The sequence below is a fragment of the Crassostrea angulata genome, chromosome 10 (genome assembly GCF_025612915.1).
Source record: "Crassostrea angulata isolate pt1a10 chromosome 10, ASM2561291v2, whole genome shotgun sequence".
NCBI lineage: Eukaryota > Metazoa > Mollusca > Bivalvia > Ostreida > Ostreidae > Magallana > Magallana angulata.
The window spans coordinates 9,908,219-10,139,971 of NC_069120.1; the positions used below are offsets into that span (position 1 = coordinate 9,908,219).

At 34.0% G+C, this 231,753-nt stretch overlaps 9 protein-coding genes and 1 non-coding gene across 28 annotated transcripts in view; 6 read left to right on the top strand and 4 right to left on the bottom strand.

The window, feature by feature from the left end:
- The window catches only part of LOC128166092 (phospholipid phosphatase 1-like), a 7,746-nt gene extending 6,813 nt beyond the window's left edge, over positions 1-933 (bottom strand). For all 5 annotated transcript variants that reach the window (XR_008241117.1, XM_052831018.1, XM_052831020.1 and 2 more), the window contains exon 1: positions 774-933. Coding sequence is in view for 4 of the 5 variants with exons in the window: in XM_052831018.1 (XP_052686978.1) it covers positions 774-828 (55 nt within the window). In the remaining variant the exon portion in view is untranslated. The remainder of the gene's footprint in view (positions 1-773) is intronic.
- Positions 862-17,905, top strand: LOC128166093 (adenosine 5'-monophosphoramidase HINT3-like). Of its 2 annotated transcripts, XM_052831021.1 has the most exons (6): positions 862-1,058; positions 2,100-2,217; positions 2,847-2,913; positions 16,488-16,614; positions 16,712-16,797; positions 17,756-17,905. In XM_052831021.1, the coding sequence occupies exons 1-6, from the start codon at positions 969-971 to the stop codon at positions 17,790-17,792; spliced, it is 525 nt and encodes a 174-aa protein (XP_052686981.1). In that variant the 5' UTR covers positions 862-968; the 3' UTR covers positions 17,793-17,905. The 2 variants fall into 2 exon arrangements, with proteins under 2 accessions (XP_052686981.1, XP_052686982.1); XM_052831022.1 differs by lacking the exon at positions 17,756-17,905 and having other exon boundaries at positions 872-1,058; positions 16,712-17,340.
- Positions 17,906-34,886: 16,981 nt separating this feature from the next.
- On the top strand, positions 34,887-39,644 carry LOC128168326 (bone morphogenetic protein 7-like). Its single transcript, XM_052834557.1, has 2 exons — positions 34,887-35,427; positions 38,231-39,644. Exons 1-2 carry the CDS (start codon positions 35,085-35,087, stop codon positions 39,049-39,051), a joined length of 1,164 nt encoding a protein of 387 aa, XP_052690517.1. The 5' UTR covers positions 34,887-35,084; the 3' UTR covers positions 39,052-39,644.
- Positions 39,645-66,399: 26,755 nt separating this feature from the next.
- LOC128165477 (coiled-coil and C2 domain-containing protein 2A-like) lies at positions 66,400-101,132 on the top strand. 2 transcript variants are annotated; one of them, XM_052830076.1, is made up of 41 exons: positions 66,400-66,637; positions 69,038-69,113; positions 69,273-69,326; positions 69,757-69,831; positions 72,695-72,977; positions 73,306-73,478; positions 74,213-74,320; positions 78,425-78,502; positions 79,936-79,959; positions 80,357-80,530; positions 80,668-80,698; positions 80,797-80,931; positions 82,107-82,249; positions 82,543-82,875; positions 83,596-83,652; positions 83,745-83,812; positions 84,130-84,270; positions 84,938-85,094; positions 85,320-85,433; positions 85,574-85,773; positions 85,889-85,981; positions 86,094-86,178; positions 87,339-87,492; positions 88,149-88,296; positions 88,736-88,874; positions 90,173-90,382; positions 90,658-90,750; positions 90,837-90,928; positions 93,810-93,968; positions 95,094-95,154; positions 95,544-95,653; positions 96,403-96,499; positions 96,811-96,909; positions 97,526-97,693; positions 97,910-98,110; positions 98,735-98,824; positions 99,017-99,113; positions 99,296-99,447; positions 99,958-100,080; positions 100,362-100,522; positions 100,659-101,132. In XM_052830076.1, the coding sequence occupies exons 1-41, from the start codon at positions 66,633-66,635 to the stop codon at positions 100,921-100,923; spliced, it is 5,226 nt and encodes a 1,741-aa protein (XP_052686036.1). In that variant the 5' UTR covers positions 66,400-66,632; the 3' UTR covers positions 100,924-101,132. The 2 variants fall into 2 exon arrangements, with proteins under 2 accessions (XP_052686036.1, XP_052686037.1); XM_052830077.1 differs by lacking the exon at positions 79,936-79,959.
- A 140-nt stretch (positions 101,133-101,272) lies between these two features.
- LOC128165478 (uncharacterized) lies at positions 101,273-104,117 on the top strand. The gene is made up of 2 exons (XM_052830078.1): positions 101,273-101,568; positions 101,698-104,117. The coding sequence occupies exon 2, from the start codon at positions 102,667-102,669 to the stop codon at positions 103,567-103,569; it is 903 nt and encodes a 300-aa protein (XP_052686038.1). The 5' UTR covers positions 101,273-101,568; positions 101,698-102,666; the 3' UTR covers positions 103,570-104,117.
- A 3,571-nt stretch (positions 104,118-107,688) lies between these two features.
- On the bottom strand, positions 107,689-129,760 carry LOC128165169 (lethal(3)malignant brain tumor-like protein 3). Of its 3 annotated transcripts, none has more exons than XM_052829415.1 (21): positions 129,525-129,760; positions 126,338-126,436; positions 126,037-126,131; positions 125,532-125,696; positions 124,405-124,711; positions 122,977-124,121; positions 121,441-121,615; positions 121,015-121,153; positions 119,373-119,497; positions 119,204-119,286; positions 118,826-119,060; positions 118,611-118,705; positions 117,841-118,069; positions 117,429-117,511; positions 116,992-117,214; positions 116,529-116,625; positions 116,274-116,441; positions 115,972-116,136; positions 115,642-115,715; positions 115,303-115,547; positions 107,689-109,292 (listed from the first exon to the last, which is right to left on the bottom strand). In XM_052829415.1, exons 1-21 carry the CDS (start codon positions 129,715-129,717, stop codon positions 109,164-109,166), a joined length of 4,269 nt encoding a protein of 1,422 aa, XP_052685375.1. In that variant the 5' UTR covers positions 129,718-129,760; the 3' UTR covers positions 107,689-109,163. The 3 variants fall into 3 exon arrangements, with proteins under 3 accessions (XP_052685375.1, XP_052685374.1, XP_052685376.1); XM_052829414.1 differs by having other exon boundaries at positions 116,992-117,217; XM_052829416.1 differs by lacking the exon at positions 126,338-126,436 and having other exon boundaries at positions 116,992-117,217.
- A 1,071-nt stretch (positions 129,761-130,831) lies between these two features.
- LOC128165170 (protein-L-isoaspartate O-methyltransferase domain-containing protein 1-like) lies at positions 130,832-137,109 on the top strand. Its single transcript, XM_052829417.1, has 5 exons — positions 130,832-131,025; positions 132,870-133,186; positions 133,569-133,843; positions 134,336-134,453; positions 134,821-137,109. The coding sequence occupies exons 2-5, from the start codon at positions 132,880-132,882 to the stop codon at positions 136,005-136,007; spliced, it is 1,887 nt and encodes a 628-aa protein (XP_052685377.1). The 5' UTR covers positions 130,832-131,025; positions 132,870-132,879; the 3' UTR covers positions 136,008-137,109.
- Positions 137,110-139,548: 2,439 nt separating this feature from the next.
- Positions 139,549-159,371, bottom strand: LOC128165823 (myelin transcription factor 1-like). 6 transcript variants are annotated; one of them, XM_052830669.1, is made up of 20 exons: positions 159,253-159,371; positions 156,919-157,013; positions 153,338-153,374; positions 151,661-151,689; positions 151,532-151,553; positions 150,917-151,279; positions 150,541-150,610; positions 150,374-150,414; positions 150,226-150,253; positions 150,034-150,096; positions 149,701-149,771; positions 149,320-149,439; positions 146,668-147,028; positions 146,060-146,083; positions 145,399-145,584; positions 144,854-144,994; positions 144,679-144,741; positions 141,582-141,692; positions 141,123-141,283; positions 139,549-140,978 (listed from the first exon to the last, which is right to left on the bottom strand). In XM_052830669.1, exons 2-20 carry the CDS (start codon positions 157,009-157,011, stop codon positions 140,587-140,589), a joined length of 2,376 nt encoding a protein of 791 aa, XP_052686629.1. In that variant the 5' UTR covers positions 157,012-157,013; positions 159,253-159,371; the 3' UTR covers positions 139,549-140,586. The 6 variants fall into 6 exon arrangements, with proteins under 6 accessions (XP_052686629.1, XP_052686628.1, XP_052686633.1 ...); XM_052830668.1 differs by having other exon boundaries at positions 150,917-151,282; XM_052830673.1 differs by lacking the exon at positions 145,399-145,584 and having other exon boundaries at positions 150,917-151,282.
- A 1,161-nt stretch (positions 159,372-160,532) lies between these two features.
- Positions 160,533-223,875, bottom strand: LOC128168336 (laminin subunit alpha-2-like). Of its 6 annotated transcripts, XM_052834574.1 has the most exons (73): positions 223,585-223,868; positions 218,955-219,247; positions 211,174-211,416; positions 210,860-210,919; positions 209,104-209,226; positions 208,772-208,861; positions 208,300-208,411; positions 208,054-208,172; positions 206,684-206,848; positions 206,300-206,455; positions 205,708-205,848; positions 204,461-204,658; positions 204,222-204,323; positions 203,887-204,107; positions 203,589-203,700; positions 203,252-203,365; positions 202,905-203,131; positions 202,527-202,735; positions 202,258-202,364; positions 201,807-201,984; positions 201,482-201,591; positions 200,447-200,630; positions 200,147-200,286; positions 199,824-200,057; positions 199,513-199,653; positions 199,065-199,238; positions 198,761-198,943; positions 198,524-198,642; positions 198,232-198,346; positions 197,809-197,949; positions 197,349-197,470; positions 196,934-197,017; positions 195,188-195,378; positions 194,890-195,032; positions 194,621-194,713; positions 193,645-193,756; positions 193,333-193,489; positions 192,875-193,070; positions 192,336-192,452; positions 191,927-192,084; positions 191,675-191,813; positions 191,154-191,250; positions 190,771-190,887; positions 190,441-190,620; positions 190,155-190,309; positions 188,831-188,980; positions 188,439-188,590; positions 188,176-188,326; positions 187,937-188,067; positions 187,660-187,825; positions 187,009-187,156; positions 185,610-185,745; positions 185,341-185,458; positions 184,834-184,980; positions 184,554-184,693; positions 183,021-183,203; positions 182,606-182,905; positions 182,022-182,367; positions 181,486-181,639; positions 181,193-181,317; positions 180,768-180,978; positions 179,961-180,058; positions 178,935-179,010; positions 177,034-177,131; positions 175,710-175,833; positions 175,343-175,455; positions 174,461-174,520; positions 169,855-169,946; positions 163,454-163,553; positions 163,171-163,307; positions 162,582-162,749; positions 162,223-162,381; positions 160,533-160,838 (listed from the first exon to the last, which is right to left on the bottom strand). In XM_052834574.1, exons 1-73 carry the CDS (start codon positions 223,649-223,651, stop codon positions 160,664-160,666), a joined length of 10,797 nt encoding a protein of 3,598 aa, XP_052690534.1. In that variant the 5' UTR covers positions 223,652-223,868; the 3' UTR covers positions 160,533-160,663. The 6 variants fall into 6 exon arrangements, with proteins under 6 accessions (XP_052690534.1, XP_052690530.1, XP_052690529.1 ...); XM_052834570.1 differs by lacking the exons at positions 160,533-160,838; positions 162,223-162,381; positions 162,582-162,749; ... (7 more) ...; positions 178,935-179,010; positions 187,009-187,156 and adding exons at positions 186,750-186,897; positions 205,097-205,108 and having other exon boundaries at positions 179,032-180,058; positions 223,585-223,875; XM_052834569.1 differs by lacking the exons at positions 160,533-160,838; positions 162,223-162,381; positions 162,582-162,749; ... (6 more) ...; positions 177,034-177,131; positions 178,935-179,010 and adding an exon at positions 205,097-205,108 and having other exon boundaries at positions 179,032-180,058; positions 223,585-223,872.
- Trnaf-aaa (transfer RNA phenylalanine (anticodon AAA)) lies at positions 173,548-173,620 on the top strand. Its single transcript has one exon. It is a non-coding gene; the product is annotated as a tRNA-Phe (tRNA).
- Positions 223,876-231,753: the final 7,878 nt, after the last annotated feature.

Here is a 231,753-nt window from a genome sequence, read left to right on the forward strand (position 1 = left end):
ATATACATTATACACCACTCTATTGTTTTATGGCATTGATAAACAAAATATATCACATCATTGAAGTTACAATGTACACGTACATGTAGTCATGTATATGTAATAAGTACTTATATATAAACACTATATGTAATCAGTACTTTATCCATGCAATATACACAATTATGACATTGATTACAAGATAATGAGATTTTTAGCTGCATTTGGTATGAAATACGCTCATTATACTGTCTACTAATTTAGATAAAATTTATTAACAGCTGTGTATCTGCTGCCCAAGTAAGGTTCAGTGATCATGTGTGTTGCCTTAGGGGTAGACAATAAATCAAATGTTACGAGGTCAGGCGTAAATAGGAAATACTCATGCAGCCCAACCCCCACTAACAGTTTATCCTGTGTTCTGTAAATGGGGAAGTGTTTCTTGTGTTGTTTCAAATCCTGCTATTTTATCAGTTTCTCTTATTATATATAAATTTTTAACATTTCTTTTAAGTTTCAGAAATAATGTTAAAAAAAAATCACATTAATTTCAATTTTTAAGAGTTTGTTCATTGTAACAAGTTAAACATAATTTACGGGTTTGAATTTTATCATAACACAAATTAAATGAGCTTTAAACAGTTTCCTCATTCGTTTATATGGAGTTTATTTTAGCACGTCATTTGTTTTGCTATTTTAAAGATCATCATAAACATGTTAAACACAATTGTCAAAATTTATTGCATCTTGCAAAATACACTGATTGAAATTTCTTTAAAAAAAACTTAACAAACCTATTAGAATGCAGACAGCATCGATAACAACCCTGAACACTAATTTCCGTTCCATGACAACCTCTATAGAGATTCAGCCCACTCTTCAAGCAAACTGGGCACCATCAACATCGACCTTGCGTACTCTTGACCATCCCGGAGAAGTGCAAGTTACAGTCATATGACCTTACTTCCGGTAAAAGTGAAAGTTGAGAAATGTCAACAAACGACAGCAAATTGCACGACAAGTGTATATTTTGTAAGATTGCAAATTTACAGGACCCTGAAACAAGAATATTGTATCAGGTAACAAATTACAAGTTTGAATTACATGACTACATCCTCACAATTAAAACCCAGTCTTCGGGAACCTGTAGTGATAGCAGTATAAGCTATTTTAAAAGGTGTAAATATTGTACATTCTGTTATCTCGTGAATCTTTTTACGCAATCCACATATTTTTTTATTATAATGTACCAACACCCATTCGGAGCATAGTCATACACTGGCTTAAAGGTAAAATTCCCATGGGGAAATGCAATTGTGATTAAAAACTGGATGAAAACAATGTCCTGTTGAAAGTCACAAGTGATTATTGTAATCAGCACTGTAGCAGGGAATTCCAAGGCGAAAAATAACACTTTGGCGTAGAGGTGCTCCAATGGGCTGAAAGGGTGTGAATGGAATGTATATAAATGGATCATGATAACATGAGCTCTGCAGATGCTAAAAGAATTTGCTCCATAATGTAGGGGACACTGCTTTCATGTGATCTGTGTTTATAGTTATGATGAACTGAGTTACCCTTTGTTTAGACTCTTTTTACAGCTGTGTGGTAGGTTTTGTTGAAGCTGTTCCCATACGTGGAAGCATTTTCAACTGGACAAACAAGACTCTTATAGCTGATTTTTGTTTGACTACTGGCAATGTGTATTTTAGAAGATGCAAGGTCATTATAATATATTGGCTTAATACTGACACAGTGTTATTGGCACAGTGCAGAGAATGTCTTAACTTTAGTAGCTGGCATAAGTAAATTATATCTCATAGGAGTCACTACCAAAATCAAAGATAGGAGAGATACAGTAAATAATACTCCATGAATTGTCAGCACTTGACAGGTAGACATATCTACACTTTTTTAAACATTGATCATGCATATTGATATACAGTAGTTATATTTGTTCCTTCATACAATCAAGTTTTGTCTTTCTCTCTCTCTCTCTCTCTCTCTCTCTCTCTCTCTCTCTCTCTCTCAATTCATTTTTGCAGAATCATTGTTTGTTGAGATTTTTAAAAAATCACAGTGATACTTTACCAGTTTACACAATATCTGATACCTTACAGAATGAGGAGTTTGTGGTGTTTCGAGACATCAGACCAGCAGCTGATCATCATTATCTGGTCGTAACAAAGCAGCACATCAAAGACCCCAAACATCTCAAGGGAGACAACTTGGAACTTTGTAAGATTATTTTATATATACAGCCATCATCAAATTTTGTGTGATACAGTGATACTGTCAAAGAATTTGAGATTAAGTATTTTACACTGGCGATAAAGCTTTTTCTGTGGATATTGATAGCAACAAGCCTGCTGTACAGTTTATGGAATATGTGAAATCAATAGAATGATTCCAATGGCCATTTACAAATAAAAATGGTACATAATAATGTGTGTCATTGAAACTATATTCACAGACAAAATTGGATACAAACTTTTGTGACATTAAACATTTCAAGATATATTCAAAGGTCAAGTATAGCATTTCAAAAGACTCAAATGTCAGTGGCTCAAATGTTATTCTTCAACATCAGTATCTTGAATCCTTTGAAATATTGAAGTTTTTTTGTTGTGCTCATCTTGTTCCAGATTAGAAAAAGTTTGACAGTAATACAATTAAAAAGGGTTTTTGAGGAATTCAATCTGCATTACCAAAGCTCAATTTTTAGTTTTGCATTAAAGTATATGACCTTGTGTGTTTTGTTTGGTTTATTTATAGTGCTATAATGCCTCATCATACTTTTGTTGTAGTGGTAGAAATAGAATAGATCCATCCACTTTGTTTTATCTCTTGACTTTGATGTTTTACAGTGGAGCGACTTGTTGCCACAGGTGAGACTGTATTGAAGAATGCTGGAGGGAAGAGTGAAGAAGCAAGGTAGGCTTACTGATTGACCTATGTGGACAGGTAATAATCTTACCTGTGGTCATCCTTTACCAGGACAGGTGACTGTAATCTGCATAAGTTGCAAGTTATATTTCCTTGTTATGTAATTATAAATATACCGGTATGTCCATGTAGGACAACCACACACAGCCTCCTTCAAAAATGGTCTCGTTCTTTTTATCATGGAGTTAAAAAGGGTGCTTATTTCAATCATAAAACAAAGTTATATAAATTCAGTATTAGTTATATGTTTATAGATTTTTATTTGATTTTGTGATAGTTTATGTACAATTTTATTTATGTTAGGTTCAGCTTTTTATTAAGTGATATGCTGCTAAAGTTAGAAAAAAATCAGAATGATTATTTTTTTTGTAATACATGTACATGTATTACAATATGGATTGAAAAAAAAAAATCATTTTCCCTGCCTATTTGATGATAGATATATTATAAAGATGTACTAGATCATGAAAAATCAGGAAAATTTGCAAACTTCTCCATTCTCCATGCAAGAGGATAGATCTAACATTTAGGGAGTCACCAACTGAAGTAAAATTGACTAATGCCAATCATTATTGCCAAGGTACCACTATAAGGTACCACCATAAGGTACCACCATAAGGTACCACTATAAGCAGATGCAGGGATGAATGATTTAACTCTCTTGACAATTTTAAGGGTTTAAATATCTGGTTGTATGGCCTTTGTCGTCATTGGCACCTTCCACACCTATCTCCTAAAAACTACCAACTTTGATCCCAGCAAAAGCTGGGATTGTTTCATTCTGTATGTTCAGATTTCTGAGTTATCTTTCTTTTCTTACTCGTTGGGAAAAACATATGGAATACCTTAATCTATTAGTATGGATGAAAATAAATTAAATTCAAAATAAAACTACTGTTTTAAACTGTTCAAATTGTAAACCATTTGACAATAAATGGATTAAAAAATATCTTTTAAAGGTTAAAAATTGTAAAATTGCTAGCGGGTTTCCAACCTAATGACTTGCAGATCACTGGTTGGCATGTAAACTTAATGTGCTATGACATGAGGCATCAAAATTTTAAAAGGAAAAGTACATAAAGTTAATTGTTTATTTCAAAGAGAATAATATACAATATGGAGGTGTCCCATAACTTCCTAGGCATTGAAAAACGAAATGAATATATACAAGAATTTTGAGAAGTTGTACTAACAAAAATGAACTTCAAAACTCAGAATTACAATACAAAAAGCCATTATAATGGCGTATAAAGTAGTTAATGCTTTAATAAGTCGTATTAACAGGATAAAGACTCTTTGTTTTTAACCATGACTTTTATTTCGTAATTCTTCTTTCTAAAATCGTAGTGACGAATGAATTATTATCTTGTAATGACTTTTTACCCGCCGTAACGACTTTAAACAGTATAATTCATGAAAATATAATGACTGTAAATAGTATAGTAAATGTAATGATTTTAAATACTAGTAGTATAAAACTTGTAAAGACTTTAATAGTATAATGCATGTAAAGTAATGACTGTAAAAAGAATAATATATGTAAATGTAAAGACTGTAATAGTATAATGCATTTAAAGTAACGAGTGTAAAAAGAATAATATTTGTAAATGTAACGGCTGTAAATAGTATAATTCATGTAAATGTAACGACTGTAAATAGTATGATGAATGTAAATGTTACGACTGTAAAAAGTATTTTTAAAAATGTAAATGTAATGAATGTAAATAGTATAATATATGTAAATGTTACCACTGTAAAAAGTATAAAACATGTAAATGTAATGACTGTAAAGAGTATAATAAATGTAAATCTAATGACTTCAAATAGTAAATTGCATGTAAATGTAATGACTTTAAATAGTATAAAACATGTCAATGTAACGACTATAAATAGTATAATGCATGTAAATGTAACGACTGTAAAAAGAATAATATATGTAAATATAACGACTGCAAATAGTATACTAGTAATACATATAAATTTAACGACTGTAAATAGTATAATATATGTAAATGTAACGACTGTAATTAGTTTAATACGTGTAAATGTAACGACTCTAAATAGTATTATATATGTAAATGCACGACTTTAAATAATACATGTACAGATGTATAATCCATGTAAATTTAATGACTGTAAATAGTATAATACATGCAAATGTAACGGCTGTAAATATTAAATACATTTTAATGTTACGAGTAATTATCTTAATCAAAAATCATAAAAAACAACTTTTTAATTTCGTAATGCAGACTACTATTTACATGAATTTCTGCCTTTTATCTTAAAATTACGACTATGTCGTGTTTTTTTTTTTTTTGTTTTTTTTTATTTGTGTATGTGGGTTTTTTTTTATTTCACAACACTTTTGTGCATATGTTGCAATTATTAAAGAAATTGTAATAATCATGATTTTTAGAGGGGTTTTGCAAGAAAACCATTAGCCTGTCGTCACATGAAGCAAAAGATCTATGTCAGAATCAAAATTCGTTGGCCACGCATGATCACCAATTTTCCATTCTTTCCAATTAAATAGAGTCCGACGTTGATGATTTTAAAAAAAAGCCTAACACTATTTCTTGTTGCTGTGTGGTCCTGTTGTCATGGTATCTGAGGGTAACATGGAAAAATGTCATATTAAAGCTTATTTGAGAATATTTTATGTGATATGGCATTAATTTTGGGTTTCCTGGTTAGAATAGATTACGATTAAAAAAATGTGATTCTTCAAACGAAAGACGAAAACTTATTAAGAAATGCATATTTTCAAAGTGTTTCCACGGTACCTAATACTTTATTTGAAGTCACCATTTCTTAAGTTCTATGGTCGATACAAAGACGTTGTCAGCAAAAACAATCTGCCGCTAGGTCAAATGCTGACTGACGTTTTTCATAGTTATTGTTCAGCCATTATTAAACACCGAATTGCCTACGAATTTTTTCCAATTTCCCGATAACGACCAAGAGCAAACGGTGGATTTGACGGTCAGCAGAAGATGCTCACACCCCCATGACCTGATCCTACCTCCTATTTTGTAGAGGTCCGTGTTTGCTCTGGTTCTGTTTTGTATTTTTTCCTTTGGACTTTTTGATTTTGAACACTATTTTTCAGTTCGTTACCATGGCAACGGTTCTCAATTTTCAATCCTAAATTCTTTAATGTACAGTTATAATAGCGTGAAAAAACTTTATGATTGTCATTTTAATTTCAAATTTAAAATGAAATGTTGTGATATAAAATATAAATAAAATTGGTGACTATGCATGACCAGACCTCTTTATGAATCTTTGATGTATATACAAATGCAGAATTGACAAAAAAAACTTAAAGTCTTTTATCATTCAGAAAAAAAGTTTTTTGTAAATGTTCATACATACATACATTTTATTCTGATATTAAATGAAAGAATTGATTCCACAAATGTCTTTTAAGTTGCTTTTTAACAAAAGCTCTTTTATAAAAAAAAAAAAATACACCTTTCTGTCAGAAAGGCCTTGGACATCAGGTTCTCCCTTTTCGCAAAGCTGCTATTGGCTGTCTATTGTCTTTTGTATTAGAAAAAACCAAAGATGTGATAATTTCGAGGATACTTTATTTTCTGTCATTGACATTTTAGACGTCAGTATTTTGCAATAACATCAGCATTTTACGGAATCTGCTACCGCCGCCTAATAGTTAATTAGTCACACACACGCTTTGATATCAATTGGTGTGTCAGGTTTTCTCTAACGTTCTGTTGAGTACAGAAAAGGAGTCAAATTTGACGTAGGACCCTACATTTACAGACAAAGGTAACAAATCAAAGCCTACAAGAGACTTCCTGAAGATATTAATAATATAAATGATAAGGAAACCAAAGTGAAAATCACCTTTTTGTAATCTAATCTATAAATGCGACTTCATCTCATCGTTTAATTGGATGGGCATATGACAAATTTATGTTAAAATGTTGTCACTTGTATCGATTTTTTGTCCTCGGTCGCCGATGGGACAGCGAGAGAGGGCGAACACACCATGCTTTAAGGTGACACCCAACCAGCCTCTAGTGCAGGTTCACTGATTTGCTCTACTGCTGTTTGTGATTAAAATTTTGTACATTAGAAATTAAAGTTTACGTTAGAGAGAGAGAGAGAGAGAGAGAGAGAGAGAGAGAGAGAGAGAGAGAGAGCATAACCAGTAATTTCAACATCAAACAAAGCAAAGACAATAGTTTGTCAATGGACTTGTTAGATTCTCCTTTTCCTATACATGAAGAAGACACTGACAAGTGAAACTTGCTGGTTTTCGTTGACGTTTGATCAAGAAAACTCTAAAAGTTAGATAGCGTTATGCTATGCTGTATTAGTTAACAAATATAAGACTTCCCACTAACGTCTATTAGCTTAGGACAGCCTTTCTTTAGCGTAATCGACGACCATAACGACTTTTAAACCAACGTAGAGCTTGCAGGGGTTAAGCTCCTTTTAAGTCCAAGCAAAAGAAAACGAGCTAAGCCCTTATTTTAGAACCCAAGAAATGTGTTGGAGCGTATTTTTGATGCTAGACCTTTTTAATTTTGAAGTCGTTATTGTAGTACAGTTGCTCGTGATCTCTTCTTATCTGTACCAAGTATATATAACTGAACCACCGAAATCTATGTAAATTATGAACTTGTTTACTGCTTTCACTGGAAGATAAATGTTATCTTGTATTGAAAATTTTGATTGCGAAAAGTTTGTTTCGCAGTGATATCACCTATTATAATGAAATAAAATTACTGAAATGAAATAAAACGTTTCATTTTAGAGAGATAAATTGTAAACTGAATTTAAACTGTAACCATAAATATTTGGAAATGTAACATCGGTGTAATGATTGTTTTAGTAGCGTTCTGCTTTAACTGCGCTTTACAATTCAGTTAAATGTATTTTCAACATTTAAAAAAATCATATATCCAATAAATGAGCTTAGTATATAACTAATGAAATGACTGGCTGTTGTGATGTCGAGTTTTGAAGCCTTGAAATGATTGTACTAAGATTGTGATCAATTAATGATTCAAATAACGATGTTTCTGTTTTATTTTGGTGTCCACTCGCAAAACGCAAAATTTATCTGTGAAGGAATTCTCAATTCCAAGATTCTTCCAACTGTGTTTCCTACATTAATTACTAGTACGTTGTCTTTAAGTATCTAAGCTCAAGATTTAAAAAGGAATGAAATATCAAAGAATAATTTGAAATATGCGGAAGAGATGGCATAAATTACTGGAGAGGAGACTTGCAGCTTGTGTAAAGGTGTCGTTTGTGGTAGGTCTGTGGCGAAACCGACAATCAAAGCGACAAAAATCGCACCAAACAGTCACAACAGGGCTTCGTTAGACTGATTGACAAAATGACAATACGATTGTGACGTGAACTCGAGGGTTCACTGGTGCTGGTTGTTGTTAATCGAGAAGTTGGCTGCTTACACCGGTGTAGAAGTCAATTCTATTTGATGCGGTATTTTGTTGATTAAAGAATCTTATATACATTTTTTCATATACATGTACATGTACATTGAAACACTTAAATTTCTTTTACCAAATTAAATTCTTAGAACTGGTATAAACTTAATATAAATTTTGTTTTTTTACAAAGCACATATGTAGTAGAATTGTAAACAAAAAGATAAATAGTGTAAATTAACTGTAAATTACATGTATGGGGAGGTCCCTTTTGTATTATGATAATAATATTTTCTGGTCTGATACACTGTCATTTTTTTGGTATTTTTTTTTTCTCTATATGGGTGTTGATTCAATTGTAACTCCATTAAATCCTAGCTGCGGTGAGTGATTATTAAAAAAAACTACTGCACTTTTTCAAAATCTATAAATTTGAAAGTGTTATGTGAAAACTACATGTAATTGAGTTACTAGTATTTTGTCAAACCAAAATAGTGACGGATAGAGGGACGAGCATGTACAATGTAAACAACCCGACGCTTTTCTTTCACGACGCTTTTCTTTCAAATTGTGTTAAATTATATTGTTAAAGTTCAGATTGATTGAATTGAATTTTATGTCACACCTAGATTATTAAAGAGTAACAGGCAAACACTTCCACTAAGAAACGACCGAATGCGGATTTATAATAGTTATGTAATACAATAATATCAAGTCCATACAAATGCCCAGAATATGTTAAATATTAACTGCGTACTTAATGAACACGAAGTAACAACTATTAAATTTTATATTTGTAGAATTGTTAATTTATTTTTTTTCTATTAGGGTTCAGAATGCAAGTTATGAATTCACTTGATTTAAGTACACATATATATTTAATAATTTGAATTACGTAAACTATATTTCATTTACATAAAATTCATTAATTTTGATATACTGGTAATTTATTAAATAGGGCAATTGTTCTTGTGAAGTTTGTACTTAAGCAAAAAGCTTGAAAAAAAATCTCCTCCAAAATTCAAAGCTCGACCCTAATTTTTTTTTTTTTGTTATTGAAAATAGCAAAAATTAAATACGAGGGCAAATGAAATTTAGACAACTAATAACTCACAGACCTGCAGTTCCTAATCTTAATATCAGATCTGTCTTCAGGTGAACTATTCTAACTTTATTTACTAGACTGTTACAAGGTCGAAACTATATTGTATAACCCCATAACTGCACTCATTGCTCTAATTTGTTTCTCTTTGTTTACTTTTCTAAAGTATGAATTACTGCAGAATAAAACCAAAAACAAAACAAAACAAAACAAAAAACCCAACAGCAATAACATCAAACAAACAAACATAACAAAACAAAAATACTTTATCACGGTCTTCAAAACTTCCAATAGCTCTTTATAACTGGTGACAATGTTTTGGTTAATTTTGAGTGCCTTTTGCAAGTTCTACAAGAATATCAGAATAGCGTTTCTAAGCCCGTGTTTTCTGTGAACAGAAATAGTAAAAAAGGATTGCCAAAACTTGGTAGGACCTTGCCGACTTCTGACTTTTTATATTTTCATGTTTTTCATTCCATTTTGATTACGCATTTTTTTAAAAATTTATCTTTAAATGTGAATGTATAGCTTCATTGTTATTTTAAATAGTTTTGCCACTTTTGATTGGTTGTAAATTGAGTTCTGTATCCGTACACAGGTCGCCGGTCGTACATGTAAATATTCGTATGTATCTTTTTATCTGCTTCCTTCCTACTCGTCATTCGTCTTTGTGTCTATACAGAGAGGGCAATGGTAAAATAGCAGTAAGGTGAAACACGTACTGCGTGTGACAATAAGATAGATGATAATGCGGAAGTCTAAAGCAGGAATGCCGGAAGTAGGAGGTGAAATCAAACAATCTTCTCAAACATCATTGCTTTGCTCAGTGAAATAGGTATAAAAATTGTCAGCTATGGTTATTTTGAAGAAACTGACGTTTATACGTAAATTTGTGTTGATTTATGTTTAAATCCAAAAATATCATCCTCCATTTGAAGGAAGCCAATCACAGTTCGTTATATGCATCAAACGACAAGTTAGAAGAAATTATCGGTCAGTGATCATATATTTTACGTTTTCTTCGCTTAGTCATGAAACCCATTTGAATTTTTATTTCATTTTGTCACTTCAATGAATTTTGACATTTTGATGTTTATGCACAAGTTACTTTATAATACGAAAACTCATCACAGGCTTTTCCAGTTTACTACAATATACTGTATTTTACTAGTACTTATGCATACAAACCCCACTAAATATTAAGAATTTGTAATCTCATGAATATATTTGATTTACCAGTTGTCATTTAAATTGAAATTTTATAGAGATCTGACATTGACTTTTGAATTAACAAAGGAAGTATTTTGCTTTTAGCGTACTCTTTTGCAGAATCACGTTTTCCCTTTGTTATAAACAGATTCTAGCTAGTCGTATATCTCAACAGTTACTGCTCTTTACCTTGATATACATGAATGTTCTATAAATGTACAAAATCTTATCAAGAAAACTTTTTTAAAAACCCACTTTTGGCAAGGGGCGTCAAGGCCAAGCTGAATGTAAACTGTATTCTATAAAGTATAGTCGAGGATAAAACGCAACACATTTAAGGTTGACAATTTCTTTAGATTTGTTGATTTTCGTACTATTTGATATTCCTAACTGTCATAAAGGATCAGTGAAGACCACTGTGAATTTGCTTAAGAATGGTTTATAAGGATGAATTGAAAAAACATTCACCAATTTTTAAAATGTTAATTAGAATTCGCTGTTGTTTTGAACACGGGGAAGACGAAGGAGAAATAAATTCTAGACAAGTAAATAATATGTGTATGTTATGTACGCTTTAATTTAAGTTTTTCGTTTCATTTTTTATTTCAAATCTTCATGTTGAATGACAGCTGTATGAAAACATAAGGATGAATGTGCCTCAGCACAATTAAAATGATGTTGAATATTCAAAACTTCCATGTCGATGTAAATGCATGTATAGATCTCGTCTTTTCGTACGCCCTTTCGTCGAATTGAAAAAAAAATTAAACGACTTCTTGTTCAGTTTCACTGTGTCAATTTCAAGCAAACTTCGCACTAAGCATCCGTGGTTTAAGGGATTTATGTTTTATCAAATAAAATATCAGACCTTTCAGTGAGGGATAATTCTTACCAAAACCCTTTTTGGACAGAGAGGTTCTGTAATGGGGTATGGTCAATTTGATATGGAAATAAACAGACAACAAATGACTGTTATTTCTCAAGTTAAAAAAGAAGCAATCTCAACGTTCGGAATTTTTTTAAGTTTGTCAATGTCCTAACTCTTGGAGCCAGAAAGGGGTCAAAATGTGGTTATGGGGTATTTCTAAAAAAATTTGGAAGAAATTAGCTCTGCCTAGAAATTGTAAAATGATATGCTTAAAAGTTAGTTAGACGTTTAAGTAAATGCAAGCCGTGATATGTCTTGGTCATTTATCATGGATATATGTTATTGTTTATATATCGTCTTCGGAAGAACAAGTATCTAAAGGTGAGGTTTAACACAGCAGAACAATGTTTCTGTTTGTATGTAACGTATACATGTAACTTAAGTATTACGTCTGAAAATGGACATTGATAAACATCTTTAAACGGCGCATCATAATTATAACTAAAGTTTATTATAGTATTAAAGAACAATAGTTTGAAACTCCAACAAAAATGAGCGTAATATTTATTTGAAATTGCAACACCACTGAACAAGGTGTGTTGCATTGGAATACAGATGACTAAACCTTAATTTAACATTGCAACAGAGATAAGCTAAACAATGTAACACAGGTGTACCATTTTTGACTACAGTTAAACAGTGCAATTCCAATGCATGTACTAATTAAACAGTGCTTTATTTTAATAGTGCAGCACAAATAGCTCCAGTTTAATGTCACCATTATTCTCTTATTTCATCGTTGAACAATTATCACTTTTATTCAGTTTGTCACATTTCATGCGACTTTTTTGTAAAATTGTCAATGTCTTTTCCTTGTTTAGAATTGATAAATAACAATATGACTTGCATCATATTTTTAATGAGCAGACATTAAGTCTTTTATACTCACAATTAAATGCATATCGCATGCTATTCGTCTTACAGAATGCACAATTTGAAACCAAATAAGGAAATCAACTAAAGCATTGTAAGGTCGTTCAAACTTTCTGAAAAAAAATCACAAGCGGTCGTCTTCGTACTTCGACGTGCAATACGATTAACTGTGGTCAACCAATGGAAGTGTTTATGTCATCACGAACAACGACTCACAGCGGCCGACATTGTCATAACCATGGCGACGAGATTACCTGGCAACTGGTTTTAAATCCATTAGGAATGATTAGTTCTGTAATTAATAAGGAAGTGGACCAGGTACACGGTGCAGTACTGGTACATTATAGGTTGCTCTCAGGTAAAAACTGCGGTCAGTTGTTCTATTAGAATTTCTCAAAACTGCGAACCGAAACAAATATGTGAGACGCATCTGTATAGTAGCTAAATTTCCAAAAACACGCCCCAAAAGTGAATAATTGTTTAATTAAAATGTTCTTTATGTTCTAAACTTGTAAGGATTCAAATTATAATTTGCAAAATGGTATAATGAGAAATTGCATACTGTAAAAAAAGAAAGTTAAAGGAATAAGATAATTTGTTTACTCGTGAAGTTGATGTCTTTTATCAAATCTATATTTTCATTAATCATCTCTACATTCAGTTTGAATATATTGACAGCTACCGAAAAAAAAACTATTTTCTCAAGTTTTGGTGGTATCAATCCCTCAACCTGAAAATCCCAAAGTGGTTTGTTTTTTCTATGTGAGGCTTTGACCATGGGTTTACTTTCTTAAAATTTTAATTGTTGGGATAAAAAAAAAGATATTTTTTCTTATATATAGTGGATCATAACTTTAAGTTTTTGTTCATTGAAATTAGATCGTTTTTCATTAGACCTTGATTAGACTATGACTGCAAAATAAAATACGTGCTTATTGTAGGTGCAATTTCATAAATTTAAAAATTGCACATGTTTGGAATGGAAACCGGTGTCCCTGTTGAATATAATAAGTGCTTTAAAATAAGTTCCATCGATTATACTGTACCATTTAGTACTTTAACAATCTTTAATGGTGGGTATTTCTGTCATTTTTAGACATTTCAAGACATCTATCTCTTTAATTTTTAATGAATATCAGGATGCCGATGCGAAGTTTTCTTCTAAAAACACGTCTTCTTTGCATGTACAAAAATGCGGACCTTCGACAACTCTTTAGCTTCATAAAAAAAAATCTTTTTATCTTGTCAAGAAAATGGAGTGGTATGTACGGGTAATTGATTATTCGGCTGAACAAGGAAGAAGAGTTTTTTGCTCTGGCCATTTTTTCAGCTTGCAGCCGTACAACCATTGATTACATGTATAGCAACAGTTATGTACTTCTGTCTACATCGTATACCAAGTCGTCGTCTTTGAAAAAATAAACTTTAAAACTCCTTATTTTACGCGAGGACCTAATTCCGCGGTTCAACCGTTTTGCATCAAATCGCGAGAACATAAAATAGCGAACGCCGACGTTTTATCATAGTTCAGTTCAGTTTACATGTGTCCGAAAAATAAAAGCGAGATTTTGAAATCCGCGAGATGTACTTTTTTGCGATTTTACGGAACAAGATAAATCTACTCTAATGATATTTTGAAATTTTAAGATATTTTTTTATATAATGTAGATCCGTTTGTTAGTGATATCCAAAGTCCAGACAGATTGATATTTGTGCGTGTCGAAACATGTCTTCATTCTCAAAATACGAGACTATAGTGCAATTTATATACCCTATACTCAATCTGTTCATTAGTTTGTTACATTGTATGTACAATATAATGATTGTACACTTAACTGTTCTATAAACAATTGATACACTGAGTTCTAAACATCGTTACAATAAACTGTTCTATTAAATCTGAACGCTTTCTCTTTTAACCTAATGCTGGTTTTTTTCTGTACAATTCGTGTACTAAAGTATACTAATGTAATCTTTGAATTAAAACAGTTGGGCCATCTCTGCACGGGAATTTTCCGTCCGCACAATGCACCCTGTAATTTTGAACTTGAATTAAATGATATGCCGTTTGTTCATCAACACATTTGTTATTAATTATTGGCAAGGATCAAGAAGCTACATAATTTTATATATTTGTTGATACTTTCCTTTCCAAAATGTCAATATTTATTTGAGTGTGTAATGTATTCAAGTTTTATTAAACTCTGACATTTCCCTTAGCTTTTTTATCCGTTACACATTATAAATTTTTGAAGAGTTCAAGGTTTTTGCGCAGAAAGCTGCCGATATAAGAGTACAAATATCTGTTCTACAGAATGTCTCCCTTATTTTTATGTCTGGCAAGGCATGATAATCTCTATGTTTTGTTTTTTTTTTTTGTTTTTTAAAGGAAAAACCATTGTGTGTTTGGAAAAGAAAATATCTATGGCTTTTAAAGGGCGATAATGAAAGTGTAACTAACACTGTGAACGCTATGATCTCGTGAATATGACAATCGGAAACTAAAAAAAAAGCTTAAAACATGTCGACACCAGTACAGAGTAGATAACACCGATTTTGATTAAAGCATGAAGGACAAAAACAAGATTAGCGTCAGTTAACCTCATTTTTATTTTTATATTTTTGTTCTTTAATATGCAAAAATGCAACAGTCGCTACGTAATGCATTAATTACTTCGTCTGTCAGAAAAATATGTTTTTAGTGAAATATATGAAACTGAAAGAAATCAGCGTCAAGTATTTCAGTGGAATATTTACTGTGAAATGCGATTTTATCACATTTTTTGTGTAACTCTATGAAGTCTTCATTGTTTTAAAAAGTGTATAACCAGAACGTAGAGTTTTAAGGAAACGCTTTAACAAAACAAAAAAAATAATTCTGCAAATTGACCTTTTAGTCAAGGAAGTCTAGTTGTAAGGTAGACGATAGTAATTACTATTGAAAATTATTGCTTCAAGGTTTTCTTGGAGAAACAATAAGATATATTTAAAACAATGTGTTCATGAAGAGCGTTTATTATGTCAAGAAATTTCAAGGTCTTTATATCGTATACCTAATAGTGTATCAGTTACTAGGGGAGACAGCAACCGGAAGTAGAGCTATGTCGCCTTCAGCCCGTCGTCAAGAGAATGTATTGCCCCTAAATTTAAAACTGCAAATCCCCCATTACTTGTGTTTTTTAACTGAGACAAGTTTGTTAATTAACGATAGAAAAAAGATAACAGAAAGCATCGCAATGCACATCGGAATACTTTTATTTAATGCTGAAAATTTAAAAAAAAATCAACAAATAGCACCAAACAGAGATATTGATATTCTATATATATTGTATGGTTTGTACGGTAGTAAAAGTAATCGCCTTCCCATTTTCTTCTCATTTTGAAGTAAACATCGGTTGTATCGTAGAGTTTGAAATGGTATCTAGCGCGATTGCTATCATTTTTTCAGCAGATAAGCGGTATCCAAGATTTTCTCGTTTTATTCTTAATTGTTACAAACGTTAACAAATTTCTTGTGTGGGCAAAAATGAAGTAACATTTTCAATAAACCTATGATTTTAATGATTTATTGATACACAGTATTTTTTCAGTTCTTATTACACACCTTTATTGCTATACATATATGTAGTAGATCAATCATGTCGTAAATTTTGAACATACCGGGTGGCAGTTAATACAAAATTTACAACATGACAGTATCCACGCCTGGATTATCACTATAAAAAGAGAGTAGACTTGAGTTGCAAAAGTCTACAATGTATATTGAAATATATATGATGAAAATATTATATAAAAGTTATTTCCATAGTGATAATAATTTGAAATTTTGACTTAAATTCTAGTTTATGATCACGAGGCGTGTCTTCTATCAACTTTTTTGCTTTACGGAAAACAATGTTTTAAAGTTACAAGATCGCTGACAATTATATGGCCTTGTGCATACATTACCTTCTATATGTCTAGATAATTGTCGATCAGGATTTACTTATATTGATTAGAAATAAGATATTGTGTTTTCTGGTAGATTTGGGTTCCACTGGCCACCCTTTACGTCCGTAAAACACCTCCATTTACACGTCATCGCCCCAGTGACGTCAATGACCTTTATGTCCAGATTGATATTTCGTGAGGGGTCTTACTGGTTTGTGACGGTTAGTATCAACGTCAAGTTAATATTTGAAATTTAAATTGAATTTTTTTTTTATATTGATATTCACAAAAAAAATTGTAATCTTTTGATATTTTCAGGCTAATTGGATGATAAATCGGTTGAAAAGCATGAGAAACGAAAAGACCGAGATACCGCCAAATAGCAGATCGAGTCTTGAAAATACGTGAGTGCGGGAGCCATCAATCAGACAGGAACAATTCAATGGATCGTGTGTAACCTTCAGAATGTGTCAACATTTAATACCAAGTTCAATTAGCTTCTAATACCAGTGAAATGTCAATGTTATTGTCTAAGATTTACGTGATTAAACAAAAAATGCAATCAGAACAAATATTTGATGTCGTTGAGCACTTTTATCACTCTCTGAATGCCAGGTCTGTTCTAACTTTTATGAACGTTTATGAGTGAGAAGATTTAGAAGATTTCTTCCGTATTTTAGAGACGTGATGGCAAAACCCCATTTTTACACAACTGTTTCTATTTGTCATATGATTCAGTGATATCAGGATTGACTGATTTTTGTAGCGTTTATCAAATTTCCTGTAAGAGGCTTTAGTAAAATTGTCACTGATTTTCTGTTGTTTATCACTAGTTTGAAGAAATGACTGTTTAAAATGAAGATTCACGTCTTTAATCTGAAAAATTGGCATCTCAGAAGTTGTACAGTAACAATTTAAATTAAAATAAAAGTATTTTTAGTACTTTGTATCATATTGCACATGTATTTATCTAATTTAAGTGATATTTGTATCCTTGTTTGTGGGCCAAGAAAAACATTTTCTGAAGCAAAGCATTTAGGTGCTTGCAAAACAGAGCATCTAAACCACTCTAGATCAGATTACTCACATGGCCCTATATCGTTATTACTCGGTCTACATTTCGGCCTTTTGTGCACATTGTCATTATAAAGGTATAGAGATATAGATATAGTAATTAATGAATTGATAATTTCTATTGTAGAAAATAAGAAAATATAATTTTTACAATTCCAAAGATTTACAAGTTACCTTAAGTAAGCTATTGATATGAATTTTGTCTGGAATGCAATTGCATGTGTTTGTTCCCATTTAAGATTTGGAGACCTTTAGAGAAACTTGATCAGATAATTTTTTTTATTACAGAAAGGTTTTGACACAGGAAATTAGTTCAACATGCTAGCCACCCGCATCAACAAAGCGACGAATCCCGTACTCTTCTAAACGGCACGAAATAAAAACAAAATTTAAAGGTCACAGAAATAAAGAGAAACAAAATAGTTATCGGGTTTTGAAGATGTGATTCTTTGTTTTTTTTACGATCTACATTTATCATGCATAATACATGACTAAGAAAATAATCTTTGTCTGAGACTATCAACATATTTATTATGGAGGAAACCTTTGCATGTACTTTTCATCAGGGAACATCTGTGGTTATATCTGCGTGAGCTTATCTCCATCTTAGGAATAGTTGATTAATAGGAAGATTTCTTAATAAAGTCTTGATTCCAGGAAAATATTCCAGGATTACACTACAAACACAGTAGCCCTTTAATGTGGGCAGACATTGCTCTAGTCTTTCGGAATCAGGTCAGCATCGGCCGAGGCTGGTCACGCCAAAAAAACTACGCCGCCAAAAATTCAGGCAAAAGTGCAGATGTAAATATAAGTTTACCATTTTAGAAGGATTTGCAGGCAGGTGTTTGGTTGTATGTTTCAAAGGCGTTTTCTTTAAATGTTAGGTAATTTAGGTTTCTTTAATTTTTGACACCAACTTGATGAAATAATACTGGAATCCCTTGGAATAAGCACCAGAGTTCGTACCTGTCAATGGGTATTTACCAAAAATCCATCAAAGAGAGCGGAATTACACAGGTTAAACGCTCTACCTGATAACATAGTAATTAATTCCTCAATTTGAAAAATGTTTTACTAGAAAATGACCGCAAACGAAACCGTCCCACCTCTGGGGGTACTTGCCGAGGTGCTTGTGTTGTAGATACCCTGTCGCGTGACTGTGGCTCCGGGATCAAGTGATGCAGCCTTTTTAATTATTCAAATGAAAGTTTTAGTCTATTTGTAATCTACTCTGGGATACTTAAAACAAGGCCCATGTTCCAGACATGTATACTAGAATTTTGGGGAGTTGGAGTGTTTTTAAAAAATGAACGATCCTTTCAGTTGGTGTATGCATATATCCCTTTTTCACATTTAAAAAAAAAAAATTTTGGACTTTTATCGATGAATATTAAAATCAGACCAGTTTAAAACTGCATATATATGTATGAATTTAAAAGATGATTTAATCGAGTGCTTCAAGTATTCCCATGGAAACAAATACTATAGGTGTAGTTTTTATCTTTTGTAATTTAATGTGTTTTATTTTTATTTTTATTTAAAAGTAAATAGCATAACCAATTGCTTAGAGATACTTTTTTCAACGAGAAGTGAAAGTTTTTTGCTGAAATTGTAGGATTGGGCAGCTAGTATATAAAGTATAGAGTTGTATCCAAGTTTGTCGGTAATTTTACATTCATTTCAAATTGAACAGGCCATATTCTTTAAATACAACTAATTAGAAGAAAACAGAAATTAATTTTTTAAAGATTCTGGAGAGACAATGAGAGACGCAAAAACTAAAATGAAGTTTGTATGCAAAACATGCACGTACATCGAATCAGAACAGTTTTTATCACTTTAAGCTGTAATAATGGATTGTCTGCGAAACCAAATAAATTAACCAACAAAATGGTAAAAAACAAAGAAACTACAAAAAGAGGTTATTGTGAATTGTATTGTTAGAACTGTAAATCAAAAAAAGTTTATGATAAAAAGTTATTTTATTGTAGTCTTTCTTTGTTTCCCTTGATTTTTAAATATATATTTATATAAATAGCTAAAAAGATGGACACCATATGGAACCCATCCCTGATTAACCTTTTTCTTGTGGTGAGATACACAGCACCTGACAACAAAAACAGATTGTTAACTCTCTGTATGCTTGTATTTATTGTAATACAATCGTCAGACTTCGTAATTTTGCTTTTTTAGCCGTTTACCTTGATATTTATCTTAGTACAAAAATGTATTTTTATAAAGTGATCAGTAAAATCAGATTACGTTACAGCATACATCGTCATTTACGGTGATATCATCGAATCAATTCCCGACGGTAAAACGCACGCAACCACAATGTCGATAAGTTAAAGCTTAAAAAAATATTTTAGTCCTTTTTAGTATGCCTTTTTAGTATGCCTTTCCTATATTCTTGGGCGCAGGGACGTGCGTCCAAAATACACCGTGTGTTGAATGTTAGTCAGTTCTGACTGGTCATATTTCTAGGGCGTTCCCCAGTCATGATGAAGACCAGTAAATATAGAGAACCGAGGGTGTTTGATTGATGTTTCTCTCATCATCGTCATCGTTATAGTCTACACTAAAGGAACTTCCGCCAAAACGTCAACCCGAACAGTCAGCGTCTGAGCCTGGCGCTACCAGGGGACTGATCAGTCTGCTATCGGCGAACTTTGCCGATGTAAAACGCTTTTACTGCAATGTTGGTACATAAAAAAAACCTAGACATTTTCAATGTTTTATTGTGAACGTTATTTTCTGAAACTGCTTACGTTATCTACTACGATTAAATTCCAAAAGGAAATCATATTTGTTCATATTTGCGTGTGAAGCCAAGTGTCCTTCCTCTTATCAATCACGACAATAATTAATATTGAATTATTTATCATTAATGTATACTATGTAAAATCAAATCTCAGACCTCCCAACAATATCACCCCAAAGCCACATTCTTTTTTCTCGCGCAATTGCACGTCGAAGAACCTTTTTTTTCTTATTTTAAATGCCAACATTTTCTTGAGATTTGATTTTTTTTAAACTGTAAAAAAATATATATATATAAGGAATACATGAGTATCTTGGATTGAAGCGATATATATACTTTCAAAACGCGTCCTACGCGTTGATTAATGTTTCCACGCTTCAACTGTTGACCACAATCTTCCTCCCTTTGCCTTTGCCCAGATGACACCGTTATATACTCTGCATATACATTACATACAGATGATGCTATCGGTGGTGTTTGTTTTGTATATACTATATTGAGATTTATATTATCTGCCAAAAGGACAGGAACCGCTACTTCGTCAAGCGAAGAATTTGTAAGTGGCTGATTTAATTATGGAGAGACTTGCGACGGATGCTTTAACCAATAAAATTTTTACACCTGGTCCAGAGACAAAGTTGCGCTTGTATACAAAGTAGTGTTGGTTATTTTTTTTATGTAGGTAAGCGTACTTGGAATATAGGTCAGCTGCATTACCTGTGCTGACTACGTAAGGTTTATTGTACTACACGTAAGAACAGACATGTATTGAACCAATTTCTTTCCTTTTTTTCTCATTTTGAATTACTCGTGTATAACATTTTTATTCAAAATGAATGCAGACGTCACGATCTGTTGGAACCATTTTCTTATATATAATCAAAAAAGGTCATGGTTACCAAATAAGTGATTTTTATTTTCATTTTTTTAGTGAAGACATTAAAAAAAGTTTGCCTTCATGAAATATTCGAAAACCAATCCTATTAAAAATGAATCATTCTTATTCCAACAAGATTATCTCGTTTTGTCATAAAACTAGTTGTCATGTTGTTCATTTTGTATTCACTGCCACTCGGTAAGTTCAAAATTTACAATATGACAAAACTTTAAAAAAAAGAGTGAAAATGACCATAAACATTAAAACAAATTTTAATTTTTTTTTAAAGACTTACGAAACGAAGGACATATACATTTTGCAAAACGGTAACATTTTATTTATTCACTGAAAAATTCATAGTAATGTTTAATCAACTATAGTTAATTTAGGGGGATTTTTGTTCTTTGTTAGATGTCCTTTGTGGAAAGCAAGGGTTAAAGGAAGTGTCAGGAAAATTTCCAAAATAGCTAATACTCTAATTTATGACAAAGGCACATGCTAATTATGGATAAAAATTAAATTTAATGTACATCTAGTATTTGAATTAGCTAATATCGCCAAGAATTTTGATCTTATTTGTAACGAAAACCAGGTGTTGGCTTAATTTTCCTTTTACTGTCTTTCATTTCAAGGGCAAATATACACCAATAGTCTGCGAAACAGAAATTAAGGTTACAAAAATCGTTTTCTTAATCATAATAGCTGTTCACGTTAAAAAATGTGTCTGGCACTTAATATCACAAAGGACATCCTAGTACAAAAAGATCAACAATGTTCGAAATGCATCACACCCCAATAAACGTCGTTTCATTTTTGCACTTAAAAGCATTAAATTAAACTAGAGCAAATGTAAAAAAATATTATTTTTAACCACGTGAATATAACTGTTCCGTTATGGCATAGAGGCTGAGAGAACATGTTTGGCTCTTGCTTACACTCATCTAAAGTTGCTGGTCATCGAAAATAAACTGTATTTGGCCGCTCATGGTGTCTTATCAGTATTAACCCGATGGCTCTTGCAAAACAGTCTAAAACACCTTTCTGGATCCCCCATCTCACCCCTTGACCCCCACCCCCTCCTCGACAGGAGCTGAATTTAGAACATAGTCTTAGATGTCATCTTTTTTCCATTTAAGCAATATTTCAAGGATATTTGAATTTATTTTATAGTATTTACATTTTCCGGTGTTTTGTCAGAGATAAAACTACAAATCGATTTTGTAAGGTGAAGTGCAATACATGTCATCAATGATTTTTTTTAATATTTCAATTCTGCTGAAAATTATGTAAATATATGTTATCAAGAATCATATTTGAATATTATGAGGTGATCAAATACGATCGGGCGTGATCAAATCTATCATTAAGCCCTTCGGGCTTTATTAAATTTGATCACACCCGAGCGTATTTGATCATCTCATAATACTCAACGAATGATTCTTTATTCTTAAATTGTAACTATAATGTAACACTAAATTTATGCGAATCAAATTTCCAGTTTGCATATCATTAATCAAGTTTATTTTTTGTATATTTGAATTAATTTTGATAAGTTGGTAAATCCTTTCTTTGCTTCCATTTTAAAGTTTAGGGCCCGCATAACCTCATTTTTCACAAAGGTCACTTTTATTATCAGAGAAAGTGCCATCAGATTTTTTCCAAAAGTCGATTTGCAAAGATCAAGGTCTTAAGGTTCAAAATATGTATGCATAACTTTTTGTGTTGAATTTTATAGTTATGAAGTCATCGGAACCTTTTCTTTGTGTTCAAGTTTTTTTAAATCAAAGTTTTATTTGCGTAAGTTTTCTTTGGGGATTTTGAAAGTTCTTCACAAACAACATTTTACATTTTTTTCGGGGGGAGGGGGTGAAAAAAAAAGAAAACGAAAAAACGACCATCAGTTTAAACATGGTCAATTTGTGATTGGTTTTGGGTTTTTTTGGGGTTTTTTTTTTTTTTTTTTTGGTTTTTTTTTTTTTAAAAATGCACTGAAATATTGAGAAAGGCTTTAAAAAGGCTGACTCGAACAAATGGTAAAAATTCACAGCTAAAGAGTATCTTATAAGTACAAATCATATACATCCTGTATATCATGTAGGATTCGATTTTCTTTCGGTTTTTTATATAAAACATGCTGACTTTGAAACGTATTTTCTTACAGATACTAGTATTCAACGATTACCAAGTTGAGTTGACTGTGGAGATGAGAGTACATGTGATCCGGTCAAAACATTCAGCATTGCTCTGTAGTATCGGGTCTATATTAAACAATTAATATTGATAATAAGAAAAGTACAATGATACTTACTACAAAAGAGCAAAAGTACTATAGGGCTTTTTTAATCAATATTAAATTCTATAAGTCCATTAGGATCAAAGATTTGTGTGAATCTATTTGTGTCTAAATGATAAATAATTATTTATACATTTATAACAATGTTATTGTTCTTGCTGATGTTGTTGTTTTCGTGTATCAATATCATCTTTGATTTTTCTGGAATGGAAGGCCTCGGTTTATTTTGGTTGTCGGGTCAAGGTGAGAATGTTGGTGTGGAAACACCGAGTATTTTTACTGTACTTCACATGGAACAGATCATGAAAGTTTTAGAATTCAGTACTGGAGGGAATCAATCCACGTCTACCATGCAAGGCCACGCCACATCAAATGTTCATCACTACGTGCAAGATTTTTTGATGTAAAAAAAAAAATCAAAAACATTAAGAACTGGGTCACTGGCCGTGGGTTATCAGGTTACTGATCGTAAACTAGGACTACTTAACTTACTAACATACTAAGGTTCCTCATCATAGTGGTCATAATATACTTTACTCCTACACAAAACTACAAATGATTTGGTTTCATCGTTTTTTATTTATCTCCAACTTTAATACTTTAGTTATTGTTGTTGATTTTGTTGTTGAAATGTTGTTGTTGTTGTTGACTGGATACGCAAAATACTTGTAAAACTATTGATAAGTTTATAAATGATGTTCATATAGACCAAAGAATTTAAAGATAAATAATTTCAATGACATCAGAATACTTGAAGTGGTGAACCGGAAACGAAATCGATCTCGAAATAGGCAAGGCAAGCCAGTTTAAAAGATCCTCACAATTTTTATTACATTTAGAATATATGCTTGGAAAGATGCATTCAACAATGTATACGTATATACTCTAAGTTGTTCGATAAATTACTGATATGGATACAATAAAAATGAGTACCTTTAGAGCAAGACCAAATCGGAACACAAAAATCGTAAACATCATGCAAACCGAAGAGGCTGTATTTTGGCTGAGTGCTCTTAACCTCAAGTTATTGAATTTTTTTTTTGCTGTTACAAACCTTAAAAACAGCAAGGTTTCGCACGTGCACTGATTTACAAACCGTGTTAGAGCGGCTAGATGGAGGACCACCTTGCTTGTCTGGTTCTTTGTCACGACACCACAGTTGTTTCCATACGCTTTGCTTCCTGGAGATGATTTACGATGTCTAGATCTCACCTCCAAAGTTTTAACCAATTGTGTTTTAATCATGAAAATTGCCTTGCTTTAATTAGACTAAAACAATCTTTTTATTATGGTAGTAATTGGTAGTCAAGCCAAAAAAAATATGTAGCTGGATGCCCGCTGCTTTCGAGGTTATGAAGACGGCTGTTGTATAATCAAGATAATGTTCCAAAAATCCTCGAAAACGTGGATAATCAGATGTGTTAATTGCCAGTTGCATTTACCCAATCACTTTTGTGGAAAGCTGCAGCATTACAGTACAGTTTTATGTTGTTAACTATCAGTTTTGTAACTTGATTTTGTCAATTTACAAAACTTTTATTTTATAGGTAAAGCGTTGTTTTAAAGCGTCATAAGATTTAACAAAGCATAATGCTTCTAATGTTAGGATTCATGTTCTTCAAAAATAGTAATACATGCATTTGCGATAATTATAAGCTATATAACTATTATCGCCCTTTCAAATGCACTCTGGTAACGATCGGCTTTATGTTTATTTCCTTGTCTGTAATTGATATACATGTATAAATAAATACCCGATCTTGGTAACTGTGAATGCCTGAATTTCGTGTCATCACCTAAAAAAGACGTCTATGACTTTCTTCTGGCGATTTTGGTCAAGTTTTGGGGTTTTTGTGTTTAAGATTTCAGTTAGCTACATGATAGATTATCATATGGCTATGTCTGTGTTTTTTTGAATTTCATTCATCCTTTTTACAGTTTGTCATGCATATATTGCCATAGAGTACGTATTGCTAATTGATATTTTTAAGTGATATCAGATTCTTTTCAAACATACTTTTTATCATATTATTGTTGGTGTAACACCAGCTGCAAAAGAGTGGTCTGGAAAGAGTTTCAATATCATTCGTTGGTTTGAAAATAAGATTTTGTCAATGTTTAATTAAAAGTATATCACTCATAAAGTGGGTGTGCCGATTTTCCCAAGTCTTTGTTCGTAGAATGATCAACAAATCCCCGTGACTAATTACAAAACTCTGATTGTTGTTTTACATGACGTTTTCGATGGTTGTTAATTTTCCAAACTCTATATGGTTCTCCATGGGATAACAAAATCTAGAGGAATGACTACTTATTCCATTTATTCGTATTTTAGATAAAGCCATAAACCATGAAAATAGATTAATTTTTAATTTATCAGAGCTCATCAGCATGAAGTGTTGTTCACAAGTAAGATCAAATTATTTGTACAAACAATGTATATTTAGTTGCAGTAATTACCAGGTGTGTGAAGAGGCGCTGATCGGGAGTTCGTGTGTTTTGAAGCATATGAAAGTTGTATCTGTTAGTACATCTTTATGATGAATTCAGACAATTGATTAAAACATCTGCACATATTCAATTGATTTTTAGTTTCTAGGAAATTCCGAAAATGTAAAAATTAATAAACAGACACCGGAATTTTTGGAGTAAAACATGCTAAAAAAGAAGTAATTGATAAATACCTCCTCTCTCTATCTCAATAAATAATATCACTTAATAATGTCTGCTTATTTGTCGAGTTACGACAAAAAATGTTCTAGTTTTCAGGGGAGGGAGTCAATATCATTCGAATTTAATTGAAAACACATTATTCAAAATTTTCCAATTGTGTCTCATTAAATGGTGAATCGTGTACATGTACTTGCATTCATTGGTGCATTACATGGGAAATCCTTTAATTGAGATGTGTTCATGTAGCATTAAATATTATAAAGAAAATATGACTAATTTGACGTTTCAACGTGTTCTGGTTTGTTCGGGCCTGAAAAATCTAAGGATTAGCTTTATCGTTCTTCACATTTCATTTTTTAGGACAAGCTGAAAATTGTTGTTTTTTGTTTATTTTCACTGTTTAAAAAAACCCATTAAAATACTTCTTGTATATATTTTGAACCATATGTCATCCAAATAAGAGAAAATATCTGACAATGTCACGTTGATCGTAACGTCATCGATTTCGATTACAATTTTCTAGAGTTTGGTCACCTTATGCATGAATGTTTGCTTTGAGCAATTTCTAAATACATTTTATTATTAAATTGCAAGTTTATTCATGGGACTGTTCAACTCTTGTGTTCATTAAGAACCAAGGGCTGTATTACCTTTGGGCCATTTAGGTCTTCAGTTTGTGGGTACATTTTTATCAAAACAAATTAACTTTACCGGACTTTTGGTACAGCTGTTTCATGTTTTCCTAAGTTTACCTAACATAAACTCGTGCTAATACAAATAACAAAATGGCGCATTAATATCATTTTAACTTTGATCTTTCAATAGCTTCATATTCTAAGGAGATCCAGTTCGGTACCCCAAACACCAGAGACCAAGGCTCTAAGGAAAATGTGTAAGGTAATATATCAAAGAACATTTAATCAATCAACAATTATTCATAAGTATTTCATTTATTGAAAAGATCAACATGATCATTTAACAATGTAAATGTGCAGCTACACTGAAATTTTGATCATCTCCATCAATTTACATTACGCTTATTATCTATATTGTATGATTTGAACATATTTTATTGTGTAATTACACAAGAGGATTGGAAACAAGTTCTTACAACTTACGTGTTCCTCTCCTAATGATAATACATACAATATACACAATTATCATTTTTTGTCACGTTACTTATAGTTATTAACTTTATCATAGTAATATTCATAAATATGCATTTACAAAGTATTTGCAAATATATAATAAATAGTGTTGACATACAGTTTATAATAGCATAAACAAGAAAAAATAGTTATTAAATCTTCCAGACTCTTTAATAAAGTTTTGAACTGCTGAAAAAATAAAGCAGTTTGTATTATAAGACAGATCGTCACTACCCCAAAGAAGCAAATGTGAATTAATTAAGATTGTTGCTTCAAGTCTATTAAAAAGTAGTTCAAATACATGTAGATTGTTTCTAGCATTTACATAATTCTTGCACACGAAGAAAAAATGATAAACATTCTCCTTTTGACCACAAATACAATTAGGTGATTCAATAATGTTTCTTCTGTACAGATCATAATTCAAAATACAACTGTGTCTCAATTTGGTATGCAAAATATTGATAGTGCGTTTACCGAATGAAAAATATTTCGGAGGTTGAAGAATACTTTCAGTAATATTTTTCTTGAATATGTTGAGAGACGTTGCCTCCCTAACTTCTAAATTGAGAGAATTCTATTTCCGAATAGTGTCGGGTACAAAAGATTTTTTATGAAGTTCTAATCTGCTGATTGGAACAGTATAATTTTCACTATTTCTTGTGTGATATTTTGAAACATTTTTGGTTAAAGGAGGAATAATGTTTCTCAAGTACTAAGGTACTTGATTTGTATGAATTTTAAACTATATTGTAGCTAATGCATTGTGAAATTATTTAATACAATCAGACGGTCTAAGAAACAAAAAAAAAATGACAACAAATTTTGCTGAAAGCTACAAATATTGCATTTTAAAATGGATTGATTGAATGTTTTACATTTGATTTAAAGTTCGAGACCTATTTTCTCACAGAAAACATTTTTTCTCAGAAAACTATGATATTGGTCTTGGTGACATATCAAGAAAAGATTAGGGTTCTTTTTCACAAGGAAATGGACACAACTCATTTTGAAATCAATTCTGTATGATTTACATTCAACCTTTAAGTTTACACAGCGAAGGGCAAAGTTCAAGTACGCGTTTATCGGAAAAGTCGCGAAAAAGGTTAGAATTTTTTTTATGTATTGCTTTAGCGTTCGGTTCGAATTTTTTCAAGAAACTTCGATTCATAGAAAATCAAGAGGTCAAGCAAAAATTATCGTAATGGACGTCTATAAAAATTCTCCAATATTCCTTTTGTTTTATTGATTTAGATATCGATTTTATAGGGTTTTTTTGCATTTCGATCAATTTAATGCTGCAGAAAACAAAGTAACAAAACTTGTATCATGCGTCAAACAATTAATTTAGAATTCTAACCTTTCCTTAGATTCCTGCTTTTATGAGATGTTCGTTTGTTGATTGGTTGTTTTGTTCACAACAAGATTGTTTTGTTTGGAAAAATGGCTTAAACTTGTGATTTGAAATTTAAAATCATGTTAAAATTCCCATTTCACGGTATATGGCATTTCAAATTGTGATGATATTTCCCATTAACACACAAAACATTTATTTAATTGCTGAAAAAAAAGAAACCTACCGCCATTTCTGAGGCACTTGTGCGATGATGTAAGATCTTTGTCATTAATTTTCACTCCCTTAAGCTTTGGCTCTAGAATAATCGAAAATGAATTTGATTATTCTATTCACAGAACAATAACAACGGCAACTGTTTTACTATTTTAAATGTTGGATCAATTATTTGGGGTTTTGATTTCTTCACACAATGTTCACTATCTACTGGTTAACACATTACATCTTAGATATTGAATATTACACGCAGAAATACACACATACCCTCTTTTTCTGTCTTCCGATACGACTCTACATAGTGCTTGACGCCATCTTGGATCGACATCGAATTGGTAAATGATGGTACACAACATCTAAGCAAGGAAAATCATCAACATTCATCCGTAGCCTAAAGTTTTAGTAAAGAAAAAAGATACTATATTATACATTAAAAATGTAAGGAATTCATCAGTACAGAGAAAAAATGTACTACACGGATTTCCTACGTACTACAAAGCGTTCGTTTTGATTTTTTGTTGAATAAAAATGCATACTTTAAGTTTTAATAATTCATTTTGAATTCCATTAAAGCGAAGAACGCCTGCTGACGTGTGTAGGAGAAACGTGGCTTTGATCTTCAGTACATATGAAAGCTTGTGTTTGGTGTAACACACAATATACGAATGATAACACTTGACTTCGAATAAATAAAGACCATGTAACGATTAATGTGACAGTTCTGTTGGCATCTCGACAAAGTGGAAGCAATAGTTGTACAGAAAATATTCCCAAATAATGGTTTTATACTTCGTGTTTGAATTGACATTTTAATGCGCCTTGCCAAGTTTGAAGCATTGCGTTCAGATTGGGAATATTTGACTTTTTCACTTGATAGAAAAATTCTACTTTCTAAGACCATTTTGATGAACTAAAAACTCCTTAATAAATAACGAAAATGTTACATGTATTTATTAGAAAGAACTGCAACTTATAGTACAGATATTAACTTGAAGATTTAGTCGCCATGCATCAGCTTGAATAATTGTAATTCAAATCTCTTAGTAAACATAGTAAACATAAACAACTTTAGGGTTACTTTCAACTCGATCATTTGTTTTGACATTCACGATCATTTGGAGGACATGATAACGGTTTGTGAGGCAAAAGCATGGTTTAACTGACAGAGAGGATTGTAAGAAGTTCTATGGTCTATACATTATTTAAAAGAACAGTCCCACGCCTGGCTATAAGAAACGCTCGCTCAAAATACTACAGTCTTTATATTTTGCTGACAGAAAAAAATAGGACTTTGATCCACAAGCTGGTGTTGCAAAGGAAATGTATCAACACCAGGCTTAGAACTCTAAATTAATCAACAGGAAATTCAGATTTTTTTAATTAGTGTTTTTGCTTGATTTGTTATATACATGTATTCAAAATATCAGATTTGATATCACGGTTAGAAATGCAATGTACCGAATACAAAGCAACCGGATCATAGAGCATAAAACTCTACTGGAAAAAAATTAATTTGCAGGAATTATTGTTCGTCGTATAATATAACTTATAGGATAAAAAGTTGGACAACTGCAGCCATCTTGTTTGATTCGCTCCTTTCCTTTTGATGTGAATGTTGTATGTCATGTTGTATTTCTCTGCTCTGACACGTTAAAACGCTTTGTTTTCCAAAGTGCGAAGGAGAAGGGAGAACTTACCAATCACCCCATCAACCCCCAAATAAAATTAACAGGCTTAAATATAACATTCAAAAAGCTGCTTAATTCAAATGTAAACTCTAACAATCGGTTTTCAGATTTATTCAGAAAATGTATTAGAAAATATGTCTTTTCTCTTTTTGTTTTATATTAAGACACTGATTTTGCCACAAAAAGGGTCAGTCACAATCTATACTATGAATTATATGTCCATGCCAGTTGATCATCACTACATAATTTTAAAATACATTGCCACAAACTGCCACAAACTGATTTGAGGACAAAATCAAAACTGGCTGATAACTATATGTGGATAAATATAGAAGTTCTCAAAATCCCATAGGTTGCCCTAAATTGTCTAAGTAAAAGAGTGAAAGTTAGATATCTTTTATATCATTGTAGAGAAAAGATTTATAAAAAGGAAGGTATTGTACATAAATGAAAATTTAAGTTTGATTTAAAGAGGAATTGAAATCTCCTATTTTGCTAAATTACCTTCTTTCGAGAAAAAAAAAACTCCAATGATTGTATGTCAGTTCACATTTTTCTTTGGATTGTCTTGTCTTATTATAATACCGTAACGCTATTGATACACACGTAGGTTATTGTATAAAACTGAATGTCATTAGTTCTATACTGGCTGTGTTTTACAAAAAAAATTACATTAAGAGATCAATTTCATGGAAAGTATAAATTTAATTTAAATTTGAAAATTTTGAAAGTAATAACATCATAAGAATAATTAATTTTCACATACTACCACGTGCCACCTTAAATCTGATATATGTTAATGTTTGATTTTAATCTATTACTGAATAAGTCATTAAAACCGTGGTAACAACTGAAAGAGATAGCTATTGAATTGATTGGATTATTAGGTGTACAATGTGTTTCTACTGCTTGTAGTGCTAATAAATGGAATCATGAATGGCTTGTTAAAATATCATATTGCAGCAGGTGCCCAGAGTCATTCACATGCATTGGGTGTATGAGTACGTGCTTTTGTTCTGTAACGTTGTCAAAGAACTCCTCCCCAAACTTCTTAAAGAGGGCGTCACCCCCACCTTAATTCATTGTTAACAGTCAATATATAGAAGGAGTGTTACGACCGTTTCCTATCATCTGTATGTGTTTAAAAAGAGGAATATATTTACACGAACAGGCAATTTCAATGAACCGCGTACGTCTTAGGCGATGATTCGGCAAAAAATAGTGGAGAGTTTTTATTCATTTTTATTCAATGATGTTTGAGAAATCTGGTTTGAACAAAGAAGATGGCTTCGAATGTCACCTATTTTATGGAATAAGCAAGCTAATTTTATATATGTTGCCGAAATACTTAATAACTTTCATGTAAATCTGAACAAGCTGTTTGAATTAAAGCTACCCAATACCAATATTCCAACCTCCCTTTTTTGAAATGAATATAATTTTGAATCTGATTTATTCTTAATAGGTTTGAGTTGATCACATAGAATACAAGGGAAGAAGACAGACAGCAACAGCAGTTCATTGACGGGTATTATTTTTACGACTGTTTCTTCTTGACAGATTTGTGTGACACGCTGAGGGCAGTGTGGTTTAATTCTACATACATGTAGTTAGCACCGCTAAGTGGTCTAAATATCAAAATCTAGTATTACCAAAATGCCCAAAGAAAGAAATATAAGACAGGACATATGGTGTAATAAATTGGTTTTTTGGCGCATCACGCTTGGCCTTCGGGTACTGTAGGAGTTCTCAAATTTCACTCATGGAAATGCAAATTGGCTTCCAAGGTCAGTTTCTCTTTAATATGATCATCCGTGACCACTCGATAAATTTGAAGAGAGTTTAATGCTTTGTTTATTTGACAAGGAGATATTAACAGTTGATAATTGTTCAGTTCCAGGGGCATATCGTAGTCCTCAAGGTCAAGAATCAGTATTGCTCTCATTCAAGACACTCTGGTATTTAGGAGAGTTTCTTCATGATCTAATCACGCAGTCCTTTCATCACAGCCCATGGTCATTCTAAGTGTTTATCAGGTTCGTTTTATTTTTCATAAATTACCTTGGGAATTATTGCTCCATACCGGAATTCTGAGACAGCAGTGAGGGAGGTTTTGAACTCTTTCAGAGGTGGACCAAATGTCTTGACGTTCCGACATTGCATTGACGGTCAAGGACAACTAATGAAAATTATTTTTTAGAATAATTGGTTCTTTTTCTACGAGACAATGCCAGTCACATTGTCGTTAATCTTGGTTTATTTAATTGTTAAGCTTGTTTTATGAAAATCAAGAAAGGGAGATGAAAAATGACGTACACATAGACATCACCTCTGAATTTGCCAGGAGTTCATTTAGTACTTTTATTATCATATTCTCAAATTCGGACACTTTTTTGATAAATTATTTGGAAAACCACGATAACATCATGACATAGCATAGAATCAAAAGAAATGAAGGAAAAAATCTCATTTGATTTTATTAAATATGTTATGCGTAATTGCCATGCGTAATCTATGTTGGTGCGAATCTTTGGAGTGGGGGGGGGGGTCAAAGATTTCTTGGTTTCTTTTGTTCATTTTGTTTGATTGCTTGTTTGTTCCTTGTTTTTAATTTTTTTAGGGTATTTCTTTAAAATTTCTACATATAAAGTGGAGGGAGAAGCGTTCAAATTTCAAATATATCAAGCTGTTAATCGACACTTGAGATGACACCGATGTCGGTTATTTTGTTATCAATATCTAGGTTGTCACTAGGTACACTTTGATTCCTTTTTTATTGTATAACTAAATCAGTTTTCGTGGGACTGTTTCAAGCTTTTAAAAAATGTTAATCTACAGATTTGCGATCCAGTCAGCACCAAACCGTTATTGAGTTCTTCATTGAATATCATTTACTATCAAAGCTAGCTCCAACTGTGAAGTGTCCGATCCTCTAAATAGAATTCCTTAAGTTGCGGTATGTTAATGTATCTCTTTTCCGTTTATTCGGTGGGATGGTTCAGTAGAGGGATGCGAGTCGTGTGGCTAACGTCCCTTTGTCCACTCAGTCGTACGTGGTTAGACTTTCCCAGTTCGCAAAGAACAAGCAAACAAAACAAATTGAACCCGTTATTTTTCTCCTTATAATAAATAATTATTTTTTTATCAAACTGAACTCTTTTTTTTTTTCGAAAATATCGGGTACTTGAAATGTCATTCATAACAAGATGTACACTGAGTCTCTTCGATCTTTATTTGTTTTCTGTATTTCCTATTTCTTCCCATTCATGTCAACATGTCGCTTTGATCGGGTGCACACAAAAATCACAAAACTCTTGTTTCTGTCGAGGGCCTCTTGTGTATGTCCCTGATATGGCAGGGTCACGAATTCTCTTTATTCGACGAACTTTAAATAGATTCGAGTGTTAAATATAACAGTCTCGATTCTAAAATAAAATTTGCCGATTTTTTCACCTCTCATCCAAGCCACTAAAGATATTTAAAAACCAATTCATGTTCCATCAAACACTATACGTAGATTACATGTTTATCTGAAGTGACGGGTTAGTACGGTGGGTATAGATTTCAATTATTAACTATCGTATGATATTTGATTTAAATTTATGTCTTATAAAATAGATAAATGGTTGAAAATTAAGCTTCGCGACACACCAAAGTGGGCTCTGGAATACCAAGTTCTCGTGTTTTATACAGAGTAATCCCACTGCAAACAGCCTGCTGGGATGAAATGAATGTGCAATTTGACCGTCTGTTTGTAAGATAATATATATCGCCATAAATTCCCATTATGTCAATTAACATCCAAGAACTGGGCGTGAACGTGCTTAACGGTGAGAGAAAATGCGGAACTGGGAACTGCTCCTTGGCACTCTTCAGATTTAAAATACTTCAGATCGCTGCGCTAATCCTCCGGTTGTAATTAGTACGTTATACGCTAAGACTAACAAGTCATTCTATTTATATCCCGGTTTCCATAAATCATATTATGCATGTAAGTAAAAAATGTATTCTGAAATATGAATAATGAAGCGTTCACTTAACCTTGAATTTTCTAAAGTACATGGAAATGTTAATGTCGTACAATTTTATTAACACTAATTACGCATTTTCTGTCAAGCATACTAGAGAAGAATCAATTACTCCTGCATGACCTATATCTTCATAGAATTTTTTAATATAAAAAAATGAACATATACTCCTGATAGAATCCGAAGAATAAGTTATCAATCAGCGGTTTCTATAAGGGTGTAAATGAATGAAGTGACGTCAATTTTTGCATCGACCAATGATTATTCATTTCAAGTATAAAGTAACAATCATATTAGAATATTTATTGGGCAACAAGTATAAACATTTCCACGTGGTAGGGGGCGGAGCCAAACCAACCTACAAAATATTATTCAATGAAGAGAACAACCCAGAGTTTAAAATCGGACTGTGTGTGTGTATATATACTGTATGTTTCAACAATCTATTGACTATTGTTAAAATACCTTTCAGAAATTATAACATTTTATTATGACAAACTGTCTGTTATTTGCGCAGAAACTTCACTGCTGCTGTGGAAACAGACAAAGCCCTCTTGGATTGATCTGCATCACGCTATGAAATTATACTATGAATGTACTTTTCCTACCGTGTTAATAACGGTCGTGCAGTTGACCATCGTAAGTTTCGCCAAGCCCGCCTCTGTGACCACGTTTGCTGGGACTGACCATCAGGAGCGCACTGACTCACACAGAATCGAAGTCTTCAAGCAAAAAATTCTCGATGGTTTGCAGTATAAGAATGTGCCCCGTGTGACTTCATTTAACGAAACAATTGCAGAGAAAAGGAAGTTAATTCAAATGTATAGGAACTACATGCGGAAAAGGGATAGGAATTATCCTCAAGAATCGGAACCGATCACGGGAACTGCCAGAATGCATCGCTATAACCTTAGGCCAGGTAAGACATTCCGATAGACTCTTTACGACGGTGGTCGTCCGATATCAATTTGGCACTACATAACTTCTAAAGTACAGTATCCGACATTTATTTATCTAATAAAGTTTCCGGCATTTGAAAAATGATAGCAATGTCAAATATTCACTATCGAGTTTTATAACCTTGTACTTTCACTTTTAATAGGCGCATCTTCATGGTGTCATCTTGTTAATGACTGTAATAAAATCTTCACTCTAGTGGCTATTCAATAAAACAAACCGTGCAGAAAACATCCACGCGTCGTGATGCTAATTTCGCGTGGAATAAAGAATACCTGACATCTCTCTAAGTGTTATGAATATTGAATAAAGCTGCTATAGAAATCAAACGGACGCCATCGATGCGTCGGGATGTTTATCAAAATACCTGTAGCCCTAGTGCCGTTAGCCAAGGCCATAACTTAACATTTCACTTGAATTGTTCCAATGCAATTTAATCGCTGCCCCGTTCACAAAGTGCATTAAATAAAGTACGAGATCTTTCAAACGCGGTGTTCAGGTTTATCGAAAAATATAAGCTCCTATCAATTGATTTTTGCCAGATTTTCTATTGTTATTCAAATGCCTATTTTCTTTTTTGCATTTAAAAGTACGAAATATATAGGTTTGAATTCTGTTCAACCTAGACAGTAACCTGGGAAAATTGAATGCGAATAAGATGAATTAGGCAGGATACACCATTTTTTCGTCTAAATACACTCCATATATTTATTTTTATCCTAGATCTCTTAACAATCCAAAAATGCGTCGAATCTATAAGTAAAGTATTCTGGACCAGTGAATCGGTAGATAAAGAAAATAAGGACAGATAGGGTGTTGATGGCTTAAATCGTTAGCTTGACTTTATAAAGAGAATTTCTTTTCAATTCTTTTCAATTCTTCAAGTCTTCAATTTTCAATTTGCACATCAATAAAATGTAAATTGTGTAAATTAAATGACAAAAATGAATGTTGTTCAACTTTAAGCAGAGTGAAGAAAACAAATTTCCCTTATGAGTCTGCACATTTTGCAACCATCAGTCAAATTCGCACCAAATCTAAAAACTGTTAATGAAACATTTAAAAAAAAAGATTATTTCGATTACACAATTCAAACGGCATCCAACCTTGCCATTGAGTCGTTAAACAGATTTGTGGTTTTTATGTCTGGTATGCAAGCACTAGGCTCAAAAAATTAATCTCAAGGAATGGTTCTAGATTTTCTTTAACTGGTGAGCAGGAGACCTTCACCGTGAACGTTTCTGTTTCGTCACCGTCGGGCCTCTTACCAGACACCGCTATTACAATCAGATACATTGTGTCTTATTGACTGTTCTTTGGCCCTCTAGTATCCGCACAGCTTTTAACCATTTTGTGACAGATAAAACTAACAGAAGAAGTACAATTCGTCGATAACAATTCGGGATCTTTGGTAAACGCGAGCATAGGTACGCAATCATAGCCAATTTATTCATGTCTTGTTAAGAAATTCAATCAGTCCAAAATGTATCTATCCACTCTGTAATGATAGAATATTATTTGAATAGTTGTTCTAAATGGCAAACGAAGATTGAAAATGATGTTTGAATTGTATTAACAATACGTTTGACATTTAATAATGGAAAGACCGACATTGGAATATTCTTTCAGAATTTTTTGTGTATGCGCTCTATACATCAATCAACATTATTTGTACGCGTTCGAATCACGCGGGCACTTTCTTTAAACTTAAATAATAAAACCGCCCTCAATATTTTTCGGGTAGTATATGTAAACAAGTACGAAAACTGTTCAGATGTTGAAAAAAGACGTCAAAAGTAAACAGATTCAGTATATTTTCAATGAAATCGGCATAAATCCTCTACAAAAGCTATTGTACGTTTTTTCAATGAATTTAAAACATCAGAAAATCCTGGTGGTATCCACAGCTGATTTCTAAAGACTTTGTTACGAAAACCGCAAAACGGTATCGGACAGAAAAAACTTGGCGTGTCCGCAAGACCCCCTACATGAGATGCTATCTAGAATGTGTGAAACTTTCTAGCACTTGCGCAGAACCACCGAGTCAAACAGAGTCAACGAGCATTCTTGCTAAGGTTCGTGACTGGCCCCACATTTCACTCGTTGTTATCAGTCTAACAGTGCATTAGTACACATTAGTACACATTAGTAGTACCATTTAAAGTACCTGGGAATTCTTTGATCGTGATCAAATCCACGACGTTCACAACTCTTGAATTAAAAGCAATAGTTACTAAGTTAATCTGAAGAAAAAAACCCTAGCCAAATATTTTGGCTATATAAAATAAAAAAGAATCTTGCTAATTAGTTGTAATTTTTAATAATTTCATTGAAATTTTTTTTTGGATATCTTGAGCATGGCCAAACGTCAATTTTATGAAGTCAAATATTCCACAGAAGGCATTTCCTAGCGATGCTTTATTTACAAACACATTGTGTTTTAGTTCAGCGCGTTCAAAAGAATTCAGCCAAATTCTTTAAATACTTGGATTAAGTTGAGAGATCTTCTGAAACAATAGCTTATCTACCCATGTACAGCACGGCATTATTTTGATCGTAAATCTTGTCAGAGATCGTCAATCAAGAATAAATATTTTACTAATTTTGTCGAAGTTTATAGCACATGCTATTATCAAAATTCTTTGCTGGGTTCAAGGTGGTGGTATTTTTATCTTGTATTCAAGCCGCTATTTATAATAAACTTCAGAAACTAGCCATAATAGATATGCATTTAGTGTTCATCAGTTTTTTTTTTATTTTTGCAGGAAATGAAAAGGCGTCCAACGAAAAGAGATTGAAACTATTTGTCGTACCTGAATTGAAACACCCAGAGGATCATACAAGGGAGAGAGCTGTATCTAGTGCAAGACTAAAACTGTTCAAGCATACGTCTCTCGCTACAACACGCACAACCGAAGTAGAAATCAAACTTTTTAACAAGAACCAAGTAATAGACACGCTAGTCGAATCCAGAACAATAGATTTAAGTAGAGACGGATGGGAAATATTTGATGTTACCCAAGTCGTTCAAGACTGGATCGAAGATCCGGAACTTAATAATGGAATTGAAATTTTTGTTGATGGACTTGATGCTGGTCAATTAGTCTTTCCATCACTTAACATTACGGAACGAATGAGCTCAAAATCTTCTACTAATACAACAATCCCCAATGTCATACTACCTATTTTAGAAATGAAAACTCATGAACGTTCGATTTTGAAACGAGTGAAAAGACAAAACGATATAGAAAGAAGAGATTGTGTTAAAGGCGATGGAGAAAGTAGGTGCTGTCGCTTTACTACAACTATTGCATTTAGTGATCTGGGCTGGAATGACTGGATTATAGCTCCACCCGATTACGAGGCGCATTATTGCGACGGAAGTTGTCCCGACCGGTTTAAAATGGCCAATACATTTGCGGGGATTCAGGCTAGACTCCACGCTCTTTATCCAAACAAATTCCCCAAACCTTGTTGCGTTCCATCCAAACTAAGTCCACTCACTATACTGCATAAAGACAGCAGTGGCAAATATCAGTTCACGGATTATCCTGATATGATCGTAGAGGACTGCAAGTGCGCATGAGAGGAACTTATCGCTTAGGTGTGAATTATCCTTTTGTGTTCAAAAATTAAGCCAAAATCGTTTCCCAATTTCCACTTTGTGTATCAAAATTGCTTCTTAACAGATGTGTTGAACATAAAAAGGCGTCCAAGGTTGGCAATTCATATGCTTGAACAAAGGGTACTGAATTTATCAAATTGAGATATTTTACCTCTTAAAATCGCGCAACACAACAATCTACTCAACGCTTATTTTTACTTGATTATTTCTACTCAGTTTTTATGAGTTCCAAGGTTAGTAAATTGTTTGTAGTTTTGAACGAGTGACAGCGCAAGCGCAATCGAAGCAACGATCCTTTAAGCGGGGGATTTTTTTTCCATTTTTAAACAAGCCGCTTACCCGTGGTTCTTCGCAATGTAATTTTTTGATGTGTTCAAAATGACCACTATGAATCTTTAAGGTCACGTGACTTGAGGCGGGGTAGAATCTCATGTTAGTGAGCATGAACTGTGATCACAAGATGTTTGTATTTATCAGTGTGAATGTTTTATGAATGTTCTTTAAATGTTCAGTTGTTAACTTATTAAATTCGTTATTGTTACAGAAATTTGAAATACCGTCTTGGCGTTCTCTTTGTACTTAGAGTTAGACTTTCTGATGATGTAGGCGAAAGTCAAATTTCGCTTTTGTCTTCAAGGCGTTCTATAAAATTCCTCTACTCCTTAGAACACAATTTACGAAGGTTATATATCAATACAAAGAATTTATAAACCGCTGTTATCCAGCAATTTTTGATATTTGAAGGTAAATCGGGAGAGAATCGTTTAAATGGAAATAATAAACGACATACCCCAAGGAGCTGATCCTAAATATAAAACTAATTAGCATTTACAGAAAGAGAAAATTCTGTACAAGTATCGATTTCTGTACAAGGTCGGCTGCTTGAAGGGGTCTTCAGGCTTCGACATTATTTTCCAGTCATCATATGTAATATTTAAAATAGAAGACATTATTTAACGAGAAGATTTAGGGTTTTTTTAAGCGCAGCATGATAACACGTAGTAATTGGCCTGCTGTGTGTTGATTTAGAGTCTGTAAGTAGAGCTAAGCACGAATCGGAATCAACAGAGTGTACACCAAAGGAGGAACTGGTTTACATTTTGTAGTCGTTAGCAGTAATCAAAATCTGCACAAATTGCTACAGAAGTAACTTAAAATTTAATAATTCTAAAACATATTATCATTCTTTGTAAAAAATAAAATCTTTATGACTCTAGTACTTCGGTATTTTGGGTAGACTGCACTATATTTGAGCTCTCGTTTTTGGACATCAGACAGTTTGCGAGGAAAATCTAACGACTGAAACATTCGTAGATCAGAAGCGGGAAGATGTGACAAGAAGTAAATTAAAATAATTAATAATTATTGACCCAAATTGCTGAATTTTAAGGTCACAAAGTCAAAAGAGTTTAATTCAACTAGAGAAAAAAAGACGTGTATAATTCTCAGACAAGAATTAAAGGAATGATATTAAGCATTCAAAGATAAACGTTCGATACAAAGTAATAAATTATTTGTGTTTGAATGGCCCAATGCTTATTACCAGTTTCTATATGAACTAACAAATTTGCCAAGTCACCTTCTGTTCAGAAAATGGAGCAAGTGTGTTTGAACATGGCACATGGTAGAATTCTAATCATTCGTTTTCAACATAATTATCTCAGTTTTTAAAACTCTACAAAGCTTCAGCTATGCAAATCTTATCAAATGTTTGATGCTCAATTGTTCAGTGTTCAAATTGTCATAAAGGTAAACGTAAAAATAAATCGGGACAGTGGTAGGTTCGAACTTTGGGATGAACAAACTCTATACAAGTATTATATAAAGACCTTATCCCTGCTTATTTTGCTTATTAATTGAATGGACATTAATGCCGATTGGCGCTGTGACGAAATTATGTACACCTTTATATACCTGTAGACTATTCTATAAACCATCACTATAATCAATTGCTGCCTTATGGTATTGAAACTCACAGACACGTGACGTATAGAGTTTGGCTTACTATTGACTAATTACCGAGAACTCACAATACCGTATACCATAAACAGCAAAGGCTTACCGCGGCCATTGGCACCTCAGCCGACAACTTTAAATCAAAATATTCAAAAGATGGTATAAGGCCTTTTATGAAATGTTGAAATGAACAGTTAATGAAAAAACGCCCATGCAAGTATTGTTCGATTAACTTTTTACAGTAATGATATAAGACAATTTACGAAGGGCCTTTTCACGTTATACGTCAAACCTTTGCTCTACATTCTCACAGATTGCTAAAGTATTTGTTAGACCACAGAAAGGGCACTCAAAACAATAAGTTGTATTTGTAAACAATATCTATTACCATTTATGTACGCTGATAATTTGCAATTGGACATTGTTGATTGTTGATCTCAAGAAACGCCACCTATGCGATATTTCAAAGTGATAATAAAATCAATGTAAAGTGAAGATATAATAGTCTAAAAGGAAAAATCCGTGCTCATTATTTATTCTTATGATGTTAGTAGCATTCTTTAAAGGGGCATGGTCACGATTTTTGTCAAATTCTATTTTTTTTTTTTTTTTTATTATTTACAATGCTTTAGGAATGCATTTCTAATGATCAAATTAAATTTGAGAATCAGTCTTTAAGTTTCAAGCAAGATACAGAGCTCAAAAATATGTGTCATGTGAACAAGGCTCGTATTCTGTTTTTGTTTATATAGGTTGAATATACCAATAAAAAATCTTTTTTTAAGCTGATTTTCTATCTTCTTATTCATTTTAAGTATAGATAAACAGTTCCTAACGTTTAACATATTCCTTTTAGGTCTAGAATTGGAATTTTCACTTCAACATTCAAAATATAAACAAAAGCTTTGTTTACATGGCAAAGATTTGTAAGCTTTGTAACTCGCCTGTAACTCAACAAATGACACTAAAATCATGGTTGCCTATTAAAAATGCCCCACTGAAGCATTGTAAACATTAAAATCGGAAAAATAATTTTTGACCAAAATATTGACCATGCCCCTTTAAATCTTATGTATTTTACAAACGTGTGGAATGTCTACCTCTTTTAAGATTTTGTCTCTCTTCAACGAAGAAGACGTGATTCATCATCAACACCTTGATTAAATTTATCAAAACTCTTTTAAAAAGGTACTTTGATGTTTTCAAAATTCAGTTTTATGTTTATGTCCCCTGTCAACCACTTTTATTATGGGGGAGGTGGTGTCTTATTCCTTGGGTTCGTCATCTTACTTCAGATATTACAAGACCTCTATACTAAACGCATCGCGCACATAAATTCCACAAATAGATTCCAACTTCAAATTCGTCTCCACCGTCCTACAGTGTAAAATATTTTACAATTTTCTTTGTAATTCTTCCACCAATTTGAGTTTCCTAAGAAGCTGGCCTTTGAAAAATGTCACTGATGGGTATTTTTTGCGGCAATTAGACCTTTATCTCGCGTCACTTAGAAGTAAAGAAGAAGTCGTTACCCCAGACTCCTACAATTAGGTGGATGGTTGGAGACTCGTTTTATCTCTGTATATTTCCCCTGCGTGGGCGTGCCATTTCGGCACATCACCAAAATCAGTGCTTTATTGCATTAACCTATTCAACCTTCATCATATCCATTAATGTTTTACGAGCCTTTGTAATCGCCGGACTCATGAAAACACGACTAATCTTATATGCCTTTTGTAGAATCAATGACAGACCATCTTTAAATATCACGGGGACTGGAATAAGGTCTAGCTGTTCATCGGGGTGGTATCTCGAGAAGGGATGATTCTCAGTAATTAACCGACAACAAAAGGTCTGACCATAGCGCTCGGACCCCAAGCTACACAGATGTCCGTTTTGCTCTGACTCAAGTGTTGGTACTATGACTGACACAGGTAATTTAATATTTCACCATCGTGTGGGATCGAGCACCTTTGGTGAAAGTCTTAATAAGTATGTATTTTTATAATTCAAGGCGTGAAAGGTTTTTCTGAAATAGAGTCAATCCCCGTGTGTTTTCTTTGTTGACAATACGTGTGTGGTATTTTCCGTAAAATACTGGTGACAATATTTACGTGTATCACATGGGACAGTGTCTGTAGTGATAAATTGATGGATGTTTCTCCTTATCTGACATCCGATTCACACCTCTAAAAGTTGACCCGTGTCTGTTAACTAACAATCGAGTCCGTACCCAATCCATTACTTTGGCACTTGCCTCTATGTAAATATTCTTCTTAATTCAGCCAAGTCGTTCGGTACAAACGAACACACAAACTTTTCACTTTTACGTACTCTCAAGGAATTTGTATACCAATTTATCTTCTTTTTTCTCATTAATAAAGAGTGTGCTATCATACTTGTATTAATACGTTTCCCTGGCATCATACTAAAGAAGATACACGTTCGCTTTTTAATATCAATCTTTCTTTTTTCCAAACTGCAACGTAACTAGCTATTTGATAAAACAGCACAATACTTCTCGGAGCAGTTGAGGTGTAAGATAATTATCTTTTTTATTGAAACCTCTTTGATCTTGCAATTACCATTTAATATCAATTCACCTTAGATTTGTGTCACCCACTCCGTGTAACATGCACCATTGATCGACCTGTAAACCCCCGCAAACACAGTCTAATATATCAGCATAAAATCTATGCATTTGCATGTTAAAATAAATCATATCCCGTCATCAGGTTTGGGTACTTTAAGACTTACAAACGACCCTGCCAAAGGCTTGCTGCCGGGGCCTTTTTATTTCATTCCCTGGTTAACTCGCACCACGGCCACTAAGCTGGGGTTACTCTAGTGTTCTTAAGAGGATTTAATTTTAAAAGTCACCGTGTTAATTATAATGGTACTTTCAATGAGATTACGACTTAGAATATCATTTAATGCCTGCACAAGTTATTAAAATTTTCGTTTCGGTTGATTTCTTCATTATGAAATTAATCTCTTCTCTCAAATTCTATAAAGAAGATAAATATTTTAGAACATCCAGAGCATAAAGATCACTTACTTACATTGATCTTTTTTGTGAGCCCCCCCCCCTTTTTTTTTTGTTCCCACAGTTACTGAGTTGGAATACATCAATTATATCGAAAACTGTGCATATAGTAACAAATTCTAGACCGGGTCAAAATAAGCTGGATACGTATATCTTTCTATTCCAACCGGTTCACTTCTAGCTTTGAGCTGATGATACCCCCAATGATATGATATCATCGAGGAATAAAGATAAGTGTTTGTCTTCTAAATGGTAAGGGCCAAAGGTTTAGTTAAGGTTATGTTTGAAATAAGTCATGGTTATAGGTCAAAAACTTCTCACATTTCTTGTTTAGCGACACTGTATTACAAACGTTTCTTTTTCTTTCAAGTAAAATTCAGTGCTTTTTGTCTAACCATATGCTTTTTCATAAAAAAAAGAGATGGAAAGCCATTACTAGATAATTACACACACAGAAATTGAAAGATTTTTTTCTTTTACAAAAATCTACAAATGTTTAGTTTATCTTTTTTTATCTGACTAATGCAAGATATAATATATGAAAAAATTAATTTTACATGCTTGGTTTGATTAGTTATAGCGGAGAGAAGTAAATTCTCAACAAAAAGTCTTCTTCCTTAAGGGACTTTGTTACTATGCCACGAGTCAATTGTCAGATTCAATCTCTCTGTCCGTTTGCAGTCTTTTAACACAGTGGAATGAAATTAAAGGACAGCATCCTTCACAAACTGGAGGAGGGAACAAATTGCTAACATCACGTTAGCCAACGTAAGGGTACTGAATACCTCTAATGAGGGACTTTAACTAAATACATACTTTCTTATCAGGAACAAGCAGGGTTAAAACTGCACTTGAACAACTTTGGCAATAAAGAAAATTTGAAAAAAAAACACTAAAGCCCTGAAGTACACGAATAAAAAACATCTCCAAAGACGCATAATTGACCAATTTCAAAAAACATTCTTTGCTCTAAAAGCATGCGTTGCCGGACAATTCTAATACGAAGGTAATTTTGCTAGTATATCTCATACAATTATCTTGTCTAAGTATTTTATGACCATCTCAGGACTGTTTCAAATGTCCCTTTGTTAGATCGGAGATAATTTCGCGTTACAGCATTGTCAAATTAAACCTGGATAATTTTGCTTGCTTGTAAAATTCTTTGACATCAATTTATAACAGATTTTATGTATATTTTATACTTGTACAAAGATTATTTTTTCTATATACTACTATGTACATATTCAAAGGTGCATATTCTTGCGAATATTTAAATTTTTTTCATCGTTTGCTGGGACCATCACGTACACCTCTGGGTCTGTCTCGTGTCTACATGCAGCGCAACACTCGGCGTGTGGGAGAGGAAATGACATAGCAGAGCCAGACAGAGAAAGAAAGTGATTAAGATTCTGGATGATTAATAAAATGAACCCACCAGCTATATAACTGTTTTGCAACTGATTTTAATTTCGTGAAAACAAATGAATTTTTTTGTGTGGTACATGAACAATCCTGGCTTCATACCATGTATATTATACTGCTGTAAAAAGTTTAAAACATTTCGCTTTTGCAAGATTTCCTTCTTATCTCTTTACCGTAAATGCAACCAAAGTGAAGAATTAAATTGGGTCGTGTCACTTCAAATCCCAGTAGGGCTAGCGTAACTATCGGTGATTAGTAAAGAAATATTGAGATATATTCTTTGTCCTTTTTACATGAAAATTTAATAATGGTTTTAGATGGATTTTAACAACGACGAGACAGAAGCAAAGTTCATTTCAAAGTGAGCTTCGAACTTCACATTAATCTTCAGTCTCTTGGAGGAGTAGGTTAAATTTTATCCGTTCAACACCCAATGTACTCGCTGTTTAATCTTTCAATCTTTCTATAGAATTTAACAATCTCATCATCTGTCGGATGACTGCCCTACTTCCACAAATATCTATAACATGCTGCCTCATATATCTTCAGCTACAATATTTTCAATAAAATTTTATAAAATCATACCAAAGGAATCTGGGTTTAGACAACAAGGTGCATGTCTATTGGGGGTAATACTCCAAGGTTCTGCCAATTCTGATCAAAATACAAGGTGCCGATCCTCTTTTATACACGCGCAATATATAAATGAAAGTATAAGAGGCTTTAACGATAACGGTGTCAAAGTTGTTAATAAATTACGTGTAAAGGAAGTAATCACTTGGGAATAAATAGAGATATTGCTAGATAGGGCAAGTTAAATTGGGCTGAGTTTAAAGAATGTGACTCCTTTTTGAGTTCAGGATATTAAATGATGAAGTTTGAATAATCTTATTAATCTGTCTGTAAAAGAGGCCCGTGATGTTTAAAACATTTGGTCATTTTTTTAACTCATTAAATTCATTTATGAGGACGCATACATGTGTTTGATAAAAAAATTATTCGTCAGTGAAAGGACTATATATGGTTTGAGCCTAAAATGGCCCCCTTAAATGAACATTGTCATTTTACTGTAATTCTTTGTTTTATTTGTACAAATATACATTTGAAGTTTTTTCATAACATTTTGATTTTGTGCCCACAATTTAAAAAAAATGACCTTTTCCCGCCATTCTCGCATTTTTAGCAAAAAATGGCTTGTTTTGAAACAGTTTTTTTAAAGGAAACATTGAGCGACTGCTTGATGTGTCTCTCCAGTACTTTTAAGTGACAAAAAGTTCGTTCTTGTTCAAAGAGTCGCTCTATATTTCCCATTCGAAAAAAGATAAGAAAAATGACAATTTTTGATTATTATAATTTTGATCGAATTATAAAAATAGCGTCACTTCTGACGTCATATACTGCCAGTGAGTGCATATAAATCAAATAAATAGGTGAAAAACATATTCAATGTCAACTCTTTTATAAAATAACTCAACAAATTATTGTACCTGGATCACTTTAAAAATAGCGAATTATGGGGGCCAAATTTGATTAATATCATATATAGTTCTTTATGCAGAAGGAACCGTTCCAATATTGCCCTACATATTGCTTTTGGTGCATTAGGACTGACAGCACGGATTGATGGACGATTTGTTAGCTCTTCGTGACATTCAGATCGTCGATATTAAACAACTACACGTTTTCCTTTGTTTTTCAAGTAAGACATTTAAGATGTTGAACTTTGCAGGAAAATACATACAAGTAATCTATAACACACATTTTTATTAATTTAGAAGTCTAGATGGAAAAACATTATGGATAAAAGTACACGTATATAATTTTAGATTTTGAAAAATTCTACAATATTAATGTTCTTTATTTCGTATGAAGAATTATTTTTATCACATATAATGCTTGATTTTGACCACAAATAAACGCATAAAAAACTTTAAAAAAAATATATTTCTAAAAATGATAAGTCTGATTCCGATTTTTACAGATGTCACATACCACAATTAATTAATAGACTGATTAATTGACCATTGTTATGCACATGCACCAAGAATCCCCAGTTTTGTCATTGCTTTGATAGTTTTAGTATTATATATCGCTCGTTATTGAGGTACTTCATAAGTACACTATAACTTTAAGAACTAAAACTATCGCCTTTTTGGATAGGTATAGTTAAATTTCATGCAAAATTATTCTTTCAAGAGTTGATCATCAAAATAGCTTTCTAAGCTTTTAAATTAGCTATATGGGGTCATTTTAGTTTGAATTCTTTCACAGATAGCCGTTACTTTTTATTATCAAAAGTGCAATCAAGAAGGTAGAATTAAATTTTGCTCTGAATATGTAATTGTTTACAAAGAATAAGCTTTATGCTTTAAGTTCTTCAACAAATATCGGTAACACAGTATACAAATGTATTTCAAGCAAAAAAATACGCTCTTTTTGTCGCAATTATGCAAGAGATAGCAATACTAAATGCATAAAATTCTTAAAAAGACAATGTATCGGTTGAATGCACATAAATCAATACCACCTTCTGGGTTTCCTTGTAAAATCAATTGTTTAATTTATGTTTATTTTCAGCTAAATTTCAATCTTTAAAGACCTTATTGCATTTTTTGTTAATCGTGTTCGAATATGAAATGAGTAAGTGTTATTTCTCTTATTTTTATTGAGATCGAACAATAAGTGGTCCTTTTAGATTGCGTATTTTGATGACTGCGAATGCCTGTAAAAAGACAAGTTCACGCTGAAAATTTACGCAATTTTATCTAAGACAATGACATTCAAATTAATTTCCATATTAATGTTTAATTTCAAATATACTGTCTTTTTTGTCAAATGGAATGGAAAAAATAATGAACTTTTTATTTTTATTTTTTGGTTTTTATTATTATTTTTGGTGGGGGGGGGGGGGTCGGGAGGTGTAGACCAGATTAATAATTTGTATAGCATTGTTTACATTAATTAGTCAAGGATTGTGTATAGGCGTAAGTAAACATACTTTACCAGAAAAATTATGAGATACAAATTATTGTAAAAGGTTTCATCTCATTATGCAGTTTGTGGTTTTTCTTGGTCATAAAATAATAAAATACAAGGTTTTAAGCGGCCCTGGTTAGGTTCAAACCAAACGGGACATGGTATGGTCAGAAAACAGGCCAATAAAAAGCAAGGATATCGCTTGAATTTTGTTAAAACTAATATAACATTGAAATGAGCTTGTATTCTGCAATAAAGCAATGCAACCGCACCTGGATTTATGATGTTAGTGTATTATTCCGGAAATAACTGAACAGAAAAAAATCTGGCTAAAAAGTTCATTGCTATTTAATTAACATGTAGAGTTTATTTATGACGCTGAGTCTTGCCGCGGAATTCCTCGGAAGAATCCCAAAAATTACATGTACATTCATAGTGGTAACATGGGGAAGGGTTTCATATTACCTGCAATTTGCCCAAATAACAATTATAGTAACAGCAATCAAAGGTGTGCAATTTATGAGGTATGTCCAATACACAATGTTTTATCAATATTGTCGAGATCGCAATGTTGACCAACATCGAGTTGACATTGTGTCTACATTGTGGATCTTCTGTCTTGTTTACATCGTCCACATCGCAACGTTCATCGACATCGGGTCGACATCGTATTTTTTTAATCCTGTTTCATAGACAACATTGTCAGTTCAGTTCAGTTTATTCCACTCAACACCATATAATGGTACAAGAGGTACATAGGAAGACCAAACATATTTACATATTTACAATATAGTTGTAAAGTTCAAGAAAGTAAGTGGGGCTGTCGAAATAGCAATATTGACCGACATCGAATCGACATCGTGCATCTTCTTTCATGTTTATATCGTCAACATCGCAATGTTGTTTGACATCGTGTCTCCATCGTACCCTTTCTGCGATGTAACCAATGTAAATTCAATATCGGTTCAACATCGTATACATTGCCATGTCGACAATGTGGACGATGTAAACGTCAAAGAAATGTCAGCAAAGTCGACGGTGTAAACTCGATATCGGTTAAACACCGTCGATGTTACGAAGTCGACAATGTTAACGTCAAAGAAATATCGGCAATGTCGACGATGTCGTACGATGTTATGTTGATATTGTATCAATGTTGTATACATCGCCATGTTGACAATATTGAAAAAGGAATACATGTATGTATTGGACATGGAAGATGTCCGATTGTTGACATGATACTTTTCATGTAGTTCACAGAATAAGAGTAAGACTCCGCTGTCATGCAGTGATCTAGCGGGAATGGGTGGGATCAAGAGGTGTCCACTGGAGGATTTGGATTTATTACAGAAATTTATTGTAAAGTTACCGAAAGTAAAACTTGTACTCTCCCTTCTTCAACACAATAAAAGATTCCTTTCTCCTACCCTACCCCCCTACCCCCGCCTCCCCGGTAAACACATCTTTATCTGTCCCTTCTTGTTTGTACATACATGCAGGTACTATGATGTAATGTTACGACATCCTTCTAGACACATTATATTTTTTTGCAATATTAAATCAAAAAGTATTCATGTATTGTATATTTTGATAAAAGAATTAATATTTATTAAGAAAGAAAGAACAAAGCACCGATTTACAAAGTTGTAACAAACTACAGGATCATTTTAAGTAGAAGTGGTGAAGTGCGAAAACAAGTGAGTGTGAAATTTGCAGTTATTTGTATATCTTTTGTAATTCGGCAAATGTAGTCTACTAAATTATGTGATTTATCCTCATATTGTATTCTATATAGATTTATTGGTCTCATTTCGTAGTTTGATCTAATTCAATTTTCAAAATAAAGACAAGCATTATGTTCGGCCACGGGAATGTTACGTGTGGAAATTGACCATCTGGCACCTTACCCTAGTTCCATTGTATTTGTGCTATATTCTACAGACCTTTGTCGCCTTTCTTAACTTGCTAGTACATAAGAGTTTAGACAAGACAATTTGAATTTTTGTGATTGTATGTATGCCTGCTTTTTCCTTTTCTGCATTTTGAGAAATTTCAAAAGAAAATCCGTTTCGAATTCTTAAACAGTCGATGCGCGGATATGAATCGCAAATATGTTAAATTTGCTACTGGAAACGATATCGTAATGCACAGTGTGGATGAGTACATTTCGTGCATTAATAATTGACTAGGACCTAGCAAGAAATGCTCATTGTTCCACTTTTGGGGTTTTTTAATACCTAAATATGCGATGATGAAGTACATGCACAAACATCCATTCATCTATATCCCAGTTTTCCTGTTACACTCTGTCACGGAAACAGTTACCTGAAAGGTTATCTAAATGATGACGCCATCAATTCAAATGGACTGACAACAAGTAGCACACGACCGAGGCAGACATTCAAGTATGACATCATTTCAGAAAAAAAATAGGTCAGTTACTGCATAGCTGTGATATACACGTCTCTTCGATATAAACCTAGTCTCGTTGCACATGATGTCAGAATCACGTGTCCAATATCACTTATCACTATAGGAGTATAAAAGAAATGCATGTACCGTGTATCATGTAAAGTTTTATGTAAAGCAATTGCGTGCTCTCGTATCGCTTGTTGACGTGTGTTTATCGAATGTACTTAAATGTTATAAAAATTTTATTTCTTTTATAGACATCATGCCTACTATAGAGGTTAATTGTAGTAAAATGATAAGACAAATAAGGTAGAATATTACTGAGACCTGCACTTATAAATAGCAGCCCTCCTCTTTCATTTGATGCAATATTATGTTGTGTATGGAAAAAACAAAATTTATCTTTAAATCAGTTTTTTGGTAAGATATTGGGAATGACGATAATGCCACTTCTTTGGAATAACCAATTTTCAAAATCGTTAATACCTTTATCGCCTTTAATATCAAGGGGAACAATTTGTAACCAATATTGCTTGGTGTAATACTGTGTTTACAACAAGAAAATCAAGTAGTTTTCTTTCTTTTCATAATACAGATAATAAAAGTGATCTTGCAGCATAATTTGCTATCTGTGTCAACTGATCATTACAGTCTTTTTTAGACCACTAGCAACAGTTTTAAGCCTTAATAGCTTTGTCATCTTGGTGCTCCCTGACATTTATCGCACGATTTCTCCATTATGTTGTAGTTCAATTATTTTGTATGCGTGGTCACGGGATGCAAAGTACAAAGTTTGACATTAGAATTAGGGCAAATATACCAAATCTTATAGTGGCGTAAAGTGTATGATTCTACAAAGAGTTCTATAAATCGTCAAATAGTTATAAAATTTGCCAGCAAGCGCATTGTTAAAAGGTAATTTAAACAAAAACATATTATTCTTTCATACAAGAAAGAGAATAATTTCGTTATTATATACCAGCATTTTAAAGTACGATTCACACAAAAAACCCATTACTCAATTGTTTGACGCCTTTTTCTATAAACCGTTAAAAGTGTTGATCTCTTAAAATAAGTAATGCGCAGATTATTTGATCAAGTTTCCTTGTAACATTCTTCCCGAAGCTCATAAAGATAGATCGACATCTTTTTATATTTTCGATTCGCATCTCACTGCTTAAAACGGAACCTGTCTGTTTCTAATGATAAATTATATGCACGGGGGAGTACTGACAAATGACGGAATATCCCTGTCCAATTTGAGCGGAAGTCGCCTACTAGACAACGATTAATCGATCAGTGCATTTCTCATCGCAGATTTATGAATCGCTGATTAATAATTTCTTTGTCTTACAATTTAATTTAAATGTACATGAATTAAAGAAACAAAATCAAAGCTCATTGCTATAACAGATTGGCAGCATTTTACTGTTATAACGTAACATGATCGAGATGTGTCCTTGTAGCATATGCAACTGTACAAACTAGAAAAAAAAATAGAATCACCCCTTAAAAGAAACGGTCATGATATTGCGTTTTAGTGCAAGTTTAAGCAAATGATATTCATGCCCAAGTTTATTGACCACAACCTTATTTAAACAGGGTACGTTCCTGATCACCAAATAAAGTCGAGCGTGGACAATTGCTGCTGGTTTCGCTTTATTGTAGGTCCATAACACTGGCTCTTTGTTGTTGAATACCTGATTCTTCGACATAATGAGAAATCAAAATAATCAAACACCCACCCTGGCCCACTCGGACTGACTACAAACGACGAACTCTGGGCAGTGGCCAGATAAATCCCGGCACATAATATACGCTCCCGCAGCACTGGAAGGGGCCGTTCATAGACCAATAATTGAACAACCAGGACGCCGCTTAAGATTAAAACAGATCACTGATTATCGATTTCTTGTTTATTGGCTTATTTCAATCGATCGCAAACTTAACTCACAATGCTCATTTTGACACCGATCTCTGTGAGGTGGGCCTAAGGTGTCTTGAACAGTTGAATCCTCTTAATATGGTCAATAGCTGTTCTTGCAAATGTAAGATAATTACATTTACTTTCAGTGAACATTTACAACTTTAATGATAATGAATAAAGCATGTGCTTAATGATGGATCGAGTTAAATAAGGAATGGGGAATCATTCTTTGAGTATTATGATGTGATAATTTCGGTCGGGGCGTGATCAAATCCAATAAAGCCCGAAGGGCTTTATGATAGATTTGATCACGCCCCGACCGAAATTATCACCTCGTAATATTCAAGGAATGATTCCTTATTACTTATATCTATATAAGTTTAAGCCATCGTACGATTAAATATTTAAATATAAATTAGCAAACCCCGCTGGCGCCTCAATTTGGCGTCATTTGTATTATGGGTTATATAGTACAAAATCGATACGTAGCGTTATCACATGCAAAGACACTGGAAAATGTAAATATAGAGGGTTAGATCAAAAAGCCAATGCAACTGAACGTCATGACCAAATATGAAGCAATGTTACAATTTGGGTTGGCTCTTCTATCTTTATTTAAAACACTGATTATTGTTACGATTTATTACGTGGTTTCATCCACGAAAAGCAAATCTGCAGGTAAATTCTGTAATTATGTTTTCTGCCATTTAAAAATAGGGAATTATATTTATCACAAAACGTACTATTATTACTAACAATATGAAATTTTATTATTATATAGAATGATTATAATGATAACTGTCACGTACATTAAACTGTACAGTGTACTTCAATCATTGTTATATCCCAAAACAGCGTAGACAACTTGCGTTATTCAGTTAGTAGAAGACACAAAAAAGATGAAACTTGTGCCTTAAAGGGTTCAAGAGATTTGCATTAAAATGTTTAGGTTTTGATATCAAATACTAGTATTGTATGAGGTTAAATGAGTAAAATGGAAGCATAATTCACATGTTTATCATAAACTTGACATGTAGCTCAATGTCAAAAACAAAAGGTTAAAATCCACCTAAAAAAATAAAAATCGCGAAAAAATGTACAATCGGAATGAAAAATTCCAAATAAAAATTGCATTTAAATTTGTTGATTAATCTATTGTTTACTTTATAGATATTTTGACTATAACCAAATTTTTAAAGATTTTGTGACAAAGTCAATAACTGATAGATAATTCTGTTATCAAACCAGTAACTGCAAACAATATGTATCAAAGGAGATATATAGCGGAACAAATCACAAATTCTACAAAATTCTATCCATGCAGTTTGAACATAAATTTCTCTTTAGATTTCCAAGTAGTAATTTTCTTTGTTTCTGTGGTCGATCTTTTCCTGTCCGCAAATCTAGGTTAGTTTGCCTATAATTACCTAGATCCCGTGATCTAAGGCAATGTAAGGCAGGTAAGTGCACGAATACAAACCACATACCAATGCTATAGACTCTTGCAAGTTTCGAACACTTCGTATTTTGTTACTGATTTATGTAATAAATTGATATGTTCTTAAAATATTTGCGTTTACCAGTAAAAAGACACGATACACAGTCAATAATGGAGATAGGATGATCCAAGTTAGCAAAGGCCGTTTGAGTTGATATAACACCCACTATTATTAACCGGGTAATCATAGCTACCCGAGAAACGCCTTTGCAATAGCATTCATGGCTGTGCGGGGGTGATGGGGCACTGATTAAGGAATGAACAAGACACGGTGAGAAATTAGGCTGGAGAATTGTAAAATTATGCCCGTAATGGGTGGTTCCCTATCATTTGATATAGCGTTAAGAAACTGACAAATCCTTTTTTCGCTCGTCACTGGGTACCATTTCACTTCGATTTGCAATCATCAAAAGAAACCGGGTCGTGTGGCCTATACATTGCAGGGACAACCCGAAGACAGGTTTTCAAATCTTCATCATTATCAATTAAACTACGAATCAATTTCACAATTATCTGATAACAAGGGATTTAAATTTGATATATCAACTTTTGATTGAAACACCTTTCTCCAAACATTTATTGCTCTAGAGTACATGGCTATCCATCAGAGTATATACAATCCCAGAAAAATCTAAGTAGTCATACACACTAGTACACACAGTAAGAAGAAAAGAAACTTCCTGATAAAGTTACATGTACTTACATTATACACCAATCATATAACAGTGTAATAAGTGATATCAGATGTAATAAGGAACGTTCTGTTTTACGACAATCGGGGGAGAGGCCAAACGGCGGGCGATTTCAATATGTGGTATTATTATTTAATGTGCTGACGTCACTGACGTCTGCTGTGTCCCCGGACTCCGTTGTAAAGAATACTTGAACTGTTTTTTGGTAATTTGTTGCATGTTGTGAATGATACAATATTTGTAGAATGCAATATCTTCAGTTCAATATCACATCTTTTTTATCAAATTAGGCATGAATATTTGATGCGAAGTGGGCGTTTCTATTGAAGTATTGTATCTAATTACATTGACTTTCGTGGACATGATATAAATACTCCTTAAATGTACATATTTTGTTGATAATAACGTATACATAATAGATGATCTGTTACTGAAAATAAAAAACCCAAATTCATGAATAGAAGGTTCCTATAATCTATAAGTAAGAATAGTTCATTTGTATTGTTCGGTGTGACTTGGCTCACGCAAACACAAGCACCGCATATCATTCTCTGTAATGGACTTCGTTATCTGATTAATGTCTTCATTGAAATAAAATTTATTCATCGATTTGTGATGGGAGTATCTACTGACTGATTTGTGGTTATAAGTTTTTTATTAGCACCTGCTCTTAACAAAAAAAAATATTATCAAACAAAAAGTCTCTTTTAAGACAATGATTGTAGTACAGCAAAAGCTGGTTGCGTATTCGCACCGAAAGGTGTTGTGTCTCAATTTCCTGCTACTCGGCGCCTAAATCAGGGACACAACCTACTCATAACCGTGATAACGTCCACTACATTAAGAAACCTATATACGTAACCAGATGCTATTTCCGCGGACAAATTCATACTTGTTGCCTAAGTAACCTGCTTCGTCCTTGTGCAGTCTCTTACACAAAAGTACTGACGCGCTGGTCGGGACCAAGAATTCTTCGATGTTCTGTCACGTTTCTTTTCTAAATGGGCACATAACATAACTTCACAAGAACAAGTTGTCTTAAAAAATAATTCAGATACTTAAAAAAAATTGAAAATAGAAATATATGATAATAGATAATTTTAACATACTAAAATTATAGCTCGCGATATCTTTTTTTACATCTTAAATTTGGTACCGCGAGTATAGTTCTATGGTTTGTTTCCATGGATATTGTACATAGTGGTTTCGTTCCTATGGACATTTTAAAAATTTTGGTTGCCATGAATCTTGTCTCTAGGCAGATTGCGGAAGAGATTTGATTTTCCTCTTGTATGATACGAGGAAAACCCGGAAAAGAAACGAAATTGACGTAGCACATACATATATGCATATTTAAGCACATTCTTTAATCGGAAAATCAGCTATATTTGTGCTGTTACGGGGAATTCAAAACTTAGGCAGAAGGCCTGTCCCCTGTACACCCCCTTTCCCTGTGGGTCGTCGAGCACCTGCTGCCCTGGTAGTGAACGATTGACGGCGATAATTGGAGGACGAGGACCCCAGTGTTGAACTTTCGAGCTACATCTTACTTGCGGTTAGAGCCTTTTCTTGGTAAGAATATTTACATATTATTGATTATCTTGATTCTATATTTGATTTATTGATATTTTCTCATTATTTTTAATCGTTTTGAAAATACAACGTAAATATATTTACATTTACAGATTGTTTGGTCGTTATTTTCCAGCCAATATCATTCTCCTAAATGAACTGCTGGTTTGTGTTAATCTTATATTTTGCACCGGGATAATGTAAGGGGATTTATCAGTGTGAAGAGAGAATGAGAAATTCAATGAATTTCCACTATTCTATATATATAATTCTCACATGTTACTCTTACGTTTGGGGTGGTTTTGTTGATAAACTGATACAAAGATAGGAGAGCAATAAATACATCATGCATTATAAACATCGGATGAAGATCGTTTACTCATTTAAAGCCACTGGCTCTCCGTTTATTTGTTTTGAAATACTTGTCGGAAAGATTGAAATTGCTGAGCATCTTTGCATTCCTGAGACAACAGTAAGATAGAAGTATATTACCAATAAATTCCGGACGCCTTGAGATTGGCTGTACCAAACCGTCCTGCACCAGAAAGAATTTACAGCACTTGGATAATCCTTTATTATCGGCGGTGGTTACTGTCATGTATCTCTTTCTGCTATTCTAGACCTTCAATGGCTCTCTTGATTGTGTTCCTTTCATTAAGGCGCATTTTAAGGGCCCTTAAAGGTTTCTCTGGTGTTATTTTTGTCTCCCGGATATTTTTGTCTCGTCTGATGTGTTTGCTGCTACGGCAGTAGAAATCACAGAAAGATGACCATATTTAACCTCAACGTAATAAAGGCTAATTTTCTGATATAAACTGCACGATTTGACCTCATTATCAAGAAATGATTCATTGAATGAAAGAGTGGCCAGTCGTTCATATACATGTAAATGACTAGAGAAAGAATGATTGACATCCTAATAAACATAAACCTTACAAAATCCATTAAACTCATTTTCGTTGCTAAAAAGGTAGTCATGAAGAGACGTGCTTCTTTCCGTGATACAACGAGAAACTTGAACCTTTCGCAATTAAAAGAATAGGTAACTTCTTGTTGCTATTATTATCAATTTACTTTATAATTCGTTACGTTTTTATGGTCATTATTTTTTTTAAATTCAAATCACTGCACATTTAACAGGTAGAGAAAAACCAATAAGGTTTTTCATATTATAGTTTGTTTCGCGACCAATTGCTCCCTTTCTGGTCACCTGGAACTCTTCATTAATGTAAAAATCTACAAATTGATGAAATCTCAATCATCACTGATTTGTCACGTTTCCAAGCATGTTCCTTGATTATAAAGTTTAGGGGAAAACCCTTGCATTTAATTTTCATTTCAAATACATGTAAGTGAGCAACTTAGCCTCATCCTTGTGTTCGTATTCGAAGGAGCAAGTCTCGGAAATTTGAAAAGGGGCAAGTATCTTACTGGGTCTAAATTCAGATTTCCAAACGTATGTCCGACTAAGCTCTGACCATGGGTCTTCGCTGTAGTCTAAAAAGACTCTTGTAAAGAACCTCGTAGTTGGTAAAGAGTTAATTCTTATAATAATGTATAATAAAAAAGGTTGATATTTGATTCTTTTTCGGTAGTCTATTAACAAAAGTATTTGGTTAATTTTTTTGAAAATTTATATATATCAATCAATTAGATGTTAATGTCTAGAGGATTTCATATCAAATTAATTTTATACAGATAAATTAAAAAACAATCATTTTAACTGACTTTTGCAGCTGCGTTTTTTCCGGAAAAAAAGTGGGCAGAAACGCAAAAGATACATGTACAAGTACATGTATATATATGAAAATCTCGCATTTATTTACGAGAGTTTCGCATTTATCATGGAGAATGTATTCTAGAAAGAAATGTTTCCCGAGAATAAGGCCTTCTTTTCGCGATAGTTTTGCGTTATTACGCATGTGTTTTCACTAATTTGCAAAGGTTTGCATTATATCGCAAATAGTACACTTTTTGCGAAAAAAAAATGTTTTAAGCTAAATAGACTCAATTAACATTCGTTAAAACCTAAATCAGAATCTTTCACACCACGACTGACAATCTTAATGAATACATGAATGAATATATTCAATCTCCTCAGTCAGTTCAGTGACATACATGTACGACTAAAGTCATCTAGTCATGTATAGTCATATATGACTATAGTCATCTAGTGAATTACAGTCATTATGGTGACAAATGCCATTAGTTCATCACATGCCTCGCGTTAGCGGGCAATGCATTTTTTTGGCAATGGTATCTTCAAAGCCCTCTGATCCAACAAAGAAAGCAGTTAACTGTTTATATTTACACCTCTCTCCAAATCTCTTGTCACATTATGAACCGAACCCTGCAAACATTGCGTTTGAAGGCAGGTTTAAAAAGTTCAAGGAATGTATACATAATTTACATTCATGTGCAGACAACTTTAGATCGTAATTCAAAATCAGTAGCTAAATGAACACAATCGGATTTCCTAAGAAACGGGGAGGAATTACTCAGTGGCTGTTAATAAATTAGAGTATATATAGTTTTGCAGTTAAATAAAAACAGGAAATGATAATAACTTATCTCTGTTCCATGTAGTCAGTGAAAAGACAAGAATACTGTATCCCTCAATGGCGAACCACTGTGGGCAATCTATAAATATAACCCCGCTATCAACATAGAGAAATTGACTAAAGTCATAATTATATCAACGGGAAATTAAGTTCCATATTCTAAGTTAACTTAATTCATGGATTACTATATATAAACATATATTGGTCTATGTATTATAAAGCTTGAGGGCGTGACCAGTTGAAGATCAACTGCATACCAAATAGCGAAAAAAAAAATCACAATTATAATTTTTTTTAAATGACTGAATTATTTCTATAACAAGATATATTAAACAAATAAAATTCTATCAAGTTTTATTCTATATTTTTCTGCGTCAACTTAATTAATAAATAAGTACAAACTCAAGGATAGATATTACTCTTTCATAATGAACTTTGTGCCCATAATTCACACTCAGTGTCAGATGTTTTATGTATGCATTATAATGCTTAAAACAGGGAATTTTCTTTTAAAAAGAATGTGCTCTATATAACAAAGCAAAGAAAGTCTATAAAGCATTAAAATGAAAAAAAAACAACAACAACAAAACAAATAGAATACGGTACACAGCTGCAGATCAAAGGGCTAGAAAGCGTGACATTTACTCCTACAACCTCTGTAATAAGTCGGAAGCAGGTTTGAATCGGGAACCTCATTTGACAACGAATTGAAGAAATACTTTGGTCACTGTAAATTGGGACCTGGTTTACACACCATTCCGTTGTCTCTTTTTATATGAAATTGTGCGTACGGTGGTGCGAATATTTTAAGAAAAAATAATGAAATTTTATGACATACTTGGTAAAACGGAACTGGGGTCATTTTTCTAGGGTTCAATACTGTATATAGAATATAACTCTTGGTTTGCGAAATTTTTGGTGTCCTGATGCCCTCTAGTTATTTTCGTTTAAGAACCCGCCTTTAATAACATTTTAAGCTTATATTAAAGTAAGTGTAAAATGTTCTAAAATTAACGATGAGACGAATACAAATTCGGTGTCCTGTTAAAGCATTTCATCAGAACGTCACCATTTTGCTATTGTATCCTGCGATGCCGAATATAGATATTACTTATCAAACTATTCAAGGGTCATCGGTTGCCAATCACGCCAATAATTCTACATACATATAAATCAGTCGGGAACACGATATTGTCAATGGGAGAGATCGGTAACTATTTTCCCAGGCTTCTTAATGCACAATCTTGTTGAAGTATGATTCCACCCTTCTATAAAAGACCCGTGCCAGAAACGTGCATGACGTCATGGGTCACTGGGCACGCCTTGCAAGTTGATGACATATCATACGGTCGGTATTCGGAGTGAGGCCTTACGCATGCTACTGAGATGGTTATCGTACGGTTATCTGTCCAAGAGTTGATAAATTAGGGGTTACAGCCTTTGCCTCGGGAACCAAACCACGGTCGCCATTGATGAAACTTTGAGTCGGAGATCATTCCTAAATCCGTAAATTATTAAAATATAATCTATTTGTCTCCGATCAGATATTTACAAATATATCACACATAATTCTCTCAGATTTTCAAGTATATTAATACAAGGAGAAAAAACATACCAGACCAAATTACAGAGATCAGCAGATGCACTGACAGGGGCGAGGAAGATTAATTGCCCAGATAAAAGGCCTCAATGTGACACCAAAGTTTGAATTGAATATTGTGAAACACTGTAAATCTTTTACTTATCACACTGCTCCATTTATCAAATAGCGGTCAAAGGAAGTTCGATTAATTGTTTTAGACTTTATTAAATAAAGCAGATCACAATTCCTCCATTGTCAGAGGAGTTAAAGAACTTGTCGATTTCTAGAGTTCCAAACAAAGGGGTCAAAAAAACATAGTCTAGATATACGAATTTCCCATGTACTATGAAAATTGCTAACCAGGTCAAATGTATATTATACACCTATTTGATACAGGTATGAATATCGTTTATTATTAGCTGATATACTTTGACGGAAACACGGTATTTTAGATACGAGAAATAAAGGTATTTAAAGAGAGATTGGACAAGACACATTATGATTCATATGTTCACATTACGACGTTGAGAAGCCTATAATTTGATCCAAGCATTGTCCTTACACAAAATTCTGTTAACTTTTTTTTTCAAATCTAACCTACGAATTGTCAGTGTAATGAAATTATCAGAGTTCTAAGTGTGGTATACAGATATATCGTAATGTTTTATATCTTGAAGGAAACTATACATGCAGTTTCCATGTACTAACATCTCCGATGCATGGCAATAGCAGACACGCTTATTAGTCAAGGTATATACGGGAAATATGCGATAATTTATGTTTAAATACACTTGTAGTAGACTGGCAGATGATTTTTTTCTTTTTTGTTTGCATTATACCTCTATAAACCTTTGAAACCCACTTTGCTTTAAGTCCAATTAAATAGTTAATTGATAATTACAGATCTCGGCCTCGTCCATTTGATTTTATGGTATCATTAGAAGCAAACAAAAATCTCTCGCACATTATGCATGGAGTTGTATTATATTTTTTTTACCTTTAGATTGCCTCTGACAACTGACAAAAAAAAGAAGAACCTGACTTGAGATAGTTTTATTAATAATCTGGACATATTTTCTTTACTTGTCTGCATATCATTAATTAAATATCTTTGCGTAACTCTGAAAACCATAATGACCTCCCTCCCTGCCAACCTAACACAAAGTCGAGAAAGGCCGAACAATCTATAAAGGAGACCTAACCCAAGAATACACCAGATAAAGAATCTGATTGAGATAATAAATATAACTTGATATTATCATCAATTAAGTATTTTTTCTATTGTTGCCCTTAAAGAATATCACTCAACTTCTTAAACGGTCTTAAAAATACAAATAAAACTGGCGCACTTACAACGCATTTTCTAAATATTTGTCCAACTCCTTTTCATTGAAAGTCTATCAAACTCTCTGAGATTACATCGAACATTTCACAAGTCAAAAAGTTTACCTGCATCAAAAAGCCAAATCAAATGTAAATGGTGTAATAAATTTTCAGAATTGCATGATTTTCATCATTTCCCCCATCAACACATCCGGACGGATATATAGTTCCCCAATTAGGCATAAAAATTAATATATAAAACTGATCAATTTTATACTTTTTTATCATTGAATAAGGCACAAAAATTAAATTCTGTGCTGATTAAATGAATACAAAATTACTAATTTTAAGTATGTACGACATGTATTTTTATTTTTTATGTTCGCTGCCTTCATGCCTGCATGAACCACCATACAAAGCATTTTTTTTTAAAGGAAGCTACAATTTCGAATTTCTTTAAAACGAAAAGTGTGTGTAAGATGACTGGTAGCTGGTTGGGGTGGACAAAGAAAAGGTCGCCGATTTATGACAGGGCGTTCTAATCTGTTCAAATACTAATTCTATTGATAGGTTAAATATTCTCTTAGATTTACTTATCTGATGGCATACGCCCTTGCAATTTAAAAATGACAAATTTCTTCCCCTGCAGATTTAATCTGAAATCCAGACTTCAAGATCCTAATCAGGGAGACTCTAATCATTAAGTTTATGTCTTTTGTTTAAAGAGATATCGGTTAGCTGAAAATAAACAACGGAATCTATTTTTGGTAAAGACACAAATCCCAGGTCTATCGATCAATGAAGGCTTCAGAGGATTAAGACATAAAACATGGGTTTTTGAATTGTTTACAATATTAGAATATCACAACTCTATCTGCTGATTCAATATGTTTGAATTCCCATTGAATACAGCAGTACCAAGCTCACCAGTGTTAAATTGATTTGACGCGGGGAAAAGAATTCCGGAGGGAAAACATAAGATATTGTTTGAAATTCATCACCGCCTTGCCATCTACACTAGTTATTAACCCCGATATTGTATGAATGCTCTATTTCTTTTTGAAGGACCCCCCCCCCCCCATCCTCCAAAAATAAAACGAAAAAAAAAAAGAAAAAAAAAACAACAACAAAAAATAACCACGATATAAAAACAGAAGAGAAAGACTAGGGCGCAGAAAAAATAGATAAATGGAAATTGAATATTATCCACACACACAAAAAACAAAATATTGTTTTTTTTAAAGGGGCATGGTCACGATTTTGGTCAAAAATTATTTTTCCGATTTTAATATTTACAATGCTTCAGAAAGGCATTTTTAATGGGCAACCGGAATTTGAGTGTCATTTGTTGGGTTATAAGCAAGTTACAGAGCTTGAAATTCATCGCTATGTAAACAAAGCGTTGAAGTAAAAATTACAGTTTTAAACCTAAAACGAATGTGTTAAACGTTAGGAACTGTTTATCTATGCTTAAAATAAATAAAAAGATGGACAATTTAAGCTGGAAATTTTTTTTTTTACTGGTATATTGAACCTATGTAAACAAAAACAGGGCACTAGTCTTGTTTACATGTTAAAGGATTGTGAGCCCTGTATCTTGCTTATAACTCTACGAATCTTACTTGATAATTAGAAATGCATTTCTAAAGCATTGCAAGTCATAAAAATATAAAAATAAAATTTGACCAAAATTGTGACCATGTCCCTTTAATTCTAGTGCACGGAAAGGATAAGAAAGAAAGTGAGCGCACAAGATACGAATCAATTGTGATTTAAATGTCTATAACCTCGAAAGGCTATGTCATAATATATTATGTTAAGAGTCGAAGTTGATTTGACGCGGGGAAAAGAATTCCGGAGGGAAAACATAAGATATTGTTTGAAATTCATCACCGCCTTGCCATCTACACTAGTTATTAACCCCGATATTGTATGAATGCTCTATTTCTTTTTGAAGGACCCCCCCCCCCCATCCTCCAAAAATAAAACGAAAAAAAAAAAGAAAAAAAAAACAACAACAAAAAATAACCACGATATAAAAACAGAAGAGAAAGACTAGGGCGCAGAAAAAATAGATAAATGGAAATTGAATATTATCCACACACACAAAAAACAAAATATTGTTTTTTTTAAAGGGGCATGGTCACGATTTTGGTCAAAAATTATTTTTCCGATTTTAATATTTACAATGCTTCAGAAAGGCATTTTTAATGGGCAACCGGAATTTGAGTGTCATTTGTTGGGTTATAAGCAAGTTACAGAGCTTGAAATTCATCGCTATGTAAACAAAGCGTTGAAGTAAAAATTACAGTTTTAAACCTAAAACGAATGTGTTAAACGTTAGGAACTGTTTATCTATGCTTAAAATAAATAAAAAGATGGACAATTTAAGCTGGAAATTTTTTTTTTTACTGGTATATTGAACCTATGTAAACAAAAACAGGGCACTAGTCTTGTTTACATGTTAAAGGATTGTGAGCCCTGTATCTTGCTTATAACTCTACGAATCTTACTTGATAATTAGAAATGCATTTCTAAAGCATTGCAAGTCATAAAAATATAAAAATAAAATTTGACCAAAATTGTGACCATGTCCCTTTAATTCTAGTGCACGGAAAGGATAAGAAAGAAAGTGAGCGCACAAGATACGAATCAATTGTGATTTAAATGTCTATAACCTCGAAAGGCTATGTCATAATATATTATGTTTAGAGTCGAAGTACATGGCTATTCCGGTTATTAAAAAACTCACAAGCTTTCAAAAATGACAATGAGAGGTAAACTGATAACTAGTTATATTAGAAATGTTAATGCAAACATATTCTAATGAAGTTATATTGTGTATATCCTAAAAAACTAGTAATAAGAAAAGAAAATAGTGTTCATACAGCAGATCTAGAAATCAATAACGACAAATTAAAATATACCGGTATATTATAATTCAACATTATATTATAATAAAAAACATTTAAAACAAAAAAAGTTTTAATTTAAAAGAAAAAAAAGACCACCAGTTGGATTTGAACCCAAAGCACTGAATGTATGTATTGACTAATCCAGTACGAAACCACTGAGCCATGCGAGATTTGTCAATATGCGATGTAAAGTACTGATTTGAACAACACTGTCATATCAATGGACTTTGTTTTTTATCCTCCAAAAAATAATTTTAAAAAGTACATAATTAGTCATCTCTGGGTCATCTCTCCATCTTTTTTTAAAAAGCGACTTTTTTAATATTGAAATGTGTTATATTTACACGTTTCAAATTTGTGGAGAGAAGACCCAGAGACAACAAAATCATTTAAAAACAGTTGTAAATAAGTAGGATTTTGCATGAATTGCATCGTGTTGCTATATTTAGACCCATATTATGATAAAACCTTTTGCATTACAAATATTTTTCCACTCATTCCACATCCAACAGAAACCAAATAACGGTTATAATTCGAAAAATGTTTCAAATTAATTGATGAAATTTTCACTCTCCTTGTGCGCCAAGATTCCTGCCGAATGTACATCTTAAGCGCCCACTTTCTTAAATATATAAGTATTTAAAAAAAAAACTCCTCCAAAAAAAACCCCAACATTAAAACGTTAACGTGTGTACTTTCAATGACGACAGACAAGGAGGATTGCAGTTTAAATCTCGCATTGTTCGCTATTTATTTGTGGTTTATTGTTCAGCATAATCAACTGAATAACGTTATAATTGTTAAAAATTGCAGCATCAATTAACTGTTATCTCTTAAGTACAAAAGTGCATTATGGTGATAACACAAAGTCATTCACACAAAAATCAAGAAGGTGATAATCTAACTTCTACCAAATCTCTCTAAAGTGGAACATCGATGGCATTTACCTGTGTGTCATAGTGAACATCGATCTGATTTACAACAGGTACGGAAGAATACGCCTTGATTTTATCAAAACATGTCACAAAAAAGATTATTAAAGGCCATGAACTGAAAGAGCACGTACTACTGTGAGCAATGCATCATCAAGGGCATGTTTGAGCTTTACTTGATTGGAACCATGTGGATCTTAGTATATTTTTTAATTAATTGTTTTAATAAAGATATTGAAAAGTGATTTTACTTTAAGAAAACACAAGCTTTTTATTTAGAAGGATGTGGATAGTTTTGAGTATTCTTTTTTTTCAATAAAATTTCATTCCTATTAATCAGTATAATGAGAGAAAGAGAGAGAGAGAGAGAGAGAGAGAGAGAGAGAGAGAGAGAGAGAGAGAGAGAGAGAGAGAGAGAGAGAGAGAGTATGTAATTTTCAAGGTAATCGAATCAACTTACGTATGAACTGTTCAAAAATGCGGAGCTCTTTTGTGAAAGGAGATACTTTTGGACCCGCCGATTTTGTTTTCAAGTTTTGTCTTGTGAAAAATGTTAAAATGATAAACACCAACGATCTCTTATCTTTTAAGACTTTTTAAAATGGTATATATCTAATCCTTTGATATATACTTCACTTTTTCTTTATATCTACGCATACAGAAAATTGAAACTGTGGACAGATAACTTGCAGTTGCTACGAACGCTGTCTTAAATCTGTGGCATCCAAATGGCGTAAGTAGCTGATTAAAAATAACATTTACGTTCCTCCATAACATGAATTAGAAATTGATGTTCACAGTTTATGGTAAATTAAAGTATTTGCTGATTGAATCTGTTGAAACATGTCAGTGTTTGTGTGCAAGCAGATTGATACTTATATATATTTATCCATCCATGATTGAAATCCTGCACAGTGGTATATACCATGCTTTCTCCAAAACACAAAGAATAATCAGTGGTCAGAAACATTTTCAAGTCTTCTTTGATTGTTTCTAATGCAATGCGTTGCAAAAATTCATACTATTGAAATACGTAATTTTTTTTCTCTTTGTCTTGATTCTGGGCACAATTTCTTGATTTATCTAAATGTTTACAAATCTATGTAAAGTATCTTGTCTTAACTATTTTAAACATTCTATGCATTTGATTTATTCTTGATAAAAGTTGCATGCATGTGATAGCTGCAGGTCTATAGCTCCCAGTAGGAAAAAATTTGAATGAACAACCATGGAACTACAGTGCCACCCATTGAAAATGTGTATTTATTGCGCACAAAAATGTGCGCTATTCGGACTGATTAACCTTATTAATATGTAAATTCTGTGAAAACATTTAGTACCATTGAATTCTTCTGGCAATTTATTACTGATATCGTCTCTTTACGTGCCTCTGGTAGTCTTTTATTCACCATCATCAGCCCCATAAAATGAAGTGGTGCAGTTTGTTTACATTTAAAACTGGCGACTCTCGATCTCGATATAAATTTAACATACTTGATTTTCTGAGGTCAATATTGTGTTTCCAAAATAATCTGAGGCAAGTTAAGAATGATATCAGTAGTTAATTGCATGAAAAATTTAAAGGTACTTCTAGTAATTGTTTTCACAGAATTTGCATATGAATAAGGTTAATCAGTCCAAAACTAGCACAGACCGGGAGCTACAGATCTGCAGCTAGCATGTGACTGAGTAAAATCAATTTCAACACACTTTTTGTGTGAAACATGATAATTTTAATGTAAACATTTCTTCTACAATTAAAGCATACCTTTTTTTAATATATGCATGACTTCTTACCGTTTTCTACTCTACACATGGGCCATCCCACATGATTTACAGATCTGATTCCTCTTTCCAGTAAATTCTTTCAAAATGCATGTGTTCTCTTTTTTGATTTTCCTAAATGAATGTCTGTTGTCTTCCAGATACAACATATATTATTTATGCATACCCATAGTTTCATGGCTATGCAATTTATAGAAATTCTTAGAAATGCAACCTTAAAACATGATGAATGTTAGGTGTGTCAAGCTTCTGAAAACATTTTCATGTCAAAGAAAAACCTTTAGTTAGACATTTCTTTTAAACTGTCCTTCACATAAAGGGATATATACACTTCATTAGAAACTTGAAAAAAAGTGATGGAAATAGGATCTTTGCAAAGAATTGAAGTTGAATCTGAATTTCTTTCCAAATATATTAATCAAACTGTTTGAAAATTAACTAAGAAAGCTTAATCAAGAGATTGTACCCAATGTGTCTCTGTGTTAATTGGTAAATGACAGTTTGAAAAAGAGTGATGAAAAAATACTTCAATTTATTTACTGATTAATAATAAAAACCCAAATTCTGTTCCAACAATCTTTTGCGGATGTATAACACTTGTAAGTCCCAATTTATAGTATGTATGAGCTCTGGACTAATTAACATTTTATGTAGGGGTTGTGTACTTGAAAAGTTAAAATACTGGGGTACACAAAAGTTTGTATTTATCATGATTTATTCAAATCTGGAAATTAATCCATAAATGTTCATAATGATCTACACTATGCCAGAATTATTCCATCAAGATCACACCTGATGCATTGTTTACATTATGAGGGATTCATTATTTCAAATCTCATAATCCAAATCATATGAATTCAATACAGTTCTGTTCATTTCTTTGTAACTAAATTCAGTGATTTTAAGTCAATTTTTCTCTCTAGAATAGAAATATTTCTATCCTCTCTATTACTTGCATAATGAAATCTATGCATTAAGATACATGTATATCATTTCTTGTTTGATCTTTAAAGCTGAATTTTTTATTTTCATTAAATATTAAACAGAAAATGCTTAGACATTAACCCATGCAATCATCAGTTAAAAGATAATTCTTGAATTTGTTTTGAGAAAATGTCATTAGGATCCTACTGTATTGAATCAAAAAAGGGGCCAGGGATGGCATTTGGAATTACTGTATTTCTTTGAATAAAAAGAAAAGAAATAATTACATTATTAATACTGAGATACTAAAAACTAACAGTCAGAATAAATGCTAAATTTTTTTGGACATGTATGTCATTGAAGAATTTTCATTTGCAGGCGCAAGTTCACCATTTTATTTGGATTCAATATTCTTCTTTTGTAGTGACAAAAAGAAGAAAAAGAAGCGTTTAATTGAAAATGAGGAGGACAAAGAAGCAGGTGTCACTAATCCAAGCATGGTGAGTTCAAGGGGGGGGTGGGGGTCTATGGATTAGGGTGGGGATAACAAATGATCAGCATTTTCATTATAAAGTCATGATCAATTAAGCTTAAGTCTAACATATTCTTTGGGTATAATTGTGTATTGTATATAATGTTAATGAATTACACATATTTAGGATGAAGAAGCAGAGGCAGCACAGCATCAGAGTGGAGGGGAGTCGTCTGTGGAGGTAAGGTTTTGTCCACTTTAATCTATTTTACAGACTGTTATACTGTAACTTTGACAGCTACGACTTGCCGCTACCATTATTGTTGGAAGAAATAAATCATATAACAATATAGCAGCAGCTGCAGTGGCATCAAATATTTAGTCCTTGTTCATGAATGATAATAGCATGAGTTTGATGATTTTTAATGATCTGTAAAAGGAAAACTTATTTATGAGTTTTTCTTTTGCATATATGCTTGTAAGAATATTTCTGTGATACAGCTTTATATTATGTGAAGTACAAATAGGATGTTAAGATCACCTGAGTCGATCTGTGACTTGTCAATCTAAGGTGACCGCTAAGGCATGTGGGCTTCTTTTTGCTTTTAATATTAATAAATTATTGAACTCAATGAGATAATGATTTTGTATTTTTTTCTTCTTTTATGTAGCAGGTAGATGAAACCCATGAAGCAGAGTCTCTCATCAAAGATTTAAAGACAAAGCATTTGAGCAAACAAAAAGAGGTAAATCATGTGTGGGTGTAAAATCTTTATAAGGCCAAAGCCTTGTTTGGTTTCTTTGTGCAGTTTAGCAGATGGAGAGCAAAATCTTCTATGTAAACATAATTTTTCATAGTGTTAGTTAGAGCAAAGTGCTTGAGAGATTCAGAGAGAAGATGGGAAGGGGAGGAGGGTCTCTTTCCAATTCAGCATCTAATATGAGTAAACATATAATGTTGATAATAATAACATAGGAAATAAAGTGTTATATGATAGGCTTGTCAGTGTGAGTGACTCTGAAATGAATATTAATTGTAGATATCGTCTTTAGCTAATTAGTCTTGGGTCAGACTGTTCTAAAGACATTTGTATGATAATGGGCTCTGTCACTCAGATAGGCATATTTGTGGGAAAATATTTTTCAACCTTAAATTCCATTTGAAATACTGACAAAAGGGAGCCATTGGTCGGTGTAAAGACAATTTATTGTCCTGTATTCTCATTAATTTTGGCACTGGTGATGGGATAAGTAGTTAGTGCTATAGACTTGTTTACTGCTCATAATGACCGTACTTATCATGATTTACTTATGGTAAAATTTGTAAATTATATTTCCCCACCTAGTTATGTTTTTATTGGACCCCTGTTTAAATAAGGCATCATATGGAAAACAATTTTAGGTGAAGGTGGTTATATCAGCGACAGTTAACGCCATTTGTTTTACCAGTTTGTCAAGTCACCCATCATAAATCAAATAAGGAGGCTTCATTATGACAATCGAATGATTTTTTGAAGGATTTTGATCAAATTCACCAGGTGGTGTTTTATCATCACTATAGGTAGTAACCTTTGGTTCTCAAGGCCCTCATATAAATTGTCTGCATTGCACAATTAAAATTCAGCTTAGTAAATCACGATTTGACATGTCATTGACTTAATATAGTTAGGCCATAACGTTACACTTGTGCAAGTTTTAACCCTGGGATGTCACTCCTAGAGATGATTAAGCTGCATTTTCTAGTTTGCAGGCATATCTTAGTTCTAATTTTAATTTCTTTTCTATTAGAACATTATTTATTGTTCAGTTATAGTTAGTATAAGATTCACGTTTAATGACTTAATAATGTATGGCTCAGAGGCGTTGGTGTACTGTAGATAGGCATCCTTGTGTAACTATTGTGTGGATTCCTGGCAATGTATTTAATTTTGGCTTGTGTATTAAATAAGGTCAGCCTCAGAATATATTTAGGAACAGTTCATTGAATCTTGTGCAACAACAGCAAAATATAAAGGAAAATCAAGACAAATGACAGAGAGGGGAGTAAGATGGGTCAAGGATTTTAATATCTGTATGGTCAAAGAAATATTTATCAGAATGTTAAAGTTGAAAAATCATCCAATTTGCTTTATCTCTATGCCAAAAACATTAATTATTTATTTATATGATTGACCCTTAGGTGACGGAAGATTTTAATAATAGAAATTTTAGACATTTTGGTTTTCTTCTGAAATGCATTTGATTTAATTTTACTCCAAGAATTTAGATCACTATGCATGAAGACTGTCAGCCTGTCAAATATTGTACAGATGTTTACTTCAACAGCAAGGAGTTATCCATGCACATCTGAATGACTGCATCCTTCTTATCTTTTCATTCAAATTTAAGGCTTTTAAAGCTGGTTGGATGGGTTGAATTCCCTATCATTAACCCTATATCCTTTTTTTTTTTTCGTTTGTCACAAAATTTGTGAAAATGGGGAAAATGTGTACTGGTAGTATTTTTAATTTGCATTAGTCATTTTTTTGCAATTTTATATTTTTCTTATAAAATTATTACAGAATATAATTTCTGTGTATTCAGTATTTTGTGATAAAAAAAAAAGTTGTGAAAATTAGATCATCGTGAAAACTACTGGATATACAGTTACCATATATATTTACTAAGAAAAATGGAAGTGAAGTTATTCATAACTCACGGTTAGAAACCCATGGTCAGTCTCACATTTGCTAACTGACCTTGGGCCAACTCAATGAAATTTTCTCGTTTTCATGATTAATTCATGCTGATAATAATTATTCTAATTAGTTTTATCCCACTTTTGTGAAGGAAATCTCACCAATCCTGTTCATGCTTCTGTATGTGTCTATTAAGAAGGCTTGATGGTGGTCGCCATTTTTATACTGTATAAATCTCCTTCAAAAGGAGAGCTTTGTAGGAAGTTAAGGAAAATATTCATATCTTAAAGCTTACATATTAGGAATTTTTCTTTACTATTAAATAGTTTATGGCTGAAAATATCATATCTATAATATTAATTAACTAACCATCCAGCCACCAGTTGACAGCAGCATGGTTTCATCATTTGATTGCCTTTTCAGACCTAAAAAATGTTGAGTTTTATTAGTTAGTAGACAAAAATGAATAATCATGAAATCAAGAAAAGTTAAGTGAGTTGCTCCATTGTGAGTAATTGTATTGGAGACTGGTCATGGGCTTCCAGTCATAAACTGTACAAGCAAATAATTTTTGTGGGTATAAAATTTTGTTAATTTGAGATCTAAATTGGGGGTTTGAATTCATTGTTGAAACAATAAACTTTCTGACAAACCATGTTAAAATTTCATTGGTACATGTATTTTATTTCTTTAAATACAGATGTATGTTATTAAGTAAAATACAAAATTTAACCCCAAAACAAATCTTTCTGCCATTACAGAGTGCTGGTACATTTGAATCTTTTTCAAGCTGGATTTTATAATGATTTTTGTGTAGCTTATTTAAAGATTTTTCTTATGTGGAAAATTGGATGTTATTCTTCTCATGTATATGATTTATAGTTTTCTAATTTTTTAATAATGTTATTCTTCTCATGTATATGATTTATAGCTTTCTAAAGTCAAGTCTCCAAAAGAAGATCTTGCTAAAGAACTAAGAACCATCAAGCAGCAGAGCAGAGATAAGGTGGATGAAACTATCAGGCAGGAAGAGGCAGAGTTATCTGCCACTGAAGATGGAACTGTTCCCATGCCAACCGAGGAAGAAGAACTGGGTGAGAGCCAACCAACAGATTCCATCGTCACTTTTGCAGAGACCACAACTGAGCTGGAAACAGAGGAGGCGGTAGTGAAGAAACTGAAGAGGAAAAAAGAAAAAGTGGAAGAGGAGGAAGGTATGAATCCTTTATGCAACCAAAAACAGACTGGGTTTTCCAATCCTCAGTTATTGTAGCTTATTTTTTAAAAATTTTTTTCTCTTATTAAAGGTATTGTGAATTCTTCAACCTGATTACATATCAATGTTTTCCCAGGGTTGTTTTTGCAAAATGGTACAGCCATGCATTGAAGATCCCAGACCATGCATCACATAGTGCTGTCAAGCTTCCCATGCTCATTTTAAAGTACACATTCTTTTTCCAAGAACAAAAACATATGGGAGAAGGTACCGGTAGAAGCTTACGTAGGTTTTTGGTTAAAATGAAATACTGCTTTGTTTCGTAGTGTTACCACTGAAAGATGAAGATGAAGAGACCACAAAGAAGGAAGAGGCACCTCCCCCTCCAGAAACAGTCCCCCCATCCCAAGAAGAGCCACCCAAACCACCGCCCCAGGAAGATGTCAAAACACCCAGAGGTCTCAAGGCTAGCATGAAAGCTAGACTCAGAAAAGCCAAGGTAAAATGAAAACAATATTACACATGTCCATGAATTAATCATTAGGTCTTGTATGCTTTATATCTCAAGTAAGACATAAAACCTCTTAGTCACTCATCAATTATTTATTATTTACAACATATCATTGTCTGTCTGTTGAAAGGTTTTGCACTGCAATTCACATATTTGGGGAATGAAATAAATTTTTTAAAATTAAACCTGAAAATTATTATTGCAAAATTTCATGTCCGCAAATAGACCGTAGATAGCCAATCTGATGATTTAAACATCTGTGTATATCATTAATTATATACCCGATACACACACATGTGTAAATAAAAAGGAAAATAAATTCTGCATTGAAACTATTACATGAAAAATAAAGCAAATATGAATTTTGCATAATGATACATTGTTAGTTCATGTGAACCAAGTGTTCCAGTTTAATTTTCTGATTCCTTTTGGTCTTCTGCCTACTGGTATATGTCCCTCAGTAGACTTTTTACATGTTTGGACATCCTCTCCATAACCACTGCATCCTTGGGTTGAAAGCTTTAATGTTTTGATTTTTTAAGTTTATGGCTATGTTAAAAAAAATAAACAGAAAGAAATAAAGAAGTATGAAAAAAAATAACCTGTAACAGTACATTATCATATAAGAAATTAAAAAGTGTTATCAGTAGAATTCAGACATTTGAATGACGTTGAATTTAGACATTCAATATTAACAGAATGGTTACCTGTGTTATTTGTAGGAAGAGGCAGCTGCTGAAGCAGAGCAAGAACAGAAGGAAGAGGAGAAAAAAGAGCGGCAACTGAAACGTGACAAGGACAAGAAAAAGACACGCTTTGATCAGCCTGAGGTAAAGGACTAATCATCAATCTATAGGAATCCCACAACTACATGTATTATCACAGAATTCACTTTACTTCTATTGTATTTCAGAATCATTTCCATTATTTAGCATGCAAGATTTAAAGAATATAATTTTGGTGCTTGAAATACATAATAGAATGATAGAACTAAAATTTGGTCTTTAAGTCTACATCAAAGTTGATTTGAACATGATGAAAAATTTATCAAACTTTGAAAATAAATTTACATTTAATATTTTTAAAGTAACCTTGAAGGATTGGTCTTGAGGTTATGAAATCTATACCAAATCAATCGATTAGTTACCATCTAAATTGATTTTAACAAATTTTAGATGGAAATTTTGCAATGAATTTACATTTGATATTTTTAACATAACCTGGAGGTGCAGCTTTTCTCTTTATGTATAATTCTTGATTTCTCTCACGAATGCCGATCCCATTCCAAAGAAAAAAATGCAAATGAATGTCATATATCCCTGCAAAGTAGAGATAACTCATTGAAATTTTGTGTACAAATTGAATTGTGCATGTATTATACAGGAAACGATTAGTCAATACCATAAATCATTATTCAAATTTGTAATACTGACTTTTCTAAAAAATCAGATTCAGATATTTGATGTTTGAATTTAAAGTGCATCTGTTGTAAATGTCTGGAAGACATTTGTCTTTTGTATAATTTTATGATACTTGGGCATGACTAGCTTTCATAGGAGAATCAAATAATTGGGGAAGTTGACTGTTTAATAAAGCAAAAAGTGATAATGATTAAGGTGCCGTTTCATTTTTAATTACCAAAGTCTACATGTAGTAGATCCACATCCGTCCTCCTCATAATTATTGCCATTTTTCTCTCGTTTAAATTCCATTTCATTATGTAATTATCTATTTGTGCTCTGTTTTAATCTTCTGATAAAAATATGTTAAATTAGTTTTAGATATTTACAAGTCTAATTACTTTTTTAAGCTGGTTTCAACATTTGAAATGATGTCAATTAAGTTCAGATCTTGATCTGCTATGTAAAACCTTTGATGTACCCTTTGATGAAGTGAATTTTCAAGAAGTTTATAAAAGGACAGAAACACACGGTGATGAATTTTTGGAATATTTCAATAATAAATTTATTATAGATAGAAGATAATATGCTTTCACAAGTAAATCTGTCATATTTTAGACTCCAAGTTCAATTTTATGCCAGTGCAAACATTGAATCATTTTCATCTACATATTCATTTGACAATTAGACCCAACTTTGATCCACTTATCAATGTGCATATATCAGACATTTATGAAGCTTGTGATATTTTTGTTAGCCCAGTTGTGTGACCCTAAATAACTTTGTTAACTTTGTATTTGTGTTTCATGGTGACATTCCATTTTGAAAGGTTAAAATCAGTTAGATCATGGAAGCTCTGCAAGGAAAACCCCTGTTAGTCTTATTAAAAAAAATTTTGGATTTCCTTTTGGGGAGATTATTTTTATTTGTCATTCGTACTTTGGAGTATTTTGATATTTGTATAAATACTAATTATCAGTGCTTTGTAGAAATGTGATCAAATACTGAAATTTGAGGAGGTAAAATGGCTGGCTAGGGGCGTGTGCTGTTAAAATAGGCACTGGTTACATTTGGGATGCAGCTTAGCAGTGGGTTATTATATGAATGATAATTAGAGAACTTAGGCACGGTATAAAGAAAGCTCATACTATGCACTGTGTGAGGTTTGCAGATATTTGAGCACAAAAATAAACAGGAATTAGGAAATTGAATTTCCTGGGTATCAGATATCATAAGTCATACCCAATGCCTCTCTTTAAATGAAATGTGATATCTTAAAACGGAGGGCTACACTTATTGTATGGATATAAATTTGATTTTACAGTATTAGTAGTGAATTTTAAATATGAACTGAGATTTGCAGAGATAGGTATAAATGGAGAAATTGGAGTATTATTCCACTACACTTAAGCACCTTTCAAATTCTATTGGAGAATTTGGCTAGATGATTTCTCAGTTATATGATATATGAGGGTTTTTTTTTAGATCCCCGCCCAGCTATAGATCTATTTCTTGATGCTGACTCTATTTTGAGGGAGGGTTAATCATATTCTGATGCATTGAAATTTGAGTTGAGGCATCCTCGGTTTTGATCTGTGCATCTTTTACTGCCCTGGTATTTCCAATTAATGACGATATTAAAATGAGGTAAGCAGAGAGTTGTACTGTTGAGAGTTGAAGCCCAGTGCAGTAGTCCAAAGATATGTGTATGATTTAATGGTGAAAAAAAGAAATTTGTCATGAATTGAACATTAAAATCGGGATTGTAATTAACCTCATAAAGATTTGACATCCATGGGCTGGCCATAATCTGAAGTAATTGGCAAGTTTGTCACATTTACTGTAAAATAATGCTTTTACACCTACAATCCTTTATCAACTACAAAGAGATGAGAGAATTGTCCCAAGTGTGAAAATATAAATCCATAATAAGTCTGGGTATTGAAAATTGACTTGTTACCTTAAAGGTCTCAGTTGAGAAGTTTTGATAGCTGTCGTACACAAAATTCCATTGCTAGGCTTATGATTCCTCATTCTTAAATACATTAGGTATTTTTTATTTGGCATTTTGTCATATGTTAATGAATTAATTAATTAATTATGCTGCATCGACTGTTATTGTTTTTGACATACTTTACAGCATACGTATCCTCTAAATGGAGTAACAAACAAGGTCAAAGGCCACGAAGGGCACAATCCCTCATCTCCATAGCTTTTTACGTAACATGACCACAAAATGTTTCTTATGTTACTTTATTACTATGAACTCTTCTTAACCAAGGAAGAAATGCAATCAGAAAAGAAAGAAATATTATGAACAAAAATGATGAGGAAACTCGAATTTAATCTGTAATTAGCTTTGTTTTACTGGTTACGTAATTGTGTGATTTCCTGTTTGTGCTGGTACCGTTTAAATAACATTTAGATATGGAGAGTTTTGGAAAATGAATTTAAAGAAAAAAATCTAATTAATCACATATATTATTGTGTACTGCACAATGTAGTAAGATGCTCAGAGACCCTGAGCACTTTTGTAGTAGAAATTATTTGCTAGTCACAGCAATTATGGCTTGCTAATAAAATTCAAAACACGGAAAAGGATTGGGCCATTTCTAAAAAATTGTTCTTTTGCTATATAGCTCTCATGATTGACTGATGGAAAAGTACTGGCCAGAATTTATTTTCATTAGCAATCTTAAAATGTTTTTTAGATGAAGTTGCTTGCGGATGTTTTTTTTTTTGAAGTTATTCACAATGGTTTCAAATGTATTTGTCCATGAAACTTAGAAAAAAATTAAATCGTTATCTTCTGAACCAAAATTGAAAATTGTGTTGGAAAAGTGAGATTGTTTTGATTTTTTGACAGTGAAATGGTCAACATTAAATAGACCTACAAGTATAGTACAGTTATGATGATTTTAATTAATGATGAATCTGAAGGTTTTTGAAGATTTTTCTCTAAAGAAGTCTCTATATATGTTTATTTGTATTTTTTGTTGATTAACTAAAATGATAAACTAATTCTTTATTAAAGAATAGAAACTAGCTAGATCATGATATACCAGGTATGTGTGTCATTGATATTGAAACCAATATTTCATCAAAGCCAAAATAAAATTATCGTTTGATTGGAATGGCCTCCCACCTCAATGAAATACCACCGCTGATAATATTTTACATTTATTAGCAAATGCATGTAATAAAGAACTTTTTTTATATGGAAGTTTTTATTTTTTACCAATACATGTATTAATTAATTAAACTTAAAGTTCAATCCCTCACTCCCTCCTTGGTCAAGAAACCTCCAGACAGCAATTCCAAACAAACTTTTTTTTAAGGAAGGCCCAATTAAGTTTTGTATTTTTTGTATTCTGAATGCAATTAAATTCACATGTACTATTCAGACATGCTTTGTGTCAAATATAGCTTCATGTTGCTTGTCATCAATAAGTTTCCAAAAATGACTTTTTTTATGAGTAAATTTATTAATAACAGGAAGAATCTTACTAAAAACAAATATTTCTCCTTTTGTAGGTTGATGAGGCTGAGCTGGAAGAAAAAACCAGGGCTTTCAAATCTCGACTGAAAAAAAAACAGCCTCTTGAAGAAAAGGTAATGTCATCTGGCTGTAGGGAATGACAGATTTATGATTTTGTGGTCAGACAGAATATTAGAATCGTGTTGTTTTCATTAGAAGGACAAAAAAGATTCAAAGAGTCGCATATTAACCCATCTGCAACATGTATATGATGACGTAATGAATGAATTGTGCGTAATAAAAACCCTATCTGTAATTGTTAAATTAGACCTGTAAAATTAAAATTAAAATTGAAATTTTCAACAGGAACTGCAGATTTTAAAGAAATAATGAATTGATGAATATACATTAATATTTATTTTATTTTATTTGAAATGTACTAGATAATCCTCTCCCCCCCCCCTCCCCCCAATTTATGTTGTTCAGTTTTGCTAAAGTGTATAAAGTGCACATCCCTAAAATTTTGTACAAATGATGATCTCAGAGGTGGAGATGTCAAAAGTCATGAAGAGGTGTGAGCCAACTCCCTGGATCAAGTTTTCTGTTTGAGATAATCTATCATATATTACAATGTATTCAAATTACTGCACTTTGCTTTTTGGCCTTGGGAAAAAACTCAGTGCAAAAGTGTATTTTCTCTTGAAATTGTATGTTTTTCCCCATTAATTATCCCATTTTGATGTGATATATGTGTCAAATTATATGATTAATTCCAACTAATCTAGTACAAATTTGAGAGAAAATGAATTATCTACCAGGGAAATTTAGGCACCTTTTCACCAAATATTGATTTAATTGTATTATTCCTAGAATGATTTTGTAAATATGATTAAGGGAGGGTAAAATACATTATTTATTTGACAATTTTAATGGCATGGTTCCTTTTGACAACAAGCTGTGAAGGGTGTTTTAAAACTGGGATTGAGTATTCAGGACACAAAAAAGTTATCCAAAAATTACATTTTTAATTGCTTCTTTTTGATCTCTGTGAAGAAGGGAGGGGCTCACAAAACCAAGATCTTGGATAGCATGCTAGTATTTAGATTTTCACCCATTAACAGCATTGAATTGAAGTCGTTTAGTGTACCGTTCCTGAATAAAAATGTCCGAAACACTGGGCAAAGAAAGTGTCAAAAATGGCCCCAATTTATCTTCATCATTGGCCCAGATTTTGATGGGTGACACATCCCTCTCTGAGGCAAAGTATAATTACTTTTGGATTTTTACTTTATTTTACTAAATATGTATTCATGTGCCATTATCTTTCCATATTTATACACAGATGGAGATACAAAAGTACAAATCTGTTATGACATTGACAGTGATTTACTTTGAGAAAGTTGCATTATACAAATTCAACTCCTCAGCAAGCACTTTTATACAGATTTATCACGATTTAAGCTGACTTGTCATACCAAATTTTAAACCATCATTTAATACATAGAGAAAAGTGTTCATTCATGTTCAATTTTACTTGGCAATGACTCCTAGTTTCATTTCCGGATAGTTTCGAATGGAGCTTAAAAGCAAGGTATGGTAAAAGAGAGGTGCTGTTCTGCATGTGACTTGATCCCACTGCTATTTTGGAGAAAATTGACGTGAATTCACTGCTCAATCACAATGTCAGCATTTGGTGTTAGCACCTTCCCAGCACACATGACTTAAAGCTTCAACAACATGGCTTCCTTTGTTCTCATTTAATCATTCATAAAGTGAAACTTCTCTCCATTTCTGTTTGTCCTGCAATTACCATCTTTCTTTCCCATGAAAACTATTTTGTAAGATTTCAAACGTAAACATTATAATTTTAAGAAAGTATTTAATATTCTTAACCAATGAAAATGAAATATTTTTTAAAAAATTGCACAGAACCATGGAGAAATGCTTCAATTGTAGTGTTACTATAACACATTCTATGTATTCAATAGGGAGTTTTTATGCCAACTGCTGAGGAGGCATTTGATTTCTTCACTCATGACTTTGAGCCAGAACCAGAGGAGCCAAAGCCAGAAGTTGAGGAGAAGGAGGAAGAGGAGAAGGAAGAGGAAGAGGAGAAGAAGGAAGGGGAGAAGGAGGAGGGAGAGGAAGGTGAAGGGGAAGAGGTGAGTGCTTATACATATACATGTGTAATAAAAGTATATAACTTTGGATACAAACTTGTGTTAATTTTTTATATAGACACATGTTTAATATGTTACTTGTATGGTTTCTCATTCACAAATGTATTTAAATTTTGTAGGATAAGAAGAAAAAGAAGGAAAAAGAGGAAGGTATTAAGAAATCATTTGTTTCAGAGTTGAAATAAAAAAAATAAGTTAATTGGTTTGAAAACTGTTGTTCACAATGACTACTTATCAATGAATTGTAGATGAAGTACCTTTAATGGAGGACGTTGATGAGGAAGGCTATGGTTTTTATGCTGTGAGGAAAGCTGAATATGATGATACGCCCGAGACTGCCAAAAAGGAGGCTGAAAAACTGTACTATCCCTCTGTCACATCAGGTGTGTATTGTCTCAAGGAATAGCTACCAAATTTATATGAATATAAACTAGCAAAGGCTCAGGTCTCGGGTCGCAACCAGAGGTCTTAATATCTTGAGAGTTTAATAGAAATACGCCAATGGCAAGACAAACAAATACATTTATTTCAATCATATGATCAAATTGAATACATTATACTCTGTGAACACTTACAACTTTGGTTCAGTGTATAATAATTGCCTTAGCTAATCAGATAGCATGTTACATAGGATTTTGTTATTATGTTTTTCTGTACTGTAGTCTCTATATTTTAGAACAAATACATGATGTGTACATCAGTGAAATAATTAGAAGTCACCATATTTCGTTTTGTATCTTATGTGAGGTCTGTACAGTTCAGATTTTTATAATGTTCCTAAGTATCGATAACAGCTCACTATATATTGGTTGGGTTCTATGGAATTCTATGGAATCTCTCATTATCAAAATATACTTCAATTTTCGATGTTGAATTTTGTCTTTATCGATCTATGAAATACATTTTTTTGTTTTAACCTGAAGATATACACTGCGTATATAAATATCAAATTTCTGTCTTATTTGGTCAGTAGGCATATCTTGTGTGACAAATATGTAAGGTGTGCATATGTAATTGTCATGTTGGTTTTTATATGTATCTCAGTTTATGCAGTAACTCAGATCATACAAAGTAACACGAAGACAGGATCTCAGAATCTTATATGAGGTCCTGCTGAGCACAAACAGCTTGCTTTGTTTTTTGCTGATTATTTAAATTCTTTCTTTTGTATCTTTCTTGTATGGAAGACAAAGATATGTTTTATTCATCGTTAGAGTACAAAGTTCAATTAATTTTAGAATCTGTTGATGGGGTCAAGCCAAGTATTCAAACAATGGAATTACAATGGTTCTCTATTTGTCCTACAGGTGAAGTCTGTGTATTACCGGTAACTATGCAATGTGTAATAACTATGCAACACAGACCTGTGGCAGTAAGACCTGGAAAATTTAGAAGAGACAAAAGACAAAAAAAGACATTGACTATACTGTAATCATAATTATCCCTAATTAGATTATTGCATGTACCGGTAAATATAGATAGATCTCATTAGCATAATGAGATTGTCATACCTGCAGCCCAGTCTATTGGTTTTGACCCCTCTGTTGTACACTTCCAGTTAATGCTGAAGAAAAGGCGAAGATACTCCACGACAAGCAGCCCCGTTTCCTGGAAGATGAGGGGTTCTATGTCGGAACGCGACCCAAGATATCGGGCTGGAACGTCAACAAGATGGAAAACAGGCTGATCAAAGAACTTCATGTAACTAACTCTAGAGTTCAATCATTGTTTACAATTTGTATTCAGTGTTTGTACATCATAATTGTACTAGCTAGATAACAGTTTTATTGTTATAGCAGAGTAATAACAACAAAAATTCATAATATCAAAGAAATTGATCTTTTTTAATCATTTCCAGGAACTTAAACATATAGTTCTTTAAAGGGATATCTTGCAAACATTTAACACATTCTCTAATCTATGTACTCCAAAAATGGTTTTCTTAAGCCAATCACGACTTAACTGAAAAGTATCACACCCCTTTATGTTTTTAGAGAGAGAAGTGGTTTGGTGAGGATGGGCGGATGATAGTCCTGCCTAACCCCCTTCGTCCCACCCCGTCAAGACCCCCCATTCCGGAGGAACAGGAACCGGGTCTGGAAGTCCAGTACAGGAAGGCCATCATGCACGAGTTTGACAGCCGTTACATCGACGGCTCCCTGGATAATGCAGGCTACTACCAGCTGGATGTGGACATCAACTCGCTGTCCTTCTCCCACCATCACCTGTTCAGCAGAGAGCACGTGTTGGCGACCAGGCTGTCTCAGCTGTACGAGGAATACATGGACAGGCAGAAGAAAAACATGGCCGAGTATCTCTCTGAGAAGGTCAGTAAAAACAGCAAACATGCCTGTTACAGATATAGGCAACAAAACTTAATTATCAGGTTTTATGTAAAAAGATATTTATACAGTATTTTCTTGAAGCTTTTGTTATTATAATGGGTTTTTCTTAAAGTTTACCGTATAACGGGTATTTTTTACGTGCTGCTAATTTTTACTAATTTTTACGAGTTTTATAAATTCGTAAAAATTAAATGCGTAAATTTTCACAGAAGTATAAAAACACCGCACGTAAATTTTCTACATCGTACGTATGAGAGTAATGTTCATGACCTTCAGCTCAGTCTCTGTTGGCTGTACATGTAGGTATATTTGAGCATTTTTGTTCACGTGGTGTTAACAGTTCAGATCTTTCTATCCAGTCTTGAGTATTTTTTAAAACTACGTATAATGCCACGTTCGTAGCTAGATTTCAATCACTCAGTCAATAACTATGACGGGGATACGAAGCTAACAGAAAAATGATTTTCTGATTTATATGTGTGTTAACTGTAACAAAGTCACTGAGAAACCCCCCCCCCCCCTTTTTAAATTTTACGGACATGTCCAATTCGTAAAATATTCACGCGTAAAAATTCAAATCGCCCTATTTTAAGTAAAATTCGTAAAAAATCACAGCAGTAAAAATTACCCGTTATACGGTATTTTCAGACAAGTAATTCCAAAGTATGTTATATAATTCTACTTTTCTGTTTTCTGTTGTAGCTTAAAGCTCTGAAACTGTCAGCTGTTCATTTGAAAGATCACATGGCAGCTAAAAAGGTTTGTACTCTGTTAAGATTTATGAGATTCAATGATGATCTGATGTAAATGTACAAAGCAGAACCTCATTGTTTGTTTCTTGCTTTCTACAGTCAGAACATAACTACGCAGATCGATCCAATTTTCAAAAGAGGCTTCAAGACTACAAGGATGAAATAAGGTAAAATTTGATTAAGAATAAGAGTTTATTTAAGTAAGAAATTTCAAAGTTTGTAGAGTTTTCAAAATAAGATATTAAAGAATACTAGTTCCCATTTTCGGGTTGATTTACACCGTTAATTGTATACCGTAATTAATGAAGGGAGAGTGTCTAGGTCTTTTAGAATATGGTTACCTGAATACATGTACATTTTTTTTCATATAAGTGTATTGAGGGTTTTTATCACTTTTTGTCTTACAATTGTATGAACCAATTCTTTCTCTTACAAAAATAAGAATTGATTAGTAGTAATTAACTGTTTTATTTCATCGTTCTAGGAGAGCTAGAGCACTGAGAGACAAAGAGGAGAAGACAGACCGTCTGTTACTGAAGGCCATCATCAAAACCTGGAAGGACATCAAACAGCAGAGGGAGAAACAAAACTTCATCAACACGCCCCTCAAGCTGCAGGTCATCACGTGAGTAGTGGATCGGTTTTATTTTCTTTTCATTTTACTGTATTTGAATGGCTCACTGCCACAGATTGTATACTGTAGATTCTTAATTAAACCCAAGGAACTTTAAAATCTTACTGTTGTTTTTCAGATAATTGTAAATTAAAAGATTTTATTTAAAAAGTTTGGTGCTTGAGATTTTATGTTCCAATGATTTGATACAATACAGCAGAACTGTGGAATTAAGTACTTGCATAAATAAGGAATATACAGTACATTTATGCTAGTTTTTTAGAATGGGAGAGGATGTTGTTGAATTACAATTACTATCTAGGTTCATGCTAAAGGAGTAACTATAGGCAGCTACTGTAAAAGTGGTTATTTACGCTGGTGGTTAAGTACGCATTTTCTATGGTCAGACATTTTCTATGGTCAGACAAATTGTCAATACGTGTGGATATTAAATATGCTGATATGTGATTTACCACAATAAAGTATTGAGCTTTTTACCTTCTGTGTGGGGGTATTTTACACGGATTTAGGCTTACCACATAACTAGTGTAAATTTCCCCCACACGTAAATAACCACTTTTATAGTATGTGAAGTTTATTTTTACAAATGAATGTCCATCACTGTGCAGAAGTTGCTGGTTGCCATATAAAGGCTGTGACTTTGTTGTACTGATTACAGAGAGGAAACAAACAAAGAATTTGACCTGACCCAGTGGAAGCTGGAGATTGAGGATGAGCTGGAAGAGATGGAAGAGGAAGCCACAGAGATTTACAACAGGAAAAAGGCAGAGTATGAGGAGGCTTTAAAGAAGCATGCAGAACAGGTCAAGGCAAAGGTAAGTCTGTCCTTTATCCATTTATCTATAGGATGTGTATAAAAGAGAACATTTTATCCACTGATAAGTAAGACACTGTATCATGTAAATATGTTTAATTTCAAGTAGATGTATTTCAATGCAAATTAAGATTCATAAATCTTTATATCCCTTTTCATATTTAGTCACTGAAAGAAGTTTACTCTGAGAAAAGCATAAATTTTTCTGTATTGTTATATTTCATAGGAGGATGCGCGTGTACGGATACATAAAAGAAGCCGTAAACAGTCAACCAAAGGATCCAGGGCCTCGTTAGGATCCAAGGCCTCCAAACATAGCGCTGAAAATGAACCCAATCCTGTATGTCACAGAACTCTATTTTAATTACATTTTGAATTAATAAAAGACTTCAACTGAAAGTGAATGTGCCAGATTGTTTTTTAATACTACTGACCATTAAAAGCTTAAGAGGTATGAATCTTACCTTCATCTGTTTTCAGGAGGAAGAAGCCAAAGATCAAGAGATTTTAAATGAGCCAGAAATCGAAATTCCAGACAAACCAGAGGAGTTTAACAAGGAACAGGCTAGGAAAGACATCATTGCAAAAGCCAAGGAAATTAGGAGGAGGCCGGGTGAACCCAAGCTGTACCCAGAGGTCACCAGTACTCAGCCAATCACAGAGGCCAGTAAATGTCCAAGGTCAGGGTCACAGTCACATTATTCTACTTTCACACAGTTTATGTCACATGTTTGTGTTGTACAATCTTTCATTCAACACGTGTGAAGAGTTAATGGAAATGAATTGTTTTTGCAGAGGAGAACAGCAGAGGAGGAACGATGTCAGTAAATGTGAAATGTTCCTTAAAGTTTTATTTAACAACAAGGAGGTCTCGAGAACTTCATCCAAGTAAGATCTACTTGTACATGTACATTGTATATGTCTGATATCATATTCTTTCTCTTTCCTTTTTAATCAAGTTACATATTGTATTCTTTTAATTCCTCATTTTACATTTTAGACCTCTCACTCAGGAATTTAAGTTAAATTTTGGACAGATATTCAGTTTAAAGATTGTACAGTGGCCTGAGAGTATTACATATCAGGTAATTAAAATATGAATTTAATGATTTTTCTTTTATTCAAAGTATTAAAGGAAAAATTGACTGGAAAACTTTATTAATGCGTGTAACGTCAATCAAAAGAAAATTATTAAATTCATTTCTAATCAATTGATAAAACAATTTCAAATCATAAAATGTTAAGTGTCATCAAAAAGTTTAAATAATGTAATTGAAGTTGTGCATAGGAATACACAATAACAGCAACATCATTCAAAGTGGATGCACCTTCCTCTGATGCTGAATTTAATGAACTAAACACAAAATGAAAGTTGTAACCTATAACAGCTGAATTGGAAACAAAGGGAAAATACAAGTACATGAGATGGCTTGTCATATTCTTCACTGTGCAGCGCAATCGTACAGCAATCATGGACAGAAATAGTTAATATTTCGACAAAGAATAGTATGCATGTGCAATTTTTGCAAATTTTGTGGTAATTTGATTGTGTGGTTCTTAAATGGTATTTCTGCCCCTTGGAACATGCTAAAGAAGGGGTCACAATTTCAGCCGAATTCTGATGACCGATAATAATATACGTGTGTTAATCTAAAATTCCTCATCATTAAGAGTTTAAACAGCAGCGTTACCATAACAATGTAAACATGTATATTAATTTATGATTCCTTGAACAGCCAGCCTTGCCAAATATGTTGATCGCAAATGAGTCAAGCACATGAGCAGACGAAATAATGAGTAAACACATAATGAATTAATTGATGTGTCCTCTTTATTTGATATGTACTCTTCATTTTTCAAGGTTATATTCTTAATTTTCTCTATGATTTTGTATAGCTACATTAGACTCGCTTACAATAAAAAGATCATAGCTTAACTCTTTTTTGAAAATGTTTATTTTAAAATTCCCGTGCTATTGATAGCACCAAACTAGAGCACAGAGAAAAGTATTTCCGAATGCTGAGTGCAAACAAACACAAAATTTGATTGATGCAGGAATTTTTTTAACCAATCAGAAGTGCTGATATCTAACTAACAAATATTAAATAATTAGTGAATAAAAACAAAGTCAGAATCATTCTCTGTTTGAAATCAAGAAGAACTGTGAATAACCTAGGAGCATGTACTTGATGCAGTTTTAAAGGAACCATTCATTTACTTATGTGTGATGGCTCTGTTATGACAGGTGTATGAGACGTCGGGCTTCGGGGGAGAGATGATATGCGAGATCAACTCCAGCATCCCGGACTCCTCTGTGACCTCGCAGAGTGTACAGTTGGAGAACTTGGACTTCAGTAGCGACCACAGAGTCAATCATGGACATGAAGGCGTGGGTAGTGGTACGTATGTACTCAAGTGTTCAAACTCAGAAGTGTCCATCCAACCTTGTTTGGGCAAGATCAAGGTCGCTGAGACAATCATGTTATTCTTTTTTTGGCTACTGGTACTGTAGATTTTTACTTAATTTTTATAAACATGAGGAATTAATATCCATGTAAGATGGCAAGAATCACCCTTCGCAGATTTAAAAATCTCTCCGTTATTTTTCTTAGAGTGGAGAAAAACCGAGTATAAGAAATAAGGATAAAAGTTCCGCGTTCAGGATTTTATTTTCTCGCAATTTGATACAAAACAGCAGGGTCACGGAATTATGTACTCGGGAAATATAAGGAATTTACAGTATATATTTAAATGGAAAATAATTGGATACTCTTTCTTGTCACAAAGATTGCCTGTGAACTAATTATGTGTCATGACCTTGACACTAGGTTGTTTGGAAAAGTATAAAGTTATGGATGACATAAATTTTCTCAGTGTGGCTATCATATTGCGAGCTCCTTCAGAGAACCTCTAGTTTTACCAGTGACACTGACATTCCACTTCAAAAAATATTTCCATCTCATTCTTACGATAAAAACAATTAAAAAGAATTTTCCAAATTATTCAGGTGTGGAGATTTTGAAATTTGTTAACAATGTATCCTATTTTTTACTAGGAGTACCTTTCTCCTTTGGAGCTAAGAATGAAGGAACAGAGACTTTGTACACAACGGGTGAGCTGAGGTGTTCTGTGGCATGGGCGATCAATGAGCAGGGGGAGCTTCTGGTCCCCCCCAGCACCCAGGAGCAGGGCAACATGTTCTAGTAGGTGGCTCAGAGAAGGGACAGGGTAGTTCCTCAGTGAATCCCATCACGCAGAATAAAACAGAAACAGTTAGAAAATAAACAAGACTTACTTTGGAATTAATACAATTAGTGGTGGCTTAGTTTTTGTGGTATTTGTGGGAAGCCCTACCCCATGAATTTGAATTATTGACGAATACAAATTTCAAAAGGTTAATTATATTACTGAAAACCGACATCCTCGAAATTAGATCTCCAGGTATAAGCAAAAAACCCACAATCCACAAATATTGGCCCCCGCAAAAAATGACCCCACAGTAGTAATCATGCCAAGTGATCTTGAGAAAATAATGTATTTCCGTCATATTTTTTCAACACTTCTTTTCTGAAAACAGAGAAATGAACATTCAAGTCAAGTCTACATATAGGGGCATGCAATAGTATTTTATGTCTGTTTTAGTGCCATGAGAAAGATGGACCCTGTAACAGCAATTGGAGCTGCAGGGGTGGTGGATATTCAGAAACTGGCCAAGTGGTTTGAGGACTCGCGACTGGATCCAAATGATCCAGCCAATGCAGACCTGGTGTACATGTTAAAGGTACAGAACAGTACAACTTACTTTTATGCAAGTTTATTAATACTCGCGTAAAATAATTGTAGCATAAAGCATCTACTGTCGACTGCGAAACAGGTTGACGGTTGACTGTTGACACTTTCCATTATAAGTTGCCAATTGTCAACCTGTCCCTTAATTGACAAAAGAATGTTATTGAATGTGTTAACTGTCAACCTGTCCCTTGGTCGACAGTAGATATATTATGAAAAGTTTCAACTGTCAACCATTGACCCGTCCCCTGGTCGAACATTAGAACATGAATGTGGAAATATCATTGATTATTTATTTTTTTGATTTTTTTTTAATATATTTACTTCTAGGGATGACAACAAGTATTTCAGTACTCAACCATGGCTCTTGGTTGATTACTCATTATTAAGTAAAAAAATTGAATTTTCACGCCCCCCTTTGGTAAATTTGGTGCATAATTTACAGTTTTACAATTTACAGGTGCCCCATGTTTATTTCTTTCAGTGGCTAATATATTAGTGTCCAAGATCTCTTGATTTTGTAGATCAAATTAATGTTTTGATTTAAAGTACTAAGGCATACATGTACTTGAGGAGACCAATTTGATGTTTCTTTTAATGTTGATTATTAAGTTTAGTTAGTAATGGATTAAATGTGTACATAATTCAAAGTTTAGTTATATAAATAATTATCTCCACACGTTTGTTTTTATAACCATTAATATTTAACCATTCATTAGGCACAGGACAATGACTAAGCATGGAACAAGACAAGTTTAATTTGCCTTGGACGATACAATGTATGTAGCTCAATTATGTGTAAGGGTCACAAGAAAAAAAGGAAAAGCCAGGACATTTGTGTTTGGATATCAAATTATCAATATAAAACAATTTTCAAAAAAAAATATTTTAACTCAAATACATTAAATACATAAAAATTATTAATGTTGTGAGTTAAAGATACTCTGTAGGTGACAGTAGCATTATTCCATTTGAATAGGACACGCAGTTTTAAATCAATGAGTCTTCACTATCGCTCCTTTAAGGCCCCCAATAATTCGACTAGGCTATCTGAGTAAAATTGACATTCCTATTTATTTCATTTTTATTTTCTATATATTTATCTTTTAAATGAATTCTGTTTAGAGTTTGGCAAGCACATGGTCTGTCTTAATACCCGTACTAGTCCCTCACATAAGATGAATATCCTTTGTTTTATTGACTTCAGTAAATTATATGATAAATTTGTATGTCTTATGGCTACTACTATTGTTATTTTTATTTAAAGCATATCAACCTTTTTCATTTTAGTCAAAGGGAGGTGAGTCAGCGTTACTTGGACCAAAAGAATTTTTCCGCCTGGAGCAGCTACAGGAGGAGTTTAACTTCTGTGATGATGAGGCTATTGATGAAAACAAGCGGTTTAGGCTGATATATCTCAGAGACAGTGAAGTCACAGAATTTAAAAACTATAAAATGATTCCGCTCCTGGACAGAGACATTCCCAGGGATACATTTGCGGTACCTATTTGTATTATTTAAAGATCTTGAAACTGTACATGAAGCCGTGTTTGATTTGCTCAGCATTATTTGGTTTTACATGTTTTTGGATAATGGTGAGTGCTACTGTACATCTCAATCTGCGAGATGTGAAAAATAAATTAAAATAATTATCACCTATATAGATTATGCATCATATGAATTGTTGTCAAAGTAAATTTTGAACTCTAAATAAATTGAAATTTTATTCATCATCTGAAATAAAAATTACACAAAAATGAATTAATCTTTTCCAGGAGTATGAGAAAAAGAAAAGAGAGGAGGAGAAATACAAAGAAGAGAAGGACATTGAATCTCACCGGGCGGCAGTGTCAAAGTTCATGCAGAGGGTACCTATCTAATTCACCCCGCTTATCTTATTATTAAATAAAATCAGTGCAGTTTGTGGACTGACCTTGCCCTCTGATTATTGTAGGTGAGGGAGCAGGTGATAAGGAGATTCCGCTTGCTGGCCCATCAGAGAAGACTTGAAGACGTTATCAACGAGGAAGCTGTTCCAAACATAGCGTATGTCTCCTTCTTATATTTACATGGACTTTAGTTCTACCATATATCTCTTATTGCATTTTTAGCTCACCGAGACGAGTCAAGGGGAGCTTATGCTATACCCCCGGCGTCGGCGGTTGCGTCGGCGTCGGCGTCCGGACATGGTTAAATCTTTTTGTTGCTAAGCTATTACTTGTCCTATCTTCACCAAACTTGCATGGATGATGCATCTAGACCTACTTATGGACTTGAAAGACTTGGATGCTGAATCTGGGTCCTAAATTTCAGATGCTGGAGGAGGTTAAGGTTTTTGGAGCAGGTGAAAGTGTTTGTTGCAGGTGCCCATTGATAGCAATATCTAAGTTACTACTGGTCCTAACTTCACCAAACTTGTATGGATGATGCGTCTTATGATACTGATGCACCTGACAAGCTTGAATGCTGAATCTGAGCAATAGGTTTCGGATGCTGGAGGAGGCTAAGGTTTTTAGAGCTGGTTAAAGTTTTTGTTGCAGGTGCCCTCTGATGATTATATCTTAGTTACTACTGGTCCTAACTTCACCAAACTTGTATGGATGGTGCATCTAATGATACTGATGCACCTGACAAGCTTGAATGCTGAATCTGAGCCATAGGTTTTGGATGCTGGAGGAGGTTATGGTTTTTAGAGCTGGTTAAAGTTTTTTGAGCAGGTGCCCTCTAATGATTATATCTTAGCTACTCCTGGTTCTAACTTCATCAAAGTTGCGGGGATGGTTCGTCTTATGATACTGATGCACCTGACAGGCTTGAATGCTTGAGCCATAGGTTTTGGATGCTGGAGGAGGTTAAGATTTTAAGAGCTGGTATAAAGTTTTTGAAACAGGTGCCCTCTGATGATGATATCTTAGTAATTACTTGTCCTTACTTCACCAGACTTCCATGGATGGTGTGTCTAATGATACTGATGCACCTGATAGGCTTGAATGCTGAGTCTGAGCCATAGGTTTCGATGCTGGATAAAGTTAAGTTTTTTGGAACAGGTCACATGTTTAATAGATGATAGTACTATTTCAAACTTGCATAGTTGATTTAACTGTAATATGAATGAATCGCAGAGGTAGCTTCAGATGCAGAGCTTGATCTCCATTATCAAGGGTGCTAAAAAATAAATCTTAGTTATTACAGGTCCTAACTTCTTCCAAACTGGAATGGGTGGTGTGTCTTATGATACAGATGCACCTGACAGGCATGGATGCTGAATCTGAGCCATAGATTGCGGATGCTGGAGGAAGTTAAAGTTTTAATTGCTAGTGCCCTCTGATGATGATATCTTAGTTATTACTGGTCCAAACTTCACCAAACTTGCATGGATGATACATCTTATGATACCAATGCACCTGATGGGCTTGAATGCTGAATCTGAGCCAAAGGTTTCGGATGCTGGATAAAGTTTAGTTTTTTGGAACAGGTCACATGTTTTATAGATGATAGCTTGCATAGTTGATTTAACTTTATTATAAATAAAACGCAGAGGTTACTTCAGATGCAGAGCCTGATCTCCATTATCAAGGATGCTAAAGAAATCTCCTACCTCACTCAAACCTGCTCGATAGATAGATAAATGATATAACATGATTCCAGTGATATAGTATTATATGATATGAAACAATATTGTTTGATATGATACAATATGCTATCATATGTTATATTATAAAAAGTTATACGATACAATATAATATTGTATCAATTTTTTTGATATTTTATGATATGTTATGATATGATATGATATTGTATCATGATATTGTTATGTAGGGTATTGTATATTATGATACAATATTATATAATATATTGTATTTTTAATTTATTATTTTATCACATGATACAATTACATTAGATATTGCAAAATATTAAATTGTATCCTATGATATAATATTGTATATTCTATAATATTGTATCATACAATATTGTATAATATGATATAGGTTTCTGTAAAATAGAATTATATCACATGAAATTGTATTAAATGGTATTGTAATATGTTATTATATCGTATCATATGATATTGTATGATATGATATTGGTTTATATGATATATTATCATATCACATGAAATTGTATTATATGATATTGTAATATGTATTATTGTATCATATGATACAATATGTATAATATAATAATGTATTTTATAATATTTTACTTTATCATAATATTATATCATTTGATTAGATAGAATGTTGGAATCAAATTATATTGTATTATATGATATAATATTATATTATGTATCAAATATGTTTCAGTGTCATACAATACAATATCATACTATATTATACAATATAATATCATGTTTCAATGTTATGATGTATTATGTAATATGATATTGTAATATTATACTTTATTGTATTATATTTTATGATATTGTATTATGTGATCAAATACAATAAGGTATAACACAATACAATGTCAAATCATACGTTACAATATCATATCTCATTATTGTTTATTACGGTATTTTATTGTATTATATGATATATATTATAAATATGACATGATGCAATATTTAATTTTATATCATTGTATTGATTAACATATGAACATATGAGTATCATAAAAAAATTTATCAGATGATATACTGTATTTTGTCAAAACAGAATCCATGAATATCCAAGATCATGAAGTATGATTTTCATATAAAATGATAAAGGTGGTCTTATGAAGGTGATGTCTCTTAAGGGTGATGCTCCGTCTCGGTGAGCTTAGTAATCTATGATTACCTATGTTTTAGGTTAGTGTTAGGTCAAAACACAGTAAATCTTTGAAAGGTGTTTGTTGAATCACTTTGAAAAAAAATAGTAAATAAACGTTTTCTTTGCAATAATTTAATTGACCAAACTTAATTAACACATATCTGATTTATTGATAGCCTGCTTGGAACAAGTGTACTGAAACTGACGGAGAGAAGGCGTCCACTACGAGTTGAGAGGAAGGAGAGAAAGAAGGTGGTGCCTCAGACCATCGACAATGTCAAGATCCTGATCAACATAAACCGCGCGGTGTACGTCCCTCGGAGGGTGGCGGCCAGGTAAGCTGTGGTTAGGTCAATACTGCAGTAATGTTAAAGCCTTACACATTACTTATTTGTTTCCAGTTGAAATTTTCTATTGCATATTGTTCACAGTGCTGTAATACCCAGGACTTGTAATATACTATTTATGATGATGTTATTGTTGAGAATGGGACATTATACATGTACTTTGAATTTATTTTTTAAAATTACATGTATGTATACAAAGCATTTTTGTTTAACAATATTCATTTTATTTCTTCTTCAGACAATACGGGTATAACAATGGCATTGAAATAATCAATCATTACCTTATAGTTTGAATAGCTAGTGATTTATTAATTAATTGATATAATGCTTTGAGAGCCAGCTTTCATTAAACACAGCCTAATTTGTGAAGATTTTTACTACAATTCTAAATGAAGCGATGACAGAGTTACAGGTAGTTATTTGTTTTGGCAAGCTTAAGAGCTTTATCACCAAAGCTGCGTATAAAAATGTTTTAAACTTTCCATAAAATTTTCTTTTGAAGCATAAAGAAAAATTAAGAAAGAGAAATGGTTTTTAAATCTATTGGTATTTGATGTAAATGAATTTGACAGTTTAAAAATATGTGGATTAAAAGAAATTGATTTTCATTTCTGATCACTTTTATTTACAAGGAATACATGAACATGTAGAAGCTAGATTACTTATACTGTAGATTCCCAATTAACTATGAGGAAAATGTTAAATTGCGAGAACAATCCTTAGGGATTTTTAAAATCTTATTATTTTTTTGACAGTCATGAACTGTTTAAAAAAAATATCAATACTTCAGTTCCAGCAGTTTCATATTCTCGCAATTTGATACAAAATGGTGAAATCACATGATTAAGTACTCGCATAAAATAGGGAATCTACAGGTAGCTTTTTGAAATGCTAGACACAAATAGACAACATAATTTAAGATAGAGAAATGAAATTTAAAATTTCAGTTAAAAATTGATTAACATTGATCAATTGTATTTTTTAAAAAATGAAAGCTGCATTTCTGTTCAAATCCAAACATGAACAATGCACAGATGATGATTCCTTTTATAATGTTTGATATGAATTCATTTCTTAACAAACTCATAAGATATTTCTCTGTCACTATTTCAGTCGAGGTGGTGCCATGACAGCCCGGGAACCAGACAAGGCAGTAAAGAATATCGTAGGAGAGGTAGGTTCTGTATGACTTTAACTTACCTGGTACTCCTGTACTTTTGACTTCTTGATTACTTTGTTCTTTGTTACCAGCAATTTACCTGGTTCTGTGGGACCTGTAATTTACCTGTTTCTGTGTAACCTGTAATTTACTTGGTTTTGTGTGACCTGTAATTTACCTGGTTCTGTGTGACCTGTAATTTACTTGGTTCCATGTGACCTGTAATTTACCTGATTCCATGTGACCTGTAATTTATCTGATTTTGTGTGACCTGTAATTTACCTGGTTCTGTGTGACCTATAATTCAACTGATACCCATTATATACCTGGTTCTGTGTTACTTGTAATTTTATAATACCTGGTTCATTTTAGGTTGTTTAACATTGACAATTGTTTTTCATCAGACTCAGGTGCAGCCCTTCATTGAGGTCATGTTCCAAGATGTCTTCCTCCACACTGAGGTAGGCGATGGTCCAAACCCCAGCTATAACGAGGAACTTGAAATGCCATTCAAGTAAGATATATTTAATAAACTTGAGGTTTTGAATCAGTTCTTTATTTCCATTTGCCAAACTTATCAATTTTTCTAATGCTCCTGAAATCTTCTTGTTTTATGGATTATAAATATTCAAATTTGCAATGAATTTTTTTAAAACGCCTATTACAGTGTACTCGTTAAACAAACATATGAGTAGATTGATATATTTAAACAATAAAATGCTTTCTTTGGTGATTCATTCGGGATATGAAGGTAGCGACATTGCAGGAAAAATACATAACCCGCGTTAGCAGGTTATGTTAATTTTTCCTGCAATGATCGCTACCTTCATAACCCGCATGAATTATCAAAGAAAGCACTTTTTTTGTTTATATTAACATCTTTCTTTAACTAATTAATAAATTTATTATGAAAAGTTTGTAAAATTCACTAAATTACTGTTCATGTACGTAAGTACGTTAGCTAAAAGAAACAGCCAAATCGTCTCTTGCGAGACTTTGAGTCTGGCAACATCATGATTATTTCGTGCAGTCCGTGAGTTTACTTAGGTCCCTGTAGATTCAGACCAATCGATAAACAGGACGTGTCAGTTTCAGTCCTGTCACTTTCAGCCGCTGTAGATTTCAACCAATGGATAAATGGGGCGTGTAAATTTCAGTTTGGCTGTTTATATAGAGCTATGAAGTAACTACATTTTTCCGCAAGAAAAAGAGGAAATTATACATGGTAGATGTAAATATATATATATGAAATGTGTGTTGCAGAGCTCCCAATGAGGACTATACCCCAGGAAATCTACAGACTGTGACCGACAACATTTACCTCAACCTGTTTGATCAAGTGTTGATTGACATTCAAGAGGTTAGAACTACTTTAGACTAAGCGATATAGCTAAAATCAAAGGATCATGACATCATGCCTATATACATTACAATTGTTTGAGTTTGATGACAGCATTTCTAACATACAACATACATGTAAAAATTAGATGCTTTATGATGATTACAGTGTTCCATATAAGAGTATACAATGTACATGTGTACATTACACAGTGTAAGATACCAGTACAAGTTACTGAATACAAATGTACATTACACACCATAGATGTGTACATTACACACTGTCTGACATCTGTAGAAGTAACAGTATATAATGTACTCTCCTGTTTGTAGGATGATAGACAGCGAGGGACGACGGTTCACCAGAGGATCGAGAAGAAGTGGCTGGGAGGTCTCACCATTCCTTTCTCCACCGTCTACTTCAATGGAAAGGTAAACCTACAATTTCAACTCGTACTTTTTTGAAATCCAGTCTTAAAGAATCTTAGATTTACTCCTAATATATTCTTTTGAATTGTAGAAAGTAAAATTTAGATGGGTTCAGTATCAACAAAATCTGGATTAAATTCTTTCTGAGACATTATACCCAGATATTCTTCAAACTGAATATATCTGAATGACACTTTCTGCATTGAAATATAATTCAATGAATAAGCTGATATGTACCAATACAATCTACCGGTAATTAGAAGACTTGTTTTAAACTGGTGATAAATCTATGATTCTGAAATAAAATTAGAACTGTCAAATGCTTGCTACAGTAATCATTTAGTTAATGCCACAAAATTGTATTTTGAGCATTACAGATGTTTATATCATGATGGAAGATAATTCTAAAAATAATCTATCACTTAAATGCAACACAAATCAGCAAATTTGAATCCATCTGTAAATAAAATCCAGACAGCCCCCATGATTCTATAATACATACTGGGTACATTATTGTCTGTCTTGTGGGTCCATAAGACTTGTTGAAAATGAATGACTGCCTGTTAACAAAACATTATCTTTCATTAGTTTACATACAATCATGATTGTTCTCCTGTAGATTGATGGCACGTTTAAGCTGAACAAGCCACCTGTTTTGCTAGGCTACACGCAAGGACCAGACGAGGAGGAGGGAACATCTGTTAGATCAAATGAAGAAAACACCTATCTCAGTGTGTTTATGACCATAGAACCCCCTCTGCAGCCCCCAGAGCCTATGAGGGAGAGGGTGAGTTTCTATTTTCAATTGTGTATGGTGTAAGGATAGTACTCTGTTATTTTTCTTATTCCCCTCTTCCCAGGAAAACTATATATTCAGTCATTATTGCAGGAGTTATGGTTCTTTTAAAGCAATATTTATAGCTTCCCTACAAGTGTTATTGTACCGTACTTATATTTGATGAAGGGTTGTGGTTCTTCTAACAAGCCTAATTTTTTGTTCCAGTTTGCTACAACAGAGGATGAGAAACTTCTTCAATATGCTGATAACTGGGAGAAGACTTTGAATGCAAAGTTTAGTGACAGGGAGTACAAGACAACTGTCATTGATGTTAATGGTAAAACAGTCTTTGTCACACGGTACTTCAAAGCTCTGGAACCGCCCCCTGATATATTTGGAAGTTCAGATACAGAAGTGAAGAAAATGGTAAGATTCAAATATTATTCTTTATTATACTTTCATGTTAAATACTGAAATCTGATTGGTTAAGAGGCAGTTAATAATCAGTTCTATTACCCTCAGCATTAGCAACACACTTAGCAACTGGTAACACAACGAATTATTACATGCACGTAAATTATGCGCGTACGGTTCGCCGTAGAATTCACGTCATTTCTATATAAAAGCAGTAAAAAATTCTCTAAAATTAAGGCATTTAGTATAATAAAATGAATAGTGCCTGTTTGGGAGGATAACAGTTTAAATTGACACCCCTTGAAAACCATTGTGAATCTCCGCTTCGTGTCAGTTGACAATGGTTTCCTCAGGGTGTCAATTTCAACTGTTACCCTCCAAAACAGGCACTATTTATATAGTATCATTTATCATAGTATTTCACCTATCCTAGCCACAGAATAATGTTTTCATTTTCATATTCTGAAGAAAAAAATTACAAGTTTGAAAAAAGAATTGTTTCATCTATCTAATTCGAATTTCTAATTAGTATTGAAAATATCTGAATCATTTCTATCAGGATGCTTAATAAATAATATCCAGAGTTATGGTATTTTGGTGTTTTTTGTGTTCATGTTGATGGTGTTATTTTTGCAGGAGGTGGTCGCCCGCTATGTGTCTATGATTCCATCTGTGTCGGACAGCGTTGTGTTCCCAGGTCTCTGTGACATCTGGAGCACCTGTGATGTAAGTTCACTCGAACAACATGTGTATCACATTTATTGAAAGAAACTGTATGGTGAATAAGCTATAACCTCAGATAATTACTCAGATGTGAAATCCTTGAGCTTCAATTTTTTTCCCCTGTTCTTGTATATTTTAAATAGCTGACTTTGTTTGTTGGCGATTTGTAACATCTGTGGTTCATGTGTGTTACAGCAATTCCTACAAATGATGGCCGGGGATGAGGAGGAGCATGCAGTCTTGTTGGCCAACTACTTCCTCTACATGAAGAAGATTACTTGGCTCATCATTGGTAAAACATTCATTAGACCAATAGATGTAGTGGAAAAAATAACTTTCAAAAAGAAGCTATTTAAACATACATTTAGTCATTATAGAGTCACAAAAGTTTTTTTTACTTTTCTGATTACATATATATATAAACCAGTATATAGATTTATATATATAAAATGATGATATGATTTCTTTCTTCAGGAAAGGGAATCCCAGAGGGTCCCACTGCATATGTGATGACGGAGCAAGAGAACGACTATTGGATCTGGAATGCTGGGACAGGCGAACACTTCAGTTACCGGGACAGCTACTGCCCCCTACAGTCCATCAGCTGTCTGATCAATGCAGAAAACGTAGGTCTCATTATCAATGCAAAATACATGTACCAGTTCACAGGTTTCATTATCAATACAAAATAGATTGGTTTCAAAATCAATACAAAATTGGTAGGTTTTATTATCAATGCAGGAGACTTTTGTTACATTATCATCAAAACATATGTAAGTTTCATTATCAGTGCAAAATTTGTTGGTTTCATTATCAGTGCAAAATTTGTAGGTTTCATTATCAGTACAAAATACTTGTACACAGGTTTCATTATCAATGCAGGAAACATTTGTTATGTTAACTCTGTCAAAAACCTAGGTTATGATATAAAATGTAGAAGGCCTAGGTTATGATATAAAATGTAGAAGGCCTAGGTTAGGATATAAAATGTAGAAGGCCTAGGTTATGATATCAATGTAGAAAACCTGGGTTTCTTTATGCAATGAAGAATATTAATATGGCGTTTATAAGACATCTCGTAGGCAAGTTTTAAATATGGAGTAATTCAGCATCAATATTATACTTGTTTGTTTTAGATATGGGCCAATACTCAACAATATGAGAAACCAGCACAAATGAACTTTGACCTTTCCCAGGGTGCCTCGTGGAGGTCATTTTTCACCCGCAGCTTTCCAAACACAGGGATCGCTAGCTATCAGGTGATTTTTTAAAATTCACTTCTTGATTTGTATTTATAATAAAAAAACAATAACTCTGGGAGGCAAAAAATAGGGGATGAAGGCATATTCATAGCTTTTAAAACATGTAAGTAAAGGGGGAGATTTTGTATCCCAGCTGCTGAATTTTTTAAATTTGTGTTCTACAGCTAGAAAGGCTTTACCAAAAACCTTGAACAAGAATGTTCTCTGGTTATGAATACTAAAATGGCACCTTATATAATGTATGGGATAAAACAATGTTTTGATTTCACATATAACAGCCAGAGAGACTGTACTATAAACCCACAAACAAGAACGCTGTCCTTGACCTTCAGGAGAAGATAGAGACACTGCTGAAGAACAAGATAATGGAGTGGAGGAGTCGGCTGATCACGCGCTGGAACAGGCACTGTACGCAGATCATGAGGAAGCTCCTCCCCGTGTAAGTCACCAATCACCCAACTCTTTATTGTGCCGCATGTATTTCTAAGGTTTGTGTAGAATCAGTGTGAACTACATGTAAATGTATTTCTGTGTTTTTGTCTTAATCAAATCATCTCATTTTGTTTTCTTAACAGTTTGGAAGAAAACCTAGGACATAGTCCTGGGGAGCAGCACTTGGCAGAGCTGGAGAGTACGTTTTCCGCGTACAAAGTTTCAGGATTTCCCATCAACATGCCGTACAATGAGATCAACCCAATCGTGGATGCGGTGTTCTCCACACGAGTACATGCCCACGACACCAGTGATGTGGAGTTTGCTCTGGCCGTCTACATCCACCCTTACCCCAATGATGTGCTGTCTGTGTGGGTCTATGTGGCCTCCCTGATCAGGAGTCGATGAGTGGCCCCCAAGACATTGAGAACTTGAAATATCAAACTGTGATACATGCATATCAAAGATTTAGCGCTTTTATTTATTTAATTTAATCATGAGAGAATGTGTATTTTAGTGCATACTTTATTAATGGTTCTTTCATTTCCGTCCAGTGATATTTGTTTTAGATCGTGAACAAATGTGATAAATTCGTGAATAAATAGAAGAGATCCGTGGCCCTGTCTTTGTTCCTGTGTTTGTCCTACTGAAAAGGAAACAATCTCCTAAGTCCCTGATTAATCATATATTGTTGAATGCAGTGATATTTAAGAATTCAATACACTTTTTCTGTCCTAGATAAGTGGGCCACATTATTTTCCCTAATTGTCATCATTAAAGAACTTTCTATATCACTTCAAGATCAATACCTTTATATCTCTGTTAGCAATTTCCGAGTAATTTATTGACAGTTTTAAACAGCCGCTTTTTTTTCAATCAATGAAAGAGAAGTGATACGGTGTGGTCGGGAAAAATTATTGACAATTATTCTGGGTAGATTTGTTTTTAAATGCAAAATTGTTGAATAAATGTTTATTCTTTTAAGCCTTTCCTTCCGACAAAAGTACATGTAGCAAGATTTCGGCAAACATATTAAGCGCGAGACTCTTCCAGGTGAGATTTTTAACTGCTGTGTCAATTTCAATCTTTAAAATCTATATTTGCGCAGCGGATAATTTGTATGTATATGTATTAAAGTGTATTGCATACACGGGGTAAAATTCAAGATCTGGATTTTTTAAGGAACTGCGCCTCTTTTCTGGAGGACTTTTGAAATCTTAAAGAAAAGAAAACTGAAGCGGTCAGCGGATAATGCAGTCACCATAATCGCTTGCTCGTCTCTGAGTATTTCCCCCCGATATTTTGAGGGATGAAAAAGTCTTTCCTGGTCACAAACTTCACGAGCTGACATTGAAATTGATGCTGTTTTGAGGGATTTTGTGGAATTTATGCTGACCGATACACCAAGGCTTGCACACCACTTGAGATAGCTTTTTTTTCGCCGTGCACATGCCTCACGACGCTTCAGTGAGATTAATTGTGATTTGATAAATACCGTGGTCCTCGAATCTGCTTTGTGACAAATAAGGAGGATTACAAAATTGATTTCTGGCCTTGGAAAAGGTTGTTAAAACAATCCACCAATATTAGCTCGCTCATTTAATCTGTTGATTGAGCGTTGCTTTATACAAGTTTGCCATTTTAAACTTTTACCTAAACACAGGAAAGACCGGTACTTAACATTCAAATCAATATTCAATATTGAGTTTTTTAAAGAATGCAGATTGGATCGAATTCTTTTCAAATTTATAAAGTTTCCGCCACAGTCGCTTAAAAAAATATTCATTCATATGATAATTGATTGACTTTGGTAATAAAGCCTTCGCTCGGGAAAGCGCACCTTCACAACCAGGCGAACACGGGGAACAATTAGTGACCAATTGTGCTGTGTTTCATCCATATTTGATGAGTTGCTTGGTTTTTAAATTCCTGTTTACGTGCCGATATATGGCCGGGCAATTAACGAGTTGATTGGGAGAAAGTAAAGATCTAATGCAGTTTATCTGGCGGTGATATTCTATATGAGATAATTTCACACTCGGCCGGGGGAATGCGAGATTGATCGTAGAAGATTGGGAAAGGTGTTAGTTTGTGGTGGAATCAACGAAAAAAGAAAAGGATTATTATTTAAACTGATTTTTATTTTTTAAAATGTCCAAATTTATGTTTCACATACGATTTTCTAGTGAGGAGGATTATCTCCATCAGCATGAACTGTACGAGATGCTGCGATCCAGGAATTTATATCAGGTGCAATTCGATTTAAAGAAAAGGTTGGAGAAACGCATTCGCTCTATAGAACTAGCTGAAAAAATGCATGTTGCGACTTCTCAGAGTAAGAAAACCATGTTCCTTCACACGGTTCAAGAGCGCATAAAGAAGAGGAATCGGTTTGGGGAACGATATAAACGTAATTTTTCTACCGGGGATGTCGAGGAGGAATTAGAAAACCAGCCCAAACACCATCTTAAACGATCTCCAAAGGTAATCAGACAAACGAGCCAGGAACCTCCAGACACGAGCGAGAAAGAGGTGACCAGAAGTCAAACAGCGCCGGAAATGGGTATTTTTGAAAAATACAAAGACGTAAACGCACCTTCAGACGAAGAACTAATGACTTTGAGGCGAAACGTTACATTCTGCGGTAAATCTTTTCCTATGGCAAAGAGTGCTAAGCGCCGCTCCCGACCTCAGCATCTTCAGTCAGTAGAGGAAGTTCAACGAACCGACAAATTAACAGAAATTAACGATAAACAAGAAAATCATTCCCAACTTTTACCGGAAATCAATGCGGGAAATTCCAAACCAGACGAGACTAGGAAGAAAAGGACTTTGTCTCCAGCCAACCTGGCCATTGTTAAAAATATGTCAATGTTTGAATCCGGCGTCACGGCACCAGACGGGCGGCTGATACTGTCTAAAGAGGACTACGACGAATTCATCGATCAGTACCGCCAGGCGCAGAAAAACTGGCTGCGTACACAGCGGCGTAAAAGTGAAAGTCTTGAGGAAAAAATAAGAAACTTCAAAATTGTAAGCGATGAACCATCTTAGGGTTTTTTAAATATACTTAGTGACACCAAACTTATGAGGAGGAATGTGAATACCCTTGCTAATTCTTTGCAATACCATTCCAATACTTTGTTAGTTTATAGATTATCTTGTTACAGTCCAAGACCATTCAAACCTTCAATTATTTGATGAAGATTTAAACTATCAAATTTTCACGGGACAGTGACAAACAAAGATAAACAAGGAAAGTTGGTTTTCTCAGCGCGCGATCGTTCGATCAATTATCGATAGGTTTGCTTGGACCATTTTGTGTAATCTAAAAGGGATTGAGAATCGATGTCCTGTACACTTCCTCAGAAGTGTCAAAGTTCGAACACAGCGGTAAAAAGATACACTTCAAACAAATTAACGTGTTATCTTTTTAATGTGAAAACGATTCCAGACTTCAACGATCGAACGAAGAACAGCCACAAAAATACCGTTGCATGAGGTATGCCGTTTGGAGCGATCATTTGTTCCGACGCCTTGTAACATTTACCTAGTAAAACTTGGGTTTTTTCGTTAAACTAATAAAATTTCTGTTAATTAGCTATCCTTTTGGTGATTACTAGTTTGCACAGAACGAGGTGGTACAACTATTTACAGATCAAAGACAGATTAAAGAGCTCGAGATGTGGAATTGAATGTCGAATCTCCCTTTACACTGGAGATTTATTAGAAAACGACTTACAAATTACCTTAAAGTGCAATCGAAAAAACCAAAACAAACACAGGTGGTTTCAACAATAATCATTGAATTAATTTGTACCGGTATATTGGCGTTATATTTATAAAAGGGGTGGAAATGAACCGAGTCAACAAGGTACAAATTTTATTAATATTTAAACAAAGCCTTGATTCAAGGAGGCGTGGGGAAACTCTATGCTATGACGCATTCTTTCGAAATGAAAAATTAGAATTGCTGGCCCTACAATTTTTCTTCCATAGTTAGGGTAATACTGATCCACGAGTCATGAGTTCGATTTTTGCTTACTTTTTTAAAATGATATCCCAAAATGTATTTCATGGTCAAATACTAGTATTATACAATTCGAAAATTAAAAAACAGTGATTATGTTTTAAATGCAATGTCCTTTCATTATCTTAAATGTCCAATTCCACCTAAACGAATTTCTTCATAAATCATGCACGAGCTTATTTATTTTTCATTAATATGATCTTTTTCTGTTCTTCTTTTTTTTCGAGAGGGGGGGGGGGTATTTATATATATTATTTATATATTTTTTTGGGGGGGGGGGGCTGAGTTATGAGTCACATCTATTTAAGTTTCACAGCAATTGTCCGATATAGATAGGTTTATGCAAACGAATGAGGATCCCCCACACTTCACTGTAAATGTACTGCACTAAGTTGATTAAATTATGCATTACTTTTACGTGGATTTCAACGAAGTGCTAGCACATCGACTTTGTTCAAAATGAAAGAACAAAAGATCATGAAAAATGGGATTTTTACGTGAATTTCAACCCCGTTTTATTTTAAACCCATTTTTCATGACCTTTTGTTCTTTCATTTTGAACATAGTCGGAAATTTATGAAAGATGAATAGTGCGCATAAAGAAATAAGTAAAGAGAAATCACGAGAACATATGTCGTAATTACGAGAAAAGACCTCGTTATTACGACATTGTTTTTTCGTACTTCTAAAGACCTCTTTATTATGAGTAAAAATCTCATAGGTTCTTCATTTTTTTTTCATGTAATTAGGAGATCAGATCTCTTTATAAGATGAAAAATATTTATATAGGGCACCATTCGTATATTGTACTGTAGTGTTGGGAATGAACAGAACAGTAATGAACACATAGATAGCGAACAAAATTAGATAAAACGTACGATACTTGTAGCAAAACATCAATATAAGAATACGTTTTCATCTTACTGTAGAAATATCCCTTTATTGCTTAAACCATCAACATTTTCGGTTGACAATACCGGTAGATAAGAAAATTATTTATACTAATATTTTTCGCGGCATACCAATAGGTTTTTTTAAATTTGTAATACAATAATTTATGCTTATACTCTCAGGAAGTATTGTCTGTGTTCCACCATTAATAAATACAGTTAGTATGTATTTGTTATAAACCACCAAATACAATTAGCTGGTGTTGATTGGTTAAATCAAGGAAATTTGCAAACACAGCGTATTTGCTTCAAATACGCTACCACAAGAGGTCTACAAGCCGTGACGGCACCCGACTACCATAGCTTATACATTGACATGTCAGAAGGTCTCACTTTTGCATATTAAGCCTCATTTTGAAGTCTAAACCCGAATCCGGAACTCCTGGCTGTTATCCCTGCCCTTTATTATTTGACGTTTGAAAAACTTTTATTCATGATGGGGGGAGGGCTAGAGTTGCAGGAATCTCAAATTCTCAATGCACTAGCTCGAGGGGCCAAACATTGTGAATATTGTGAATATTTGGTTAAAAGCGACCTGCATGCCTTTATTTTTTAATCTTGTATAATATTTAGTTTCATTTGCATACAGCATGCACACTGTTTATTTCTACAAGCATTCCATGCTCAGGAAATAAAAGTAGATTTTTTAAAACAGATATGTTTAATGTAACATTGCCAAGTGACAATTTATTTTGTGAATTTAAACATGTAAAATTGTTGACGGACGACAAACGGTAATAGGATTCAACTGACCTTAAAAACAAATACAAGTTCACTACACGGTCATACTAGTATTTGCCACGCATAGGTCCTGGGGATGGTTTGGTTATATTTCACAATTCATATTCCTGCTCTTGTAGTTTCAAGAAGATAAAATGTAAAGCCAATCCCATTCTTGCTGCAAATAATCAATAAGTGTTTGTTTATAAGAGTTTAATACAGATGTGTTTCAAGCATGTATCTTGGTAAAAACTTTTTATTATTCACTATTCTCCAATTTCGTCTAACATGACATTTGTGGGGAAAACATGTTTTTCATCATTTAATATTATACTAAGGTTTAAATAATCAAAAGTACAATGAATATGAAATATGCTTATTATACGTTGACTTTCTTTTTGATGAAATATCTCATGTAAACGAGTTTACAGTTACAATTAATTTTAAAGGAGCTTTTCATGCACATTCTTTAGGTTTTCTTGCCGGATCATACATCTTTCAGACTGTTGCCGTCTACTTGACTTTTACTTTATGCTCATTTTTTTCAAAAGAAAATTTCGTTATGCAAAAAACGCACTTTCATTTTTATACCACTTTTTTTTTTTTGGGGGGGGGGGGGGGGGGGGGGTAGCAATTACCTTGTCCGTCCTTCTGTGCAATCATGTCCAGTCCATATCTTTCTTATGGAGAAACATAGAAAATTTTTGCCTCACAAAAAGATTGCTTACAACCTGAATGTGTGTCATGAGTTTGACCCAAGGTCATTTGGGCAAGTTCATGATTACTGGAAGGAAAAGTGCATAATTTGGGCATGGAATATTAAATCTTTCTTATGGAAAATCATTGAAAGTTCTTACTTGACACAAATATTGATTGTGTCCTGAGGATGTGTCATGGGTTTGACCTAAGGACAATAGAGCAAGTTCAGGGTACGGTAATTGAAAAGAAAGTTCTTAATTTGTGTTCGGTCTATACCTTTTTTATAGAAAAACATTGGACCTTCGTCTTTTAACACAAAAATTGCTTATGATTTTAGGGTGTGTCATGAACTTGACCCAGGCTCAGTTGTGCAAGTTCAAGGCCATTGTTAAAAAAAACTATATTTCCTGTCCACGACATATCTTGTGATGAAAAATTATTAGAACCTAAAACTTTACACAAAGACTTTGTGACCTGTTATGTTCTGACCTTGAGCGCTGGTCTTTTTTGCAAGTTCAATGTCACTATAAGAAAACTGGTGAATCCATTACTAATACTTGAGTTATTATATTTTCTTAGTGGGGGTATCATTTGTGAGCTTGCTCACAGTGCCTCTAGTCTGGAATTGTGTTGGCAATGAGACAAAAGAGAGAATGTTGACAAATTGATTAGCTTAAATGTTCTTTCTCAACAGCTCAAAAACTTTCAAACAAGTTCCTGTACGGTGAAATTTTCCTTTTGTTGGGCTATATTAAGAATTAACAACAATGGGCACACTGTATAGCAATTTAATTGTAACAGCATGATACATTTAATGAGCAGTTTCATGGAATGGAAAACAATTATACATGACCTTCACACTTCACATTCACAGTAATCAACTCAAAACAATTTGGTCAGACATGTTGCAGCCTCAAATATATGGTGAAAAATGGGCCTAGTTTGTTTTTTGGCTCTCACATACAAATCAATATTTAAAGAGTTAGCTGCACTTCTCCTTAAACTTGTAATTTATTACAGTACTAGTAAACCAGTCTGTTTGATACCGGTTTATTTCATACACATGATACATATACTGAGTCACCCATTACAAGATGGATACCATCTCATCACTGCATTTGTAAAACTTCATAGCAATTTAACAAAATCTTAAAAAGCCTCATTTCTGCAACGGTAGGCTTGCCTGAATATTCCAGCCTTGTAAGAATCTCACTTGAATAACATGTACATAAAGTCAAAAACGTCCTCTTGTTTAATTTGCACTATCAGTACAGCTAGGATTGCACAACCATGTTTTGTTCAGAACATTAAACTTTCATACCCCATTCCTCAAACTATTGGAACAAGCAAATGAAGAAATAAAGGTTATCTTGTTTTAAGCACATGCTGCATAAGCTGATCAGATTACACAAAAATTTTTTTTATGTAAAGTATATAATCAATGTGATTAAGTGCTACACCTTAAACTCCACTTTACAACCACAAAATCAAACCCTCATTTATTCTAATAAGATAATCATCAAGAAAAAAATCAAAAATATATGTGGTATAAATATCATTAATAAAGACATTAAGTATATCCCGAAACAGTTTCTAGAGTGGGCTCTCAGATCAATTGAATTCAAATTCTATTTTAATGTCGACTGTATCCAAGCAATCTGAGGGCATGTGAATTCAAATCTGTTTTATCTCTAAGTTGATTTCTATAAATAGTTGATGTCATGAACTGGTGAACACTGGACTACAATTTCTCAAAATGTGGTATAAATAAATGAATTGAAACCCGTCACAACTCTCACTGCCACATACATGAATATACTGTATCTGTTGAATGCAGAGATCTTTTTATATGTGCAGAAGATAATTAAAAAGAGACATAACATTTCGACTGATCATATCATTCCACCGAGCGGAAATAACAAATAAGCATTACATGCATGATCCGTTTACCTTGTAAAAAAAGAAAAAAAAAATCTAGTTATATACATATATATCTTTAAACTTGAAGTATCTACATGTGATTAAAGTTATCTGTACATCTGTAATTAATTCAAAACTGTAAAATCTATCTAAAAAGAATTCAATAGATAATATTCAATAACAATCAACAATACAAGTAGCAGTTATAGCACTATGAAAGCTGTAGCAATGATTGATAACAAAGGATGATATATCTACAAGTCTGATACAATAAGAAATCCGAGCACTCTGACTGAATTGTAATCACTTTTATCACAATCATATGATTATCACACATCCAGGGAACTTTTGAACACAGCTAGACTGTTGTATATCTTGATTGCTGGTCCTAGTTTTATGTTCAGAATCTTCACAAGGTCTGCTTGGGATATCAGAAGAAAAGCTTCCCCATCAATTTGCTGGAAAGAGATGATAAAATTACATACTCACAAAATATACATGTACTTGCAGATTTACTGGATACAGTTTATTTTCGCCCTGTGTTATTTTCGCCCTTCATCACTTGTATACCGTTTTGCCCTATCTTGAATTCGCCCAGACAAAGATGAGTTTAAAACAAGATTATATGAGCATTGTAATTCGTCCGGTCTCAAAGGACTATGTGCAGTTTTATGCATTTTTTGCCCCCAAAATCAAAGTTTTAGAAAGAGCTTTAATCAAAGGCCTTGAAGGCCTGAGAGGCGCATTGCATTGAAGGTAGCTAAAAACATTACTACAGGTTGTTAAATATCGCCATTCTACATGGGGAAAGGTGCACTAGGTGAAGGTGGCGCGCTTTTCCTCATTCAGATGGACATAGTTTTTCGTTTTATCAAGTGATAAAATACGAAATCTGTTCCTAGCTATAGGAAGACAGCCTTTTACCTCATTTTAATATAAATAATTTATATACGAAATTATTAGATTTTTTTTACCTCTGATATTCGACCAATTGAACAATTAAAGCCACCGCTTTTAAATTGAAGTACGAACTGTTGTTATGCAAATTATCTCATCGGTTGACTGGTCCTCTGTCTCTATCGCTCGTACATTGCGGCATGATTGCCAGTCTTATCTTATCTGCATATCTTTGTTTCGTTCTGTCATTGATGTTGATATTTTTTCAATGTGTAAAGGAGATATCTGTTGTAATGATTTGTTGATATTTTTAAAACGAATACTGAATATATGTTCCTGATTGAAAATACGTAACAATCAGAATGGCATTATATATTTATTGGCGCATTGATACTTGAGTTCTATGACGCAGCTTGTATATAAGCCGAGAGAAGTGAGCCGACAGCAATGAGGCTACAACGCCCGATAGTGATGCGCCTCAAAAATAAGGTGAAAGATAGTTAAAATCATATTGGAAATAAAGGTGTTAAAGGTTATCTCCACAGTGACCTCATAATGTAGAAATGACGTCATGAAGATTGCATTATTTTGATAAATTGATGTTTTGTAGCGAAATATGGGTGTTATCTGATGGTTTTTCGACTGGGAAACATCGAGCGCAGGCTTGCTCAAGTACTATATCTTAGTATAATGTGTAAAACTATCTGAAGAAAAACATATGTTAAAATCGCACTTGACCAGACCTGCGCTCCATACTTCCGAATGCAAAATATAGAGCAAAAATGAAAATATTTTCATTTGTTTGTAAATTTGCGAGAATTGAGCCATTTAGGTGACGTCATAGATACACAGCGAATGAGCAATGATGACTAAAATCATTATTAAAGTTATAGGCATCCTCTATACAATCATTTGTGAAGATTTTATTTTTATACGATACTATTTAAAAATTGGTTGAAATCGGGGGCAGATATTTGACCATACCGCATATAGTCCTCTGCCAGCTGATCACGAAGGCGAAAGGAGCGAAAATAAAATAGGGGCGAATATTTCCCTGTATACAGTAAGTACAGTACCGTCAACGCGGATCCCGTATTTTCCGCGCACCCCCGCGGTCCAAATTGCAACGCGGTTTAAACACCTGTCTCAGGTAAAAACCGCGTGCCCCCGCGGTTCAATCACCCATAATGACAACACCCCCGCGGTTTGAACGATCGATTACAAGTGTTAAAAAGTATCGAAAAGGAACACGAGTTATCTCCCTCGATTAAAAAAATATAACATGCATTAAACATAAATATAAGTTAACAAATGCATAAAGATAATCATGATCCTTTTATAGAAAATCACATATTTTGAAGGTAAGTATTTTTTTTTTTATATTTGCTGTTTATTTGGTAATACTCGGGTAATATTTTAATTCTAATCATTTAAAGCTGTTATCTGTACAATCCAAGGTAAAATGAGCCATACCCGCAGGTGGTTGAATAATCATGCTTTACTAACTGATTGATATATCGATATACGATTAAATTAAATTTTAAAATCTAACCCCAAAGATGTAAAAATTAATAAGACTTATTTACTTAAATTAAATATTTTATTCTATGAAACCGTTAAAAATTCATTCAAAATTTAAAAGTGGCTTAATCGCTTATATTACGGAAAATCACGACTTTATAATTGCTGTAGCAAGCGTCATTGTTTTGATAAAAAAAAAATTATAATTTGTTCGGAAAATTGATTTCAACCAGCTCTGTAGACCGACTAGTTGTAGCCTTATAAAAACAATTGCTCACAATTAAATGTACAAAGAAAAATCAGTTCTCCTAATTAAAACACAAAGGAAAAAGGTACTCATAATTAAAATTGTATGATTCTTCACATCGCACGGGTTTTATTCTGTTTTAAACTAAGTGTTGCCCTGAAAAGTTACAGTGTACATACACGTATATTATGTGATTTTCATAAAACAATGGCTAGGCGTTCTGGTGCGCGTGAAGATAGACATTTCTTTACAAGAAATGGAATGAGGTTGTTACATCACAAAACAATGGGAAGTTGTACATGTTATTAAATGCATACATCTCGAGTTACTTTTAAAAAAATTCAAATACCAACTATTTTTGTACACATTTCCTTCATTGTGTATATTAATTATAAGTCGCGATCATTTCCTGTGTATAGCGATTAACAAACCTAGGGTAGAAAGCCACATGCTCTAGGGGTTTTCACACCTATTCAAGACAAAAGAAAATCTCCAAATTGCGAACGGCTTCGTCTAACCGTACACCTTACAGAGGAGGCTTCTTGATTGAGTGTCGCCGATCTTGATTTTATCTACGATCTTAATGTGTGTGTGAGAGAGAGAGAGAGACTGCATGAGAGAGAGAGAGAGAGACAGAGAGAGAGAGGGGGTAATGCTCTTTAGCCCCCCCCCCCCTCCAACGACGCCACTGCATTAAATTGAAATATACTAATATAAACATTTTCTAAGTTTAGCATTCATAAAAGACATTGTGACTGAATCCAATATGCAGTTTCAGTCTGAGTCCACGTGCTTCAATTGTCAATCAAATCAGCCCGCGAGCTGCACCACGTGCTTCTTCCTTGATAAAGGAAAACAGTTTCGTTCTATTAGTCTTCGGGAAAAAAAGAAGTTTGTCTAACAATAAAGTATTTAACACTGTTTATGGTGTTTACTTGACACTGTTTGTGAACTTTAGTTTGTATCCAACGTTATTTAAAAAGAAAACTAATTCTCTCTCTCTCTCTCTTTTCGGGGGAAGAGACATGTTAAACACCTTTTACAGTTTAAGAAGGCAGTAAAATGAAACAATTATTTATTGTTACTGTTAAATAAATTGTTTGATATACGGGTAGAATTCCTGGATGTCACTTGTTGCAAGGAATATCCACCTGCCTCATACCCGTGTATTCTGTGCGTTCAAGCGAAGAGTGATTTCCTGTCAGTGCGATGGTTTCACACCTTTGTGTAAAACAATTGGGACAAACACAGTTAACTTTGACGGTCATTAAACGTTGGAAAGGGGGGGGGGGGGGGTACAAAAAACGTTATAATTCGCTACAGATACGACATATGTGTAGTAGCTTCATATTCAACACACATCAAATGATATCAATATCTTTTTATATTTTAAGGGTAAAGTAAAATTTTCATATTTTGCCGCTGATCGTATGGTATACGTACACCGCGTAGCGTGTGCTTGTCACGGACTAGGTTAATTGTCTTGAGTATCGACAGTCTCTCTCTCTCTCTCTCTCTCTCTCTCTCTCCTTATTACTGTTGGTAAAATTGTTTGAAAAACAAATGAAATTCCTGATGATCACTCGTTTGACGGATTATCCACCTGTCTCATATGTTCATGTACCAGTGTATTCTGTGCATTCAAGCGTAGAGTGATTTCCCGTCAATGCGATGGTTTCACACCTTTGTGTTAAACAATTGGGACTAAAGTCAAGTACAATTTACATGTACTTTCACAGTCATTAAAACGTTGAAGAGGTGGAGGGGGCGGTTACGAAAAACGGTATTCGCAGCTGATACTACATGTACATTTGTGTTGTAGCTTCATATTGAACTCACATAAAATTATGTCAATATAATTTAGTATTTTAAAGGTTGAGTAAAATTTTCATATCATGCCGTTGACCGTAGGTATACGTTCTCCGTGTAGCATATGCCTGTCACGGACAAGATTAATTGTCTTGAGCATCGAGAGAGTGCCGTAAAACGAGCTACAAACTGATATGGATTAAAATATTTTTGTAGTCGGAAATGTTTAAAATCATTAAAAAAATCGAAAAATGATGTTTTATAGTTCTAACCCTCTCCGTCATGTAGATTACATTATAAAAATGACTAAATATTTTTGAAATAATAGGTATATCAACAGTTACATGAAAATTATTACGGGTGCAGATGATTCTTTAATTAAATATCTCTAAAATAACCGATAAGGAGTTTTGAAAACGTGCATTTAAAATACGTAATCATTTTAATGTGTAAAATGAAAACAATACATCAGACATGGCTAGTATAGAATGACTCTCAGTGTTAGGTGGCCGTCTAATTGTCTAATAGCATACAGGTAAAAATCTCCGATCACCTTGTACAACGGTAGGCCACACCGCCGCGGTTTAAACATGGCTGCAGCGAGGACCGCGATGAATTAACCGCGATGGTGTAACGCGGAAAGGATTAAATAACCGCGGGGGGAGCGCGGTCAAGAACGGGATCCGCGTTGACGGTACTGTAATAAGTAAATAGTTCTGAGTGGGAGTGGGAGACAACCCTTACACAATTGTGTAACGATACTATTTAAAAATTGGTTGAAATCGGGGGCAGATATTTGACCATACCGCATATAGTCCTCTGCCTGCTGTCAATGAGGGCGAAAGGAGCGAAAATAAAATAGGGGCGAATATTTCCCTGTATACGAGGGTTGTTCGGAAATTGTTGAGACAACTCGAATATTTTCTTTTCTAATTGACGAATTTTGGTGAAAATTGGCATCGACACGGAAGAAACGCCAGCAAATAATAAAACAAAGTAATATTAAAAGAATATTTCATATTTTTTTTACGACGGTAGATAAACAAGTTGGTGGTCGGGGTACCCGGCGCAGCCATGAACTCGGAGATTTAACAACTTAAACATCCACTTTATAAGTATACGTAGAATTTAAGTTAATGATAAAAGAAATCAAATTAAATATGTTCATTTTGCTATTCTTTGCGACTAACTTTTGATTAAGTTTCACTGATGTTCGAGTTGAAATACGGATATGGTACACGTATATTTACCAAACAATAGAAATCTGACAACGACTTTACATTGAATTTTGACGTCAAGGCGGCGCATTGAAAACCGTCAAACTGGTGGAAATCTCAGAAGAAGACCTTTTAAGGCGACACAATTGCTTTAAAAAACTATACGATGACAAGACAAGGTATAGAGCTTCAGTTCATCATATTTTTTTCACTTATTGTTTAACTAGAATTAGGCCAAAGGGATTAATTATCAAGTACTTTCGACACGCTAACTGTTGTCAACAGTTCTAAAATATATAAAAAATGACTGCAGGAGACATTCACAGTAATTAGACTTTCGGGTAAAAATAACTCGATTTTTCCTTAAAAAAAAACCAAGAATGAGAGAAAATGTGAATGATGACATCTTGAAATGAAAACAAAAGAATTCTTATTTCCGTTCGTTTGTAAGGTGTTTAAAACACATGAGCAATAAGAAGCGTTAAAATTACGTTGCGAAAAGATTGCGGTTGCGCCGGGTCACTGGACGAAGGCACGTTGGCCAGCTTACCAGGAATGATCTATTCATGCCATGGACAAGAAACTTTTCACATTGTTAATCTCTATCCTGATTTACTTTTTGGTGAAATTTCAAGGGTTTATCTTTTTTACTAAAAGAATAAGAGAAAATGTCTCAATAATTTCCGAACATCCCTCGTACAGTAATTAATAAGTAAATAGTTCTGAGTGGGAGTGGGAGACAACCCTTACACAATTGTGATTGAACTTTAGAATTACCTCCTCTTTGAAGGTCTTGTAATGTTCTTCACAGCCAGGAAGGGTTTTGACGAATGCTGCAACTTGTTCGATGTTCCACTTGGCGACTTCCGAGCCCTTTAACCTGTGAATGCCAGGCAGCAGTTTGACGTGCCGTTCCCAGCAGAGAGAGACTTCAGGGTTAGGGGTGGTAGCCATGGCTGATTTAAACACAGAGTTGTGAATGCCATTCTGCAGGTTATCTTGGGGACTTGTGACATCATATTCTAACAATGAAAGCAACGAGTAAACATTACACACAAATTATTAGGATAACAATAAATACAATTGTACTGTAAAATTCAGATACATGTACTGTACCTCTCTCGTGTTTAATCTTCAGTTTTGGAGTCTTGGGAGGAGGACCTCTGTCTCCCATATTTAGGTAATAACTCCTAGAAAAGAAGATATGCCTCAAAATGCATAATCAAGATATTTTCAGTGTGATGTTCTTGTTTAAATAAAAAATGTAATCTAAAATTTTCAATTGTTACACAGAAGACTAACAAGTAAATTTTATTTATACTTGTTTTTCTAATGACACATGGCATGACATGACAAAAGTTAAGGAAGAATCAAGATTAATTGTGTATGTAATGATGGTAAAAAGTTAAACGATACATAGTTTTTACAGTGTTATTGAGACTTTACCTAGGTTTGCGCCCCCTGGTGGATTTCTTTGGGACTATGTTCTCTGCTGCGACTGACTGTTGAAGCTGGTTGTTCTGAGCTTTAGGACATCCAGACAGTTTGTGGTGGGCTGAAAACTTCCCGGTCACATGACCTTGTCCATCGCAACCAGGTGTTGGACATTTTCTATAAAAGAACAATAAAAAGTTAAAATATTATGTCTTCTGACTTAAACAACCAAGAAATTGTAAAAATATAAACAACAGATGGTACAAATAGCAAGAATTTTGTTTAAATCAAGTCTTCTTGATTTGGCTACTGACTTGACAGCCTCTGGTGAATCAGGAGGTTCCCCCTTGATCATCTTGATGTCCACTGGAGATGATGGGGTGGGGGTTTGGATCACTTCTTCGGCCCTGGTGGATCCCAGACGGTCCTGTAGGGTCGACTCTCTGTTCATGTTCAGGGGAGAGTATGGACAGCCAAAAGCACTGAGGAGAGAACATGAATAGAATATCAAGATCTTGTACAAAATATAACAAATTTGATGGTGTCAGGTGAATAATTTTTTTTTTTACCTATGATGACCGGTATATTTGGCACCTTTGATGTGACCTATGCCCTTGCAACCAGGAATAGGGCAACCAGTGGATCCCCGCAAAAGATCAGTCGGAGCTAGGGTAAAAAAAACAAAATACATCAACGTCCTTAGCATTAAAAGAGACATGTCAATATAAACAAGTTAATATGACGTTTGAACTGGTGCTGTGGTTGGGAGGAATCCAAGCCAAAATTTAAATCCAAACATTGTATATTCTTCCAAACATTGTATATTCTTTTTTAACAAAGCTCAGAAAAAAACCCCCATAAAGATAATGTTTTTGGAAAAATACAAGATTATATTGATCCAATATATATTAGGGCATTGCTGTATTTTAATAAATTCTTACATGGTAGGTTTAAAGGATGATTTCAAAATAAATCTTGTGTACAATTGTTTAGAAGAAGTCAAAATAAGAGGTGTCCTTTACAGCGACTTACTTGGAGGAGCAGTGAGAGGGTGACCTGTCTTATGACACCATCCAGGTGGATGAATGTCCGGACAATCATCTTCCACCCAGTAGTCGTAGCACTCATCCCACTCATCAAAGTGGAGCTTCAGTAGGTGTCCGTCCACCTCCATCACCGTGGCTACGCGGATCAGAATTGGATTTCTCTTGTCCACTGCTTCAATCTTCATTCCAGGCTCAAAACCCACAGGAGACTGCTGTCAAGTCAAACAGTAGACATTCAGATATATAAAACATGACGACGAGTTGCTATTAAGATCAAATGATAGGTCAGACATTCAGAATTTATAGGGCATGACAAAGGATTTCTGTTTCAGGTCAAAGGTCAGATGTTCAGAATTACAATGCAGGACAATATTTAAAACATCCCACTTTAGCTGCAGTTTAACAGAACTGTGAAACACTCACTGGTTTGAATGCTTTTTCTGGGACTGCCTCTGCATTGTTCCTTTCTAAGTATTCCTTCCAATCAAAGTGAACATTCTCATACTCTACAAGAAGAAAATCAAGGTCATAGTAATGAATGTACGATATCGTTAATAATTCAATTTTGTCACAAAACAAAAACTACCTGTACCTGTTTGAAAAATACTGTAAACCAACTTTTATTTGCAACAGCTTTATTTCACAATTTACTAGTACCAAAAATAATCTTGATTGCAGCAACTAATTTTCATGATCAGAATGTAGATCATCTAGATAATCATTTACCTGAGACATTTTATGACTGGTTTGCAGTGAGAGATAATCGCGACAAGAAGGCTCTCGCAGACCTCACAAAAATTTCTCACACCCAAATAGTAGTTTTATACGACCTTACCTCCAGGAGGAGAGAGTGATTTTCCATTTTTCTCGCACCAACCAACAGGGTGAATATTCATGGACGTAATGTCACACCAGTAGTCGTAAGTGTCCTCCCAACCATCGAAGTGGATCAGGATTTTGTTGGACATGACGTCGTTCACCGTGGACGCACAGATCAGATTGCTGTTCTTCTTATCTACTGACTCCAGCTTCATGCCCAGTTGAAACAAGTGAGGAGTGGCAGGCTGTAATAAAACAGTGATTCATGTACAGGAAACATTTCAACCTTATGGAAAATCAAGAAATCAGGGGTGGTTACATGGGTTTTTTATGCTCAATATTAGGAACAACACACACAAATACATATCAATGAGATGGTAACCAATTAAAGGACCCCATTTTCAGTAAAGGTATAAGAACAAAAGCTACAATATTATTGCTACAATATTATTGAATGCAGAAGCATTTGTGATAGTGCCCGAAAAACTTATTGATTTTATAAAAAAGCTCTTTATTGAATGGCTGAAGTTTGAACCAGATTGCAACAAAATAAATGGCCTTGACATCTGACCTAAACACTAGGTTGAAGGTCACTGATTATCTTTTACCTTTTTTATACCTTTTTCAGCAGGTGCTCTATGGATAAAGACAGCATCATATTGGGTCAAGAGAAGAAAAAATATTGGCCTTACCAAAGATATCATATTTACTTAAGACTGATCACTGAAGTATAGAACTGTAGTACAGGGCAACCGCACAGTAAGACCTTGATTATAATTCACCTACCTCCTTTGGTAAATTGTTAAATAATGATCTAGGAGCAGCAATGGCCTTGGAGAGTTTCAGATAGTTTTGCCAATTAAATCCCTCTGCTGTGAATCCTATTAAAAAGAAAAGAACAAATATTCAACTATAAGGATGTAAAATTGGAAAGAAAAAAGAGCGATTTTAGAATAATCAGTGGTAAATGAGCAAACACAAATAATACAGGCAGTTGATACCTTTGGGAGGTTGAAGGTTCCTATTATTTTCTTCACACCAGCCTACAGGGAACAGGAAAGCGGAGTCAGCATTTGACCAGAAGTCATAACACTCCGAGTACCCATCAAAATGAAGCCGAATCCGGAAACCACAGATTTCTGCCACAGTCAGCACGCAAAATAACGACTGGTGCTTTGGGTCTACTCCTTCTAGTTTCATGCCAAGCTTAAATCCATTCTTGTGCACTGGAAATGGCTAGGAAAGGAGACAACAAGAGTTCAGAAATAAGGCCTTGTTTACAATCTAAATTAACTAGTTCCTCAATAGGCAATTGAAGAAATAAAAAAGAAATCACTTCTTTTACTTAGTTTAAACAAAATTTATTGCAAGTTTCATACCTCTCTAAATAACCTCAATGGAGCCCCCTGTGACTTTGTTCTCTCTAAGTACGAGGCCCAATTATGCAATTTAGGTTTCCTTCCTGAAATCATAAGTCATTCATTGATAAAAAACCCAGCAAGTATTTATGAATCAAGAGAACTTCAGCCCTAAATGATAAATTCTTGCCTGGTCCTGTTTTGATTGGAACCCCATCCTCGTCCAATGCTCCCTTCATTGCCATCAGCTTCTTTTTCTTCTTCCACATCTTGGACATAAAATGATTATGACCCCCTCTTCCCCCTCTCATTTTTCTACAAAGGTAAAACATATTTATGAAAAAGGTAGTTGCACAGTTTTTCTCCTAAAAGAATTGCATTTAAAGGTTTTAAAAAAAAAATGGAAATAAATTAAAATAAAGAATTAAAACAAGAGGCCCAGGGGCCACATCGCTCACCTGAGCAACAATTGCCTTAATTCTGATCAAATTAGCATTACAGTATCAAAATATCTTGACAACTAAGTACAGTAGATCTTGCTAAAAAAAATTGAAAATCTGCCAATTTTTATCCACCTCTTTCTTTTGGTAAATACCAAGCCCCTTTTGTTGTTGTACCTGTAAGATGATTTTTCTCTTTTCCTATATACCCCCCCCCCCCCCCCATTTTGTTGCCCCACTTTTCTCTAGGGTATCATGGTTTCATCAAACTTATATCTGCATAACCTGTGCTTTCACACTAAGTACTGAGTTCTGGACAGAAAAACTTTCCCAGAATATTTTTAAAGATTTTCTCTATATATGTAAAAATTCAAACCGCCATCACGGCCCCGCCCTTCCACTAGGGACTGTGATTTTGAATTTACACTACCCGAGGATGCCTCTACACAAGTTAAAGCTTTTCTGGCTAAATGGTCTTTAAAAAGAAGATTTTTAAAGATTTTCTCTATATATTCCTATGTAAAACTTGATCCCCCAATTGTGGCCCCATCCTACCCCCAGGGATCATGATTTGAACAAACTTGAATCTACACTATCTGAGGATGCTTCAATTCAAATTTGAATTTTTCTGGCCTAATAGTTTTTGATAAGGAGATTTTTAATATATATTCCTATGTAAAAATTGATCCCCCCATTGTGGCCCCGCCCTACCCCCAGGGACTATGATTTGAACAAACTTGAATCTACACTACCTGAGGATGCTTCCATTTTAATTTGATCTTTTCTGGCCTAATTGTTTTTAAGAAGAAGATTTTTTAAGATTTTCTCTATATATTCCTATGTAAAAATTCATCCCCCTATTGTGGCCCCACCCTACCCCCGGGGACCATAATTTTAACGAACTTGAATCTACACTATCTGAGGATGCCTCCACACAAGTTTTAGCTTTTCAGGCCAAATAGTTTTTGAGAAGAAGTTTTTTGTAAAATACCAACAAATTTTCAATAATTCTCAATTACCTCCCCTTTAAAGAGGGCGTGACCCTTCATTTGAACAAACTTGAATCCCCTTCACCTAGTGGTGCTTTGTGCCAAATTTGGTTGAAATCTGCCCAGTGGTTCTTGAGAAGAAGATGAAAATGTGAAAAGTTAACGACAACGACAACGACTACGACAACGACAACGACAGACAACGGACAAATTGTGATCAGAAAAGCTCACTTGAGCCTTTGGCTCAGGTGAGCTAAAAACAACTAAATTGTTGCATCTAAAGATATGAATTAATAATAAATTGCTCCAATTCAATTAAAACACCAGGTTTTTCAGAAAGTGATTCATCAAATATCAGAAATGCTATTCCCAGTTGAATTTTTTCTTTAGAAATAATACTTACTTGGTTGTAAATGTTGTGGCACAGGCCTGGCTACAGAATCGGCCGGACTTACAGAACTCGCTGGCGAACCCAAACTCTCCACAGTTCATGCACTGACAGACCTCATCTCTCACCTCTCCTCCACCTTCTGGCAACTTTTCTGGAGATAGAGGAAAATAAAACGATGATACAATGCTTTATATCTGGACAAGAAGAGCTTTGCAATGGTCCATTTTTGATATTTTAGTAAAAAAATAGAGAGAAATGAATAAGTATTAGTTTACTATTTCACTATAATAAAATTGCAAAATAATTGTATAAACAAGAAAAAGACAAACAGATTTTTCTTTTTTTTGCAAAATTTGCAACATGTATGCGAATAGAACAATTTATAAATTATTTTATTGTTTATTGAATGACGTTTATAAATATTTCAAAAGTACTGACCCTCCTTCTTCCTCCCCCCAGACTTGGCCTCTGTGTCCCCGCTACACCCGGGTGCAGGCTCATATTCTTTCTCATTAGTCTCTGACACATCCATCTCACTGCTGGAGTCCAGTGTCTCGTTACACTCCAAGTTATCTGTGATAACCTCTATTGCTCCAAACTCATTCATTTTGAACTAAAATCAAAAATTTTGCAATTTTGGTGCGAAGCTTTTACAGGCAACTGGGTATGTTACTCATCCTCAAGTCAACCAACTTAAGAACAGCAGCAATAGCTTTGATAAACATGATGGCTCAAGTAGTTGCTTCTTGGGCCAAGGAAGGTGTTTTAGTTGGTATAAACAATACATGCCACAGACAAAATAAAACTTGCTTTTAAACTACAATCCATGATTTTTTTTATAATTAAATATATAGTAGTAGTCAAATTTAACCATATGATTTAAACATTTTTAAAAAAATTTGCAAACATTTCACGATTTCTCAACATCTGTAAAAATAGGTCCAAATAAATGCATTGTAACATGGAAATTGAAAAATACTCCTTCCCCCCTTTAAATACCCATGTGTACAGTATTAAAGATTTAAATCTAAAACATAAGCACTTAAAGTAGAATCTCCATGCTGCTAAGTATTAACTCATTATTCATTTTTACAACAATAAATATTATTCGCAATGTTACCCTATTAAAAATGATAAGTCCACTAATCAATATCCTTTCTTGTTTGTACATGAAAAAATATATATTTAGAGATACTGGTATTTCATATTAAAATAATAACTCTAGATATTTTAAAATAACCCTACTAATAAAATGGGGAAACAATTCTACGTAATAAATAACTTCCTGTTTAGTTTTTTTAATCTAAGAGGTAAACATTTAAGATGCATAGGAGTATACAGTGAAAAATATGTTGACCTAAGGTAGAATACATGCCAGAGACATTCTCACATGTAAGCCTTGCTCACATTCCAATATTTAATTAATAGATACCATAATTGATGAAAAATAATTCTGTCTTAAAATTTAGATAATTATATTCATCCAGCTTTTAAACTTTAATATACTAGATGTGTCGTAATGCTACAAATGCCTCCACAGGCAGTAAAATTTGCAAATACCATATTTAGTTTAACACTTATTAGCATGAAAGATTTATTTGTTTCTAAGGGGCATAACTCTGTCAAATATCAGACCTGGACCAAATCCAACCTTGACCTGTATTTGCTGGTAAAATATTTGTGTATGCAACTTCAACTTTGTATATACATCCCTTCAAAGGTTAGAGAGCAGAAACTGAAAAGTTCTTATTTTCTAAGCTCAGGAAGCACAACTCTGTCAAAAATCATCAGACCTGGACCAAATTTGAACTTGACTTGTATATTCCTATGACACATCCACATATCAAATAAGAGTTGAATGTGTACAACTATTGTCGAAATAATGATCAGAAAATTAATTATGACAGAATAACTCAAGGACAAAACAGTAACAGTATATGCCCCCAGCCATTTTAGAGATGACATAACTCTTACCTTCAGATTGCTGCCTTCCAATTCTCCAACTCCATCCTTCCAGTCCATGGCCCCAACAGGATCAAAATCTTCTCTCCCTGCTTTATCTGACTTTTTGCTTTCACCCTCTGGATTTTTCTTCTCCTCTAAGGAGCCATTGTCTACTGAATTTTCACTTTCCTTGCTTTTCGATTCCTTTTTAATTTCATGAGAAGAATTTTCTTTTTCTGTTGGATGGGAATCAATCTTTTCACTTGCTTTTACTTCGTTCTTTTTTTCAGATTCCTTCTTCACATCCTCCTCTAGATTATGCACTGTAAGGGGCAGCAAATCCTTGCTTTCTTCTTGTTCCATTGGTTTTTCTTTCTTCTCTTCCTTCTGAGTATAATTTTTCTTTGACTTCACCTGAGATTCATTTTTTGAAGACTTTTTCTCATTCAAAGAATCTACATCATCTAGGAAATTTGGCACATTTTTCATTTCACTTGACTCTGTACCATTGTTATCTTTAGCTACTTTCTCATCATCCTCTTTTTTAACACTCTCCAGTTCATCTCTCCTTTCAGTTTTGTCCACTTTCTTTGTTTCCACCGCATGGCCATCCTGGTCTGCCCCTGGAGTTGAAGTAGCAGTCTCTAGGGTAGTTTCACTTGGAGAGGATACTGTCATTTTCCCCACATTTGGAACAGGACCCCGCATCAATAAAGGAGCACTGGCAGAAGCATTCATTTGAATAGGGACACGAGCATAGGAACCAGGAACCATATTTGGCACAGTCATAACACCCACCTTTGATAATGCATTACTGGGAAACACCTGTGCGAGCCTGGCAGTGCCCTGGAGAGCTCCTACCTGAGCTACTGCCCCGGGCTGTACATGGAAATGGCTGCCTTTCTGCACCACAGGGATAGCTGACGCCACAGACGTGGGTGACACTGTGGTCATCACAGCGGTGGGCTTCACTGGTAGGCCATTATGCTGTGGTGTGCCCATATTAGTTGTGGGGGTCTGAGCAGGTAAAAGTTTGGCCCCTGTGGTGGATTTTCCATCTTTGTTGTCCAGTTTTGCCAAGTTTGTGGTGTCTGTGGCAACACTCCCTTGAATTCGGATTTTGGTGGGTAGAGATGTAGCAATATTGTTGCTTGGATTAATAGAGGAAACTGGAACTAGATAAAAAACACACATATTAAGGTATAACCCTATTGAACTTCTAGGAGGATATAGTTCATTAACAAACATGAATAAAAAAATTAAAATATATGTTATCCTGCATGAGATTATTAAAAAGTACTTAAATTTGACAGAAGGAAATTACACATATTCAGAAAAAACGCATTTCATACACAGAATTTGTCAATGCCTACATGTTGAATCAACAGAAAAACAGCAATCTCATCACCTTTGCAAAAACCTGTGTTTTTGTTTTTTTTAAATTTAAACCTAATTTACCTGGAAATCTTTTTAAAGCTGTCATCGTTGTCACAGGTGTCTGTGGTTGAGCAAGATTAGCAGACTGGACAACCATGGGAACAGGTTTACCTGCGACATTGTGAATGTGGGAAATGTGGATTTGCTGGTTAGGAATCAGACTCTTGGCCACGTTGATAGGTTTGACTTGGAAGTTCTGCTGAGGGAGTATTTTAGACACCATCTGAGGCCTTGCTTGACCTTGAACGGTCTGAAGGACATTGCTTGGCTGGGTCACTGAACCTTGTGTATACTGGGCCAGGGTCACTGATCCTAATGTTATCTGACCCTACAAATATGGAATACGTCACTGGTCAAAGTCAATCTCTACCAATATTTATTTCTTTACCTTTTTAATTTCCTTTTAAGTTTTAATGTTTTTGTCCTTTTTTTTCCTTTCAAATCACCCCACAGACCCTGGTAACTCTGTCTGTGATGAATATATACAAATATTTGTGATAGCCTCTCTGACCCCCCTCCCCCCCCCCCCAATCTCCCTTTGGGATTAATATAGGACTAACTTTTAATACAAAACTTAATTTGCTTCTATGCTTATTTTACAAATTGGTTCCTCCAGTCTTTTTCTTAAGAAGTTAATTTTCTTTTTACACTCTATTTTTTATCAAAAGCTCACTTGAACCTTTTGTTCTGGTGAGCTAAAATAAATTTGAAAACATGGACAAACTCAGATAACAAACATCAAGACACAATTAATTCTACATGATAACAGAGGCCCATAAGCCACATCACTTACCTTAAAACAACATTCATCTGATAATACATGAAGCAACCCACAAATCATAGCCTCTATTTTTTATTTGAAAAAAAAATGGACCCCCCCCCCCCCAAATCCTATCGTGGCCTCTCTATAACCTATGAAAATTATGTACTAAATTACATTGAAAATCCTTAATATTAGCTTTATCTTTCCATAATAATATTATAAAATTGTAGCCTCAACATTCTTTTGAGGAATTTTCATTACAATAACAACATCCCCCCCCCCTATGACCTCTCTGGGCTTTGAACTGAAAAGAAATTTGAAAATACTGTAAGAAAATCTCACAGAATACAATTTAAATGTTTATCATAAATGGAAATTATCTTACAGATTTGAGGTTTTGTTGGAGCTGCACCGGGGTCGTCATCAAGTTAGTTTGCCCAGCGCCTTTTGACTGCAGGGCATGAATGGTTTGGAGGGGGACATTCTGCTGGGGTAGAATAGCCATCGTCCCAGGTTTGACCGTCATTGATGCCCCTCCTGCCTGGGTACCCTGTAAGTACGGTCAAATCTGACAAAATCCTCTCCAACACAAAAAAATAGCACAGATTATTGGATCAATATCAGGAGCTAATATTCCTATTAAATAATGAAGGGCATGCACATATTCTTTTGTGAACAACGAAACCATGTTCCATATTAAATAAAATTTTAAAATATAGGATTCCCCCTTAAAATATGAAAAAAATTGATTAAAAATTGCATTGGTAAAAAAAAATATGCAAAAATAAATAAGTCTAAGGCTACAGCTTGCAATTAAAATCATCAATAATTTAATATTAAATATGGTTCTGTTCTATGCTCAATAATGCATTAGACACAAGATCACTTACAGGTATATTTTGAGCGATGAATGCAACTGGATTAGATCCCCTGTGTTGCAAATTTGGGCTCTGGATTTTGACGCCAGCAGGATTCATGGGAACACCTATTGTAATAAAAATATCTAAATAAAAGTCACATCATACTCAACACTGTAAACTGTGCTACTGAATGATGGTGGAGATTTTTTTTATCAATGATGAGAAGGTTGTTAGAATGCAAAAGGGTTGGGTGAAGTAAAATCAGTATGCATGCAAGAAAAACCCAACTATCAAATTCCTTGTAAGGGAAAGAGAAGAGAAAAATGGTTACCCTTGACTACAGATACAGTCCCTGGTTGCAGGCCGGGGGTTGGCTTCAAAGAGCCAATTTGGGGCTGGTCCAACTCAGCTGGTTTCACATTGAATACACCTGTGCAAGTGAATTCATGCATATAGGTATAGGCTTTTAAAGAAGACTGACTATACTATAGGTCCAAATTTTTCCCCAACCAATTTTATGCCAATCCAGCCAAAAGTTTGTATATTATTGCTGATGGTAATAGGCAGATAATCAATAGTATATGCAAAGTTAAATGATGATAACAGCATGCAAAAATACATAAACAGGAAATACATGATTCCTGTTCACAAAAACACAGAAAAATTGAATAAACATACAGCTTACTCCATTTATATTGAAATAGCTTATTTTGAAATTCCTCTTATTTCGAAATAGAAATAAATCCCCCGTTTTTGCCTCTCATTTTCTTTGCATTGATTTAACAGATATAATGAAATCGGCTATTTTGAAATATCCCTTATATTGAAGCCACTGTTCAGTCCCCATTGGTTTTATAACGGTTATATTGAAGTACTCCCTGGTGGCTGTCGTCACGGTTGGTGACAGTAATCATGCCAGACTGAGAGGTTGATATACAAAGGTGTGAATTGATAAGTTCTCATCACGTGTGTTTTAATACTTCTTTTAAAAAGTAAAATTTATTCACTGTTGATTCTTTTGTTTTTATGTATACAGATGTATTGAGGCTAGATGTAATATGGAAACCCCACGGAAAGAAAAACCTTATCTTCGGGCACTAAATATGAACTAGTTATGGCTATTGATAAAAGGACAAAGCTTAAATTTGAAATAGCTAAGAATTTTGAGATTATCGCGAGTACACTTACGATGATATACAAGCAGCGTTCAGCAGTATTTGAGTCTGGTAATTTTTCTTACGGATATAATTTTAATAAAACTTTCAAGGACTTATATTCCATATAATCTGTTCACTGTAATAAATAAATGATGACCAAATAATTTGTTCAGGTTTGGTTTTCTATGCGTACATCGGGATTGAACTTTCAAAAATGGCAGCTTCACGTCAGTCAATTTCGCTTACATTGAAATACAGATATATTGAAATAATTTGCATGGTGTCCTGAATTTCAATATATCCGGAGTAGGCTGTATACATTACAGACTTAAACAGCTGATAATATATTTGTTATGATTTTCTTAATAGATAAGCACTGAAGAAAATGTTTGGCGCCTTCACTGACCACTTAAAGCAAGCTTTTGATATGGTTTGGGCACATGGTCTATCAAGAAAAATTCTGAAAAGTGGGATGAATGGAAAATGTTTGAGATTAATTATGAAATATGTACAAGGGTATTAAATCAGTTACTAATAGGTCAACATTTATCAGACTTTTAAACATGTAATATTGGTGCAAGTCAAGGAGAAAACTTGACATCTTTTTTATTTTCACTGTTCACTGACAATCTGGAGAAATCAAATAGAGTTTAAATTGTCCTAGTCTTCAAATACAAGATAACCTTTTGTTATGTTAAATCTTTGTCTACATTTTTATGCTGACAAGGTCTTGATTTCTGAATCTGTGTCTGCTTTACTGTGAATAATGGTAACTACATGTCAATATAGCCAAAACAAAGGTCCTCATTTTTATAAGATTCAAGTGTAAAGTTTTGTATAATGGTGTAACTAGTGAAAAACAAATCACTTTGTTATTTAGGTATTTTCTAATCAAGAAATTAAAAATTAATTATGCTAAAAAGCATTGAGCAGAACTAGCACCAAAAGCACTATATGGCATTTTGAGAAATTTCAGTACTTTAATCTACCAATTAATTGTCAATAAGACCTGTTTGACAAAGTTATTAACCCAACTTTATTTGTGTAAAGTGTGAGGGTATGAAAATTGAGATATTATTGAAAAAATATGTTTAAAATTTTTGAAATTAAGATACTCTTAACTTTCATATATCAAGAGAAACAGGAAGATATCAATTGTCACTTTTTGTTCAGGTTAAAATGATAATGCGAGATAGTTTTGACAACCCATCATACACAAAAATGTAATTTATTGTCATTTTTTACAGATGTTACATATATAGATGTTCAGCACATCAGTGGATCCATGTAAAATTCAACTCATATGGATTGTCTTATATATATTTGGAAAAATCAAACAATTTGTACCTCTAGTTATAATCGGCTTTAATAAATAAACATTAATTAAAAACATATTTGCACAAAAATGGAGAAATGGATAACTCACAGATATGCATTTAATATTGGAAATTTCAAAACAATTTTTAATTAAGAAAAGTATTATAACAGCATAGGTGATGAATTTTATCATATTTTATATAAACACATGGACAATGTTTTTGTCAAGATGAAATCCAAATATCATTGAGAAGATGTCTGCTTTTCCTAAACCCTTTACAACCTTTATTTTCACATGATGTAGCAGTATATCATGACCCTTGCCTGTTTGTGTGTTTATTTGTAAACATTTCTGTATGACATTGAGAATTTTCAGCCACAACATGTAACCATATATTCAATTCATTTCACATCTATTTCAAAGATACAGTGTATATTTTACATGAAAGCCTTAATAATGGTAATTACTCAAGTATGACCAAAGAAAGAATTGATATACATTCAATACACTAGATACACTGGATACACTAGTTTGTAAGTGTTGTCAATGAATTTGAATTGTAACAGTACTTTTCATGATCTGCTTGTCTTCAAACTTAAAATATACATAGGTCCAATGAAAACATATTTATAGGATAAAAAAACCCCACTTCACCAACTGCCCCCCCCCCCCCTCCCCATTTCTCTTTAAATAGTGACTTATTTATAAAGAAGTAAAACATTTTGGACTATCTAGCAATGATAAAGCAATTAACCATGAATGTTTTTCCAGCAATACCAGATGATACTTCAATATTTTTGAATGACTAAGGAATAAACATAACATTCTTTTTTTTTTTTTTTATATCAGACTGAAAATGTTAACTGAATGAACGATATAAACGGTAAAATAAATGAATTTCACACAAATATTCTAAATTTGAATAAATAGATTTTACATTCAATTTTAAGACCAACTTTAAGTTTTACTTACTTTTAGAAAATAAATTACAGCTTATACTTCTTTACTCATTAGCTTAAGGCATTTATGGGGTAAGCACTCACCATTAGAAAATGTGACACTAATCACTGAGCCCTGTTGCAAATTGTTGGTACTCGTGACATTTGTTGATATCAAGGTCGCAGGGGTTGCCATGGTAACCGTTGTAAAGGGAGGGGTATCACCTGTTGTTCCTGCATCTGGCCTGAGTTTTTTAGTGGGTGGTGGGTTACCATCCACACTTTGTTGAGAACTCATCTGGATTGTTTTTTTTTTTAATAATTCCTGTAAATATGAAGAAATGATATCAAATTAACTTTATAGAATAATAAGTTGTTAATTTCACCTCTTAAAACATTGTAAGTCTGATGAGTCCACCAGCCAAAATTGTTTAAAGTAATTTTAAAAATAATCAATCTTTCAATGTCAACCTGTACCGGTATATTACTTTTGTTCATTACTATTAATTTTGTTATCATAGAGAGAGAGTATAACAGTTTTTAAAATAAATTGAATCATAATTCACATTACATTTTTTTTCCATTCATGAACCAATAAACTTTTGTAGAATATAAATCATATTTACATATATATAAATCCTGGAAGAAGGAAGTTTAAGTTTTTTTTTAATTGCACTAGATGTGATTTTTTTTACATTACAGATTGAAAATGCTGAACTCTTTAATAATATGAAAAAAAACAAACTTTGAATGCAAAAACCTTTAATTTAAAAATATAATCTTTAAAGATCCTACATTGGTTTTGTTTAAAAAAAATTATATGCGGATCCAAATTTTCACGTAAAATGCCTCGTTTTCGTATCGGATTTTATGTGCATGACACAGATCATATTCTACAACAAAATTACACAAAGTAAATTATTGTAAAAACTAGATGAATTTTTTCGTTGTAATTTAGGGTAAAAGGAAAAGGGCCCAAACTTTATTCATTAAAACTAATTAAAAACTTCTTATAGTATTTTTAAGCTCGGAAACAATGTTATTTCGAAGTCCTTTTCACTTTGAACAGCCAGCAAAACGAAAACGCGATAGTCATATTATAAAAACAGCGTAAAAATAACAAGAAAACTATATAGTCATGCATAAAAACTATACTAATAACGAGAACAAATAACTTTTTATCTGATAACACAAAAATTCAAGCATTCCATTACATTTTCAATGTGTAAAACATAAAAATGTTAGTATAAAATTACCTAACTTTAGAACGCCATTGCGACAAGCGCCTTGCGGCGGGAGGAAAATATAATCGCAAGATGATCCTTTCGGAAGTTTTCTAGAGTTTTCATTTAAATCACCGAGCTAATTTTGTGTTCAGTAGATTTAATGAAAACAAATATTTACCGAATAGATTTATAAAAATATGTTGCAAAATTTTCTATTTTGTACAATAAAACATTATTAAATTTAATTATATGACCTCTTAACTTCCGTGGATGTGACGTCACATGTGATTGAGAAGAAGAAAAACATTGACCATTTTGTTGCAGTTTTGAGATTACAGGCGGTTTTGAAACCTTGGCAGTTCTGTCAAAGATCTATTCAGGTAAAATTATAGAAATTGTGTACTTGATATAATCATTATTGATGCTACAGTCATTTTATATAGTGACAATCCATGTTTTTTGTTATGGAATGTTTTGACGTATGTATGACAGCTGATCATGCAGTGATCATCTATAGATGTTCCCATATTTGATTGTAAACATAATATACAGGACCATCAAGGGTATATTTTTATGCGACAAGGTAAATTTCAATGCATTTCTTTTTACAAGAACGCTGCTTCATGTTTAAGTGCGCAGTGTCTTTTGTTGTGGACAGTCGATCAATCATTTGGCGGATCTAAGGTGGCGTTTATTGGGCATAAATTCTAAATCTAACAAACCTTTTGTTGTGTTGGATTTTTAAAATTTGCAGTGATTATTTCTTCACAGACATCTTAATCATTTTATCTAATTAATTTTATCACTACATACTTCAGCCACTGACAATTATTTAATGTAGCTCGCGGGTTTGCTGACGTCAAAATAGAAAAATCGACGTAAAGAGTTGACCGTCATAGTAAACTCATAATGTTTTTCTAAAATGACAAATGAGATATTTAGAAGTATAAAAGAAAATATTTTAAAAAGCTTATATGCGGTTTATGACTGTTTCTACAAAGATTTATAATATCAAGTGCTGAAAATTTAAAGATGTCACATACATTTTCACATTTAGTTCTATAAAGATAAAGAATGAGTGTGCGTTAGTGCATTTAAAGTCATGTTTTAAAATAGAATGTATGCATTAACTTCGCTTTTTTTTTTACAATTATAACTTCCGTAATCTGTACTACCGATTAAATTCTTAAATTTCTTTTGGCTTGAGATAACTGTTTTATTCGATTACTTTACTTATAATGTCAGTATTTGCCTGGCATTTTATTTTTGCATTGATTGACTCAGAGTTTCATAAAAACAAAAATAGCAATTTTCTGTATCTTTACAGCTTTACATTAATTGCATTTGATAACATTCACAATAATGTCTAATAAGCATTTACATGTTCTAAAATGTGTTAAACAGCTAGTCTTGTCAATAAATGCATTTCAATTTTGGTGTTCTAAGAAGTAAGGAAATGATGACGTCAGGCTAACGTCGTAATGAAAATATAAGGTTTTGAGAAATCTTTTGAATCTTTAAAGTTTTTTTGCCAAAAATTGGCCGAGAACACATACTATTATTTTTTTATGAATTGATTCATAATTATCTCCTCTGTTTTTGTGTTGAGTATGATTAATTTCGTCTGAATCGTTTAAAAGTTTGGAGCATAGTTTTGTAATGCGTTTCTCGGTTAAAATGTGCATTTTACTATATATTTCATTGAAATGGCGTTGCTTGATTTTATTAATGACACTGTATTTGAAACACGATAACATTATTACCGCGCAGACGAATCTTAAATAAATTTTAGAAATAAAACTATAAAACCTAATGGATCACGTGGACAAATTTTCAAGGTAGGTTTTCTCACAAGCAGGTAAACCCGCGAGCTACCTTAAGGAATAATTAAGGAGTCATATTCTTTGAGTAATATAAGAGGTGATAATTTCGGTTGGGGTGTTCTCAAATCCAATAAAGCCTGAAGGGCTTTATGATAGATTTGATCATGCCTTGGTCGAAATTATCACCGCATAATATTAAAAAAAATGATTCCCTATTACTTATATTTAAATAATTTTCAGCCATTGTAGGATTAAATGTTGAAAAATAAATTTTAAAAAGCAAATTCTGCTGGCGCCCCAATTATATGTCATTTGAAGTTATTGGACTGTATAATACAAAATCGATACGTAGTGTTATCAGAGGCAAAGACACTGAAAAATGTAAACATTTTGTCATCCAGATAAATCACAATGGGTGGAGCGGTAAGCACAGGTGAGGATAATGACGAGTTAGTCGACAACCTTGTAGAAGCAGATTACATTAAATCAGAGCATGTTGAGAGGGCATTCCGTGCGGTAGACAGAGCCAACTATTACTTGCCAGAGCACAGGGGCAATGCCTACAAGGACCTAGCCTGGAAACATGGACACCTGCATCTCTCTGCACCTTGTATATACTCCGAGGTGATGGAATGCCTTGATCTGAAGCCTGGGTTGTCCTTCTTGAACCTTGGAAGTGGGACTGGTTACTTAAGCACAATGGTGGGATTGTTATTAGGTAATATTATTGTTGATTTGTTTTTATTTATACATTTTTGTTTACAGGTCAACTAGGGGAAAACATGAATTAGAGTGCCCTTTTAATTTTTCTCACATGTTATCTTAAGATACTGTATAAACAGTAACGATATTACATAATGTAGTGTTGAATGTATTGCTGATTGCATTCTTTTTGATTTTATTGATTTTTTTTCATCAAAAAAAGTAAAGGGTTATAAATTATAAGCCATATGATATACCTGTAACTATCAGTTTACAATGTTATCAGTTTTTGTCCCCCCCCCCCCAAAAAAAAATAAATAAATAAATAAATATACTGATGTTAAGTGTTATAATTAACAATGATTTAGAAAATATAAATCTGAAATATCTTTTTACAGGTCCATATGGAATAAACCATGGCATTGAGATGTACGACGATGTTGTTGAATACGCACAAGAGAGGCTGAGAGAATTTGTTCACCAATGTAGTAACTTTGATGACTTTGACTTCTGTCCCCCGTCATTTGTGGTGGGAAACTGTCTGGAAATCCCCTCCAGCAGTAACATGTATGACCGGGTGTATTGTGGAGCCTCATGCCCCCCTGAGCATGAAAACTATATGAAGAATTTGATCAAAGTCGGCGGAGTGCTAGTTATGCCACTCAATGATCAGGTTAGTATAATGTATTCAAGCACATAGCAACAGAAACTGATTAATTGGGATATACATGTATATATATCTTGCGGATTAACAAATTGGATGCTCTTTGTTGGTTTTAATCTGTTTAAACCAACCATACAGAAACCGAGTAGTTTACTGTCCACAGACTGCATTTTGAGAGTTTGAAACTAAATATTAAATTTTATTTATTTTGACGCTTGACTATAATTCTCTATACAATATTGTTCATTTTGACACAAAGCCCTATTTCCAAATCTTGTTCATTTGGTCTATGACATGTTTTACCAAATTTCAAATTCATACTTTTATATTATTGACTTGAATTGCAAACATTTTATCTTATATTAAAAAAAATAAAAGGAGACTAGCGAATAACTCGATGTTGTTGGAGAGAATGTTTTCTCAATGAATTGCTTAGTCAATTACTACAGGCCTGCTGTGAATATTTGTAGTAATCAATGCAGTTTTATTTGTATATTAAAGCTGGTGTGTATTAGCCGGACTTCAGACACCGTGTGGAGCTCAAAGAGTGTGATGTCCGTCTCCTTTGCCACTCTGGTCAGTCCAACACAGGTGGAGAGTGTCAGTGCTGTAGATCTCCGTAAGTCAAGTTTGATATTGAACATTTATAAAGTCGTGAATGGGTTTTATCAAAATTCAAAGTATCATAGGGTGAAATCTATCATCAGGCAATTTTACTTATCTATTTACTCTCCAGTCCCTGTAATAATGATAATGAAGAGAATTTTACACCCATGATAATGAGAATTTCATATTGATCAGTTTTGATCTGATTTTTGGCCAATATCTTAACTTACCGTAATCAATTGTACTTCGAGAGGCCTGCGTTGATCAAATACCAGCTTGTACATTTACATTTGTTTGTTCTCCTACTCTGATTTATAACCAGTTTTGTCATTATTTTATTTTCTTTTGTAAGAGTAGTTTTATTTATTTACTTTGAGCAGCTGAGGTACACATACCAGGACTTCAGGACTTGTGTCGCGTAAACATTCGACAGTTCATACGGAAAAACATTTACCAGGAACATCCAGACCTAAAGACCATCAAAAGGAGAAAACCAAAGAAAACCAAAAACGTTAGAAAAAGACACTGCAGACGAAGACCAAAGAAAATGGAAGGGCTGCCCCTGAGTATGGGGATGATGATTCTGAATGGTTTTGATGAAAGTGATGAAAGTGACATTGACAACGAGGAGTTTGAGGAGACGTCTGACAACAGTGATGAACAGGAAGATTCAGCAGTGGATGGAGTGTCAGATGAGGACTGTGATTTGGAATCTCATGCTTCTGGAAGAGAAAAATCTCCGAAGGGAAAAAAGAATGGCAGACATGCAAAGACTGAAAGTGATGAAGAGCACACAGAGCCTCGTCGTCGAAGGATGGAGCTTGGAGCAGAATTCTCAGATCGGTCCCTGATACTTGCAAACAGGCTGCTGGAGGTGATGAACAGAGCACGGGCTGCTTCATCAAATCAGCAAGGGTCATCATCCGCTTCTGCTATGGTGGAGTTAAGAGAGGAGGAGCCCTTAGCTTCAGAGGAGATACTCGAAACCTGTGATGAGCATGAAGATAATAAAGGAAGTGTTGACCAAGAACAAGATTTAGAAAGTGATATACAAGACAATGATAAATCAAAATCTCCACAAGAAAATGGAAATCAAAGCAAAGTTGAGGAAGCAAATGATAATGACAGAGAGCAAGATTCTTGTCTGCCAAATGAGAACGAATATCTTAAAAACTCTGTGATATCTTCAGACTCTGAAATGGAAAATGACGACATGTTGGCAAGCATCAATTCAAACCTTGCTGCCAGGGAGAGAAAGCAGAGATGTATTTCACTGACTAGTGTGGACACTTCTACCACTTCAGGCATAGGGTCCTTGTCAGAAGCCTCTGCTTTGGAAGAAAACATGGAATCCGAGATGACAGAGAGCCCCATTGATAAGCTGTCACCTAGCAGCAGTAGTCAAGGAAGCAGCCAAAGAGAGCCAGTGGAAGAGAGTGAGTCCGAGACTGAGGTCTGCATTCCACCGCAGCTTGAGGACTTGCTGAAAAAACACATGATGGAAAGAATACACTCCCTTCCCTTACCAGAATCGTTGAAGCTATACCTTATGCATTATAGGAACTGAGGCTGTACTATTTTCACAAAGTTATGTACAAAATAGATATAACACAAAGTTAACAGACACAAATTGGATATCATATTTGCATCATCACTTCACTTGTTTTGGTTCAGGTTCTTTGTATTTGAACGTCATTATCTCTTTGTGTTGACGGCATGTACTGTACATGTACCGGTAATTTAAGCAGGTAACATGTAAATGTACCTTTAGATATTATGCAGTAGTTAAATATGTATAATTGATAAGCTTTATGTTTTATCTTTATAACTAGCTTTTGGGGCAAATAGATACTCATGTGGCTAGGTAACGTTGTGTATTTGATGCTGAATCTTGCATATCAACTCAGGTTTTTGTGTGAAAAAAATCTAATACATTATATCATTGTGAAAAAAGGCAGTATGTATTTTGAGAGAGAGAGAGAGAGAGAGAGAGAGAGAGAGAGAGAGAGAGAGAGATCTGAGAGACAGATAAAGGAGAGAGACAGATAAAGGAGAGAGAGAGAGCAGAGATTTCAACCAGACACAAGATTTTGCACAGGTTTAATTGCACAGTATGCATTCGTGCTTAAGATTGCTTTATGGAAGCTTGGGTGATGGAAGAAAAGATGCACCTTGATGTTATTGAAAGCACATAAGTACGTATGGAAATGAACAGTTTGTTTGGTTTCTAGTCCTGGATGATCATTCATGGATATGAATGACAAGTGTATGAATATTTTGACTTCAATTCATAAACTTCTTCATTAAATTTGTTTTGGTTACAATGCATTTATGTATCCAAGTTAAGGGAAAGTTGAAAAACATGTATTAGAATTTCTTGCACAGGTTGTATATATAATTGAATGCACCGGTACTCGCGCCGACCTAATATTTGTAAATACATTAACCTGTTCATTATTTTTGTTTTGCAGAATAATAATATTATCAGTATTCCTTTGCATTTCACAAAGAGTTTAGTGCTTCTTTGTTTTCTGTGGCATGTACAGTATGTTTTGAATCCTCTTTAATTTTTGTCCTATTTATGAACACTAGATTTTTGTAAATCAAACTTGTTGATTTAGAGTTGGCAGATTCATAGTTATTATGAGAATAAAGATTTTTTCAGCATTTCAAGTTTCACATATATGACCAATTGACTATGGTCATCTATCAATGACCACTGACTTACTCTGTTGCAAAGTATGGACAAACATTAAAAGATTTTGGTGCCTTATGCCTTCAACATGCTTTGAAAATGTTCAAGTTTTAAATATTTGCATGTTGAAAAGATTGAAAATATTAAAATTTGAACAGAAAATAGTACAGAACTTACTGGATGCTATAAATTTCAAATCATACTAATGTATTTTTATGGATTTGCTTGAACTCCTGACTCGGGGACCTTGAATTTCACAATTTTAGTAGACATCCATGAATTTCACAACTTAATTTCCCCTTCCCCTATAAATGCTAGACACTAAATTTAGTTAAGATAAACCTGGTCGTTTCAGAGAAGAAGCTAAAATGTATGTAAATGCACAACCCATGACGATGGACAAAACATCGCAATAGATCACCTGAGTTGCCATGATCAGGTGACCTAAAAAAAGGTCAAGATCAAAAATTTAACAACACTAGATCCCAGGTATTTTTATTGTTCTTTGTTTCAAGTATGGTGACCTGCTGTCCACGATGTCCAAAACATTAATGATGTTTTTTCCTTTGATCTCGAGGTCGGCAATTTTGGCAGGAATTAGTTATGTTTTGTATCATCTATATATGGTACAAATGTACAGGCTGTATGATGAAAAATATTCCTGTTCTGACTTCAAAAATATTTTTCAGAAGAGGATTGACCTTGAGATAAAAAACAGATCAAAGTAAAACTGTGGGTATCATTCACTTTCTTCTCATCATAATCTACCTGTATATATGTTCCAAGTTTGAAGTCTTTCAAAGTTACGATCTGGACAATATTTGTTGACAATATTTATAATTTGATTTAATCTGAATTTGACCCTGAGATAAAAAGGTCAAGGTCAAAAACTTAACAATAGTACATCTCAGTTTGAAGTATGCCAAAGCATATTAAGGAAATGACTGACAATGTCATTTTATGTGACCTTGAAATAAAAATATAAAGGTAAAATATTTTGGCAGGGTTCAGCTACATCTTCTATCATTTATCTGTGTTACAAGTTTAAAGTCTGTATGTTGAAGGATTCTTATGTAATAGCCTAAACAATATTTTTAAGAGAATGATTGACCTTGAGATAAAAAATGGACCAATGTTAAAAGATTTTGATAGTTTGCACTCCTTCTCAACATTATCTGCCTAGGTTCCAAGCTTGAAGTCTTGATGTTAAAGGGTTTTAAAATTATGGCCCAAACGATACTTGGATGAAGAATAAGAATCAAAAGAACTGCGAACGTAAACGCCCCTTTCCTGCCTACATTTTACATCCAAATATTTAAAAATTTCTGTCAGATATTTAATATACCAATTTATCTACTTAAAAGTATAATCAATTCCTAATTGATTTATATTAAAATAAAAATTGTAGTCAAAGAAAAGATGTTTTAAAAGAAAATTCTGTTACATAGTTTTTATTATGAAATGAGCTATTTTATTCCAAATATACAATTAAAGTTATCTCTCTTTGTTTGACCAAATCATTTATATTTAATGAAAATATACATGTTTACATTATCAAAAAAAAACTATCATCAAAAAATGACTTTTAATTAGGCGGCTAGACAATGCTACCATTCGCAGTGCACATCCCTCTGATATAATCTTTCAACATTCCAAGTTTCAAGTCATTCAAAAGTTATAATTTGGATCATTTTTAAAGTGCTAAGCATAGCTCTGCGCTTTATTGTCGTTAGACTTCTATTTCCGGTGCAAGGAAGAACTGCCCTCTATGAGCAGAAATATACATCATTTAAACTGGTAAGAGGTATAGGGAACCAGTTATCTGGGTGACGGAAATGGCCGAGTAGATACGATTGGTTTGCGGGGCTTACGTACATCAGCACGGGATGCTAGGCAGTGATGAAAAAATATAGTGCGTATTCAGAAGCTAAATTATAGAAAAAATAAAATCGATTCTTTGCAAGAAAATGTCAAAAACTGTGATAAATTACTGTTCAAAAGGTATAATTTGTGATTTTAACATTTTTTTTTCAGGCAAGTATCCATATACAAGTCGTGTTCAGCTTTAATTCACATCATCTTAAGAAAGTAACATATATTTAAAGAAATCTGGCCTTCGATACTTTAAATTGATATTCATTACACATAAACCAAAATTTCAATAAGGCTCATTTCCGCCTACGCTTGCACACAGTAAATTTTCTTAGAACCAAGCTAGGTTAGCACTTTTCAGTACTTTCGGTACTTTGATTTTTTAATTTGACCATGATGGTAAGAGCACATTTTGAGAAGATCAAGAAAACAATTTGTTCCCCTTGGAAGGCAAGACAATTCCTGCCATTTTGCAATAATGTGTCTTTTGGTTTGGTAGATTGCTGAGCTTTATAAAAAAATAAAATAAAAGAGACCAAAGATATATTATACATTTTATTAAAATATTGCACAAGGTACACAAAATATAAAATGGATGGGATTCAATATGAATGCCAGACAAAAGAGTACATGTATCAAGCTTTTGGCAGTTGAAAATGTATCTATGGATCTTGAGAAATGTAACTTATTCCATGACTGTGGTACAATGTAATAAACCAGTTTGAAAACAAATTCAAACATTGACATTACACATCCATCATTAACTCTTTGAACCCCACATTCATTAATTCTGAAATTCATCTGCATATTGAACTTTTTGTATGTAACTGTTGTCTTCCTTCTTTCACTGAGCTCTTGTTCCTGAGAGACTTGCAAAATATGGAGGAAAATATGTGAGAGAAAAAAAATCACAATAAATTAAGATCTCAAAAATCAGACAAAACCTAGATTAAATATTTGAGCAGCTGTGTCATCTCCATCTGTTAACAAAAGACGAGACAGCACCGCTAGTGGAATGATGACTCATACGTTGTAAAATAGCATTGGCAGAATACAGTTACACTGGATACGGAATGTAGTGACTTAAAAAACAATGGTGATTATAATTCTATAAATTGTAAATAAAAAGTGTATAAATAGCACCTATAAGAATAATATTTAAACAAAAAGATGAATGGCAGAAAGCAAACTTTGTTTATGCTAGGAATTACTGTTCTGACACAAAAGCAATGTATTGCACCTTGTAATATTTGACTCAAATAAATATAAAAAACAAAATGGAATGTGAATTCATGGATTAATGTGGCGAGTTAAAGCAGATACAATACATGTAAAGACCTGTAAATACAACACTCTAAAATGTAATAAATAATGCTAAAAAGTTTAAAAATCAATAATTTACCAATATCAAATAAGAGTCAACATATATCATCAATAAATAATATATTGGTACCTGGAAATATTTGTACCATCTACACACAAACAGGATAAACATAAATTACAGTAAAAGAACAGTACACATACCAAACTAAAATTGCACTTTTTGACATTTGAGGCCTGTAACATGAAGGTTATGAGATCACGCCACTTGGATTTCCGAGGCGCCTATACTGACAGCGTTATAGTAGTTAGTCCCTCCCCCACTGTCACTTGGACTTGAGCACAAGTTTTGGATCTGCTTTATGCAGGCCTCAAGGTTTTCGTCGGTGACCAATGCTGGATTAAAGTGAGGTATGTTGAGCTTGCCGAGGAGGGCGATGGACTCCTTTTTGAGGACACTTAGGTAGTCCTCCAGACGTTTGTTCTGTTCCTCTGTCTCATTGTTCTCCTTCTCTTGCTGCAGGACATGGTTTTCCAAGGAGGACACTTCTGAGCGCATCTTGATCATCTCCGATTCCAGGTCAGTGTTTTGTGTTTTAAGTTCCTGAATGTCATTATCTATTTGTTGCAATTCCTCATCGTTCTCTAAATCTGGAATTGTAAATGATTCAGCAACATTTTTTCATTATTTAACACAAATAAAAGCTATAAACTTTTCCCAAGGTTAAGGAACCAATGTTGCTATTTTTATCACTATTTAGATTAAAGATAATAACACGTATATTAATTGAATACCTTCTCCATTCTGGAGTTTATAGTGAATATTTGTCAGTTCTGCTGGGCTGAGTTTAGCCTTCTTCATAGCAGATGTTGCCCGAGGACATCCAGAGAGACTCCTGTGGGACAGGAAGCTTCCATTGGAGTGACCTGACCCATCACAACCAGGGGTTGGGCATCTGAAAGATAGGAATATACATAAAAATCTCTCTTTAAAATAACCAAACTTAAAATACATGTGTTATGAGGCTACATTTCCAATGCAATAATCTTTATTTTCTTCAATCAAATTTTCAATACGTTCATACAATTTCATACACATGTACCAAACGATTAACACATTGAACTACCTTGTCATCTGGCAGTAAAATATGGGCATATCAAAAAAAACTATTTACTGGTGTTACTTTCTTAAAAAGTGTACATGTATATGGAAAATGATACAAGATTACAGCCCAACAGTACAGTCATGCTTACACTACTCCATCAAGTTTGAGCGACTTTGCGAGGTCTGGATCCTGTCCATCCAAGCTGGCAAGAAGCTGTCGTTGTATCTTATGTTTGTTGGCAAGAGGGCATCCTGATGCACTATAAAATGGAGAATGTACGTGTATATATCCAGAAACACATTGGTTCATTTCTTTTGGTGAACATCAACCTCATGAAATCAAGCTGAAATGGGTCACAACATGTACCAATCTTGTTCCAAAAACCTAACAAATTATGGCCTTGTTATTCATCTGGAAATGTATCAGAGTTCAATGTTTCATGGGACTAGACATAACAAAATCAGCTAAATATAAACCTACATCAAACTTTGAACCTTATATGTGGCACAACAATTATCCAGGACCACAGTCTAAACAACTGAGAATCAACAAATGTCAATATGATTGCATATTAGTAATACTATATACTAAATATTTTTGAGAATGATCAAATTTATTTCCAATGTAAAAATTTGACCCCCCCCCCTTCTATAGTTTCATCCTTTTTTATTTGATTTTAAAAGATTTTTCTCTATATATACAACACTACCTGAGAATGCTTTCACTCAAATAACAGCTTTTCTGCTCAATTGATTTTCAAAACTAAGATATTTCTCTTTACATTCCTATGTTAAAACTTGACCCCCCAATTGTGGCCCCACCGTATCCCTGGGGATCATGATTTGAACAAACTTGAATCTACACTACCTGAGGATGCTTCCATGCAAGTTACAGCTTTTCTGGCCAATTGGTTCTTGAGAAGAACATTTTTAAAGATATTTCTCTATATATTCCTATGCAAAAAATTCAACCCCCAATTGTGGCCTCACCGTACCCCTGGGGATCATGATTTGAACAAACTTGAATCTACACTACCTGAGGATTCTACCACGCAAGTTTCAGCTTTTCTGGCCAATTGGTTCTAGAGATGAAGATTTTTAAAGATATTTTTCAATATATTCCAATGTAAAAATTCGACCCCCCATTGTGGCCCCACCGTACCCCTGGGGATCATGATTTGAACCAACTTGAATCTACACTACCTGAGGATTCTACCACGCAAGTTACAGCTTTTCTGGCCAATTGGTTCTAGAGATGAAGATTTTGAAAGATATTTTTCAATATATTCCAATGTAAAAATTCGACCCCCCATTGTGGCCCCACCGTACCCGGGGATCATGATTTGAACAAACTTGAATCTACACTACCTGAGGATTATACCATGCAAGTTACAGCTTTTCTGGCCAATTGGTTCTAGAGATGAAGATTTTCAAAGATATTTTTCTATATATTCCAATGTAAAAATTCGACCCCCATTGTGGCCCTCACCGTACCCCCGGGGATCATGATTTGAACAAACTTGAATCTACACTACCTGAGGATTCTACCACGCAAGTTTCAGCTTTTCTGGCCAATTGGTTCTAGAGATGAAGATTTTTAAAGATATTTTTCAATATATTCCAATGTAAAAATTCGACCCCCCATTGTGGCCCCACCGTATCCCTGGGGATCATGATTTGAATCAACTTGAATCTACACTACCTGAGGATTCTACCACGCAAGTTACAGCTTTTCTGGCTGATTGGTTCTAGAGATGAAGATTTTTAAAGATATTTTTTCAATATATTCCAATGTAAAAATTCGACCCCCAATTGTGGCCCCACCGTAACCCCGGGGATCATGATTTGAACAAACTTGAATCTACACTACCTGAGGATGCTTCCACGCAAGTTACAGCTTTTCTGGCCAATTGGTTCTAGAGAAGAAGATTTTTAAAATACACCATTACTTTTTCACTAATTTCTAATTATCTTCCCTTGAAAGAGGGCGTGGCTCTTCTTTTGAACAAACCTGAATCCCCTTCACCTAAGGATACTTTATGGCAAGTTTGGTTGAATTTGGCCCAGGGGTTCTTGAGAAGAAGATGAAAATGTGAAAAGTTTACAACAACAACGACGACAGACAACGGACAAATTGTGATCAGAAAAGATCACTTGAGCCTTTGGCTCAGGTGATCTAAAAATATTATGAATTCAAAGTGTCTTCCATTTTAATTTCACCTACTTTAGCTGAAAGATTTTTTTCCAGATGAATTTTGTGCTTCACTATGTCCCCAATAATGGCCCCTTCCTGACTCTAGAGGTCATTGTTTAAACAAACTTGAATTTACTCATGCCAAAGTTTCAACCATTTGGTTTTAAAGAAATGTTTTGAAATACACTACACTATTTATCATCTCCCATTTAAAAGGAGCAAAGACTTAAAATATACTGAGAGTCCATCACAAAAGGATGTCAAAATTGGTTAAAAGTGGTATATTTGTTGTTGGACTGGTAAAGACACCCTTACATCTGCTTTTCCTCATGTACATATATTTAAAGGAAATAAAAATCTTTTGACAGTTAAGCCCTCATGTACATGTATTTAAAGGAAATAAAAATCTTTTGACAGTTAGGCATGCTGGTATATCCTCTACACTATAAATCCTATTTTGTAATACTGTAAATTCCTAATTAAACGCGAGGAATTAATATTTGCGTAAAATCGCGAGAAGCCCGTCTCGCGAATTCTAAAATCTCGCTTTTAATTTTGGGAGACATGTAAACTACATGAAACTATGATGAAATTTCGCCATTCGCGATTTTATGTTCTCGCGATTTGATGAAATCGTTGAATCGCGGAATTAAGTACTCGCGTAAAATAAGGAATCTACAGTATAGAGTCTTGCATATCATAGTACAAAAATACTCATTTGGGTAACTTTGGTATCCGAGGCATTTGCAAAACAATTACATTTATTCATGCTAGATAACCAGCGACAACAATAAAACTGAATGTGAAAAATTGAAAGAATTGTACATTTAATCACTGATAATTAGAATATTAAACCTTTACTAACAAAATTATTAAAAACCAAAACAATTTCTGAATTCCGTAGTTTTTTGCTTTCCAAAGAACTGTCCAAAAATCAAGAAAAAAGGTTTAACTGATCTCTTTGAATTAAAAAAAACCTTCATGCTCTATTCAGAGAATAAAGTTAAAAAAAAATACACAATACACAGTACAACATGTGACAGCGATTTTACCTGCGATGAGACAGGTATTTCCCCGTTACATGACCTGTCCCATCACATCCAGGTATAGGACAGCTACAAACGAACCAATCAAATCTTTTAATCCAAGTGCACAGCTGATACCTGCTTCATCTTATTTAAATTTATTTATTCAGATACACAGACAGAAAGTCTACATATATCTTACCGTAAAGTTTCTTCTTCCATCCCGCTTTCCCTCCCGATTACTCGTTTCAGCTTTGCTGCTCTTGGACATCCCGACAAGCTTCTGTGTGATGCATAGTTTCCTGTCACATGACCTGAACCATCGCAGCCTGGTGTTGGGCATCTATTTGTTTCCATCAATCCAAAAGTTTATTTCTGGCTTTTTTGTTTTATTTTACAAACCATTCAGTCACTTTATCATTTAATTTTCATCTTTTTATAAACTTAATTAGTGTTCAATTCTTAAGATCATCAGACAACTCTTCAGAACAATTTCCACATTGTTTAACATCGACAATATGTAGAACAAAACTTTAAGGAGTGAAAGAGCACAACAATAAAAGCTATTTCATGCACAAAATGAAAGATTTCACAAAGAAGAAAGTCACTTGGAACCAACAAATATACAAAATAAAAAGAAACTAACTCACAACATCAAAGAAGAGAAGCTTGCAAACCAAATAAGGAGAAAGTTGGAAAGCTTTAGTTATTAAGACAGGCACCATAGCTGTGAGTCACAAGACTTACTTCATTTCAACCTGATTGGCTTGCACAGTGGCTCTATCAGCCATTGGGCAACCAGAGAGACTGCGGTGGGAGGAGTAATTACCAGTCACATGACCAGATCCATCACAACCGGGATAGGGGCAGTTAGATGAAATTTTCCCATCTGTGTCAGAACTAACTGATTCAACATCTTCACTATCTCTGGAACTAAGTAGGTTAAACATTGCTATGTTTAATGAACTGCAGCAATCCATCAACTTCAAGGACAGAAGGGCATAAGCTTGACCTTCATTAGAACTAACCAGACAACAGAAAACACAAAATGTCTTGGGGAAAAATTAATCTATGGAAAGCCAACAAATAAAATTGAAAGAAAATTTTCTTTTTTATTATCAGATTTTACATACAAAAATATACAACAATGCAGAAGTGTCAATCTGCATAACAGATGTAAAAGTTACCAAATAAAAGCAGATTTCACTTAACTCAAAATAAAATTGTTACCTTTCTTGACTGAAAAATTTATCATCTACTGTGTCTTCAAATTAAAATTTTCTTTCTTTTCCAAAAGAAATAAGAATTTCGTAAAATCAACTTAATTTGGTAAATTGATGAACATAACAGGTGTAAGATAAAAACATCTGAACTAAATGACAGCAATAAAACTAAAAACAAATGTTACCTTTCAGCACTTAAGTCCCCAAATCTGGAATAAACAATAACTCATTAAACCTTCTCATATTTAATATTCAGAAAATTATGTATGAATTAACAGTAACTGATGCCCTTTCAATCAATATTTCAAGAAACAGGGACTCAAATGCTGAAAGGAAAAGCTGATATTAATGCTAGATCAAAATGAACCATCCAAAACCCCATTTAGAAATCCATTTCGAGAAGTTTTCTTTTTATTTTACTTTCAAAACCACAATATATTTACCTTGATTTACATTGCACATTAATTACAAATCAACTACAACATAACCATTTAATAAAGTCTGCAACATCAAATCTTATTATCAGTTCTTGGAATTTATATCCGTCTTTCCAGTAAACAAATTAAATGACAACTTTAACACCTACATATAAATCAATCTAAAGACTCTTGAAATAAATGATTAAGTTTCAGAATATCCTGTTTTAACTTGAACATGTTTTCCATCCGGTCTCACAAAAACCGTGATGGATGGTGAGGAGGATTTGTTGGCAGGAGTCAAAATGGTACCGTGACGAGTTTTTGAGTCCGGTTTGGACATCAAAGGATTGGGTATTGTCAAAGTAGTTACCGACCTGGTAAAACTCAGCTGTTTGGAGCCCTTACGATTCAGTAAGTTTGATACAGAGGAGCTTCCTTCATCTGGGGTGGACGGTTTAGAGTCGGCTTTCTTTGCACCTGGTCGCCTCAAGATACTGGGCCTGACTGGTTCTCGCTTGGGCACCTTGACGACAGGAGCTGCTGCTACGGGCTGCAGTGCTGGTTCCCGCTCCTCCTTCTTTAGTACAGTGACACTGGCTGTGTCCAACTGGTTGTACTTTTCCAACTCTTTGGCCAGATTACTTCGTGGGGTCTGTTGAGACACCAGAGAGGATAAATCCGTGCCCAGCTCCAGCTGTTTAGTCAGAATCATGGGCCGTAAAACTCGGTCAGAATCTGTGAAAATAGACCAAAGCTGCCTTAGTTTTTCAGCATCAGTAATTTTAAAATTTTTATCATGCATAATCAAGCAGTTTTCATAATAACTGATGCAATATTTACGTTGGCATATTTCATAAATATTAATTATTTATTTTTAATTGAAAACATTTCTATGGAAATAATGCAGAAAAGTTAATTACCCTTTAGTGCATCTTGTTCATTTTTACACTGTCAAATGACATTTTAGCCTATTGTTCTTTTTAATTTCAATATTTTCTGAAATCAACACATTCTTGTAACAAAAAATAAACTTTCAATCAAAGCAATTGCTTAACTTATAAATGATTGAAATCTAAATAACATACATTCCATAATTCAAACATGAATTGGTCTACTACTGAAATAGAACAAAAACAAAATAAAAGCAACCAACAGCAACAATAACTGTAAAAGTCTCTACTTACACTAATACGCCTACAATGCAACATATTACTAAAACAGTGCAAGGTACAAGGTTCTGATGCTGATAGAAACCATACAAGTGCAAGTACAATAGCTTACAGTGAATACACCAATAGCCACAATAATAAAAGCTTCCTCCATTTCATCTTACTGGTAAGTCCTGGTGTTACATCTAAGTTTGTAAAACTTTTTCAGTTCCTTTTGATCAAGAATATTTAGTTTTCTCAGGAAAATTATAAATATAAATAATTTGTCATCCAATTACTTTTCTTTTGTGAAAATTTGAAATATTGTTATAGTAAAATTAAGCCCACAATATATCTAATATATTATTGGAGCACTTGTTCTTTAATAACTTTAATTCTTTACTTGTTGAAAAATCAAAATCTGATGGAGTATTCCTAATTTTATAACGAAATTCTGTACCTGACGTTAGAAAAACACAGTCTGAATTAGTTTATTTACTGGTCAGGGGGTATATTGGTAATGGGAAAACAAATACATGTACATTTATTGTATACAAGGAAATTTTCTACCCATTAGTGCAGATGAAATTCCAAATGGGGAAAATTAAAATGGTGCTTTTATTTCTTCACAAACAACTCTACAAGATGAATCAAAATTGGAGCAAAATCTTTTACGACAGTGCTTGGTTAAAAATGAGACATGGTGTAAAGAACTTTTTGTGTGTTTTTACAGTATCTACTGTGCACAAAGGCTGCTATAATACACAAGGACACCATCAAAAGTAACTAGAGGTACTGTGAGCAAGCTCACAATTGATACCCCCCGCTAAGAAAAAATCATAACTCATGTATTTTTTCTATTATAGAAAATATTGGATGAATCTATTTCATCGTCCATTTTCTATAAATAACAACTGCTCTATTTTTTTAAAACTGTTAATGCTTATATGAGTACACAAACCAATTTCTATTCTTTAAATTCCATTTTAGTTCAAGTTAACTGTTAATGCATGATAACATTTGCATCCTTATGTTAACAAACATGACTCGAATCAAACGAAATTCCACATGTCAAGCAGCCACTTAATATAAACATTTTGAATTATTGGTATACTGAGCCCGATTTTTTTTTAAACAATGACCTTGAACTTTCTCAATTGACCTTTGGTCAAGGTCATGACACACTCTTAGGTTATAAGCATTCTAGATGTGAATTAAGAACTTCCAATATTTGTCCATTAGAAAGATATGGACTGCACACGAGTTTTACACTTTTCTGCAAGTGACCTTGGCCTTGCCCAAATGACCTTGGGTCAAGGTCATGACAAGCCCTTAGCTCATAAGCAATCTTTGTGTGAACTGAGAACTTCCAATGTTTCACCATAAGAAAGATATGGACCGGACAAGAATTTTGCACTTTTTTCTGCCATTGACCTTGACCTTGTCCAAATGACCTTGGGTCAAGGTCATGACACACCCTTAGGTCATAAGCAATCTTTGTGTGAAGTAGGAACTTCCAATGTTTCTCCATCAAAAAGATATGAACCGGACACAAATTTTGCACTTTTTTTTGGTCAGTGACCTTGACCTTGCCCAAATGACCTTGGGTTTAGGTCATAAGCAATATTTGTGTGAAGTAAGAACTTCTAATGTTTCTCCATAAGAAAGATATGGACCGGACACGAATCAAACAGACAGACGGACAGACGGACGGACGGACGGACGGACAAGGTGATTCCTATATACCCCCCCAAACTTCGTTTGCGGGGGGTATAATCATCCATGACAACATAAACTCTCTCACTGATGTAATTGCACAAATTAAGCACGACACAGATAATGACAAGTCTAGCACGCAGCCACAACAAAAGTACAGACCATTCCCTGTGGAGGTGCTGCACTTCTGGGCAGCCAATCGGATGAGCTCTTTTTCATTGCATGCAGCTAAAACAGCTTTGGAGGGATCGTCATCTTTGGGGAGTAAAACTAGGTGGAGACCTGACATGAAAAAAATTAAATGCAAATAGAAAATGAAAATAAGAAGCTGTTTTGTGCATGCAACACATCCAAAAATGAGCTAAAGCACTACACAAAGTTAACATTATTGTTTCAAGGATACACATTTAGATAGACTTCAGGTTGACATCTATCATGTTTCTTGTTTCCACACATATATTACCAATACAGTTATCAAAGCATTTACAAATGCAAGTACTGTTTAGTCGGTATCTTACATCATACAACAGAGTAAATACAAACCTGATTTTTTTGCAGTTTGTTGTGTTGTTTGCACTAATTTTCCCATAGCTGCTATTGGGCACCCAGATAAACTAAAAGTTATAAGTACAATCTTAAAATCTCTAAATCTAAAGATCATATGTATACACCGTACATGTACAACCAAAATATGTCTGACAGCATTAACAAATTCACTACTCCTTTAACAAAAATAATTTTCAACATCTCTAAATACTAAACAATGGTCAGACTTAATTGTCATACATTTTACACAGTATCAAAACTGATTCCAGCAATATTGACTGCAATCAAAAACATAAAAGAAACCTAAAGAAGTTACTGATGGAGGCATACCTTCTATGAGTGGTTCTGTTGGCATTGACATGACCCCGTCCTGTACAGCCAGGGGTAGGGCACCTGTTTAATTTGTAGACAATAATAGATTTCAATAATTCAGTTGTTGTTTTTGCGTTCTGTCCTAGCTTTTACATGATTTTTTTCTTCAAAATGTTATTTTGAGGAATAAAATGTGAAATGAAAACTCACCTTGCTAAATTTTCATGCATGGCTAATACTGGAAAAAGAAGTGGATAAAAATTAAATCACTGGTAGCTAAAAAGATGGAAAAAGTCAAAATATATAAAAAATTCACTTAGTAGTTTACAATATTAAGACTTGAGCTGCATAAACTTACTTTCTGGTGGAACAGTGCTTTTCTTTGGACACCCCGACAAACTTGAAATTTGAAGAAAAAAAACAACACCAATCACATAACGATTATATCGCAACAGATTAAAGGATGGATGTATTGATCAAGCAAGCACTTGAGATGTTGGATATTGATCTCCCCTCTCTACTCACCTTCTGTGGTGGGAATAGAGTCCAGTTATGTGACCGGATCCATCACAGCCAGGCGTTGGACATTTCATGTCTGTTTAAAACAAATGTGCAAATTTCACAAATTTTTGTATTTTTATATCCCTGGACATATTTTGTATTGTTATTTCCCTGGACATATTTAATATCATAACTTATGACTATTAATATGTTCAGTTTTGGAGATTTGCAATTTGACTTCACTTAGCACTTTGAAATCATGCATCTGGTGAAAAACAAATTATGATTGTTTAATTGTTGGAAAAAAAAACTTTCGGACCATCTCTAATTTTTCATTTCTGTTACATTTGTTAAAGAATTATTTAACCTACCATACATGTGAAATATAACATCAGTTTACCTGCATTAGCCAGGTTTTCATCCGATTTCTGTGAATCACTGGATGGCTCCTCCTCCTCCTGTCCTCCATCAGATGTCTTCCACTCAGCCACCACCTGGAAGTCATCATCTTCCTCCTCTTCGTCCTTGACCTCCACTTTGACCTCTGTGTCTTGGTTGGCCCCAGTGGCTGACCCCACCCCTTCAGCATCTGCATTCTTCAGTACCACAGAATACACACAAGTTTCATCGTCCTCAGTTTTTATTTTGATCTCTGCTTTATTGTCCACTTCCTCATTTTTCTGGGAACCACTGTCTTCTACTTTTAGTATCTTTGCTGGGGTGCCATCTACTGTGTCATTTTCTGTCTTCCTTTTTTGACCTCCTACTGATTGAATTTCACTCAATTATAAATACAGTTAAGACCATTCTGTACTATACACTTGTACTGAGCTTCGGAAAAGCATAGCTCAAATTTCCATGCATTTAAAAGACTAAAGATCTAATTGTTGCAACACATTGCAGTTACATTATCAGCAATTCATATATCAAAAGTGCAAACAGACAATCAATGAATTAAAATGATGATAAATGACTGAAAGGTAAATGTTAAATGAAAGCATTATTCATTACTGACCCTGCTCTTCTATTCCAGTTATCTGAAATAATGAAAAAAAGTTTAATTACTTTAGTATTTAATAATATTATCCTATGTTTATTTACGGGTAAATTTTAAACAAAACAATTTAAAAAAAAAAATCTTTACCTGAGTCATGTTGACATCTGTTTGGATGTCTGTAAAAAAAAAGTTTGAAAACATAAAGATTACTGGTTCAGTAAATTTCAACACTCCCTCGGTTATAATCAAATACTATTCTGTTTCATAATTTAACCACATATTTGCAAAAAAGCCAATCTTATTCCAGGAGTAAAAAAAGGTCTTAAAACTTTTGAAAAGTTTTCAGGTTTTTTTTCATAATTGAGTATTTTTTCTTAATTTTCTTTGGGGGGGGGGGGGGGGGGGGAGATTTTTACTTGCTTGTTTCAAATTTATTACGCAGGGTTTTGACTTTTACAAAAGGAATGTCATACTCATCTCCATCATTTTTTTTAAAATACATCATCATTAAGGCATTTTCCATTTTTTTTTAACACGATACAACAAGGAAACCAAAATATGTATTAATGAGCTTTTTTTTTTTTAAGATGGAATAATAATTCAGGTTTGACTTTCCAAATTATATACCTTTTCTCTGACTTATCCAAGTTCAGCCTAAATAACAATCATTATATGAATATTTTTACCATGAGAATTGATACATGTACTGAAATTCTGATAAGATAAAGACAGACCTATTCCAATTACAAGAGAACATGAATTTGTGTCACAGCTGAGGTTTCCTGTGTGCAGCTGAGTTTTGTAACTCCATAAATAAATGACCATCAGCCAAACCAACAATATGATTGGAGCTGACGTGGTGATGGCAGCAGTTCCATGAATCAATAATAAAACCCCTTTATCTATCAAATCCTCATACCTTATTATTAATTTGAGATTGGCAATGAACTGGTATACCCAATAATAACATAAAATCAATCTCATTACAGGCATACTTCTCTCAACAGCAAATCTCAAAGTTTTAATTAATATACATGCACAGCAAAACAACAAGTCCAACAACTTTATCTGAGAACTATTCTGTTTATGAAAATATTGGGAAAACTGGAATATACAGTAATGATTGCTCTACTGTCTCACTCACTCTTTCACTTAATCAATATGACCACACCCTTTTTCCAATTCCATCTTCCATAAGAGATGAATAATACAAGTTAATTTATGAAAAAAAATGCATGCTAGAATACAAAATGCAGAAGAAATGGATAAGTTTGTTTCCTCACTTTAGGACTATTAAAAAATGTTAAGGATAGGACTAACTCAAGAAAAATTTACTCAGAAGGCGACATGAAGTATACAAAATAATATACAATTAACCATCCCCCTCCCCCAAAAAAAATAATGAAGCTCAGTTGTGGGTAATAATGGAATAGTTTTAATTCATTTGTGAATAACTTGTACACTTTTAACTTTCTAGTATACAGCAAGGGGGATCCTCATTGAAGAGCAATCAACTATTACTTCATCAAGCGTGTAACAATATTGACTGTCTAACATACTCAATAGGTTTTAACACCCAACACCTGTCACCCCAAGGCTAAAACTACCCATGCAAGATTTTTACACACACCTGTCTTGTTCCATTCAGATTTTTTACCTTGCCTATTAAATGCTTTATAATAAACAAAAAGAAATTTAAGCAGCAATGAGTTGAAATTACAACTATACACAATTAAATAAAATTATAACTTGTTTTAGTCACAATGTGTTTTTAAAAAAATTCAATACTTCCCCTCCCCCAAAAATAGTATCACTTGTACTTACTTGAACTGGTGCCAGTTTTCTCATCAGTTGTGTTTTCCTTTGCAAAAAAAAATAATAAATAAATAAAATAATGATATATGAAGATGAAGTTCAACTGAAAATAAAATGTAAAATCCATATTTTTGGGCAGTTGACAATAAAGTTACATATAATTTCTAACTTTATAGAACCTTATATGACCAAAAATTCACTTTCAGACATTTTGCACTCAATGCTCAACAAGTTTGGTAAAGTCAGCCATCTTGGAATCATTGGGCACATTATCATAAAACTTTCCCAGTTCCACATGTCAGAAAAATAACATCTGATGTGTCAATTATTGGAAATACAAATCAATCATATGATATCAAAACCACAACAAGTATATGGCACAAATGCAGTAAACTTAATTTAACTTTGCAAACACTTTGTTTGCTAATTAGATGCACAATAGTGTCTTCCCATTACTTACTTTATCTTGTTGATTTTCTTAGAAGCACACCCTAAAAAACTTTGTTAACTCTCCAAAACATCATAGGTCTTCATATAACATGATCCTACATTGTCATTTCTTTCAGAGATACCCAAAATATTTTCCCTATTTCACTTTTACTGCAGTTGTGTTAAAGTTTGCTTAGTTAGTTCTTCCCGAGTTTCAAAGAGAACTGCTTTATGATAATGCTTGCCATCTGTCTCATTATGCAGGCAACTGACAGCATAATTCCCTATTTGGCCTTTGTCCTTTGTTCTGCTGCCATCTGATTGGTCCACTCCCGTGTTCTTGTTTGGATTTATAATGAGCTCCTATTATCAACTACTGTGAATTATTGAACACCCCTAGCAGCTGACTGCTATTCAACCAGTAGCATATAAGTAACAAATACAAGTAAACCTTACAAACTTTCATACTTCCTAAAAAGCATCAATTGTACAGACTTGTTAAACCCATTTCCAAACAACAGTTGATGTGTGCGATTAATTATAGGAAATGTGTGTTATAAGCTGCTGTATTATATCACACCCATGGGTAGCATTATACAACTTGGAAAGTCTCATAAGTAATTCACTAAAAACAATAATAAGATATAGCCATATCTGATAAACATGGAAGTTTGAAAGTACACCAAAATATTGATTTTTTTTTTCTGAAGACACACCACTGTTTCCGAGGATGCTTGTAAAGCCTGGGTAGTTATGGAGATCTGATCTATTGATTTTTGTCTGGAAAACTTTTGCAAGTTTCTGTGGCTCAAGTATTGTCAACCAAACAAAAAGAGATTATACTTTCCACACAATGACAAATCAAAACCTTCACCCATTTCTAGACAATGATAGACTTCAAAGCAGTATAAACATTCAGCTAAAAATGGTATGTCTACATTCTGTAAAGATCTAGTGTCAGCCAGGTTTCCAATGCACCTGTTATCTCCATGGCAACAAAAAGTTTTCAGTCAGATTAATATCAGTTAACACATGCCTGAACTGAAAAAAAAAATCTGATCAAAAGTAGTCGGGTTAAATTAACTGTAAGGATGAACATGGAATCACATGATGGACAAGTTTGAACAAAGTAAACAAGTATTTTTATTAGTGTATGTAAAGTAGTCCTTTATCTGTCATTATGAAATTGATGGGTAGAAACTGGGAAAATTTGTAATAATCAAATAACAAAAAAAAACCCATGTAACAAAATAGATATGAAGAATTACAGCTATTTCTTCAAAGCTGAGACAATTTATTTTATTCTGATCAAAGAACAGACACTCATTACCAACTTCAATAAATGAGACATGTAACTCTTTAATTATACTTTCAATATCTCTGAAGTTGCTGTGTGATGAGAAAGAAAGATACGTGTTCAATATTTAAAGTTAAATGTAATCTTGACTTCCAAACAAATTCAATAGTTCATTAACAGGTTGTATATTGATTTTTTCCTGAGCTAGGGCACTGGTATACATTATGTTGATGGTAAATCAATAGGACGGATTGCAAACTCCCAAAGTTTTTCATACGTACCAGATACTTCCCCTCACAATTTGTAGTGCTGGAGACAGCTCCAGGCTATTGATGCCAACACAAGGCTGCTTAACAATTAATTGTCATCACTCTATAGTATTTACAGTACTACAAATACGATCTGTCATTATTAAGCCAAGGTTTATTGGTCTCTTGAAAATACACTGCTCACCAGTTTCATCACTTTAGTTGATTACTTATAAATACGACATTACACTGTTCTGGATAGTTGTCAATAGAAAGGTGACAGGTAGAAATCACCAGGGCAAGAGATCTTCAGGTGATTGACTTGATACCTCATCACAATCCCTCTTGGACCTAACTCATGTATTTTTATGAAACATCTGTTTAATATTTATTTTTGAATTGTTGATAAAAAGTTTTTCATATCTAATGCAATAAAAATAACAAAATCACCCAGTTTCAAAACTTAAACTTTAAACTAATCCCTATAACCTTTGATGCAATAATGTATGGCAATAATCAAGTATGGGTTAATATAAATATTTTAATTTGTTTTTATTGAACATCAATAATATCAATACTAATAACTATGGCACGCCAAATTCACAAAAATGAGCTAAACATAGTTTCACTGTCGATAAACAAGGTTTATCGACTGTTAACCATAGTTTAAGAATCGTAAACAATAGTTACCGACGTTAATCTATATTTCACATCTGTAAACTATAGTTAACGCGATAATCTATGTTTCGCATCTGTAAACTATAGATAACACTGAAAACAATCATTTGCGGTTGTTAAACATAGTTTATCTGATAAATAGGGTTCTATGATCAGTAAACTACGGTTTACAAATCTAAAGCGCGCCAAATTCACATAAATTAGCAAAACATAGTTTCACAGTCGATAAACTAGGTTTATCGGCTGTTAACTATAGTTTACTGATCCTAAACTATAGTTACCAACGTTAATCTATATTTCACGTCTGTAAACTATTGTTTACGAATGCAAATCTATGTTTTTCTGTTTGGAAATACACGTTAACAATAGATTTTGCTGATAAATATAGATTCACATCTGTAAACTATAGTTTACATTCGTAAACTATAGTTTAGAGTTGATAAATATAGTTTCACGATTGTGAAACTATATATATCAGACAAACTATGTACAATTTGCATTCGTGAACTATAGTTTAGAGTTGTTAATCATAGTTTCACAATGGTGAAACTATATTTATCAGATAAACTATGTTTAACAATCCCAAATGATTGTTTTCAGTGTTAACTATAGTTTCGAATCTTTAACTATAGTTTAGGATCTGTAAACTATAGTTAACAGCTGATAAACCTAGTTTATGGACTGTGAAACTACGTTTAGCTCATTTTTGTGAATTTGGCGTGCCATAAATAACAGCATGAAAAAACTATACCCATGCACCCCCAAAAATACCTCAACTTTAAATGCAAAAAGTTGGATGAACAGTTAACCTTGTGAATAATAAAAATTCTTCATACATGTTGACTAAGAATCTGCTATCATGCTAATAGTAACACATTATTTCAAGGATGTGCCTTCAGTAAATAAAAGTATTTATTTCTGTTTCTATAAATTCTTACCTGAGTTGAGTCAGCATTATCAACGGGTTCTTCCTTTATCTGTTCCGATGTCAAATGAAGTTCATACTCCAGAATCTCACATGGAGCAGTCATTCCTAAAAATAAGAATTGTTGAATGATCACAATGATCTTGTTTCAGTATATCAAGTCTAAAGTTACACAATATACATGTATATCCTACTGAGAATAATATATTTGAGCTCCTTATCAATTTGTTTTGTACAATTACATTCCATCAGGAACTCAGCAAGGTCTTCATGGAAAAACAGATTCAGAAAATACAAAAATCTTTAGTAAAAATAGATCAAAGTGAAACTTGAACTTCATAACGCATGTATCTATAGTTTTGTTTGAATTTGATTTATAAAATATATACTGAAAAGTTTTTTTTTTAATTTTGAATTGGAACAGGTGGGCCGGCTCAGGTCATAACTGTTAAAGGAAATTAATCCGAATATTGCTGGTACAAGGCCCTCTTTTGTAATGCAATGATGTTTTTGTAGTCACTAGTGTCCTTAGACAAGGCTCTTTATCTACATCATGTACATAGTGATTTGTCTTAGTCCACCCAGCTGCAATGGGTACCAGCTTATGCTACGTAAACCTGCTGGACAGGTGTGGGGTGTGGGGTGTGGGATGCTAATAACTCTTATCCACTTCTAAGCACCATAAAAACTTATCAAGCTTGGCTTGACATTAGGACTGATGCATTCATCAAATCTCAGGACAGCCCTTCATTGTTCATATTTGAATATTCTGTCCTAACTTTGGTCATCCATCATAGCAGATAAAAGTTGAAATATCATAATACATATAGAATGCCTCATAGTTGAAGGAAATTTTTTTTTAAAAAACTGAATACTATTTAAAACACTTTCTGCCTTGGCAATATATGACATTAATGAAACAAAAGTTGTCTCACACAATTTTTTAATAATATTATCTGGTATTTTTCATCCAGGGGAATCAAGTCACTGATTCTCATCTGCTTAGCACCAAAGAAACTGATCGAGGATAATCACCAGGCGTCTTAATTATGCGCCTTCATGGCTTGGAGAGAGAACAAACTTTTTACATGTCATTTGCAATGCAGATCGAATCTGTACACTTTTTATCTTAAGTTGTGTTTTCTATTTTAACCTGACAAGATAGATTAGGGACATTTTAGTTCAAACATTATATTTGATTTAGTAATAAGCATCATACATATCATATAAAACAGTATTACATAGAAGATAGAGAAACAAGCCAAAAGGTTTATGTTAATCTAGCTCGCTCTCGTCAGTTTATAAATGAGCGGGGGTTAAATTTTCAAGTACAATAACATTACACATAAACATTGATTAGGAAAAATGTAGGGAAAAGAAAAAAAGAAAATGAAAGGCAAGAAAAGAAAAGAATAGCTTGAATTAAGTATTGAGACAATCATGACAATTGTAGGATCGACATTTTGAAGGAGAAATCTTAGGATTAACCCCGAGTTCAGTTGCATATAACTTTAAGGGCTGATAAAATGACGTAACAATTAATGCACTGGCGAGATGTGGTCCTTGGCGTGAAATGGTCACACACCAGTAGTATAATGAACTCTGAATGAATTTGGAAACAACTATACTCTACAAAAAATTGCATTACTTAACTGATGGATATTTTTTTATGTGTCAGTTGTTGATAAAAGTACATACATGTTAATTGTTAGGTATTAAGTATACTATTATCTTAATGTTTTGAATAATACATCTACATGATGTGTATAAAAATCTTCGACAGAACCTTCATCAATGCAATGAAAATCTGCTGTCAAGAACGTAAACATTGCAGATAAATATAGGAGTTACTTCCCTTTAAAAACAACGGGAAAAGACAACGTGCTTTTACTTTTACCTTCATCTTAGTTCATAAAAAGGGCGAGAAATCAATCTTCCCAATCATTACCCTGTGGCTGATATATTTCCATTTCACTGTTTAATGTTCTAAAAACATGAAATGCCGTTGACAGAGACTTGTCTCTTCGTACTAAAAATATATCGATGAACACAAGAAGTTCAACATGGCGGGAGTTTTAGCATTTCTTTACGTTGACATGTATAACAAACAACTTATCGTTTTTGTAACCAAACCGTAGTAATAGTAATATGAGAATATGCATAATTACAATAAAATACGGCCTAAACAAAGCACAGAATGCTCACAATAGATGCATGTTTTTATAAAGTATAATCAACACTGATCAATTTTATCGTTACCAAACTTCCTTGCAGTGTTAAAGACGACACAATCTAAGTGCAATCATGAAATAGAAATCGACAACCTAATTGTGTGTAAATTACTTACTTCCAAAGTGAAAGTTAATTCGCTAAGTTATTTTTCCAACTCAAATCACTTGTTTTCTTGTGCCCAGATAACTTCGATGTCCCATACTGCAATGCTATCCATACAGTGCGCATGCTTGACTTTGTCAAGTTTAATGGCCGGCTTAGTTTAAAATGAGGCGGGACCATAGAAAATACTCAAAACATTTATAAATTATCTTTAAATTGTACAAATATTTTTAGGTTGTAACAATAAAAGATTGTGGCACTTAAAATAGATATTTAATGCACTAAATTCTTGGATACAAATGCTATGAGACTATAATAATACTATATAGTTTCTCCCTGCTGATTATGGCAGATGTCTTAGCACTGTTACTGTTAAAAAAAAAATCTCCATCAAATTTAAATCCAAATTGGAAAACTGGATACATTCTAAGAAAGTCTAGGCACTGATCCATGATTTTTTCAGGGAAAATATCTTTTACAATGTAACAGATATAAGAGGGATGACCAGATAGCTCAGATCAATTCCCAGTCTGGTCCGTCATCATTTCTCCTATACTCTTACACAATATTAGCAGTTGATCTTTGACCAGTTGTTCTTTGTCATTTTTGAGTTGTACATTAAAATTTGGCACTGGGAACATCTCTGCTGTAAGAAGGGTGTATATGTTTGCTACCTCCAGTACTGAACCTGAATATCTTCAACAGATCTCCATTGTCTACCTGCTATTTGGAAAGTAGACAATGGAGATCTATCGGAAAACTCCATACTGCAAATGAGCAATTTAGGATTACTCTTGCAGCTCTCCAATTGACGAATACACCCAAGGAGTTTCTCAAATGGGATAAAAAACATTTCATTCTTGACTTGAATTTTGTCATCCACTTAAAAATCAGAGAATCTGTTCTCTTGACAAATAATCTAAAGTAGGTTTTTAATTTTTATTAATCAAGGCCAATTAGTGAATATTTTTTTTAAATTCTCAAATCAAATTGAATTTTATCTGACTGGATTTTAATAGGACAGCAAAATATCTAACAGCAGTGTATTCTAAACTCCTTTCAATCCTATGTTACCTTCATTCACAATCTGTTAAATTAAAATTTGCTTTTCTGTGATAGCTAGTATAAAGTATCAAAGAGGAACAGATTTACAAGTCTAACTTTATTAAGATTGACTTATTTCATACAAAACAGCAACAAGGACTTTTCATTGCTATACACTTTCCTTAGATAAATGTACACTGCGATTTGAAATAAGTATTCTGTCCAATTAAAAAGAAATCAAAGACAAACTGTGTATATAACATTTACTCAATAATATATCACAATAAATTGCACCGAAATGTATCTTGATTTCAAACATTCTTTTAAAATGTTTGATAAGATACAGGAATGTCTAAAAATCAGAATATCAGGAGATCCATTCATAGTAGAATTTTGTATTTTTCTGCTCGTGGAACTTTGTTGATCACCAGACGACCATCATAACTGAGGGAGGCGAATACCCAAGGGTCAGCAGTCGACCAACAGGAGGCGTAAACACTGTCCTCGTGTTCCTCATATGTGGCAATCACTCCATCCTTAAGTGGCTCCAATGACCTTTATAACAAGAAATATGGCATCTTTTAATGATGATTTAACTATTTTGATTTACAGGATAAAGCAAAAACTGGCATACATATGTACTTAGTATTATTGTTTTTTGTAGATGGAGGTACTGGGAATGTTTGATGAAATATAAATCATAATTACATATGTAACTAAACAACAGAACCAGTGATATTCTAAACTAATCTTAATGATAAGTGGTAAGAGTAGCAAGAAAGGAGGAAAGAACAAATCAATATAATACCTGGTACATCAAACTATATACCAGTAGAATGAGACCAATGCATTCTACCCAGGCAGTTTATTTTTTAGTTTACAAAGGTAATACTCATGAAATTAGGAATTAAATTATTCATTGTCTATATTTACATAGACTAATCACAATTTTTTATTTGCATGAACATATTTATAATCATTTTACAAATAAATGACTAGGATTGGGCACAAGTTAAAAAACTTTGACAATTTTTCCCCTATCAATAGTACTTTATACAGGGTTATTTTCGCCCCGTGTAATTTTCGCCCTTCTACACTTGCAAATGATTTCGCCCCGTCTTAAATTCGCCCAGACACAGTTGTTTTTTAAAAAAAATAATTGAAGACATTTGAATTCGTCAAGTCTTAAATTCGCCCGCTAACAACAAGGGTGAGAGGGACGAAAATAAAACGGGGATGGATATTTCCTCGTATACAGTAATATTTGCACCTCAGTGAAAGGTGGAATCTTCTATTATTTTTTAAAAGTGTAACATATTTCAAAATATACCTGAATCCTGAAATCATTCAAACACCATTATATTGTGTATTAATATGTACAATACATGGTCATGGTATGATTCTTCAAATTAGTTTGAAATTCAAAATTCAACCCAACCGCAGACAGCTCAATAGTCAGACTCAATGATGTGACCTTGGTCACATGTAAATAATTACATCCATTACCAACACATTCCCTTTACTCCTCACTGACTTCCATTAACTTACATTCCCTTTACTCCTTACTAACTTACATTCCCTTTACTCCTCACTAACTTACATTCCCTTTACTACTCACTAACTTACATTCCCTTTACTCTTAACTAACTTACATTCCCTTTACTCCTCACTGACTTACACTAACTTACATTCCCTTTACTCCTCACTAACTTACATTCTTCCATTTACTCCTCACTAACTTACATTCCCTTTACTCCTCACTAACTTACATTCCCTTTACTCCTCACTAACTTACATTCCCTTTACTTCTCACTAACTCACAACCTCCTGTTCCTTTGAAAGGGGACAATAAACTTAGTAAGAAGTAGATTGCATAACAGCCTTTGAAATGCGATATTCACCAAGTGATTATGAAGTTTGAGTAAAAAAGTTAGATTACTTCTCTTCCGTGTCTTCATCACTATCCTCCTCATTTTCTGCGAGATGACCGTAAGGTTCAGAGGAAAGGGAAACCACACTGTGTAGGATGACTCGACTGTCGCTGCTAGAACTCAGGAGGAGCTGGTCATGAAAATGGTTGTACTTCACGGACCACACCCTTCAAATATTAAAATCATATTTAATTGTTGGAGAGTGTGCAGAGAATGGTAGAGACTAGAGAAAACCAAATATATAAAGAGCTCTCATATATCAAGGGCTGAGCTTTAACCACACTTGTCTGAGTGTCAGAGAGAGAGAGAGAGAGAGAGAGAGAGAGAGAGAGAGAGAGAGAGAGAGAGAGAGATGCCTTTTCCTTACCAGTGTGAATGCTCTGACAGGACTTTTAGAGGCTCTGATGTGTTTCTTGTGTCCCAGAATTTAATTTTACAGTCATCACCACAACTCACCAAGTAATACTGTTTATTAGGATTGAAGTCAATATCTCTCACTAGTTGACCATGAGCATTTTCTATGTGATAAATTTGTCTGTTGAAAAAATAATAGCAAGATCCAATTATTTAAGGTTCCTGAGATTAGAAGATACTGGTTATTGTACAACACATTTATAACTTAGGCATTTTATATACCGGTATAAAAGAATTAATATTTCTTTCATTTTTTGGTCTGGTTTTGTTGTTTAAGGGGTTACTGACGAGGGACTATACATTCATATTAAAAGGACATGTGAAATAATTAGGAATACTATAACTAGAACTTGTATGTGATTTTATTAATGCAAAATAGGGGAAATGATTATGAAAAATAAATAAAAGGTATACCTTTCCTTTGTAAAAACACATGAATTAAATTCAATATAAGTTTCAAAAAATTACATGTATAAGTATCAAATCCCCTATTAAAATTCAAACTCAACAAAGTTATTCTGGCTTTAAACATGAATACTCACTGCATTGATCTTAAGTCCCATCCTCTGATACAAGAGTCATTGGCAGTGGCCACCTGTGTGCAGTTATGATGGGGATTCCATCTCACACATGTGAACTTTGGTTGACCTTTACTCTCAAGTCCTGTAGAATCTTTCACCTTGAAATAAAAAAATCCATCAGTGTGTCTATTGCCTGTTCTCATGTCTTTTACAAAGACATTAAATAAAGACAGTTTCTTTCTCAAAGTCATTTGATGAAAACAGTTTTTTAAATTTTGAGGTGCACTTAACACACAAAGCAAACCTTGGCTACAGATGATGAGGCATCAAAGTCCCAAGTGATGATATGACTGTCTGTTAGTCCTACTAGTGTAGTGGTGTCTCCTGTTGGATGCCACAATACACTGAATATAAAAAATCAATTCATACTATTGATACTTCATTTCATGGTAAAATGTAGCATTCTAACAATAATGATTTCTATGCAAGTATTCATGTGTACAGAATGGTTGCTCCACAGATGAAACAAGAGATGTTTGTGAAACACTTATGCCCCCTTCCTTGGAAACATCCACAAAGCAAATGAATGTAAACTGCAAATAACTGGAAATTTTTCTAAGTCCAAGGGGTATGACTCTGTCGAAAATTGCTCTATCATACTCAAAATCAATCTTGACCTAAATATTATTTAGATAAACCTGTTTACCAAATTTTATATCAATATGTGCACCCTCTGCAAGTAAAATGAACGTAAACTGCAAATAACTGGAATTTTTCTACGTCCAAGGGCCATAACTCTGTTGAAAATTGCTCGATCGTACCCAATAACGAACTTGACCTAAATATTATCATGATAAACCTGTTTACCAAATTTCATTCCAACATGTTCATCCTCTGTGAAGAAAATGAGCGGAAACTGAAAATAACTGGAATTTTTCTACGTCCAAGGGCCATAACTCTGTCGTAAATTGCTCGATCGTACCCAATATCAAACTTGACCTAGATATTATCATGATAAACCTGTAGGCTTTTACCAAATTTCATTCCAATAAGTTCATCCTCTGCGAACAATATGACTGGAAACTGTAAATAACTGGAATTTTTCTACGCCCAAGGGCCATAACTTTGTCAAAAATTGCTCGATCGTAATCAATATCAAACTTGACCTAGATGTTGTCATGATAAACCTGTATACCAAAATTCATTTCAATATGTTCATCCTCTGCGAAGAAAATGAACATAAACTGTTGGTGGACCAACCGACAGACAGACCGACCAACCGACTGACAGACAGCAGCAAAGCAATATGCCCTCCCTTCTTCGAAGGGGGGTTTAATAAATGGAACGTTTCAGAAAAACTATGAATTCATTTATCTAAAGGAAAACCTTATTCCATTATGGTACCTTTTCATGTCACCGTAATCTGCATTATCAAGATGACACACAAGTTCAAGAGAACTGTGGGAACTATCATCTGAACTGTCAAAATCACATGGTATCCTCCATATGGAAGCTTTCATCTCTGCCTTTGATTCTGATGCTAAAAATATTTGAAGAGATATCAAGAAAAATTGAATGCACAATATTTTAAGCAATAACAAGGTACATGTACAACATATGAACACAATAGAGAGGTTGAGATTTAAAACGTGTATGGGTACGCGTACGTGTGTTAGAACTACATGTACACGTTTTTGTAATTTATCAGTTGAGATTTCTTAACTGGTAGGATATAAATGTGTACGTAAATCGACGCAGTTTTGTGACATGAATTTATATACAAATGTAGTTAATTCCAAGTAAATTGTAAATTTCTTATCAATTTTCATGCAAATGAAGTTTAAAAATCTATATAATGTATTACAAGAATACATTTACTCATCAATAAGATTTTATTTGTTGTATAAAGCTACACGTTTGTACTTACGTGTAGATGACACTCTACAAGTTTAGAGAACGTGTAGAAACCATGTCGTCACAAAAACTGATGACGTAATACGCGAAGAATTTAGGTGATTCCCCTAGTTCACGTACACGTACCCGTACACGTTTGAAATCTCAACCTCTCTATTAACAAGTAGAATACAGTTTGTAGACATCAGCAGTGTTTTCTACCAAATTTTATTGAATTACAGACATTTATTTGTAGCTCTACATCTCTGGACATCAAAATAATGCATGAAGCAGAAATGAAAAAAAAACAAACATTACAAGCCAAGAAAACACATACCGTAACAAACTGAATGAAAGCTATGAGAAAAAGTTTATATCATAAAGTTTCAAAATTACTTTTGTTGTAGCAAGTTGTGAGTAAGTTTTTGTCAACAGTTGATGCTGTAAGGTTCCATATTTCACCATCTCGATGTAAAAATATATTTTTGTTGAGAACATTGCTTTCATCATCAAAATCAATATGATGAACCTATTAAAATAATGAGAAGATTTTTATTAAAAAACAGATTTAACAATCTAATTTTATACTTTAAAATGTATTAAAACAAAAATCTACAATGTGATGTCAAAGCAGGGAAGTACATGCACAATGTGCACTTAGAAAGAATATTCTTACCCTGACCAGGATATGTTCAGGTCATAGTAAGAATTTGTCCCATATATATAATGTAGAAGCCACAAAGTGGATATACTTTGTGTCAATTTTACATCTGTTAATTAAAAACAATCTGCCGGGGAAAGACACATAAGTATGCATTATAAACCTCTTTGAATACGGTATGTGTGTGTCATTAGGTCCACCAAATATCCATTGTAATGTGTCATGGCATTTTGAGAATACACTATTTCCACTTTCAAAGGTGACATTAAACGTTCTAGGTAAAGATTTTCTAGTTAATACAATAAATGTGGTAATGAAATGAGCATTTACAATGTAGGTATTTGAAACCATTTTTTTATTTGCTACGAAGTAAGTATAAGGGACAAATTCTATCAAATACCTTGGTCTGTAGGACATGTCATTTTTTAAAATGATAAAACATTCTATCCAGACTATCATATACTATGCATGTAGCTGTATATACAAGGGATACTTAAAACAGAATACCTGATTCTCAGACCTGAGAGACTGTGTTCCAACAAGAAATCTGATTTGTTCAGTTTCTGCTGTCTGAGCTGAAATTGTCCTTGCCTAAAAAGATATAACAAATTTACTGTAAATGTGCCTGTCATTTATACAGCCGGGTAGAGAGTAATCCTAGATTCCTCTGACTGTAACCCCCGCTTTTATTATAATTCCCCCGCAAGTCACAATAATAAAAGCGGGGGTTAGAGTCAGAGGAATCTCAGATTAGGTAAAGTACCGATCAGACCCAACCTAACACCAGAGTAAACCCCAACTAAACCCAGGTTTACTTTTGGGGTTTACTTGTTCAAAATTTGGGTCCACTTGGGGTTTATTTGTGGTTTACGTTGGGTTTACTTGGAAATTGCTTTTGAGGCCAACTGTATGCACTGAAGTGTGAAGTAGACCCAGATTTCATCTTACAATCTACTGCCTGTAATTCCTGCCCATTGTATATTCCGAATACACAGTTAGCGTCTGCTTAATCAGGGGTATACTTCTGGCCGCGTTTACTTTATGTGTCCACTCTAGGTTTACTTAGGGTTTACAGTTACTCTATGTCCACTCTTGTAAACCCGGAGTAAACCCAGAGAAAACGCAGAAAGTAAATCCAGGGTTTAGTTGGGGTTAACTTTCTGTTAGGTTGGGTCTGATCAGTATACTGATCGATTGTGAGGGTAGAGTATATTTGGATCTAATCAATAATGCATAATAAACCCGTTAAAAGCGTTAATTAAAATGAAGCAATCGTTTAAATTTAAACAGGAAATGTTATTAAATATGTTTAAGCATCCAACATATTTATGAAATACCTGGAATTCTAATCCATAGATGACAGGTGCCTCATCTTCCATGGTGTTCCGTCTTCAGTTGTCGCAAAATGATCTCTAAAAAATAGTAAGATTCAATTTACTACCAATCAATCGAATAAATAGATGAAATATTAAAGATAACTGTAAAATTAAGGCATCTTACATTGTCATCCGGAAATAACAACGAAGTGAAGTGAATTCGTCAGAAAATAATTTTACGACATGTGCCGTAAGTTAGAGAGCCATTTGGACTGTAAATGTCAAGTGAAACTGCAAGGTGGGTATTATATCATTTTCAGTGTGTCTGGGAAACTCATTGAGCGTTAATCTGATGCATACGGTAACCTACTTTATGAAAGCAATGATATTAGAAATAACCGATGTTTGCTTACGTTTTTCAACTGTTTTTGGATGTTACTAGATTTTTATCTGTATCAGTATTGTGAAAATGGGAGAAGTCTACAGAACACGTTTTATTCGAACTTAAAGTAATGAATGACGCAACTTTGAACTACAGTATACCTAGTTTCCTCTACCATGACAGTTGAGTATTGCGTCAATTTCAAATGACAGTGTTACTTAAGCAATAAGTCAAGGGGTATCAGGAGAACTTTGATCATACCCTGGAGAATCTATACTGGCGTGCGACCACTTCCTGCCGAGTACCATTTCTCGCCAGTACATTGTGACATCATTTTATCAACACATAAAATTATATACGAAAAATGACGTCACAATGTACTGCCGAGAAATGATTCTCGGGGAGAACTGGTCGCACGCCAGTATCCATGTAGAGAGTAATGGGTTCTATAAGAGGACTTGTACTTGGTTACGAGTTATCTTAAAGAATCTATACCTTAGAGAACTTGTACCCCTAATTTTATATGAATTGGACCTTTTACGGCTAATGCACAATTAGATGCCATACATGTCGACAATTATATTTTACATATAACATTCTCATAGAGAACTATAGTATCCTACTTTCCATAGGTACAGAATTCCAGGGTAGGAGTTCTCCAACATTCAAAACTCCCGGGCTATAGTCTTCATTGCATAATTATAGGCATTATATGGAATCATTTGAATTTGTGGGGGTAAAGTTTTAAGGGATGGTACTTTTGTACAGGTTCAGGGGGATGTAATTTCATGAATTGACTTAAATCAAATTTTATAATTCATAAGGGATGTAATTTTGTGTAGGAGGGGTACTCATAAAGTCTACCTTGAATATTCATAATATCACAGTAATATGAAAGAATGAAATGAAATGGCTAGTGCATGGTTTTTCTAAGAGTCAGAATTAATATTTTGAAGTTAAGAAAATATTTGTGCAGATAAGATTAAACGTTAAGTACCATTGCGTACCTTAAGCATTCATGTTTTCTTATCTAAAATTTAGCTAGATAAACTGCCTAAATGTTTTCATCGAGATATTTTTCCTCAATCTGTAGATGGCTGAAGACAGAATAGGTGATGTTTTAGAGGATGACTTCTTTGATGATAGTCAGCTTGATGACAGCCTTGTCTCCTCTCAGTATACCAATCACATTACTCACTCTGCAACATCAGACACACTGGATTCCGTAGCTCTTGAACCAATGATAGAGGAATTGTCATTACTAGAGGACTCAAATGAAAACCCTCTGGGTAATGCAGAGCCAGAAGAGAATGCGGATTCTAGGATACCAGTCTCAAATGTAGAAAAAGGACCAGAGACAGAGAAACAGGATACAGATGTGCCCATAAATCTAGATGAAATCACCATAGAAACACAAGAAAAACCTCAACATAGTCCTGTGAAGGAGACGGTCAACATCAGTAGCTACTTCAGTAGTGGGGATCAAGAGAATGACCCTTTTAGTATTCTAGGTGCTGAGCATGATCAAAAGGAAGATGTATTTAGCTCTCTTGGAGCATCACAAGCAGAAGAGGTACATCAGGTGCAGACTGAAGGCAAAACTGAAACAAATATTTCAAAACAAAGTGACATCAAAAAGCCTGAAACAAAACAAAATGATGAAGTAATTGTCCACCATGATGCTTTAGAAGCAAGACTTTCAATGGAGGAGGCTGAGAGTGTTGAGTTCCAAGTTGTCCCCGAGAATGATTTAAATATCATGGAAGCTTCCATGCAGCTCATAGATGATAAAGAAGATTTTGAATCCTTTACAGCAGAAAGTGGTCCAGCAGATATTGACTTAGCTATTGGTGGAATGACAGATGTCCATCATAACGAACGGAAAAGAACCATCTCGGAAACAAATCACCCAGAGTACAATTCACAATTGTCAGTATCCAGTCAACATTCCCAGGGTCCAGTACCATCTCCTCCCATAATTCCCTCACCTGTCAATCAACCATTCAGTGGACCACCCTTGTCGACAGTCAATGTCTCACCATTAATGACACCAAGCAAGCCACTTCTCCCTTCAGCATTAACAGGTAAAAATATGTACTGTAGAAAATAAAAACTATTGCCTAGATAAATTAAACAGAGATTTTTTATCATACAAAAATGTTTGAACAGATATTAGTGTATCTTTTTTGGTACCTAACTACAAAATGTATTGCCTGTGTTCATAGAATAGCTTTTCTTCATCAGATGAAAATGAGGCAACATCACAAGGGACTCTGGACATAGAGAGTAGTGCCACAAACACATTCCAGTCTCCACAAAGTTTAGACACTGCAGATCCATTCACAGTCAGTTTACTGATGAGTGAGTCTGACAGACAGCATGATGCTTGGATTCCCTCAGATGCCACACGGAAAACCCTGCTTACAATAGCTACTAGTGTACCTGGTACTTACGTCCCTACCCCTGAGGAGCTGAGCACACCTGGTATTGTAGTGGATGAACCACAGGTACACTGCCTTCTATAAACCACACACACTAAGAGAACCTATATAAGTATTTGAAATAAGATGAATTCTTTTGTCAGTGGATTATTGCTGATTTTATGAAAATTAAGTTAATTTTTATACGACAGGGTGACCCTGTGCGTGATCTAGTGTTCAGATACATGGGGGAGCAGGAAGCCATAAAGAGACAGATTCTGTCAGTGGACAGTGTCACTCAGGATATAGATGGACTCAAAGCTCTCATTGTGAGTATATATACTGTGATAATACATATACCGGTACACTGTTTACAGGTATATTATAAGATAGCACCAGAATATGATGAAATTTTGTTTACTTGGTTTAATAACTGTGTAGACATTGGAATACAAGTGCATATTGTTTACTTCCAACAGAAAGGAGGGTGTTATCGGTCGGCAATAGACATGTGTCGTCGTTTGTTGACCTCGGCTGGTCAGGGTCCAGGGAAATTAGGGGAGGTTACTCAGCACACAGTGCACACATTGCAGGTAATTTGTAGATTTTGGAAATATAGAATTGACATGAGATTAAATTAACTTAAAAGCAGTGTTAAAGCACCCGTGTTATAGCTATTGAAACATCAATATATATTGTATAATTCTAATCAACATTAATTACAAGGTAGATTCAGTTGCATGTACTGGTACATGTACTAGCTTTAAATAACATTGAACTATTAAACATATTGTAGGATATATTTATTTTGTATTAATCATTGTTATAAAAGGATATACTCATTGATACATACAGATATGGTTTTGTCGTTTTACCTTATTGGTAAAACTGAGACTGTACAGTGTAGCCGAGACAGAGATGCAAGCATTCCAGACGTTGGACACACCAGACTTGTACTTTGAGTTCTCCCCTCACATTTATCCAGGTCGCAAAGGTAGGAATGGAGCTCATGTCAGACTTTGAATGAATACATGGTATTACACATAATCAGCTGTCGGCTAAACACTTTGTCTTTTTACAGGATCCATGGTTCCGTTTGGTATGAGGCTTTTACATGCTGAGATTCCACATTATATGGGTAGATCACAGGAAGCCCTAGATAGGCTCTACTACATTCTGGCTGTCACTCAAAAGGTGGGATCTTAGCATTCATCTTGTTCTCTGTACTTTGAGTACGTAGCACATGCATGTATGAACAATCAGTTTTAATTCAGAAAAGAGTTCAGAAATGGATGCATTATCTACTTATGTAAATGCTTTATGCAAAGAAAACATTTCCAGGCACTATGAAGATATCTATAAAATTGTCTTGCATGCTATAGCCTTTATGTTATAATTTTTTTTTGTCTGTCATTTGATTTCATTTTGACTGTATGCCAACATGGTGATGTCAATAAATTTATAAACCATTGAATTCAATTAAGTACCAGAATTTACAATGTTTCAGATACTGAGAAATCTTCAGGATGGGTATGCGGAGGATGGAAGTGCAGTTCAACTTAGTGAGGAAGGCAGGAAAGGTATTCTTCGAAAATTATGGAAATCATGTGTAATCTTAAATTTACATCATTATGCATTTTAATTTCTTAGATTAAAATAAATTTATTACTTATCATATCCCTTAACATGAGCCTTATAAGTTAAGTGTTGTACATATAGTTGTGCTGCTTTTCTGCTGACAAACTTCTTGTTTAAAACTACCAGAGCTAAAATGTGGTTTTGTATAGAATTTATTATGTTGTTGAAAAAGAATCTTTACCGTACATTTGTAAACTTATTTTTCAGGATCTTTGGGAATTTGGCAGGAACGTGAAAGACAAGTGCTCTATGTCATTGGAAATACTTTCTTATCATTACGAGTAAGATTATCTCCATTCTCATGATAATATTCCTATTTTAAATTTGAATGTAATTTTCTTTTAAAATGTAAAATTTTATGTGTAATACACCTATAGTACCTCATGTGTAGCTTTGATGTAACACAGAAGCTTTATCTTGATAAACAGTGGTATTAGTTTTACAGTACACCAGTACATTCACTTCTGTATAACATAATGCATGTGTATTTTTTTCCTCTTTTCAGGATTATGAAGCAGCCATGACAACATACAATACTTTACTGGAAAAAGACCCCACAAGGAAGTCAGGGTTACTGAGTGGAATGGGTCGCATATATTTACAGGTAAATAAATTCTTAAGTACCGGTACGGGGTAAATGTGGCTAAATTATTACATGTACATGCATTTCACATTTACCAATTCTCAAATGCCTATGAAAACTAAACTGATGGTTGTTATTTAAATAACATTGAAAGTGGACAAATTTTGTTTTTAATTGTCAATTGTCAATAATTTTACAATAAACACATTCACACACGTATGTTTTTATAGATGGGGAATGTTGACAAGGCAAAAGAGTGCTTTAAACAGGCTGAAGTTATTTCCAACAGTAGTGAGAAATTTATACTATGTAGAAATTTTATCAACAGGTAAGTACAGTGCATGTAGATTTATGCTGCAAGGAAATGATATAAACAGTTTTGTTTGTTGGCAGTTCATTCAGTTACTGTGAAATCTATGATACAATCACAGTAAATTTGAACACATCATTGCAACAATACTCCTGTCATAAAAGCTGAATCAAAGGAACTTCAACTCTTATTACAGGGGACTGGAAGCCATGTGTCTGAACAATTTCTCTGATGCATACCAGAATTTTAAAAAGGCTGTAGAAGCTGATCCAACCAACACCTCAGTAAGATATACATGTATTTTAAAATGATTATTATTTTACGAATCAGAGAGGAATGTAAATCAGTTGATTCCTGTTTCTTCCGTTACAGGCTGTCAACAATATGGCTGCCTGTTCCCTATATCTAGGAAAACTGATGGATGCTTTGAAGACCCTGGAAGTCTTGGTTCATGAGGATCCAGTGAGGAATCTACACGAGGGGGTGTTGTTTAACCTGTGCACTCTATACGAACTTGAATCATCACGCGCTCTACACAAGAAACAGGCTCTTCTAGACCTTGTCAGTAGACACAAGGGAGACGGCTTCCCAGCGGCTTGTCTTAAAATGGCCTAAATATTTGGGCACATGTTAGTGGCTTTGTGCAATATAAACTAATTAATTAAATACAATTTGCATTGTCGATGTTTTAATGTATTGTAGTAGTGGACGTCTTATTTCATAGGTACATGTGTACATCCATGGAAAGATGAGTAACATATTTCTCTTACTAGGGAAATAAAGATAATTATCTCAACACTAGTCTTTATTTGTTTGTTATAATTGCTTTGTACAGTACTACATGTACATGGTTCATTTCAAGTCATATCACAGTGCTTGCAAAGAGAACATAGGTTTTCTTCACACACATACTTTTGACATGAATTCAGCACACCATTATACATGTACATATACTAATTATGGGATAAGTGCTTGTGGTATGCAAAATGTACCTTTTATTTCTATCCCATCTCGGGAACACAGATGGACACCCAAAATTCACTGTTTTTAATCTTTTATTTAATGCAGCCATTCTTAATGAATTTTCATTAAGAAACATCTGAAATGTCATTCTGTGTTAATACATGACTACCTATGCATGTTCACTGTACACTAAACAAGTTTAGTAGTTGGGGCTATATGGACCGTGGATATCGGCCTGGATAGCTCAGTGGTAGAGCTCCTGACTAAAGTTACAGGGGTCCCTGGTTTGATTCCTGGTCCAGCCATATGTTTTCAATATTCTTCCTTTCCTATTACATTTGGTGCCGTGACCTGCCCCTGGAACTGACAGGTTAACTCCTGCCAGGGGAAGAACCTGGGGTGATCTTCCAGAGTGACAATCATTTAAGGAGGAAGGAATGTAGTAGTTGGGGCTATATGGACCGTGGATATCGGCCTGAATAGCTCAGCGGTAGAGCTCCTTACTAGAGTTACAGGGGTCCTGGGTTTGATTCCTGGTCCAGCCATATGTTTTCAATATTCCTCCTTTCCTATTACACAAGTGAACTGTTATTCACTTCACTTTAAAAATGAATTAAATTTTTCCCTTAGAGTCAAGTTGTTTTTATAGGGGATGTAATTATAATTTTGTCACTTATGAGCAAAAATGTATGCCAACTAGAGACAACATATAAATCTGACTGAATGTGTGATAAGTACATGTACAACAAACTAAATTTAATCCACCTAAATAAGGAACTTATATGTTATATTCTGTTGTAAATGCTGTTGTCCAAAATCCCATCACATTTTAAATGTATATTTTACATGTTTGACACATTCCTAATGATTTAAAGCCTGTGTAAAAAAGAAAGAAATGAGCATTCACTGGTAAATTCTTTTATTTTCGTAAAAAGCTACTGATTCCATTTAAACCAGCGATCTTCAAAGTTGACAGATTCCATATTTAGATCTTCTCTCTCTTTATCATCATCTGCATTGTCAAGTTTGAATATGTCCTCTCCTAAATGCTGTTGAGTAGAAGTGTTTTTAAAATATTTCTTCTTTGATTACAAAGTATGGTACATGTAATAGATTTACTGGTATGTATACGAAATACAACTTACCTTTTTAGCACAAGCTAAGCACGATTCTGATGGATTCAGCTTTTCTATGTCCGCCTCAATCTGTAAATTAGAAGTTTGCTCACAAAAAAATATACGTATACAGGTACATACATGTAGTATGATGTATTTCAGAAATTGTTATAAATATTTGATATTTGATATACCTCTTTAATAAGTCCTTGGTGTCTTTCTTTGACAAATGAAGCCACAGATGTTCTAACACTTCTTATAAGTAATCTGAAAATACAATTGTCTTTACTTCTAGATACGGTTACTAAAACTGTGTAAAATTACTGTTCCTTAAATTTTCAATCTTTTTCACTTTCTCACTGAATTAAAGAACGCATCATACCTGGCCCTAACAAGGCATGTCAGAAGTTTTATGTATTCTATGCTTTGTTTTTCTAATTTTGTTAACTCTCTTAGACAAAATTTTTGACAGAAACACCTCTTCAGCATCAACCAAAACTCTGCATTGAATGGATGTAACATAATCAGCTGTTTTAGTGTGGTCTCTTCACCTATATAAAAACATTAGGCAATTTGATGGATCTGAAATCTTTTGCACGTGTCTACAATGGATAAGGATGGACCATAAGATTTTGTATGTTACCTCCTACATCACTCTGTTTATGCTGTATCTGTTGTAGAAGAATACAAGCTTGTGTTGTTTGGTCTGCATTTGTGCTGGTATTTAACTGCAAGATTAAGATTTTTTTTGTTTGTATACCTGGTATATACCTTCAGTAATAATGATATTTTTTAAAATGCTACAAACTGTCAAACATGAAAATTTGAAGTCTTACTGATCGATAAAAATATTTACATGATAGTAGGCAAAAAGTTAATCAAAGATCCACAAGAAACTGTGCAAGAGATTACCAAGTTTTGAGCAAGATCAACAGCCTCCGCTGTTTTATCTAAGGCCACATAACACCTGGCTATCGATTCATTTAAATCATGACGCATACATCTGTTGGTCATTGGAAGGCTTTCTGTGAAACATCATGATATAAGCACATTTTATTTATGTATTAGTGAATAAAAGTGTGAATAAATGGACTTGTTCAAAGAAAGATTCCCCATTCATGAATGTACAATAGTACGAATTAGTGTCAATCAAATTTTTAATTGTTTGTTGGCTTTAGCTAGTCAGATGAAAATAATGTTATTCTTTGTTTTATGCTAACACTCTCAAATTTTTTATAAATAAACTAAAGATTTGCTTAATTCAATTGATGAAACCAACCCAGTGCTTGTCTGTAGCATAATAGAGCCTCTTCATACTGTTTATTGTAGTATTTGTGGTCTCCTCTGAATTTACATATATTGGCTGTTGTTTCTGCATCCAGAATTTCACAATGTTCAAACCACTGAAAAATGATAAAGATGGCTTGATTGTGAACTGTTAGCAATCCACTGTTTTTCAAAACAAAAAAATTAAAATCATGAAATAAAATAATAAATGTATAAACTCATAATAAAAAAGTTATCCGATGTTTTTTTTTTTTTAAATGTTTTTTTTTCAAATGAAACTTCTCCAAATAATACGACTCTACCAATTAGGCTACATGCAGAAATGTTATATGTAATTCTACAAATCCTTGATTTCAAACATACGACTACTGTTCAAACTTCTTGCATAAAAGTGTAAAAGTACAAGACAGTGTCTATGCATTAGTAGGAAAAGTTTTCCAGCATATTGTAATTATATTTTTATATTTGCATATCCATTGTCTTTCCCACTGTAAGTCCAAATGGAGGAACTGCAATTATTTTTCTATAATTGCAATTGCTCTGTCTGTATACTACGACGTCATAAAGGTGTGACATCATATACTTTTCCATGACGCTATAGATTTAAACCACTATACGATACATCATGTGTTTTTCTCCAACTTCATTTAATTTATGTATTTAATTAAAACATGTCTTATAATAACATTTTAAAGGAATTACTGTTATAACATATCATTGATTCTGTTACAATTCTATGTGAATTTAAAAGATTCATTATAGTCTGAATGTTTATTCTTGATGCAATAGCTAAATGTCAAGGTCTAGGCTAATACAGGGTATTTGCGAGTGGTAAAATACAAATATAAGTAATAAACAACGATTATTTAGTGAACATGGCGTTATGAATAGCAACTGCTCTGCTGGCATATTTTCCATGATGCGCTAGTGCGCATCATGGAATATGCCAACAGAGCAATTGCTATTCATAACGCCATGTTCACTAAATAACGTTGTTTATTTCTTAAATGAAATGTGTAAGAAGTTTCTGCCAAAATTCAGTAATAATTTTCGTGTTACAATATTAATGCTACATGTATATATAAAGACCTGTAGCAAATATTGTTGGAACGGTGTACCCCCCCCCCCCCCTCCAGGTATTCTTCCTACCTATGAATCGACCAAGTTGATATCGATGGTCCATTTGTCTTCATTCTTAAGCTGTACGAAAGCACAGTCAATTTGCAAGATATAAAGAAGAAAGTAAGGTTTGGTTGGAAACAAGCGGTCATGCTATGAAATTAAAATACCTCCGTTTAACATTTCAAACGGCTTACCAATGGGCCACAGACTTTGGCATTATAAGATTTTAATCCAGACTTTTTATCACTGGTTTTCTTTTCTTCTATTAAGTCTGTGTCTTCAAAATCCAATCCTAATTCCATTTCATAAATAATTTTCTTTAATTTTAAAACGAGAAGTCTGTAGACGACACTAAAATTAAAATGCAATTATGTAGATTATTTATTTCCGGAGTAAACTTTTTCGGTCTTGTTTAAAAAATACTAAAAAGCTGTGGACTGACTTTAGTTAAATATTACGAAAGCCCATTGAGCTCATTTTCGTAGGTAAATAAAATATTTTTTTCTCGAATAAACGCAAAACTTTCGCGATATAACGCGTTACCTTCGCGAATAAACGCGTTACTTTCGCGAATAAACGCGAAACTTTCGCGATATAACGCGTTACTTTCGCGAATAAACGCGAAACTTTCGCAAATAATATGAATATTGTCATTTCATATAACAACCCCTATGAAGAACAATTACTGAAAACAAAGATATTAATTTAAAATAAAACAAAATTAACCTAATAGAAATTGATATGAATTCAAACGTAGGAAATCTTTAAAATCTTAGTACTGATTTTCAAAGGACATAATGCATCGCGCTTCTCACATCTTATATAGAAGTAATTACCCATTAAAAAAACAAACAAACAAATCGAAGTCAAACAACTTCCCTTCAGTAAAGAACCATAAAGTAAAATTTTTAATCAGGCTTTGATATATGAGGCGCCGTTTTAATATTTTTGAGGTATTATCCGATATCCAAAAAAATATTTGATATCAATAATTCAAATTAATGATATCAGAAAATAATTCTTGATATCAAAAAATATATTTTGTGATATTAGATAATAATTTTTTGATATCACAAATTCGAATTCTTGATCTCAAAAAATGATTTTCTGATTTCACAAAATAAATTTAAATGGTATTCCTTAAATGGCGTCGCATAATATAAAGGAATCATACTGGCGTACAGTTAGCGCTTTCAATACATTAGACCAGAATTATCAAAAACATTAATTAATTTTTACATTTAAAAAATATTCAAATAAAAACAACAATTTCGTGTCAAGGGAATATTCATTAAATATGTGAAATTAATTCGCCATTTTATTTGAATTTCTGATATCATAAAATACAATTCTTGATATCAAAAAATTTGTTTGAATTTCTGATATCAAAACTCATTTTCTGATATAAAAAAATCGAATTTCTGATATCAGAAGAAGATTTTTTGATATCACAAAATCAATTTTTTGATAAAAAAACAATGGATCGTATTTATTGATAACAAGAATTCGAATTTCTGATATCAGAAAATGAATTTTTGATATCAGAAATTCGATTCTTGATATCAAAAAATATTAGAAAATACCTCAAATATATCAAAATGGCGCCCCATAGTGATATGGCTGCATGCAAAAAAAAAAATTCTGAATTCTATAACGTTGGATTTATTCATCTTATTTTCAGACATATATATCTTCTCTGTGATAATATAAGTACCCACAGTACAAAACACATTTAATGTTTAGTATGTGTATGGGATAATATGCAATGGGTTGTGTATGGGTTCACGAGTATTTCCATGATCAACATATTACTGTCATATTTTACAACAAATTGATGTATTTTCCTCACTTTACACTTCATAATTGAATAAGGAAAAATAATCAATTGCTATAATTGGTATACCAAATCATGGCTTTAAACTCTTAATCATCAGCCCAGTGTAATATTGGGTAGCTATTGAATTTATTCCTATATGTTTTTGACATTTTAGACATTTATAGTTTTATTTGCAACTAAAAATAGTAGCTGCTTCTGGTAAATGGCAGTTGGACACACTGCACAAATCTTCGAATTCATATCTTGATACACACATACCAGCAATAACTCCATTTAATACACGTATAATCAAAGATAAGTATGTCTCTCTGTCTACCATTCTCTTTCTCACACTCTTAATAAAAGAAAATATGAATACAGGTATGTAGCATTTTTATTTACTATGAAACAGAAATGCTCATGCTTTTTTAATCTATTTACAATTCAATCCTCTTGCAAACAAAAGAATTTCACTTATATCAGATAAATTAAAAATAAATTACAGTTACAATTGACTATTCACAATAAGAAAAAAATCAACAAAGAATATGAATCCAACAGGTTTTTTTTAAAATTAACAAAATTAATATGTACGTATTGTAACAAGCGAAGAAGCTGTAAGGATACAATCATGCACTATTTGTATTCTCCGAAGATGAAACCTATTACACAATGCTCAATACTAGATCTATCAACATACTGTACAAGTACAGTGAACCATTCAAATAAAATTACATTTCAACTGTCTATTATACCCCAAATGAGTAAAATCGGATCTTTCAACGGGGAACAATCATACTCTGTAATGTAAAACAGATCCATATTCCTCACAGGTTATCTGGTTCAGGTGAAACATTCATCAAGATCATGTTAATGTTTGAAGCAGACACTGATGATCATGATACTGCACAGGTTAGAGATCACAACGAAAATCAAAGCAATTAATATGGACAAAATCACAGGTATTGTACAGAACTAGCACCAGTAGACCTTTTTTTGATCTACAAGTTGAGACAATGAGTATATTTGTAGTATAATGCATACATGTAATAATAAACCCATAACTATTAAAAAAAAAATTGTTGTATACTTGGTATATATATGTATTACAAGGAAAAATTTTGAAAATTCAGAAACAGCACTAAAAATTTGATAGAATGGATGTACATTGTAAAATATACTGAGGTATAAAATTGTCCATTAAAATACTTGAATGTGTAAAATTTAATTAAAGAATTAAACTTCTTAATAAGGACATCCTGTTCGCTGAATGTTCTCCTGTTCTAATAGAGAGAACCAGTCTACCGGGGTGGAGTCTATCTTGAAGTTTCTTAGACAGCCCTCAAATCCCTCTGCTGTTCCTTCCATCTGATTAAATGAAGCTATCTGCTTCACTGCATAGTCTGTAATACAAGAATTAACAATTTGAATGTGTTTCAACTAAATTCATGAATTTAAAGTTGTATAAGAAGTAACCTTTCATTGAACAAAATGCCAAATGAACAAAAATTATAAAAATTCTCACATTTCAATTTCATTTACTAGGCCCCGAGACCCAATTCTGAGATTAGTTCTCCACAGATCAGATAATAAATTCTAACATGAGCTGATTTGTTTGATATTTATTTACTCATACAAGTTATAAAATTATTTCAAAAGTATAAATCCATTTAGAATTTTGACTTTAGACTTCTCATATGATGATTTTGGGCTTTGATTTACTTTATAAAAAAATCTTTTTAATATTTGGAATGCTTTTTTTAAAAGTATGCTTAATTCATTTGAGAAAAAATGACTCTCTGACTTGAGAATTGTTCATTTCAACAAAACCCATAATAAAATAGGAGACTGTTTCAAAAATAGTATCGGTAAAATAAACAAATATTTTTTATTCCAATGCAAGAATAATGACATTTGTTCATCAATCGATGATGCACAGGGTTTAAAAATATGTTGAATATGAACCGATATCAATCAGGATCGATGTCAATCAGGATCGATGTCAATAAGGATTGATCTGATGTCAATCAGGATCGATGTCAATCAGGATCGATATCAATCAGGATCAATATCAATCAGGATCGATATCAATCAGGATCAATGTCAAAGTACCTGGCACTCCTCCCACATAGAGGGCGGAGGAGGTGGTGACATTCCTGGCGGTATTCTGACTGCTGCCGTACTGGGAATCACCGCCGTCAACCACCAGCTCCACAACATTCCCGATCAGCTTGGCTTCCACAGAGTGCCACCGGTCGTCACAGAGGTTCGTCTCCTTAGTCGTTGCAGTGAAAAGGGCTACATTGAACACCGAGAACTTCACCTGCAAAGGAATGCATAAAATGTGTATCTAAATTCATCGCAAAATAAAAATAGATTTTTTATTGTAAAATTTAAATTCCAAGTCTACTACATGTTAACCATTGTAAAAGCCAAAGAAATATGCCATGTAATATTTCAATGGATGCACAGTTGTACAGATAATTACATTTATTTAATAACAACTATAGATATGTAAATACTGTGGCAAAAGATACCTTGCCCTGGTGTAGCTCCAGTGTGACAGCCTGGTTGTCGGTAATAGATAGGAGGATACCGTTGGGCTTGTGGGTGCGGAATTCTAACGCTATCTTCATTTCTCGACCAACTGAATACCTGTTGGCTGTTCAAATATAACAATTTCATAAAACATGCAATGTAAAAAAAGAAAATATTAGAAAAACTTGGTTCAGAACAATATTTCTTAAATGTTGTGTAAAAGTAAATTCTCCTCAAAGTTTATTTTTCATTGGCTAATTAATATATTTCTGACATGTAAGATTGAACTTGCCTATAACTCCATAGGAGTTTTTGTTCATGAAAACCCCAGGCTCCATATTTATATAACATGTGGTGACTCCCTGTACTTGTGTAGCGTCAGCTATCATTATACTCTTAGTGTTAACAATGAAGTTCTTCATACATCCACGCAAGCTGTGCCTAATCTAAAACACAGAGAACAAATATTTTCAAAATAAGTCTAACTTGAAACAAGCTTGAATTTATGGAACTTCTTATCATAGAATTACCGTACTATCAAACAGATAGGACATGAAACAGTACAACAAACCTAACTCCATAAAAGCAATTTCAAACAAAATTGATAAACAAATTTCTATGCACAACAATTATTGATAATAAAACATTGTTACTTGAATTATAATCCAGAGAACATGCTCTCACAGCCCTGTGTAATAGCACAGAGGTTTCAATAATTACACACAGATTTCAATAGTGTAAATAAAAACACCAGCTGAATCGCTTGATAATGAAAATCTACCTTGGATAACTGAGTTAAGAGATTATACTACCTCAATGGGAACTTACCAAGTCATCATTATTAATGTTGATATCATCTACAAGGCTTCCGACAATCATGGGGGAGGTTATAGACAACTTCTTGGGAATCCTCTGTTTGTCCATCTCCGTCTTCCCATCCACCTCCAGGCTGATTCTCCGCCGGTCTTTGGAGACGATAGCAGTGTGCCATTGACCACTATTGACAACTTTGGAGGAGACATATTTCTTTATCTTTCCACCATTATTTGTCCAATACACTACCACAGAGCCTTTCAAAATCTGAGCAGCTATATACTCCGAGTAGTTGGCATTGCTCAGTAAAAAGATGGATCCATTCTCATAGAATGTACGGAAGTCAAAGGATATCTGGAATCTGGAATCAGAGAAAATAATAAACATGTCAAAAGCTGAATACTGACAGGAGCATGTACAGAGACATATATGAGTACCAGGTTCAATACTTTGAATTTGACAATATGTTGTTACATTTCAGAATTGAAATGCAGAGAAGGGTTCAAAATGTTGCTACTAAATAAAAGCTTTTACACTGCACAAATATTATGAAATAGTGGCATAAGGTTATATATGAGAGAGTTTTTATAAAAACTTACGACTCTTGAACTTCCTCTGGATCAATCACAATTTTCCCATGGCTCTTAGGTGAATTTCCAAATATAAGTGATCGAATGTTTTGCGGTAGATTAGGAGTTTGTGCACATCTAACTGGAGGACCACCAGTGGTGGTTACTGGGTTTACATCTCTGGGTCTTGAGGTGGATGTCTTAGGGGTGGTGGCAGGTGGTTTTGTGGTTCCAGCATCCTGAAGGTTGTGGGAATGTCCATTGGTCGGCAATCGACATCTTCCAATGTCAGCTCTCTCAAACTGGAGAGGAGCATTCAGGTTGAGAATCCTGTTGAGCAAAATTAATTAATTACATGGATTCATTCAGATGTATAGTAACTTTTTCAACTTTGTAAGATCAAAGCATTTTACAATGATTTGATAGTAGTGAAAACCTTATTTACTTTTGATTGATGATGATGTCACTGATACACCCCTCTAGCCCCTGGGTTGTGGCTGCCATAGCTTGACCCTGAGGGAAGTTGTAGTCGATGACACCCCCAATATATAGGTGATCTACATTGACCTCCTCTCTACCAAGAATCACTTCTTCTAGCTGTGCCTCGTCATCAACATAAACTGTAATCCTGTAATTCAGATGCAGAATTCATAATTGAGAGAATGATTTCTAACTTTTAGACAAACAAGACATTTTTTTTCAGTGTCCTTTTCTTTTATTCTTTTAATACTTTAACTTGAGATAACTAGAGGTACTGTGAGCAAGCTCACAATTGATACCCCCCGCTAAGATAAAAATCATAATGCGTGTATTTTTCCAATTATAGAAAATATTGGATGAATCAATTTCACCGTCCATTTTCTATAAATAACAACTGCTCCCTTTTTTTTTTAAACTGTTGGTCATCAGCTATATTTGTGTGAAGTTAGAACATTCAATGCTTCTCCATAAGAAAGATAATGACCGGACACGAATTTTGCACTTTTTCTGCCAGTGACCTTGACCTTGCCCAAATGACCTTGGGTCAAGGTCATGACACACCCTTTGGTCCTAAGCAATATTTGTGTGAAGTTAGAACATTCAATGCTTCTCCATAAGAAAGATAATGACCGGACACGAATTTTGCACTTTTTCTGCCAGTGACCTTGACCTTGCCCAAATGACCTTGGGTCAAGGTCATGACACACCCTTTGGTCCTAAGCAATATTTGTGTGAAGTTAAAACATTCAATGCTTCTCCATAAGAAAGATAATGACCGGACACGAATTTTGCAATATCCCCCAACGACCTTGACCTTGCCCAAATGACCTTGGATCAAGGTCATGACACACACTTAGGTCATAAGCAATCTTTGTGTGAATTAAGAACTTCCAATGTTTCTCCATAACAAAGATATGGACCGGACACAAATTTTGCACTTTTTCTGCCAGTGACCTTGACCTTGCCAAAATGACCTTGGGTGAAGGTCATGACACACCCTTAGTCATAAGCAATCTTTGTGTGAAGTAAGAACTTCCAATAACTCTCCATGAGAAAGATATGGACCGGACACGAATTATGTATTTTTTCTGCCAGTGACCTTGACCTTGCCCGAATGACCTTGGGTCAAGGTCATGACACACCCTTAGGTCAAAAGCAATCTTTGTGTGAAGTTAGAACTTCCAATAATTCTCCATAAGAAAGATATGGACCGGACACGAATTTTGTATTTTTTCTGCCAGTGACCTTGACCTTGCCCGAATGACCTTGGGTCAAGGTCATGACACACCCTTAGGTCATAAGCAATCTTTGTGTGAAGTAAGAACTTCCAATGTTTCTCCATAAGAAAGATATGGACCGGACACGATTGCACAGACAGACGGACGGACAGACAGATGGACAGATGGACGGACAGACGGACGGACAGACGGACAAGGTGATTCCTATATACCCCCCCAAACTTTTTTTGCGGGGGGTATAATAATTTTTAAAAACATACCTGTTTCCGACTTTTTGAATAGCTACATTGTGCAAATGCCCATCATTAAAAGTCTTGGATGTGGTTATTTTCTGTGGAAGACTGTTTGTACTAAACCTTCCTTCAACTTTCCCATCAACAAGAACAAAGGAGTAAAAGTTCTGGAAATAAAATAATAAAAAATAATAAAATCAATATTGCAGTACACCACACCTTGTTTCGTGATTGTATTTACAACTACAAATAAAGGTGACTTAAATTAATTTCAGGACTCTGTCATAGAAAAGAGGGGGGCACTTACCCTTTGATCATTATCGTAGGCCAGCAGTAATAGCGCATCCCTCTGGGTGGTTCTAAATGACAGGGAAATGTCGCCTTTCTCCCCAGGAAGGGTAGCAGCCTTGTATTTTGCAAATCCATTCCCATAGAAACCTATAGTTCTGTATCCCTGAAAATGAAATATGTAGTTTTTTGGTGCATATTTAAAACATTAAACTTGCAGTAATATTTTCATTCTACATGTACCGGTATTTATCTGATAATTTTATTTCAAGAAAATATAACAAGTCCATAAAGAAATGCTTCTGCTTTGTTTGAGGGGAATATTGTATGATTTTAACTTTTTGCTTCCAAAATAGGTACATCTAATATTTGTTATTTATAAATTATACAGATTTAATATTAAATACTATAACATAAACATTATAAAACAATTTTTTCTGCAGTGGAGTTACCAGGTAAAACCCCAAAATTTCACTAAAAAAACAGCAACCCACTGAAAATTCCAGATAAACTGAAAGACACCTACCTCTGCTGGACAACCATTGGTGACACCGACGGTCTCACCGGTCAGTAGATCCTGGGAGAAGGTCTGGATCTGGACCTGACGGAGGCAGCCCAAGAATCCAGTTCTATTTATAGCCCCCCTGTTAAACAAACAAAACTTACATTAATAGGAAGACAAGATGTTACCAAAATATATAGTTGATTGTATGCATTCGATAAATGTTTAGTAAAAAATGGATTAATGTTTTCATTTGTTTTAAACATTTATATGTACATGTGTACAAACTTTACCACTTCAAAAATGGTTCCAAATCGTAGCTTTCTGGAATTCCTCCGAAATAGAGTGGTCTCCCTTTCAATTCTAGACCAGTATTACTGCCATTGGCAGTGAGGAATTTCATGTCTGTGCCGTCTACTTGAAGGTATGCTAAGAGATTAAAAATTATAGTAATTACTAAAAAAAACTTATACCAATTTTCAAAAATACAGAATATGAATAAATGTATCAACATATAAATCTGTATTACTGTGGAATCATTAGATTTCGTGGTGGCTCAATTTTCGTTGAATTCGTGGGTACCTCTCATCCACGAATTAACATCCTCCACGAATTAATAAATAAGGGTAAAAATGTCATATTTCTTTTATAGGTTTAGGCGAATACACGAAATTACGTCCCCACGAACCTGTAAAATTTAGGAAATCCACGAAAATTCGCCCCCACAAAAATTAATGATTCCACAGTATGTTAAAACAATTCTTAACTTTATCTTTCTTTAAGTCAAAATAAATTTCAAATAAATATTCTCAAAACGTATGCTTATGTGAAGTCTAGCATATATTTCATAATCAAAGTTTGTTATAATTTGTTATCAGTAGAGATTACACATTATATAAAACAGGATATGAAAATATTAGGTCTGTTAATAATCACATGTATACTGATACACACCGGGATGACATGCTATAGAAATACACCTATCTACTTCAGTTACACTGCTAGAAAGCTGGGTACCAATCACCCCCAATCATATAGGGAGGATTAGTTCTATTCTGGCCCTGGTTAGTGTTAGTAATAGTGCCCAAGAAAGCAAGGATTTGTTTAGGAAGTCCACAGCAAAGAAGCAATTCGCTATATTTTGACATTCCAGATATGGGTAAAATGGCTCAAACAGTAAATTAGTTGGTCTTTCATCATATTTTGAGGTCAAATGGAGGAATTCATTTCACTCTGCATGCATGCAAAATCCTGGTTTCTACTAAACTGGTTTTCCTTCTCAATATGAATTTTTGTGGGTTTTCTTATCACTTCCTACTACTGTATCTAAATGGTCTAAAAAAAGTTCTTATGAATTTGATCTTTGAGTGATAAGTAAAAGCCAACTAATATTTTGTTTGATTGCCCAGAGATACATCTGCAAGAGTTAGTACCCTGTGACCCCTCTCTTTCAGCCCGTATTCCAACCCATGTATTGTTAGCGTAACTTTTATTGGATTCCAATCGTGCAAAACTAACACCGCCAAGGTAAAACTTCAAAACCACTCGATTATTTTCAAGCGAAAGTGACAAAAAGTCACCCTGTAATAGATAAATTAATAGAGTTTTACTAAGTGAACTGAAACAACGATGCATTAGTTTGTGGTGAGTGGGTTAGCAGCAGCGTTTTTAAGGCCGCCATTGTCTCAGTACCATCCAGATTGGCTCGCTCTGTAACTATGGTATGCCACTTGTTATCGTTATACGTTAATGCGCTGGAAATTGAAAGATAACTGTCGCCACCAGTATAGATCTGCAGGACCAGTTTCTGATCTTGTATACCGATATATAGAAAATCTCCCTGGAAGTCAAGAAAAATCAAACACATGGAACATTGAAATTTGAAAGCAAAAAACAAGCAATATCAAATTACAGGTAATGAGGCTAGGAGGTCAAGATAATTTTAAAGTTTTTTTCCTCCCTCAAAAAACACAAAAGTTAGATGAATTTCAATTATTTACATGTGGAATTAAAATCAATTATACAGCAAATGTTAATTGCTTTATCCATGAAATATTATGCCATGTCACCCTTTCAGTTAGGTTAGAGGAGTAGATTTAGTCAGTTTGAAGATAATTGTATGGACTAGTCATTGACCACCCAGCCTTAATAACATCATACATCAGATATTTCAACAATAACAAATTAAAATAACATGTAAATCTTAAACGAAAAATGAGGTTGAAATACATTTAATAAATTCTACACGTCTATTAATACATTGATTCATTTAAAAGTTATATGGAAAGCCGAAGATCCTGAATGTTCTCTCATTTCATTTTTTATTACTAGCTCTCCACCTACAGTTTTATTGTTTCCAGTGAACAGCAAGATGGCGTCTCTCCAGAACGTCTTGAACTCCATCTTTACGTAAAATGTTGTGCTTCTGTAAGATCTGACCTGAGGTTTGGCTGAATACCCCAACCCATCGAAGTGGAAGGTGCCAGTCTGTTCCACATTGGCTGCAGGCCTGATGAAGAAACAAAGTGACAGTGACATACATGCAACAACACCCAAAAACTCTTTTAATTCAGACAATGACAGATTGTGTCTATAAACTCAATAAAAGAATATTACTGACACATTTCTGCACCCCCAACAGCCTTGTTTGGAGGTGGTCTTAAAGTTGTGAAGTCCAATTTTCTGATCATCAATGTACATTTCATTCATACATCCGGAGAAATTGGATGTGCTTCTCAATTCTGATGATTTCTGGAAAAAAACAAACCCATTGAGCTTATGAAGAATTCATCATAAACAGTTTTAGACTGTACATTGGTAAAATTATGTTTCATTAATTGGGGACAATCATGTACCTACCTCTATTCCATAAGGCACACCAGCCACATACAGATCAGAGTTCTCATCAAGCCTCAGGAAAGATCGGCCCACGGGAGAGACCCCAGTCACTTTCTTAGCAGCATTTACATTAGAGAGCTTACTGACTTCCAATGTTCCAATTCTTCCAAGCCTGAAAATTTCAAATACCTACTAGTCAACATGTCGTTTGAGAAGACATGAGCTTTGCCATTAAACTAAGGTCTACAGAAAAATGCTTTTTTGCTGATAAATAATCTCCTGACCTGTCGGCTTTGACATGGTACCATTTGTCAATGGTATTGATGAAGTTAGCCTCACTCTGAATGGGAAGGTCACTGGTAACGCTCCCCACGCCAGCACCAACATTCCAGGAAAACTGAATCTTCGCATTTATCATCTCCACTGCTAGAAATTCCTAAAAGAAATACAGCACATTTAGAGATTTTGTTAAGTTTGTGTTCCTTTTTATTCAGCAGAGCACTAACATTTCAGATTTTCTAAAACACAAAATCAAACAAAATTCTATTGAAAACTTGACATATATTTACCGTTTGTTATAAATGCATAAAATTTAAAGCAAACTCTACATGAGCAAATATTAAAAAAACCCAACAATTAATGAACTGTTTATAGAGACTAAGTGTAAGCTACTGACTGTGGGAGATTTCTGCAGCAGCAGGAAGATCTGGTTGTTGGTAGTGTTGTTTGTCTTGAAGGAGAAGCTGATTTTGTTGGTGACCCCGGGGACAGACTTGGAGTGGTAGGACCTCACACACTGACCGCTGGCTGACAGGGACACCTTCACCTGTTAACACATTCACCTGAGTCACTGCATAGTCTTTACACTTTCATGATCCATTGTATTACACAAGTATAACTAGTGGGTATTGTTTTTTTTACAAAAAAACACATGTCTCCCCTTCTCCCCAAGGATTGTAGTTTGGTGCAAATTTAACAAATATTATTCAATAGTACACCTAAGTGTATTATTATTGTTCTTTGTTTAAAGTTTGAAGTCCTTCTGTCAAAGTATATTCAGGAGTTGAACAATGAAGTTTTTTCTAATATGACCTTGAAATAAAAATTCTAGGTCAAGGTAAAAAATGTTGGTAAGGTTCAACTAGGTTATATACCATCTATCTATGATACAAGTTAAAAGTCTGTATGTTAAATGAGTCTTGTGTTATGGTCCGGACAATATTTTTTATCAAAGCTTGACCTTGAAAATCAAAATAGGTCAAGGTCAAAACTTTTGGTGGCGTGCACTCCTTCTCAATACCATCTACCTATGTTCCAAGTTTGAAGTCTTAATGTCAAAGGGTATTAAAGTTATGACCCAGACAAAATTTTATTACTGTTTTTCTTAATTTGACCTTGAGTAAAACAAGGTCAAAGTCAAATATTATTCAATAGTACACCTAAGTAGATTATTGTTGTTCTTTGTTTAAAGTTTGAAGTCCTTCTGTCAAAGTATATTCAGAAGTTGAACAATGAAGTTTTTTCAAATATGACCTTGAAATAAAAATTCTAGGTCAAGGTCAAAAATTTTGGTAAGGTTGAACAAGGTTATATACCATCTATCTATGATACAAGTTAAAAGTGTGTATGTTAAAGGAGTATTGTGTTATGGTCCCGACAATATTTTTCATCAAAAGCTTGACCTTGAAGAACAAAATAGGTCAAGGTCAAAACTTTTGGTGGCGTGCACTCCTTCTCAATACCATCTACCTATGTTCCAAGTTTGAAGTCTTAATGTCAAAGGGTATTTAAGTTACGGCCTGGACAAATTTGGATGAAGAAGAAGAAGAATGAGAAAGTCGACAAAAACAATATGTCTCCCCTTTGAAAGGGGAGACATAAAAATTGAACTCAAAGAGCTTATCTTGAGCCATTAAAGATATATTCTTTCCAGGAACTGTTAGGGTTATAGAAAATGAGTTGTCAGAGTGTTTCTCCTCTGTGCTGCAAAAATAGCTCACCTTTTCTGCCTGAGCACGAGCCTGTTTGATGTTGTCCCTGAGCATCTTGAGTTTGTCATTGAGTCTTGACTCAGCGGTTATGGTTCTGTTAGCGGCAGCTTCCACTCCCTCAACAATGGCGCCAATCTGCTTCACATTCTCCTTAGCCGTGTCAACTTTACAAACGAAAAGGATAGGTTACGGTACTATTCAACATGTGTTGTCTGACAGGTACATATCTTTATTAGACTCAATTACTATTGTTGATTATGGGAATGAATTATCTTCTTGAAGATTAAAAGCTTACTTGAATTTTCAATGTTTTCAAAGACCTCATCCAATCTAACATTCTTGATCTGATTGAACTTGGGGATGAGAGAGTTCTGAATGTTGTTTTCAATATCATCTACTTTTTTGTCCAGTGCTTTTACATCATTGGAGGTCTTGTCCATATCCTTGGAAACCTTTGAAGCTCTGTCACTCAGATCTGTCAATCAATGAAAAGAAAAGTTATTGTACCCATAAAATTGCTCTACTACCATTATGTGTTTAAAAACACAAGAAAAAAGAAATGGTTAAACTGTACAATAATGAATAAGTTTTCCTTTTTAAACCAAATGAGAATTGATAGACTGACCATCAGGCAGGAGGTTGAGAATGTCCCTGATATCTGACTGTCCCTGTCTGATCTGGCTCTGTTCTTCTTCCAGTCCAAGCAAATCTTTGTTTAAAACATCTAGCTGCCTATCTAACTCTGAAATGTAGAGCAAGTAAGCATGCATCACAAAAACTTATCAATTATCAGGCAAATTAATAAAAGAGGAATGAAAAATGAACAAGTACGGGTAAATAAACATCAGAGAACATAAGGTAGAGAAAGGAAAGTGTTAGAGGAAGAAGACAAGTTTGACTTATCATTTGAAGGATTGTCTCCAAATTGTTGATTCATGTATCCAATCAACAAAACAGATATAAAGTGAGACAGAGGATACAGTGATTATTCGAGCATTACTGACATACCAGGGACTTTCCTCAGAGTTTGCTTGGCCTGTCTCAGGAGTTCTCTGCTCTTGTTCAGGGAGCGCGACACTTCATCAGTGATGTTTTTCACTCCAGCCTAGGCACGCAAAACATTTGAGTCATGTAAACAATATAGCATGCTATGACTGAAACAATTCCATTTAAGCACAGCCCAAATCAAATGCTGGTACAAGAAACATTTCAAAAATTATGACTGCATGTTCATTTTCATGTAAACTGTCAATATCATGAAAGTACAGTAGAGTCGATATATATGTCTTGCAGTGTGAAACTAAGAATCGATCAGTACCAATTTACTGTTGTTAGGATGTCACTTTTCAAACCTAGTTTTAATGGACCCATTATAACTGGAATAAATTGATTTCATTATTTAACTGTGATGTTAACGACAATTTGATTTACCCTAATTAAATCTTATGTGACCTACTGTACAATTTTAATATTAATATTGTGCCTAACAATTTTGATGTCCCAATAAATATAACTGTGACGGAACCTACAATTTTGATGGACTCCTCAGCTGCCTGGATTGCTCGTTTGGCGGCTTCCTCCGCCTCATTGACAGCCTTCACGATATTACTATACACCTGGGCTGCCTTCAGGGGATCAGCCGCATCTGCTTTGGTTTTTTCAAATTCCCTGAAACAAACCGTGTATCATTCCAATTATTCTATGTTTAGGCTGTTTCACAGAGGGAAGAAAAATGAACCAATTCTGAAGTAATTCCAACAAGACAAATCAGCGGGTTCTACCTCTCTAACTGTTCGGCATAGTTTGACAGATTCCTGGCGTGACTTTCAGCCTCTCTGACTTTACTTTCTACGGCTGGTATCTGGGATTTTGTGCCATTGACTTTCTTTCTAAGTTCAGGCAAAATCTGGTCAAAAATACTTGCTTTCTTTTCTATATCCTGCAATTTGTCAGAATAAATTACATTTTAAAAATTATTGATAAAGTGTATGCCATCAAAATATTTTATACACCAGTTCATGTATAACTTATTTGATAGGTTTAAGTACATCTGTGATTTGTACCTTAATGATTGAGCATACCTGTTATAATTTGTTTATTTCAACGTTTCTTTTAACCTGCTTGAGTACACCTGTTATTTTGTTATTTCAATGTTTTCTTTAACCTGCTTGAGTACACCTGTTATTTTACCTCAATGTTTTCCTTGACCTGTCTGAGTTGATCTGCTGCCTCTAGGTTGAGTGTGTGTCCCTCCCCTAAAACGTCGATCAAGTTATCATAGTTCTGGTCTATTTCCAGCACCGTGTCCTGTAAATCAACATAATTGATTGTTGATATATCTTAGATATTTTATCAAAAATGAGAATAACTCTTAGAAAAACTAGCCTTTCATGAGTTGGATCAGTGACATACAACTGGTACTGAGGAATCATTAAAATTCATGGGGGCCAATTTTTGTGAATTTATGAAATTTTATGGGTGCTTGGGAATTAATTTCGTTTATTTTCTTATACATGTACCTACAAAAAGAAATATGACTTTATTAATTTGTGGAGGATGTTAATTCATGGTTGAGAGGTACCCATGAATTCCATGAAAACTGAGCCACCACAAAACCTAATGATTCCACAGTATATCAATTCAAACACTATCAAACTGACATACAACTGGTAGAATCATTCAAACATTTGCCACAGACTGTAATTCATTGCTACAGCTTATAGTCTCACCATTGTTGAATTCTGCATTCTGGATATGCCACTAATCAGGGTGAACACTTCGTCAGACTGTTTCTTGGACTCGTTGGAATGCCTCTGGAGGTCCAGCAGCTTATCCAATAGAGCCTGAATGTCATCCATTATTCCAGAGGTATTCACAAGCTTGTTCGTCATATTTAACAATTTCTCTGACAATTCTTCTGCTAATCTAAAAAATAATGGAAATAACCTCTCTAAAAGTTTGTTTTTCAATATTATTCTCATATGAATACACTGTACACATAAAAAAATTTTTAGGAGGAGAAGAATGACAAGAAGTCATTACATTGTTGCTCACTTCTTTAAGGAGAATGTCAACAAATATGATTAACTATTTTTTATTTCATTATATTATGAGTAATTTTCAGTAAAACTCCTGCTTTCAATCCCTCCCATCCTTTACAATGACACAAGGAAGCCTTGCCACTTACTTGTTCTCCTTGATGGCTCTATCTAGTGTTGTTGTGAAATTCCTGTCCTTGATCTCCTTCAGGATGACCTTGACCTTTTCTAGAGCATCAGTCACATTGATTCCACTTTTATTGTGGAACAGACTTTGCACCGTATCCACCAGCTTCTCCACAAAGTCTGAAAATAATGTCACAATTTACATGACCGTTGGTCATTTCAGGACTTGGATGATGGGTTAATATTCTATTTATGAAAATCAATTAAGAATTGCATATTTCTAAATATCTGTTAAATACTGATAGAATAGACCATCATTATCATGCTACACTCACCTTTCATGTCTCTGATTGTTTCATTGAGGTCGGCCTCCAGGTTTGTGGCATTGTTCCTCAGAGATACAGCTTTCTCCTCCAGAGGAGTCGCCTGAAGTTTGGCTCTCCTAGACTAAATAAACAAACAATTCACAATTAAAGATAATGCTTTTCAATCATTAAGCGATTTATTCCAGGGAAGAAAACAAAACACTATTTTGACGAGTTTTCAAGTTTATTTTGGGAAGCTGATTTTTCAATTTTAAACAAAAAATGTATATACATGTACTTGAATTTGTATTGTGAATTGATTACAAAGATTATGAAATCTACAAAGCTGAGTTACATATGGTTGATGAAAAAAAACAGGCATTAGGTAGAGCTCTATATAAATCTATGGTACCAAAGGATATACCACAAAGGACGGTATAAGGCTACATTTTATGAGAGATATATATCCTTAAAGAAATATGAGCAGTATCTTTCACATCTTTATCTTGCTATAAAAGTGTTTTAATGATAACTCTGCAAGTTACCTTTATGATACAAATAAATAAATTGAAATCATGAAATTTAATCAAAGATATAAATTATCAGTACTCACCTACGAAACTACTGACTGATTTTTATACAGGATAACAATAATGAAAATTTGCTTGAATCATAACATTTAAATAGCTATTCACACAAAACTATGGATAATAGAACATAAATATGTAAAAACATAATTTTATGTTATCTTACTATGAATAACAATTTTTTTTGGATTAATAAAAATTGTAGCTCATATTTCTTTATAACAAGTGCACTACACTATAGAGGATTTCCTACACTACACAAAAGATCAACACCAGAAGCACACAAATCAAAGCCCATGGAGGTAACACCACACAGATATACAAGCTGCAGACTACACAGGTATACAAGCTATAAACTACACAGATACTAAACAGACACCATACAGATACTAGACAGACACCACAAAGATACCACTCACTTCAGTGAGAAGAGAGTCGGCCTCTCGCTCAAGGTCATTTGCCTGTGATTTCAAATGACTCAGTTCGGCTGTCCTGATAGTCTCCAACTCTTCCTGAGAAAAATTGTCACAACAACACTGTCAACATAACTCTTTATAAATCCTTAATCCTTTTTTTTAATTACAAGATGATTTTTCGTTATTTTAAATTCAAAATTGTATAAAATAACATAAATTCTGAAAAGCTTTTAATTTGACAAACAATAGTGAAAGATAAGAGAAATCTCTACCTTGAGTAAAATTGTTTCATTTTGAATTCTCCACAGCTGGTTCCACGGAACAGGAAGTTTGCCTGTGAGGTTGACCTGACGAGTCATGTTACTCAGGTCATCAAGCTCTTTCATTAGGTCAGCTGTACAACCCTCATCACATGCTGCAAAAAACAACAAAAAAGCATGCTCCAAAATTACTGTTGATGAGGAGGGGGTCACAAAATATGAGCTCTCTATGCAAACTCTTAATAGAATTTTTTTTTAAAAATTATACAAAAAACAAAATTATCACGTTAAAAATATTTTTGACACATACAGACACATCTTCCATCCTCCACAGCATGTCGCGGCTGACATCCATCACATTTGTCTCCAGTTATTCCTGGAAGACACCCACACTGGCCCTGGAAGTTACAGGAAGACGATACCGAGCCCTCAGAATTACAATCACACGGCAAACAATGACCACCAGCTTGTCTTGGGTTCCCATAGTAACCATCAGCACATCTGTCGTAAAATATTTGAGAATATATGTACCACACGAAAATAAGCAATGTATTTTTAGATACAGATTAACATTTTTAAATTGAAAAACTTATGAAATAACATTTTTATTTCTTGTTACCCTAGACTAGTTTGAAGAATCTGAATTCATTTCATTGTTAGTACATGTAGTAATAACAAACACATTATCAAGAATTTCAAAAATAAAAAATTGGCAATCAAATTTCATTCATAGAGAATATTGCTAGTTAAATTTTCTTCTTAGAAAATATTGCTAAGAATTCAACAAAGTTTAAACATCAATAATGAATAAAAAATAAACTATGAATTAGGCAGGTGATGGCAAGGTGATATTTAAGAAGATTACCTTAAAATTCCTGCAAAAGCAGCATCAGTTAGCAATAATAAAAGACATGGATATAATAAATACATGCTTCCACTAATATTTCTCAATGAATGACCAAAAATAGCCTCCTTCAGTTTATAGAGTCTGGAATGTGTCCCATGACAAGTACATAAATGAATGAATTTCCTAAGACGACAGATTAAAATTCAGTGGGAGAGTGATGCCATTGTTTGAGGGTTTTTAATTGGGGTGGGATAATTAAGGTCTTATGACAACACTGCCTCAGCCCTGCATTGTCACTCAATGCAAAGGATAATTATAGCTGAGTAAGCAGATTATTCTCACTTAAATATTATTTGTTGGTTTAAACCTTCATTAAGTTTACGCTGCCCTGATTTTGATTTACAAACAAAGGATTTCAAAGAGCATTTAAATTCAAAAGCATATCAAAAATAAAAATTGTTTTCATGTAGGATAAGCATGAAAGGTATATGGATTATATGTAAAATATTTCAACCAAATATTACTTCAATCCAAAATATACAAAAGGAATATATTGTAGGTTAAATATTTTAAAGTACATTTAATGTTCTTTATCTACAAAATCACTATTCATGGAAAATATTACATAAATATTTTCAAAATCATCCATGTAACTGGATTTTTTTCTTTTTGCTGAAGATTCATGATTTGATCAGTATCTAAAAGCTATGCATTGCAATTCATTTTTATAATGAGTCTTTTCCAGGCTGGAACATATTACATATCAGAACTTCCATCATAGCATTAACATAATTATTAAATCATCTAAATGAACCTTTTTTAAGTTGCAACACAATGCATTAAAAATACTACCATCTTTCAATGCCACTATATTTCCATAAAATATCCATCATGATAGTCAACACTCTGATTTTCTCAAATAATTTCAACCCACTTGAATAATTTTGAATTCTGTATAAGTATACATGCTCCAGTTTCATTAAATATCAAGCCAGATCCTATCATTTTTATTGCTTAACAGGCCATCTGTGCACATCAGTTAATCATTTCATTTTGAATTAACAGGTATATTTTCAAAAAGAAGCAAAACACCTTTGACACACCATATTCCCTCTTGTTAACTTTTATCTTTAAAAAAACCCAACTCTATTTCTGTTGATGATTGACCAGTTTGTATGGAATGCATTGTGTATGAATGTAAAGACTTACGATTCACATCTTGTCCCTGTGTAACCCTCTGTGCAGTTAGTGCATATCAGCTGACCACGCCTTATTTCACATGTACTGCTAAAACTGAACAGAATCAACACTATGAACCATTTCAGCAAGAGGAAATTCAGAGGTTCATGTGTATTTTTAGCATGGAATTCTAAGAACTGTTTACAAGTAATTGTTGTGTCCATAATGGTTCCAGTAAATTGCACAGCCATTTACATTTTCTAAAGTGCAGTGAAGTACAATTAAGCTTGAATTTTTTCTTCATTTTGAATGAATTTATCAACATCAAAAGTTAGGAACATTACACAAGAAGTAGATTGCTCCATAAAATGATTCAGATTTCAATAGATTTCCATTAAAATTTATAACTTATTCTAAATGGTCAGACAGAAACAACGTTTATTACTTATTTTCTATGGTAGGGCAGATACAGGGTTGACAGTCCACCGATGAACCTCTGGTAGCGTCTCCATAGAAACCAGGCAGACATCTTTGGCACTGACCTCCTGTAGTGTTGTGCTGACAGTTCTTAAGTAGATAAAAAAAATTCATAAATGTACATCAACACAGGTTTGACAACTAGGAAAGGAACGAAAATAAAAGAACTACAGCTGTATAATATATGTTAAGAACCAAATTTGACCCCCAGGAATCAACATTTTTGAAAAAGTTTCAGGTATGCTATGTTGTTTTTCCTACAGCAAACATAGAACTGAGCTTCAAACAAGCACATTTGTACCAAAATATTTAAGTAATTAAATTTTTCAGGGAGCCATTTTAGACCCTTATTCCAGTATATAGTCCTTTAATTTTCAATGAGCTCGACTTGGACCAGGATAACATATTTGATATTCAACAGTCTGTACCTGACACACTCCAGTCTCCCGATCACAGGTGTCCGAGTGTCGGTGACAGTTACAGCGAACCACCTCCCCGATCACCACAATTGGATGAGATATATCTGTGGTTACATTGTGCTTCAGTCGGTAGTAACCATCTGCTGGGTCCTTGAAGAGAAATATTTTTCATGAATATGATATCAATGTTCATAAGGCTTTTTAGTAACTGCTTTAAATTTACATATAAATAAGTGGATTACAATACTTATGCAAACTTTTCATAAAAATGTAAAATCTACTTACAAATACTTTTATATTTATATTACATTACATGTACTATCAAATAATAAAGTTTATGAAGAATAAGTTTTATTTTCTTTGGTAAACAGAACAGCATTGACTACATTAGGTTTGTGCTGACTAATATTTACTGCCATCCAGTGTTGTTACCTGACAAGAGAGTCCGGAGTACTGCTGGGGACACTGACAAATCTCCACACCCAGGGCTGGGTTATCTGTGCTACCATTTCCTGGCTGGGCACTGTCCACAGACAAAAACCTCAACCTACAATAAAAAGAAATCTGAACCATTGAGTGCATGATGTAAATCATTATGATTTTTCCATCTTTCTAATATTACATCTACAATGTCATGAAAATATGTACTGGTATGTTCAGTTGGAACCTTATCATGTATAAATTAAAGTTTTAACAAATAGAGAGAAATGTATTGAAATCTCACGTGGCAGCTCTGGCTTGGTCATCTGGTGTGGCTATTATGTAAACCTCTGTGACATTTTGTAGAACAATCATCATCAAACTCCTGGTAGCATTTCCATATCCAACAATCATCCACTCTGTCTAAAATCCGGATCAAAAAGTTATTTCTATCAGGGCTTCAGTTTTTCCCTTCAGTTAATAAATTAACCTTTATGCTGATACATGTATCTCATAAGAAGGCCATAGAGTCAACACTTACTGGATGAAACTTGACAGAAATTGATTTCTCTCCTCTTTGAGACCAGGGTGTTGATGTTTTGTGAACCATCTGGAAGCTGTTCCCGATGACCACAACATCCGGACTGTCAACGCCTCGGGATGGAGGTCCTTTATCAGATCTGTATTCAACCTCAAATCTCATCTTTCCATTGTACGATAAGGTCTACCAAAATAAAATAGCTCAGCCCTTTACCTTTAGAAACCTTCATTTTTACTCATACTTTTCATTTTATTTGAAATTCATTGTACATTGTAATAAAGGAATTTTGGATAAATTTGTATACCCAATCTCCAAGATAGCTATCAGGGAGACTCCAGTAGATCGGTTTAGATGCTAAGGACTGTGGTACAGCTGTCCATGTAGAATTGCGAGGAATGACAGCGTAAGATTTATACTGTAGAGTCACCTTGTCTGTAACACGGGGGTCAAAGGAAATACTGCTCCCAGGAATCTCTACCTGCAAAATAAAACAACAGTTCACAAACATATAAAACTACTGTGAGTTTCAACATTTCTTAAACACTTTGATACTGGGTAATACAACATGGTCCCACTGTCATCAATTTCCTTATCTTATTTCTCAGTGTTTTCTAATCTTTAAGAGATATGAGTTGAGTACTAAGATGTGAAAATGTTTGTAACAAGGAACCTGGGTAAGCTAATATTTATTAAGTAAATGATTAATGGATTATTGCAATACAATTAAAATGTCTGGATATACATCCAGATACCTTTCTCCAGACATATGGAACCTGGTCACATCTGTTGGATCGCTCGAAACAGAAACACTCTGTGCAGCCATAGGGGTTGGTTCGGTCCAGACTGAAGGATCCTGGGCGACAACGAGCACAGGTACGAGTCTCAACATTGTTCTGAGAGTAAAAAGTAAGAGTTACATAGAAATAAGATTCCTAATCCATGAATACAATAAAAATGAGAAAATTTGCCAATCAAGATGTCTTTGGTTGCAACGTTTATTCAAAGAAAACAGATATACTAAGATACAACTACACAGACAGACACACACACACCCATCAAGTACCTTGCATTGACACTGCCCCCTGTTATCACACTGACAGACCCCCGTGGAATTGTTACAGCTGCTAGGGTCGGTACCATCAGCACTACACAGACAGAGCTGACAGTTCGGGTGATTGTAGAAGCCAGGTGAGCACTGGTCACACTTATCACCTGTGTAGTCCGCCTTACAGGTGCACTGTCCAGTAATCAGGTCACACTGTCTGGACTCTGCTGTCCGTGGATCACAGTTGCAAAGCTGGAAGCGTAGAGGAATATTTTTGTTTATGGTTCTGGATCAAAATTATCTAGAAATTCATTTTCTGATTGTGTGACAGGTGTTCTTACTTTGCAACCTGTTACTCTATCATGACCCCAGGTGTTGGGCTGGCACTGACCACACTGTGGTCCGGTGGTAAGGGGGGGACAGACACACCGACCCGTGACTGGATCACACACATGGCCAGGCTTATCACAAGGCTGACATCCTGTTGGAATTTTACATCTCATCAATATTTCCAAGTACTGGTATATGATCTTCCATATCATAAATAGACAAGAACCGTCAAACTTTTAATTACTGCAATATAATGAGAATATTTTATACGTTTTTTACAGATAAATCATGAACTCTACATGATGACATACGTTTACAGCCACTGATGGAGAATCCATAATAGCCCGGTCGGCATTGGTCACACTGTTGACCCTCCACCTCAGGTCTACAAGTACACTGTCCAGTCCTCTGGTCACACTGGGAATAGACTGACCCCAGTCTGTCACACTCACAGGGGGTGCAGCCGTTCCCAGTACCCAGACCCCAGAAATTTTCCTGCAAAGGAGAAAATCAATGACATCAAAACCCTGAATCAGTAAAGCATAATGAAATAATGAATACTAATGAAAGGGATAAAGTTTATTTGTATGTTATTAACCAGATTTAAATTCAATTAGTAAAAGCCGTTGCTAAACTATGACACTATTATTCTTATAAAAGTCATCTCCAATGTGCTTGGTTGTGCTATGTATCAATTTTATTTTACTATGGCATTGATTTTGAGGATTTGATAGCTCATATACCAGAAGAGTGTTCTTTCTATATAAGTCTGTAGTTTCTAGGAAACTAACATGCACCATAACTAATGCATACATGTTAACTCTACTGATTTACGCGGTTTAGTCTAATGTTATCTAAACCAATGACTATTCTATGAAGCAGCATTTCAGAAGTTATAATAGTTTCATTTTACCAGAAAGAAGATTGCATATAGAAAAATAAAGAATATTTGAAGCTCCATCTTTAGAAATTAGCCTTCTACAATTATCAGAAACTGTTCCTTCATACTACCGGTAAGTAGAATGATAAGTATAAGAGAGCTATAGCTAGATGATAGAGCTACATACAGTAAAGATCATGTATCACACCAAAAATGGTGATGAACATATAACGTTCATGTAAAGTATATAATGTATAGGCATGATATCTAGTGATGGAGAAACCAGCTGTTACAGAACAGAGGATATACAGAACAGCATGTATTTTCACTTTCCTCTTTCTAAAAATGATGTAGTATTCATTATGCAATAGCAGTGGTTATGGTTAGCCATATTCTGAAGAAAAGCAGCAAGAATCAGAAAAGCTTTATGAAGAGCAGAGGGGGTCTAACAGAACAGCAAAACCACCTGACAGGTATTGCAGCGTGATCCAATGACATTGGGCAGACAGTTACAGATCCCTGTGATGTCATCACAGGGCTCCGTTTGATTGGTTCCTTGTGTGTTACATCCACAGTCTAAGAAATTACAATGGCAGGTTTAAACAAACAGCAACCTTCAACTTTCATATTTGTTTTCATTTCATTAGGAGACCCATTTTCAAAACCAGTCCAAATAAAGATATCAGGAGCAAATTTGTTAATTATGTCATGTTTCAAAAAAATACAGTGATAATTTGAATTCACTAAGGATCTCTATTCCCTTATGAAACAGTTTGCAACCTACAACATACCCTTGCAACCACGTGATGAGAATCCGAAAAATCCCGGCTGACAACTGTCACACTTCCTACCAACAACACCTATATTACAGAAGCACTGGCCGGTATAACTGTCACACAACGACCCCCGTGATCCGACCGGGTCACAGTCACAGGGGATACACCCCTCCTCTACACTCCCATACCCAGGCTACAACAAAGTGCTCCCTCTTTATCCCACATTATTAGGACATTCAGTGAACAACATGCTTAAATATTTCTTATCTATATAACTGTGCAAATTAGTTAAATCGATTAGTTCATTTCATCATAATCGCTGTTAACAAATCTACAACAAATGCAAGTGCAGAATTAGTGAATTGTTACACAAATAGTGAATAGTTAATATTCATTGACAATTAATTTAAATTTGACATTGATTGTGTATCACTATTAGTTTTTACACTTATAAATATGACAGTACCTGGCATTGATCACAACGTCTTCCATAAAACCTGTCCTTGCAAATACAGCGCCCGGAATACTGGTCACATGACCCATTCACCGAGCCATTCATATCACAATTACATGCTGGAAACAAAATGAATTCAAAACGGATATAATAAGACTTTGTACTGGTCAATCTTCATACTTAATTCAAATCACAATTCTGAGTTGATATGATGCAAGATCCTGTTGTTCTAAAGATACTCTACAACACGTTTTTGACCCCTATTGTTCTGAGTTGCCCACCTGTACAGTCGCCGTTGACCGCTCTTCCGTAGTACCCATCCTGACACCGCTGACAGTTGGGCCCCTCAGTGTGGTTCAGACACTTCAGGCACTCCCCTGTCTCCCTGTCACAGCCCCCAGGGTCTCCCCCGTCAATATTACCCCCACAAGAACATGGCCGACAGGATCCACCAACTTTTGTTGGATCCCCGTAGTAACCAGGGGCACATCTATTGCAAACAGAAATTGTAAAAATCTTGTTAACATATCAAAACAAACACACGGTATTAAATTTGACTGTGGATTGCATACAATTTTTAAAACTTCTTACAAGAATTTACCTTAAGTAGAGTAAGCTTTAGATTATCAATGTACATGAACTTGTAACATGACCCTGACCTTTCACATCTGTTTCCTGTGTAGCCAACAGCACACTTATCACACTTGTAGTTGTCATAGTTTCCAACTTGCGGTATCAGCTGACATGAAGCAGAGAACTGATTGGTTGGTTCCAGCAGAGGACATGCACATGGTTTGCAGTCATCTTCCTCTCCACGGCGAGGGTCACCATAGTAACCAGGCAGACATGTGTCACAGTTTTCTCCCGTTGTGAAATGCTGACAATTCTATGGGTAAAGTATACAACTCGCAAACTCAACTTTTATATTGCATTGCTATTTATCACATAAAATGGTTCATCCAAATGCATTGAAAATATGAAGTGTAAAGCCACAATGAAGACTCACAATACACCTTCCAGTGTTGATATCACAGCGCTCAGCATGGTTGTTGCAGTTACAAGGTAAGCACATTCCTCCGTACAGCTTGTTTCCCACTCTACGAAACCCAGGCTCACACATCTGTGGGTTGAAGATGAAACAACATCCATATATCTATACCTAATCAAAATTTTTCCTATTCCTTTATCTGAGAGCCATCATCTAAACACAAACTTAAAATATGCCGGTATCATGCTCAACATATAATTCAAATCTCTAATAAATGTTTAAATATATGAAATATTACTTTTAAAAAAATTCAGAATACTAATAATAAGATTTTTAGACAAAAGTGTTCCCTTACTTCACAGGAGAGACCCTGGTAGCCCCGGGGACAGGAACATTTCTCTACCGCCCTGAGTGTGACTGAGCTGTTAGACAGAGCACTCACAGCATCCAGTGTGACATCACGTAAACTACAACACACAAAGAACTCCACATAGTACATATATCACAATACCTTATGAAGTTGACTGATGAATCCTTTGACAAAAAACATTATATTCACTAAAGATAAAGAACATTTACTTGACCTGTGGAACCAAAAACATTAAATTAAAGATATCAGATTCATGTATACATGTAAATGTACTGATACATACTACACAGTGTTTTGAGCAGAGTGATATGTCGCCCGTATCAGAAGTCTCTCAATGTTGAACAGGATTATCATGAATTCCTTTTTGGTGATGGGCTGCAGGGTCTCATAGCGGTCACTCTTCACTAACTGGAACCAACTGGATTCATTCAGCACCACTGATCTCTCCTCTTGAACATTCTCCCTCAGATAGCTCTTCCCATTCACAATGGTCATATTACCACTCTATAGAGAAAGAACAAGGATATAAATAAGGCACTGCATAATGAGTTTTACAGGTGTGAATTTTACAGGTGGGGGTTTACAGGTGTGAGTGTTAGCGTCCTTGAGTAGCCTTACCTGGATGATGACATCTACTCCATACATGTGTCGCTGGTACGGTACAGTACGATCAGTCTCATACTTCACTGTGTATCTCAGACTTCCTCCATATGACGTCAACTGCAGAAAATACATAAAACCTCGTTCAAATTTCAGTTGAGAAGAACAATGAATTATCCTAGTACATTGCATTTAATCAGTAATTTATCTAGAGACTTCACTGTGTTTAGTACCTACAGGTACAGGTGGTGCCTTACCCGATTTCCAAGGTATTTGAGTGGTGCCTGCCAGTAATACACCACCGTATCCTCGGAGGGGTTTAGAGAGTTCTGATTGGCTGGGTAGGCTCTGTACACAAGCCATCCTTCCTCATTCTTCTGTATGAAATAGGTGAAGCCATTGATGTTGACCGAGGTTACAGCCCAGCCACTCATACCATCCGACATGTCCACAACCTGGGGAGGCACCAGAAACAATTGTATGTTTGAAAAATGACACCCCTATTATTTTTGTTTGTATTTTTTTTTTTGATCAAAATTCTGTGTTTTTTGAAAAATGCAGTAGTTATAACTGTAAAACTGAGAAAATGAAAGCCAACCCTTTGATTAAAGCCAGAAAGACATTTAGTTTAGAAAACAAAGTATTTATTTTATTTTTTTACAGAAATATTTCATAAACAGAATAGTGTGACTACATGCAACACAGTGAAGGTAAGAAGAAAGTGTAAAGTCACAAATTATACAGTGAGAAAACATCTGAAATAAGTTATTGGAAATTTTTCCAGTCCTGAAAATATATAGTCAATCATAAGCCATAGATAAAGCCAGGCTGATAAAAAAAAGAGAGAAGGCTTATTCCATGAATACAGATTTACAGGCACATATAGGTCTTACCCCTTCTGGAATCTGATGAAAATATCATTTCACTTCACTGTTACGTCAAGTCTTTGATTTTGATACAAATTAATGTATATTTCAATATTTAATCACAAAGTTACATATTTTATTCATTTCTTGTTCTTTTTCAGGAAAAGTGCACAATTCGAACACAAACAATGTGTCATTTATCATAAAAATCATACACAGAAGTGAGAAATAAACAAATTTCAATTAAATAGTAAACTGAAAATGCTTTGGTATTGAAAACAGGCATCTTATTTATAGTTAAAATAATATCAAAGACTTTTAAAAAATATGTACCTATACCTAATTTAAGTGAAAGCTACTGTTAAATAAGCTTTTTTTGGTTTTTTCAATTCTGTCTAGGAAAAAAAATAGTCAATTAAAACTGTTAAAGGGACCATTACAAATTATTGGTACATGTTCTTTCTTGTGAATTCAAATCTGTTTAAAGTATATATATATGTCAAACCTCTTTAGAAGAATAATTTTATCATGTACAATCAATGCCCCCAAAAAACTTTATGCACTGTATTTCACTGACTGTGAACTTCTGTGTAAGTGTTCAAACTGGACAATGACTTCAGTGTTCAATGTATACAAACCTTGATGAGACCAAGATTAGAGGACTGACAGACAGAGGACACTCCGAAACAGAAACACGGCATGCAGCCCACAGGATTGTCCTTGTGAAGGTTAAAGAAGCCCCGCTTACACCGGTCACATTTGACGCCCTCAACATTCTCCTGAAAATCAGGTATAAGATGTACAAAAACTGTAATACAAATATTGGTATTTGTAGATCTTGTATAAATATCTGTGTAATGGGTGAAAACTGCAATTAGGACATATTCTTTGAACTTATTACATTTGACTGTGTATTCCTTTTAGTGAGTTTGGCAGTACGTAGCTCCCGCCAAATCAAGTAAATCACCAAATGTCAACCATGTATATATTAAAATAAGCACATTCAGAAATGCGCTAACCTGTTGCAAAATCATTTTCACCAAAATATCGTACATGCTAAATGTAATATGTTTACAGCAACTGATTTAAGTAACATATTTATGGGTTGAACTGGACAATGTATACATTAAAATACTCTCAGAAAAAGCCAGTTCTATGCTGATGAAGTCCATATACCCGGTACCTACATATGGTATATGTGTATAAAGAAGAATCTGCTGACATCGTTACCTTACAAACACAGTTGCCACTGCATTGTTGTGAGCTCAATGTTCCAGCACTGTTACAGGGACAGGGCTTACAGTATGGGTATCCATAGTAACCAAAGGCACACTCCTGACAGGTGGGTCCCCCATAGCCCTCCTTACACTCACAGTCTCCGGGTCTCTGCAGAACAAGGCAAAGTACGGTACATATCGTCAAGCTATCAACTGAGGCTAGTAAAAATTTCATTACATGTAGCTGAATACTCCAACAGAATATTTTTCCCCTTTGTTATATCAAAACACATCTTTAAAATTTCTAGTGCTACAAATCAACACAAAAAAATATTCCCTTATACAGGTATAAACCCTTACTCAGCCACACAACAACATGAAATTTTAATTGTATTACTTTTCCTTCACTCATCAAGCTGTCATCTGGAACACATTTTCCTGTAGACCCAAGAGTGACTTCACATCTACATGGTCTACAAGGATACCGAGAGTGAGGGGTTTCCCCGAGTGGGCGGTAATATCCATCCAGACATCTCTCACAGTTTATTCCAGTGGTATAGTCCTGAAAAATTAAATTGAAAATGTACGGCCAGTAAAATTTAAACACTGATACTATATACAATCACAAATCTGTCAGTAAAAGGTAAATAATAAAAGAAAGAGGTAAAGGTGGAAATGATGGTGACTACATGACTCCAAACCAGGCAGCTGAATCCAAGGCCAAGCTGCGACGGAGGCGATTTTGGCAGAACAAGAATTTGAAAGTAAATTATGTTTATGTACACACCTAGAAATTTTTACAGCATCAGTTAATTTACTTTAGAGTCTAAACATATTCCTCCTCTCTTATTATAAACTCTTGGAGGGTTGAAATATAGTGATTTTATGCAATAGTGTTTACTTCAGTCTATATAGACTCCTTTCCTACCATACTGCTTCGTTGTATTCTATGTGACAATCATAACACAGATGATCTCACTTAACTTACAGTCTATACATACCCCTCCCCCATCATACTCCCCACTGTGTTCTATGTGTCCCTCACGTTACAGTCTAAACAGACTCCTCCCCCATCATACTCCCCCGCTGTGTATTGTGTGTCCCTTATCTTACAGTCTATACAGACTCCTCTCCCATCATACTCCCCCTCTGTGTTCTATGTGTCCCTTACCTTACAGTCTATACAGACTCCTCCCCCATCATACTCCCCCTCTGTGTTCTATGTGTCCCTTACCTTACAGTCTATACAGACTCCTCCCCCATCATACTCCCCCTCTGTGTTCTATGTGTCCCTTACCTTACAGTCTATACAGACTTCTCCCCCATCATACTCCCCCGCTGTGTACTGTGTGTCCCTTACCTTACAGTCTATACAGACTCCTCCCCCATCATACTCCCCCTCTCTGTTCTATGTGTCCCTTATCTTACAGTCTATACAGACTTTTCCCCCATCATACTCCCCCGCTGTGTACTGTGTGTCCCTTACCTTACAGTCTATACAGACTCCTCCCCCATCATACTCCCCCCGCTGTGTGTTCATGTGTGCCTTACCTTACAGTCTATACATACCCCTCCCCCATCATACTCCCCCGCTGTGTTCTATGTGTCCATTTCCTTACAGTCTATACAGACTCCTCCCCCATCATACTCCCCCGCTGTGTTCTGTGTGTCCCTTACCTTACAGTCTATACAGACTCCTCCCCCATCATACTCCCCCGCTGTGTTCATGTGTCCCTTACCTTACAGTCTATACAAACTCCCCCTTACCTTACAGTCTATACAGACTCCTCCCCCATCATACTCCCCCGCTGTGTTAAGACTGAGCCTCATTGCATCCACTGTGGCATTATACACACACTCTGTGGAATGGCCATGACAGTTGCATTCTGGAAATCAAAAATAAAATTAGTCAGACTCATTTCTTTTCAAAAAATAAGATGTTTTTGAAAAATTATTTCTTATCAAGCAACACTTACAGGAAACTAGAGGCAAAATCTAAAGCTAAAATCTTACTTTCACATTTGAGGCCATTGTTCCCTGGTCGCCATGGTTTTTGGTAGTAGAATTCACAACATTTTTCACAATTATTGCCACAAGTGTTGTGCTTGCACTCACAATAAAGCCTCTGTAGTAAAAGAAAAGTTAACATCAAAAGAGTGTCATTTTCATCTTCTTTCCATTACTTTAGTACTGTGATTGTAGGGATAAATACATGTACTTGAGTCAAGTTTTGCATTCTACATGCTTACTGCTCAAACAGATTTTGAATGGATCGAGGTATTGCAATGAATAACATTTTGTGATTTCTTTACTTCTGAAAAAATGACTTCAAAGTGAATTCTTTGAGACACAGTAATTGCAAAATTTTACCTCACATATATATTTATAGAAATCTGTAACATTGATTTCTTTATCTTTTATTATACTTATACATATGTACCGGTAACAATTCACGTAAGTATGGTATGACACTTTGGATGCTTACATCTGAGTTGGGTCGAGGTAAACAAACGGAAGCATGACCATAGCAGATACACTGCCCTCCAATGGAAATATCTTTGATGGAATAAAAGTACTGAAACAAAAAACAATCCTGATTCAGTTGTCTAATCAAATGTATAATGGAATAAACTATCTTTTGTGTAAATAATTTGAAAAACAAACTTAAAAAAACACTGGAAAAAAGCTCTTTTTGGCTGTGACCAAACCAAATATCATTGCAATGATAAAGCACGGAGCAGAAGAATACATGTACTTTTAAGCACATAAGCAACACAACATGTATTCTTATTCAAGTCAGTAAGGTCAGAGTCTTACCCTCCTGGTAACAGATGGATCGATGAACTTGAGGTCACTGGATGACCTGAAGGTCATGAGGTCAGCATTGAGTGTCCTTATCTTCTGTAATCTCAGTCTGACATAGCGAGCTGAGGTAAACTCCTGTTACAATTTAAAATACTCATAAATAGATCTACTGCATATCAATTATATCAATTACACCTCATAAATCTAAGGTACGAAATATGGAATAAAAGAAAATGACAGATGATATCTACTTTAAAGAAATACAAATGCTGGGATTATGATCATTACAAAGAGCTAAGCAAAAAATGAAATGTACTTCATAATGCAAAGCTTTTGAACTCAACATCAGTTCAACAAGGGATAGAAATTTTCTGTACTTTAAAGTTTTCCACATGAAACATGTATGGTGTCCACTGCCCAAAGAAGAGGACCCCCAAATATGTTTAATGGAAGTTATGGAATTCTGAATTGTCAGAAAATTTAGTTTTGAATCGATCAATGAACTAAAGTCTCCAAAGAGCAGTTTTACAGTATGCTTCCTGCAGCCTCGTTTTTTATCAATCCTAAACATGTGATACAATGACTGAGTTAGACTAATTTTTATGGATATGTCTGTAGTTTGCCTTTGATTGACAAGAGCAGATTTAATTACTTCTTCTGTGGAGTACATGCATTTGTTTCAAACCTGTTCCCTGGAGGTTATAAATTTGAAAATTAGGGTCAAGATCCATTATTGTAACAATTCACACTGTCTTTTAGATATCTACTTTATTGCTCGCTGATACAGTAAGTAATTGAAAAATTGCATGGTAATGTAATTTCTATATTTAGATGCCAAAAATTATTTAAATGTGAAATGGATGAAAATGAAAATCTAGTGATCACATAAAGTCACATTGATACAAGTGATATTGTTTTAATATGTGGGAACCACTTATTGTTGATTGCCAAATTTTTTTTACAGATTCAATGGCACTTAATTAAATGGATTCAATTTCATGAATGGTAAATAAAGATAAAGTTTTATAATTCATTGAATTATTAAAATTTGTGGATGAGGGGTACCCATAATGTCAAAAAAACTGAGCCAACATGAAAATTAATGATTTACAGTAAGGAACCTAATTCATCTTCTGATAACACTGGGAATACATGTACTTGAAAATTCCAATTTTTTTTTAATATATGTATAACATGTACCTAAGCCTTCTCACTTTTCATGCAACAAACACAAGACAGCCAGTGTGTCAGCGTGATCAAGTTAATTTGTCTTAGTCTTCAACTATTAACACTTGCATGCTGTGTTTAAGGGTTTTTTTTTCGCTCTGAAACATGTTTCCCATAAAATGGAAGCATTAAGAGTATAAAGGTCTGGTCGTAGAGTGGGGGAGCAGGACACTAGTGGATCCTAATTACACAGGTATGTCAGTGTTTATTAGAATGGGATTAGAAAGGAATTTCTACCACATAAACTTTCTGGCTTTTTACGATCAGCTGTGGATCATCTAACTTGGTAATCAGAGGAGTACTTTGATGTCTGTATCAGAGTAAAGAAGCTCAATGAAACAAAGGGGCCTTAATAAACAGACAGAGCAGCTTACACTCAAAATTTTATCATCACACTATGATTCATGTTCATGCACAATATGCTGAGGAAAATTAGCTTAATTTAGGGTAATTCTTACACCTTCATCACACAAGTAGAGAGATAGCGCATCAAATGAGTGATTTGATATCATCAGCACTGATCTTATATATATATAATTACCAGCAGAGTTGGGCTCGGATTCTTTACTCCCGGTCTCCCATTGACAAGCGATATGAAAATCTGCACAAAAAGAAAATAGTCAATACTCTAAGTTATCTAAATACACAACCTTTCTTTATTATCTTTTATTCTTCTCACAAAAAAAATTATTACTTAATTACATGTATATTATAAAAGAGTATCCAAACTCTATTCTGCATTGCAAAGAAATCAATAATACGGGAGTCGGACTCTGACAACGTATAGTGTGCTCAAAATTTATGAGGATTGCTTTGTGGATTTCAAATAAATTTAATTCTATTTAAAGACTGTACTTCTCCATTTTCCAGTGGGTAGATTTTTGAGTATTTTGTTGTACAGATAACCTCGTCATCTCTGAGGTAGGTGGGAATTTTACGACTGGCCTTTATGCCGTACAATTTTTTGCAGTCTCGATTTCGAAGACCAAAGTACTGCCAGGGCTGAAAATTCACGCCATCAATGGATCTTTCCAGAATCCAGTTCCCCGGCCGTGGGGAGTTGGCTGCCTTTACTATGACGTAAGCTACCTGGTAAACCTAGAAAAAGAACAAAGTTTAAGTTACAAGAACACTTGAGAAATAGAGAAGGGGGGGGGGGGGGCTGTGGAATCTTTTAAACCTGTAATGAAAAACCAAATTACATAAAAGTGATAACTTAAAAAATCCTGTTTAAAATTCATAAAATAAGCTGAAGGTGCAGGGACCACACTAAATGATTTTTTCTCATAAATCATAAAAGTCTGAGTAAGTGATCTGACACAATAAGGCTATTGATAACTTTGAAGTAAACAAAATCAAATAAATATAATCCCTGTTTATGGGAGAAACAGGTAAAAGCAAATGTACCTCACATCAAAATTACTTTCACAGAACTTATCAATAAAAATTCCCATATTTTCCACATTTGTAGCGAGTTAATAAGATTTCTGCAGTTCAATAGTTCTGTATCTCAAGTTCCGTCTCTTATTGTGCCAATGCACCTGTGTTTTCTGTGCAATGATACAGAACAACAAGGAAATACAAATCACCAAAATTTTCCAAAATGTCATTTATTTGTTATTTCTTTTGATCAACATACTTGCAACAATACAAATAATTATGTGAATGAAAATCCATTTTTTAAATGCCAAACCAACTCAAGAGGCTATAAACACTCATTTTCTTTTTACAAGAAAAAAAAACCTTGGACATTGTTCTATTAAAATTCAAGCAAATGAAGCGTGAAAGATTTTGAACTTGATTGAAGTTCTCTAAATTTTTTCAATGCATGCTTTGTTAGGTTTCGATTTTTAACTTTGATTTTCTGAGCTGATATAAAAGCTCTTGTTAAATATGAAACACAACGCAGACCTGAAGTTAAAAAAGAATTGTGTTTAGTGCTCTCTACTCATAATATCCTTAATGTAAGAATGTATTATATAATATCATAATTTAATAGACATATTCTCCTAGTGTGTAAAAAAAAAAAAATCCATATACTTCCACTACTAGTCAAACAGTTAAAAGTTTTCAAAAGCGATTTCAATCTTGTGAGCGATTTCAATCTTGTGAGCGCTTTCATTAATCAAGTCCTTCATTTGTTCATATGTCTTCAAAAGACAAGTGCTCTGGTCAAAAGGTGACATTTATGTGACACCTTTAGTGTTCCACTGACACATAAATGACTTCATTGACTTGCATTGTAAATACTCTCTCTCTCTGTCCAAAACTCTTGTGCATTTCGTTTCCATTTTTATTCAATTTCATCAAATTTAATAAAATCCCTTATTACCAGACATTTATCTCATTCCCTCAAATTACCCCCCCCCCCCCCCAAATTGTTCAGGTATGCTAGAGGTAAGAGGTATTCTATGAATGCTATCAAAAAGAACAAAAATAAGTCACAAATTAAAAAGAAATATTAACTCATAATGTGATGTCCACTGGTTCCAACAGAGAAATGTAAAAAAAAAAAATCTTTAAGATTGTCTAGTCCTGACTTACACTGTAAGCTTATTCGCCACACACTGACAAGATGGAGTAAAGCAGTGGGCTCACTGGATTGTGTTTGTTCATACTTTAAATGATATTTTATGGCTGTGGTAAATTTACTTTGTCGTGTAGATAAAAACTTTGAAAGAGTAATCCTGACCCCTGCTAAGATAACTGGAAAGAAAAGGAATATCAACTCTTGTCTATATAGAGCCTCTCCAGACAAACTTGTGGCCAGCTACTTGACTAAGAAATTTATTACCAGGGTGCATTTCAATTCCATTTTTTAAAAAGCAAATTTCTTCTGATGATGATAGATTAACATTCTAAGTTACCTATGCCCTTCTGATTTCAGACACCCCCTACAATGCTGTGTTTATAAAGAAAAAATCCGAATTTCAACAGGTCGACTTCTATCTATAGAAAAATGACACCCCAGTGTATTATCCCATTGAGTTGTATGTGATGATATGTCATATCAGTCCAGTAGATTACTCCAAAACAAACAATAAACATACATGTAACAATGACATAATCAGGTAAATCTATATACTTTCTAGGGGAGATGAACTATGACCCTTATCAGCTGTTAAACATAACTGTCTCCAAAGCTATAGTCCATTTCACATTCTGAAAGCTATTCCCGGGATTCAAGGACTTATTTATGCCTGTAAATCATCACCATATCAGCCCAAATTTCAATTTGGCAAGTGTTAATGGCTAAAAGCTTTTATTAGTGGATCTAATTTGCACCTGCCACCTAATGTAGAAATGGGGTCACCCAATACCAGACTTCTTAGTATTCAGAGCAGATTGGCTTAAACAAATTTGTAATACATTTTTTTTTCTATGAGCATATCCTTTTTAAAATTGTTGAATTAAAAACCTTAAAACACGTGTGTAATGATCTAATTTTCCAAAGTTGAAGGTGCCCGAATTTGTAAATCTACAAGACGGCTGCAAATTAAGAAACCAATTAGCTTGGATATGTATACAATCCATGTTTTTAAGATAAACTTATTAACATCATATAATGCAGTTCTAAGACATCTAACAATTTTTTTTACCCTTTTTCTTTATATATCACGAACTGTTTTGGTAGGGATGAAAGACTTGAGTTTGCATGGTCACAGTATCACGTCTTAATGACAGTTTGAAGGTGTATTAAATTATACACAGAACTCTGTAATTATATATTCACAGTCAGTCACATACTATTACAATAAAAACTTAAATTCTAAACATGAAACAGAATAAGGGCATTGCATGTTGGCAAAAGAAATACTTGATGGGCAAAATATAAGGCACTGGAGAGGTGTGATACTTGATCAAAGAGTTCAGATCTTTATGACGCTTTACAAAGTGGCCTGCCCAAAGAATGACGAACAAATTGACCTGATTAGGATCCAGAATTCAGGGGCTTCATACATGACAACCCTCCAACCACTGCTCAGATGATATACTAAACACCAAGACAAACATTTTACACACATATTTACAAGGTCTCTTTCAACACTTAAATCCCTGCAAATATTGGACTCTGATAAAGCTATGATAAATGGAGGCGATTCTTATCTCCCTTGGAGTACCAAGTTCCAAATACCAATGTAGGCTACATTCATGAAAAAGGTGAGGGAGATATATATGTCAACACAATAAATCTATAACTTTTTAATAAAAGACCTCATTTCTGGTCTTCTACAGATTGCCAATGCTTTCCCCCACGCTAAGACAAAATCAAGAACTTGGCGACATCTAATTTTGTTTTAGAACATTTCAGGTGTCTCCAAGTTCACCTTGGAAGAAAAAAAATGAGACTACGGAGTACACTTTAATTAGCTTGTGAGGTGCGAGATAGGGTAATTGTAGGGTAGGTGACATTTCAACCCACAACACTCCGAAAATGAATGGGTTCCAGAGCACTGCATTATGTGTATCCGAATCTAGCCCCAAGCATGCAACACCCATGACTTTTTCTTGGTATTAGGCTTGAATAATATTCTTTCAAACTTGTGGTTAATGCACATATAAGGCTTTACTTTATAATTGTACAAATAATTGACAAAATCTTCACCACAGAAGATATATATGACATCTAAGCCCTGCAGTGAAGACAAACAGAATTTTTTTTACTACCTTAAAGGGACAATATAAACATGGTAACTATCATAATTCTTTATATACTGCTTTAATAAGACATTCAGCGGTATAAACCTACTCATTACTCCGGGTATTGACCATCTGGATTTATTCTTGCATAAATATGTGTCATTTTTAATCACTCTTGGCAATGTAAATGTGACTGCATGGGAATAAAAACTATTTCCATTTCATTTAATTCAGCTGTATTGAGAAACTTTAATTTCTCCCCGAGCTTTCTTAGGCTTCCCAGGTGTGGTCTAATCAATTCCGATTTCTTCCACACAAAAAACTGCACCCACGACAATGACAAACAAGATCATAAATTACATATCAGATGATGTGTGAGACTTTAACAGGCCTTCTTTAAACCGTTTTATGCTCCATTTAGGACCAAATCATGCAGAATTGACATTTGTACTTGTCGAATGGATGAGTTTTGGAAGATAAGACAATTCTGACTTCCTTAATTTCTCTGTGTCATGTGATTGTCGGTGAATTAGGGCTGTAGTCGGTGGGGGCTTCAGACTCTTGTATTAATTACTGATCTGCATCCCTGTACAACCTACAGATAGCCTGACACTAATGAAGGGTGTCTATAAAACCTCAAAGCTTAGTCTTCTACTTAAAACAATTAAACCAGAGAGAATGGCAAACCATGTTTGCACTAAATAATATGGGCTGGATGAAGTGCATTTTACAAAAATCAATTCATCGGCACAACTCCCTTTCTGAATGGAGAGTGTTGGAATCATCTTACTCATTTAGAAAATATTTCAGTGATTTAACTTGGGTTTGAATTCGTTCAATCTTAACAATATTTGTTTTACAACTCTCAATTTGGCTATTCATCACTATGAATTGTCAATAAAATGTAAAATGAAAGATGTGTCATAATGCATGATGAATAAACCTGTTGTAAATTTTAATATTCCCATGCTTTATTACAACTACAAAATCTTGTAAGGATTTAATATGCTATTGTCCATTTCACAAAAATTATAAAGAAACGGCTTACTTTACTAATCATTCAAAGGATCAGAATTTGAAGACAGGGGAATTCAGAGTCATTAACCCTTAGCCTTTTTATGGCTTCTAAGTGCAGTCAAAATTCAAATCTAACACAGCATGAAAGAGAAGCTGTTAATTACAGTGTGTGAGAATTCAAAGAAGATAATGAACTACACCAGATTAGATAACTTAAGCTTTGCAGTGGCTCTTTAATGAGATTTGTAAAGAGTGCAAGCATCATGGTATTTAATGAGAAATTATATACTGCTTAAGGATTTCAAACTGAAGGCATATAAATTCTAAAATTGTTGATGATCGACTGTAACAAACAAAGCTTCATGATTTTTGTTCCTTTTGGTGAAACTCCATGGATATCCTTTACCTACCAAAGAAATTTCGAATCTCTCTCTCTCTCTCTCTCTCTCTCTCTCTCTCTCTCTCTCTCTCTCTCTATCTCATTAATTCATGAACTAAGAGGATTAACAGACATTTTTCAAAATTAATCTAGGTTAATGCATCTGGATATCATATTCTGCTTCTCTAATCAATAGTCAAAATTTAATCTGCCCCACTGCAAAAGATCAGGTTTGAATGACTCAACACTGGATGGAATTCCTTAATCCCTTTCTTCCAATGCTTGCTCTGCCTCTTTGTCATGTCTGCAAGCTTTAAATGACTTCATGCATACAGGTAAGTTTAATGGGAAGGTGCACACAACTTGAAATACCAGTCATCAAACTTACAGCACAAAGGCATGAACCAGTGTTCTTGTGCAAAACAACATTGCATTTCAAAGGCTTTAATAAGTGAAACAACAACACATTCTGTTCAACTAAGGATTCTTATTTCTAATGAAAATCTACAAATATATTGATATCTCTTTCTACTGAATAGGTTAAACTAATTATAATCATTTATCATAAGGTGTAAAGATATAAAGCTTGTATAGTTGTATATTTGCATAATGATTTGTAAGCCTGCATGTTTTACTACATTTCATTACTTTCCTTTGGTCGATAAGATTAGAATTATTTCTTATGTGAAATTAAATGATGAGATCTTTTTGATCTCCATGCCAAAATCATAACTTTTAAAGCTGTAACACCGAATATGATTTCATTTGCAAAACAAGTGTATTTTTTACTTTTTTTTGTAAAAGTAAAAAGTTATGGAATTTCTTACTCAGTTCTGTTTGCTATTCCATATATGTCATTGATAGATACCACATATATTAATTTTATTTTTTCAAATAATTTCATAATTTTCGATTTTTATGACATTGACTCCTGCTCCATAAGTAACAAGAGTCAAGGTCAATTAAGACAGCTGTTTAATGTCTGTCATACTAATCATATGTCAAAAAGATGTTTCACTGGGTACAGCTGGTTCCTTAGTATTACACTGTAACATTTGTATAAGTGAAAAATAACATTACAGACACTTTGGGGCTACTTAACACCATACGATAAACTCAATGGCATAAATTTTGTCACACAACAACCACTATTTACATAACAAACTGTTTGTGCTAATCAAGAAATCTGAAGCACACATCATCTTTGATCTTCCTTGCATCAAACAAAGTGTCTACTTCATGTTAAAGAGATTGCTTTTATTCCAGTTCCTTTATACTTGGTGTCTACCTTTTTATACCATATTGTCTACCTTTGAATAGATTTCTGGGGTACATCACAGAAACATGGAGATAAGATGCCAATCTTTACACACTATGGAATTTCTTCAATAAAACTACAAAATGGTGAGAATATAAAATATACAATGGAACCCACATGATTTTATTTCAGAGTGTAGTATGACAACAGCGATTCACTCAAGAACACAATCAGAATCATCCTATCAATATAGTTGTCGTAAGAATACTAAATTGTACAAAAACTTTAAATATCAACAACATTAAATCTCCAATCTGTAATGTTAATTTGGTATGCACAAAAACAAGTTGCTCACAAACCGAAAAACAACAAGACACAACAATAGCCCAAAAGGCGACCTTACATCAAATCATATTTGACAGATACTTTTCAGCAATGAAATTTAATATCTGTTCAGAAGTAAACTCCTGGTATTGGTTGATATGCACCTACCTTGTTGTACAATGTGAAACGTTTAAAAGTTTAAAATAAAACCATTCTATCAAACTTCTAATGTCTGACACCTGAACTAATGCAAAATCAATCACATAGGGTGTGATAACATTTAAAATATTTAACTTCAATGATGCATTTTGACAAAGCAGTTTAAAGGTCACTCAAAAGTTGATCAAATATGACAAGAATCATTTTAACCATACTTCTATTTACATATCAAACATTTAATGTCAGGGCTGTCTGTTCTACAATAATCCAGCAAGGGCACCTTTAGACACCAGTTACTTTCTTTTCTAGTTTCAATGATTCAAGAACTTTCACACTCTTGCATTAAATTGCATTTTCTGTACTCGAGTATATGATTTCCTTTTTCCCTCCATTGTCATTTGTGATTTAAATCTGAATCTCATTTAAATGAGATACATTTTTATCAATACTGGTATACCACATCAGATATGCTCAGATATTTTCAGATGAAATTTTTTAATTTTGTCCCATTATCAAATTTTTTCATTCAGAATTTATGTAGTGTGAGAATGCAGCATAGGTAACTGTTGGCTTATTGCGGGATAAGATCAGATATGATTCAATTTTGCACAGTTGAGATTTTCCTGTGGTTTTTTTCCCCCCATAAATTTGCTAATTTTTAAATGAGACATTTAAAGAACTTCAAATGACACTGCCATAGTTTTTATTACAGTAATGATTAATGCAGCTCACAAACTGACCTTTCAATATAAATGCAACAACTCATGGGATATTATATTCATATAGACTCAGGATGTGGATATAATATGACTTTTACTAAAACTAAAAAAGAAATTGGGTCTAATGTCTCAACTATACCTGCTTGAGGTCAAGGGTAATGGTGACATAGTTAAACTTTGCTCCGTTGGTGAGGGTGGGACTTTGCCACCAGGAATTCCTCCCATTTATAGCATTAGTTATTGGATGTCGCTGTCTTTCATCTCGGCTTCTAGCGTCGCAGATGTCACAATGCGAGTTCTTGTACGGGAAAATCTTGACATGGTCTACAAGCTTACAGAATACTTCACTCTTTTCTTCTCCACAGGTTGCATTAACACTTATGGTTGACCTTGTTGCCAAATTCAGAATGTTTGGGAATAATCCAATATCATCTGAAAAAACAAAAACATACCCTTAAACACCTTGAAAAATATCATTCAATATCACATAATGGATTGGTGTTGTAATTTCTCTCTTTTTTTTGTAAGAAGAGAAAATACAATACATGTAAATAACTTTTGTGCTTTTGTAAGAGAAAATACAGTCAAACTCCCATAATCTCAAACTAGATATGGGACTCTTTAAAAACTTTGAGATATCAGAGTATTCTTGATATAAGAGACATAAGTAACAGAGATTGGCAACTGATCGAAATCTCGCAGTTCTTATTGTAAAGTATTCCCAGTTAAAATCAGTATGTCTTTCAAATACACAATTATATCAAAATATAAACAGCTAAAACCTATTACCAAAACATTATATTTTCATGAGTTTATGTCTTATAAACAATATTAAAAGAGTTTTAGGCGGCAGTTGGCAACCCATTGTCCGAGTATATTAATCTGATTTTTCAATTTTTTGTTTCAAAAATGCCTAAAACCTTTGCACATTTTTCATAAAAACCAATATCCTTTTGGTTCAAGATCATTATCTCAGTTTACTAATATTGAGTTCTCAAAGTAAGGTTGGTCCCGTAACATTTTTCAACAACAGAACACGCTATAGTCTGTCCCAAGTTATTGCTTCCATCACTTTTTGATTATTTTTAATAAAAATACACATACCTGTGAAAGAAATGCTGTTGAAATCGATAAAAGGGAAAATATCCAAGACATCTTCATTGACAAATTATCATTTTTCACTCATAACAGTTCACAGGAACAAAAATAGATTTCTTACAGAGATTTATAATGGGAAATGTTTACATCTTTTCTCCATTCTGAATTCACACGGAAAACCTTGCACAATTTTCAACGTTATCATCCGGGCATAATTATGGCTGATGCAATGCAAAATCCCCGTAGACTTTCTATTTTGGGATGTGTATTGAAACCTGAAGCGGTAGAGGGGGCGTTTCATAACAGATAATCTGGACATTTTACATATTAGTGGATAAACGTAGTTTAAGCACAAAGGTATTTATGACTATGGAAATATCAAGCGAAAAGTGATGGAAGCAAAAACCCGGGACAGAGTATAATGGTGAAGTAGCCAATCTCTGTTCTTTATGTCTCTGGTGATATCAATGGTAAAATACTTCAAAAATAGGTGGTTGGGACATACAAATCACTTCGACATATCCATTATATTCGAGATATCAGTGTTTGAGATATCAAAGTTCAACTGTATCCTATTATAATCAACACTAATCTGGCATGTTTTTATAAGATTGTAACGGGATGGGAGAAATAATGACCGACCAGACCAGGATTCGAACCCGGGCCCCCTGAACCTCTAGTCAGGTGCTCTACCAACTCAGCTATCTGGTGCCGGTATTCGAACCGGTCTGACCGTCACATTCCTCCCCCCTTAAATGATCTTCGTCTCCGAAGATCACCTCAAGCTCTTCCCCTGGCAGGAGTTCACCTGTCAGTTCCAGGGGTTGGTCACGGCACCAAGTGTAACGGGATGGGAGAAATAATGACGGACCAGACTGGGATTCGAACCCGGGCCCCCTGAATCTCTAGTCAGGTGCTCTACCAACTCAGCTATCTGGCGCCGGTATTCGAACCGGTCTGACCGTCACAAGATAATGTGTTATATTTTGAGAGAGGACAAGCAAAATTGTAGTTGTAAGATGTTAAAATGACAGCTGGTGAGCCGAAAAGCTGTATGTAATTCCTGCTGCAGTCGTCCGAAATGTCGCACTGTAAAGTATTACAGTAAAATCTCTTGAAATTCTAGAAAATCTCGAGAATATCCAGATCTATAGGCCTATAAATAGTCTGGTGAGAAAAGAAATGCTGTCGCCACTTTGTCTCATTTCGTATAAAAAAAAATACCACTACATCAATAGCGGCTCTTAATGATCGTATTCATAATTCCCATCGATAACAACATAAACAAAATGACTTATTCAAGTTATTGAGTGACTGAAAACAATTTTCATTTTTCCCTCCATCGTGTCATTAGGTAAGCCGTACTTGAAATTTCATTAGATGGTACGTCTTCTTTTCGAATTCGAAACTGATATACAGCTGGAATACGTTCATGAAGATATTCACCTTTTTTTTCAATTCGCAATGTTGAATGGGGCAATGGGGAATGCAGGCACGTAGCATCGGGGGGGGGGGGGGGGGGGGGGGAGGCCGCCCCCCCCCCCACTTTTTCTTGCAGCAACTAATTTTTTTTTAAATTTACATATAAAAAATTGAATTATCATGGAGTTGCCCCCCCCCCCCTACTTTTTGGGAGTATGTAACAAATTGATATCAAAATAAGGATATTAGGAGTGAAATTGGAGTTATAATGAAGTTATAGATATACTACGCCAGCGCCCCCCCCCCCCCCCCCCCCACGGATTATGATTCAAAATTTCCTTCTTCTTTTTTTTTGCTTGTCAAGATTTTTGGGATGAGTATGCCCCCCTTTCAAAAACGATGCTACGTGCCTGGAATGCACGGACTCTTGACCAATCTTTACATTTAGCAATTTTACTAATTAGTATTCATGTACGACATCGACATATTGATATGATATTAATTTTTAGCCTTGATATGCGTATGAGAATGCTTAGAAATGGAAAATATAATTTTGTGAAAGAATACAGTCAGCCAGACTTATAAATTTGATTAGACTACACATTTATCATAAATAACCACGTTGCCTCACCATGTAAAATCATACAATTTGTTATATCGGAGAATCTTTGCCACCGAGCCATATTAACTAGTTAAAGGAAACATATGCGACTATGTTGCTGTTTAGAAATTTGATGTAATCTCTCGTAGTTTTATAATTCGGGGACAAACTATAGTGTGTTCCTCATCAGCAAGATACTTTCTTTCACCTCAGTCGACTTTCTATGGGGCTCACCTGCGCGCTCTCGCAAATGCCCACACATTAAAAGGGAACAAATGGTTTAATTACAGAAACCAAATAACAAATTTTTACACATAAGAGGGACTTCACACAAAATTCTTTTATCTGTGGTTTCTACCGTTACAGTGCTTATGCGCTAAACCAATAAAACGTCAATTCATTTCTCCAATAAAGGCCACCGCTCAAATACCCCAGTGTTGACTGGGGTGGGTACCTGAATGAGTGAAATACGGGGCCTTATCGTAACTTATTTCCTGAATAACTTTGTCAGCAAATAAAAGGTTCAAAGTACGGATTCCGTGTTACCATTCAGTTTTCTCTGTTTGTGCAAAACATACTGTATATAGCGAATCTGCATTAATACCATACAACCTTTAATTGATGGTGCAATGACGAAAAAACATTTTTAAACTTTACAACGCCCACGCCTTTAATTCAATGCATTCCAGGGATGGACGCATTGTTTTTGCATGCGATGCAGAGAGGGGGTGCAGATTATACATGCACTTTCCAACTTTCTTTGCATTTGACGAAAAAAAAAATCAATTTCTATACAAACGCCCATACTTCAATTCAACACTTTTCGCCATGGCTTTTTTGCTAACAATCGAAAAGAGAGAGAGAGAGAGAGAGAGAGAGAGAGAGAGAGAGAGAGAGAGAGAGAGAGAGAGAGAGAGAGAGAGAGAGAGAGAGCTAGCTAGCTTCACAGTTTACATTGATATTCATGCAGTCCGACCTTCGCCCCTTTCAATGACTGAAGAAACGTGTTTAATAGTTTTAACGCCTTGGTAACATTTCTGGTTATTTCTTCAATTTCTATGGACAGGGCAACTGTTGGGCGACTATTAACTCATTTCGTCTCAATCTTGCCGCCTCTTACAGCACTCAAAAACAGATTTGGAGAGAGATTATTAGATTAACATCCTGTTAAAATATTCAAAAAGATTAGAAGGGTTTTTTTTTTTGCCTGCACGTTAGTGTAGAAAACAGAGCATATTAATGTTTAGAAATATTTCATTTAGCTTGTCAGTTTCACAAGAGTATAGGAATTTATAGGCACAAACGTAACGGGCAGTAGGCCCCGCTACAATAAAGACCCACACAGAATTAAAAAGTCACAATTCTTTGGATGTAGACTTAAAATAGTAAGCCACTAATTCACTACAGATTATAAGAATTAATAAAAGGTATACAAATTATCTTCTACTATAAAAGTTACTCGGATTATCCGCTGTGTTGCAGGTGGTCCGCGTACGGTCTTATATCTTTTATTTCTTTCATGTATTCTGATCTAATTTTGAATGCATAAAATCCCGTTTAATCAAGGTATAAATAAAATCGAATTTAGTTCAAACCGCAACCTGAGATAAGGTTGTGTCACACATACTTTTTTGACAGGTAAACTTACCTTGGCATTCGATTGCAGGTAAAAATAGAGTCCAAAAAACAAAGACAAACCAGGTGTTGGAAACCATGTTTTTACCACAAGACTGGGACACATAAAATCTACCCGTGTGCAGGAAAAGTCATTTTATCCATTGCTTCCTTCCTCGCATTTACGGAGAAAGCAGACGCTCTCTGAATTTCCCGGCCCGTCACGCATGGGAGAACACACTCTGACCGTAAAAATACCACTATAGTCTGTTTCCGGTCTTGTACCGACGGAATTTGCCGAGAAAGCAGAAAAGAAAGGAATGATGACTTACATGGTTAACGAATTAAAGCGCAAAGTCCATGAAGATCAATTGCTTTCCTATTAAGTTGTGGGCCATTAATCATAGTATGATTAAAAGAATATATTGGATTAATGTAAATATGTCTAATAATTATCAATTACAAATTCACTTACAAAGGTCTATTGACAATAAAAAAATTATTTCAATTTTTTGTTTTACATAAACAGATTAACATGTTAACAATGTAAATACTAAAAGTTTATTTTTATACTGTATATTTTGTAACAATTCAATATCATAATTTTTAAAGAGAAGAAAAAGTTAGATAATAGGCATAATGTATGTGTATGCCTTGGAAATATATGAATAATACCATATATGATTATCTCACATACAACCAAGACCACCCCATCTCTCTCTCTCTCTCTCTCTCTCTCTCTCTGTGCGAAGGTATCTAGACCGAGGGAGTTGTCCCTCTTGTACTCTTGTCATATAGTTCGTCTTCAAATGCTGTGCCTGCGTATTAAAATTTGTATATATTGAGCTATGTAGATTCGAAAAACGAGAAATTAACAAACAGTCCAACAGGTAATATACTGGTACTGATGGTAAATGACGCATCGTTTCTTAATTGGAGAATCAGCGTCAAATGACGCATGTCTCATCCAAGCTCTTTTAATGTATGTTTCACCTCTCTCGGTAACGGTAGATGAAACTATATTTAATGTTTGTAAACTATAAAGTTTCAAAAACGATAAACAACGTTTATCAAGTGTTAACTATAGTTTACGGACACTAAACTATAGTTAACTATAGTTTATTGTTAACAACAGTTTATGATTCGTAAACTATAGTTTATGATTCGTAAACTATAGTTAACGATTCGTTACCTATATTAACGGTCCGTTATGAATTGATTTTATTTGTAAAACCATATTTAACGGTTGTAAACTATAGTTTACGAATGATAATACAAGTTTACCTGTCTGCAAATAACGTTAACGATCGATTTTGCTGATAGATATAGATTAACATCTGTAATCTGTAATTTGCATTCATTATCTATGGTTAAGAGTTGTTAATCATAATTTTACACTCTTGAAACTATATTAATCAGATAAACTATGTTTTGCAATCGCAAATGGTTGTTTTCAGTGTTTAATATAGCACTTCTGAAACATAGATATTAGCGATAACTATGGTTTACAGATGTAAAATATAGATTAACGGCGTAAACTATAGTTTTATGTCTGTAAACTACAGTTTACAACCGTTAAACCTAGTTGATCGACTTTGAAACTATGATTAGCTTAATTTTTTGAATTTGGCGTGCCAAAGTTATGAATTCTGCAAAGTAAATAATAACAAAAATTCTTTACATTATACCGATATTTAGATATGTATGGCACGCCAAATTCACAAAAATGAGCTAAACATAGTTTCGCATTTGATAAATTAGGTTTATCGACTGTTAATTATAGTTTACGAACCTCAAACTGTAGTTAACGATTCGTTAACTATAGTTTTAATCTGTAAAACTATATTTAACGGTTGTAAACTATAGTTAACGAATGAGAATCTAAGTTTATCTGTCTGCAAATAACGTTAACGATAGATTTTGCTGATAAATATAGATTCACATCTGTAAACTATAATTTACCTTCGTTAACTATGATTAAGAGTTGTTAATCATTGTTTCACAATCGTGAAACTATATTTATCAGATATACTATGTTTTGCAATCGCAAATGGTTGTTTTCAGTGTTAATTTTAGTTTTACATTTCTGAAACATAGATGATCGAGTTAACTATGGTTTACAGATGTGAAATAAAGATTAACGGCGTTAAATAAAGTTTCACAGATGATGGACCAGGTTTATTGACTGTTAACTATAGTTTACGGACGCTAAACTATAGTTAACAATAGTTTATTGTTAACTATAGTTAACGAACCGTAAACTATAGTTAACGATTCGTTAACTATAATTATCGATCCGTTAACTATAGTTTTCATCTGCAAAATCATATTTAACGGTTGTAAACTATAGTCAACGAATAATAATCTTAGTTTATATATCTGCAAATAACATTTACAATTGATTTTGCTGATAAATATAGATTCCCATCTGTAAACTATAATTTGCATTCGTTAACTATGGTTAAGAGTTGTTAGTCATAGTTTCACACTCGTGAAACTATATTTATCATATAAACTATGTTTTGCAATCGCAAATGGTTGTTTTCAGTGTTTAATATAGTTTTACACTTCTGAAACATAGATGATCGCGGTAACTATGGTTTACAGATGTAAAATATAGATTATTGTCGTTAACTACAGTTTTCTGCCCGTAAACTGTAGTTTACAACCGTTAAACCTAGTTTATCGACTGTGAAACTATGATTAGCTCATTTTTGTAAATTTGGCGTGCCATAGATATGCAGATATGTTTATTAAAGTCCAAGGATGTAATATAACCAAAACAAAAATGCATATCACATTCAGATATACATGTATACGAACGTTTATATGATTGGGTTAAAGTCCAACCATAATTAACATTTTTGAAAATATAGTTTCGATTTCATTTCTTGGACCTCGCAATATTGAATCGCTGCACTCTGAATGGCGGGTGCATTGTCCGCTTAGTTTCATTGAAAGGGTAGGTATGGAAACAGCATAATGCCGATACAACGAAAATATAACAGGCCACTGAGTAAGTGATACAAGATACCAAAAACTGTACACATGATCTCCCATGCTATGTTGTGGCTTGGAGCGTACATACATGTAACATGGCATGAGATTTTGGTTTGATTTGCGTGAGTTTAGAGGTTACGTTTGAATAGTGTTCGCACCGTGTTGATTTCGTGTATTCTTCGATCGATTTTATCATCTGACAACAATAAACTTCATGACAAAAGGTTTCGATCCAGACTTATCTACTGTAGTATTTATTTCATTGTTTATCTATCAACATGATTAACATTCACGAATACATTTTGTTTATTTGCAATTAAGCAAAATTGTTAATTTTAAACAAAATAAATAATTTAATATAAGAATAACAGATGTAAAATTGTTCAACATATAAAAAACACATATATGCTATCTAGAGACATTTCAATTACACATACCCTGGTGTAAAAGAAACATTACAAAAGGGTACGCTGTTAATTTAAATATTTTGGCATACCCGGTAAGTAATATGACTGATTGCATTAATAATAATTAACTACTCGTTGTCGAATTATCATTATTAAATACATGTAGTTGGTAAGGTCAGTAAAGTCAAAATGCAATGAACAGTATCTTCCTTGCGCAAAAATAACATAAATAAATAATAAAAATCGGCAAATCACGACACAATTTGACAAAATGCACAAGTTTCTTAAAATTAGCACATGTATTTAGATTCAGAAATCATGGCTGTCAGATAGAGTCGTTTTCACCATTTCAGAATCTCCACAGATGTGCCACCATTCTTTGTGTTATATTTGCACTCGGGGATGGAGTCGGACTCGTAGACGGATATTCTGGAGAGTCTCCCCTTCATCTCGAGTTGTCTAAACACCCACAGGCGCCTGTTGTCCAGGGTAAACCATTTGCCATCTTTGCGACACACTGTGATTTTGGGGATGTCATTAATTACATCCGGATCATTCATACATTGTTCCAGAGTTGCATATATAGTGCGGAATCCGCGTCTAAAATGATCCTTGATAGTGGCTTGAGAGAAAAATATCTCACTTGGTCTTAGTTCCAGCATGACCAGGGATTTCACTTCTTGCGTCCACCCGTATGCGGTACTCCTAATGTAGTTACTATTTTATACGGAAAAACTAAGTTTATTTTTAGGCAAATGACTAAGTTTTAAAATTACATACTTTCCCAGAAGAAAAAGCGAAACCAGCTATCACCATTGGATCTACTTTTTTGAAAAACGGATAGATTTCCCGGGTAATGTTATAAAAATTATTGGCACATTTCCTATCATGCGTCTTTTATCTTGATTGTAAGATATTTTTATGTAAAGCAATTTTATTTTTTTATTTTTACGGGGGTGGGGGGGGGGGGGGAGGGGTGTTCATTTCCCATTAACTACCCTCTTTTCCCTAAACAAGACGCCCACAGACCACATCGCTTACCTGGGCAACACTAGCCAAAATAAAATTTAGCATTACGGAGTCATATATACAAAATATCTAGAATAGATCCTACACAAAAGCGGAGGTGCCCCCCCCCCCCATGATACGTGTCTGCGGTTCACTCTGTAATTGTGTCCCAGAAAGACACAATTTGAAGATGTTGATAGCTTGATAGTCTAATTCGTATCAATATGTCTCAAGTATTGATCTTATTTGCACTAAAAACCACTGTCACGATAAATATACAAAACTAACAAGAGGCCCAGGGACCACATCGCTCACCTGAGCAACAATTGCCTTAATTCTGATCAAATTAGCATTACAGTATCAAAATATCTTGACAACTAAGTACAGTAAGATCTTGCTAAAAGAAAATGAAAATTTGCCAATTTTTATCCCCATCTTTTTTTGGTAAATACCAAGACTCTTTTGTGGTTGTACCTGTAAGAAGATTTTTCTCTATTCCTATGTACCCCCCCCCCCCCCCCAATATCGTGGCCCCACGTTTCTCTAGGGAATCATGGTTTCATCAAACTTAAATCTGCCTAACCTGTGCTTTCACACTAAGTACTGAGTTTTGGACCGAAAACTTTCTCGGAATATTTTTTAAGATTTTCACTATAAATTCCTATGTAAAAATTCAAACCACCATCACGGCCCTACCCTACCACTAGGGACTGTGATTTTGCAAACTTGAATTTACACTACCTGAGGATGCTTCTACACAAGTTTAAGATTTTCTGGCAAAAAAGTATTTAAAAAGAAGATTTTTAAAGATTTTCTCTATATATCTATGTAAAAATGCATCCCCCATTGTGGCCTCACCCTACCCCTGGACTGTTATTTAAACAAACTTGAATCTATACGATCAGGGGATGCTTCCACTCAAATTTGGGCTTTCCTGAACTAATAGTTTTGACAAGAATATTTTTTAAGATTTTCTTTATATATAAAAATTTATCCCCCATTGTGGCCCCGCCCTACCCCCAGGGACCGTGATTTGAACATACTTGAATCTACATTATCTGAGGATGGTTACACGCCAATTTGAGCTTTCTTGGCCTAATAGTTTTTGAGAAGAAGATTTTTTAAGATTTCCTCTATATATTCCTATGTAAAAATCCATTCCCCAATTGTGGCCCCACCCTACCCCCGGGGACCATGATTGGTACGAACTTGAATCTACACTACATGAGGATGCTCCCATTTTAATGTGAGCTTTTCTGGCCTGATAGTTTTTGAGAAGAAGATTTTTAAAGATTTTCTCCATATATTCCTATGTAAAACTTGATCCCCCCATTGTGGCCCCACCCTACCCCCAGGGACCATGTTTGAACAAACTTGAATCTACACTACCTGAGGATGCTTCCATTTTAATTTGAGCTTTCCTGGTATAATAGTTTTTGAGAAGAAGATTTTTAAAGATTTTCTCTATAATTCCTTTGTAAAAATCCATTCCCCCATTGTGGCCCCACCATACCACCAGGGACTATGATTTGAACAAATTTGAATCTACACTACCTGAGGATGCTTCCACTTTAATTTGAGCTTTTCTGGGCTAATAGTTTTTGAGAAGAAGATTTTTAAAGATTTTCTCTATATATTCCTATGTAAAACTTGATCCCCCAATTGTGGCCCCACCCTTCCCCCAGGGACAATGATTTGAACAAACTTGAATCTACACTATCTGAGGATGCTCCCATTTTAATTTGAACTTCTCTGGCCTGAAAGCTTTTGAGGAGAATATTTTTAAAGATTTTCTCTTTATATTCCCATGTAAAACTTGATCCCCCTCTTGTGGCCCTTCCCTTCCCCCGGGGACCATGATTTGAACAAATTTGAATCTACATCACCTGAGGATGCCTCCACACAAGTTTAAGCTTTTCAGGCCGAATAGTTTTTGAGAAGAAGATTTTTGAAAAATACCAACAAATTTTCAATAATTCTCAATTATCTCCCCTTTAAAGAGGGCGTGGCCCTTCATTTGAACAAACTTGAATGCCCTTCACCTAGTGGTGCTTTGTGGCAAATTTGGTTGAAATCTGCCCAGCGGTTCTTGAGATGAAGATGAAAATGAAAAAAAGTTTACAACAAAGACGACAACGACGCCAACGCCGACAACGGACAAATTGTGATCAGAAAAGCTCACTTTAGCCTTTGGCTCAGGTGAGCTAAAAACAGATTTGTTCAGAAATACTGGATTTGTTAGCATTTCTATTTTTCGGCCTCTAATTATTCCATCGTGTACTATAGGCAATTTACCAGCCCTTGCTCACGTTCTTTGTTGGGCTTATTCAAATATCAACATCATAATAAATCGATAATAAATTCAAGTCATTTAAAGTGGTATACGACACCTGTCGATATTCATGTGAATAAAAGTACATTATAATCAATATACTTTCACCGTTTTAGAATTTTCAAATTTTACATTATTTGGCCAAAAAAAATAATTAAATTTTGTATTGCAATGTAAAACGTGTATAAGTCCCGCTGGGATTCGATTTTGCGACACACATATTCGTAGTTAACGCTATAACCCATCGCACTACGTTGTTATGTAACCAATTTGGTAAAGAAAACAATTATATTTACATTTTCCTGTGTCTTTGCCTGTGATAACACTACGTATCGATTTTGTACTATATAACTCATAAAGCCAAATTGAGGCCCAGCGGGGTTTGCTTATTTATATTTAAATATTTAATCGTAAGATAGTTTAAAATTATATAAATATAAGTAACTCAATTATTAACTCAATAATTTAGGAAAATATTTGTCTTGCGCTTCCAAAATGAGAGCGCAGGATTGTAATAATACTACAGTTTAAGCTACCTATCATACATTTATGTCCATTCACATCTTAAAATATGTACACGCACTTACTGCACATTGCACATTTGTATATAATTTTATATGTGTTATAATTTGTATTCCGATGAGTTGTAAAGCTCAAGGATAATAAATTGAATTGAATAATAAGGAATCATTCTTTAAATATTATGAGGTGATAATTTCGGTTGGGGCGTGATCAAATCTATCATAAAGCCCTTCGGGCTTTATTGGATTTGATCACGCCTATCATGAAGCCCTTCGGGCTTTATTGGATTTGATCACGCCCCGACCAAAATTATCACCTCATAAACGGAGGTGTCCCATACCACCCTAAGTGCAATATAGCTAAATTGAGTTTTAAAGTGATATAAAAACAATAAATGGTATGGAAAGACTCAAATGTGCATTATTTTGCATTGATAATGATATAGTCATAATTACAAAAATTGCCATTCGTAACCAAAACTATACCTTTCAATTTGTTATTTTGTTCTTTGTTTTAATGGTCGCGTGTCTATCCATAACAACAATACAAAAGCAAATTGAGCAAATTTTCGTAGGTAATAAAAACATTTCGCGAATAAACGTGTTTATGCGATGAAACGCGTATGCTTCGCGACAAAAGGAGTAAATTTCAAAATAAAACGTGCAACTTACGCGATATAACGTGCAACTCACGCGATATAACGAAATGAAACGCGTATGCTTCGCGACAAAAGGAGTAAATTTCACGATAAAACGTGCAACTTACGCGATATAACGTGCAACTCACGCGATTTAACGAAAAACTTCCGGAAACTTTCACGATATAACGATAAATTGTCGCTAAACTTTCATCAGGTCTAGACAACCTCCGTTTTTGGAGGATAGCTCAATTTCAAGATGGCTGCTGATTTTTACCATATATGGAAAGTCACTTT

Excerpts from the sequence above, each read along its gene's own strand:
- LOC128165169 (XM_052829414.1), bottom strand. The coding sequence starts at position 129,717 with ATGAGTTCTCAACAAAGTGTGGATGGTAACCCACCACCCACTAAAAAA. Across the intron at positions 116,626-116,991 it reads CCCTCTCACTGCTCCTCCAA|CTCCGACTGATCTTTTGCGG; the intron begins GTAAGTCGCTGT and ends TTTTTACCCTAG. Across the intron at positions 116,137-116,273 it reads GATTCACCAGAGGCTGTCAA|AAAATGTCCAACACCTGGTT; the intron begins GTCAGTAGCCAA and ends GTTCTTTTATAG.
- LOC128168326 (XM_052834557.1), top strand. The coding sequence starts at position 35,085 with ATGAAATTATACTATGAATGTACTTTTCCTACCGTGTTAATAACGGTC. Across the intron at positions 35,428-38,230 it reads TCGCTATAACCTTAGGCCAG|GAAATGAAAAGGCGTCCAAC; the intron begins GTAAGACATTCC and ends TTATTTTTGCAG.
- LOC128165823 (XM_052830668.1), bottom strand. The coding sequence starts at position 157,011 with ATGACTGCTCCATGTGAGATTCTGGAGTATGAACTTCATTTGACATCG. Across the intron at positions 151,554-151,660 it reads CAGATGTCAACATGACTCAG|ATAACTGGAATAGAAGAGCA; the intron begins GTAAAGATTTTT and ends TCATTATTTCAG. Across the intron at positions 147,029-149,319 it reads CAGCACCTCCACAGGGAATG|ATTCTGACCGAGTTTTACGG; the intron begins GTCTGTACTTTT and ends CTATTTTCACAG.
- LOC128166093 (XM_052831021.1), top strand. The coding sequence starts at position 969 with ATGTCAACAAACGACAGCAAATTGCACGACAAGTGTATATTTTGTAAG. Across the intron at positions 2,218-2,846 it reads GGGAGACAACTTGGAACTTT|TGGAGCGACTTGTTGCCACA; the intron begins GTAAGATTATTT and ends GATGTTTTACAG. Across the intron at positions 16,615-16,711 it reads GGTCTTACTGGTTTGTGACG|GCTAATTGGATGATAAATCG; the intron begins GTTAGTATCAAC and ends TGATATTTTCAG.
- LOC128165477 (XM_052830076.1), top strand. Across the intron at positions 85,982-86,093 it reads GTCTCGAGAACTTCATCCAA|ACCTCTCACTCAGGAATTTA; the intron begins GTAAGATCTACT and ends TTTACATTTTAG. Across the intron at positions 90,929-93,809 it reads GAAGCTGTTCCAAACATAGC|CCTGCTTGGAACAAGTGTAC; the intron begins GTATGTCTCCTT and ends ATTTATTGATAG.
- LOC128168336 (XM_052834574.1), bottom strand. The coding sequence starts at position 223,651 with ATGGTTTCCAACACCTGGTTTGTCTTTGTTTTTTGGACTCTATTTTTA. Across the intron at positions 188,327-188,438 it reads TACCATGTCAAAGCCGACAG|GCTTGGAAGAATTGGAACAT; the intron begins GTCAGGAGATTA and ends TGAAATTTTCAG. Across the intron at positions 162,382-162,581 it reads CTGTCAGAGCATTCACACTG|GGTGTGGTCCGTGAAGTACA; the intron begins GTAAGGAAAAGG and ends TAATATTTGAAG.
- LOC128165170 (XM_052829417.1), top strand. The coding sequence starts at position 132,880 with ATGGGTGGAGCGGTAAGCACAGGTGAGGATAATGACGAGTTAGTCGAC. Across the intron at positions 133,187-133,568 it reads AATGGTGGGATTGTTATTAG|GTCCATATGGAATAAACCAT; the intron begins GTAATATTATTG and ends ATCTTTTTACAG. Across the intron at positions 134,454-134,820 it reads TGTCAGTGCTGTAGATCTCC|CTGAGGTACACATACCAGGA; the intron begins GTAAGTCAAGTT and ends TACTTTGAGCAG.
- LOC128165478 (XM_052830078.1), top strand. The coding sequence starts at position 102,667 with ATGTCCAAATTTATGTTTCACATACGATTTTCTAGTGAGGAGGATTAT.